Source organism: Camelus ferus, chromosome 13, assembly GCF_009834535.1.
Source record: "Camelus ferus isolate YT-003-E chromosome 13, BCGSAC_Cfer_1.0, whole genome shotgun sequence".
NCBI lineage: Eukaryota > Metazoa > Chordata > Mammalia > Artiodactyla > Camelidae > Camelus > Camelus ferus.
The window spans coordinates 63219563-63436612 of NC_045708.1; the positions used below are offsets into that span (position 1 = coordinate 63219563).

General features: G+C 39.5%; 6 protein-coding genes and 1 long non-coding RNA gene across 7 annotated transcripts; 3 read left to right on the plus strand and 4 right to left on the minus strand.

Annotated features, from left to right (window-relative positions):
• Window positions 1-3648: 3648 nt before the first annotated feature.
• Window positions 3649-33185, minus strand: LOC102505313 (uricase). Its single transcript, XM_006190177.3, has 8 exons — window positions 33090-33185; window positions 23284-23502; window positions 21368-21484; window positions 21188-21266; window positions 11237-11423; window positions 9460-9583; window positions 6865-6948; window positions 3649-4791 (listed from the first exon to the last, which is right to left on the minus strand). Exons 1-8 carry the CDS (start codon window positions 33117-33119, stop codon window positions 4717-4719), a joined length of 915 nt encoding a protein of 304 aa, XP_006190239.1. The 5' UTR covers window positions 33120-33185; the 3' UTR covers window positions 3649-4716.
• A 682-nt stretch (window positions 33186-33867) lies between these two features.
• DNASE2B (deoxyribonuclease 2 beta) lies at window positions 33868-46885 on the plus strand. Its single transcript, XM_006190176.2, has 6 exons — window positions 33868-34013; window positions 36894-37071; window positions 40367-40448; window positions 42843-42938; window positions 44258-44455; window positions 46430-46885. Exons 1-6 carry the CDS (start codon window positions 33901-33903, stop codon window positions 46768-46770), a joined length of 1008 nt encoding a protein of 335 aa, XP_006190238.2. The 5' UTR covers window positions 33868-33900; the 3' UTR covers window positions 46771-46885.
• An 18119-nt stretch (window positions 46886-65004) lies between these two features.
• Window positions 65005-97177, minus strand: LOC116668121. Its single transcript, XR_004325193.1, has 9 exons — window positions 96421-97177; window positions 94897-94994; window positions 90225-90341; window positions 87650-87731; window positions 85670-85727; window positions 85118-85234; window positions 80417-80560; window positions 79301-79440; window positions 65005-65650 (listed from the first exon to the last, which is right to left on the minus strand). It is a non-coding gene; the product is annotated as an uncharacterized LOC116668121 (long non-coding RNA).
• A 270-nt stretch (window positions 97178-97447) lies between these two features.
• RPF1 (ribosome production factor 1 homolog) lies at window positions 97448-113631 on the plus strand. The gene is made up of 9 exons (XM_006190174.3): window positions 97448-97748; window positions 99203-99259; window positions 100653-100733; window positions 106049-106144; window positions 106728-106881; window positions 111675-111757; window positions 112168-112349; window positions 112534-112660; window positions 113321-113631. The coding sequence occupies exons 1-9, from the start codon at window positions 97521-97523 to the stop codon at window positions 113360-113362; spliced, it is 1050 nt and encodes a 349-aa protein (XP_006190236.1). The 5' UTR covers window positions 97448-97520; the 3' UTR covers window positions 113363-113631.
• A 757-nt stretch (window positions 113632-114388) lies between these two features.
• Window positions 114389-121765, minus strand: GNG5 (G protein subunit gamma 5). Its single transcript, XM_032494679.1, has 3 exons — window positions 121581-121765; window positions 117821-117965; window positions 114389-114610 (listed from the first exon to the last, which is right to left on the minus strand). Exons 1-2 carry the CDS (start codon window positions 121659-121661, stop codon window positions 117840-117842), a joined length of 207 nt encoding a protein of 68 aa, XP_032350570.1. The 5' UTR covers window positions 121662-121765; the 3' UTR covers window positions 114389-114610; window positions 117821-117839.
• Window positions 121766-121877: 112 nt separating this feature from the next.
• Window positions 121878-204932, plus strand: SPATA1 (spermatogenesis associated 1). The gene is given in 18 exon segments (XM_032494680.1): window positions 121878-122009; window positions 128634-128805; window positions 133256-133362; window positions 134973-135015; window positions 135017-135091; window positions 137786-137839; window positions 137933-138158; window positions 145479-145593; window positions 146339-146399; window positions 150723-150834; window positions 151515-151640; window positions 154516-154694; window positions 156906-157004; window positions 159228-159283; window positions 159285-159312; window positions 161618-161687; window positions 185159-185216; window positions 204780-204932. Coding segments are annotated over 14 exon segments (1317 nt in total). The 5' UTR covers window positions 121878-122009; window positions 128634-128769; the 3' UTR covers window positions 161618-161687; window positions 185159-185216; window positions 204780-204932.
• Window positions 159743-178939, minus strand: CTBS (chitobiase). Its single transcript, XM_006190172.3, has 7 exons — window positions 178693-178939; window positions 175781-175919; window positions 175087-175295; window positions 166651-166822; window positions 164914-165011; window positions 164387-164533; window positions 159743-161107 (listed from the first exon to the last, which is right to left on the minus strand). The coding sequence occupies exons 1-7, from the start codon at window positions 178867-178869 to the stop codon at window positions 160916-160918; spliced, it is 1134 nt and encodes a 377-aa protein (XP_006190234.1). The 5' UTR covers window positions 178870-178939; the 3' UTR covers window positions 159743-160915.
• Window positions 204933-217050: the final 12118 nt, after the last annotated feature.

A 217050-nucleotide genomic window follows, 5' to 3' on the forward strand; every position in this document is an offset into this window, starting at 1 on the left:
AGCATGCAGACTGCCTCCCAGGCAGCGAATGAGCCAGAATCAGCTGCTTCATTCCCCTGTGAAAGTTACTTGAGGGGCTGGGGTAAAAATGGGGAGACAAGAGGGAGAAGTGTCGCGAGAGCAGCTCTGCTTCCCCCAAAAATTGGGAGACAGTCCACGTGGCCTTCAATGAGGAAGTCACAAAGCGATCTGACATGGGTTACCCCGCAGGTGTTTAGAGTTCAGGCCGGCCTGCCCCTCTGAAAGGAGTGGGTGAGACGGGAAGCCTGGTCTTCAGGCTGTAGTTTGCCATATTAAACACAAGAAGTTACCTGTTGGGCTGCACCCTGCAGGCCTGCAAGCCTTGTAGTTACCCAGCCTGGAGACTGAGGAAAGAGCCTGGAGGCAACGGTGACAGGGAGGTCAGTGGCTTACTGAATCCGACACAGACGGTCCTGAAGTGGAAACAGAAACAAGCCAAAAAAAGCCCCTGAGGGCTCTGGAGTGACACCCCAGCATTCCCAGCAGACACAGGTAGGACACAGCAACCTCTGATACTTGGGGGAGGAGGAGGCTACCATTTATGGGGGAACTGACGTCAGGTTGGCCCATCATCCCCAGGGAGCCCGGCAGCTGGGGCAGGGGCGGCACACAGGCACTTACTGACCCTCACGTGAGTGAGGCAGGGGCTGGTGGAGCAGGCGCTGAGCAGAGGGCGAGAGAACAGCCCCCTGGAGTGGCCTGACCACACACTCGACCCCTCTGCACCCTGCACGGCCCTTACGGTCTTGGTCCGCCCCCTTCTGCGATCCCCCTGGGGTCCGCTGTGTTGAGGGGCACCACAGCCAAGCACCACAACTAACACAGACGCCCACAGCTAAGAGCACCCGGAGGAAGCCAGGCGCTTGTCGGGCAGCTTTACCTGGGCGTCCCGAGAACGACATCTACTGGGACGTCGGCGCCTCACTGCAGACCCAGCAGTCGACTTGCTTCCAAGTGAGGCCGCCGTTGTCGGCACAGATTCCTACCGGCCGCTTAGACTAGGGACGAAATGCAAGACGTCCAACAGGCGCCCGCAGGAAAGAGCACGACCGTTAATCAGAATGCAGGCGGCAGCAGCAGCACTCTGAGATGACCCCGCCTGCCCGTGGGTTCTGTCCTGACCTGTAGAGCTAAACCTCCCTTCCACGCTCCGTCTCCGTAGCCGGTGCTGAACGCCGGCGAGGTGTGTAAACGCAGACCAGGAGGTTAACGTAACGGTGGCTCTACCAGTGGGAGGCCCCAGTACATCACCTTTGTAGTCTCAGGTGCGCAGAGTAGAAGACAGGTGACGTTTGTAATCCCTTTCTAACCCTGTTCCCCACAAGGCAGCAAACCCAAACTGCAGGGCCATTTTATGATGTGTCCCCTGAGGGTAGGTCCTGGGCAGGGGCAAAAGGGAGCTATTGTCCCGGCCAATAGTTGGCAGCAGTCCTTCCATGGCCGACAGTTGGCCTCAGATGCCGTGGACTAGTTCATCTGGGCGAACAGGGCGCAGGCAATGGGACGATCGCTCCTGGGATGTGTCCACGTGTTGAGAGCCTTCACTGCTGAAGTGCCCGCTTGTCCTTCCCGCTAGCTCAGCAGTGGTGGGTTGTAAGGCAGGTAGAAAGGCCAGTGTTCGCCATCTTTATCAGCCCATTCCTGAACTTTACGGCCGGCAGTGTGGGTTCCTTGTTCACTACAGATTTTCATGGGGGTCCCGTATGTCACACATAGCTGTTCTGGACCTCAGCAGTGGCTTTTTTGTGTCGCACAAATCGGGAAGGCCTCTTACACTGTCTCCCACCCGTTGTAAGGCTCTGTAGGCCGCACACAGCTGTGTCTCCATCACACTGTGTACTCGCTCTGCCCCCGCCCACAGCTGGGACCAGAAGCCCGAGGGCCCTCTTTTCCTTTGCCACAGGCCCCAACCAAACCCTTCCAGGTGACTGGCCACATCCAGTTCACAGGCCTGTCCCTGAGTTAATATCCCGAAAGCCTGTGTCACAGGCCTATTGCTCAGGGGTGGTGCGTGAGGGATACGCTTGCCTTACCCCATCAGGTAACACCCACGTATTTGATAACCAGGTCCTTGCATTTTGTCTGTGTTCACCAGCCATCCCTGTGCGGGTGGTGAACCATGAGCAGGGGGCTGCTACTTTTAAACTGGAAAGAGACTCTGAGGTTAAGCAAATGCCATTAATGTAAGGGAAGAGAAAGACACCTCTCATGGGGGTCAGCGGCCACAGGGCCCCTCATGCCAGTGGGCGGCCTCCTCTGATCACGCCTACAACTATCCTTTCCTGTCCTTCTGTCCCAGCATCTCCGCGCTCCTGGGAGGTTCCTTGGCCTCACCAGTTGTTGGGCTACACCCTACGGGCCTGCAAGCCTTGTAGTTGCCCAGATTCGAGATGTTAGAACCTGGAGGCAGCGGTTTACTGGACAGGGGCCCTTACGTGTCTAAAACAAAGGGTCCTGGAGCAACGCCCCCAGCGTGCCCGGCACGCAGGACGTGGCAGCGGTCTTCACTACTTGTGGGAGGAGACTGCCATTTATAGGCGGGATTGACGTCAGGTTAACTCATCAGCTACCAGGGGAAACCAGCAGCTGGGGCGGGGGCAAGCACGTAGGCACTTACTGATTAAGCCCCTTGATTAAGAGGACTGCATAGTCGCGTGAGTGAGGAAGGGACTGGTCAAGCAGAGGATGAGCAGAGAGCAAGAGAACAGCCATCTTGAGTGGTCTGACCACACAACATCCTTCACAAAACAGGAACCCGGTCCTTGAAATTTTCACAGACCACAGGCTTTCCTGCCCCATATCTGGGGTATAACATCCAATAGCTCATTTGCAACTAATTATGATAAATGTTTTAAGAGCTCAGGAGAAGCAAAATGCATGTATGTATAAAACAGGCCACAGTTTCTAAGAATTCTTCTCTTCTCTGAAGCAAATACAGTGTTTCTAAAGTTTATATGACCAAAAAGAATATCAAGTAAAAAAGGTCTAATTAAGTTTTTTGTTTTTCTTATTTGCTTTTTTAAAGGAAAAAACCATGTTAGGTTCTAAATTCCTCTTTGCACAGAATTATCGGATCAGGAGAGGAATAAAATGTTCTAGCCACTGGCCATGCGAGTTACACGATGTAGAGGCACATTGTGTAACGGGCGTATTCAGCATAGCACACTCTCCTTATCAGGCATGCTTCTGCATCCTTCTTATCTCGTGTTCTGTGCAAGCAGGCAGCAGCTTGTGGAGGCCTGCAGCACCTTCTAGGGTTCACCTCTCTCAGGCCTCCCATCTCTCATCTCACCCACAAAGTTCGATGATGACTTTCCACTTATGTCTAATAACATATGAAAAGACGGCAGGATATTTCCTTTAACAAACACATACAGAAATGTCTATGTACCAGGCACAAATGCTACCATAGGTCTTTTCAAACATTAATTCATTTAATCCTCAAAGATACCTGTGAGGTAGGTTCTATTTTCACCTCCGTTTTAAGATGAGAAATCTCATCACAGAGCTAGTAAGAGATGGAGCCAGGACTCACATGAGTTTGCACAATCAAAATGGCATCCTGCCCCCTGAAGGAGTCGTATTACAAAGGTGAATGCAGAATTATCAAATAATATTAAGTACTTATATGTAAGTATTTATAAAAATGGAGACAAAAATTTTATTAATGGAGTTTTTTAATGGAGGAAGGTCATCTGAATGTTCATGTAGACAAGTTTTCATCATGGGCTTCTAAAATTTTAGTTTATGGAGATTTATGGTATATACACAACAGTAGTGTTAGTTCATTGATGTAAAGATAATCACCACTCAAAACTACATATATCTTTAAATCATCAATTATATTTAGTTCTTGATTACAAAGTAATAAATGCTCATATCTGAAAGATTCAGAAAACCACATGGCAAAAAAAAAATCATTTACGGTCCCACCATCCAAAACCATCATTGCTGATTGTTGTATTGCTACATATATACATATATATATACAGTCATCCATCCAGGTACTAGCAATTCATAAATGTGGCTCTTTGTGCCAAAGTGATAAAAATGAAAACAATTTACTTTTTTTTCAGTGCCTTGCTGTATACTATTCTCTAAGGGTTGTAAAAGCCATAAAAGCAATACATGAAGATTATAAAAGTTCTTTAAGAGTAGAAATAAACTCCTAATGACACTTATGCTAGAGCATTCTTAAGAACTCAAATATTCAATCTAATTGAAATCACAATGGTAATATTTTTCAAAGTATGATTTTATCATTACATTTTCTGCATTACTAAGGAGCAAGTTTTAGCATTAGTGGGATGAAAGCAATGCTTGCTTCTTAAACTTGTGTACAAATTAACACATCACCATTGATTGATGATTATCTTCTTAATAAATGGATTCTAAAGCTTCTCTGAGATAGGAAGGCACAAGACAACTAAAATGAAATATTGATTTATGATTATTCTAATACTGCTCAGCATTTGTGAAGAAAACTGTATCCATAAAGCATGGTATAATTACTAATCATAAAACACTTTGCTGGGCTAGATGAAGAATTCTTTCATACAGGAGGAAAACACATTAGCACCATGAATCAACATACTAGATTGAAAATCTGCATGGCTACACACCATGATTTCCAGCATTACAACTGGCTCGCTGAAAGCCTCAACTAATCATGGACTCCCACTGGTGGCCACGATGTCACAGCTTCGAAGTCGGCTTCCTCTTGAGTTTACCAGTAATTCTGCCGTATGGATTGTCTAATGGTAGGAAGACCTATAGAAAAGCCACGTGGTAACTTCAGAGGCACTAGAACAGACCTCTCCTTTTTACTACGAATCACTATTAAATTGACAACAAAAACAACTTGTTAAACAGGAAAATATGTAGGCTCTCCAGTAGTTACTCCAAGCAAAGCAATGCCTATTTTCCTGGCAATAGTTGAGCGATGAGGTGATTTTTCAGAACATTAAGGAGTTTTTTGAAAAATTTACATCATTGAGATATAAATGTTTCTCAAATGCATTACACATCCCTGCTTTTTAAATAGGAGTCGTGAGCATGATTTGGCCTTTGCTTGATGACTTGCTTCGAGCGTCCATCATCGGCCAGTGCCGTAACACTGCTGTGCCCTCTTAGCCCCGTGCTAAGTGGCTCCAGACGGCTGTGCATTCAGAGTTCTTCTGTCCTCCCATCACGTCATTGGTCACTTCTCTGCTGTTTTCAGTGTGACCTGACTCCCTGCTTCTCACATGTTGACTTTACTTTGTACACACCTGCTGGGTGAGGGCCTGGGTGTGAGTGCCTCCAACTATCCCCAAAGTGCGGACACAGACATGGGGACAGTTTCTTTAGCCACCTGTGTGTCTTTATGTGGAGCCCTGGCCCCTTTCTGCCTCCAGGTCTCCAGCTGAGTTCTAGGAGGAAGCTTTGAGTGTGATTTCTTAGAGCAGAAGACACTGTGGCCTCAGTCCACATCTTTGAGCTAGGCCAGTGCAGGCCTGAGGTGTCGGGGGGCCCTGGGAGACACTCTCTCTCTGTCAGGGGTCTGGGAGCCTGACCCATTCTCTGTTTGGGGTCCATTTGTTTCACGTTTGTTGAACATGGCCCGGTCCCTCCCCTGTCCTTGAGAAAGTAATCCTTTAAAAAAGGCTTTACATTCAAGTTAGTGGCATTCTGGGAACCAACGTCCTTCCTTCCTCTGAAGTACATAGTCCTGCCCTCCTTTCAGCTGAAGGACAGCGAGTGGGACCAAGGCTGCCCTCCTCTGCAAGTCAGGGCCTCTTTCAGGTATCCCAGGCACCCAAGCATGGCCTTAGTCACCCAGCACTGCTCCCCAGGCCCCGCCTACAGCTGTAGTGGTGCAGAGCCTGATGGAGCCATCAACACTGCGCAGAACAGAGACAGGGCACCTGACCAGAGGGGCGTGGCAAATAAGGCTCCTGGGTCAGCAGGCTCAGAATGTAGGACCTTCGGGACACCTTCCTTGGCCTTTGTCCCCAAAAGGGAATGATTCTACCTACGGCAGCAGAGCCATGGTAATAGATGGCCCTTCCCCACCTCACTCTCCCTACACACTAAAAGCAGCCAGGAAAATGGTGTGTTTTTTTTTTTGTTTATTGTGTTTTTAACCATTCTAGAAGCCTGTGGAAAGATGGGTCCAATAGAGAAATCCTGCCATTCTGAGAGTGGTCCAAGTGGGGAGGGACAGTTCTAATCTCCCAGGACTGACCACAGGACTGACCACAAGCTGCCTGTTGGGACTTCAGGCTGTCAAGTCAGACACGCTGATGTGGTTTAACTTTCTGCCATGGCTAAAGACAAGTCAGGGTAAGCACTTTTTCCAAGGCAAGGTTTCCTTTCAAAAAATTAACTTCCTCATCTTGCCTTCTGTAATTGCAATTAGAAACACAAATACCATGCAGTGTATACTGTATGCTACTTAAATCAACCAAAAGTTAGGGATGATGGAAAAAAATGAAAATAGAATGTTTTTCCCTCTGCATTGCCTCATGACGGAAGAATGACGACGCTGTGACCCTCTGTGGCACTTCTCGGAGAAGCAGGTCTCAGAGCTGTTTGGGCACACTCTGTTCTTTCTTTGTCTTTTACTCTGCAACTTCCAACCCTCCTCTATAAGCATTCATCCATTTCTAGGGTACTCCAGCCTCAGATACTGAAAGGCCAGCGTCTAAGAGCCCTCTAATCAGTGGCAGCTGTAAATAGTCCAAAAGCAACAGCTGTTAAAAGAGTTGTGGCAGGGACCCCAAGTTTAGAAAGAGGGGTTAAGGGAGTGGGGGAGGGGAGAAACGTGCTTTTTAAATGGAAACATTTTTCAGGTTCTCTTACCTCTTCCTTGTTGATCAGTCCCATTTTGGACATGTCAATTTCAACGTAGTGAATGTTTGGCAGGCTGAGTTCCACATCTTCTATCTGGAATCCACAACAATATGTATCACACTGGGCAACTCTGTCTCTCATTCCCCCCGCTCTAACCCCCAGCTACCCACTAGCTCATTACTCAGATGCCACCTCCGTCTCCGAGACGCACTCTGGTGTTCCTCTGCTGCTTGACCCTGTTCTCTCCTGCTAGTACTATTATTAAGTGATGGACCCACTCTCCTTGCCTCTGTTTGTGGAATCTGTTTCTCAGAAAAGTCAGATCTCCTTGGGTCAGAAACCTGGGAGATCTGCAGCATCCAACCGGCTTCCTGGTGCTGGCCTGTCAATCTCTTAAATTCCCTCTCAGCCCATTCCCTCCCCTCCAGGCCTGTCCCTAACATTTACACGCCTGGAAGAAGAGTATTGTGGAGGCCCCCATACCAGATATTTAAAGATTTAAAAGCTATGAATCAAGCTAAAATACTTTTAAGTGAAGTTCTGTCCCTCTAACTTGACAAATACTCCTTCAGAACAATCTGGAAGGCCAGGATCTAGTTTAAAACTCTCTGACTCCTTGCAGCATCACACCAGGACACAGCAGCATGGGAAGAGCCAGCCCCCAGCCCCTGGCCCATCCCATCTTCTGTCTTGGACTCGTGTGGGTTGATACCCCAGCTTGCATGTCAAGTCTCATCCATTCCTCTGACAAACACCTGCCCTTTGCTTACTCTAAGGCTTAAAGGTATACTGATGGCCTGCCCTGCTCTTCAGGGGGTAGAGCTGGGGAAGAGGTCTGCACAAGTTCTAGAAGTAGTCTCAGGGTTAGCTGGGCATGAAATTCTGGGATGCAAATATCAAGAGAATGGTCTAGAAGGGAAAGCATGGGCTAATGAAGTGTTGGTTGCCTTGGCCTCACCGACTCCTTGTCCAGTGGAGAGAGGCAGTAGCCAGTGCAAGGCCTGAACGGGGCCTCTAGGCCATGGCGGGGGTCCCTCCTGCTGGGTCTAAGGACGGCCCCGCTCCTCTCCATCCCATCATGGCTTTCGTCCAGGCCCTCCTTGCCAGTTTTCTGCAACAACCTCCCAGCAGGTCTCCTTGTCTGTGGCCCATCATGCTGTCACACGCCTTTCATTCATGAGTGGTCTTTCTTATTAAGTACAAACCCAGTAGTGCCGCACCTTGCTTAGACCCCTCAGTGGCTCCAAAGAGTTTTCAGAATAAAACAGCCTATAAAGAAGCCCACAAACGCCCTCCTGCTCTGTTTCTGGCCTCATCTCTAGGCACATGGAAGGAATTTCACTCCTGGAGCGTCCCATGTGCAGACCCTCCACAGCAAAGGACTTTTCCATGCTGCCTCCTGTCTCCATGCCTACCCCCTCCCTCGCCCTCAGTGTAAACCCAGAACCCCTGCTTGGCCCTTCAGACCCAAATACCTCTCCCTCCAGAAAGCCTGGCTGGCCCCATCCCCTATATTGGAGTTAGGCACCTTCCTCTGAATTTCCATAATATTCTTTTTTTTTTTTAATTCCAGAGTTATTTATTTATTTTAGTTGAAGTATAGTCAGTTTATAATGCTGTGTCCATTTCTGGTGCACAGCATAATGTTTCAGTCATGCATGTATTACTTTTCACATTCTTTTTCATTTTCATTATAGGTGACTACAAGATATTGAATATAGTTCCCTGTGCTGTATAGTATCAACTTATTGTTTATCTATTTTATATATAGAAGTTAATATCTGCAAATCTCAAACTTCCAATTTATCCCTCCCCCCACCTTCCCCGTTGGTAACCATAAGTTGTTTTCTATTGCTGTGAGTCTGTTTCTGATTTGCAAACAAGTTCATTTGGGTCTTTTTTTTAGATTCCACATATGAGTGACATCACATGGTATTTTTCTTTCTCTTTCTGGCTTACTTCACTTGGAATGATGATCTCCAGGTCTAACCATGTTGCTGCAAATGGCATTATTTTATTTCTTTTGTATATATACACAATGGAATACTATTCAGCCATAAAAACGAATTTCCATAATATTCTGTTCTCTATTGAATCGTTAGTTTACTTACTTTCTTCTTTCACTGAATGATGAACTCTTTGAGGGTAGGGACCTTGTCTAATTTACCTCTGATTTCCTCATGTGCTGACAGAGACATAACAGTCATTCAATATCAAACGGGTGGAAGGACGGATGGATGGAATCGCTCTACATCTATCCTTCAGTCTCTGGCTCTCCTGAAACCCAGGCCCTTGGGATAATTACCCCTCCTTCAGGGCATGCAAGTGTCCTAGATATAAAACTTAAATTGTAGCAAGTTGAAGAGGCTTAGAATTTTCAACAGAACTACAGAAATACAGCAGTGGCCTGTGTTTTCAGGTTGCACAGATTTTTTTCCATTTTTTTCCTCTCTTCTCACTAGCTATAACTAGCTTTTGAACAACAACAGATGTCATTTTTCATGTGTCTTCCACTTTCTTATTTTAACTCTCAACTCCTTCTCAGAGCTGACAGGAGACACAACAAACTCTCTCAGGCCTCAGAGGGCAAGTGACAAGCCGTACCTCAGGGATCTGGCTCAGGGAGAGCATCTGGATGTCACAGAGGGTCCTCTGGACAGAGGGCGAGTACTCGCCTCTGTCAAAGGGTCCAGCAAACTTCTTCAGGATAATGTCCCTCATAGTGTCCCTAAAACACAAAAAGAGAATTCAGGATAATGTCCCTCATAGTGTCCCTAAAACACAAAAAGAGAACGGTGGGCTCTCACAGGGTGGCCTTTTGGGAATGTATTAGGAAGCTAATACATGACCTTTCTGTCTCTCAGAAAACAATTTTATTGCTGGCTTTAGAAAGAATTAGAATCTTAAAATACAAACAAAAACAAAAAACCCACCCCAAACACCTCACTTCCCATTTCCCCGTGCACGTGCACTTCCCCCTGCACGCGCGCACACACAGACACAAACACACACCATTCAACAGACATAACTACAGCTGCCTTCAAAGCCTGGCCCCGGGCTCAGTGGGCCTTCCAGGGTAGACTCCCTCCACGTTTGAAGACCTTACGAAGAGGACTTCCTGGTGCTCTAACCTTCCTCCCGCTCAGTCACTTCTTTGAACTGTTGCATTTTCAGGGGTTTTCCTGTGCCAGGCTCTGTGCTGAGTATTTTATATGATTACTTCATTAAATTCTCTCAATATAGTCAAGGCAGCAGTATTATTACCCCCAATTTAGAGGAGAGAAATCTGAGCTTACAAGTTAAATGATCCACTCAAGTCCCTCCCTTTAGTGAGAGGCCCGACAGGTACCCTGACTGACTCAGTTTCGTGTTCTTTTCAACACAAATACATGAGGTGGCTGCCCGTGGGGAACACGTGAACAAAGGGGGGAAAGTGATTGAGGTGAGGTTCTCTTTAAGCATCTCCAACCTATCACATAATAAAAGGAACAGAGCAAAATGATAGCAATGGGGGGAAGCTACCAGGGGGCAGATTCTGGCTCATCGTAGGGTCGAAATTTCTAACAACTGGAGTGTCGGCAAAGGAACGAGATAGGAGAAAGCAAACTCTGGGAATTCAGAGGCCTAATTACTGCTTGTCAAGGATGTTAAAGTAGCCATACTTTTACGTTGTTAGAGCATTTGTCATTTATAAAGTGCTTCTGTGACTGCCGTCTCATTTTGCGTTTAGCCTACGGTGACCAGCTGTCCCAGTTTGCCTGGGACTGAGCGGTTCCCTGGGATGTGGGACTTTTGGGGTTAAAATCAGGAAAGTCCTTGGCAAACTGGGATGAGCTGGTCACCCTTAGAACGGCCCTCGCTGCATCTGCTATGACGTAGGAAGGCCAAGTGCCGTTATCCTTATTTGACCCAGTGGTTCTGAAAGTGCAGCCCCTCGTCCAACAGCATGAATGTCACTGGGACACGGTGAGAACGTTCTCAGGCCCCATCCCGGGCCACAGAATCAGAGCCTTTTTGGGGGGTGGGGGGGTGGGCTCAGTGAGCTGTAGTTTAACAAGCCCTTCAGGTGGGTCTCATACACAATCACATTTGCATATTGCTGATTTCGTCAGTTAAAAAACAGAGGGTCAAGCAAATCAGGCGACCCACTCAAGGTCTTTATTACAGCTCATAGCGTCCTAGGGTCACCTGCAGATTTACTAACTCGAAGTAAGCTCAGGGTCTTTCTGTGATTCATCAGAAGGGGTTTCTTCCAGTGAGGAGGTTGAGTTGAATGGCTTCCAAGTTTCCCTCTCAGAGGGAAGACTCCAAGAACTCTGGGCCCCTGGCAAAGAGGGCAGACACTGCCTGCACCACGCCAGGCCCGAGCCCTCATGCATACCAGGTGGCGTCAAAGTCCACGTCTCTGCCCGGGTGGTAGCGCCACCTGCAGTACACTTGGGTGGCAAAGATTCGGTCCTTCGTCTCTGGGAGGGTGCTGAATTGGTCCCTGATGAATCCTTCGAATCCGGACTGGGTTGTTTTCAAGACCTTGAGGTCTTTGATTCCAGAATGAATGACTGGACGTCCTGTTTTAAGTCAAAAGGTAAGAGGGGATGAGGTCATAAACAAAACTGTGTCATCTTCCTGTCTAGCCCTAAGGATCCTGGTCATTAAAATGTGGCACACTCTGTACAGACAGCCACATCACTGCCCGTGTTTTCTGTCTCCTCTGAAGTCCAAGTGATGAAGGTGGTGTGCCTGTCCCTCCTCTGTCTGAATTCCACAACTCCCCGCCCTCTCCTGCCCTAGGGGAACTCAAGGTCAGAGGCTAAACCTCCAGGCTGTGTTGAAGCCCACAGGAACGAATACCTTTTTCTCAGCTTGCGCAGGGATAGCTTTTAGGCCAAGTTATCTTTCACATTTTGAGCCCCATCTCGTTCATCAGGCAGTCACGCTGGAATGAGGTAACAAACTCCTCAAAAAGCCGTTCCTCTGTTTGCTCTGTGATGTCCTTTACTGGGGGCAGTCCTCACGCTGACTGTCTACACTGCTGATGGCTCCAGTCACAACCAGACCCTCAGTTCCTTTGTGTTATGAGCCCAGCAAAACCAGACAATGTCATAAACGGGGAGCAGCACAGGCCTGTTTTTTTTTTTTTTTAACCAATCCATTTTTTTAATGTTTAAATTCTTGATATTACAGAACCAAATTGAAATTTATTAACATTCCACTCTTACAGTTCTTATCAACAAACAGAAATAAAATTCATGAGCCAAAAACCCAAGACAAATTAAAAACAGGGAAAAGCTTATAAAACTAAATATGGATCCCTGCATTAATAGCTGAATAGAGAACGTGATTTTTCAATTCTAAGCAGATGATAAAGCCTAAATAGAGACTGTGAAGATGAAGCCAGTGACCCATGAGGCGCAGATTGCCTAAGTGGGTACCCACAAAGGCTTTTGTTTTTTTTGGCTGAACTAAGAAGGGGCAAAGTTGGCTCATGGGGGCCTGGGCAGAGAGGGCAGAGCTGAAAACAACAGAGGGGATGGTACGGTTCTCCTGCAGCCCCTGACATCACCTTATGAAGTGGTGGGCATAACCTGATGCTGATGGGCATAATCTGAAAAAGCTGTTTACTTGTGCTTCAGGCAGTTTTAGCTCAAGGCCCAGGTGACAGATGGGGTACAGAGTCAGCGGGAAGAGTCTTTCTTTCTCTATGTGGACACAATGTACCTCCAGCAGTTTGGTGAAGACTAAAGAACATGGCGCCAGGGGACACCGTGGGAAGCCCCAGGGCACCACGTCTGTGGGGAGCAGCATTCTTTCCAAGGAGCAGGGGCACCGGGTGCAGCAAACACTGGGCAGAGCTAGTGAGGCAGAAGCTGCACACAGTGGGTGCAAAATTCTCCTTGAGCACATGTGAGACAGCCCTCCAGGCTGGGAGAAGGTGGGAGAATTTTGCCAGGAGGCACAGCGGTTCTGTAACGAGAGAGCTGTGGGGCCAGGGGAACTCGGGAATTAACATCACCACGGCCTTATCCGTGTGGGCAGGCTGGCGAGGCCAGGACGGTCAGGGCCACTTGGGTACAAACCCCCAAAAGCAGCGTGCCAATGCAGGATGACTGAGGTCACCTCTTTCCAGTCTTGAAGTTAATCCACACTAGTGTCTATCCTTTTTGGCCTATTTAATCATAAATCAACAGCTGGAAGTATCAGGCATCACTATGCTGTACGTGGTCTCTGTGGAAGAATAAGAATGTATCCATGATCCTTAATCAGAATCCTGGGCAGCTCTTAATAACCCAATGATTTACATCTCCTGTGTGATTTCAATTGCTGTGGTTAACTCAGGAGCTGCAGAGTTTCAGAAGTAGGTAAATAATGGCTATATTTTGGTATTTTCCCAGCCACATGTGTGTACCAGAGAGAGCAGCGGCCATGGTTAGTGTTAGATCTGCTAATTAAGTATGTGCTGATTAAATAAGGTGTTCTGGTCAGAGTGTTCTAGGTTAATGTGGTAAAACAGAAAATGGTACTTGTTTCCCATGCTGAAGTTCCCACTGGAAGCTATATCTGAGGAATAATCACAAGAAAGATACCAGAAATGACTTAATGCCTTAAGTTGGCTGAGTAGATCAGATTCTAAATGTAAAAAGACACGATTCTGCAAAATCAGCGTTTCTAAATGCGTGTAGAGCTGATCCAAGTGAGTCTCAGTCTCAGGCCCGAGAGAACTGCAAAAGCAATCAGTAAGTATCTGTTGAACTGAATGAGTGCAATAAAATTGATTCACATTAACAACTTAGTCTCTTTTTCTTCTAGACAGTTCTCCCCTGTCAATCTTTACTATTTCCCTTCCTGATCTGCCCCCTCCCCTCAACTTTCACACAGAGCGTGGCAGGAGGAGAAGGTGAGGGCATCAACACTGGCTGAGAACATCCTGTCAGCATCCTTCTGGTCAGAAACTGGCAGAGGAGGAGTTTGAACTCAGCATCCCATTATGAGATTTCATGCTTTTCTTCTCCCTTTTGGGGTCCCTCCCCATCCTCACAATTCCTCCTTCTTTTTACTCTCCCCATTTCTGTACTATAAGAGGACTTTCCAAAAGACAAGAAAGCTGCCACCTCCATTCCACTATGTGCTTTGAGGGCTTCAGACAGAGCCCCCAGCCTGAAAAATACCAACTCCATTGGTTCAAAATGAACATTAAAGCATCACTTTTAGAAATGGCCCTATATGTCTTGAAAACATTGTATTATTTAAAAATTTCCTATTGAAATAGAAAGACCCCTTAAAGGAGTGACTCCTTAACCTTTACAAACTAATATAATTTACTTCCAATCATAATCCCTTCTAGAAAAAAAATCCTATAGAAAATAAACTTGGATTTGCAATCAGGAGTGGGGTTAGAACAAGCAGTGGGGAACCCGTGAAGAGGGATAGAGAGAAGGTGAAGGAAACCAAAGGCAAACTTTATTTCTACTTTCCCTATACAGCTGGCCTTGACCGCCAGCATCCATGTGAGCCGACCAGACTTTGGCTCCTCCAATGGTCTCAGTCATAAAAGGATTTCTGGATGCAGTGTTGAGTCCACAGTCTTGGGACTAGAGTCCTTGAATTCACTCCCGGTGCTCTCAGTGCCTCTCCTCCCCTATTTATGAGCAGTGTTGCCCTGAGAAAACTCCTTACCCTCTCTCTCTACCTTGACTTTTTCATCCCCAGGAGGTGATAATCATAACTATTTCCTGGTGCTGACAGATGTCTAAGATAATACATATAAAGGACTCAGTCAAATGGCTGCCCCATTGGAAATGCTCTATAAAAGTTACATTGATGATTTTGCCACAACTGTTTCTTATTGAGTTCAACCACCTGTAAATATTTCCCATGCTTCACAAAGGCTCATTGGGGTCTAAAACTACTTCTGACATGCCAGCCCAGTCCACGCCAGCCCTGGGATGAGATTTGCTGACCTGGGGGGAGTGTCAGTCTGCCAGGCAACTTTGAAATGATCTACTTTCTTGCTAACGATCTGAAAATGGAGAAGGCAGCTGCATTTTCTAATGTGTTTCGGCCTCAGCTTCTCACCGAATAAAACATCTCATGTTCTCAAAGACGATTCACTACTGCTCTAGTTCAGGCAGAACGCAAACCATCTCCTCTGGCACGCTCGTCATCCTACGAGTAAACAACAACAACAAAAACCTATTCTCTTTGAACGTGAAAAAATACATTTTCTTGGCGCACATTAGACACTCGGGATGAAATCTGGGAGCTTATTTTCCCTTCCCTGTTGGCGATGCCCCAGCTTTCTGAACACTGGTAAAAAAAAAAAACCTGAGCCTTTCAAATTCATGGGCCCATCAACTAAAAATATGATGCCTCACACACTCTAAAAAAGATTCCAAGAAGTAATTCAACCAAAAAGACTGCCCTTTTCTAGGTTCCTTCCCATGAAACCACTTAATCAGCTCTATTTTGCCTTTCGGCCATGGTTATGGAGTGATGCAAAAGCAAGATTTTCCCATTTTACTTTGTTAGAACATAATCTTTTCTAGCTTCTGATGTCCTCCTACACACTTGACAGATTGTGGTTTCTCTCCCCGGGAAGCACGCATCCTACTCCTTGAGCTCTCCAAGGGGAAGAAACTCACTGCAAGTTAAGAGAAAATCACCCCGATTCCTTACCTACGCATCAGGTGTCACAGAGCACAAAGCGTTACTGAGCCAAGAAAAAAAAATCCTGTCACCAAGAGGATAATTGCTTCTACATTTAACACCTCCAAAAAGGACACAAATAGCTACAAGGAGGATATTTTAAAACTATATTAAATCATTCTAGTAGAAAACCTCAAACTTGTAAAGTGCTGGAAACAGTGAAGACCAATTAAATATCATTTGCCTTTGAGAGTCCATTTAGCCCAGGCGGGGAGGGTGGAAGCTCTCTCTGTGCAGCTCTGGCTCTGGACGGGAGAGATGGCATCCCCCAGATGGAGGACCGTTCACTGGGCTGTTGTACAACTAGGTGGTGATCAAGATGATTTTAAAAAGATCTTGGGTTTGCCAAGAACTTTTCTTCTGGAATAAGATAACTGAGGAGTTACCTTATCTTGGCATCAAAAGGACATCGGCAGCCTTCTTGGCAGAGGCTGCCTCTGTCTGTCTCCCACTTTCCCCACCTCATTTCATCCGCCTGCCCTGCTTGACACCTCTTAAATCCATTCTCCTCCGGGACTTAAGTTTCATCAATCCCCTTCCTTAAGACCATCCTCCTGCGCCTACTAGTCTCCACGTCAATAGATTATTTTTCACCACCAGAAGGCAGTATCTCTTACTTGAAATCTCATTCCTGTATTTGGATATGCTTTAGTTGAGTTTTTATAATTAGTGTCAGATTGGGAGAAATTTGATGCTTAAAGAATTGGGAATTATAATTCAAATTGTGTGTGTGTATGTTCCATGTAACACCTGCAACGACAGCCTGCATCACAAACGCGGAGCCCAGCTCTCCCCTCGGAGCTTGGGAAGTCACAGATGTAACAGCGGCCCTCATCCCTGCAGTGAGCAGACGTCTCTCTCTCTCTCCCAGATTCTTCCATGGAACTAGCAGACTTTGAAACAGCTAAAAGTATACTTCATGATGTAGCTTAAAAGATACACTGGGAAAAAAATAGGGTAATGGGAGTTTTACAGCAATTCTCAGGGCCTAAAATGGGTGCTTGAGATTCAGCAGGCTTTCTATAAATGTTTGTTCAATTGATAAGAATAAATCCAGCCTACAGGAGAAACCCAGTTACACACCCTGCTGGGAAGGGCTGCAGGCTGCATGTGTGACTGAGCGCACGCGCTTGAGGGGGCAGAGTCCTCACCCTCCCGGCCAGCCCCGCACCAAAGGCCCAGCTGGGAGGTTGGTACCAGCAGCCTTCCGCACGTGAACTGGGGGGCGTGTGTGTGAAAGATAATGATTACTTTCTTCAGCTAAGCTTATGCAAGGGCATTTCTTATGACAACGATCGTACACTGACTCACCTCGCAATATTTACTGTTCTAGCTCTTGAATAATAAGCAAACTAAGAATTAAACTTTGTTAGCAAAAAACACATAGATCCCTACTCTCCAAAAAGGGACAGAGTACAAATGTCATCTCCACACACACAACACAGAACGACACACACATTCAGGAAGGTGTGCACACACACACTGCACACACCCTCGGCAGCAGGCGCCTCCTCCCCTGGCGACCCGTGCCAGCCCGCATGCCGTCAGAGGGGCGCTGGACGCGAGACGAGTCAAGCTGGAGCCCTAGGGACACTGCCACGGAGATCGCAACACCTTGAAGCTTTCTGCAGAAAGGAAAGCTTTTGGCCTGATTCTGATGATTAGTTTTTCCAATCCACAGCCGCCAGGTGACTAGAATTCTGGCTGATGATAGTTCCTGGTAATTCCTGGAAAGAACAGGGTGTGAAGAGCAGTCTGTTTGCTTCCTATGATCAGCAGAGCCCTGTATCTGGCTACTCCACTTCCACCTCCAGGGATCTGCGAAATATTCTCGTGGACAGAGGTCATCAGCGACGCCTATTTGCCAAACTGCACACTCTCTCCAGTCTCTGTTAACCCAACTCCTTAACCTCCTGTGGCAGAGACCGCTAGCTCTTCATCTTCCTCCCGGGCCTTAGCTGGACTACATTTCCTGGCCTTCCTTGCCGTTAGGCGTGGCCGTGAGACGGGGTTCCCTCCCGCTGCTGTGCTCTGTGCTGCCTTCAGAACCTGGTGTTCGGCTTGAGGGATCTGCTTCCTCCTGTTGCTCCTCCAAGCTCTGCCCCTCTCCTGGTTGTCTGGGATGGGGATCTACTCTCAAGGTGGCACCAAAAAGTAAGGATGAAAAATGTCTGATTATATCAACCGGGTACTTGAATAACTTCCAGGAGCAGAGCATCCTCCAAACACGCGCGCGCACACACTTAACTCCACTTTTACAAAAGGCGGTGAACTTTGTGTGCGGAGCCACTGCACCGAAACCTACTTGTCATGCATTCTGTTACCCACTAACTATCCCTCCTTTCTCGAGATGTATTTTTCTTTTGCATCCATGACACCGTCTCCAATCCTCCTCCTATTTCTCTGGCCATTCTTCTTTCCCATCCTTTACACTGTCCAACCCTTAAGCTGGGGAATTTTCCCCAGGCCCCTCTCATCTTTCCTCTTCTCCCTTTATATGTTTTTCTGGAACGTTCTTTCTTCCCCATGGCTTGACCTACCATCAGTCTCCAAATCTATCTCTGTCCCTTGTTCCCAAACTCACCAGCTTCCCCGTGAAATTTCCTCAGTGCATGTATTCTTCCTAGTCAACTCCGCTAGGCTGCTGACTTTAGGGTAACTTTAACCCCTCCTTTTCTCCAACCTCCCATCCCTACTCAACTACTCAGACCTATTAAGTACACTTCAGAAGTGCTTCCTATAATGCCTCTCCCCCACCTCTGCAGTCTCTCCATGTCTACTTTTACTGCCTTCCTTCAGACTCCATCATTTCTTCAACATCTCATTACTGCCGGTTTCTCCAGCCAGTTCACTACAACCTTGGTCAAAATTACTAATCAGCACACACTATACATTAAGCCCCTCCGTGGATTTCTATTGTCATGCTAAATAATAATAATAATAATAATAATAATAATAATAATAACAATAATAATAACAATAACAACAACAACAACAACAACAATAACAACAACAACAACAACAGCTATCTTTCTTATGTGCCAGGTACTGGGCTAAACGCTTTACATTAAGATTTATCTCTGTTAATTACCTGGACAGTTGTTGAGGCAGACACTGTTATCCTCATCTTACGAGTGAAAAACCACTGAAGTAGTGTATGCAACTTGCTTACAGCCACAAAGTTATTACTTAGTGGAGCTCAACTTCAGAGTCTGATTCCAAGGCCTGTGGGCTTATTAACTACCGTGTAAAACTGCCTTTGAGTCACCGATCTCATTAGTATGCTACATGAGGCCCAAACCAACCTCTTCATCTTCATCTGCTCCTTCCATTCTAAAAACTGGACCCTTCCAAGCTGCTGTCATTCCTCAAACGCTTTCCCCTTTCAATACGAAAATGACTTGCCCACTAGGGTGATCCGCATGAGGCAGGCGCAGATGAAAATAGTTTAGTTTCCCTTTTCCACTCCTTTACGATTCCTACCCATATACGTTCTGTTTCTTCTGCTGGTAATTTCCGTTCCTCCTTCTATGCCCAGTACGCTCTGAATCATTTTTCAGAAGTCATTTGGAATATTTCCTCCTCCCTGTCAAACTTTCCAAACTGTCCCTAGAAAGTTAATTTTCTGCACCTCTTTGCTCCCATCCCATAACTTTAATTCCTTTATAAGGGTCTTTAGCCTTTCATATTGCAATAAATCTTTTTATAAGTCTATCTCCTACTGTTCATCTACTGGGAACTCACCACGGTCAGAGAATGTCTTATTCACCTCTGAATCTACTGCCCCTCGTATACATAAAAAGTCCTCAGAATCACTGTTGAATGAATAGTGTTTCCATGACTGACATTACTATATTTCATAGAGGCTCTCATTTTTTTAGTTAGCTCTCCTGAAATCTAGTTCTAGCCCCTGCTATTATTTTACATAACTGAAAGTAGAATAAGGAATATGCTAAGTAATTGCAAAAATCACCTGAAATGGTTTAGAGCTGTGCTAACCAACATGGATAGCCACTAGCCACATGTGGCTATTAAGCATTTGGAAAATGGTAAATGAGAACTGAGATGTCCTCTAAATATAAAGAATTTCAAACACTTAATTTTAAAAACATGTTAAGTATTTCATTAGTAATTTTTATATTTGCTATATACTTAAGTGGTATTTTATATATATTAGGTTAAATCAAATGTATTATTAAAATTCTTTTTGCTTTTCTGATGTGACTACTAGAAAATTTTAAAATTAGATAGATAGCTTGCATTATATTTCTGCTGGGAAGTGCCAGTTTAGAGTGGTTTGTACAGGAAAACACTGGCCTGGGGTATCAGGAAACCTTTCTTTCTCTCGCTCCTCCAAAGTCACACACAAAAGGCAAGAAGGAAGGAAGGAAGGAAGGAAAGGAAGTTACATCTTAACTAACAAACAGCTCAGTCAGCAAGTGAATGTTTCACATGACTACCCATTTGGGGGGTTAAAAAAATCATTGTCTCTTCAACTTAACTCAACAACTAGTCATTTGGTCTCCTTTACAGGATAATAATTTCATAACTGTTAGTTAAACACTGAGAAGGCCCTGGCTGTGTCTAGAATTCAACATAAAAAGGGAAAAATATTACATGATAGGCTACAATACTAGGACTTTCTAAGGGATGGCATTATCCAACAGAACTCAGAACAGGAGGGAGTTAATATTTAATTAACCTTTTAATATTTCTGCAGTTTATGAGATGCCACCTCAAATTCTTACTAAAGTAAGCTAGAGAAGAAAGAGAAAGAGACATACAAAGAAAAGAAAAAGAGACGAATGAGCAGGAAAGAGGAGGAGAGGAGAAGAGAGAGAAAAGGAAAGAAAAATAGAAGAGAAAAACGTTCAGAGTCCACATTCTCAATTTATAATGACCATTAAAGTTTATTTTTTTTTAGGATTGAGATATTTCTACTATGTTGGCTTCATGGTTCTTTGAGATATTCCAGTCTAACTCTTCGCCATTTACTGAACTCTGCTCTGACAACCTCAACAAATCAATGAAAGACGAGCTTTGGGAATTTTAATATTTGCTAAGTTCAATCATCAGTACTAATAAGGTCTGTATTGTAATTATTTCCACAGTTAATTTTTAGATTTCTTGGTAAACAGAAAGAATTAGATCACTGTCATTGTTATTTTAAATGAGGTCCATTTCATGGTAATTATAGTAGTATCAGTGGTTTTATCATTACGACAAATAGAATTTTAAGGAAACTTGATTGTTACTTACTAGGTATTTCCTATAAAGGTTATTACAATCATAATATGGCATAGTACCAAAAGCAGCAGTCAGAAAATTCAGAGATTCGGGTTTTTGTCAGTCTGCACATTTTTTTTACCCCTTGCCTCAAGATCAGGCAATAAAAATGATCTACTCCACTCCACAAATTTGTTGCAAAGGGTATTATTCCATTTTTATATTTTTAAGATAAAAAAATTGATAGTTCTTTAATGTAATCTAAGGTCACAATGCTCATTCCCATCTCAGATTTAAAAGACTTCAAAATTCTCTAAGGTTTTCCTTCATGTTAATAAACAGAGAAAAAAAGAAAAAACTGATATTGCTATTGCAGAATCAAAACATGAAAAACACTTCTCACCACTCCTCATCTGCTCAACCTCACAGAAGCGCTTTTCAGTGGGAGTATAAATAAATGCATGGACATGCTTAACTCCATTCTGAAAATTAGAAAAAAAAAGTTTCCAATAAAATTTCAGCATATATCATAAAACCAACTTCTTAATTTAATTAAACTGAAAGCATAAATAAAGAAGGAAACCTTTTCAAGACGCTTCCAAGGAACTTCTTCCACACAGACTCCAACTCGGATGACATGATTAAAGGAAGAAAGGAAATGCTCACAGACATGCATGGCAAAAGTTTCTATGCTTTTAATCTGTAAAGAGAAACAAATGCTAGTGATCAGAAATACTTGCCCCACTTAAAAATCATTTTTAAATATCCACAACACTCTATTTCCTGATGAAATGCTTTTTTTTTTTAGAATCAGAGAAACAAAGAATTAGAAACAGTCTTAGAGATGAACTGGTCTTTATCCTAATTTTTGCAAGGGCTTCTAAGTGTGGTTAATAGATTGCCACCACCAGGTGAGAATACCCTGTTTTTAAAAGAAACTTGTTTGCAGGAGGGGATGTGTCCATCAACGGATGAGCAAGAAGTTATCTTAGCATTCAGATTCTCCTCATGCTGAGCTCGGCCATCACCTGTGCCAGCGGAAGTCCTGCAGTATGCTCCAGAACACCCTGCTCCCTTTACGAGGCTGGCCAACAGGCCTCCCAATTTCCCAAGGAAAAATGTCCATGAAGGGTCACTTCAGCTCCCTTGCCTTGCAAACAGGCCTCCTAGTGACCATCCCCAGCTCAGCTCTCTACCCCTATAAAGCAGCTCCCTACGTCCACACAAATTCTTCATACTAATCTCTAGGCAATATTTTATGGTCCTAGTACAGTCTACAGATTATTTATGGCTTTGCCTGTAATTCAGGTAAACTATTTACCTATAATCAGATTTCTCCAAGATAGTTTTATTTTATACCTGTTGACCCAGAATAATTATAAATAAGCATTCCATTTCACTCTCAAAGTATCCTGGTACGGATAAGAAATTACATTCTATCTACAATGAATGGACTTAAATTATTTTTAATATCTAGGGCCGTTCCTTCACTTTTCTGTACCTCTCACTCAGTACAGGAAATAAAAGAATTTGTGTTACTTGGCCCTATGCTATATCACAGCATAGAGGCTTATTTTCAATGTAGTTTTTTAAGAAAGCAATGGCTTTTTCCAGAGCCCTGTGTAGGCATTCTGATCAGCAAGAGAAAGGTTCAGGGTGGAGAGAGGCCTTGCAGAAATAATATTCCAATTATTTTGCTCATTTCATGTATTATGGGTATGAATTTCATGCAAAAGCATTAGAAAAGAAGCTTTCCAGTCTACACGTCTTGCCTTTCTAGGCTTCTCAGCCAATGAAAAAAAAAATTATCTTGAGTTGCTCAGAAATCTGCTGGTCGTCCAGCACGGCTTCGTTCACACTTGAAGAAACCTGACATAGAAGTGCTAAAAACTCAGATTCTGTTAGTTCCAAGATCCTTTCAATGGGTATAATTACCACCAAATAGGGACACTATGTGGTCATGGAGTTGGGAAAATTCGGAAGGCGTTAAAAGTTGGACAAATAGATTTCAAAACGTATCTTATACTCAAGATTTTCTTCTATAGTAATGCCAAGAGGAGAAGTGGTACTTTCTCCTATAAACACCATTCTAGAAGAAAAAAATAACAGGACTCAGAGAAATGCAAGACAAAAATGTGTAAAATTATATTCTGAAATCGTGTCAAGGCCTTGATTTGCCAATGACACTAATTAAGAGACAATGTGTAAATCTGTCAAATAGGATTCTCTACCTAAAAGATGTAGTGAGTTGAGAACCAAGAAAAGGGAACAAAGGAGAAAAAAAAAAAAAGAAGAGAACAAAGAGGTGAGTTTAATTAAAAAAAGATTTTCTGTAAAGCTGAGAATATTAGAATAGAAAAGGAAAAATTTTAACTAGCTTAAACGTAAAAATAGGGTTTGAAGTTAAAGGGAACTTGAAATAAGCAAGTAATACCCTCATACTATAATACAGTGAATTCTGCATCAAGACGGGCATCATCTAAGAAGTATGCGACATACGCCTTTGGTCTTTGCCAGGACATGAACTGTGTTCTTCATGGTGTCTGTGGGGATGATGTCTGCATTATCCCCATACAGGTAGTCTTTTCTGGAGCTCAGATTAAGTTCCACCGAAGTTGCCACCTCTTTAATGCTGTGATATTTTCCATTTCGCTGAACACGAAGAACTTTGACCATATCCTTCCCATAGCCAGTTTGGACAAACTCCACTTCATCGTTCTGCAATGAAAATGATCGTTACTGAAGAAGGCTAAATGAAAGCAAGAAGTCAGCTGTAATTTCTTTAAGTCTTAATTTTATCATGTAATTATGAAAGATGAGAGTTGGAGTGTTCATGAAAGCAAGATCACGCCCTACCTTTGTAGAGGAAAGAGAATTTGTATGGAGGGAAGAGGAACAGATAAAAATATATCAGATTGGTCTGAAGAGAGACAGGGAGATGACTCCCTTGATAACAATAAACAACAATAAAAATAACAGTACCTCCTGAGCCAAACTATTTACTGTCTTATTTAATCTCTACTAACCTAACCCTTATATCAGCTCTGTGAATTAATATTCCCATTTTGTAGAGGGAGAAACTGAGGTTGGAAGAGTTGAAGTGACTTGCCCTTGTTAGTAAAGGACAGAGGCAAGAGTTCAACCTCAGGTCTGTTGACTCCAAATTGTGCCTTCTAACTACGACGTAAACTGCCTTCCTCTATAACACTTTCTTATTCTGTTAACTGGAATACTTCCCCTTTTTTATAGAGAGTAGTATTCTAGAGAAAATGCCCTGTGATCAATAAAAACAATTTGAAAATCGCTTCTTCTACTTGCTGCCAGGAAGAAGAGTAATTAGTGACAGGGTCCAGATTACCTTCAGCAGTGCAGAACCAGGGCCATCTGGCTGCAGGGAAAGCAATGCTTTTAGCAAAGAGACACTTAATAAAAGCCGAGTGATTGATTCATGAGTACCCCTACCTGAAGCTTGCTAGCGAACACATCCATCTTCACTGCGCGCCTAAGACTTGTCCCTGGGCCTTGTTGGTGTTTAAAAGAAGAGGCAGGAGGGAGCAGACGGACAGAAAAACCTATTCCATTTGGCATGAAAATTAACATTGAAATGGTCATGAAAGAAGGTGACACAAATAAAAGTAAATTAAAAACAATATGCAGTGAGAGTCTGGGGAAGGTCACAAAGAAGGAACCTCACGTGCTGGTCGCACACAGGTGACATGCTTAGATAGATCAAGGGCTGCCCCAAAATCTGCCTGCAGGAAAAAACTCACCAGATCCTCTGGGAGGAATTTTAAAATACTCGCCAACATCAGGAGTTACTGTCATATTCTCCGTGAAAGTGTGGCGGGGAGGCTGTCTTCAGTCTCGGGACTAGAGCCCGGGAGGGCATGTTGATTACTGATCACACCCTGAGGGTTCGGGTGTCTGAACTCAGTGCTTCCTCTGCAGGAGGGACACATTTAAGGACCATCTTCAAGAAAAGTGTCAACAAGAAAACCTGAAGAGCAACGTAACGGATCCTAGTAAGAAACAGTAGTGACCGGGAAGGAGGCACTGTTGTGCAGTTGTGGTGGCTGTGAAATCGGACCAGGTCCAAATGCTGCCCTGCCACTTACAGCTTTGTGGCTTGTGACAAGTAATTGGATGTCTCTGAGCCTCAGTTTCCCGCTTTGTACAAATGGAGATAACCACCCTTACTTGTAGAGTTTCTGGTGAATGTGCAAGGCCTGGCTCAGTTCCTAGTACCTAGCGGTGCAGTGAGGTCCACCCCAGCCAGAGTGGCCATGTCAGGCCTGGCTGTGGCTGTCACAGCAGCAGAGACAGCAGAGGAGACCTTGAGGAAGATTACTAGTTTCTAGAGTGGGGAGCGCTGCTGGCAACAGCAGAAGGATGCTGTTGCTATGTACTGAACCACAAGGGAGGAAGGCCCCTGACTGGCTTGGGGTCCCTGGATGGTATGCACTGGGGTCCAGGACCAAAGGTCTCTGAGATCTTCCATCGTCCTCAGCACATGATGGGACTCAACAAACATTATTCTTTAGTCCTATCCCCTGTCACTGAATGCTCAGGCTACAGTAGGTTCATCTGTCGGAAGCAAGTGGTATGTGAGATACATAGAAAGGTTAAATGATAGCTACCCTTCACATCCGCACCCCTGCTCACCTCTCCAGCTTCGCATCCTGCCGCACCCCATTTCAAACTCTGCTTCAGCTATCTTGAGCGAATTGTGGTTGCCTGGGCCCTGCATGCTTTCTCTGCCTGTAGGCCTTCGGAGCTGTTATTCCTTCTTTCTGGAACATTCTTTCTCTTCCTTGGTACCCAACTACCAATCTCTTCACCTGCCTAACTTCTTTAAGTCTCAGATGTCATTTCCACTAGGTGATCTGCCCCAGCCCTCCTAGTCTGGAGTGGGTGCCCCTTCTATGCGCTCTCTGAATACTCTGTTTTCGCATTATCAGAGTCTTTATCAAATTGAATTACAGTTGCCTCTTCATGTGTGATTTGTTCAAAAACAGGAAGCTATGAAAGTGGAAACATTTCTCTCTTGGTCACCATGGCAACCCCAGAGCTCTGCAGAGTGCTTGGAACACAAATAGGTGCTTAATAAATGTATCGTGAATGAGTGAAAGCTGTACTGCCACCTGCCCCGCTTGGGTGATGACATGGAATAGTTCAGGGAAATATCCCCAAGATTTCAATACAGGAAGAGCTGCTTCAGCTCAGACCCCGATCAGGAAGTTCCTCTTCCTAGGAGAGTGGGGATGGCAACTTTTGCCCTCCAATCACCACAGCCTGGGGATCACAGGCAGAGCTGGCCAAAAACTAAAGGCCCAGGAAGGGTAGACAGAGTCAGCCACACAGCACCAAGTGTTTACACTGCTAACGAGGCAGAGCACTCCAGCACAGTGCGGCCACCCTGGGGTTCGTGTGTGACATGCACGGGAGGGGTCAGCACTCCTTAGCCGGCTCCTGCCTGAGCCTCGGAGCTCCAGCAAAGCTTGAGTAATCACGTTTACGAGCAGTGAGTCAGAATAAAGAGGACACAACCTTCTGAGGCTGGAGCAGGTTTGAACAAGAACAATAGGGGACACCCAAGAGTCTCTCAGCAGGACCTGACAGAACAGAGAATGGCCCAGACCAGACTGAGGCTGGTCTCCACAAGAACTTCTCCCCAGGCCTGCAGTCAGAGAGATCAGAAGTCGGTGCCAGCACCCTACTGTGTATAATGCACAGTATGGGGTGGAGACCAATGTCCAAGGCAATAAACAGTGACACACGGAGGTAGCTCTCGTCTGGAGGGTGGGCGGGTGGCTGAGAGGATGGGGCCAAGAGACAGACCCTCTTCTGCTGCCTATAAGCTCTGTGAATGGGGGCAAGTTTCTTCATCTATAAAATGAATAATAGTAGTGCCCATCTCTCAGGGTTACTGTGAGGACTGCATGACAAAAAAAAAAAAAAAGCACTTAGAAAAATGCCTGGCAAATAGTAAGTGTTCAATAAATGTTAGCTATGATTATCATTGATAAATAATCATTATATGTCATGTTTTGCGTCAAGGGGTCCTTCCAGTTACCATTAGAGAGAAATACTCAGACTGCACACCGGTCCAGAGCCCTGGTGGCTGGTGGATATAGCTCAGTGGTACAGCACATACTTAGCATGTAACAGGTCCTGGGTTCTACCACAGTACCTCCATTAAAAAAAAAAAAATCAGAGCCAGGGTGGCTAAAACCAAGGGCTGCTGCTATGAGAAGGCCTCCTTGTGTCTTTGTACTTCGGTTGTCCTTCCTCAGGCTTGTGTGGCTTGAGGGAACAAAGTTATAAGAGGAAACTTAATTTCCTAGAGTAATACTCTGGACAAAATATCAGTAGGAGTAAATCTATACTTGGCTCTGCACAAGTAAAATCTCCTTTTCTGAGACATGTCTTGAAATATAAAGGGATAAGAATCATTGCTTGCCTGCAAGTGATGTTGGAGTGAACGCTCAGAGATTTTAAATGAATCTTCGGCATTTTCACTGCCACAGTGAGACAGTGAGCGTTCTCTCGTTTCCAGGCCACACTGAAAGCGATCTAGGTTGTCACGACAGGTCTGGGGCTTCTCAGCCTGGAGTCTGTTAACCTTTCTAAGGCCCAGAGGGTGGATTTCAGGTGGAGAAATACCAGAAAAGGTAAGGGCGGACTTTTATCAATTTAAATTCTAAAATGACTAGAATTTTCTCTCGAGTATTAGGAGAGCTTCTGTAAGCATATCTCTACCCTGCATAACAGAGAGAAATACGGAACTGCTGGCTATTTAGGACCCATCACACGTGTTTAAATCTCAGTCCAGTTGCAGTGCGCACTGATGGATGGAAGAACTGTGCGTGGAGATGTGCCTCCCTCGCTCTGTCTTTGTAATGTGCTAGAGAAGTTCTTCCAATTCTCTGCCTGGATTTTCCCTCCGCCTGGCTATTTTCTTGGGCATCTGTGAACAAAACGTTGAACTAATATGAGAAAAAGGAGCACTCATATGAACAATCTTAATATCACTTCAGTGACCTTAATAACACATGATGATAAGAACAATAATGATGAATAATAACCTTAGAGGCAGCTGGTATATTTTTGGCTGCCTAGGATCTACTAAATGTCAGATGGAAAAATATTGATATCTGGTAGAAAATGTCATGTTGCTTTAGGCTGTAGAGTGGCTTATTTTTACTGTCAAGGGGGGATATGCCTTGAGTTATGTTCAAAGTGTGGCTCTGAAGGGATTTGTCAGACAGGTGGTTCAAGCACAGTGTAACTCATATGCATAATCAGGGTAGAAAGGGTGACCTGATTCCTAATGAAGGCTCCATTTACAGGTGCTCAGTTACATTCATACTTCAGCCTATTACAAAGGGAGAGGACTTACCACTAAATGCCAAGGGAAATGCTAATTTTCCTGGCAGCCTCTCCATAGGACCGATAGCCTTAGGGCAGGGGACTGGAACAAGACCTCAGGGGCCTCTAGGACTAGGGGCAGGGAAACTCACAACGGAAGAATTGATGGAGACCTCCAAGTATGCAGTTGGAAGGAAATTTTACTGAAATGCATAGACTAAAAGATTTCTCTTTCCTAATGTACAAGTCTTGAAAATAGAAATAATAGTAGCAACTACTTAGTGAGCATTTTGATAATGTGTTGGGAAATTTGCATATATGATTTCCTCTAATCCTTTACAAGACCCCTGTGAAGTAGGTATTCATATCCAAGTTTGACAAACAAGGACACTAGGGTTAAGTAATCTGCCAAAGTCGCAGAGTTACTGGGTGACAGAGGTAGAGGAGAACCCAGCCCATTTGCCCCAAATGACATGTTCTTTCCCACTACGTCAGGGTCCTTACACTCACTAGGGGGAGAAAGGAAGCATTCAGATCCCAATAAAGGAGAGAAATGGGCATGCTACTGCAGAAACTTGTATTTCTACACCATTTAAAAATTTTCCATCCATTAAAGACCCATCTTATCTTATCTATTCCTCACAAAATTCCTGTGATTCGGTGGGAAGAACCCCTATTTTAAAATAAACTAGAGCAGTGACGTTAAGGGAGCTTCCCAAGGTCACACAGCTGACAGGGAGACTGGAGCAGGGCAAGGGCTCTCCTGGGACTGTGCCAGACAGAACTCCCCCAGCACTGACAGATGCCCCCTGCCCAAACCATCGCTTTTTCTAGCACTTGTAATTTTTCTAAATTACAGAGGAATTCTAAGCTCAGATGGATTCTGTGCTTATTGCAGGGATGTTTAAAGTGTGAAGAAAGGGGAGGAGGGAAGGGTGATTGCTCTCTGGGGCAGTATGAATATTCAGCTTCAAGCCTTCAACAACGGGGCACTATGGTTGAGGTGAACATTGACTTTTATCTGGATCAGGACCATTGAAAACATGGATGATATAGATTTATTTGAAGTCATTAGAACCATATCCTCAAAGGACTGTTTTTAAGTCCATCTGCAAGGATGAAGAAATAACTGCATCATGACAGAAATGCAAACAAAGTGAGAAGGAACCAGCATTTAATGAGCGCCAGTTATGTGTCAGAGGCTATGTACACAGCATCTCACTGAACCCTGATAGCGTTCTATGAAGGTATAGATCATGAGTCCCACCTTTAGAAAAGGAAGCTGACACTCATGAAGTTAACTAGTTTGGTCAAAACTTCATGGCTAATGAGCGGCAGGGCCAGGCATGAAACCCAGGTCTGCCTGATTATTTTTATGATACTCAGCCACCTCCCTGATATAACATTATAATGAAGTTCTTTATAACGAGATTTTACCTACATACCCACTTTTATTTTATTTCTCTGATAAGATTTAATTCATTCTAAAATCTGCATGACCCCAAAATAGAAATCTCTGAAACCTTTTTCATTCAATCCATCCACTCATCTCTATTTATTTACCTGCTTCTAGGTGACAAGCTCTGCAGTAAGTGCTGGAGATGTAACAGGAAACAAGACAGACGCTGTTCTGCCCTGAGAGTGATTATTCAGTAGAACAAACTTTTTTGGTAAAGAATCAAGAAGTATTTTAGGTTTTGCAGGTTATATGATCTCTGTTGCAAATACTCAGCTCTGCTATTAAAGCATACAGTAGTTACACGTAACACATAAATGAATGAGTGTGGCTGCGTTCAAATAAAACTTTATTTACAGAAACAGAAAGTGGGCTGGATTTGGCCCACAGAAGTTTACTGACCTCTGCTCTCTAGAGGAAGCCTCAGGAAAGTAACCAAGTAATTAGAACACATTGTGATCATTACTCCCATTGAACAAATACAGTGAATTCTAGACACCTAAGCCAGATTAAGAGAGATAGAGGATTGCTTTCAGGAGAAACAGGCAGCCACAAAGCCATCTGAGTGATGAGTAGGAACTAACCAAGTAAAACTGTCTGGTCCTCTTCCACTTATTCTACTTGTGTTTTCCTTTAACTATATTTCTCATGAACAATTCTTTATTTTACAAATACCCAAATACCTGAGTCATTTTGCTGGTCTCATTCCTTTTCATCAAAATAGTTCAAGTCCCTTCCCCCTTCTTCCTGCAACAAGCACATCAACTTTCTCTTTTGGTCTGTCACAGTCTAGATTTTACTCCGTATACTAATAGCCTTCTAAAAGTTTGAACAAAAGTAAAGTTGAACTTCAACATATAACTTTTGCAGTATGTAAATGATACCTCAAAAAGCTATTAAGGTAAGTAAATAAAGCCAGCAGGCTGACTCCCAGGAGTCCTCCCAGGATGACTGAACGTTGATGAAGCCAACATAGACCAGGGTCTGGAGAAACCCAACTTTATCTCAATCTCAAAATTCCCACACATAAAGCTACAAGGAACATAAACTCATAAAAAAATCAAAAGCACACATGGTAGCAAAGTATCACGAGAGAGAAGTAACAGATGGCAAAGTCTGGCCTGCAAAGACTTCAGTACTGGAATTATCAGACATGAAATATAAAATCATGTATTTAATAATTTTACAGAAATAAAAGAGAAGATTGAGACAGCTTCTCCTTGAGATAGAGTGTATCTTCTCTTAAGCAATGAGGAAGCATAAAAAAAGACCAAGAAAATTTGAAACAGACCTTCTAGAAATGCACTAGTAAGTGGATTAAGAAACAGACTGAACACAACTGAAGAAAGAATTAGTCATTTGTCAGAGATAAAGTAATAGATTAATGTTGCCAAAGAGAGAATTAGAGAACAGAAAGACCAATCCAAATAAAGAATCATACTGTACACACACACACACACACATACACACACACACACACACACACACATATATATACACACAGACACACACACATAGGCTTCAGAAGAGCAATTTTAGTCACTAAGTTTGAATAATGAATATTTAACACCATTGATTCACTTCTTATAAACTTTCAGGTCCAAGGTTAGCACATCAATTCATCTTCCCCAACTTTTCTTACTGTTATAACTCCCTTACTCTTTAAACATGCTTACAACACAAAATAGTGGTAGGATCCGAACTCTGTGCCAGATGAACAATAAACCTAATTATTCCCATATGGCTCCAGTTCCTAAGAGCTCACACATGTGTGTCCACCTTTATTTTCATCAATCTCACGTCCAGCTCAAGAACTCTGAGAAGGTCAGAGATCTAATTCCTCAACATGATAAAGGCCATATATGACAGGCACACAGGACACACAGGAGACGGAATATATGAAAGAGACATAAAATGTTCTACAAGGATATGATAGAATGTGGAAGAGGCACAATTCGAAGAGATGAAGACTGAGATTTTCTAGAGTTATTGGATGAATGAATGCAGACTTTCAACTGTAAAATAAGAAGCCCAGTATCAGGTGAAGAACTCTTCTTCACTCACTGTACTTGGCCAAGTTACAATAAAGGGGTTTCCTACTATTTCTAGAGGTAAGCATGTGAAGGAGACGTGGTATTTTCATAGTATTGTACTACATGGGCTTCAGAAGTGGGTAATACTGTGAAAAACATTCTGCCCAGCTTGAGTTTTCTCCATCCATCAAATTCATCGTGCTACTTTCCATATTACTCTGCTGTTTTTAGTAAAAACCCAGGACACACTGGAATATAGGCTTCAGGGTAATGTTGAAATCCCTGGAGCCCTTCAGTGTCCGGTACAGTGTTTAAAACCTGGTGATTGCATAAGGAAGGTTGTTGACTGACAATCAGCATGATCAGGTCAGCAACAGCGGGAGATAAGAAAACTTACTGAGAGTGACAACTGAAAGAAAGTAACCTAACTGTGTATCTCCAGACCATGAAATACGATTAGCTTTCAAAACCAACCTAAACCGGATATCCCGCAGCCCAGACACAGGAAGGGCCCAGGCTGTAGTAAAAATCATCTTAGCTAACATTTGTGGGTCATTTACTATTTGCCAGGCACCATGCTAAGCATGTAATGAGGAAAACACAGGAGGTATTTTATATCTTACTCAACAAACGTTCCTTAACCTACATCACTGAAAACAAGTTGTATATATTCTCTAAATGCATTAATGGTGACTCACCTACTATCATTATGATACCAAAAGGTATCATAAGATAAATAAAATTAAATTTATTTCACTTTAAATAGAAAAGTAAACTTCATGCTATGAAATTTTTTAAAAAATTGATGAAAAGTTTGGGATGGCTGAAAGTCTTTTTTCTGAATGCAGTAAAAACATATATTAAATAAAATAACACCCATGGAGGAATGGTCAGAAAAATGCTTCTTGGTTTACCAATTTGGTAGGTTGAGACACCAGTGCATCACAGCCTTGGCCCCAGGGCAGCGGGTCTGAGAGTTCAGAGTACAGCAGCATCACCCAAAACCTCGTAAATAATTTAGCTTCCTGAGCTCAACTGGAAGGATTCTTATGTAGCCAGTTTGGGTTGAGGTCCACAAATCTGCCCTTGCTGCAGGCCCCACGTGAAAATGTGGGCAGGTGGTCCAGAACATTCCTCACAAAACTATGTCATAGGAGAAATAGAGCCCCAAGCCCTCCCTTCCCTGTGAACCCCAAGAATCCTGAACAACTCCAGCTCAACCACAGAAGTGATCTGATTTGCAAGGGTCCAGGTTCGCCTGATCAGTGACTTTGATCTGGCCCCATAATCAAAGGGATAGAGCAGAGCCATAACGATTTTCAGGCATAAAGTCAACGGCTATTTAATATGACAGTATCTTTAATAATCCATTCGAAAGCATCAAGCACTTAAAGAAATTTCATATGCCTCCCTACCTCTTCTCTCCTCCAAAAAAATAATAATCTCACCTTTTTATGGTCATTATGGTAATGAGCCATTTTCCCTTTGCCTTCAACTTCAGATTCACTTTCAAGAATGAGAAAGAATAATTTGGGCAAAACAGATGCTTGTGACATTTTTTATTTGATGAGTGGTCGATATGTTTACCTGATTGCATCACAACCAATTGGACACCCAGCCCTCTTTGAAGTAAAGCACCACATTGAGTGGCTAAAACCAGGAGGTGGAGAGGATACGTAAACATCTTCAGTAAAATACAGCTGAATTTGCTCTTTCTTTGAAGCAACCCTCTGAAGTACCCTTTAGGAAACGTTTCCTTGAGACAGAGAAAATTACAAGTGATAGATGCCGATTGTTTTTAAGACATAAGGTTTTGTCATTTCTGTTCAATGTGTGACCCACAAGCATTTGCTCTCACTCACAGAGAGACAGTCATCAGGGAAAAAACAGGATAGATTTAATTCAGCATCTACTTATCAACACGGAGTTCTCCTGTCCACAGAACTTCATACTACATGATGTTCACTCCAAAGGGTTAACTCCACATCCCGTTTTTTCTCTCCAGAACTTTCTGATGACTTTGCAAACCAGTCAACAATTCAGCACAAAGGCATTTGGAGTCATGCTGACATGTTGTGACAGGATCACACCATTACACGGGACTCGTCCCATTCAGAAAATGCCCCAACAGTAAACGGCAGAGGTAAACAGAATCAAACATCAGAGCCAGCACAGTCTGAGAGAGACCCAAAACTCAGACTCCGCGGTCTCTGGGGAAAGCTTCCCACTGGGTCACTGAGTAAAGGTGACAGACAGAAAATGACCACAAGACTTCTGAGAAAAACCCTGGCTTTGTTCTTCCTTGGCCTCTTTGGGGTCATGAAGGCGACAACAATATCGTGCAGAAATGAAGAAGGTGAAGCTGTGGATTGGTAGGTAAATGAAATGCAGGGATTGGCGCGTGCAAATAGAAAGCCAGGGTATTATTGGTGGCCAACTGTGAGGTTCCGGAGGAGACTTCCACCCTGCCCCTCCCCTTAAAAAGAAAGGAAGTTAAAGTGTGTACATGGGCCACACATCCAGATCGGGGTAGGCTTCCGAGTGAGGGAGCATCCCCTGGGGAGCGAGCTGAGCAGCCCCTGGAGGCCCTGATTTACACTCTCAGCAGGGCAAGGCTGCCGCCACAGAGGTGCAGCAGAGCTGACAACTCTCAGCTGGCAATTTCCTTTCATTGCATTGTGGCTTTCCTAACAGAACCCTTCCAACGTCCTTTTAGAGACTGACAAATGAGAGGAGGTGGACTACTGTTTTCCCGGCACTGGAGCTTCTCCTCATGACAAGGAGAGAGAGGGCCCGCTGGTACACAGCACTGTTTGGGTCACCTTGTTTCTCAGGCAGCACAGGGAGCTGCTGGAGTGGGTGGGAGGTCACTGGTCTCCCGCAGTGTCACAGAGATTAAACACCGCTTTGCCTTATAGTCATGATTCCCCTAAAGCTTTGATCACTTTTTCGCTCTTTAATTAGGGTGTTTAGCTTTGCCTTTATGGTTGGCATCAAGGTTTGTGTAAACTTCAGGCTAAAGAACACAGACACACTCAGTCTCTCAGCAAACAGTTACTGAGTTCACAGCAGCCCAGTGCTGAGTTTTGAAAATATAAATATGAACAAAACATAGTTCTTACCTTCAAAGGGCTCATAGTTCTGTGGTTAGGACACAAGTGGGGATTAGGGGGGTTAGAGCCCAAAGGGCTTCTCTGGGAAGTAGTTTTCAGCTCAGTTTTCAGAACAATTAGTTAAAAAGACGAGGGAGACTCCACAAGGGCATCTCAGGCCAGTGAAGAAGCAGTGAGGAGGTCCAGAGCAGGACACAATGGGGGGAGTTTGGAAGCAGCGCAGTACTGTTGGCCCTTCAGGAGAACGTGGGGGAGTGGCAGGAGGGGAGCTTAGAGAGATAGGTGAGGGCAAGGTCAGAAAGGGCTTCATGTGCTGAACTGCAGAGTCGGAACTTGACCTTGAAAGGGAGCTACTGAAAGACTTCAAGCCGGGACTTGATAAAGTCAGATTTGCACTTGAGAAAGCCCACTGGCAGTACTGTGAAGGCCAGCTGAAGGGGACCAGTCTAGAGTCATGGAGACCAATAGGACTTCCACAGCATTACAGGTGACAGGAGGTATGGATCTGAGTTAGAGAAGTGGAGACTGAGAGGAAGAAGCCTCGGTAATGGATGCGCTGAGGGTGGTAGGAGAGAGGAAGAAGTTAAGAAGGACTTCCAGGTGGCTGACTTCTGTGGCTGTGTGGCTGTGTTCCCTAACAGCAGGGAATGAGTGGATTTGAAACCAAATACTATAAACTTGGTTTCAAAAATATGGAGTTGGGGGTCTCTGGGACATCTTTGCATTTAGGTTTCTCTAGCCCTCAGCATAGAGGTCTGGGCTGGAAATAGATTCAAGAGTCTTCAGAATGTAATTGGAGATGATCACCCAGGAAAAATGTTAACAAGCACTAGTTCGTAACTTGTGTGCCCTGATAGTTCACAAGCCTCTCGCTGGTGGGCCACCACACAGTGATCGATACATAAAATTTATTTTTGCCACAACTGAGTGGACGTATTACTTAGCAATATCTGTCAGAGAGAATGTTGAGCTGAGCAGACAGGGAGCCACAGTCTCGAGCCACCACAACTTACTGTGACAGTTAAAGGGCCGTGTAACACGGGGACAGCACCACAGAGCAATTTCAGGTTTCCTGCCACATGTGAGGACCTTGCCCTGGACAGGGTAGGAAAGAGAATAAATGGAAGCTATGACTGATGAGAACCAAGTGAAAGGTGATGCTTTTATGGGCAGCGTGAGCCACTGTTGTGTATCCAGTACACAACACGCACAGCACAGGCGGTGATAGTGAGTGCGCCACAATGCCTGGTTCACTGTGAGTATCTGAGGGTTAATTGTGGGGTTCGTGCTTAGAAAATATTTGGCCAGACCAGGTCGATTTTGCCCTCCAGGTACTCTCGACAATGTCTGGAGACACTTTTGATTGGCACGACTCGGAGAGGCCTACTGACATCTAACAGGCAGAGGCCAGGGGTACTGCAGTGCATGGGACTCACCCCCAGAACAAAGACTGATTGGGCCCAAAATGTGAATAGAGCACTTTGAGAAACCCTGGGCCTAGGTGATCCAAGAGTGTCCGAATGCCATGTGGGCTCAACCACCTGCCCTCCCTGTGAGATACCCAAAGGAGATACACAAACAGAAGACAAGAGTGAAGAAAGCAAAGCACTTACTTAATTGGCGCGTCTTGGCCCTGAATCCTCAATGCAGAGCATTCTGATCACCTGAGCTGAAGAATGTGGCTCAGGCCAGAGTGTCAAGAAAGCCACCCTGAAGCCCAAACCCAAATCTCAGACCTGGCTAGCCAGCTGCAAAGAGATGAGCATGCCAAGCATATAAGGCAGCAGAGACCAAGACCTCTCCAGTCCAGACCTGGTCCTTGGCCTTCTCCCCACTGCAGCCTTACGGATGGTGGGCACAGCAGGAAAGCCATTCTTAACGCACGTGCGCTTCCACTACAGGGATCCCACCCTCCAGGCCAGTAAATGTCTTTAGAACGTGCACAGCCAGAGCTGCATTTCCTTCTCTGGGAAGGAGCAATGATAATGTGCAAAAAGAGGCAGAGAGCTTGAGCAAATACCTTCCCTTAGCCTTCTGTGAAATGTAAATGAAATGATATATTTAAGTGCTTAACACAGTGGCTGCCATCAGAGAAACGGTCGATAAATGTTAGTAATTCATAATTATTTCCTTTGTTAGGTTTACCTTTTATAAGTTACCTAAAAGGCAAGACAAGAAAAGTAGAGAGACTGGGTTAGAGTACCTATACCTAGACTCTACCAGCAGAGGCTGGAGGAGGAGTCAGCAGCTAATGAACACCACCAAGAGTGTTTTGGGAAGGACCTTACAACAGCTGTATGAAGCATATGCCTCCGAGGTATGTTATAGTTAATCATTTATTTGACTGACATAAAATGCATAAAACAGACTCCAAAGCTTCCAAAAGATTTTAACTGCTCACCTACCCAACCCCCAATCCTAGCAAGTGGAAGTAAGCTAGCTCAGAATCTCAACAAATCTAACCAAGACCTCAGGGAACCCGTCAGCCAACTCCACAGCAAGGCCAAATTTTCAATACATTCGGCAACATTTCCAACGGCATCACTGGGCAAGGTGCGAACTAGTTACATACTGAAGTCTTCTGGCTGCCAACCTCCGCCAGTCTGCCCTGCGGTCTTATCCCTGTAATGGAAATAGAGAGAAGAGCCCTCTCCTATTACAACGCAATACAGATCTGTGATCAGTATGCCGTGAGTTATGAGTTGTTTATGCCATGGTGGTGACCAGTTTGGTGGGCCGACCACTTGGTCTTCCTTTTAATTAATCATTTTCAAAATAGCAGGTTGAGAGCTAGGGCTCTAGTTCAAGGCCCTGGAACTAACTTGCCTGAATGGAGAGTAAACCTGCTATGTGGACTTCACCAGGCGATGAGCTAACCAGCCAAAGAGACACAGGTGAGGAGGCCTCCTGCCTCAGTGTGGGCGTATCCCAACGTTCCAGGCATCATCTGCTGTTCAGTGACAAGAAGCTGCTTTTCAGCCAGGGGTGACAAATAACACTGAACAATAATTAACATCCAGTTACACTCATGTATGCACTTCCTAACAATAACTTACAGAGAAGTAAATATATAAGATAACTCAGCACTACAATGTGCTGGGCTTCACATATGTCAGCTAATCTAATCCCCACAGCAACACTGAGATAGCCTCTGGCACTCCTGAGCGTGTCTGAGTGTTTACTCACAAAGGGCAGAGAGCTGTCACTGTGTGTGCTAATACTCACTTTATTCACCTGCCGTTAAGGCCAGCCTTCAGAGCCAAGTTACAAAGTCGAAACTTACTTGCAGGCTGTTTGAGCACATGTGATGCTCTAAACACTGTCCTAGGGGCTTTTAAAAATTCTTCAATTTTGAATTAATACATTATTATATCAAATCAAAACTACCTGCAGCTGCTTCTGCTTTCCAAGGTTGCAGGATGAAAAACCTGGAGCATAAACCATCAGTGAGAAAATGAGCACATTGTTCCCTTCCCCGTGGCAGACCATCCAGGAGGAGAAAGGAAAGAGCAACACTGTGAAGCCTCTGTCATTTCCCTTAGCCGGGGAAGATGGGTCTAGTTAGGCAGAATATAATAACGATCTTCAGAAATGCAGAACTAGCCCAACAGCCTAGGAGGGCAGATGAGCTAAACTGCTCTGCAAAATTAAAAAAAAGGGGGCAGTGGGAGCTAGGAATTTAAAAGTATACAAAGTAAGGAGGGAGATTAGAGGCAGATCAGCATGGTGATGGAAAACCGCTCCATGTTTCATTACCTTCAGTAGAACCTGCTCATATACAATGCTTTGAGGGATAGATTCTGGAAGAAAAGGACAGCAAAGGGGCTGACTTCCATGTCCACTTGGCATGGAGACAGAAGAAGAACAATAATGGGTGATATCCAGATAAGACTGAGAATTCTGTGGAAGTTGGGACTATGTGCCAAAGGTGGCCATGAGAACATAACCCCCCTACCTTCTGACCTGGAATTGAACTTGTAGCAGAGAGTAGAATGCAAGATCAGACCAACCGGTTTTAAATCTCAAACATCAAGTTAGGCCAATATCTGGGTTATGTTGGAAATTGCTTCCCTTCTTTTGTCTTTCTAGATGAGAACCTTCCATACACCTTCATAATTACACTTACCAGACGACATCGCAGTTGCCTGTACTTGCCTGATCACACTTCCTGCTAGACTGGGGGCAAAGACTGTACCCTTCTTGTTCAACATTCAGTAGTCAAAATAATACCCAATGTATGTGCTAAAGGAATAAAGCTGTCCAGAGGCACAGGCCTTGGTCTGCCTATTCTTAAGCTCATGATCTTTCCCCTTTACCAGAGAGCCTCTCTTCACTAGAGCTACACCTCACTTAGCCTTAGCTGACTGTTACACCCCTGGTTAGAATGACAAACTGCATCTCTTACAAGAATAAAATTCCTCACCAAATCTTCCCAGAGCCCTTCCACACTGTACCCCAAAGCCACACAATATGCCTCATCACCACATTCGGTGCAGGCTCACAGGGTAACTGTCAGAGTTCTCCAGCAGAAAACACGAGCGCCCATGGCAGCTATGGTCAGTTACGGAAAATGCAGGTAAGAAAACAGCTTACTTTCCCAGATATTCCTAGACATGGTAGCCAAGAAGGCTACATAGACCATGTTGTGCATTTTTAAAAACAATTTTTAGATTACATGAAATAATGAAGCAACTGTAAGAGACTCAGTTACTGACTTTTTTCCTGAGAGAAAAGCAAGGGCCTTTTTTAAGGAGATGAGTTGTCCCTTCCTGCTTTTAATTATGTCACAGAGACTTTTTAATGTCGACATTATTAGCTTCAATAAAAATCACTGCATCATGACACAATTGAAATGGAAGGACACAGAATAAAGGTTCCAAAACATGACAAAGAGATACTATCAAAATAATAGCTTCATTTTGACCCAGAGATTTAGCCAACTGTTTGGAGAATTTACTCGCATTTTGCCTCAGCAGAGGAAATCCAGTATCATACATTAAATTTCACCACTTTTTCTAAGCAGGGAAATGTCAAGTTAGAAAGGTGAAGTGACACTGAGAAATGGATTGAAGAAAAATCCTCCCCTAAAGGGGAGGTAGCAGAAGCAAAGAATGAGGAATCCTGATTAAACACGAAGCTATGACCGAGCGGTGAAGCACAGAGTAGGTGGAGATCGGGCCCCAACAGCCAGTTCTGCGCTGTACCTATAATATCAGTGGAAAAAGGCCAGGTGTAATCCTTGGCTAGCTGTTCCTACTTCATTTCCTGAGCAAATGTTGAAAGACTCCTTTGTTATACACTAGTTGCCAAATCAGAAACATGGGTCCAAACAACCGGAAGAAATAGGAATATTGCCCTCACACGCACATCACAATGCATGGGGCTCCCTGTCACACAAGACAAAAGCATGCCTGGCTGCGAATGGACTTCCTGCCCCCGTCTTGCCTGTCACAGAATTCATATCGATGGGAAAGCTCACTATTAGGGGAATGGATGACTTCTCATGTGTATTAATGACAGTTCTGTATTGCAGGCTGGGTAGCTGGTAGAAATGTTGTGAGCATTTATGAGTGAAAGGTTTATGCCATTATAACCCTAATATGTTCCTGCAGAATAACAACACAGCCTATCTAATATACAACGATGGAGTCCCTAAATCTGTGACTCACGGCAGAAAGTACGGACACACCAAAGGTATGACAAAGGCTCCTATTTTCTCCTTCCCTGGAAATCAACATTTTCTTAAACATTCCATCTTGAGTAGTCTTACATTCTACACTAAAAAGGTAGCTTTTCTTGTTAGTGGCTTAAGTTATCAAAAGGAGTGATTTTGGTATCACATGTTGTAATGATATAATTTGACTTTGCAGTATCCTTTTCACAAATCCCATTTATTAACATATTTTAAAATACATACTTTAAAGCAGAAATCCAAGTATTGACTACTTGGAATACCAGCCAGACTATATGTGTGTGTGTGTGTGTGTGTATACACATATTTTAGTCAGGTTTATAGAGGTATTATTTACATAAAGTAAAACTCACTCTTCCTAAAGTTCCATTTGAAATAAATGTTTTTGAAAAACTATTTTAACAGCAGTTTTTTATATTATAGTAATTTCTGTTATTATATATTTTGTTACATACATTATTATATATTATAGTAAGTTTTATTATTGTAATTTTTGGTACTTTCCTATTTATAAACTATGTACATATGTATATATGTTATTGAAAAATTCAAAATGGTAGTAAACAAAAAATCTGTAATCCTAATATTCATTTGATAATCACACTTAGTATGTTCTACTTTTTCTCTAACACATATTTTGAAACATTTTAATAAATCTATTGTAATGACTATTTCAACCTTTTTTTCAACTTAATACACCATGAATAACTTTCCATGGCAACAAGTAATTCTTCAGAAGGTTCCAAAGTCAAATGCCTTCAGGAGCAGGCAAGTGATGTCGGTAAGACAAGCGGGCTGGGCTGGCAGCTAACTAGACAACGGAGGGTATGTACTAGGTCTAAAGGAGCAGTTACTATTCAGCTCGCCTTATGGGAATGCAATTTTTTCAGGAGATGTTGAAAATTAGTGTTTGTGGAAAATCTCCCCCGTTTTTAAACGTTGGCATTGAATTCAAAGTTTGAAGAATACTCTGCAAGCATAATAGTATGTATCTGCAGGCTAGATTTGGCCTGTGGGCTGCCAGCTTGCAACCTCTGATTAAGAATATAATTTGTAATCGCTGTCAATGCCATGAGCATTGAAAGCTTTTGATTTAGCTAAGTTGCCCTCCTGATGGTTCTATTTGCATGGAACCCAAGCATTTTTATAAGTATGCCACACTCTCCAACCTCTCCTTCGACAACTTCCCATCACCACTCTCACTCCACCCTGTTAGTAGATACAAGGGTTGGCAAAAAAGACTGGAAAAGCAGTGGGACCTGATGGCAAATGGGGGAGTCCTCTGCCAACAAGGGCCCTGACATCCTGTGGCATCTGCACCTGGAGGTTAGGATGTCACACAACAACACACTTATCCAGGCAGAAGAGAGCCCCAGCAGGTCATCCAGCTCCTCTAGGCAACTGAACTTTGAACATTTTCCATCTCAACACAGATGTTGATTCTACATCCACTGAGAGAGTGACAGTGTGCGTCCTTAAAGTGTGTTCTTTGACAACAAAACAACTGTAAGGTATTTGGCTTCTACTCTAACGTTAAGGCAAACATGACTGAATTTGTCTGCACGGTCATATGCATACTGGAAAGTAGGTCTCGTTTAGCATACCAAAGCTATCCTGATGTATTTATGAATGCAGAAATAGTCATAGGTGCCTGCTGCACAGGGTTCCTTGTGCCATGTCACAAGACAATGAAAACCTTTCTGTTTTCTCCCTTTCTGGCTTTCATGTTATTTTGCTCTATAGAGATTTTTAAACAAAATTAACTTGGATGCTTTAGAAAATGGCTTCTCTCTTTGCTCTCTGCCTCTTTTTTTCAAGCTTGTGGAATTGGATGATTTCTGCACATAAATGAGCATTGGTTTCTTACAACAAACTACTGCAAGTACATTTCTTCATTTGATATTTTCTCTTTCAACCCTGTTTCTCAGCTGGCTTTTGAAAATAGCTTAGCTGCTTAGCAGTAAAGACATTATCTGAAGCTTGCCAGGTGACTACATAGTTTAATGAGGTCAAATTCCAATTTAGCAAATTTGCATTCTGCCAAAACAAATCTTGCTGGTAGTTTCAACATGAAATTCCTCTTAACTCTTCACAGGGTGGCTGTCCCAGCTCCCTTTTGTGGCAGCTTATTATCAGTAATGGCACAACGTGATGTGTACCTGAATTGGCTTTGAAATCTCTGAAAAACGAGCATGATCCTTGTGATTATTACCTGAATAGAACATTAGCCTGAAGGGTAAAGGGCTTAAATGTTGTATCTTTGAACTCCATTTTTAAAAAAAGGCGCTTTGTTTTTCTAATATATCTGCATTAACTGTATCTTTGTTAGGTTTATTGCTGTGGAACAGAGTCCAGGGGTTTCTGGCTGATTCATTCCATTCCCCAGTTTCCTCCAGTTCCTGAAGAAGGCTACGATTACCCACCCACGGGGAGACGGAACGGACAAGCCGGCATCTGCATCACTTTCGAGTACCGCCAGTATGAAGCAATAGGTAACGCCGGGGTGTGGGAAAGAGAGCTAGCAAAACGGAAGGAAGGATTTGGAAATGCACGAATAAATGTATCACTTCGTTTTCTTCTCTATTCATACACTCTCTGATACCCAGATTCTAACATTAGCTTTGTCACAGGGAGATCCTGGGCAGGCTCACTTATTGGACCTTGATTTTCTGGTCCACCAGCGAGGTCTTTGAACTTGATCAGAGGCAGTAGTTTCAAATGTCTGTAGGGGCGAAGTAAGTAACAAAAATGGGTGAAACAGGGGGACATTGCATGGGCAGTGGGGACAGTAGCACACGAGGGTGTTGAACACCCCCACTCCCCCAGCTTCCCTCAAAAGCTTCAGCTCCATCATACTGTGGCTCTGCAGGAATGCAGACCTGCATGTCCGTATTTTTCAGAGGGAGCAGAAATCTAGGGGAGGATGTAAGAGCAGAAAAGAGGGAGGGAGGGAGAGAGATTCTCTGATCTTTAAATGTGGTCTCAATCTTGTTTATTTTTTAAACTGTGCAGACTTCATGTTGCCTGAAGGCTGCCGTCGTGACACTTCTGAGCCTGAGCCAGATGATCCTCCTTTAAGATCTTAAGCTCAAATGGCCAAAAATATTCAGATTTGGAAAACTATGGTAGGGGAGGAGAAAGTAGGAGTGCTGTTTTACCAATCACTTTTTACTGAGGAAGCTGCTAAATAGTGAAGAGTGATTTACATATGGACATAAGAGGTTTCAAATATATTTTTCATCAAATTTCCAACTTACGGAAAGGATTACTAAGCCTCTCACCCAAATTAAGCTTTAGCCTAACTAGCCGGGTTCCAGAAATGATTAGAGAGCTTAACAGCATAGAGATGGGGTGTGCACGCTGATGAGTGGATCATTTTGAAGCTGGATGATCTCCACTTTTGTATGTGTGCGCACAGGAGAAAAACACATGGCTTCCAAGGCCAGCCTGCCTGGGTCGGAACAGCAACTCCATCAGTTGCAAGCTTTTTAACCTTGGTCATGTGACATAAATTCTCCATTAATTCAACAATAAAATGAGGATAATGATCAAAGAACTTACCTAATAATAAGGTTGTTCTCAGGATTAAATTAGTAAACCCATGTAACAATGCTTGCAAAGTAGGAAGTGATCAGTAGGTGTCAACTATTTAAATCAAAAGTTGTTTGAAGGCTATTATTTTAAAGAAGGGAATATGTTTGTTTTTGGTTTTTGTTTAGTTTTTTTTTTTTTAATTCACAACAAGGTCTAAAATATCAACAAGTGTTTCCATTTGTGTCTTAATTCTCAACTCTAGTATTTCTTGTTTCAGATTCTCAGCTCTTGGTCTGCAACCCAAATGTTTACAGCTGTTCCATCCCAGTCACCTTTCACCAGGACCTCGTTCACATACCCCAGCTGTGTGCCAGGTCCAGCTCAGCAAAGATGCCTACCCGTCACCTTGCCACACTTCAGTCAACCCAGGGGCAAAACTTCCTTCATTTTGCAAAGTCTGATTCTTTTCTTGATGGTAAGAAAGACCATTATCAAACAATACGACGTAACGTGGCTGCTGGATTCACTTTGGATTACAAAGAGGGAATATTCTGATTATTCAGAGGAACAGGAGTAGAAAAGAAGGGAGGAAAAAGAAAGGAAAGGGAGAAGGGAAGCCAAGGGTCAATGCAAATATTCGCCTGCTCCACTTTAATAGCAGGGTTGCTGATCCAACCACAAAAATATCCCATCTAGCCAGGGGCCGGTGAAAACCGTCTAGCCTCTACTGGGCACAGAACCACAACTGTCTCCTTTTTCTTCCATCCCCTAAGCCATTATTTTAAGACTTCCTTACTCTCAAGGAGTTTACATTGCCCTGCCTCCTCACTCTCATCTTTACTTTTCCCTTCATAGAGATAATAGAGATCATTAAGGAGAAACCACTTTAAGAGCACACCCCAACCTCAACAGTCTTGCCTATTTTCATTCCTTTTTCCCAGTTTCCTCCCATCCCCAACAGAAGCAGTGAACTCGCTGTGCCCGGGAACTTACTGCAGCCTCAGGATACTTTGATTCATCCACTTGATCTGTTCCCCTCATTCAGCTCTCCTGCTCTACAAGCCCCTTAGAAAACAAACAATTCCTAAAAACTGTCCCTCAATTCTAGACTTCCTCTATCTCTGTTTCTTCTTTTCTTCTAATTTATTTTTAGAAAACTCCTCAGGGCCTTCACTTGCTCAATGCTCCTCCACTACAGTCTTGCCCCTCCATCTGTAGACATTACAGTCTCTCTCCCGGCCTCCAATGACTGTGTTAACTGACCTCACTGTCTTCCTTGCTTGCTTCCTTCCTTCTTTGAATATTGAATAAAATTTACTGAATGCCTACTATTTTGCCAAGCCCTGTGTTAGGCACTAGAGATCCCAAAATTAAGAGGACAGAAATAGCTTCTGCAGAATTTGGCACTGCTGGAACATTTTCCCTTCTGAAACATCCCCCTCGCTGGCTTGGGGGAGAATGCAGTTTCTTGGTCCTCCTCCCACTTCTTCTGAGTCTCTTCTGCCAGGTCCTCCTCCTCTGCATACTCTTTATGTGACTAGGTTGCCATGTGGTCCTCTATTCATGCTTATCTTATCCACATATTCATGCCAGGCAGTTCCAGCAAGCCCTCGGGTGATTCCCAAGTCTAGATCTCCACCCAAGACCTTTGCACTGACAGATGTCTTCAACAGTGAGTGGGACATTCCTACTTGGAAATGACACAAAATTCAACCTGCCAAACTCATGTCACCATTATCCCTATGATCTACTCTTTTTTCTCATATTCTACATATTCACGTGGGAACTCTCAATCCCTCTTTTTCCTCACCCTCATTAAATCATCAAATTCAATCAGTTCCAGGTCCTTAATAACTCTCATATTTATCTTATCCTCTAAACTTTCTGCCATGGCCACAGTCCACACCTGTGCTTATTATCGCAGTTACTGTGATAAGCTGGTGTTTTCCCTGTCTCCAATCTAATGTAGCCTTCCCAATTCATCCTGCACATTGCTTCTCAATTGATATCTATGATCATAAATCAGTTTCTACTAATTCCCTCACTAACGCCCCTGCAAAAATTTCCCATTGACTTCAGGAAAATTCAAATACTTCGGCATGGGTTTATGAAGATCCTTAGAAGCTGGCCCCTGATTACTTCTCCAGCCTTATTCTTTCCAAAAGTCTTTTCAGGCTAAAAACATACAGTTGCTCCCTTATTTGTGAAGAATAGAAGATGTTTTCAGACACCAATATAATCTTAGTAATAACGATAATAACTTTAATTTGAATATCACTTTAGCATCTACAAAATGTTCTCCCATTCACTAACTCAATCATGTTGTTCTTATTTTGCTTGTGACAGACACATATCAGGGATGAATGATGATTCTGTTGCTGAGGATATTTTCAGGGATTTATCTAAGTATAAATACTAACCTCACTATTTTTCTCCTTATAAACTCTAGACATCTTTGCTGCCTGGATGGCTCAACGCTTGAAGACACACTTGCTAACAGAAACCTGGCAGCGAAAGAGACAAGAGCTTCCTTCAAACTGCTCCCTTCCTTACCATGTCTACAACATCAAAGCAATTAAGATATCTAGACACTCATATTTTAGTTCCTATCAGGATCATGCCAAATGGTGTACTTCCCAAAAGGGTACAAAAAATCGCTGGACATGTATTGGAGACCTCAATCGGAGCCCATCCCAAGCCTTCAGAAGTGGAGGATTCATCTGTACCCAGAATCAGCATATTTACCAAGCATTTCAAAGATTAATTTTGTATTATGAGAACTGTAACTAAACTTGCTCAAAGGACATACGTGCCATCATCTTCAGCATTGATAATGTGTTTTCTTCTACTAGATCCGTTCTTTATATGTTAAAAGCCTGTTAATTTATTTATAGTCCACATATCATCAAATAAAATGCTTTTCTTCCATGCTTACTATTTTATTTTCCAATTAGTGGCAATTCATCTATTTTGCATTTATATGCCATAAACATAATGATTATATGTAACCAAAATGAGAATGGAAGCAGTGAAAGGAAAAATTTTTGTTCCGGATTAGTCAGCTCTCAATGGTCCATGGATTGACTAGCCATCTCCTAGATTCATTTTTATCTTCACAAAGAATTCTGACACTCCTCCTCACCCTTTTTTGAAGAAAAAACATTTCTCTCTATATTTATCAAACTACTTAGTCATATCCTTCTTAGAGTTCTTTTCAGTGGTTTCTGGTTAAGTCTAATTGGACATTCTTGCAAAGCTGCTCACTAAATGTATGATCTTGGGCCGTTCACTTGAACTGTCTAAGCCTTGGTTTTCTTCTCTATGAAATGGAGATAAAATCTAAGTATATTCAAGAATCTAGCCCAGAGCCTGGCACAGATGACACTTTAATATACTGGTGGAATTTATATCTGAATTCTCCTTTAGCAAGAAAAGGCAAAAGAAAGTTTAGAAATGAGTAATATTTTTCAAAAAGGAAAAATTAACTGAGATTGGGAGAAAGGAAAAACAACCCACCAACTTGGAGGAAATAAAGAAGTAAAACATAAAGAAATCAGAATAAAATTTAGTAGTCTTAATTTCAGTATGTTTCATTCATGAAATTCATTCATGGAATTCTTATCATTAAATATAAATATTATGTAAATGCATAATAATAAATTTGTATCAAGTACTAATTACTTAATAAAATTTGAAATATAGTTCCTAACTTCAAGAAGCTTACAATCTAACAAAAGAATCACAACAATAACTAAAGCTAGAACTTATTAAGCATTTACTATGTAGTACACAGTCAACCCACATTTTCTTATTTGCTCTTCATAACAATGCTATGCAGTAGAAACTGTTATGATCCCCATTTTACTGACACGGAAACTGAGGCCTAAAGAGTTTCAGTAACTTGTCCAGTATCACAAAGGTCTAGCTGACCTCTAAATAACTTCTGTTCCAAGAGACAAGTTTTTAAAAATGATGTGATATAGGATAATACATATCTTTATATCTTAATCAACCAAAATTCATGGGACATAATGACGCTGGCTCAAAGAAAGTCAGAGAAAAAGCTAAGTTTGTCCTTCTGTCAGAAGCAAGCAGAACCAATAGGAATGTTGAATACTAGCTAGTCAACTTACATGATTGGAAATATAAAGAGGTTTGGAAAAAAATGTTTTAGCCTTATAGGAAGCATAGAAGCATAAATAATTCCAATAAAATCAGGTTAGAAGAGAAATTTAGAAGTACAAGATCCTGACTTTAAAGATGAAGAGGGTCAAAACTTAGTCCAATAGTACAAAGAGGAAAGGATAAAAAAGAAAAAGAAAAGCAAACATGAAGAAATTCTATTGAACAAAAATAAGCAATAGGTATGAGCTTCCCCACAAAAGTAAATCCAGACCTTCAGGAAATGTGGTTTCATCTCAAGCACAACAGAACAGTCTGAAGGAGAAGAAAATCAAAATCAGAATCCACAGAATAAAGAGTATAGGAACGTGATGGAGAGGAGAAAAAGAAGGTGCTATCTCCCTGGGAATGTACATTAAGGACGTGCTTCTTACTGAAGGAGAGGTGGGACGTGGCTAGACCTCCCCTGAGGAAGGGAAAAGATGCTAGAATTGAATGGCCCTCATAGTTCAAGGATATCAAACACTGACCTGGGGATGAAGGAATGTATCTTGGTGCTGGCAGTTCCCTGCGGTGGAGCTTAGAGGCAGCTACAGTAAACCACGGGAGAGAGAGTATTACTGTCTTCCTCTAGCATATGCCCAGGATTGCTACCCAGTCGTGCTGATTCCTGTAGGGACAGTGGGGATGTATCTTTAGAGTACTAATATCCCGGGAAGGAAATGGAGACATCTGAGAATACAGGCAATGCTCTTAATTTGTTCTCTGGGAGAAAGAAGAGAATATGGGAGATATCAATGAACAAAATTTAAGTTCTAAATCATGATTTAAAATACTGAAATTAAAGACCCATGTCTAAGATGGGAATGTATCTTACACAGACATGCAAGATTGGGTTTGTCTATAAACTACTTAATGTAATCATGGAGAAAAGAAATTAAAAACAGAAATAAACTTATGACAATAATCATTAGGATGGTAGTGCTCACATGGAAACTCCCAGTCATTTTTCTGCTGTGCCCTCACACCCTTTCTTAGAAGAGGTATTTCCCCCAGTCTGTTTGTCTCAAGTGACCTCTTCTGCTCTAGCTCCAAATGGCCGAACCAAGTGAGCTTGTGATAGCAAAGAAAATAAGTCATAGGCCATTCCAGGGCAATCAGATATGGGAGAGAGTTTAAAGTAGGGATACCAAGACTGAGAACTTGGGCACTTGATCTGGAGGGTCATGTCCACTGGAGATAACATACCATTTTCTGTCTTGGGCACTCTGAAACAGTGCACGCTGGGCTGCAGAAGCTAGAGGATGGTGCAAACGAACCTCAAGATCAAAGGAGCAGAGAGTGATATCAAATCTCTACTGTCCAGATGTCAGCTGAGTTCCTTGTGGAGCCCAGCTATTCTCCCTGGTCACATATTCTGTGACAAACCCCTATATTCTGTCATTAAATCCCCCATTTTTAGTTTAAGTTAGTTTGAGTAGGTACCTGTTTCTTGCAAGGAAATAATTCGTGTCTAAATTATGTAGAAACAAGAACGACAGTGTGAATGTGGTACCAAATCATTTCAATAAAAATAATAATAGAGAAATGTGTCCTAAACAAGTCTCACAGTCTCATAATCTCAGGTGTTTTACATACTAACACAATATGAGTTATAAAGGAAATACATCTGAGATTGTAGCACGGCACGGTAAATATGCTTTCACAGGAAGCAACAGGAAGGACTTGGTGGGAAGGCATAAGAAAGAGTTACGATATAGCTTCAAATGTCTAATTTGAAAACGAGACACTTACTAAGAGTCTCACCAGTTAAAATAATTCTTGATTAACTTTTGGCTTAATACGCGAATAATTTCACCTCCCAGAGAGTAGATGAAGCGCCTAGAGGAATTTCAACTCTGAACCTAAGACTTGCCAGCAAGGAGGAGTTTGTTGGTAAAATGAAAGTAACAGTGTCCCAGGAGAAAAATGTGCCTGGATGATCATCAGGGACAGAAAAGCAGACTATAGTCCAAGCTTAGAAAGTCTGAGGTTGAGGTACAAGAGAAAATATGATTTCATGGCAGAAGGTTCTTAAAGGGAACACAGCTCAAGAAGTTAAGAAGTTACCAAAACTGAAATTCTGACTATGTGATTTCTCCGCGAGGAAGAAAGGGCGAAAGCAATGCAATTATACAATATGATTTTTCACAAGCTTATATATAAATTAAGTGTATACAAAGCAAAAGAGAAAAAGATCAATGAACAAAGAAGAATAGAAGAATGGTACCAACCTGCATACAGAATTATACGAAACCTCAGTGGCTACTTGTTGCAAAAGATGCTAAGGTTAACAAAAAATGTTTTATATTTAATCAAGATTACATTGGAACAAATAGTAGTTTGTGAATGCCAGAAACCTCTTTGCCTCTTTTATTTCTGTCTTTTCAGTAAAGATGAATGGTTTTCAAATCGATAAGGCAGGGAAAAAAATGGTCAGGGACAATTAAAGACTCCTGCAAAGCAATTTTAAGAGAGCACACAGCTCCCTGTGAAGAGTTCAAGTTTCCAGGCCTGATAAATAACAGTGAAAACTACTGAAAGACCAGAGCTCTTTGAGGAACCATGGGCGGACAAATACCATCTAAATTTCCAAAACTGAATGGAAAGTATGGTCTCAAATGTAATCCCCGGAATGACTCTGCAGTGGACCTTTACAGGGCCAGGTTGTAAGCACTTAGAAAACAATCAGCTAGACAGTCTGCACGTGTCAGCAGTGAACCAGGTTCTCTATGAGTCAGGCATCTCTGACTGCCTCATTTCTGTTTTTGACAAGAGTTACAAGACTAGTGGATTGTAAAATTGTAGTAGGTAGCAAATCCTTGGGCAGCAACAAAACAAAGGTCTCTCTTGATATCCTGTGGTCAAGCTGGTAATGTTGGCTGAATGTGAGTGTAGTCCAATGAATTTATGCATTATCCAAGGGGTAGTCAAGATGAATTTGTGTCAATCTGCAACAAGGTTCTTGGTGTCATACTGAAGACCCTGAGCACTTTTTCCAATTTAATGCATCAAACATACTCTCCCGGACAATGTGATGAGCAGAGGGAACAACAATGAACAAGAGAGACAGCCCGTGCCTTTAAAGATCTTATAACTTGAGTCTTAGCCCTGTTTCATAAGCATTTTTATATGACTTTGATGAACATCCAGAAAACACATTTATTAAATTTGTATATGACAAGCAGGTAAAAAAAAAAAAAAACCAGCAGATCTAGGAGATGATGAAATTGCATCCCAAGGAAACTTGAAAGGCTGGTGTGATGGATTAAACCAAATAATATTAAATATAATAAAGACAAATGTAAGGCTCTTCCCTTGAATCCAAAATCAACAACAAAAAGCCACAATGGCCATCACAGAGGAGATATATAATTTAACAGCAGATGCTGTAGAAAATGACTCAGGGGTTATGGCAGAAAACTCAGTATGACTAAACAATGTAATTGGTTGAAAAAAATGAAAAAAAAAGAAGAAACTAGTATAATATTGGGATGTATGGATAGAATATATTAGAAAGAGTAAGGAAATAGGCCTACTCCATCCTATGTTAGTGGCCTCGGTACCATCTGTGAGGAATATAGGAAGAGTGGAGGATGAGTAGAAGAAATTGGCCAGAATAAAGGTGGCTTCTGAGACAGTAGAAGGAACAGCAGAAAGAAATGGAAATGTTTATCTTTGAGAAGGTGCACTGGGGACAGGATAGATACCTTCGAATATATAAAAGAATATTCTCCAGAGGAGTGTTTATACTTGATCTATATGACGTCTAGAGGCAGAGGTAGGATAGAGGAATGGAAAACAGTAAATGACATTCAGCTCAAATTAAGTACAAACTGTGTTGTACAAACCTCTTGCTAGTAAGCTCTACAGGTTCTGCCCAGGCTTCCTCTCCAGCCACCCTCCCACTGCTCTCCCACCCACTGCTCTCCCACCCATTCATACACCTCACCCACTGCCATTCTTCCCAACCCCGCCTCAAAGCCATGCACTTGCTGGTCCTGCTGGCTGAACAACTTTTCTCCCAGACGTGCATGTGACTGGCCTCTTCTTATCGTTAAGGACCTCAGCATCAAGGTAATTTCTTATGAGAGGCCTTTTCTGGTCACCCTATCTAAGTTAGCATCTCCAGTCTTTCTCTAATGCAACACTCTATTTTCTTTTAGCATTTATTACTATGTGATATTATCTTCATGATGGTACAAGGATTTTTGTATCCTGTTCACTGTTGAATTCCCAGCCCCTTGTGCAATCCCTGGAACATCGTGTGCTCACTGAGTATCAGTTGAATGAATGAATGAATAAATGTAAAGACGGCGAGATCTGTATTTATAAGATCTGTATTTGAGCAAAGAGCAAAAGGTCACTGAGAAGGCTGTGGTAGAGGAGATTTGCACAAAGACTAAGTATAATTGTATGACCTTAAAGTCCTTTTCAAATCTGAAGTTCTATAATTAAGCACTAATTTATGGGTGGCATTATAATTTCACTATTGGCTCAGAGAGGGATGATAAATGAAAACTGGAACAGCCAAAAAGGCTTCATTTAAGAGGCAGAGATAGGTGGGATGTAGACAGTTGGAACAGGAGGAAAGTTGTTCTAGGAGAAGGAAACAGCATGAGCGAAGTCTCAGAGGCAGATCTGAGTACCATAGGAGGAGACAGTTGTCAGGAGTTGGGTTTATCTAGAGGAGAGGATGTGCTTTGGGAACTCGAGAAAAATGAGACTGGACAGGTAGAGTAGGGCCACAATGCAAGGTGGGACTAAAGCCAAACTGTGAATTAAACTCAATGGGCAAATCCTGGGTGTTCTTGAGAAGACAGATGAACACCAAGACCAAGGCAATGATTTAAGGGCAGTTAGTCTCTGGTAGGGTCTGAGCCTTGTGATTGATTTGAACTAAATGATGTGCCTTCAGTTGTAAATTAATTAATTTTTTTCCTATGCCATTTTAGGAGGCTCTGACAATAATCCTGATGTGAGCTATGAGGTCCTGACCCAAGACAGTAACAAGTGAAACAGGAAAAGATCAATGTGAGAAACATTTTTTTAAAAAGCTATCAGGAGCACAGGGAAATACATACAAGATCTTGTAGTAGCTCATGGTGAAAAAGCATATGAAAATGAATATATGCATACTCATGTGTGACTGAAAAATTGTGCTGTACACCAGAAATTGACACAACATTGTAAACTGACTATAACTCAATAAAAATAAAAAATAAATAAATTTAAAAAGATACCAGGATTTCAGGCCTAAGTTAATAATAACTATAGTTATTCTCATAACCCAACATACAGTAGGTGCTCAATAAAAACTTGCTTATGTACCATTAAAAGATCCCGTTATTGAACACTGGCAAGTATCTCTAAGCCTTTGTGTGAGAATGGAAGTGGATTTGCACAAGTTCTCTCACTCAGAATTCTTTGTCACCAGTATTCTGCAGGTGGCTGGGTGGGTATGGTCAGGTGGACAAAATGTCTTCTATTGTAAACAGTCACTATGACTTATATGACTGTGACCTTATTAGACTCGTGCTCCATTCAGACCAGCTGTTATAACCTTACCTGACCAGGACTACGTGAGGCAGCACCATAAAGGGATTAAAATGATTTCTCATCCATCTTGTCAGCACTTCTACATGCAAATGAATATAGTCCTTTCCAATTAATCACTTTAAAAGCCCATCCCTTCAGTCTCACTCTTCCCATTCTTTCTGACACTTCTCTTTACAAAAGACTTTTAGAAGCCGCACACCAGCCAAACAGTGGCTCATGCCCTGTAACTCTCTGCCAAGTCTCCTTTAAAGCATCAACATAACTCCCTGCCTTAAGCAGTGATGGTTAGAGATTTATATTCAATATCTTGTAATAACCTATAATGAAAAAGAGTATGAAAAGGAATATATATATATCTATGTATAAATGAATCACTATTCTATACTCCAGAAATTAACAGAACATGGTAAACTGACCATACTCCAATAAAAATTTTTAAAAAGGAAAAAATAAAGATCCCCACTGTCCCCAACCCCATTCCACTCCCTCTTCCTTAACAGGCCTCTGTTTTCTTCTCTTTCCATTTGACTCATTTATTTCTAAGATTGTTTGATCTCTGTTGTTGTTTTTCCTCCTTCACAGTTTTTGCAAAGCTCTTTGAAGGAAACGTCAAATATATTCATGTTACTTGAATGATTTCCGTATGCCAACCCGTAAGAGCCCAGCTGAATTTGGGAAGGAGCGTAGTACAAGCGTAACAGCTCTGGAATCACACGACCTGGATTTGAAACCTGGCTCTGCTGACCTTGAGCAATTACCAGCTCTATGATCTTCAACAAATTATTTAACCTCTCTAAGCCACTTTCTAAATTGAAAAACAAGACTGTTAATAATAGGAATGAGGTAATCTATGTAAAACACTTAGTGCTTAGCACATAAAAAAATTTCCCCACCTTCCACATAAAACTACCAGAACAACAATAAATATGAACTATATTAATTAATCTTATTAATTCAGAGGCTGAGGGAAAAGCAGTTGCTCTGTCTGCACCACTTTCTAACAACGAACCAATTCCTCCGTGAAGAAATCAGTCTAACAGGTTGGTGTCAACAGAGCAAAGGAACCGAGAAAGACATTTATTTGAATTGTTCCCTTTCTCCATGGTGATAGTGTTTTCTCAATAACAAGTAGACAAATAAATAAAAACCAGTCAGTTTTTACTTGATCTCACACTTGAGCAATCAAGAGGAAATGAATGGAAGAAATATTCGCAGAGAAGAGGAAGGTGCAAGCATCAGCCTTACAACCAGCCACGAGAATTCTCTGCAAAGGCTTTCAATACAAGATTAATAAGCAGACTAAAGGGCGCTGCTGCCTTTATTTGCAGAGCAAACAGGCATGAGGCTTTCATGCGAGCAGGGCTTTGGAGGTTTAAATTCCAGTTCTGCTGCTTTCCGTGCAGCCTCAGGCAACTTACTTAAGACTTCAAAGCCTTGATTTCCTCATCTGTGAAATGGAGAAAATTAAGAAAAATAATATATGTGAAGTTCTGACATAAGGTGAGCAGTAGTATTTATTGTATCCCTACTCCCTTAGGGCAATGTTAGCTAAATAAAATCGCTTGTTCTCATGAGGGTGACTAGGCTGCATTACCTAAAGTTACATGGTGCTTTGGTACAAAGGAGGACTTTGTATCTGGATATTAGGCAGGCAGGTGTTCCATAAATATTTGATAATTTGTTTTGGCTTTAAAGCAAGTACTCTCTGTACCCAATACCTATTCTAGGATCTTCAAAATCGCTGTAGGCAAAGAAGCCACCAGCTTCCTAGGTCTACAGCATCCTAACCTAATCCCAAGATCCTGCCTGTGTCATTCACCGCTGTTTCTTCATTTCCTGTAATCTTCGAGTGCTTCCACTGGTTTGGCAGGAGAGCTATCCACAGAAAGCAATCTTTTTGACATATTTGGAGCACGTTAGGCTTCCACTGTGTTTAATTACCACTTGATGGTTGGGAGGTATTTCAAACAGAGTTAAAGGAAAAGGAGTAATTTAAATGATCGTCTTAAATAATAAATTACATCAATGTCATGTCATATACCTACAACCTTCTGAAAAGGAGGCTGTCTCTCTTTTTTCCATTTTGGGTGAGAAGATTGTTATAGCCCCTAGAGGATACTGATTCATGAAGAGTGTGGGGAGTTCCCAACTTTGGGTGCAAGGTTGGTCTGAGTTGGTCAGTTAAATGTCTGTACTATGGCTGGGTAGGTGGATGGGGGTGTCCTTTAGCATCAGGGGGCAAAGTAGGAAAATGGAAATCCTACCTTTTGGTGCATATGTTGGGGGAGAGATATATAAATCAATTTTTAAATAACCTTATATCATAGATTAATTTTTTGCAATTTCTTTCCTATTTTTAACATAGTTTCAAAATTATTTTTAAATTAAATAAATAAATAAATTTATTTATTTATTGAAGTATACTCAGTTACAATATGTCCATTTCTGATGTGCAGCATAATGTTTCAGTCATATGTATACATACATATATTTGTTTTCATATTCTTTTTCATTATAGGTTACTACAAGATATTGAATATACTTCTCTGTGCTATACAGAAGAAATTTGCTTTTATCTATTTTATATACAGCAGTTAATATTTGCAAATCTCCAACTCCCAATTTATCCCTTCCCAGCCCCTTTCCCCCACCCTCTGTAACCATAAGTTTGTTTACCATGTCTGTGAGTCTGTTTCTATTTTGTAGATGAATTTATTACTGTCATCTTTTTTTTTTTCTTTCTTTTTTTTTTAAGATTCCACATATGACTGGTATCATACTGGTATTTTTCTTTCTCTTTCTGGCTTACTTCACTTAGAATGATGCTCTCTAGATCCATCCATGTTGCTGCAAATGGCATTATTTTATTCTTTTGAATGACTGAGTAGTATTCCATTGTATACATATACCACAGCTTCTTTATTCAGTCCTCTGTTGATGAATATTTAGTTTGTTTCCATGTCTTGGCTGTTGTATATAGTGCTGCTATGAACATTGGGGTGAATGTATCTTTTTAAATTAGAATTCCCTCCAGATATATGCCCAAGTGGGATTGCTGGGTCATATGGTAAGTCTACTTTTAGTTCTTTGAGGAATCGCCATACTGATTTCCATAATGGCTGCACCAAATTACATTTCCACCAACAGTGTAGGAGGGCTCCCTTTTCTCCACAGCCTCTCTAGCATTTATCCTTTGTGGACTTCTGAATGATGGCCTATTGGCCATTTGTGTGACTTCATTGGAGAATTGTTTGTTTAGGTCTTCTGCCCATTTTTGGATTGGGTTGGTTTTTGTTGTTGTTATTAAGTTGTATGAGCTGTTTATATATTCTGGAAATTAAGCCTCTGTCAGTTGCATCATTTGCAAATATTTTCCCCCATTCTGTAGGTTGCCTTTTTGTTTTGCTTATGGCTTCCTTTGCTGTGCAAAAGCTTGTATGTTTAATTAGGTTCCTTTTTTCTTTTTGCTTTTATTTCTATTGCTTGGGTAGACTGCCCTACGAGAACACTGGTAAGATTTATGTCAGATAACGTTTGTCTATGTTTTCTTTTAAGAGGCTTATCGTGTTCTGTCTTATATTTAAGTCTTTAAGCCATTTTGACTTTATTTTTGTGTATGGTGTGAGAGAGTGTTCTAACTTCATTGATTTACATATGGCTGTCCAGTTTTCCCAACACCATTTGCTGTAGAGACTTTCTTTTCTCCATTGTACATTCTTGTCTCCTTTGTTGAAGATTAATTGACTGTAAGTCTGTGGGTTTATTTCTGGGCTCTCTAATCTGTTCCATTGATCCATATGTCTGTGTTTGTACCAATACCATGCTGTTTTTATTACTGTAGCTCTGTGGTATTGTCTAAAGTCTGGGAGGGTTATTCTCCCAGCTTTGTTCTTTTTTTTCAGTATTACTTTGGTAATTCTGGGTCTTTTGTGATTCCATATAAATTTTTGGATTATCTGTTCTAGTTCTGTGAAAAATGTCCTGGGTAATTTGATAGGGATCACGTTAAATCTGCAGATTGCTTTGGGTAGTATGGCCATTTTAACAATAGTAATTCTTCCAATGCAAGAGCAGGGGATACTTTTCCATTTTTTTATGTCATCTTTAATCTCCTTAATCAGTCTTTTGTAGTTCTCTATGTATAAGTCTTTTACCTCCTTGGTCAGATTTATTCCTAAGTATTTTATTGTTTTGGATGTGATTTTAAAGGCAATTATTTCTTTACTTTCTTTTTCTGACATTCCATTGTTAGTGTAAAGAAATGCAACTGATCTCTGTATGTTAATCTTGTATCCTGCTACCTTGCCAAATTCCTTTATCAGTTCTAGTAGTTTTGTGCGGAGCTTTTAGGGTTTTCCATATATAGTATCATGTCACCCGCACATAGTGACAATTTTGCCTCTTCTCTTCCAATTTGGATCCCTTTTATTTCTTTTTCTTGCTGTGGCTAGAAAGTCCAATATTATGTTGAAAAGAAGTGGTGAGAGTGGGCATCCTTGTCTTGTTCCAGATTTTAGTGGGAAGGCTTTCAACTTTTCACTGCTGAGTATTATGCTGGCTGTGAGCTTCTCACAAATAGCTTAAATTTTAAAGTAGCTTTTTTCTTTATTGAAAAAGAGATATATGGTCACTGGAGAATATTATACAGATAAGCAAAAGGAAGAAAATTCAAAATACCTTGTGCAAAAAAGCAAATTAGTGGTTGCTTCGGGCTGAAGAGTTGGGGAGGCAGAACTGATTAAAAGGGGCATGGAGAGTTTTTGTTGTGGGAGTGATTACAGAGGTGTATACATTGTCAAAACTCATCGAACTGTATGCTTAAAATTCATGTATTTTATTGTATGCAAATTATACTGCTATAAAGCTAATTAATACTTTTCAAAGTAGTTCTGTCATTACCCATACAAAACTACTGTTAATATCTTTATGTACATTTTTCAAATGATTTTCTATGTGTATGTATATATATATATACACACACACACACACACACACATATTTGTTTACACAAAAGGTATCATTTTTGATCAAATGTAACTGCTTTTCATCAATTTCAATCTTTTATTCTCTTACTTGGAAGTAGATTTTACCACCATAACCAATTGCTCCCACAAAGTTTATTACATAACACCCAAGGGGGAAAAATTGCTTTGAGGAGAGAGAAACAGGAAGCTATTTTGACTTTTACAGCCTCCAGAATCTCATTATTGACAATTTAACAATCACCTGCACACTTAATAGGCAGGGTCTTGTTATATAAACGTTGGACAGCAACATTTGCCATTGGTAATGTAATGGCAGCTGACTGTCAAAAAACCCACCAGCAGCTCCTGCCAGTACCTCACCTATGTCACATCTGCCTCTGAAAATGTGAGTCTACCTATGTGTCTGTGCCTGACATATAGCTTCACAACCCTCTGCTTCTACACATTTACCTGACATTTCAAAGGAGAGGACAACAGAAAATTCTGACCACTTCTTAACAGAGGCAAAGCTATTATTTTTCAGAGGTAATTGTAGGGGAAGCAAAACTACCTTTGCCCCTTTAGAGTTTCCAGTCAAGTCTAAAAATTAAACTGACATGAGGCAGATTTAACAGGAGAAAATCATACAAGTTTTATTTAATATAAGTTTTATGTAACACGAGGGCCTTCATAAAGAAGTGAAGACCAAAGAAGTAGCAAAACCCATATGCTTTTATACCTGGTTGAACAATTAGAAGCAATTGTGGAAAAGTAACTTAAAAATACGGGGAGGCTCAAGGAAGAAAAGAGTCATTTTAACGAGGTCTGTTAGTAGAGAATTCTCTTAGCCTCAGCTCTCCACTTCTGCTGACTAGGATGTTTCCTTTCCCCAGTGCAGGGAGACCATCTTTCACATGGGAGTTTTATCCCCTGCTTTTAAGAAGAGAAGGGTAGGTCAGATCATCCTTCTTGCATTTGCTGTTTTTCAAGTGCCTTTAGCTTAAAATAATCCTTTTGCCAAAGTGACATATTTTGTGGTGACATTCTGGTTTCCTTCATAATTCTGAACCCCGCAAGAACCAGCTCCCTCTTACCTCTATGAGACTTTAGGAATGCAGAAGGAGCCGGAAGAATTAGTCAAAACCATCCCTGCTATTAATAGGGTGTCAGTTACAGGCCCGACTGCAGGGGAGGCAGCAGCAACAGTCACCACCTGGCTTCTGCCTCTGCTCTTGTGGGTACCTGTGTGCATGTCTGTGTAGGTGGGCTACTCAGTCAAAGAGAGAGAGAGAGGTATATTTCCTACCAGGGCTATTAGACAAAGATTCTAACTACGGGATAATCTGTGTCATGGGTAGCTGGTTCCTAGAGAACAGGAAAAGAAGCTATTAAAATCCAGCCATTTCTACCAGGGATGAAATAATTTGGCCTTATCGACAGAAAAACAAAAAACAAAAATAAAACACCAGTCAGATTTCATGACTCATTTCCAGCAGTACCATATGCAGATGAGGGTATAATCAGAGCCTCCTGATGACTCAGGTGTACACGCCTCCAGAAGGAAGATGAGGAGAGGTTGTGCCAAGCTGGAGGGCTTGCCAGTAGTGTATCTATGTCCTAGAAATCAGACTTGCAGCATCCTCAGCTCCCACTGGAAGCCCAGGGGGTACCTGGATACCCAAAAGCCCGAGCTCCTTTGGGCCAGGGCTCAGCATAAAGGCACCTGAATGGCTGAACAATCTGTCCCATGTCTGTGTCTACACTTTGGGGATGGTTGGAGCCACTCACTCCCAGGCCCTCACCCAGCAGGTGCGTACAAAGTGAAGGCAGCATATGAGAAGCAGCGAGTCAGGTCACACTGAAAACAGCAGAGAAGTGACAAAGCACGTGATGGGAGGACAGAAGAACTCTAAATGCACAGCCGTCTGGAGCCACTTAGCACGGGGCTAACAGCCCCGAGGACCTCAAATGTTCCTGAGCCCATGGCAGTATTATAGCACTGGACAATGATGGATGTTCAAAGAGTTATCAAGAAAAGGTCGAATTATGTTCCGAATATTTTGTTTAAGAAGGCAACGTATTTTGGAAAAATCACTTTCCAAAATAAAGCTTTAAAGTTGGCATTTAAGTTTGGGTTAAATTATATTGGCTGTTAACAGCACTTCCACTAAAACTCTTAGGGATATTCCACATTACTGTATTAAAATTCCACCCAGAGAGAATTATTATATATAGTGTCTTACTGATATATAAATATGTATATACATTCTACACCTATTTTTAAATCAAATCCTGTATCTTCCTATTTCCTCCAGGACCTGACACCATTATTTATCTTCTCCCAACCTTTCAACCACTTGCTTTCTACTAGATCTTTCTCTTTAGCATGCAAGCATGTTCAGGTCTTTTCTACCTGAAAAACAAAACAAACAAAAAAACCTGCCTAGGTCCAACAGCACCTCACCCTCTCCCAGCACTGACATATGCCTTTCCTTTCCTTCCTCATCAAACTTGTAGGGATAGCTCTGAATCTTGTGGTCACTTCTCTAAGAAATCTCTTGCTAATTCCCAATGCTTTTTTTTTTTATAAGTTTTAATCTTATCTTTTGCATATTTGCGTTTGCACCATTGACTGTGCCCCTTCCTTAAGCCATGCCTTCCTCCAGGTCCCTGTGATACTTTGCTTTATTTTCTTCCTATCTCTTTTTTTACCAGGGTCTCTTTTCAAGTTAACCTTTCCCCTGTCTGAACCCTCAGTGTCAATATTATTCTGAGTTCTATCTCTGGATCTCTTCTCACTTGAAACATTCTCCCTGGGCAATGTTACCCACTATTCTTTAATGACACCCATATCTACATTTCTGACCAAGTTCTCACTTGTATGTGTATTTGTGCATATGAGTGTGTAAAATAATACAGAGTGAACATCACCACCTGGATGATACTTAAAATGTCTCATATTCAAGCCTCCTTTCTGCTCTTCAGATCTCCTCCTCCTTGGTTTCCCCCTGCCTAGGAATCACTCATCCAGTAACCCAACTTTGAAGACACCATAGATTCTTCCCTTCATTCACTCATCCAAACAATCACCACCTCCCCTTGACTCTACTTCCTTAGTATTTCTCAAGTCTATCCTTTCCAGCCTGCCTCCTGTGTGCTGCTTCAGTTGCACGCTGGATCAGAGTAAGTCTTTCGTCTTCACCTTCACATTTGAGTTATTGATTCCCCAAATTTTTGCTTGTACTCCTTGGCTCCTCTTTGGAATTTTGGATTTGGTAATCTAGATTTATTCTCATTCACAATCCAGTACGTGAGGCCCTGGTCCTGTTGTACAGTCCAAAGACCCTTCTTCCCCTTCTCTTACCACCCCCCACCCCATAAGGCAGAGAGAAACAGGACAATTTCTCTTGATCGAGGACACTCCCCCACAAACCATAGATCAATCGTAAGTAACAGTTACTCTGTATTGGAATTGTTGGTTCCTTTGTTGGCCTCCACCATATGCTCTGAATTAATCTACGGTTCTCAACTACTGATTTCAATATCTAGATCATCAATGGGCCTACTTCTGTTATCTGCCTTTTCTCTTGATTATTTGCCACATTTTATTGCCTTATCACATGTCTATTAATTTTATATTATGTGTCAGACATTAGGCATAAAAATACAAAGATTCTAAATGTTATCCTTCTACCAGAGAGGGCCCCGCCTCTCCCTTTGTTAGGCAGAGAGGGTAAGGAGAGGGGCAATTTAATTACACAAGAAACCGAGGTGCACTGGGCCTGAGCTGTAGCTTTACTAAAACTTGCTCTACTTCTGACCTGCCCTGTTCCTAGCGTCTGGGTCTCCTGGACTTGAGACTGTAAACCCAAGGGTCTTCAACGCCTCATGCCTGAAAGACTGCCAGAGATCCAGGAATTTCTGTCCCTGGGAAATTCCAGCCCATCTCTTCAGCCTCCTGACCCCCACAGCTTAAAAATCTGGTAAATGTCTTGAGTAGATGCTGGAGGCATTTTGACGCAAAGTCCTCCCCAGAGGGCCTTTGTTTCCTTAGCATTTCAAGACTAAGGGAGGTAGATTTCACTCTTTTAGAAGCGTTTGCTTTAGTTCTGTAGCCTCCTATACAGCACCAGAATTCAGCAAGTACGTTATGGAGAAAATCTGCCACGTGTTTGAGTCTTCTCCTTCCTGTTTGTCACATCACCCCATTGTAATTGCTAAGAACTTGACTGTTTTGTTTTGGCTTTTTTGCTCCAGAAGAGATTCTCTGCCTAAACAAGCCCCTCAACCCACACTCAGAATTAGCAAATGCTTTACGGAACAAATATTAGACAGTGTCAATTCACTTTGGAAAGGATTCTACTCTCTGGAATTTTAGTTCATCTAATCCTTATTGTTTCCATAGCAACTTGATGCCTTTAAAATACAATTTTCATCATTTATCCATGTTACTCTAGTTGCTGTACTGGGAGGAGCCTTGGCCTGCCATGGCCCACTGTATCTTACCCAGAAGAGAAAGTCTCATATGAGACTTTTTGATACCTACCCAGTATTTTGTGCATAATACACAGTAAGTTGCCAAGCAAATTTTTAATTAATAAACAACAAAAAAAATCATTTAACTTTTCTTAGCATCATTTTCTCCTACTGAGATAGTAATATCTTACACAAATTTAATGCTTAATGGTATACAAAACATTTTCAGTCCAAGAAAGAATGTGGTCTATATTCATATTCATTTAGTTCTTACAATACCTCCTCAGTAGAAGCTACACTACCGACGAGGAGGATAAAGATAGCTACTATTTACTGAGCACCTACTCTGTGCCAAGCCTTATGCTAAGAACTTTACATACATTCTCTTATTTAATCCCTACAATAAGCTGTGAGATGGGGATTTGTCTCCCTACTTCCATGAAAAAATCGAGGCTGGAAAATGCCAAGTGACTTGTCTAAGTGCTTGAAGGTGGTAAATGGAAGAGTTGGGATTCAAACACAGTATGTCTGGTTCCCAGGCCAGGATATTTTTCCCTGCACTTCAGCTTTTTGTCTGGTTTGACAGTTTTCCTACAGCGTTCAACTAAAATACCTGGAATCCTTCACCTGTCACGTTTCCTAAGCACTACATAGATACAAAATAAAATCGTGAATGAACTACCCCTAGATGATACCGAAAACACTTTAGAAGTAGAGTAAGGGAATTTAGTTGGTTGTCTCTGACTGATGAATACAGGTTTGCCACATATGGATGACATTTCATGGTCTGATCTCCGTTCTTGACAGCAGTAATTATTTGTGGGATGAATTATTTGTAGGACATTAGGGATGTATGTGTTTGTGGCCATAGTCACGTGTAAACCTAAACCTCATAGGAATTAAATTTCTTTTACTTCATTAGCATCTTACTTTGAACAGCTGAGTTTACCAGCTACAGATCAAATAAATCAAACTGCATTTTAAAATGGAAGAAGATGTTGGTAAAAACGAAAGCTACTCCATTTGTTTCTTCCAAATTCAGTACTAAAAAAAAAATGGTCATTTGGAAAGAGAGAAAAATCTACTGAAAAAAAAATCAGCCATTTTAGAAAGTAAGTGAATAAAAAGCATACTTTGCATCATACTGAACCAGACTTCCCTGTATTAGGAAACACAGATATTTTCAAATCATTTATTTCTCTCAAAATGCTTACAAAAACATTTTGATGACATGCTTCTATTCAGGGTACAAATGAGACAATGGAAAAGTGAACTGGCAAAGTGTCTAATCAGGTATATTATTTGATAAGGATGGGTGTATATTACAAGCTTTAGTTAAAATGTCATCTCTTAATTTCTTTCTTATAAAATGTGCATAGGAAATAAGAGAAACAAAGTTCTCACCAAATAAGAATTTTCAGAAGTAAATGATTATCAGTAGAGTGCTGGATTCTTTATTATTTCTGCCTGTAAGCTATTATTATTCTCAGTGAGTGAGTGGAATAACTATTATTAACAGTACAATACTTTCAGAAAGAATTGTCTTTACCTCTTTACCTCCTACATGTGTATAGATTTCATATACATGTATGAAATCTATAGACACACATTTCACATACATACATATATCTCTTACACGGATGTATCTGTTTAGCTCTATGTATACACATATATACACATGGAGTATATGTGCACTATGTGTGCATCTATAGATACAGATGTGTCAAACCAGGTCTCTGTGTGAATTATTACGTACACATTTCCTGATCTTTCAAGGTATTTTAAAATCTATTATAACACTTCACTTCCTCTTCATAAAAATGTATGATGTTAATAAAAGAAGAAATCATGGTTCAGAGTTAAGTTAAATGTTTTGTCCCTGATCACAGAGCGGAACCCGGATGAGAGGCTGGTCTCCTGCCTCTTTTCCCACAACGCTGCCACCCTTGCTTGATAGGCTCCACCCCAGCTAAGTCTGAGAAGGACGCTATGTCCCCAGTTTGATATCCTTGAATCAACTCTCTCAAACAAAAGGTCATTTTAGACGGAAATCCAGTTTGACTGATTCCTTTCACTATATTGACCAGTTTAAATAAAACGAGCAATATAGTGTCTTTGTTTCTGTGTCACATAGACACAGCCTAAATACTGACTAGGTGCTGTTACACTAGCCTCCGTGACCCATTTTAAACCCTTTCTCTTGGAGTAAATAAACACCTCTCTCTAATTAGAATGTGGCTGAAAGGCAAGACAGAGAAGATGAAAAGACAGCAGATGACACCTTCCTAAGCAAACACTATCGAATTACAAAGGCAAAAGAGGTTATTTTTAAAAATTGCAACCACGAGGGAGCAGATTTATTGATCGTATCGTCGTTTTTTTCCTCCTCGTTGCTAGGATGTGGTCTATATTAGAGACAGTCGTTGCCTTGGTGAAAATCTTCCAGAGCAAAGTAGTAGCGCTCCCCCTGCTGACCAAGAAGCCCAGCTTACCTTTTATTTTTTTTTCAACTGAAAACAAAACAAAAAAACAAGGCAATGTCTTGAGTAAACAGCTTTAGACTTTACCTGCAAAATTGTATTCCAAGGATGTTAGAAACTTATTTAAACAACACTGGAAATTTCCTTTCCTGCTACATATGACCTGACACAAGGCAAAGTCTGCCAGGCGCCAGGTTTCTCACTGCTCGGGGCTATTTCTCTGTTTCATCTCTTCAACTCAGGATGAGCCTGGCGATCAAGCCCTTTCTTACGTGGGTAATTTAAACTCTTCAGGGTGCAACCTGAATTTCTGAAAAGGCCTGGGGTAGGATATTGCTTATAACTATTAACTACTGGTTTTTGTTAACTAATTACTTATAATGGAGAGGAAGGAGAAAAAAAGAGAACCCTTCAAAGATCTTAGTTTCTTTCACCTTGGAAATTACTAAAAGCATCTAACATCAAAGCTGAGAAGTGGTAGGGATGGGTGGTCAGATTATGGAAGGGCAGGTGGGCTCCACTGAATGTGAAGGGCCTGCAGCCTATCCAGTTAGCTATTACTCAGTTATCCAGAGAGAGCAGAGTTGAGAGGGATTCAGCAATGAAGTTATAGATTTAAAAATCGCCAACCTGTATATCAGAGTTGAAATCATGGATATAGATGAGATCATCCAAAGAGAAGATAAAGAAAATGAAGAGAGGAGCACGGAAACTTGGGGAACATCACCAAAATTTAAAGAATGGACAGAAATGGAGCCATTAGGGGAAACTGAGATAGAATCCTCAGAGAGTCTGGAGGAAAAACTAAAAGAAATTATCATCAGAGTGACCAAAGGAGAAAATTTGACGAATGAAGAAGTTAGCAGTGTCAAAAACCAAAGAGAAGCCAAGAAGGATAAGAACTTAAAGAAACCATTTTCCTTGTTACTTAGGAGATCCCTGGTGACCCCAAAGGAGTATAGGAGTGGAGGCAAAGCCCAATTTTAGTGACAGTTTAAATCACAGAGAACAAAGTAAAAGTAATGAGGATAAACAACACTATTGAGAAATCTGTCACTGAAGTAGAAGAGAGAAACAGGGTGGTACCCAGAGGAGAGACCAGACCAGGAGAACTGGGCTAAGACTGGCTGACTTGAACATGTTTGAAGGTTAATGAAGAGCCAATGAAAAGGGAGAGGCAGATGAGAGAAATAAATGACTGGTGCAGACAGGCTCAAGAGAAGTTGGGAAGGGAAAGAATCAAGGGCCCAGACTGAGTCTTGGAAAAGAGTAAGAATGCATGTTCTTCTTGGACAGCTGGACAGTTACAAAAGGATGTACAAATGACCTCTGAATGGTGTGGGGGGTGGTGATTTCAGGAGGTCAGTGTTGAGATGAGGGCTTAAGGAGGACAGTAAAGGTTTCATGCTAGAGCAGCTGTACAGGAGGGAAGGAAAATCAAACCAACTGAAGATCTGTAAAACTCCTTGGGCAGTATTTAGGAGACAGTAACACTGGAAATATAAACTGAAGGAGATGAGTGTCGTTTTGGTTGAGCGATTTTCTCCAGTAGCAACAGGTAAACCAAAGGCATAAGAAGAAAAAAACAAGTAATTGGGCTGACGCAGAGTGATGGGTTGCCATGGCCAAGGCAGTGAGTAATGTCCGGGTGAGACTGTGGCAGTGAACTTTGGCTGTGGTGTGCAGGAGGAACATGAAAGGAAATGAAGCTGGCGAGGAAAAGGGGATGGAGTGGAGTGTGGAGTGGTGACAGTTTGGGAAGCTAAGATGAGATCCAGAGACCAGAGATGTCAAAGGAACTGAAAATCCCATTTAGTGGGAGAGCGAATTTGGAGAGAGAGGTCGAAGGACAAAAGCTGGAGTGTGGAAGGGTTTTGAGAATTCAGGATCTCTGGGATGGAGCAATTGTTGGCCTACAAATTGCTGTCTGAGGCAGAATGAAATTAAGAGCCAGATGCCAAAACCCTCAGAGAATTCCTCATAGCATGTGGGAAGATGAACCTAAACATTAGGTTATGATGACTGTACAGGTGCCAATCTGTAATAGGCTCCATTTTTGAGCCCCCTACATGTGCCAGGCACTCTGCAGAGATAATTTACACATGTTATCTCATTTAGTTATTTAACTGTTGCTACTCTGTAAGGAGCTATTGTTTCCATTTTATAAAAGACAAAACTGAAGCTCAAAGAGATTAAGTGATTTGCCCAAGATCACTCAGTTAGCAAATGGCAAAGGTGGGACACAAATCCTCCCCAGGCCATAAGCACCATACTGTGTAATTTAGTGTTGTGACCCCAGCAGCTAACAAACCAAGCACATTTTAGTAGCCTAAAAGTATTGCTGAGGGAAGAAAGAAGGATGGGAGGGAAGGAGAGATGGAGGGAAGTAGAAAGGAGAAAGCATAAATTTAAAAAAAAAAAAAAAAAGAATGAAGGACTTCAAAGCCCCTGTGCTATTCGCTATACCCACTGCCTCCCCAGAAGGGTGTGGTCTAACATGATGGCAAAATCTAATTTCTAGCAATAAAAAACAAAGGAACCTTTTATTTGCTCCCCTACTCTCCCCTCACCATTAAACACAGGGTTTTATTTTTAAATCAGAAGCCTAAACTAAATTAAGTTGCCTACATCAAGCTTCCTGATTATCTTCTATCTGTCCTAAATTGTCCTGTGGGCCAAGTAAATAAAACAATCTGTTCTCTAACATGGACCTTTCCGAAATATGATCACCATTATCAGCCTCGTGCCAATCCCCCTTCCACTTCCATTAAAGTAATGAAAATGGGCTTAGATTCCTCCAGGGACAGAGACTATTGCTATAAAGGGAAATTCAGCTGGATTTTGCTGGTCAAAAGCTGAAGTGAGAATGAGAAATTTTTGTGTCTTTGCAAACTCACAGGGAAGTGCTTTCTCACCACAGTCACTGGAAAGGAGAACATTTTCACAAGTCTCTATTTTTGCTAAATATTTTTAACAGTGTAATGTCGTAACAACAGAAAGCTTGGCACTTGTGTGCAGGCTCTTGGCATAGTTTCCAGGACCCTTATCCATCAAGCCTAACCTCATGACACTCACCATGGTGAAGTGTTGTTAAGACTGTGACTGCAGGGGGCTGGCACCTCACCCTCCAAGTAGGTTGGGGGCAGATAAATAACAGCCTCAAGTTTAGGAGAACAGAGATCAGACCTCCAAGAGGCAGGAGGAAGAATGCAGAAAGAAACTCTCGGGCAATCCTCACCCAGCAAATTAGGCAGTTTGCAGAGGTCTCTGTGGGAGAGTGTCTCCATGGTGTCTCTCGGGTGCTCTGGGGATGTGGAGAGTGCGAAACTGGAGGATGGTGGGGACCCACTGCTCCTCCGTCTAGCACAGCTCCTCTCTTACTTGTTTCATATGCTGGATTTCCAAATAAGGTTTCTTTTAAGCAAATATCATGCTAATTAAAACAAACAAGCAAACAAAGCCAGAGAAGCTCTAAGGTTTTCTTCCACTTCTAAAAATATGTTAAGATTATACATCTACGGAGTAGCCACCCCAAAGGTGGAAGCTGTGATTTACTGTGGTTTGAGGAGATCCACAAGGATTCATTTGCTCAAAACTTTATCCTATAAAATTCTAGATGAAGGATAGAAGGAGGAAAGGCAGTTTGGAGCGGCTCAGATTGCTCTGGGAGGAAGGAGACCTACCAAGTGATCCTGAGGGGACCACCAGGAGCCTAGGGACATCGCAGGGGCCCTGAAGGCCTGCAGTGGAGAAGGGTCTTGAGCAAGGCTGTGAGCACCTACTAAATTTCATGCTTTAGCAAGAAGCAAAGAGCTTGAATTTTTTTCTGGTATCCAAGGAAACATAATTAAAGGGACACAGGTGGTAATCCGGCCTAGCATTGACAGGGGAATCCCTCAAAGGCTCGAATACTGGGTTTGTGTCAAACAAACAAGCTTGGCTAATCAGGGAGAATCAGCAACTACGATCAGACAAGATGAAATAAATGTTTAAGAACTTCACGCATGCGTGGGAGGTAGAAAGATAAGTGACGACAGATCCTTCTCTTTTCTAAGCCCGAGGAGAAGAGACAGTGATTCTCAAATCCAGGGTCAATACAGAGTACGTGAAGTTCTATTTTTGTAATAGTTTATGTGACTGGGATTCATTTTCAGTTTATGAACAGTAATACCTAAGGACAGGGGTAAAGTTGTTATCAGTAGAAAACAATAAATTGAAGATAATTCATACATTTACTAGGCTAGTTCCTTTGATTCTTGAATATCTGTACCTCCCACAGCAGCTTGCACACAGTAGGTGTGCTCTAAATGTATGCCAAATGAACAAATAATGAAAGATTTGTGTGAGTATTAAGTCATGGGATCACTGAAGGCTTTCCTTACCTCAGGCCACTGACAGAGTCTTCTCGGGGGTCAGGAGGTGTGTGTCCTTGAGAGCTGTCACATCAGTGTTAGCTGAACAGCAGCCACAGTATCAAAGACTTTAATGATCAAATTAATGATTCCTGTGTGGAAGGGTTATGTAAGGGATCTCTGCAAATCTAAAGATGTGTTAAGCCCTTACTAGCAGTGTTTAAAGAAACCACAGTTTCCTTTCAGGGACTAGCTTTTGGGTAATAATGTTAAAGTTTTCCAAACATTAATTTTTTTAAAAAAGGGAATTGAGTACAATGGCAATGCAGTGCATTTAAAGTAGTTCTAGGAAAACACAAACAGTCGCAAGGTAAATAAAGACTGCTGGGAAGCAGGGCTGGCGTGAAGGCTGGGTTTTTATATGTAAAAGGAAAGAGATCAAGTTTTTATTCCATTTCTTGTCAAAAGATCTTCCCAGATGAAAATTTTAGACTAGATTAATAAATTGCTCTGTTAGAGGATGAACGATGCCTAAATGTCCTAAGTTTCTACATAAGTCATAATTTTCTAAAATGGGGTAAGTTTCTACAAACACAGAATATTCATCAGAATCACATTTGCATTTCTATCCCCACATCTAATCATTTGCTTATTTAAACAAAAATTTTCCTTGCTGATTACTGTTAAGAATTCTAAACATTATTCCCTGCTCAGTATTCAACTTTATTAGATGATAACTCATTATTAATAACAAACCTTGATCGTGACAAGTCCCCTGTACATTACTAACAAATTCTGGGTTCACGGGGGTATGCATACTCCAGAACAGATGATGGGATGATTACAAAATCAAAATCCAACCTTCTAGCCATCCACTCTACTTTCACTTTTATCCATTTTCATTCTATTAAAAAAATAAGTAAAAAAATCCCAATCCTCTCTCAAAACCCCACAATGACCTAAAGCCCCAAACCCTTACAAAGGCTGTAAGATCCTGTCTGATCTCATCTTCTATGACTCTACTGCTTCTTCACTCTGCTCCAGCCACACAGGCCTTCTTGCTGTCGCTCAAATAAGCCAGGCACACATTCCTTCCCAGGACCTTTGCACTTGCTGCTACTTGGGTGTGGCCCATTCTCCTTCCAAATACCCTCGCACTGTGGTTTGCTCTTTCTGCTGTTCCACTCACTCCCGACAAACACCACTTCCTAAGGCCCCCTCTGCTGCCCTGACACTGTAATGTCACTCCTCACTCTGGACCTTCACTGCCTTCACTGCTTCCTCTATTTTATTTTTTCTCCTTAGCACTTAACACCATCTAAAATAATATACAGTTAACTGGTGAAAAATGAGGGGGTTAGGGGCCCTGACCCTCTGGGCGGTCAAAAATCTGTGTGTAACACATAGTTTCTCTCTGTCTGCAGCTTCAACCCACCTCGAATCGTCCAGTACTGCAGTATTTACTACTGAAAAAACTCTGCATATAAATGAACCTGTGCAGTTTAAACCCACGTTGTTCAAGGGTCAATGCATATTTCACTTTAGTATCTTACTTATCAGTTCCCTCACTAGATAAGCTCTATGAGGGCAAGGATTTTTCTGTTTTGTTTTTTTTTTTTTTCTCCACAGAATCTCCAGCATCTAAAGAAGTGCTCGGTACTCTAACAGATGCACGTAAATATCTGTTGAGTGAAGTTCATGAATCCAAATAGCACCAGCCTCCTGAACCAAGAATAAGTAAGGAAAAGGTGGGAAAATACATAACTTAAACACACTAGGCTTTACTACTTTGGATAAAGCTTTTGATGAAGTTAGAACATCTGTACAATTTGAATCTTCTGAATAGTGGAGTGTTTCATTTATCCAAAGGTTTCTACCTTCTTTCCAATGAAAATTTCCAGAGATGATGTAATGAGTAGCAAAAATACTGCTTTGTATTTCATCCGCTTTCTCTATTGCTTTTCACCTCTTTAGAGAGGGATTAGGAGTAAGAGCAAAAAAGAATAGATAACGTCAAATTGGGCAAACAGGCCCTGAAAACAAGGCAGTGGGTCTTATCAATAGAAACTAACAAAATTAGGCACAAAGATTTTCTTCAGTGAGGGCACCCTCTGGTTTGGGTTACGTAAGCCTCTAAATTCAAATGAAAATATGTATTTTTAAATTATATAGACTTATGGGCTAGAAGGTAATTCTCATTACACAAGGAGGCAGTGTTGCTCAGAAAAACTGCAGAGTCCACTTCATTAGCTAAATCATAGTTACGAATCGTCATCACACGCCCAAAAAAAAAGAGCCAGCATAATTTTCCTTTTGACTACTTGGTCCAACTTCTCCAAAACTCATTACCTCTGAACTGAACTTGCAAGAAACTCAACACAAATGCATTTATAAAACACTATGGGAAGGCGTTCTGTTTGAATATTCACTCAATCCAAACTTGTTTCAGATCAGAATTTTGCCTTCCATAGGAAGATTTTCTTTCAAGAATGCTTTTTAAAAGATAACTTTAAATGAAAAAAAGCAGCCATGTAAATTCTATAGCTTTGGCATTCTACAACTTGCTTTGCAGGAATTGAAATCTTACTGCATTTAAAGTGAGTCTGCAGGTATTCAGGGCTTTGCTGGAAGAGCCAGTGGTAGGAACTGAGGATTTCCCTTCTCCTGTTCTATCAGTATCCTATTAATTCACTCTGAGAGATAAAGGTATTGACAAGGTATGCCATGGAGATTAGAGTTACAGCTGAACTGAATCACAAATCAACCAGGGTAATGAGTTTTGCTTGTAAAATCAACTCTCAGTTATTCCCTATGTGCATTACTATTTGGTAGATTTTCCACATGGAATGTTAATACCAGGCTGACTTTCTCCTGTATGTATGTGTATGTACACACACACACACACACACACACACACACATTCTTTCTCATATTCTTTTTCATCATAGGTTATTACAAGATATTGAATATCCTTCCCTGGAAAGTCACTTTAAATGCCATTCACCTAAAGCAAATCATAGTTAGAAGAGGAAATCCTCTACAGGATAGGAATGCAATGCATCCCAAGGCCAAATAAGCTACACACTCAAAGTTCTGAATAAACAGTACGGCATTCTTGATTCCTGTGATAGAGAAAAACTGGCTGCTAGTAGAATTGTACCTTTCTTGAAGACAGATGATCTTTCGGAAGCATACCCTTAAAAGCCTAATCCAGGACCCTGGCTGAAACAATAACCTGCATGTTCACAAGTGGGTTCTGGAGAAAATAGAGCATGTTTAGGGCCCTCCTTGGATTCTAAGAAGTAAATCCAAGGCACATTCTTCCTAGTGTTGCTTATCTCCTTTTCAGTTCTCCCTCTATTCCAAACCAAAGTTGTGTGAAAGGAAAATCAAAATGGAGTCAGCACTGCTAACAGAGCTCTCTAAAACAGAGCTGAGAGGCTGTTGAGAAAGTGTGACTTAAATGTCTCAGCCCGGATGAAATCTGAATTTTGACCACTTATTGTCTTAACATATGCATCCAGAACATCTTCCCAGTGTTCCAGAAACTCAAAATGCTTACTGGATTGGACCCTCTCTCTAAAATTACTCATGACAGCTTATCCCTTAAGGACAAATATTTCCTTTTTTGTGTCAGAGTCAATCATAATTCCTGCCAGACTATTTTAACAACCTTGTGGCTTTTGCCTTTATAAGCCCCTGACTCTTTCTCTTTCCTGGAATACACTTTTGGTTTTACCCAAATCTGTATCTCCTGAATTGCAATTCTTAAGACCTCAGATAAAGCTCTTTGATCTTTGCAGCCTTGATACTGATTATTTTTTGACATTTGACGTGTGTTTTAATTTAATGAAAAGTAGATTACAATTTTTCCAATCTCAGGATAATCTGGGCACGCCTTACTATTAAAAAGCAGGATTTAAAAAAAAGTTGAATGCTCAAAAGACTACAAAATCCACTGAGGCCACATATAATTCTTTTTTCTATTATGCATGAGTAAGAGAGCTTAAACATGTGCTCTTGACTAAGACCAAAGACAAGGAAACTGGGGCAGTGGGGAGGGGAAACGAGGGGGAAATTTACAAGGAGACCTAATGCTTTGTTTCAACATATAAATCACTAAAATTCAAGAAATGAGTCCAGGAATAACCTCATGACTACTATGTGAGTTTAGGCTGGACACTCCAGTTTTTGTTAGAGAAAATTATTGTTGCCCTTTGTGCCACTGACCATTAATGAGTGTGTATATGACCATAACTACAGCATTATTTGCACTCCAGCTTCTTTTCAGAAATATAATTTTGCACACACTGCTGCCAAACTCACATTGGCAGCTCACTGACCAGAAATAGTACTTAGTAAGAGGTACCCCAAAATATGCTGTCCATTTATTTATCTCGATCAGTGATTTCTCAATTTTTAAAGGCAAAATTCTCTTTCTTCAAAATAAATCTTATTTAGAATCCCAAATTTTAAAGAGATAACATAAGGCTACCCTGGTTGAAATGAAAGTAGAGACTCAGAGCCCCTTTTACACCCACCACATACCAGCCCTCAGACCCCAGAAAAACTTCTATGAAACCCTTGGGTTCTGCAAGAAGTGGTTTGAATCCATCACTGAAAAAATGCTCAATACTGCTAATTATCAGAGAAATGCAAATCAATATCTTGTAGTAACTTATGGTAAAAAAGAAAATGAAAATGAATATATGTATGTTCATGTATGACTGAAGCATTATGCTGTACACCAGAAATTGACACAACACTGTAAACTGGCTATATTTTGATAAAAACATATACACACACAAAAAAAAAGAAAGAAAAGAAAATATCATTGAGTGAAAAAAAAGAAAAAAAGATCAAACCAAACTTCAGAGATACAGCTTTGAAAAGTGATTTGGTCCTTTACAGAATTGTCTGAAAATACTGAATCAAATTTATTGAAATTGCATTGTTACCTTATTTTTAAATTAAATTGATTTACTTAAAAATAACCAAAGGACCAAAAGTCACATTTGGTTGAGTGGCCAAAAGTACAGACTTGGAGCCAGATTGTCCAGGTTTCAAATACCAGCCCCACCATTAACTAACTGCATGATCTCATGCAAGCTACTTGACTTCTTTATGTTTGCTTCCTCATCTGTAAAAAGGAGATGAGGACAATAGTAGTACCCACCTCAGAAAATGCTGTATTATAATGCCATATATAAATGAGGAATAAATCAATTCAAGTATATAAAGCAATCAGAAGAATGTTAAAAAGGAAATAAAATGGAGAGCCATAGAAAATTCTTTTCCTTAGCCCTGAGTATTCAGAAAATTTATCTTTCACCCTAAACTATTTATTTTTATTATGAAAACATTGTGAGTCTTATAAGTGACTATGACCTTTTCTTTATTGTGGCAAAATACAAGGATATGTCTCCACTTCTTCCACCAGGGCCCACAGGAGACAAAACTAGCTGACTTCTCACTGAAACCATACAAAACTTCAGATTTTTTGCAAGTAATCCAGGTAACCACTACTACTAAGTCAAAGCCGGCACGTAAGCAGAACCCATCACTCTCCCTGGGCTGCAAGTACTCCTTGCATTAAACCACCCTGCCTTCCAGGTGGAAGAACACCAAGACCAAAGGAATCAATACAGAGCATGTTTATAAAATAGCAAATGTAAGAAGACAGCATAGGTTTTATGCTTATCAAAAATTAGTAGTAACTTATTGTGTGCCAGGTGCTTTAAAATATTAACAATTAATATTGAATAATATAAGCTTCATAATAATCTTTTGAGGTAGATACTATTATCTCTATTCACAGACAAGGAAACTGAGGCAGAGAGAAGTTGGGAAACATGCTCAAGGTCACACAGCTAGTAAATGCTGCAGAAGAGGCCTCTCTTTGGGAGTAAGGAAGAAAGAATGTCAGAGATGGGCTTTAAGAGGACTGACCTGCTAGAGGAAGCAGGATGAACAAGGAGTAAACAGTAATAATTACTATTATGTGTTGAACACTTACTGTGTGCTAGAACTCTATTGAGTGTTTACATACATTCCATCATTTAATTCTCACAACAACTCTTTGAGGCCAAAATAATAATTCCCTTTTTACAGATAAGGTAATTAAGAGTCAGGGAAATTAAGCAAGGACACATAGGTAGTAAGCAGCAGGGCTAGGACTCAAACTAGTTTTGCCTGACTCCACACCTATATTCTTTTTTTCTTTGAAGTATTGTCAGTTTACAATGTTGTGTTAATTTCTGGTGTACAGTATAGTGATTCAGTTATACATATATATATTGTCCTTTGCATATTCTTTTTCATTACAGGCTATTACAAGGTATTGAATATAGTTCCCTGTGCTCTACAGTAGGACCTTGTTGTTTATCTATTTCATAGACAGTAGTATGTGCAAATCCTAAACTCCCAATTTATCCCTCCCCACCACCTTTCCCCCCAGTAACCATACGTTTGTTTTCTATGTCTGTGAGTCTGTTTCTGCTTTGTAAATAAGTTCATTTGTGTCACTTCATTTTGATATCATATGCAAACCTAAATTCTTACTTGCTCACAAAATATGACTCTATGTGACGTATACGAGAAATAGGAGTGAAGAAGGAAAACTGATGTAAGATACATGGTAAAGAAGGAATCTATAGAGTTTAGTGACTGTTTCAATGTATGAGAGAAAGGGAGGGAGTCAAAGATGACTCAAGTTTGAAGTGTCAGTAACTTGGGGATAGTGACACTGTTCAAAGAGACAGAAGTCAGGGAGAGCCAGCCTCTGAGAGCGCGATGCATTCATGCTTAGATAACACTCATTTCAGAGCAGAAAACTAGTATGGGGAGCAAAGTGTTATCATTTCATATTAATTTATGCCACTCATCAGACAGATTTTCCAAAAACCCACGCTGGAACTCCTGGGTCTTAACAGATTTTTTTCTGTCCTCCTTTACAGTTTGAACAATAAACATGATTTTAAAAGTGAAGTCAGAAGGAAAAATTAAAGGTGTTAGTTTCTTAAAGAACAGGGTAGTCTTTTTCTCTAGGAGTTTCTGGTCTGGGTTTAATCCTAAAGCAACCAACACACGCTTCTGCACAACAGCCACCAATATTTTGGCATGAGATATGCAGGAAATATAAAAATGGGCAGTTCCATCTCAGCAGAAATAGAAGTTCCACTTTTTTGTGAAAACTTCCGTTTCTTCTACACCCACCACCACTACCATCACCACAGGATAATGAAGGGAATTTTTCCAAGGGAAAAAAATTCACAATTGATAAATATGTCAGGTTTCTGCTTTTAATTAGTTGTAAGATCTATGCAAGTAAACTGACTTATCTGTGCTTCCTTAGTTCCCTCTATAAACTAGGTAGGTTGGCTAGATTCAACAGTAGCTCAGATACAACATGTACTAACCCGGTCTTATGTTTCTTTATATTTCATTATTCAGAAAGGTAGAAAGGAGGGACCAAAGGTCTTCAGCCTAAATAGAACATTAAAGCTGAAAGTATTGCTACAGGTCATTTCATGCGATGCCCCCAGTTTATAAACCAAGAAAGTGAGGCATAATGTCTTGATTCAGCTGGTCAGCAACAAGGTCCCCGCTAGAACTGAGATCCTGATTCCCAGTCTTGTGCTTTTCCCACTACACCACAGTGTCTTTTCTTACCAGCTGGTCTAGAAATATTTGCCTTGGGTGAACCCAAAGTGAGTTACAGGAAAAAGACAAACAAACCAACCCCAAAAATCAAAACAAAAAAAACCCACAAAGGGTCACTGACCTGAGAGAGATTTATGTGTAGGACTTAAGGTTCTTATCAAATGAAATCCCGTGACACTTCAACTGTGACATAAAAGTATCAGACTGTGTTATGTGCTTTTTATAGCACAGTATAATGGTGAAAGCTTCAGACAGAACTGGTCTTGCTGCTGCAGACAGTGCATAACCTCAGAAAAGTCACTGAAGACTCGGCTCCTGTGACTACAAAAGGGAAGTGATGGTATCTTTCTACCTGGGAGTGCCCACGGCCAAATCTACACTTGGTTCCCACTTTAACTTTGCTGCTGAAAAAGCAAAGGAGAAAAAAAGATGTTCTGAACCAGGTAGACAGGAAAGAAACTGGATGAGAGAGGGTACCAGCCAAGTCCCCCATCAACAACCCAAGTGCCCATCATCAACTCCCTCTTTCTTTACTGTTGACCCTAAGAAGGATACAGAAATAGATGGACAGCAAATAGAAAATTCAAATATGGAAACTCTAGAGAGAGTCAGCTGGTACTGCCTAAGGAGCTGTGTGCAGAAGTACATACTGCCCGCTCCAAGGGCTGGCTCTGCTCACAACCTCTGTGCTGAGCTGCAAGGCTTAACACGACCATCTGGTGGATACCTTAGAATTCCTAAGAGATGGGCACTAAATGAATACAGAAAAGACTAATAAAGTGAATCCATGGTTTTTATAGATCAGAGTCTTTTTACCTTCCAAACAAGAGTGAATGAAAAGATGAAATTAACCAAATGCCTCCTTTAAGGCAAAACAATCTGGAACATAAAACAGCTGTCCATTCTGAACATTAAGAAGCATAATTCCTGTGGCACTTGGGTGTGTCAAGTCTTCCTTTTCTTAATGATGGGCTTTATGATATTCACAATCCCAGGTCCAATATACTTAGTAAATCTCTTACTCTAAAATGAATTTCTTTTTGAAAAAAATCACACTAATATTCATTGATTTATTTATTAATTCATGAACAAATATTTATGAGTGCCTCCCATGTGCCAGGCACTGTTCTGGGTGCTAGAGATAGAGCAGTGAATGAAATAGACTAAAATCCTGTGCTCATGGAGCTTACACTCTGGTTGAAACTCTCTCCCTCTTTATTTTCAAAGTGCCCAATTTAATGCATATTTGTTGATTGAATGAATGATAAATAGTATTTGGGGTAATCTGTGAGAATGAGATGAATTATAGTACAAAGATGGGCTGTGAGCTATATAAAACCAAAGATAAAATATATATATTTTATAAATCAATCCTTGAATTTCATCTCATTCCCCTTCAACTCTCTTTTTCTTTTCAGCTAAAATGCTACAAAATAAAATAGAGGTAATTCCTAGGAAGTGTTTCTCCCAAGGCACTAAGTATAAACTATCAACAAAGGAAAAGAGGCCCTTTCAAAGAGAAAAGAAGAGAGAGTCTGGTAATGATCACCCGAATACAATGAAGTCCGATGTGCTTCTGTGCCAAGCATCAAAGTTTTTAAAACCTAATGAAGTGGCATCTCAAAGTCTAACAGTAAAGCAAGTACCAATCCGGCTGAAAACTTACGTCAAGGAGGTTGAGAGACGATCTTCCATAGCTTGGATTTTGGGGCTCCATGTTGGTTTCAGTTAACCTGAACCCATCAGATTTCTGCTGCCCTCCACTCAGTGGCATCTTTGTTTTTATGGTGTCCTAGGTGGTGCACTCTGTGGAGAGATGGGTCAGACAAACCCCGGTATTTCATACTGCTGTCAAGCATAAAGCACGTCATTTGCCTCTGGGAAGTAAAGTTACGACAATAAAAAGCTATGAAGGAAAGCACCTCTTAGCATCAAAGGATGTTAACAAATATCGAAATACAGACATTAAATCCTGGGTGATTATTAAAACAAATCTCCAAAGAAATGTCATCATTGGATTAAGCCACCTCTCATCCTCCTCTTCTAAGCTGACTGGAGAAAAGAGGTTTATTATCATATCAGTTAAAAAGAAAAGAAAAGAAACATCAGAACACCAAAGCGCACAACATTTGCTAGCATGAATAATGCTTCCTTCACCTCAGGATAGCCTCTCCTTAGAAGGCAAACCAGTAACAAAAGGAATGAACTTGGCTTTCTTTGCCATCACTCTTGAGCAAAGTACCATTTGTAGTCCTATTGGCTACATTCATATCCAAGAAAACAGCTAAAGCCAAACAAAAGTTTTCAAATAATACCAAGGATATTCAGGTAAAAAAAATCATAAAAAACATAATCATGAACAAAAATAGAAAATGACTTTGTGAGGTCCAGAATGGGAACAAGCGACCTCCACCCTGAGGAGAGTAGTAAGAGGTGGGTCGCAATCCTGAGTCCCTCCTCGCTGGTCCTCCCAGGCAGTCCCTCACAAGAAGGATGACTTCATTAATACCAATGATAAAGCAGTTAGGGACAGTTCTTGTTTAATTAGAGAAACCCAAGTAATACGGAGCAATAGCTCTAATACATATATTGAAAGAACATGTTCAAAACCATTGTTATTTTGTGAAATGTCCTATATCTGCTAAAACGTCCTGTATCAGAAAGGCTTGGGGACAAGGAGATAGATGATGTCAGGTGAGCAGATGTAAAAGGAGAAGAGAAGGCATAAGTGACACTTTTCAATATTTTTGTTGACTAATTCTAATCTTTTGCTTTTTAATACCTTCAAAATATTTCAAGAGTTTTGGTTCTTTCTCTTTCAAGTTTTCATTCTTCTCTCCAGTTCCCTTTATTGGCCTTTTCTCCTTTCAGTACCTATTCCTTCTTCTTTGTTTCCACTTTCTCCTTGCGGCAAAGCTCCAAGTTTCTGTAGCCAAGAAAGGAATGAATGATGTGAGAAAGGAGGCTGAGAGAGTGATTAGGATTAGAGAATGAACCATTGATCGCCCTTGAGCCCTGGTTCTGTGAGAATGTCTATATAGCCTGGCAAGAATGATCACAGAATGTGGCAGAGATGGACACTTAGGCAAGAAAGTCCACCATTATGAAGTCCAGTCATGAAGCATGTTAAGACATAGTCATTTGTTGCACCTCCATACATTCCATCATCTGGATTAGATATTTAGATAAAAGCACACAGGAAGCTCTGAATGCCAAAGGGTGTGCAGGAAGGAGGTGACTAAGAACAACAGCTCGCCAGTGACCCAAAAGCCAGTGTTTAAGATGGACAGCCTGTGTTCCAAACATGCTGGTGGGAAGTGTGGCTTCCCAAAGCTCTTTCTGATAATTTGGAAAATGCATGAATATTGTTCATCTTGGGACACAGGCATAATCATTGCTGGCATCACAGTGACTAAAAAGAGCCACTGTATACCCAGGAAAACAACCTGATACATCTAGTCATAAATGTACACTCTTCATCTATGAGGAAAATATAAAAGAAAATATGCAAACAGAATATACAATAAAGAATGATAAAAGAATATCTTAAAAGGTACCATTATTTTTATTTTTAAACTACTGGGGATGATTTGAAGTGTTAACTTCTTTTCTTTACCTCTTTTGGGTCTTTTCACTTTTCTTCCACCTTCAACCTGCTCCTGAATTCATGCGCATAGAAAATTATGTGTTTGCTGCCTTCCTAGTAGCTTTGGGGCAAGACAGAAAGTAGAACTGGCCTGCAAACCTCTTTCATTACTCATCTAGGACCTTAAGAGAACACAGTGGTTTTGTGAAGGGGATGAAAATCTCTACACTAAACAGAGAAAAAGTGTCTTGGCCAGAAGTGAAAAGGGAAGAAGACTGTCATAAGTAGAGACGTCCCCTGCTCTGAGTTGGTGGCTGAGGGGAGGAGAGAGAGGAAGGTCTGCAGGTTCTGACAGCAAAACAAAGCTGAGCCCACATCTTGCTAGCAGACTAGTGCAGCAGCAAGGCTCAGAGAGAAAAGGGCTGTCTGCTGGGTCCGGGCTGATATGGATCTTGGCTCTGGTCAGGTGACTCTGGGCAAAATATTTAACCTCTCCCTGCCTCAGACACCTAATCTAAAAAAGTGAGTAAAGTGAGGTTCATAACAGTACCCAACGCAGTGAGAGGATTAAATGGGTCACATATGTAAAGCACTTAGAACAATGCTTGGCATGTGAAAAGTGCTAAATAAATGTTGGCCACCATTCTTATTGCAATAAAATGGACACCCTACCATTATGACCACAAATTTTTTTTTGTCATTAAAATAATATGTAAATGAGAAGTATAGCAACAAAATGCATGAAAACATGAGCTTGTTTCTATCATAGTAGGAGTCAGGTTCTTTTGAAGTAATCATCAGGGCACAAGAAACATTTCAAAACCACTGCAGCAGAGAGTGACCCTTAAGGAACTGATAAATGAATGGGGAAGACAGGGGAAACACAAGTCCAAGTTCACCCACAGACCCCTGAACATACTTCCTCACAGCAGAGCTAGTGACTGGGAAATAACCAAACATGAGTCCAACAAGGCTGCTTAATTTTAGGTGGCTGAGAGCGGAAGGGGGTTGCCTTTCAGTTTGGGGAAAAGGCAGGAGTGTAAAAAATCTTAACCTTTGTGAAAAAGCTTTGCCCCATTTAGCAAACAGAACTAGAACTAACTAATGAACCCGGTTAATTTATGAGTCAGTATTTATATTTTCAGTCTTGTTTCCTAGGATCAGAGCTACAAGGTTTACTAATCAGTTTACTAATGTATCAGAGAATCCCAACTCATTTACTCTGACTTTTTTTAAAGGAAACTTAAATAACTTACCCACTCACCTAAGTCTGTTAAGTCCAGTTGAAATGAAGTGGGTGCCATATAAAACTGGCTTTCCTGGTTTTCTAAGCATGTTGGTCTCTCAGTAAAAGTTGTATAATGAAATATACGCTTGTTCAGGAGCTTCCAAATTGCCACTCTGCTTATCGTGGGAAGATGCTTGGAAATCCAAGCTTACTTCTTAGTTTGCACTTATTACAGGTTGGCTGGGGGCCCTGCATGTTTTGGTAGTCATGAAAACAAACACTGGTCCTAAAGTCTAACAGTCAAAGCCAACGGTGTTAATGATAATCAAGCCTTAAGAGCACTGAAATCACTTAAAATACCCTCCTCCTCCTTAAGCTCCTAGGGCTTAGCTTCTGAAGGGATTAATGAGTAAAATTCAGATTGCCGGCTAGGGAAAAATAACTGTGCTATCTCAGCACATTTGGGAACAATATGTGAGAAAGCCTTGGAGGATGAGAGAGACGCTACCTTGGAAATGTCTTAAGTCAAATGGAATTGGGAACCTAAGGCTTCTACAGACGATGGTAAAGCAGTAATAACAAATACTCTTGTTTTCAGTTTAGCTAAAATCTCCCCACTATGACCTTACTTCTACTACTCAAAAACTCCCTCAATTTTCCCAAGCTGAAGCCTACACATCTATATAAAATTATACCAATCTTTTCTTACTTTCCTTTTTCCTAACTGAGGCCATTCCTCTTCCTGTGCTCTGGATGCCCCCAATTGCCTTCTCTCTTGTCTGTTCAATTCCTAATGCCCTTGTCCATGCACTGGATCTTTTCCATCAGCTTTCAAACATACTCAGTCTCCTTATCTCTAAAAAAGCCCCCCTCCCTCAACCCCACCTCCTCCACTTGATGCCACTCTATCCCTGTCCTGCCCCAGCCCAAACTGATAAAAGACTTGCCTACTCTCTGCCCTCCTTTTCTCGCCTCACACTCCTTTTTAAACCTCTTTGATTGAACTTTCATTTCCACTCCCCTGAAATGACTGTCACTAAGGTCACCAGTAGTCTCTAGGTTGTTAAACCCAGTGCACATTTCAGTAATCACTGTACCTGATCCCTCAGGAGCATTCAACATGTTGATGACTCTGCCCTTCATGGAACACTCTCTTCTCTTGGATTCTATTCCACCACACATTCCTTGTCTTCCTTCTACCATTCCTTCTCAGTTTCTTTTGCCAACTTCTTTTTGCCTCTAGTCACCCTTAAACTGCTGGAGTTCCTCAAAGACCAATCCTAGCCCTACTGTTCTTCTTATGCTATGTCCTCCCCTCTCCCTACTTGTTTATATGCACATGGATGCTGTCAATTATTATCTATGCACTAATGACTCCCACATTTATTCCTTCAGCTCAGACTTCTTTGAACTCCAGGCCATATGTCTAACTACCTACTTGATAACTCTAGTTAGTCATTCAAAAGGCACCTCACACTTGAAATGTGCAAAATCAAACTCAAGGCTTGCCCTCTACTCTGATTACTTGGCCTTTTTTTTTTTTTTTTAACCTTTCCCTGTCTTGCCATCCATTCATTTTTTAAGTCAGAAATGGGGAATCATCCTTGGCTCTCTTCCCTCTCACCTCCCATATCTAATATTTCAGTACAGTAAATTGTTCTCTCCTTGTGTTCTCGAAATTGCCACCAAAGCTCCAAAGCTAACAGTTACCAAGGAACCCCTATCATCTAAAGAGTACCAGTGGGTTAATTAGAAGCAGCAGAAATGGCTTTGCAACTTCAAGCATCAGCCTTCCCCTAGGATTGTATACACACACACACACACACACACACACACACACATACAAGGAACATGACAGAGTCCCTGAGGACGAATGATGTGCCTCTTTCCCTCCCCACATGCCAAAGTAGAAAACCCAATAAAACTACTTGTATAAACAAGAAACATGTGCAAGAAGGAAATACAAGCACCTCCTTGGTGGGTTGGACATCTACTTAGGCAGTGGACTTGCTCACCTGCTCTCAGTACTACCCTGAGCAGCAGAAAAACAAGAATTCGAGAACAAAGAGAAGTGACACCAGTTAGAGTGGCAAGATGCCTGGATTTCCCAAAAGACGCTGAAGAAGCAAGCCACGCTTGGAAGGAATTGCTGGTACGTGTCCAAGAGGACCACACCCAGGCAAGGAGACCCCAACATCAAGAGCCTGTGGGGTACATTGCTAAAGTAGGGTGTCACAAGAGGTGGCCCCTCCCACAGCAGAGAACTGTGCCGAGGCCCTGCAGGCTCCTATGGAGAATGCCTCATCAAACAGAGGTATCATTTGGATGCCTACCAAAGGCATTTGCAGCCTCTCCCCAGCTCTCCACTCAGGCCCCACAGGCCAGGGAACAAAGGACAACCAGTAATAGAGAAGGTAAGGAAACAGACCACATGGCAACCCAACTTCCGGGATGTCCTCGGTCCTTGGGTTACACCTGGACTGAGTAGGGGCGGGTGGAGAAGGGTTTACACTGGGTGTAAGATTGTACTAGGCCAGACAGGATGCTTTAATAACAGTAAATGATCTGTAAACTATGCTAATCTGCTGGAGATGTCATTAAGGAATCTGAAAGAAAACTGTATCAGCACACTTGAATGCAGTGGTTAGCAACAGAAATAAAAATCTTACCCTGTTTATATCTCCACTGAATTCAGTCCCTTCAGTCACTTGGCTCCACAATCAGTCCCAGAGACTCCTCTCTGCTTCCAGCACTCTCGGCCCTCCCCATACTGCAGCCACAGTGCTCTGAAAAAACACAGATCTGGTCACATCGCTGCCCTGCTTCAAGTCTTTAGTGGCTTATCATTAGCACATCTAGGATAAAGATCTAAATCCTTACCACCGCCCTCAACTCCCTGCCTCTGGTCTTACCTGCCCTACTTGCCCTCTCTGGACTCCCCCGACACTGACCAGCCCGGTCCTCAGGTGCACCAACACCAGCCTTCACATAGCTGTTCCCCTGCCCAAACCCCTTCCCCACTCCTCCTTCCCCACTTCTCACTCCTCCAGGGTTCAGTTCATGTATCAGTTTCTTAGGAAAGCTTTCCCTAAACAAGGCAGGTATTCCCTTGCTACACACACTACAGTATATACCTACGTTCATAACACTTATTATAATAGTTACATATATTTATGTAATTATTCATTCAATAAAAAAAGAGCCTGAGTATTTTTACCTACCTTTGTATTCCTGACACCTAACACAGCAGCCAGCAATGAGAAGGCACACAAGAAATATCTGATGAATAAACAAATGAATGAGTGAGGGAATGAATGAATTTCCATGCATTTACCAATGTCATTGAGTAGATCTCCAACCAGGCATCTCTGATCATCTTTTATCCTCAGTATCAACAACAAATGAGGTACAGTTTGCACTCAGGGCACACACTGAGCAAGTCCACCTCAGTTCTTGTCTTCTCTGGGAAATCTTCTCTGATTATAATAATAGACTAATAATAATAGGAGGACTTAGAGCATACTGAGTGCCAGGCAGATTGTGCTAAAGTTTCATGCATTAACAGATCTTGATCTAACACAACAACCCCACGGACTAGGTGCTTTCATTATCTACTTTTGTTAAAGGAGAAAGAAATAAAGGTTTAGACAAGTCAAGGGACTTGCCCCAAATCACACAGCTAATGTGCGTTAAGATGGGACTGGAACCCAAATATGGCTGACTAGAAAACCTAGGTTAGCCAAGATATGGAAACATTCCAAATGACCATCAATGATGAATGGATAAGAAAGATGTGGCACATATACACAATGGAATATTATTCAGCCATGAGAAAGGAGGATATCCTCCCATTTGTGACAACACGGATACACATTATGTTTAAGCACATTATGCTAAGTGAGACAAGTCAGAAAGAGAAAGACAAGTACCCTGTGGTATCATTTGTGAGTAGAATCTAAAAAAGTTACATTTATGAAAAACAGAGAATTAAATGGTGGTTACTAGGGGGTAGGGGGAAGTGGTGCTAAGAGAGATGGTGTTTAAGGGTACAAACTTATAATCAATAGTAAATAAGCCATAGAGATCTAAGCACAGTATAATGAATATAGACAATAACATTAAAAAAGACTATAAAAAATTTTTTAGAAACCTGTGTTCCTAACCATTATAATACACTGCTTCCGAAACACAGGGCTCTCTCTCTATTTAGTAACACAGAACTTACCTGGAGGTTTAACCATCTTACTCCTACCGCACTGTTCTTTTCCAGTGCTATTTAACACCTGGATTGAGAAATAAGATTTCATGTTTTTACGTTATGATTCTTCATTAAATTTTAAGCTCCTTGGAAAAAAGGGCCTTTGGTTGTGCTTGGCTTCTTTGGCTTCCTCACAAGGCTCATGCTTGGTTGTGAGGGCTCAGAAATATTTATAGAATAAATGAATAAATGAGTACTAGAATTGCCTTATTTAATAGTTTATATGGACTAAATGTGCTACATTCATTAAACACAATTCCAAGTTTAGGGAGACTTTCATTTTCAATAAAGAGTCCTATGGATCAATGCCATGACTCCTATTTAAGTGTGTGATATGACAACACAGTGTTCCTCTGGAAAGCATAACACAGTATTTTTTTTTATCTAGAATGTCAAACCTGACCACACTATTTTAGATGTTCATTTCAAAACAAATACAGAAATGTTTATGTTAATTTGACATAAAATATTAAATACATGATATCTTTTATCAGCTATTAGGTGCATCCTCATTTTGTATAAGGCTAGAGGGCACCATTCAAATAGTAGATTTTTAGCAGCTCAAATATTAAATCTCGCCATGAATGGTGTGAATGTAGAATCTTATTCAGGTATTTGAAAACTATTTTATTCCTGAAAAAGAAAGCTGGAAGAGAAATCAATAATTCTCCTGGCTTCTGACCAACAATTCTGTAATTGTATCAACCAAATTTTCAATTTATTACCTCACCTCTGGAAATCATAAAGATAATTCTTTCCCACTTTCTATAACTGGGAACCCTGAAGGTTGTCTCCCTATTTAATTACAGATATGGGAAATGATACATCAAATATATATATTTTTGCTTAAATTCATTTTGCCAAAATTGTACCAAGCTCTACCATCTCCACAATAGAACACACGACTTGAGATAATTAAATGAAAAGTGAATACTGCTCTCACATTCACTGCTTCAAACTTCATGCTTCTGCCTCTTTTTAAGGATCCACATTGCACTGTCAGGTGCTTTGTTCCTGGACATACACTGCAGAGAAAAGAAAATGAGTTAGATACAGCGGTATGGGATTGTGTTCACTTACTCATTTACTCTAAGTAATATGGACCTAAGGGCATGACACATGGTTAGTTAAAAAAGCAACAGCCTAAGAATTACAACTTGTAGTTTAATTTGGGTGCTGTTTTAAATGTCTTTGAATTTCCATTTTCCCACTGAGAAAATGGCGAAAATCCCTGCCTCGAATCTACTTGTAGGAATTTTGGGAGGAATGGGATAATATGTTAGAAACACTTTGAGAATATCGAAGGTTAGCTGTATCATAATTCTTGGTATTTTTAAGTAGCTTTGGCTTTAGTTAACATAGATACCACCAAGGAAGGCTGGAGAGATAAATGGTTCCTCCCGTTATAGGCCTTTCTCAGAATTTCTCAACACATATCAACACATAGCAAAATAATATTTGTGATCCTTGATTTACTTTAAAAAAACAAAATACAATATAAAAAAAAGCATGAAAGAAGACCGGTAACTTTCTGTTCAGATCAAAATTTATTTTAGAAATGTTAACTTCACCACGAACTATTCACCTTCAGTCTTGAATGTACTTCATATGGATGATTTAAATTTCTGATTTTCTGGTTTCCACTGATAAATTCTGCATTTTGACAAGTTTTGATGAAGCCTATTCACTCTAGACAATTTATGCAAACCTAACTTGAATAGTTGATTTTGACTTTATCCCCTTGAGTTCCCAGAACTGTCCTGATTAAATTTTAAAATATAATTACAGGTAGCACAGTGAGTCAGTCAGTTACTCAGAGAAATCTGCGCTCTGAATGCCTACTTCCTGCAGCACACTGCATTAAGCGCTCTGGAGGAGGGCGGGGGTGGATGGGAACAGTCATCGTGACATGATTTGAGGATTATTATTAAAACAACATATCACCAAGTACAAAGTACTCAGGTGGCAACTCTATACACAAAAATTCAAGAAATGGAGAGTAAAAGCACCTTTCCTGCTCTAACTGCCCATCCTAAATATTTAGTAAATGTGTTTTGTGACCGTTAGTAGCCTTGCTGGCATTCCAGCAACACAAATTAAACAATGTTGGTCTACGTACAAATGGGCAGCCTGGATTGGTGTAGAGTAGTTCTTTAATTTCTTTTACCTGATGATACTTCAGTAGCTTTAAGTGAAGGGTCAAGTAGAGATTCTTTTTCAAAAAATGTTTTTATTTTGGAATAATTTTAGTTTCACAGAAATGTTGAGAAAATAATACAGCGAGTTTCTATATACCCTCACCCAGTTTTCTCTAATGTTAACATTTTACATTACCATAGCACATTTTTTAAACTTAAGAGCCAACTGGTTTATTACTACTGATTAAATTTTGGAATTTATTTCAATTTCATTCATTTCCCACTAATGTCTTTTTCTGTTCCAGGATTCAATCCACAAACTACATTGTATTTACAAGAAGAGACTAACGACTTGCTGCTGAGATTCAAAAATTAGCCATTTCCGGGCAAATGAGGCTAATCAGGCAAAATATTAACGTGAGCGGTAACAAAAATGAATTGAGTGTCCAAGAGCCACCTGGGCACACCGTAGTGTCAGATTCTTAACTAACTTTGGCATAAAGTAAATATGATTTTGTAGGCAGTCATTAAACTCTTTTATTCATGTAAAGATATGATTTTATCAATATAAACTGTACCATCATTGCCAGAGTTTTGTTTTTTCTTTTCTTTTCTTTTCTTTCCTGTTTTGTTTGTTTGTTTTTTGGTATATCTGTGAGAACATTTTGATGTGGTAATTCTTTTTGTATCACCTACTGTGAGCACCTAGATTTTCAAAATGAAGACACGGGAAGAGGCTGATTTGGTTCCCAGTTAGGGAAGCTGACCTTAGACATTTGAGAAACAAAACCTTAGATGGTCTGCTTATGTGTGTCAGAAGATAATTATGGATCAAAACCAGTGGGTGCATCCGGATCACATAGAGGGCTAGTTACAATACAGATTTCTGAGTCCCATTCCAGGTCTGGGCTAGCCCAGACATTTGCACTTTCTAACAAGTTCCCAGGTGCTGTGGATGCAGCTGGTCCTCATACAGGCTTTGAGGATCACTTTTGTTGATAGTTACCGGAAAGAAAAATAAAGCCATTTTGTTCTGACAAGGTATAATCTTTGGTTCCTGGATTTATCTGTTGCCTACCACTCAGAGAAGGGATCTGTTGAATCTCACTCCATGTCCGTGCAAGGAATAAATTAGAAAATAAAATAAATATATTAGCTTTCCATAATGGTTCTCACTGATCTAACTTCCCTTCAAGCAATGCAATCATTTTCAAATAATAAAATATTGTTTTTAACAATAATAAAATATTATTATAAATCAACCATAAATTTTTGGTCTGAAGCAATGCCTCTGATTGGTCAATAGGAATTAATAAGGGTGAGGGATGTAACGCACATCTTCAGCAGTGGGTCTCAAACTTTAATGTGTTTATGGCTCACCTGGGAATCTTTCAGTTGGTCTGGGTGTGGACCCCGAGATTCTGCATTTCCATCAAGCTTCCAGATGTTGCCATTGCTGCTGATCCATGGATCATACTTCAAGTCAGCTCTATGGGCCTTTTGAAGGTGTTAGCAAATACAAGATGTTCTAGCATCTGGTCATCCCTAGAGAACACTGTAACTTCCTAGCATGTCTCTGTTCTAGAAACACTGTCTTTGATGAAGGCAGAGTTTGGAGTACACTGATCTGCATCCTGAATTCTAGGCTTTAGTATAAAGGGATGATTGTTGGGAAACTAAATCAAAATCTCTCTGGAGTGTACTGGCATGTGGTGGAAACTTTGGAACCTGATCACTTATGAGTAGTCCTTTATCCCTAATCTCTACTTGTTTGCTGTAGTCAATCTAGTAAATAGAAGTGACATAAGGAAAAAATATAGAAGATAAGAGTGTAATCCAGTTGTTGTGCAGTTTCTGCCCACATCACTGCTGTCAATGCTGACCTCATAAACAGGTCTTCAGTTCCTCAGACTGTTCTTTCATCTCCTTATCTCAGTCTGTCCCAGAGGTCCTCCTGGCTCTTATGATGGAAATTCCAGGAAAACTACTGACTTTTGTTATTCCTCCAAAATACAGCTTAGCTTTCTTTCAATTTTGGAGCCAAAGGCCAACATTATGTAAGACTTTATTCTCCCTATTAGAGTGTAAAGGGATAAAGGATAAGGAGTCTTTTTATCACTATTTCACTGGTTGCTACAGAAAAAAAAAAAGGAAACTTCAGAAAAATTGAAAAGGTCTGCTGATTGCCTCAAGGAGAAGAGGAGTGGCTATTAGAACATATTCTTTTTCACAGTGGGTTGAAATAGAAGAAAAACCTTAGTCAGAAACAACAAATAGTACAAACTTTGGCTCTCCTGAGATGCTGTCTGAGGATTCATCACACAGTGGGGTGGTGGTGTGCATCCTGCACAAGTGAATAGGGTAGAAAGACCCCCACAAAGCACCCTCGGATTGCCTCTGTAAGTAGACTCTCAAAATATATTCAGGTTAATGATAAGGTTGCTCTAGCTAACTAATGGTGGCAATGGAAAAGTAAGCCAACCTTCAGGGGTCCACAGATGAAAAAAGCTAACAGTGAGATGGCCCAGCTGAAGAAATAGCCCTGGGAAGCATACCTCAGCAAGAGGCCCTCACCACCCCAGTTCTCCTAACGCCCTGCTTGCATCCCCTGCATTGCATTTTGGGCACTGCCATTAGTATCATGGAGCCAAGGAAGCCCTAGTTCAAGGAAATCAGAATTTCAGAAACCTTCTATCCAGCACTGTGAGCCTGGCAGCTTACCAGTACCTGAAGACTTTTCTGATGAGCTGTAGTAGTGATTCTGACACATGTGATTTTTTGATATTGTATAATATAATGTGTCAACTTTTAGAAGACAGGCATAACTCAGAGAACTAATATTTTCCAGATGGCCAGTGAATGCATGATGTTACAAAATCATGTGTGGGTAAAAGATCCATTCGAAATGCAAAATAGATCAATAGATTTTAATGTACTGGAGCATAAAAAGTTTGTTGATATGATTTCAGATTATTCATTGTAACTAACCTTTAGAAAACTTACAATTCTCAAATTTTTGTGTATCAAAGAAGAATATCCAGTTGTCTGAAAAAGTTCTTAAATACTCCTCCCTTTTACAACCACCTACGTGTCTGAGCCAGATTTTTCTTTACATACTGCAACCAAAATGGTATGTCACAATAGCTTAAATATAGAAGTAGATATATATCCAGCTATCTCCTATGCAGCCAGACATAGAAGATATTTGCAAAGCATATAAAATAATGCCACTCTTCTCATTAGCTTTTTTGTTTGGGAAAATACAATCATGTTCATAGTGTGTATATTACAGCATAATGGGTATAGAGTCATTATTTAAAAATTTTTTTTCTCAGTTTTAATTTCAGTAAATATAAATAGATACAACCCACATAGACAAAAGCTCTTTGAGGTCTTCAATAATTTTCAAGGACAAAAAATTCTAAGACAAAAAGTTTGAAAACTGCTGGCCTAAGCTAAGGACTATGCTTCATTACCTTCCATTTAAAATACTGTGTCTTTGATAACTACATGTAAAGTAGATGAACAAGGACCTACCATAGAGCACAGGGAACTATATTCAATTTCTTGTAATAAAATATAATGGAGAAGAATCTGAAAAGAATATACACGTATGTATGTATATGTATAACTGAATCACTTTGCTGTACTCCTGAAACTAACATTGTAAATTAACTACACTTCAGTAAAAATTTTTTAAAAAATACTGTGTCTTTGATAATCATACAGAATGTTTGCTATATTTTATGTTTGTGAAATGATACAGCAGAGAATATTTTATTTCACATAGTAATTCTTTCTACAATAAGGAAAATTAAGACATACATATGGAGAAAAATAAACAGTATTGGTTAAAACAAATAAATATTTGTGTCTCCAGTGTGGGTGCTCTAATCACTACATGTGGGTTAATATCTATGGAAAATACATTCTGAGCTATCAACAAGGAACTTACAGTTACACCTAATCTGGCATTTTGAAGAAGACATGTTGAGAAATTTGGTCTGATTATAAAACAAGGTCGCAGTCACAGACCCTCTTATACTTTGGGATTTGCTTCTGTACTTGTTGGTCTCTACCCACTGCAGTTATCTGAGGGCAGGGAGCTGGTTTCTTTTTGACTTCTAGAGCCAAAGGATCTGGCACAAAGTAGGACTTAATAAACATTTGTTGAATGAATGAATCAACAGAACACTAAATACTTATATATAAAAAAGTCATTTCAGGCTGATATTTAAATTATATTTATGGTTGCTCTGTAGTCAGAAATACCAGCTAGAGGCACCATATACATTGCAAAGATATAAATAAAAGCTCCTTTGATAAACTCAAACAACAAGAAATCACTTTAGATGATACTTCAGTGAAATTGCATTTTAACTGTGGTGTTGTATACCCTGGTCAAGTGAGGATCAGAAATGTGTATCGCCAAAGAAGACACATATGGAACTATATACACTCTGGAAATATTAACAGGCAGAAAAATCCATTTATCTTATTGCTAAGGATCAAGCTACCTGGAAAATATAGTGAGGACTGTCTCTGCATCCTATACCATCATGGTCAAGTTTAGAGTCTACTGTAAAAAGTTAAAGGCCTCAAGGAGATGATTAGAAATTATTCCAAAGATAATCTGAAGACTTATTTCTGGAAGAAAACTTCTGGTTTCCGAATATATTTCTGGCTTCTGCAAAGGCCACCATACGCATTATGTCTATTTTATAGTTTAGAGTATATACAGATGACAGTATTCACGATATAATTACTCTCCAGGTTTTCAACATATGAAAATCTTTGTATTTGAGTCACTCTAATTCAGTTCCTAGGAAGGAGTGTGGCTCTCATATCTCCTAACGAAATTGCATTCATTCCACTTTTGATGACTTTAACTTCTTTCAAAGGAGGGCTGACACTGTGACAGACCTAATAACACAATTACAATTACAATCCTTGTAATAACTTTTCAATCAACTTCCTGTGTTAGTATAATCTGGGAAACAAACTTCATTAAGTCACTAAGATAACTTAATGAATAGAATAAATGAAAAAGAGAACTCAAAATTCCATCAGGTTAAGTAGTTTAAGTGCCAAAAACAGGTCTTGGTTACCAAGGAAACATTCACAGATGAGATGCTAGTTCTGTAATAGTTCTATTGTTCTGTCAAAAGAAAATTCAGAGATATAACCTGATATAAACACTTTATCAAGCAAGAAACAAACAGGGAGATTTTGAGCTGAAAGTCGTTTGAAGCTCAACATTTAGCAGTTACAGCTCAGTTTATAAAGTGTGAATGAGAAAGTACATTGTTTTTGTTTATCATGATTGGTTACTAGAAATTTATAGTCTGTTTATGGCAGTAGCACTGTGTAATATTAATGGTATATAGTGAGTGATTAGCTGGGAAGCTATAAGGTCACACTGACCTGAAGAAAGGTTAAATTTTGTTTTAGGTCAGAGTCACTGTTTTGGGAAAATCAGGATAGTTTAAGTTTTAGTTACATAACTATGGTGTTTGATCTAAGAGTATATTCAAAATGTGGCCTCTGGTTTTTTTTTTTTTTTAACAGTTCTCAGCACAAACCAACAGGCATAATTCAAGTTCAGAAAGCACTGATTTGTGTTTATCAAAGGGTTATATCACACTGTAAATACAAAATCTTCCAGCCCCCAAACTGGTATTCTTTTTTTTCATTCCACAGGTTAATATTTTGTGTCTTTGGAATGGTTTCTGTGATGTAAAGAGTATAAGTCATATTGAAAACTACAGATCAAATTTTCTCAACAGAATTCTTGATCATAAATTTTTTCAGATCATTGAACTCATCTAGTGTTGTATTCCAGGGTCTCCCAAATGTCAGAATTAAAACAAGTAAGTAAAAAATATTTATTAAATACAAAACATTAAGTGTTTTGTTTTTAAAATAATGTATATTCAGTTAGGAATGGGCCCTGAAAATAATGAACAATGAAGCAATTGCTGAGAAGAAGCAAATGGAAAAAACTGACCTCATGTTAAGGAGCACTGTACTCTGACCGCTATTCAGTACTTACACTACAATTGCGCTTCATCTTCTTCTAAACTGAAGCTACTTGAGGGCAAACATGATGTCTTTGTTTTTCTCCACAATGCTTAGCTTACTCTCTTAGACCTAGAAGTAATAAAAATAGCTCATTAGCATTTATTGACTGTGTGTTCCTTTAACATACATTATGTCAACAACCTATGCAGTATATAATCAGCCCAGTTTACAGATGAAGAAAATGAGGCTGGCATATTATGTGATTCAATTCAGATTTTATAGCATTTAAGTGAGTCAAAATCTGAACACAGATCTGAACATAGAGTCCACTGTTTCCATCACACTTACACTATTTATTTACTGAGTAGTGTTAACTACGTATGTACTAAATTAATCAATGCTTTTGTGATTTCTTCCAAGTAAGAAGTTTATTCTGATCGTAGAAGTCCTTTTATTCAACTCACACAACTGTTATTACAAATAAGCCATGAAGGCAGTCTCTGTAAACAGCTTTTGGTCTCATTTGTATGGCACCTCTGAATAAAGTGAGGATGGCGACATAAATCTGTTTCAGGATTATTTTGTATTCTTATGAGGAGAGAATGGATTATATGTAGGGAGACAAAATATTAAGGCTAGAAGAAACTTCCAAAACATTTTCTCAGTTTATATTTTTTAGGTAAAGTTTGGCTTGTCTCCTCCTACTTCACCTCCCCCTCCCTCAACCCCTCCTCCTCATTTTTGATTTGATTATTCCTCTTTAAATAAACTACATAATATTTTATGACTTATTGAAGCCCAACCAATATGTCAGTGATTTCTGAGTTCAACGCTATTTTTTCCTTTCAATTATATTATATAATTCAGATCCAGTTTGGATCTAAACATGATAGGTTTTGTTTTCTAATCACAATTTTGGACTTGTGGCTTGATAATAGGATTTGATGGCACTTATATTCTAGAAGACTGTTTTGATGTTTTTAGCATCCTGTTTAAAAGAAACTGAAGAGGTGAAAAATGCAGTATGGACACCAGAGTATCAGATTATCATAACACTCAATGTCAATACTGAAACATATAATTTAAAATTAAGGCAATTTCTGGAAAATTAACTGCTGACAGTAAACCAAAAGGAATTACTTTCATCTCTGTTTGGAGAACATTTTCATAAAATTAAAATGAGGAATACAGCAAATGAGGATATACAAATATATCCATTGGAGAAACTCTTTCTTCACTCAGCTTCCATGACACTACTGTCTTGATTTTCCCTTCTCATTCTCCTTTACTGTGTCCTCCTTTTCTCTCCATTTCTTCATGTGAGACTGCTCCAGGGTTCAGTCCTTCATCTTCTTCTTGTTTTCAGTACTCTATCTACACTCACTGTAATGAAGTACTGTGTATATACTGATGACTCCCCAGTTTTTATCTCTAGAACACACCTCTCTCTCCTGCTGCAGAATCATACGTCCCAATTGACTTTCTGACAACAATGATCAGACGACTAATAAGTGTCTCAAACTTAACATTTTCATTACTGAAATCTTGATCTTACCCTTCAAATTTGCTCCACCTGAAGCCTTTCCCATCTCAACTGATAGTAACTCCATCCTTCTAGGCACTTAGTTCAAAAATCTTGGAGTCATCCTTGACTCTTCTTTCTCTCATGCTTTTTATTCAATCGTTCGGAACTCTACCTTCCAAAAGAATCTCATCACATTTTACCACCTCCACTAGAACCACCCTGGTTGAAGACATTCACTTCTCCCCTCCATTCACTTTCCCTCCCCTGTAGTCTATTCTCAAAAGAAGAGTCTGAGTGATGCTTTCAAAACATAAGTCAGGTCACGCTATTCCTTTTCTCAAAATCCTCCAAGAAACCTGCATCTCACGTAAAAGCCAAAGTCCTTACAAAAACCTACACAATCTGTCATACCTAATCCCACCCCCACCCCCACCCCCGCCTGCCCTTACTTTTCTCCTTTCTCATTTGACTCCTGGCTTCCACGGTGTTTCCTGAACATGCCAGGCTTGCTACTGACTAGGAGCCTTGGAGCTAGCTGTATGTTTCCTTTGCCTGGACATCTCTTCTCCCAGATAACCAACTTTTCTCAGATTACCAGCTCTGTCCCCCAACCCCTCAACTGCATGGTTTACCCCATTGCCTCCTTAACATCTCTGCTCAATGGAACTTTTCCAATGAAGTCTACTCTGTGAATTCTATTTAAAAGGTGCAATCTGCCCCTCTAGCCTCTCCTCATCTTCTTTTATTCTGTTCTATTTTTTCCCATACCGTGCATTAGTTAATAGTTACTACACTATTTGTGAGCTCATTTTATTTTCTCTCTAGTAGAACGTAAACGCTTTATGGCAAAGGTGGTTTTGTTCATATGTTTTACAGGATCGGCACATGGAAAACACTCAGTAATGGATTCCACCAACTCATCATTTCACTGTTCACACAGCTGGCGTAAACCTCCTAAGCTCTCCTCAAGTCTAAACTTCAGCACCTTAAACGCTTAAAGCTCACGAAACTATACATTTTCCTTTAAGAACTTTCCGACCCCGGAAGCAAAAGCTTAAGGAAAGGGGTCAGAGGAGACAGAGGAGACAGCTACTTCCGTTTCCGTACAGACCACAAGGGGCAAAAACACCATGGCGAAAACCGGGGAGAAGAGCGGCGGCAGCGGAAAGAAAGGCCTGAAACGCAAAGCCGCTCCCGAAGAACCTCAAGAGGCTGCAGTCGTTGAGGATGGGACGACGGAAAGCGGGGTCCAACCCCCGAAAGCGGCTGCCTTTCCCCCAGGCTTCAGCATTTCGGAGATTAAGAACAAACAGCGGCGACACTTAATGTTCACGCGGTGGAAACAGCAGCAGCGGAAGGTATAAAGGGGCGGAGGCGCCAGAGCGCACGCGCGGTGTCCCTCCTGCTCCCGTGCCCACGGTGGAGGGAGGTGGGTTGCACATGCGTGGTCATCGCTGCCCGGGGGTCCAGGCTGCGCTGTTTAATCCGGAAGGGTCAAGGAGGTAGCTCTTGTGTCCTAGTCCCCTCACCCTGTTTGGGGGACACTTTCTCTATGCTCAGCGTTTTGCACGACAGTTGAAAATTCCTTTCCTTACCAGCCCTACTCTAGGGTCCGCGGATGAGAATGAAACCAAGAAGTCCTGCTCTCTTGGTATTGAAAATTACCACCGCCCGCGCCGCGACAACTCCCGGACCTAGAAGGCAAAAAAGTCCCAGTCTCTCCGCTTCGCCCCTTCCAACTAACGTTAATTCCTAAAATCTGCAATACAGACTGTACAAACATCCAAAATGACCCTTCTCTGATTCCTACAGCAACTCTTACCGAAATTAGAGTACTGTAAAGTTTCTAGTAATTATCTTTACAGCGTTCTCCTCATACCATTCTAGGAGGTGAACAGATACAAGGAGATAAAGCCCAAGGTCACAGTGCTCATTTCTGGTTCAGTTATAGTTGGAAGCAAGTTGCTTATTTTTGAATATCACGAAAGTTCACACTTTTTTTTTTTTTTTTACTTGCTTGCCTCTTCTTGCTAGACTTTGAGGCGCTGGACTGTCATATTTGTCATAAGTGACCAAGTGCTGTTAAAGTATATAAAAGGAACATCTAACCCATTCTGGTGCGGGAGTATGGGGGAAGGGTATCCTAGAAAACTTTTTGGGATTGTAATTTCTAATGAGAGAGCTGATGGATTGAGGGTTAGCAGGCACTGGGGAAAAAAAATAATCTATTTTCTATTGTGTGTCAAGCATTCTGTTCAGGAATCACCAGAAGTTATAGATTTATGATACACCTTGCAGGCTCTTAATTGTGAAAGAATATTTTGAGTTTTAAATATTTAAATAACTAGTGGTGGTTTTATTGGGAACAACCTTAAAACTTCTCTCCCATTCCTATTTATTTTTAGTACTTTCCAAGAAAAGCAACCAGCATAGTCTGGTTTTCTTTAGAATGTTACTTGTTAGGAATGCAAAACAAAACGGCAAAAACTTGTTAACTTGTTTAGATGTACATTTTGCACTTTCACTTAATTTGAGACTTTATAATAAAAGATGAAACTAGTGAAATTTTAAATTATTCAAGCTTGTCAATTTAGGTTATTTTGAAGGAGAGATCTTTGTTAGCAAAATCTTACTGATTGGCTAGCTCATTTGGATTACAGTAACTTAGATATGACAATCTAAGTCAGGATGTTAATTTTAATACATTACTAAGATTACTCAAATATTTATAGCATTAGTAATTTGTAGATTCAGTATGTGTTTGTGATAAAACTGTTGGTTTTTCAATATTGTTCTTTTTTTAAAACTTTAGGAGAAGTTGGCAGCTAAGAAAAAACTTAAGAAAGAGAGAGAGGCTCTTGGTGATAAGGTAAGTAAAATTTTTAGCCATCTGCTTTCTATCTCATGTTAAGGAATGCTCCCTGTTACTTACGTTGAATCACTTTTAAAGTTTATTATGAAATATTTTGGTTGTATAAAATGATATAAAAATAATACAGCTTACCCTTCTCTTTTACTCAGCTTTAAGAAATTATGCAAAATAAATAGTGTTCAAAGTCTCTGTGTGCTTTTTTCTGATTGCTTCCCCTCCAGAGATAACGACTCATGATATTGCTCTTTATTGTTCCCATGCGCTTCTTTATTACCTTTACTGGGTTTGTTTGTGTCCCTAAACAGTAAACACAATGGTTTTTTGCATGTTTTCAGAATTTCATGTAAATGGTTTGTATACTTGAACTTGCTTATTTTACTAAAGTTTGTGTGTTTGAGAGGCAGAGACTTCTCTCCCTGACTGGGAATGAGGAAGATCCACAGTTTAGGCCTGGAGCTGGAGCTCTTCTGACTGAAGCAAAGGCTCTTTGTTAAGCGAGGCTGGGGAAAGGCAGGGCAGATCCTACTCTCCTGTAGGGTAGGGGCTTGTAAGGATGAGAACTGACACAGAATATGAACCTGTGAAGAGTTAAGAATGAGGACTGAGAGGAAGGTGAGATACCTGGGTGGATTATGGCAAAGGAGAGAGCAGCGATAATGCATCAAGAAGGGATTTGGCTGTTCTTTTGGTATTGAGAAAAAGTGAGATCTTTCTTTTGAAAGTTTTTAAAAGAACTACTAAATACTTCCCACATTATTGCACAGCTAAGTTATTTTCATTTTAGTTTCGTTTTATTTGTAGTTGGTTCTAGGTTACAATTTATATTTGCAAAATTTAAAAAATGTTTAACTCTTCTTCCCTCCCGTCTCTTAAGATGAGGTACCACATAATGGTAAGCATTTTTGTGGATGGAGAAAACATAAAGACTATACACAAACTAAACACCCTGCTTTTTCGTGCATCCTCTTTCATAGCATTAGGTTAAATCACATGAAATTGCTAATACTAGACTGTTGTGACTTGCAAAATCCTATCAAGCAATGTTAGTCTCTTGTTAACTGTCAATGATCAGTCAGTTATAGCAAATTAATATGCTGATCACCATTTGAAAATACCACCATTCTTGTTTTTTGGATTGAAAGATAACTTCCTAGATTTAAGCCATTTTATTCAATGTCAGGCATCTTCCAGTATGTGCATGTGTCTGTTCAGAGAGTTTAAAAGCCTCTTAGTTAATACTGTTATTGGGATTGATGTGGCAGTGGGTTGAAATGATGCACAGGTTTGAGTTTTTGGATTATCTGCAGATTTCTGTTACTCTTCCTCAACCATAATGCAAAATTATTCATGTAAAATGTTTCTAAAACTTGATCTTTTTTCTTTTATTTAGGCTCCACCAAAGCCTATACCCAAGACTATTGACAACCAGCGAGTGTTTGATGAAACCATAGTGGACCCTAATGACGAAGAGGTAATGTTAGAAGTCTTAAATCAGTTTGAATGACGATACTTGATAAATTACCTATTTGTGTGTCAGTGTTTAAAGTACTGGCTGGTGAAGTTATAATGGACTGATTCAGCTATAATGTTGGCATATTGCCTTATTATTTATTGTAGATTATTTCATAATTGAGTTTCCCAATAATGCTATAGAAAAGGTGGTTTTATTTTCTAGAAAAGTATTTTATGTAAACTTATTTGTCATTTAATCTCTGTATAGTACTTTGCAGTGTTTTTTAATATCATTTGAAAAACATTCCTCAGACCTACAGATATTTTTTAGTATTTGTTAGACATTTTAACACGTAAGGAGAACATTTGATGGTATTTTTGTGTCCTCATAAAACTTTTGGTTTCAAGATAATCTTCCACTTTTCACATTTTACCTTTAAATAGTTTGCAACAGTACAGTGAGAGAATCAAGGTTTTAAAACTTTGTGTGTGTGTGTGTGTGTGTGTGTGTATATTTTTTAAATTTTTATTTATGTACAGGAAAGTTGTTTTTGTTATGCATGTTTGCTTTCAAACAGTGCTGTTACCAACATTCTTTCACATATTTCCTGGTATAGCCATTCATTCGTTCATTCATTTAGTCTTCCAGCAAATGTTTTTTGATTGCCTGCTATGTGTGGACATCTGTTTTAGGGGCATGGGATTCATCAGTGCACAAAACACTCACATATATGCACACAATATTTCTCCCCATCCAGAGCTTAACATTCTATGAAAGGAAACAAACAGTGAACATAATAAAATAAATTACCATGTTAGCAGATGGTAGGTTAATGAAGTTACAGAATAGGGTAAAGGAGATTCAGGACAACTTGGTGTAGAGGGAGTATGCAGTTTTAAATATACAGGGGTGTGCATGAGAGAGTGTGGGGGGCCCTGTATTTTATTTATTTTGACATAATTTCAGACTTAGTAGAAACAGACTTTAGCTAGATTTCCTAAATGTTAAATTGTATCACACTTTGTTTTCATTTATATTCTCTCTGAAATGCTTGAGAGTAAGTGGCAGACATAAGTCCCTTTACTTTTATCTGCTTAGTATATTTTACCTATAAACTTTTTTTAATAAGCAGAGTGTAGAGTTATCAAAATTAGATAATTAACATTGATATACGATATTATTATCTGATCTCTACAGGTTATTCAGATGTCACAATAATGTCATTTTTTGCAAAAGAAAAATCCATGCTCGTGTTTCATCCCACTACAATAACTTTAACCTCCCTTAATTTAGAACAGTTTCTCAGAATTGATTTTAATGCCATTGACATTTTTGAAGAGTACAGATCAGGTATACTTATAGAATGTCACTTAATATGAGTTTGATGTTTGCTTATGATTATATTTGGCTTATGTACTTTTGACAGGAATGCACGATTGTGATGTTATGTTCTTTTCACTGTTCTTATCAGGAGTCACATATTGTTGATTTTCCCATTCCCATTGTATTAACTTTCATCATTTAATTCAAGTGGTGTCTGTCAGATTTCTCCACTTAACTATTTTTCCCTTTGCAATTAATAAGTATTTTGGGAGGAAGGTACTTTGAGATTATATAAATATGTTACTCTTTAAACTCTCACTCAAGATGTTGCAATTATAAATAATTTTTTTCAGTCTGACAGGTAAGAAATTGTATTTCAATGTAGTTTAATTTGCTGTTCTCTTGTTATGAATGAGGTTGAACATCTTTTCATGTTTTTTTTCTTTTTAATCCATTGTTTGTTCATGTTTCTTGCCCATTTTTCTGTTTGTTAGGGTTGCATTTTTTATACAATGGTTAGGGTAGGCTTCATTGAGATGACCTATTAGCAAATACTTGAAGGATGTAAAAAAAATTAGCCATCTTTGGGCAAAAAGTATTCCAGGATGAGGGGACAGCCAGTGCAAAAGCTCTAAGGCAGGAACATTCTTAGTGTAGTTTTGAAAAACATTGAGGAAGCCAGTATGCTGAAATGAGGTGAGCAAGAGGGAGGGTTGTAAAAGAGGTGCCAGAAGTATGGGGAAGGGAAGAGGCCAGATCAGTGACTTTGATGGCCATTGTGGGGATTTTGGCTTTCATACTTAGTGAAATGAGAGGCCATTGGATGGTTTTGAACAGGGGAATGATAGTATTGGACTTTTTTTTTTTTTAAGTAATTAGTTGCTTTACTGAGAAAGCAATTAGAGAGGTAAACAGACTAGAAAGCTAATCCAGGAAAGAGATGATCATGATCATGATTGAGACCACAGTAGTTACGATGAGTATTGAGAGTCAATCTGATTCTGAGGCTTTTTTTTTTTTTTTTTTTGGCCTGGGTGTATTTTGAAATCAGAGCCACTAGAATTTCTTGATAGATTAGACATAGGGTGTTAGAGAAAGAGGATTCAAAGATGGTATTGAGGTTTTTAGCCTGAGCAATTGGAAGGGTAGGAATATGGAATTTATCATTGACAAGATATGGAAGAGGTCTTGGCTGGAGATAAGTTGGGGATCATAGACATAGAAGTTGCATATATGTAAGTTTCCCTGGAATTTGTTGGGTCATGGGGTATATAAATGTTCAGTTCTACACTCAAGTGCCAGAATGTTTTCCAGAGTAGTGAGTGCATCATTTTGCACTCCCATGGTGTAGGAACAATATTCCTGGCCATCCACGTTCTGACAAATGTTTGGTATATTCAGACTAGTGATAAAGGGCTATCTCATTCTGGTTTGAGTTTGCATTTCCCTAATTCCTAAAGTGATGAGCATCTCTTCGTGTATGTACTGTGGTTTTCGTAGAGATATGCCAACTCATGTCTTTTGCCCAGTTTTCAATCTTGTAGTGTGTTTTAATGATTTGTAGAACTTCTCTTTATATTGGATACTAATCCTTTATGTGTATTACAGGTATCTTCCAATTTGTGGATTCTCTTTTACTTTTTTCTTTGATGTCTTTTGATGAGCAAAGGTCCTTCATATACTTGGGTTTAATTTTTTTTAGTAGTTAATACTTTTCTGTCATACTTAAGAAATCTTTATCCTGTGACCATATGATCTCATATTTATATATATTTTTTCACCAATTTCTTTTTTCCACTGCTCCCTCCTTCTCCCCTGTATGTAATCAGTTTCCCCAGCACCATTTTTAGAGTAGTGCAACTTTTTCCCATAGTGAGTTGTAATGCTGTGTTATATATCAGGTATCCATATATGCTGGGTCTTTTTCTGGGCTATTTTCTTTGTCAGTTTATCACTGGATCAGCTCTTTACTTTAATTATGTAGCTTCATGATAAGTTTTGAAATCTGTTAGGGCAAGATGACCCTCCCCAGCCCCATCTTCAGATCCCTCTCTTCAGGAGTGTTTTCTCCTGGACCTTTGGTCTTCCATATAAAATTATAAATGGCACAAAATCAGATCAGTTTGAGGATCTATATATATTTTGCTAATTAGGTCTTCTTCAAATACTGAAAGTGAATTTCGGTGAATTTCACAATTTTCTTCATACAAGTTTTACACCATAATCTTGTTAGAGCTATTCCTGGGTATTATATATTGTTACTTATTAGTGTAAATCCCATCTCTTAGAAAACCGTTTTATTTGCTAATATACAACAATGCAATTGAGCTTTGGATCATGATCTTCTAACCAGTAGTAGTTTACCTAAATTCATTTCTAATAATTTGAATTTTTTTTTAATTTCATATTTAGATACTCATTTCTACAAATAAGTTTTATTTCTTACTTTCAATCCAGTAATGGTTTATTTTTGTGCTTACTGTAATGTTCAGCATATCAAAGAAGTAGAAAAATGGTAGCATCTGTGCCATGTTTCTGATTTTAAAGAAAATACTTCCAGTGTGTGATCATTAAGGGTAGATTCTCCTTATGAGTTATGGAAATTACACTTATTCTTTTTTTTTGCTGAGTTTTTGTTTGTTTGCCTTACCTTGAATGAATGTAAAAAGTTAGATTCTTTTTCTACAAATATTAAGATAATATTTGTACTTTTTCTGTAAATATTGAGATGAATATGCTGTTTTCTCCTTTATTGTACTAATGTAGTAAACGAAATAGATTTTCTAATGTTAAGTTTCTTGTATTCATAGGATAAATCCACTTTAGTTATGATGTTTTATCTTTCCTAATATATTGTTTTGGTTTTTTAATACTTTGTTTAGAACATGTACATCTATGTCCATGAGTGAGACTGCAATAATGTCCTGTTTGCACTCCTGATTTTATTTGGGCTTTTCACCAGAGATGTATCTGTTTTGTTATTCTTTTCAAGTTGCTTTTTTTCTTTGATCTTTTCTGTTGAATCTTTGTTTTCTAATTCATTTATATCCTTTTGCCTTCATTGTTTATTTCTTTTTCACTCTGAGTGTATTCTGTTTTTATTTATTATTAGCTAACTTTATGATAAACAATAGCTTAAGATCTATTCTGGAGAATGATTTATCACAATCAATTTTAAGTAAATACTGACATGATTCTGGTAAAATATAGCAGGTTTGCACCAGTCTAGCTTCGTTACCTGCACTCTTACTCATGCTGTTATTGTCGCCATATGTGGTTATGTATTACATCTGTCTCTGTCATAAACTCAGTGTTGTGATTGATGCTTTAAACAATCTCATGTTTTTGTTTTTTTAAGAAATTAAGAGTGTACACACAAAATACACCCACAAAATCTTTTATGTTTACTTTCATTGCTACTTGTTTACAGTGCTCTTCCTTCCTGTCTCTGGATCCGAGTTACCATCTGGTATCATTTTTATAGCAGGTCTAATAGCTAATTATCTGTTTTTGTTTACCTGAAAGTGTGCTTATTTTGCCTTAATTTTTGAAAGAATTTTGCAAGCTATAGAAACCTTGGTTGACTTTTAAAAATTTTTTTTTCTTCTGGTACTTTGAACTTATTCCATTGTATTTTGACCTTCATTATATCTCTTGAGAAACCAGCCATTAATAATCATTGTTCCCCTGTACATGATTTATTTTTCTCTTACTTCTTTCAAAATTTTCTGGTTTTTTTTGGCTTTTACCAGTTTACTCAGGTGTGTTTGCATCTCAGTTCGTGTCTTGAAATTGTTTTTTGGCAATTATTTCCAGTTTTATATTTGTATTTTACAGGTAGGAAATTACCCAACCTCTTCATTTTGCCCTTAACTTAGTTCCTCCTGGGCCTTCTTTAAATTCCCAATCAAAACCAGGTAGTCAGTGTCATAGAATCCTACTGGAACTGCTGTCAAAATGCTGGCCCAGTGGACTATTTATTTGATGGAAAATTATCTCTCTGTTTTTAGGTTGCTTACGATGAAGCTACAGATGAATTTGCTTCTTACTTCAACAGACAGACTTCTCCCAAGATTCTCATCACTACGTCAGATAGACCTCATGGGGTAAACACATCAATTAGTATACTTCTAGAATTGTCAATTTTCTTACATCACTTAGGTTATTTAAAAGAACTTCGTTCAGAAGAGTTAAATTACTAGTATCGCCTTACATATTGCCTGTGAGTAAGCTAAAGCAATTATGGTGCTGGTGATGTGATGTACGTTCACTAAGCGTGATTCTTCAGGATAGACTTTCTCAACCTCAGCACCGTTAATATTTTAGGCTGGATAATTTTTTATTATGCAGATTGTCCTATTAATCATGTTTAGCAGCATCTCTGACCTCTACCCACTAGATACCAGTAACAGGCCACCCCTCCCCCCCCCACCAGTCATAACCACCAAAAATATTTCCAGACGTTTCCAAACATCCCTTGATAGCAAAATTATCCCTAGTTGAGAACCACTGCTTTAGTTTGATCAGCCTTTGATGAAGGATGAAATGTTCAGATTTCATTTTCCATTGCCTTGCTTTCTATTAGTAACACTATCTTATAATAATCATTACTCCTTTCCTTATAGATGTATGCCACATAGATTTTTAATCTTTTTCACTTTTGAGGATTTTTGTTATTTTGCTTTATAGAGAACAGTACGACTCTGTGAACAGCTCTCCACAGTTATACCAAACTCACATGTTTATTACAGAAGAGGACTGGCTCTGAAAAAAATTATTCCACAGTGCATCTCAAGAGATTTCACCGACCTGATCGTTATTAACGAAGATCGTAAAACACCAAGTATCCTTTTTTTTTTTTTAAAGGAAGTTTTCCCATCTGGCCTTTGCCCCCTTTTAAAATACTTGAAAGAATAGGAAAATGTTCCCTGTAACTTTCAGAACATAATTTTTTTTAAACCAGGAAATTATGTATCTCTGTTCAAGATTTTGTGAAGTAATTTTTCCTTTTCATTTAGCAAATATTCATCAAGCACATGCTATTATAAGCAAGACATTATTTTAGCCTTCAGTGGAAGGTGGAGAGAGAAACAGGAGATGGTCAACTTTAGGGAATTCTAATCTAGTAGGAAAAAATAGACATGTAAACAAACAAAATTATAGTGTAGGGAGTACAGTTAGAGAGAGGAATACGGGATCCAGTGCAGACTCTGGCACCGTCTGCCCTGGGGATAGCAGGATGTATCTGGCAGAAAAAGATGCCTGAGCCCAGTCTGGATGGGTGAATGAGGCGAGGAGGGCAGAGAAAGAGTACCTACTGCAGAGAGAGGGCCGTTTGGAAAGACAGAGGCTTGAAAGCGCTGCCCTAGTGGGGGAATCTACAAATAGTTTGATACAGCTAGATTTTGTGTTGCCGGGGTGATCTCACAGGATTGCATTTCTGAAGTAGGTATTTGAACCTTTATTATGTATTTACTAGTGTTTCAGATGCCAAGAATAACCTGTCCTTTTCCCAAGAGTCTCAGATCTGAGGTGAACGTGTCGCCTAAACCCAGGGTGTTTCTTCCTGTTTTGAGATGAGACATCAGATAAAGGATGCTGAGGTTTTTGTCATTGCTGCTGTTTTACTTATCCCATGGTGGTTGTGAACTCAGTAACTTTAGAGATTACCAGTCAGAATTAGTAAAGATGAATAAAAAATGGAGTTGGTACTTTCCTGCTGCCAGGATAACATTTTTCTTAAAATCAGTGAACATTGCTTTTATAAAAATAATGGTTTTATAAAAGCTATTTTTTTAATCTAAATAACTTTTATGGCTTTTATTGTTTTAAATATAAGTTAAAGACGTTATCCACTTGTGCCAGTTGCTTTTCAGAGATTAAAATAGATTAAAATTAGTTTTTTATTATGGTGTATTATTGGTCATTTTATAATTTGGCTGGATTGTGAGTTAATGTAACAAAGTAACTAAAATCTCTTGAACACTTAACTGTAGCAGAAGAGATCTGTTTTTAAGGTAGTTGCTGTCTTTTTAAAAACCACCCCCCAAAATAAGGTGGTAAGGTCTATGTTCCTGTCTTTTTATTTTTGGCAGTTAAAAACCCGTTATCATTTCATTACTAGCAAGCCTGCTAGTAACTCTTTGCTAAGAAGCAAGCATTTCATCAATTCAGTAAACATTCTGTCCATCTAGTGCCTTCAGAAAGCTTATGTTGCTCTTTTCCTTATACTATTGTATTGTCTTTTTACCCAAAATGTATTAATATTTTTCTTGTTATCACGTTGGACACCCTAGAGAGTAAGTTAACCATCTGGTAATTAAGGGACCATCAGTATGCAGACCTAATTTATATGAAGGAAATAATTAGGCTAGTTAAGTAATCCAAACGTGGAATTGCTTACTCCTATTCACATAAACATACATACATACAGTCTGCCCTCCCTGTCCACAGATTCCGAATCCTGCAGATTCAACCCCCCGTGGATTGAAAGTTGGAGGGCTTACTGTGCTATGCCAGTTTATATAAGGGACTTGAGCATCCTCGGATTTTGGTATTCTTAGGAGGTCCTGGCGCCAGTCCCCCACAGATACTGAGGGACAGCTGTATGCACATATTTGTCTTTGTGTCCCAAGGTTGAAATTTTTGTATACAGAATTATGCAGCAGTTTATAGAAGTCCTAATGATTGGAAGTTTTATAAGTACGATCCTGCCTGGATGTTAATTTTTATAATTTCAGAGATATTTCTTTTCTGATTAATATCTAATAATGCAACTGATGTCAGAGTATTAGTAAAAAACAGTAGGAAAATAGATCTGGTTTGGTTTTGTCTTCTGTTAACATAGAATGATCTTCAGACTAAAAAGGACATTGGTAAGGGGTATCGGAAGTCCGTCTTGGCTAAAGATACTGTAAGATAAGGCACAGAGTATCTGCACAAACTGTAAATGAGGCTGTGTTTCTCTGAGGGAGAAATGAGACAGGTAAATGGAGGAAGGAGGGGGAAAGAAGACATACTGGTTAATTTTTGCCATGATCCAAAAAAAATAAAGTGGTGTAATGAAAGAGAGAACAATTTGTAAGCACCTAATAGAAATAGTGGTGATTCCTAGAGACTTAACATGGGCTCACAAAAAACAAATGACTCTTAGTGAGGGCCCATGGAGAAAAGTCGAAAGAACTGAAGATATTTAGCCCGGGAGTTAGAATTTGGGAACGTGACAACTGTCTAAAGATACAGGAAAGGCTGCTGTGTGCCATATGGTAGAAATTTATAGGGGTATAAATTTTTGACTTATTCTAGAAAAGAATTTAGTCATCTAAACACTTGGGTCAGGTAGATGTGATGTCAAATACAAACTTCATTACTTGCTACTTTTGTGACCTTAGTCAAGTTTCTTAGCCAGTCCGTTTCCTCATATTTTAAATGTGGGAAATACTACCTATCTTTAGGGTTCCTGCAAGGATCACGTTAAATGCATTATGTTCCTAAGGCATAGTGCCGGGTCTGTAGGAGGCATTTTACTAAATGTGGTGTAGTGGGAAGCATGGGGGCTTTTTCTGGAGAGACTTACATCCTTTATTCATTATTTCTAAATAGAAATCTGAGGTAGGACAAGCCTTTGTGCTGTACTCTCGGCAGGTTGCAGTATGTTTTGTGTTCCCGGTCTGAGTACTGAAGGCCACTTTCATGTCAGTCTTAACAAAATACCTCTGTACATTTCTAAATGCAAGTTGCCAGTGAAGGGTTTGGGCTCAGGTGTAACCCCACCCCATTTGAGGTCTATGGCCACCTCACTCTGAAACTTGGGCCATTCTACCTGACCCTTCTCAAACTCTTCATTACTGAAGTCAAGGTGACTCTTGTTTTGCAGTTTGTGTTAGAGATTAGCAGTAACATAAAGCCATTTGTACAACACAGGTACTTAGGAATTGGTAAGTTTGGATTTTGCAGTTTGTTTTGACACAAACCACAAGTTAGTAGGAATGTTCTAGAAAGGATTCAAGCCTTGATTTAGGTTGAAAGAAATGATTTATACCTCTCTTAACTCCCTTAAGATTTTATGATTTTTTTTTCAATGTGCAAATAATACAGAAATACTTTTGGCTATACCTCATGAAGTTGAATCTTTGAAGGGGAGGAAAGAATCCAAACATTGACTGATGATCTGCTGTGTGGTAGGCACTGGTATCTGTTGGAAATAGATCTATCTTAAGAGTTAATGGATTAGTTGGGCGGAAAGGCATTTACATGACTATATCTCAAATAAATGACAAGCGCAGTAGTCACAGTGAGAGCTGAGGCTGTTTAGAGCTTAATTTTGACTACGTAAAAAGAGGTGTCATTTGAAGTGGGCCTTAAAAGATAGGTGAAATAGTGCAGTATTTGAAATAGCACGAACAACACAGTTAGGAAACAATACAGGGAGAGACAGGTTAGAAAGGTGGTTTGGAGCCACATTATGAGTGCTTTGTAGATGTCTTTAATCTGCAGATGAGTCTGTGGTGAGAGTGGTTTGAAATTAGCTATTAGCTAATTAGCTATAGCCATCAAGACTCAATGTGTCTAGTTTTTCACTTAGGACATGAGAAACTATAAAACTCTGGGTGGAAAATCTCAAGGACTTCAATTAAGACAATAAGGGTAAAGAGGAGGCTATAGAAGTGAGGAGCTAATGAAGGTGAAAGCAGGAAATAGAATTTGATAGGAGAGGAAACTGAAAACAATCACCATGGTTTCTAATTCAGGTAAGTGGAAGAATGTTGATGCCATTATAAAAAGATGGCAACATTTGTTTTGTAAAACTAATGCTGTGAGCAGACTTGAAACAGTCTCATTCTGACCTCGTCTGAAGGTTCAGTATTTTGAAGAATCAAGCACTATAAAGACTCGAGGTATGCTGCACCGTTTAGCTGCAGTCCAGGTTGTAAAGCCTTTGGGCTGCTAACCCTGCTGACTGTCAGTAGGTATCTCATCCTTCATTTGTAGTTTGGAGTGTCCAGCATAATTCTCTTTGTGGTAGAGTCAGTAAGTGGTTATTGATTGGTTGATTTTGAATTGTGGTACAGTAATCCTAAGAATTAAGAGCTTGTCTCTCGAGAACACTAATAACTGATTTCCAGAAGAGAGTTTGAGTCTCTGGTCTTGTGGTCTTACGCTGTCTCAGCATATCCTAACCTTACAAATGTATAAAACGTGTACACAGGTGTATGAAAGTGTGCCTTTTAAGGGTTATAAAGTCTCTGAACCTGGAGGTAAACTTAGATTCTATGTTTACCTGAATGCAATGCTGCAGTTATGCTAGAATCTCACCCTTAGTCCTGTTAGAGTATTAGCAGATTTTAGCTCTTGTTGCCTACGTTAGTTGAATGCCAAACATAACCCTGTAGAGGGTGGTGAGCTACTTATCATATTGTAAAGAGAAAAAGTAGTACTACAGGTTAATCTTTTTCTGAAACATTTAGGTTGACTTATGTATCTTGAGTTCTTGGGTATGGTAAGAAAACCTCTGTTAAGTTAGAGGAATACATGCACCCTAACTCCAATGTTTAGGAGCCTTTGGGCATACAAAGGACTAGTTATTTAACAGTGAAAGATTTATTGAGTTCGGTGTGTTCTTAGCTTTATGAACAGATGGATTGATTCTGAGTCATTTGCCAAATGGCCCAACTGCTCATTTTAAGATGAGCAGTGTTCGTCTGCGTAAAGAAATTAAGGTAAGTTTTATGCATTCTTTGGTTGACATTGGTCTCCTCATAGTATTTGATTTATAAATGCTATAGCTTATAGAGCTGATTGATTGTAATAATGGTATTTGCTCTCCTGGTTAAAGCAATAGTCTTAACTACTTACCATTTTCTTGGAGATTATAATTGAGTTACGGCAGACAGGCAGTAGCCTTCACTACTATGAATGTCACTTTTTAGTAGGACTTTCTTTTTGGTGCATTCACTGTATATTAAATAATTTTAGATACATCTTATTTCATGGGTTTGATAAGTCACCTGTGGTAGTTTGTCATTAAGGTAACTAAAATTTTTCAATTTGTCATGTAAATTCCAAAACTTAAAATTTCAGTGAGATAGTTTTGCCAGTTTGTTATTGTGACTTTTCATCATTTTTCTAGAGAAGAGGCAAGGACCCCACAGAGCACATACCTGAAATAATTCTGAACAATTTTACAACACGGCTGGGTCATTCTGTTGGACGTATGTTTGCATCTCTCTTTCCCCATAATCCTCAATTTATTGGAAGGCAGGTCGCCACTTTCCACAATCAACGGGATTATATCTTCTTCAGATTTCACAGGTGAGGAAAGTTTGGACTTCGACTTCAATCATGAACTACATTTTCTACATGAACCTGTTTTCTAATGTATTCTGACAAGTATTATAGATGAGAAATAAATTATTTCAAACTGTCATGTTAAAGAAATAACAGTTGGGTTCATTCAGACTAATTTCCTTAACTCTTATTTTCTTTATCTTTGAAGATACATATTCAAGAGTGAAAAGAAAGTGGGAATTCAGGAACTTGGACCACGTTTTACCTTAAAATTAAGATCTCTTCAGAAAGGAACCTTTGATTCTAAATACGGTGAATATGAATGGGTCCATAAGGTATGTGCTTACTCTTTGAAAAGCCATTTAGAGAATTTGTATTATGGAAAGAATAAAACTACACACTTTAATCTTTGGGTGTTGATACCTTAAGTTATGCTTCTGAATTCCTTCCTACGAGCTAGAAAGAACTAATCTGTGTGATAATGATGTTCCGGTCTGGCAATTAACCCTGGTTCATCTGAAGTATCCTAACATTCAGTGGTTCTCGGAGTGGGACCAGCAGCATCATGTAGGGACCTGTTACAGAGGCATATTGTTGGGCCACATACCGACTGAAACAGCAACTTGGGGCGTGGGACAGCAGTCTGTTCGGGAGCCTGTGTTACGATGATTCCGCTGCATGCTTGAGAACTATTGCTGTAGAGGTTTTGTGTAAGTTTGGAGAGCATTTTAAATCATAAATGAAAACTTTAATATTTTTAAAACAAAACTTTTCTATCTAAGCAGTATTTCACTTAAGTATGGTTTTTACTTAAAAATTTTATATATATTATATACACACATATTGGAATAGTAATTTCTATTATTTTTTACATTAGACCTAAAGATTTAACTATTCAATCTCAGAGACAAATCCAGAGGGTTTTGTTTTTGTTTTTGTTTTTAAGCACTGTTACCCAGAGATCGTTCACTTTTTTTCTTTACTCTAATTTTCAGCCCCGGGAAATGGATACAAGTAGAAGAAAATTCCATTTATAAAGTACTGAAGGAATAGTACTGTATTGTGCTGAACAAGACTATCTTGAATGTATTAAGACCCTTTTCAAAATGGCGTTTAGTGATTTCATAAACCTTCTTTCATGTCTGGACCAAGTGCCATGAATTGCCACTCATTATTTATGTAGCAAATACAAATAAAGGTCATTTTGGTGAGAGTTTATAGGTTCAATTTAAGTTTCCTAAAAACCCAGTTCTCTTATTTTTAAATAATTGTGAATAATATGAACTGGAATCAGGTTTCAAACTAACATTCCCATTTGTAATTTCATGACATGTGTGGGCTTGAGAGAAATACAATGCTTATTTGATATTGTGTAATCCACTGGTTTTCCACGAGACTCATCTTCAGTTTTAGTTCTGTTTCCTGAAAATATATATTGGAGGCTAGGTTTCTAAGGATGTTTTAACATTTCTTTAACCTTAAGCCTTTCAAGAAAGGTAAAAATTTTAAAGCAAAATGGTTTACCAAGGACTTGAAGCAAAGTTGCAGAGTACTGAAGCTAATCTTTTGATTGCTTTTTTCTTGGTATTTCTTTACCTCATATTGTACTGTAGGGCTTCATTTATGAATTGTCTCAGGTGCTGAAATTTTTCTTATATTTTATAATGCAATTCTTATGTCTAGTCTGTACTGTCTTTATTAGGAGACCCATCTATTGTGAAGCAAATAATTTTTAGGTATAATGGCAATACCCCACAAAGGAGTCTGTTAGAAGTTAACTAATACCAAGTTAATTAGAAAACAGTTAATCCTGTAAATAATTCATGAATAGAAATTAGTATTGTTAAAAGCCTCTTCCTGACCTTAAGAGTTAAGTTTGGAACTTAACCTTTAATTCTCTAGCAGTCTTGCATAATGTATGGCATAAAGTTGTGTGAGATGAGATGGGGGAACAAACACTAAAAACTTAACCCCTGAATACTGATGGGAAAACTGTCATTTATCTTAGGTGTTCAAAACAAATTAATACATAGTGTATTTAAACCAATAATTAATCAAAAAACTTTTATACTAAGTATTTTATTGTACGCTGCTGCCAGTGTATATAAAATAATTAACCTTGTGAATAAGAAATTCATGAAAATTCAGAGAGGTAGATGTCAAGGACTGACAAAAGTAGAAGTTTGTATAGTATGGCACGTGTTACAGAGACAGGCGTTTGTACAGGCTTCAGATTTAGCTCTGCTTTGAATAGTCACTGGTTCATGGAAACTGGTTTAGAAAACCTGAAATAGGGAAAAAAAAAAAAGTGAATTAGGGTAAAGTACCAAAGAACAATAGCTTTTTTCTGAATAGCAGTACATCTTACATTACTTTTGGTGCATTCACTTGAATGTCAGCTTATAAAAAGTGCTTTCAATTAAACTAAGCCTGTTTTTTTTTTTTTTTTAAAGCAGACATCACAGGGTTCTGTGGTGGGGCGGGGGTGGATGAGAAACAGGACAGAAAATGCCTGTGGTGTAAAATGTAGCTTTTCCTTAACTTCTAGAACCGCTCTAAAGTATATATAATTTATAGTTTATTAGTAAACATGACTTAAAGATGCACTTGCCAAGTTCACTGCCAAAATACACTCTGGATCCTAATAGAAAAAGGTTAGTATAAAACTCTCTTGAGAAAAATGTGAACAACTCTAGAAAATGAGCAACAGTATTGAGGAGAGCAAGATGCAATCACTTCTATTTACCTACATAAACCTATACACAAAGAGGAATGTGTACATGGATACTGACTATAGCAGTGTTTTAATAGCTAAGAACTGGAAATAGCCTAAATGCAGCTCAACAAGGGAATGGATAAATAAGCTCTGTACCTGTGATGGAATACTATACAGCAATCAAATGACCAAACAATCTATGGACCAATACAAATCTCAAAAATAATGCAGTAATAGTTATTCCTTAAAAATTATAGCTTTAAAACTATAAAACACAATAAATACATGTAGTAAAGGTAAAAAACATGAGAATAACAACTTCAGGGTAAGTTATCTATATGGAAAAGTAGAAAAAGTATCTTTAAAAATTAACAAGGTAAACCATTTAATTCAGGATAGTAGATACACAGTTCTTTATACTTATTTAAAAATGTGTTACTTCATTAATAAAACATGTTCAAGAAGCATTAACACAATCAGTGGTGAAAAAAGTGTTTAACTTCAGTTAATGTATTTAAATCAGTGCAAATTACAAAAGCAAGATGGGCAGAAGATAGTAGCCTGAGGTCTGTTTGGCAAGGGCTTAACAAAAAAAAAGCACTGAAGCTCCAGGTGGAATAGCTAAGTTTAATATTGACAGTAGTTATCAAGGTTATTAAATTTTAAATGTCATTCCTTATTGAGTAGTTTTACTTCTGGAAATTTATCTTAAAGAAATATGTAAAGTATACCTGGATACCAGGATATTCACCTCAGTGCAGCCTCATGTTTGGAAACCTCAATATTCGATGAAGTGGAATATAACTAGGTTCTAGTACAATCACAGGAAATCTCATTTACAAAGACAATTAAATAAGAAAATTTAAATGTTTCTAAAAACACAATGGAAAAACTGCATGCTATGATCATTATTTTTAAATATTTTTTTTCTCGTAATAGGAAATGTCTTATAAGTGGTTAATTCTGGGTGTACTAATCATGGTAACTTCTATTTTCTTTGTACTATCTGTTGCTAAATTCTCTATGCTTTTTAAAAAATTATATAAACTATTTTTTTCAAACTGTGAGGTTAAAGACTCAAATAGATTCTTTGCATCCATGCCACTTCATGTGCCTAGGACCACCAACATCAGTAGAACATGGGCCCGTATAAGAAATGCAGATTTTAGGGCCTCATCCCAGACCTACTGAATTAGAATTTATGTTTTAACAAAATGATTTGTAGGTAACATTCAAGTTTGAGAAGAAATGCTTTTACATGCAAATGTTCTTTTCCTAGCCAAAAGTTTCAAATCATAATATCCACAAAGCTGTGGGTTTTATAATAACTGCCAGGATTAATTGGTTTTATTTTACTTTGAAATCTGGGCTCTTATCCCAGCCATATTTTAGCCTTGAATCAAGTCATTTAAACATTTATCTGTAGACTCCTATGAAATGAAATTATTAACAGCCAGTTAAGAAGCCAGGCCTCTGAACAGTATCTTGTATAAAAATCAACACTTTGTGAAGAGAATACAAGAGGAACAGAGGTTTAAAAACCTTTATTAAACCATGAAAACATGAAATTTCCAAAAACTGCCATGAAGAATTAACACCATCAGAAGCAAGGAACTATATTACATTGTTAAATGTGAAGGTGCTAGACTGTAAAAAGAATTACTTCCTTAAACTCAAAGGTGGTTTCCCACCCTGTGTTTCAAAAATCTTAACCAATCATTGTATTTACTGGAAACATGGTGTACTTATACAGGCTTCCTGGACACTCCCAAATCTACAAAGCTTAATTAGGGAGGGCACAACTATGTAACATGGTATTTTAGGAAGCAGCTTCCTGGATTCTGAGGAGTCAGAATGTTTGTAAAGGGTGTGTGCTGTACACAGAATAGCCTTTTTTTTTTTTTTAAACTATTTTGCTTCTCATAGGTCAATATGAGTAAACATTGTGACTAAAATCCTATGGATTTGTAAAAAGTAGTACCCTTGGGTTACATTTTTAATTGTCCACATCATGTCTTGGTCACATCTCTTTTGGCTTAACATGACACATTTTCGCACACATTGACATTTGCTCTGAAGTACACGTTAACATATAGAAGTATGCCTTAAACCAGCCCATCCCTTAGTTTTTTAATCCTCTGAAATCCAATCCACTCTCTCTGCCACCATGGATTTATATACTTTCTCTCATGTTTTATCTTTACCTAACAAACAAGAATACAAGTAAAACCTGTTATTCCGCACTCCAAATGCCAGCACCATGTCAGCTGTTCAGCTATGTCCTGAGTTTCTCTCTTGGATTCACAACTCCCAATTCTTTGCTATGCCGTTCTATTAGAACATCATAATTAATCCCAATCAATTGATGGTACTTTAAAAGTCACCACCATGAACACTGTAGATTTTTTTTTAAATGTCTAAATATTTGCTAGGTATACAAAAGTAAAACTAGTATTTGAAGACTCCAGAATACGCCGTTAAGCCAATGTTATAAAAGGTAACCTGGCTTGTCAGAACTGTGAAATTTTCTAGTAACTCCTATATCCTCTATGGTTATTAAATCCTCTACTTAACCCTCCTTATAGTAAAATAGAAACAATTAGTCTCTTCATGACTACTAAATCAGCAAATTTCATCAATCCTCACAAAACTGTAAACGAAGTGCCAAACAAAAGTGTACAGGATGATCTTGCTCAACTTACAAATGCTGCAAAGAAAGAGACTTGACTAGTTATTCCTACTATGTGGGGTTTGGTTAGTTTAATTTAAGGAAACTTACCTTACAAAGATTTGTTTTACTACAAAAAGGAACAGACTTTCTGGGGTCTGAAGGGATTCGTACTTGAAGACACTCCAGTCAGCAAGGGGTCATGTTGCGCATTCTGCAGACAGAACTGTTTCAAATCTGCAGCAGCCTGGGAAACCTATATATAACAAGGCGAGGGGAGGGTGGGAGGTGGTGAGAATGTTTTATTGAAGGTTTTCTCAAATCTTCAAAAATACCTGCCTATAAACACTTCTCAACTCGAAGAAGATACATACTAATTGAAGGTCAACAGTCATATACTGAGCTCTTATACTTAAAAGACTGCACATAAATAAAACTAGTACAGTGTAATTGTTTACCTGTAAAGCACAGCACATCTTGCTAGTTTATTAATTAAAAGGCTGTTCTAGTGTAATCTTGAGAGTACTCAACATCTTGTTTTTTATTAAAAGCAGTACATGGGATATTATAGGTTAAACAGAAAGTGTTAAAATGCTAGTAAACTATCACTGTCTTGAAAGCAGTATGCTGGGCATATGCTACTCTGAAGGAACATCATGTTTTAAATCTGAACCATTCGGTTTACTGTTTTGAAATTATGCACCATCAGCTATTTAATGTTACAGAACTGGACAGTGACAGTTTCTGCTCACGGTAATGTGACTGAAAGGATGCTAGCAAACTTCAGTTTATTTTAACAACCCTGCTGAGCAGCCTGCCTTTAAGGAACTGTATTTGTCTTAAATGTGATTTAATTACTTTGAATATATATATATATGTATATATGCATGCAGTGCCATTCAAACAGGACTAAGGAACTTCTATGGCTTAACAGTTATTTTGTTTATATCATGTGTCACTTAAACATTCTTACTGTTTGTATATATTCTGGTAAGGTGTGATGCAGGATACCAAAACAATGAATAGTTCAGATGTATAACATGAATGACTAAAAGATGCCTCAAATAAATACAGTATCCCAACTCCTGAATTGAGGTTTTGGAAGATGAGGAAAATAATCATTTATTTTATTCTCTAACTACCCTTGAGGAGGGTAGGAGCAGGTGTCCAGTCTGGCTGGGTAATATTTAGCCTTTTGAAAGGGAGCTAAGGGCGTCACAAATGCTTTCTATACAAAGAAATCTTGCAGATGACAACCGTACCCCAGACATTAACTTGATAAAAGGATCCATCATCATGAGATGAATCTAAACTCTTCTCGGAATCTATGTTTGGCTTATACACCAGTACAGGGTAATGAGTTCCATAAATTTATTTAGTAAATGTGAAAAGTAGCTTTAAATACCTGGTACCAAGTACTACAGCAAATGGCCACCCTGCTCCTTGCAAAGGTATAGGTACAATGGGGAATGGTGGTATCACTTTCCACTATCTTATAACGTGGTTTCATTCATTCACACTAACCAGCAGTAAGGATACAGTAAACTGTATTTAATTTTCTGCCTAAAGTGTAGATAAGCTCCAACTTAACTCCCTTTCACAAACTTCTCACCACCCCTATGTGCTGAATGTAACTGTAGGCACTGAGAATATGTTAAGAGCAGCCAGGTCCCTGCTGTTATGGAGCTGGCGGTTCAGATGAAAAGACAAGACAAGGTGCTCTGCAAAAAAGAGTGGTTTGTTAGATCACGACCTAAGGGAAGGTGTCTGTGAAGAGGTGACATTGAAACTGAGATCTCAATGACAAGAGATCCAGCCAAGTAACCATCAGTGAGAAAATGATCAGTGAGAAATCCAAACAGTGGGGAGAATGGAGACAAAGCTCTGAAACTCAGACAAGCTGCTAGCCCCTAAGGCACTGTAACAGTCACCATCCACTACGTTGAAACCCTATAATCCTGGCATAATTATCAGTGTCTTCTTTCACTTTCAAATGTGTCCTGGGTTGGGAACAAATGTATGGTTACCCGACACCTGGGAGTTTGTCAAGCATTTGTGATCATTTCTATCAACTACTCAAACATGGATGTTTAAAAAGTAAACTTGTGCTAGTTCAAAAGTAAAATGTCACTAAAAAAAAGCACCTAGCAGTCATGGGTAAAATAGAAACACAAAATGAAATTGAACTAACCACATTTTGCAACATGTCTAAAGAAAAGCTCATTTGAAGTCCCAAGATGGGATACCTCCCCCCTCCTTGCTACACACTGCCGTGGCATCAGACAAACTGAAACTTCTGAAACCCAATCACTTGTGGTGGCTTTAATGATCCTGACCAAAAGCTTCCTAAGTATAGGAGGCAGGCATCAGACTGGGGAGTTACTGGAGGCGCTAGGGTTTTCATGGAAAAGTCCTCAGAATACTTTAGTATGGGGACTTCACCTCATTTTCTTTGGAAAGTAGGGCTAAAAATCTCTGCTTTACACTGCTTTCAACCCGGTTTTTTTTTTTTTTTTGGCCCCTCACTCCATTTTTTTCCTTCCTGAGCCAGTCCAATCTATGATAAAGGCACACCTGAATGATAACATGATTTCAGAGTTAAATCCAGCCGAGACTAACCATAAATCGCTGGAATGAGGTAAGGATCTGGAGATTAGAGAAATGGATTCCAAACAGCGATGGAGTTTACAGCACTTAAGGGACAGGAACGGAGGGGAATCCCACCCCAAGCCTGATGGGAATTTCCCTTCCCTCCTGAGGTAACCACAACTGAGTAAACTAGATCCCTGACATTTCTACTTAAGGAAGTAAATGGGAGACGATCTTACTCCACAAACAATTCAAAAGGAAGTAAAAACTGGCCTAATCAGTAGAGAATCAAATCATATTGGAAACTGGCTATTTATTTCAACAGAGTGCATGATTTACATTCTTCTCTGTTTCTTTTTTTAATTACAAGAAGTGTCTCACATGTAAGATGACTTGCACCAGAAAGAAGCTAATCTACTCAGGATTTTAAAAATCAGGGAACTTGGAATAGCACTCGAATGTCAGGTTGTCATATCAACGCACACAAAAGGCTTTTTCCCCAAAGTAAATATCCCAGGGCAAGGTCAATGCTAACCAGACGCCAAAATAAATAACACTGGTCCACCCTAATTACTTTCTCGGATATGCGGACCAGTAGATACCCGCAAGGTCAGATCACAGCAAACTGTGCCAAACAGATACTGAAATGCAAGCTTTGTACGAGGTTGTACGGGGCACCGGTGGTGACCGGAGACACTGGGAGCGTTTCCAAAACATGCTTCTTTAACTTAAAGTTACACAAGAATTCGTTTTCAAGTGTGTGTTCGGTGAGTCACAGGAGCTGGAAGTAAGAATCTTCTACTGAAGGGAGTGGATTTGGGAAAGTTCTGACCTGAAAAGGAAAAAACTTGTGTTCTGAATCCAAAGTCGGATAAAACCCTGTCGGGTGACAAGACTCGGGGGAGCTGGCAGACAGGGCGGGGAAGGGTGCGGACGGCGCCTGGAGGAGCAGCTGCCGGCGAGGCCAGCCGCGGAGTCACCGCGGAGGGAAGAAGGGAGGAGGACCGGAATGCGGAAAGCCGCCGTTCAACCCCGGGGCCAGCCCGCCTTGGAAAGTCCTGGGGCGGAAGGGCGCACAAACCGGCCCCCCGAACCACAGCGCCGACCTGCGCCGCTACTTCTGTAAAGCTGGCGGCCGAGACCGCCGCCGCCGAGCGGGCGCCCTCCCCAGGGGAGGCGAGAGCCGGACGCTAGCGGCGCCCGGCCCGCCACCTCGGCCGCCGGATCCCACCCGCCGCCTCCTCCGCCCTCCCCTCCCCCTCGGCTGCCCGCCCCCGCTCACCTTCACGCGGTTGAGCCCAGCCTCCAGCCGGAGCTGTTGAACCACCTTCTTCATAGCGGCGACGCTGGAGGACCCAGACATGGCGCACCCAAGAGCCAGGCAGATCCGCGGTCCGACGGTGGGTCGCTGCTGGGTCCGCGGGGCCAGACGGCGAGGCGGGGCGGGGCGGCGCGAAGCGGCGCGGCGGGGGGCGGGGCTCGGAACTTTGTCTCTAAGTTTCCGGTTCTTTGCCGAGCGGCGCCACCCTCGGTGCGCATGCGCGCTGTCCTCCCGTTTCAGCTCTTCACCCGGCGGGAGCGCGAGCCTCCAGAGGGCGGGGGGGGGGGGGAGAGCTGGGAGCCAGAAGGGGCGGAGCGGACGGTGGGCGTGGCAGCTGCGGATGCGAGCGCGACCGGACGCCCATCCTCTCTGCCCTCCCTCTCCCGAGAGGTAAGGAGAGAGCTTGTCGTTATCCTCCGAGACCTAAGAGGGACTCTGAAGAGTACCGGTGAGGGAAGTCAGATGCTTCGGGGAGTGTGTAGAAGGCCTGATGGCGGGGCGACCCGGAGGTTCCCGGTTTCCTCACGGAGTTGGCGGCAGAGGCTGAGGGAAGGGGAGAGGCGAGCCCAACCTGGAGTAAGAGCTGAAGTACGGGCTTGAGTCCCTGACACTCCACCCGCTTAGAGACGTGTCTCTGGGTGACCCGAGCCTGTCCAGCGGGCGGCCCATCCGCAGCCCGCTTCCCCACCGTCGGATCCGCGAGACCGAAGGAGGGCGGGATCGCTGAAACCGACCGAGGGAGCCGGGCGGCGGGGAGCTGGGGCGCCGGTCCGCTAGAGGAGGAAGCGCCTTCACAAGGTTTGACTTCTGTCGCCTTTTCCTTCTTGGTTGTCTGGAAGAGGTTGTGAAGAAGTCAAGATGCTGGCTGAAGAGTATACTTGGCTCCCCTTGTCCGTTTCATTTGGGGGATAAACGCTTATTGTACTTTAAAAAATAAAACTTTTTAGTTTCGAGAAAGTTTGCTCTCATATTTCAGTTGTAACTTATTACCTGCTGCTTGAAATTGAGCTTCAGAGGAGTTTTCTGGAGAGAGGCAGTATGATGTAACCAAGCAAAAGAGGCTCAGCCAGTGCATGGTTCACCCATGGGGACGTATGTGTTATGTCACAGCGCTTAGAACAGATGATTCCTAGCTAGTCTGCTGGGACGGTCCATCAATAAATACACTGATGTTTTCTAGAAACATGAATAATTTCACCCTTAGTGCATTTCAATTTTTTTGTATCATGAGAAAAATTCATATATAATGTGCCCTATGCTAACAAAATCTAACTTACAAAACAGTTTAAATCTTTTCACAAAAGTGTACACTTACTTTGGTATTTTAGTTAAGTCGTACAATGAATGTAATGACTGGGCCTATAACCAAGGTTTGAAATCTGGCTCTATCACTCACCTTGCTGTCCCTGGGCAAGCTACTTAAACTTTGCTGAGCCTCTCTTTCTTCATTTTAAAATGAAATAACAAAGCTTGCTTCCCAGAGTTGTTTTTGAGAGTGAAATAAAATTATATATGTAAAGAATATGACAAGTACTGCAGTAAATGTTACTTCTCCCTCTTCCCCAGTAGTATTTCAAATTATTTCACCTTTGGTTCCTTTTGACTAATCATACTCATACTTTACAGATTTGTACAATTAAACATAAATAGCTTTACTCAAAGAATGTTCCATTTTACAGTAGTTATAGAATATGCCTCTAAACTCTAAGGTAAGAACTGTGAAATGTTGGTGCTAGGAGGGGTTTCAGGGAATGTGTATGTAGTCCAATCCCCTATCTGTGAGGCGTGTTGAGGAATAAGCAAAGCCTATATTGTTTTAGCTTAAACATTCTGAAAAGAAAAAGTTTTTTGGTTTTGCTTTATTTTTTTAATTACTGCATAGACCACAGAGTTTGGACTGCCATCTCAAACTAGGATATTATCTTAATTTTAACAGTGTCTGATAAAGGATTTAGTCCAGGATAGGAAAGAAGGAAAAAAAGCATTGCATTCATTTTAAGGTCAATTGCATCTGAAGTGATTAACAATAAGTACAGTTAATGCATTACTTATATCTCATAAACAAGCCATTTTCTTTGAGTTTCCACAATGATTTAAAACATTTCAAAGGCCTTATCAACCTTACAGACATGGAAGTCACATTTCAGATGGTTAAAGACAGGCCCTGTTGTAAAAACGATTTGATACCAAGACATTCCTTATAACAATGTATGGCCAGAAAACACAACCAAGAAATCTGTCATTTTCTGTTTGTCAGCAGAGCACAGGCAATTTAAATTTACCTAGGATCTTCATCTTATTTGATTAGTACCCTCCATTCTTTAGTTCACTAGATCTAAATTCAGTATTTGAATGAATAAAATACTTTAAATTTTAAGTGCCTTGCTTTATAGTTTAACTAAAAGCTGAATCTCTTTAAAGATGAGACTCAATTCTGACTTCTTTCACAAAGAATTTGTTTACACTACTCTTAATAGTCACCAAGCAAATTGAGGTTTGGAAAGGATGGGTGACTTGCCCACTGTAATGTAGGTGGTTTGTGGCAGAGACAAGAATAGAACTTATATCTCCTGATTTTTATCCTATTATATGTAGGTAATGTATTTGTTTCCATGGAGCTGCTCATATACTGGAGTAACAATTAGATATCATAGTTGGATATGGAACTATAAGGAAACTTGTTTATAAGAAACAATACAAAGACTTATCTAGTAAAAGTGTCATAAGACTATTTTTTTTAATTTAAGTATAGTCAGTTACAATATGTCGCTTTCTGGTGTACAGCATGATGTCCCAGTCATGTATATATATACATATATTCGTTTTAATATTTTTTCATTAAAGGTTATTACAAGATACTGAATATAGTTCTATGTGTATTTTTAACTCAACATCTATGCATGTGTAGAGATATTATTAAATACCCTTTAATTTTAAAATTTCCATTTTTTTCTTACTACCTTTTCTAGTTTTCCCCTTTTTTTACTGAAGTATCGTTGATTTACAATGTTGTGTTAGTTTCTAGTATACAGCACAGTGATTCAGTTATACATATATATATATATATTTTTTTTCATTATAGATTATAGAATATAGTTCCCTGTGCTGTACATCTGTTACCTTCCTGTTTACCTTTCATTTCAGTAGTTATGATTCTGGTCCAGGAAAATGATAGAAGCTATTTTATCTCTGTGCTTTGTCCCATCTTGAAAGTTTCCCAGAAGGTATGTGGAGAATTAAAAGACTAGTGTTTCTTTCATCACTGGACATGTGCTTTCAAAAACTATCCCTTCAAAAGGAAAGACGATGGGGGGGGCAGGGAATGTATTCCTTCCACCTCTTCTTATAAACCCATGCTATGCTTTCACCCCATGTTAATGACATCATGTTGACTAGTACTTAAAATCAGGAAGACTGAGATAGGGTTTTGTTTCTTGTGTTTAAATATATTTGAACCTCAATCATTTTACTCTTTTTCTATTTTTGGAATATAAACTTTGAGATACTCTGTAACCAGACATTCAAATACCATTTACCAAGAGAAACATTATTGTAATGTTTATCCTAAATCAGGTTTAATGCTGGACAAGAAGGTATCTCTGTCTCTCTGAAAACTTAGAAATAACTTTTGAACAGAACAGAGGCTTTTTAAAAAATGTCCTGTTATTGTTTTATGATTATGAACATTAGACTTTCTCAAAAGACCTTGAAGGGATGTATGAAAAGAAAACATATTCTATAATTCCTTTTCAAACATAGATTCTAATTTCATATTATTCTGTTACTTTCTGGGAGACCTTCACCACCCTAAAATGCCCCCATATATACTAATAAGAATATCCCAAACCAAGACAGCTATGCCATTTGTCTACGCTAGGGCCTGTACGGAAAGCAAACTTCATTCCTCTATTGGAAGGACTATAAAATGGCTAGGAGTTCTGGAGTGCCCTCAATTTAATCTATTTATTAAAAACTTTCTTAATTCATTACTTTCAATGAATTAGGGAACCTTATTTACAAGTTAACCATGAACTAGACAGAATTCTTAAGACACATATTTAACCTGAATTTATCCTGATCATATAGACGTCATGCCTTGGTGATTTAAGAATCAGGAATTATATCAAAAAGAACTTTAGAGCTACAAGGAATCTTAGAGTCCAAGCCACTCAATTTACAGACTAAAACAGGCTTAGAGTGAATGAATGGTCTTACAGGTTACACAGGACTAGAAACCTGCTTCTCTGCTTCCCAATCCATTTCCTTTGTATAAGATTCTACTATATTGGTATGATTAAACATAGCCCATTTTAGGTTTCCAATTTTAGTATTATTTAGGGTTTTTCTAAAGTCCACTGAGCATGTCTTTGTATGCCTCATTATCAAATAAAACAGGAAATACGAATTACCATAATCCTCATTTCTAGGCGCTGAACAGTATTAGAAATTCTTAAGTTTGATTTTCAGCTCTGCTATTGACTCCCAAAATCATTTTTAAAAAGTGCAGAGAAAGCATGATAGCTAATTCCCTTTAGAGATTAGATCAGAGATGGCAGATAGGTGATATTATCTACCAGCAGTTACTCCCTCCCAAACCCATAGTTGACTATATACTCTTGCCTACTGAGGGCTGATGTGGCCTTGGAATCCTTTCAGTAACTCACTTTTATGCAGCCAGTACCAGTTGCTGGGGTTTAGTATGCAAGATAAAGCCAATTTTCCATTCCCTGCAAAGTGGCAGGGAGGTCATAAAGCAAAAGTATGCAGTGAATGAAAGACTGAACCAGAACCCTAGAGTCACTTTATCTTTGGCTATTGAGCTGTCAGTCTTTTTTTGTTTGTTTGAATTGCCATTATTTTTTCATTAGCCAATTAATAATAGGCAAAGAATTTGAAAATCCCAAAGATTATATATTAGGAATTAATACTCAAAATGTGATTTGGTTAGGATCAACTACAGATTCTATGCATGCCTAAAAAAGACTAATGAAGCCCTTTTTGGTTTTGACAGCAAAGATTTACTCTAGTTACCTCACACAATGAAGAGATTATTGTGAAGATCAACACAGAGCAGTGGTGGAGTAGTGGAGATAGTTATTCCATACAAATCCAAAAAACAGGAACCGTTGTCCCCGAAAGGCCAAACTGGGAGTCCATGCAAGGTTAGGGACCTCGGCAGCAAAAAATGTTGACTCTTCTCTCTAATACTTATCTGTAAACATGAATCACCTATGAATCTCCTTCATTTACTTCTCACTACCAGTCTACTTAGTCATCCTCTCTAGTCTTTATCTCTTTTTCCATCTTTGTTTACAAATGGTAACTCTCATAACATGGGCTTGCCTCATGGCCATGACACTGCTTCATGACTTCCCTTTCTGCATTCTTTTTGCTTCAATATCTACCAACTACATACTTAAACCTTGAATTCTTCTCCCAATTCTAATTCCTAAGGGCTCATTTTTTTCATGACAGGTCATTTTATTTGTCTCTGGCTGGCCAAGATTTGGTCTTTAGTATTGACTCAGTCAGAAATGACAAAAGGAATTGTCACTCAAAACATGGCTTCTTTGCTGTTCCTTTAGAAGGGGTAGTACAATGGGACAGTTTACCTTAGGATAATAGTAAAGCAGGTCTTGACTGATCTGTCTTGAGTTTGCTTAATTAAAAATTTGTTCAGAATTAAAATAACAAGCTTTTTTAAATTGGTGATTATTTTATTTTTATTATTTTATTTTTTACTTTATTTTTGAGAGAGGTACCGGGGATTGAACCCAAGACCTCACGCATGCTAAGCACATGCTCTACCGCTGAGCCTATGCCCATCGCCCAAAATATGAAGTTTTTAATGCAGCCACAGAAATCAAAAGTTCTTGTCTCCCAGTTGGCATACTAGTTAATGAATGCCCATATGCTATATAGATTATTAACATTAATTCTTATCTAATAAGGAAGTTACCGTGTATGTTTGAGTTGTGCTTTGTTCAGGTTCATAATAGAGACTAATATTATTAGTACAGTGTCAGAAAGAACCTGTGGATTGATACAGAAATGAAAAGATCTTAATGTTTTCTTAAAGTACTAATGTATTTAAAGTAATGTTTGAGATGTTTAAAATGACTGATTGCATTTTGTTTTAATTATTGTAAAACATTTATATAGGAAGTAATTTGTGAAAATAATTTGATTTGAAATATCATATGTCCCAAGATATAATCTTTTAATTTTGATACCATGAGATCAATTGGTGGACTCTGGTAAGATTCTCATAGAGATGTAATCAGTACCAGATCACAGGAATTTTAAGGTTTGTCAGATTTAAATCACTATTTTAATATAAAGCAAAGTAGAAAAATGCTTTGAAATCTTGAAAAAGCTTCTGCTCTGCTGTTAATGTGATAATGTATCCTTAAGGATTGTGCCACTTTGAAAATTCTGTTTTTGTGTAATAATTCAGCTACTTTATTTTTCAACTATTATTATATATTTATATACTTTAAATTTTATCATGTATTCTTGTAAACTTCCATAAAATTTTCTGAGGAAAACCACAAATATACACAAACATACCCTGATATACTTAAAGACTGGCATTTTCACCTAGAATAATTGTTCACATTTATTATTGAGGTATCCAAGCCCAGGAAGAAATTCAAATGGTAAAACAATTTTCATCATTCATCAGCCATTTGTATAAGTTTAGTCTTTCCACTTCTGAAAGTATATTTCTACTTTATGTAAAATACTATGGATATTTAACCTTTATTTTTGACCAAGAGAAAGTGAATTATTTAGAATAACAAAAAAGAGTTCTGGTCACAAGTCTATTTTAATATAATTTACCACCACTTAGTTGTATAGGATGTATGTTCATTGTGATGACCAGCCCTATTTACTAGTAATATGTCTTTTTGAATTACTATAATAAGATTGTGTGCATATCTAAGTTTTCCATTTTGAGTCTATTTGTAAAGTCTTTTGTGTTTTTCTTTTTACTTTTTGAACAAATCAAAGACCAGAAATGAGTGGAATGCTATCTTAAACAAGTCAAAAATCTGTTACAACTTTTATTAAATACTACTTAGATGAAGAAAGATTTTAAAAATCCTGCAGAATTACAACTGATTACCCCATTCAGACATTGGTAAATATGTCCCTCAATCCAAGTCGACCTTCCTCATCAGAGGTAAGAAAATCTTTTTATACTAAAATGTAAGAAAAATCCTGCTAATCATTGTTTTAGAAAGGTTTTGATAAAGCAAAAATATGGGTTATGTAAAGTGTTAGGTATTAACTCCACTGTGAACCAAACTTCATGTATCTCATTATTTGATTATAGCTCTTGTATCTAGCTCATTTATCTCTAAGTACCCTGATTACATTGGGACCTCCAGTACATTGATCCTATCACTTTTTTTTAATTCCTCAGCTCGGAATGCCTTCCACAGCTGGCTTAAATACCATAGGGCAGTCTTGATCACTCTCTTGCACATACTTTTGACTCCTTGCCTTCTCTCATTTCGCTGTACTCCTTGTCAAAACAAGAACCCTGGTTAATCTGATTCTTTCACCTATTCTACACCTAGACGTACAGTAGAACGTGGCTGGAGAAAAACATACCAACGTAAGGACTATTCTCACTTTAAATTAATGACCATGAATCTCAAGTGGACCTTTTGCTGATAGGCAGTCAGACTATCTCCCACTCACTCATTCATTCTTCCATTATTCGAGATAACTGTTTCAGACCTTCTCAAACCCCCCAATACTTTCTTCCCCCTTTCGCTTTAAATCAACTCCATCAAGCATTCACTCTACTGCTCCACCAAAATTGCTCTTGTTAAATTCACCTCTACATTACTAAATCTGTTGTCTAATTCTTATCCCACACATGCTTGCTCTGTCTATGTACAACAGTTGACACCGTTGCTCACTCTCTCTTCCTGGATATAATTCCTTCACTTGGCTTTTAGCATACACATTATCATGGTTTCCTTCTACATTCCTTGTTACTCATTCTCAGTCTCCTTTGCTAGGTCTTTTTCTTCTTCCTGATCCCTTAATAGTGGAGAATTTCTGTGGTCATCTCTTTGTTCTCTTGCTTATCTGCTCTCATTGTGATCTCATCCAGTCTACTAGCTTTAAACAGCACGTTTATGGTAAGTATTCTCAAATTTATACTTCCATCCCAGTCTTCCTTCCCAAACTTTAGATTGATGTTTTCAACTGCCTGCTTGAAATCTCCCCTTGGATGACCAATAGACAGCTCAAACTTAGCATGTCTGAAAGTGAATTACGGCTTCTTCCCCCTCATCCAAACCTGCACTAACCATGACTACCCATCTCAGTTGATGGCAAATTCATGCTTTCAGTATCTGAGGCCATACTTGACTGCTTACTCAAACTTCGCTTCTAATGGATTCACTCTTGCTTCAAATTATATACAAAATCTGACCACTTTCCATCACTTCTGCTAACTTTTGGTCTGAACCACTGTCATCTAATACTTTAATTATTCAAATAACTTTTTAACAGTTTCCATTTTCTTACCCCTTATAGCCTGTTCTATGATCCCTTTAATAGTTGTTAAGTATAGCAAGATTTGGAAGTAGAGCATTATGTATATCCAGATGTGAAGTAATATGTAATACAGGGCACCATTTATAAGTATTCTTATCCCAGATGATTAACTTGTGTCAACTGAGGGCCAAACAGTTAACTGTTTACAAGAGATGGAAGGATTGGAGAAATAAGTTAAATGACACCTTAGGAGTTAATAAGGTAAATTCAGAAAGCAGAACATTCTATAAGACAATTAGCCCAGTCTCTTTAAAAAGTCAAGGCCATTAAGAGAAAAAAAGTAGGTCTGGAAAATTCTTCCAAATTAAGGTTTTAAAAAATTTGATAAAGGGGAGAGGGAGAGAAAGAGGGACAAATGAGGAGTATGAAATTAACAGCTACAAACTATTGAACATAAAATAGATAAGCAACGAGGATTTACTGTATAGCACAAGGAGTTATATTCAATATCTTTTAATAACCTATAATAGAATATAATCTGAAAAAAATAACTGAATCACTGTGCTGTACACCCCAAATTGACACAATATGTAAATCAACTGTATTTCAATTTTAAAAAAAAGACGTGACAACCAAATGCACTGTATTATCCTTAATTGGATTCTAGATTGAAAAAACAGTCTGAGTACAATGGACAATTGGGGAGATTTGAATATGGACTAGATAATAGTTGACATTAAGGAATCGTTAATTTTCTTAGATGTGTGCTCAGATTATTCTATTTAAAACTAAAACCTACTCCCTCCTATGTCTTCCTTATTTTCCTCACCCTGGTCTACTTATTCTTTTTCCCCCAGTACCTCCCACATTCTAAAGTACCATACAACTTACCAGTGCTTTATAGTTACCGTTTATTGTCTGTGTCCCTCACAGGGCTGGGACTAATCTGAGGCAAATGAGTCACTTGCCTTGGATGCAAAATTTAAAGAGGCACCAAAAAATTAAGTAATTAAGATAAATATTTTAATAGAAGATTTTTAAGTAAAAAATTAATGCAAAACCCCACAATGAACAAGATAATCATTTTAAATAGAAACAGGAATCCAATAGTGCTATGTTTAGCCATTTTAGAGACCAAGGAAAAAGACAAAATATATGCCCCTCTATATACATTTTAATATATTTTTAACTGGTTAATACTTTGAATGAAAATATTAATTTGATGAGTTTGCCTCCATTAAAGCCAAGAAAGTAAAATTATAATAAATTTGGGTTTTGACATAAATAGAATGTTTAACCTTAAAGTAATGTTGTGAGTTTTAATATAGACTTTAAAATTTTTCAATATTTTCGACTACTTTGTTGTTCTAGAAAAAGTTAACCATTAAAAATGTATTTTTTAAGAAACGTGTATATTGCAGTTCATATTTTTCCCTTTTAATCAGGTTCCAGTAGTACTAGTCTGTCTTTAAATTTGTGATATTTTGTTCATCATGAATTTTTTAATTGAATAGATTTTTAAAAATATTATTTATGTTGATTACTGAGGTTTTGGTGTTCCTTTAAATTTTGCACAGGAGTTGAGAGCCTCACTTGTCTCACCCCTCTCCTTTTCCTGACCTCTCATTAGAATGCAACCTGCCTGCAGGCAAGGATCTTCGTTTTATTCACTACATGTTCATACTGCCTAGAGCAATGCTGGCACATACAGACACTCAGTAAATATTTGTTGAATGGATGAATAAATCCAAATTCACCATAAATTAATTTGCATCACAAAATGTTTCAAAGGCCAAGAAATGTCTTACTAACTATATTTTCTTTGTATTGCCTCCTTATTCAATTATGGAATTAAAATCTATACAAACACTTTGAATTATAGTTCATGAATTGTTATAAAAATATTGAAGTAATTACTTGGCTTATAAAAACAAAGTAAAATGTGTAGTTCAAGAAATATTTTTTCTCCTATAAAATACTAATACATTTATATAAAGGGTAAGGTCATATTTACTTCAGATTTCTGAAAGTTTTGCAAATATTTAATAATATAGATATTAAATATTATAATATTAATGTATAGTATGGTTTTAGCTGTTAGTATGGTATAGCTAGAGAATAATCTTTTAAATGCTCTGATGTTCAAAATACAGCATATAGCAAACTTCACTATCCTAGCTGTACAAACATCTTAAACTTCTGGTTAATTGAAAGTATAAGTAATTTACTTCATCTATAAAAACGAGTCGAGCAAAATATTCAGTTCAAGAGTCATTTTTATCTCTTATAAAATTACTAGTATTAAGATAGGGTCAAATTTACTTCAAATTTTGAAACTTTTTCTCAGATATTTAACATTATAGAATGTAATCATTTAAATTCTTTGACTTTTAATATACATGAATGGCAAACTTCATTAGACTAAAAGATAAGACTTGATTTGCTGTAATTGTTCTGTCTTTGCTGTAGTAATCTATTCTTCTAAATAGAAGAATTCTAATTAATATCATAAAACACGAATAGAATAGAAGACAGTACATATAAGCACAGACAAGCTAAACTTACAGACATGCCCTGTGTGAAAACAACCATTCCTTTCCTCATCACTGGTCAGTAATAGGTTCTTCCTAGAATTCTGGGAAACAAAAATATTCCCCAAACCCAAGTATTCACACTTTTGCAGGTGCTGAGTACTGGCAATCATCATAGCTATGTTAGGGAGACAATATATAAAGGATAAGGATTCTACAAGGTCACACCAATGGAACTGAGTGGGTAGGGATCAGGGGAGGGGAGAGGTTGGTATTAAGAAAGCTGATCTTGGCAATCTGGTATTCTTACTGCAAACCACAGAAATAACACTGTATATCAGGGATGTTAAGGAAATCTTGAACCACATCTATGACATTGTATCCAAGGGAAAATGTGCTCCAAGTGCCAAGTAGCCAACTTAACAAATTTTTGGCTCTTCATTTTGGTTTTTGTGTTTGTTCAGAAGGATACATGTATTCCATGTTTATTTCAATTATGTTTATTAAACTTAAAATTCTAAAGGACATCAATTGATTTTTTTGTTTTAAAAATATTTTAACTGACATTCTTCTCAATTTATTCAGTTGGTGGAACTTCATGTTTTTTATGTTCCTGAAGGATCGTGGAACTATAAGTTAAATACTATTTCAAAAGAAGTTGTTAACAAATTCATTTCAGCTGGATTTATAAGGCAAGTATCTTGTAGTCATGTTACTATGTGCCGGAAAAAACAATCTTTTTTCTGCAGAGAAAAGTGTTTTCTGGAAATTCAAAAATTATAAGTGAAAAATATCTTGTTCATGTGATGGATCCAGTCCCTGACTTAATGGATACTATCAATAAATAGTACTATGTAACAGTTAAAAAGTACTGTAGGAACAGATGTCACTTAGCCATAGTACTGCCACCTAGAAAACAGACTGTAACTTGTGTATTACTTTGGTTGTACACAAAGAGAATTGAAAGAAATTACCTGAAATTAGAAACCTGTTGAAGAGCTGGGAATAGTGGTAAAACCAGTATATTCACAATTACTTTTTCACTGAACTATTTAAAAATAGAAATTATATGTATTTATATATATATTTTTTTCTTTTTCACATTCACAGAACCACACATGACACTATGTGATTTAACTGCTTGTTGTTATTCTCTTGAGCGCACCTCAGTCTTCCTAATCTTCCCCATCAGTTTCTTTAAGCACAATAACCTCCTTTCTGTTCTGGAACACATCAGACATGGTCTTACCTCAGAATCCTCGTACTTGCTGTTCCTATTGTCTAAAATGCTCTCTCTGCCTTTACATATGCTAGCTCATCTCCTTCAGGTCTTTGCTCCAATATTACTTTTTGTTTGGTCTTCTCTGATCACTGTATTTTTAAAAAATTTTATTTTATTGAGTTATAGTCAGTTTACAATGTTGTGTCAATTTCCAGTGTACAGCACAATTTTTCAGTTATGTAGGAACATACATATACTTATTGTCACATACTTTTTCACCTCTGATCACTGTATTTTAAATTGCAGATACTCTCCCTTCCCTGCTTTATTTTTCTCTGTAGTACTTAGCAATGTCTTATGAATTAAATTTTTTCTTACTTATTTTGTTAATTTTTCACTCCTACCATTAGGTTGTAAGGTCTATAAGGACAGAGGTGGTTGTTTTGTTGATTGCCTTATTCCCAGCCCTTACAATGCCTGACACATACAGGGACTCAGTATATCTTTGTTAATTGAATCAATTAATTATAAAATGTTTCCCATAAGATCCTTGAAAAACCAGGACTCAGAACGAGAACATATTAAAGTTTAGGTGTTGAGGAATGAAGTATCCCCAGTGAGCAAAGATGTGGAGTCTGACAACATTTGATCAGCAAAGAAAATGTTAAGCACTAGTTAATCCTAGCAAACTTCCAAAATAAATACCTGTTACTAAATCATTCTTTAATATCTGTATAAAAGTATATAAATTCCATTGCAGAGTTTTATTTTAACAAAAAGTTGGAAGGTGGATAAGAAAAGTAGACAAGCATTTTCCCTTTTAGTACAAAATGGACATATATAAACAGTGTTCATTGACATAACTTAAAAAGCAGACTTTTAATCATTTATTTAAAAAAATATTTATAGGCCTTCAGGCCTGCAAAATACCAAGCAATGTAGAAACACAATATATTAAGCTATCTGTGATACATTAAATTAATCTCTTAGGTTTGAGAGAGATGAATAAAGTTATTGAATCTTTAGTATAGCTGAAACTTATTTCATTTTACATTATAAGACAATGTCATGATATTTCAGAATATCTCCTCACCTTACTTTACAAGCCCTGAGGGAGCGTCTCAGGTGAGTTCCTTGGTGAAGATGCTGTTGCTGAAAAATTTTTATTTCTGAAATGCATTGGAAATAATCTAGCTGTGGTAAGTTTTCTTAGTTTTTTTTTTTCCTTTTGATTAACAAAAGCATTCCTTAACAAATTGTGTTTCTTAAATGCTTATCAACTCAACCCCGTAACATACTGAGATATGTAATCTCAATCATATTGAAATTGAAATATCATTAAGCACACAGGTCATCAAGAAAAGAAAAGCCTTTTTGGCATGTTATCAGGCACTAAAATAATGGGGGTGTTTTTGTGTGTGAATTTCTTTGGGAAGAAAAGAAAAACAAATTTTAAATATGATCAAATGTGATCATACAAGTAATATATACTTTTAAATTTAAATGATAGTGTTTAAAACCTTTTTAAACAAGTGTTTCTGTTCTAGAGAAAATGGTTTCTCACAACTAGCCACCCAAACGTATTTTGGGAGTTGGGGAGGAATCAGCTGTTATCTGTTGAACACTCGTATTTGTAGCCCGTATGATTCAGTGACAGCATTTTCTAAGCAGAGCGTTCTCCTAGCTGAAATTGTCAATCCAGCAAACAATTAGATCTCAAAGTTTCTGATTTCTCATATTTATATAAGGTTTATTTTTTTAATCAAGATTTTCCATTTTTTTTCTGACCTCCCCTTTTGATTTCTTTTTTTATTGAAATATAGTTGGTTTACAATGTGGTAAGATTTTCCATATTTAAACTGTTTAAAAATGCAGTATATTTCTATTCTACTCTAGTTAACATATCATTATAATGTATTTACTTCTGTGATTATTTATTAACATGTAACTCTGCTGTTAGACTATATAGCTCCCTTTATTTATAGCAGGGACTTACTTTTATTCACTATTATATTTATAATCCATGCCTAACAAGGTGTTTAGTACTCTAAGGCATTTAAATGCTTATTGAAAAAATTAAATAATGAATAATAAATGGAAAAAATAAGTATTTCCCCCCAAAGTAGTACTGTAGAAGAATTTGCTATGTGGAATTCTTGGGATCAGCACCTAGATTTGAAATTTTTGTCATTAGAATTCTGTATAATATGCCAGAAGATTAATTTACTAATCTTTGAGTTAGTTTTCCTTAAGCAGGGAAGAAAGGGGACAACTCTCATAACTTTTTGTTCTCTTTCATGATATGTAAAACTATACAATATCAATCACAGAATTCTAGATTGACAGGGACCTAACAGTTATTTAAGTCAACTTCTACAGTTCTTCTAATATTTTATTATTTTTAACAAATATTTATTGATGTTTTTCTATATATAAAATTAGAAAAAAATAATTGGATATGGATCCTGCCCTTAAAGACTATTATTCAGTGTAGTAGTGAAGATAAAATATATAAGTAATTAAAATAGCATATTTTGTGTATTCAGAAGAAAAAAAGATTACTTCCAGCCAGAGAAGAGGGGAGATGGAGAACTTTGAGGAAGAGGTAATACTCAGTTTGGAGTTTGACAGATGAAAGTTTGATCTTGCAAAGATGTTGGGTGGGAGAATCTGAGCAGAGAAAATAGAATGAGCATAGAAGTGGCAAAGTAGACAACTAGGAAAGAGTGAGTGCTGCCCTTTTTTTTGGCGCATTGACTGTGAAAGGGAATAGTAGACAAGTTGCAAAAGTCGTTTGTTGAAGATCTTGAATGCCAGAATAATGAATTTGGATTTTTTTTTTTCCTGAAGCTTTGGAATTATTGAGCAAGAGATGACATGATGAGAGCCTTAAGGGACTAGAGGCGGGAACTGTAACCAGAAGACTTTTGCAGCAGTTAGTCGAGAGATAAGGAGGGCCTCAGGAACAAGCTGCCTCTCGCATGTTATTCACTACTATTTTCTCCTCGGTTCTGCACTTTAGCCACAAAAATCTTCCTTTGGTCCTCAAATATGGCAAGCTTATTTCTATTTTACCATCTTTGCAATTGCCTGGAAATCACTTCCCCCTGATTTTCAAATAGCTTGCTGCTTCTTTTCATAATTCAGTTCTCAAGTATTATCTTTTCAAAAGGACCTTCTCCAACAGCTTAGTTTTCAGATATTCTTTCTCTAATTCCTCTCTATTATATCACTCTGTTTTATTTTCATTAATCACATAGAACTATCTTAAATCATGTTTATTTAATATCTGCTTGCCCCACGTAGAATATAAACTACATGAGAGCAAGGACTTTGCATTGTTTACCAGTGTATCCCCACCCCATAGAACACTACCTGACACATAATATGCCCTCAGTACTTGTTGAATGAATAGATGAGTAACAGATTGACTCTATGGATTGAATATTTAGAAAATAAAGTTTACAAAGAATGATCTGGTTTTGAATCCTGACTTGGAAACTTCCTAGCTGTAAAATCTTGGGCAAGTTACTTAACCTCTCTTTGCCTCAGTCTCGTCTGTGACCTCCATGTAATATGTGTGCCTGTCACATAGTATTGTGAGGATTAACTGAGCTTTATATGTAAAGCATGTAGAATAGTGCCTGGCACATAGTGACTTCATGCAAGTGATAGCCACAATTACCATTATTAAATGCATAGAATTTCTATTATGTTTCGTACAATGAATAGAAATAGAATTACATTCTACATTTTCTAGAATCTAACCTTAGTTACCAGCTTTTAAATTTGATTTTTTTTTTGTCACGGATATATGCCTTCCACAAAAAAGGGTAAAAATGATTGAAAAATATTAAAAAGCTTTAATTATTTTCTCATTTATTTATTTTTAGGTGAAGGCAAAGCAAGAATCAGAACTGAAACTCAAATCATTTGCTCCTCCATATGTATGTAATGTGACATTTTAAACTTATACGAATTGATTTAACTTACTGTTTTTAAATTATAAACTAATTTTTATAATTTCCTGTATGTTTTAGGCTCTTCAACCAGAATTATATTTGCTTCCTATAATGGATCATTTAGGAAATATTTATTCAGCATCATCAACAGTTTCTTTAGATGGGCGGCAGACTAATAATGGTGTTGCTGATGGAATAATCCACAGACCAGTTAGTGTAACTTTGTCAAAGGAAGAACATGGAACAGACCCCAGTTTTCTAGAAAACACTTTGAAAGAGCTTCTTAACAAGAATCAGAAAGAAGGTGATTTCAACTGGAATGGGAAAGACAAAGAGGTTGTTATAGTACATTTTAGTAGTCAGGTCTCTGAACAAATTCTGGGCAAATCTAGCCTTACAAATACAGGCAGTACAGGAGGAAAGCTACAATTCAATTTGGAGATATTTAAAAATAGTTTTGCCAGTTGGAAGGAAAAAAAGACAATTTATGTTCTATGCTAAAATAAAATCAAAATACACTACGGCACTTAAATAAACTCTACCACCATTTATAATAGTTTCAGATAAAGTTAAGGCTAAAGGAGAAGAAAAAGGAAGTGATTGCTGTATAAAACCTTGCTATTAATAAGTCCACAAGGATCTTAGCCAGGAAAACAGTATCAAACCAAAGCAAAACAACTTTAATGTTGGGATACATTTATATTCCAAAGAGTTAAAATTTTTTTCTGTTTATACTCATTAATTTGATGATGTCAGTTCTTAAAAAGTGGTAGGTAATTTAAAAAATTAAAATTAAACTTATAATCATGAAAATAAAACTGGTACTACACTCTTAAGAATTGAAAAAAAGTCAGTTGAACTTTTTTACCTTATTGCATACAGGAAATAAATTGTGTTAGAAAAGCAAATATACTAAACATTTATGAATTAAATGAATTTCCCCCAAACTAACGACAACCTTCATTACAGCCGCAAAATACACTTATTCTTAACTGGTTGCATTTTCTTCATCTTCAGTTATAGCAGTTCTTATCAGCTTTTACTATACTCAGTGATGCTCCAAACTCAGCCCCTTCTTTAATCTTAGCCATATTTAATATGCTCAGTAAGAGTCTTTACTTCCTTCTTTATCTAGGCATGTCCCTGCAATGTTAAATACAGCTTTCCCATCATGATATCAATTAGAAGTTAAATGGAAAAACACCTGAGTGGAATTTTATTATTCCTGAAAAGTACAAGATCAGGTAGCTAGTGAAGTGGACAATGACACTACATACAGTCATGAGTGGTGTCATATGTCATCCCCTGGGCTACTGGCCAACTTCCTGAACTATGCTCCTTGCACAAAACCTCCAAAAATCTTTGGTGAGAGTATTTAATCCTATGAATGTTACATAAGTGTAATTTTTAAATAGTATTAATTTTTTGGTGCGTCACACCAAAAAAATTAACTATAATTTAAGTCAGAATCTAGTGTATGCTCATTTTAAAAAGTTCTAGAAACCCCAATAAGTATAAAGAAGAAAATAAAGATTAACAATAATTCCACCATCCAGAGATAGCTGTTAGTATCTGTCAGTATTTTGGTGTATATTCTTCCCTTTTTTTTCAGTTCTTGTGTGTATAAATATTTTTTTAACTTTTAAAAAATGAGGACACATACAAACTCTTTTAAATGTTCTTCTTTTATTTTAGAATATTATCATACACATTTCATGTCACTAAATGTAGATCTACATCATTATAGCATTCCCTTGTGGTATAAGTTATTTATACAACCACATATTAATATTCTTATTATGAATAGTGCTGCAAGTAACAGTTTTCTAAATATAGCTTCATGCATTTGTCCTGTTATTTTTTTAGAAGTTTAATGGCTGTTTCTAAGGTAATGTTTTTGTTGTTGTTATTATTATTCTTACATTCATTCAATTGTTTTCTTTTTTAGATTCCACATATAAATGGTAACATATGATATTTGTCTTTCTCTGTCTGGCTTATTTCACTATTCTTCTTAAAAGGACTTTCCAACCTTGTATTCCATGCTCTTTCTGGTCACATCCTCCTCCTTCCCCAATAGAGACAATTACTACTTTGATTTTTTGAGATAATTATTTTCTTGCTTTTCTTTATAGTTTTACAACCTGAATATGCATTCCTTAACACAGTTTAGTTTTGTCTCTCGTGGATTTTATTTAGACAGAATCATATTGAAAGCACTTTGTTTGGGTCTTTCTTCTTTTATTCAACACTGTAATTGTAAGATTCAACCACGTTGTCTTATATAATACTATTTCATTTCTTTTTATTGTTGTATAATATTCTATTGCATGACTATATCATAATTTATTTACCTATCTGCTGATGAACATTTGGTTTGCTGTTTGGGGCGAACATATGATTTTGTACATGGCTCCTAAATGCACATGTGCAAGATGATCTAAAAATAGTATATACCTAGCATTAGCATTGAATGCACATGTTCAACTTTGCTAAATAATTTCCACGTGTTTTCCAAAGTGGTCGTACCCAGCAGCAATGTCTGAAAGTTCCTATTGAACCATACTCTTGCCATTCTATCAGACCACATTCTGGATAATTTGTGTCAGATCTTTCTACCAAATCTAGCTTACTGATTCCCTCTTTAGCTAATCTGCTGTTAAACCCTTACACTGAATTTTTAATTCCAGACATTTTCTTTTTCTTTTCTAATGATTCTCTTTGGTTGAACATTTTTTCATATGTTTAATGGCCATTTGGATTTGTCTTTATTCAAATGTTTTGCCCATTTTATGTTAAGTATTTGTTCATTTTATGTACATGTATTTTTTCCAGCACGTGTGTGTGTGTGTTTGTATATAATTCATTCTAGGTTTTAGTTTGTGGCTTGTCTTTTTATTCTGTTTATGATTCTTTTAATGAAAGAAATCCTTAAGTTTTATCAACATGCCCTAACAATTACAGAGATAAAAGTATTGACATTTTCAACTTTCTATCAGTTTTGCTTTATTTATTTAAAAGTGCTTTATTAAATGCATGCACACTTAGGATTATTATGTTTTCTGATGAATTGTTCCCTATATTATTATGTAATGTTTCTCTTTATCTCTGGTAGTAGTCTTTATTTTGAAGTTCACTCAGTCTGATATTAATACAGTCATTCTAGCTTTCTTTTGATTAATATTTACATAGCGTATCTTTCTCCATTCATTTACTTTTATCTGACTTTACGTTCAAAATGGATTTCCTGTAAACAGCACGTATTTAAATCTTTCTTTTTAACCCAGTTTGGCAATCTATGCCTTTTATTAGGGCTGTTTAGACCATTTACATTTAATGCAATTATTGACGTGGTTAGTTTTAAATCTACCATCTTACTATTTATTTTATGTTTGTCTCATCTCTTCTATTTTCTTTATTTTTCTTATTTTCTTGGCTTTTCTTGATTGAGCAGTTGTTTTATGGTTCAATTTTAGCTCTACTATTGGTTCATTAGTTGTTCCTCATTTTAAAAAACGTTGTTACTGTAGAGTGGAGGTTAGCAAACACCTATTGTTATTTTTTAAATTTTGATCCATGCCCTATGGCTTATTTTTTATAAATAAACTTTTATTGGACCACACCTGTGCCCTGTAGTTTACATATTGTCAATGACTGCTTTTGTACTACAGAGTTAAGTAGTTGTGACAAAGACCATATGGTCTGCAAATCTGAAATACTTACTATCTAGTCCTTTAAGAAAGTTCCTCTAGGCTGTGCATTATACACCTTTAATTTCAAGTATACTTTCAAAACACATACAACTTTTTATATAGTGTAAGAGCCTTAGCAGTATAAATCTATTTCTTCCCTCAAATCTTTTGTGGTATTGTTATTATACATCTTACTTCTACATATGTTATAAACTCTTTCTCTATATATTTTTTTTTACCATTTTTACTTTATACTGTGAGTTATCATTTAAAGAGTTTAAAAATAAGGGGAAAATGACTTTTTAAATTTAGGAGAGTTTCTTTCCCCTCACCCGGTAAACCTATGCTTTTTATGTATGTGATCCTGGACCCAAGATGATCCTGGCAGCTTTTGCTTCTACAATTCCTTTTGCCTTTTCCTAGGACTGGTGGTGGGATGATTTCCTACCACCTCCTCAGTGGTAAGACTTTACAAGGCTACTGTTGGTGGAAGGGAAGTTATCTGCTTTTCCTTCTAGGGTAGATGGCTTTTGCTTCCATTTTTCCTCCAGAGCCAGTGGATTTTTGTCTGAACCCTAGGACGGGAGTTTCCTACTCCTCCCCATTGGCTTAAGGCTTTTGCTTTGTGTGAGAGAGGAGTGTTAAGAGGATGACATTTCATACCTGTGTGCCATTGATGGCTCTTTTGAGTCTCCTGCCCTGCCCCCAGTCTTTCTTGTGAGCATGTGATACAGGCACATGGAAGGAGCTTGCTATTAAGTATTGACTATCTTTAGTGTCTAGGGATGAGAGATTACAGATTGTCTTGATAGCCCACATTAGCCTTTAGAATTCCTTAAGACTTTAGCTGTTTTATTCTTACTTCTTTTAAGACAGTTACCACTTCCTTCTGTGCTCTGCCAGAAATGAAACAATTAGTTTATTTTCTCTTTCGAGGGAATTGAAATCTGATTCGTTGCTACCTCAACTCTGATGAGTTCAAGAAGAATTATATAAGTTCAAGAAGATTATATAAGTGTTTCTCCTTGTTCAGGTGGGAGGACTCTTTTGACATTCTACATTCTAAGCAGAAGTGGAACTGCAGTTCTTAAGTTTTAATATAGTCAAATTTATTGCCATTTTCTTTTATGATTAATGCTATTTATGCCTTCTTTAAAAATTCTTTTTTCCTACCCTGAGACTATGAAAATAGGGTCCTGTATTATATTACAAACATTCTATGGTTTGCCTTTCACATTTAGTTCTTTAATATATCAGAAATTAATTTTTATGTGTAATGTGAAATGGAGTTCCTTAATTTTTTTCCATATGTACATTACCATTTATTGATGACAGTTGTGCAGTTTCTTAAAATTGTCAAGCTTCTGTTTAGTAGTGCCTGAGAATACAAAATATCTGAGCTCTAACATTGTGACATCATCAAATATGGCTGGTAGGAATATGCACAGAATGTTTTGTAAGTCCTTTAATGAAGGAGGAGAGAAGTATTGCTTTACCCATTTTTGCATGTTAAAATGGATAGTCTCTTCCATTAGTTATCTTTTGTTCTTTCCCATGGGTCAGTGCTACACATCTCTACATTTTGACATGCCTCAACTTTAACATGTGTAATACTCAACTCTGTCATTGCCCCCAAACCAGTATGCTTGCTTAACTTCTTTCACTTCATAATTCATCCAGTTGTTCAGACTGTGAGCTTTGAAAATTTCCTTATTGTAGAATGACAGATTCTTAGTCTAAAGGAACCTTAAAAACTACCTTGCCTAGCCTCCTTGCTTGTACTATATAATCTCCTTTCCAATCTATCCTCTTGAGTGCTGTCAGCATCATTCTTCTTATTTCAAGTAGAATTATTTATCTCCCTACTTAAAAAACCCTTGAAAGTCTCTCTGATTACTGTTTAAGGCCCACATTCCTTAAGACAGCGTAGAGAACGCTTCATACTCTGACTTCAAACCTAGGGCTACAAATGTTCAGCCATGTAGATTGTTCACTGCCTAACTCCAGAAGACTTTCTTCATATAGGTTATGATACGGATGGAGCTTTCGGAATTTGTTTAATGTGGTTGTTGGTTCAACAATTTTTAGGTATTATTAGTAATAGTACTATTATTATTGCAGTTTGGTGGTAGGAAGGGGAGAAAGAAGTACCCTGTAGTACAACTGGAGGTAGGTAGGGATTGATCCGTAAGATCCTTGCTTGCAAAGCTAAAATATTTTGTAGGCAATGGGAAGCCATCTGAAGTTTTTAATAGGAGTGGCACGTTTGGATTTCAGTTCTAGAGAAACAACATAGGTGACAATATGGAGACTGACTGAGGTAATAAAGACCTGAACTTGGAAATGCAATGGAATAGAAATCAGAACTTGACGTCTAGAGACTTCTAAGGATTGGGTATTGTGCTGAGTGCTTCACATGCACGGTGCCATTTTAGAGATAAAGAAACTGAAGTTAGAGAAACAACTTACCTGCGGTCACACCTGCTGTCATAATGCCAGGATCTGAGCTCTTGTGTGTTTGACTAAAGCCCACGCTTCACAGCAATGTGCTAGAGTAACACTGAAATTTTTTCACTATTGCCAAAAATGCTGTTATACGTGAGTACTTTGTCTTGCAAATGCCATTTTCTTTGCTTAAATTCCTCTTTCTCTCTTCTTTGCCAGGCAAACATTTCACAGTTCAAAACATAGTTTCACAGTTATTACTCCCTTTTCTGTGCATCTGTAATGTTTTATATGGACATCTACTATTGTTCTCAAAACACTGTTTTTTTTCAAAAGTAAATAGACCTGCTTTCTTTTTCTTATTAAATTGCGTATGGAATTGAATGGTGCATTGCATCATGCCCTATAATTAGCTATAAGAGATACATGCCCTGTATTCCTACCAAAATGTAACTCAGAATCTATTTAGTTTTGCATTGTTATTTCTTTTTTGGGACAGGTGAGGGGAGTGGTACTTTACTATTAGCCTTTAAACAGCTGATACATCCATTCTTTGTTCATTTTGCCTTGAATGTATCTTTTAGAAAATCCCTGTTTGTTGTCCTTAAATGACTATTCCAATGCCAGCTGGGAAATAAGTGGTAGCAACCAGGCTAAAATTAAACCAATATGGGCTTCAGTTTGCAAAATATTGTGACAACTCTTGTAAAATAACTTTTCAAATATTAACATGACTCTAATTTTTTCTAAATTGAAAGAAGAACTTTATTTCTCCAAGGGGAAAAAAATCTGCATAACAATGCCAGGTTCATAGATCTTTTGTTCACATAGATCATGTGGAGTGTTGGTGTTAATGTTTTAAAGACATTGTGTGGTTTTCCTATCTGGAGAAGTTCTTTTCATATGAAGGGAGATTTTATAAATGGAAATGTATATGAAATAACAAATGACATATATGCTCTGTATTTATACCAGTGCTTTCCAAAGAAGGATCCTCAGAATACTATTGTAAAAGACACTTTCGGCAAAAGCTTTCTAAAGACAGCTAAGTTGGAGTAAAACCCAACTTACCCCCTCTTGCAGTTTCACACTGTACATAAAAACAGAGAAATCCTGCAATAGGGATGTGTGTGTGCATGTGGGTGGGTGGTTGGGGGGATGTGTGTGTGCGTGTGGGTGGGTGGGGGGATGTGTGTGTGCGTGTGGGTGGGTGGGGGGATGTGTGTGTGTGATTTCTGTTCCTGTTGGGATTGTTTAATCCAATTTTTCCCAAACTGCATGGACCAAAGAATTCTCCTTTCATATAAGCTAATGGTTTATGAAATTCAGTTTGGAAATTATTGCCTTATATCAGGTATAGTAAAATTCATGGAGAATCTGAAACATGTGACAGGAATATATAGTATGTACATATAAAAACAAAAAATTATTCTAGTATTTTCTTAATATTATGAACTTTATTTGCTATGGATGAACATCAACATCAGCTGGGGGAAAAACCACTCCAAGTGAAACTCAGACCGGAAAAAATCAAGTGGGAAATTCTGAATTGCCAGGATCACTGGAAGATTCAGATAATGATTATTGTAGCAGCAAAAAAAGGTAATTAGTATGGATGTTGATTCTACATGTCATAACCTAAATCTATAAGAAAAAAGTGAGATATCCAGGCCAAGTTATGAAGACTTCTAGTTAGAACAAAAATATGAGTAAAATTAGTGATATTTTTAGTTATAATTATCTTAATTCTGATCTTTACTATTATAGACAAATATTTCTCTCTAATTTAATGAGGGGGTAATTTGTTGTTTAAATTGCTTCTGTTGTAATCCTTTGTCATCAGGGCAATCTAATGACAGAAAAGTTTCTGTCTTCATTTGCCTCTCTTAGAACTAGCTTTTCTGCCTCTCTTAGATTCTTGGTTATTAGTAAACTAATCATTATGCTTGAGTTTCACATTGGTATTATTTCAATCAAAATTATACTACTTAAACCGCAGTTTTGCATATAGTCTTCTGAAATTAAGATAAGGAATCCTCTAAACAATTAGCCACAAAAGAACTATAAACAAAGTATGTTTACAAAATTTGCAGTTAGTTTACCTTGCTATAGATATTGGACTGTGACTTGAATTTAGCTATAATGAAATGTTGTTTTATAACTCATACTAAATGTAGTTTATGTTAATCCTTTATGAGTTTGAAAGATCATGGTTCAAGCTGACTTTTTAAAATTTTAATGTTTTATTTGTGTTTCTAGAATATTGAATAAAAATTTAAGACATGAAAAGTTAATATGCATGGAATCATTTTTTAATATGACTTTCAAATCTGTCATTTCCTTTAAGTCAGTTTCTTTGGAAAAATGAAGATGATAGAGTTAATATCATTAGAAGAGAGGACAATCAGGTATGAATTTTAAATTTTCGTTTAGATGTTACATTGCAAAATAATATTTATACTGAAAGTGAAATGAAACTGCAGACTAAAATGTCTAAGTTTTCTAATTTTCCATGTAGAGGAAGGGAGATAACCCTCAAGAAAATTCAGGAGCCTGCAATTCAGTGAGATTTCTGAGGGTTTCATGCTCTGGGACATGATGAGATATGCCCTTTGAAGTAAAAGCCAGGTTTTTGTGCCTTGCCCCAGCTACCATGGAGAATGAGTCACCTAATGGACCTCTTTGGAATTTGGAGAGAGATTTACTGCATTCAGATGCATTGCTCCATTTTTTTTTTTTTTAAATCAAGTAATCCAAAAGACTGTCAACTTTGAGTGGGCCCAAAGCAAGAGGAGGCTCACAAGGTGATCCAAGAGACAGAGCAAGCAGTGCTGCCACTTGTGTGCTAACATCCATCAGGTCCAGTGATGCTTGCTACGTAGTAGATTGGAATGCTGAATGGGGTCTGAGACAAGCCCTGATAGGAGACTCACAGTTCAGAGCCTTCGAGTTTGGGAGCAAAGGCATGCCATCTTTAGCGAATGATTTTTTTTATTGTTGCTGGATATTAACAAAACATGCTATCTTCACACCTTAAAAATTTTCCATCTGGTGGGAAGCTTAATGCTATTTCACTGTGGTTTGTATTTCCCAGATTACCCATAAAGTTGATCGTGTTTTTATATTTTGTGGACTCTGTTTTGGTAACTGCTTTTTGAGCTGTTGTTTCAGGTATTTCTACTGTGTTGTCTGCCATGTATTTCTGATTAGTAGGAGTTTTTAATATACTCTGGAAGGTAGTCTTTTGATGCTTATGTATGTTGTGAATTTTTCTCCTACTCTGTGCTTGTCTATGGTGTACCTTGCTGGATATGTTGTTTAAGTGTTCCATATCCTTCTTTTTTCCCACATTTTCTTTCTATGTCTTGGACTGAGAATAGTATATTAGAATCTCCTGTGATATAGTTTTTTTATTTATTTAGATTTATATATATTGTCAGGCACAAAGTTATTCTTATGTGAATATTAATATCACTTTCGCATTGTGATATGTCCTTCTTTGACTCCTTAAATGCTTTTTCATCCTGAATTCTCCCTTATCACATATCAAGATACAAACTTCTCCTTTCTTTGTGTTTACATTTATTTGGTATATTCCTATCTTCCTCCTCCACTTTTTTTTTCCCCCAGCTTCTCTGAATTGCTTTGTTTTAGGTATGTCTTGAGCAGACTGCCTGGAGTTGGATTTTACTATGTGAGCCAGCCTGAAAGTCGTTTTCATTTAGTAGATGAGTTATGTCCACTTATGTTATTGCTAAGACTTATATGTTGGACCTCAGATTTGTCATTTTACTTTATGTTTTAGTTACTGTGTGTTGTTATGCAGTTTATTTGAACTACGCGCCTCAGTATTTGGGAAGGTTGAATCTTTGTTCTAATGTTTAACTTTATACTAATACAAATCTATGCTAGTATTCCTAGCCCTCGTTTTTCCCTTCTTTAAATTTATGCTCCTAATTTTGGTTTGTAGCCTCTAAAATTATTCTCTGACTCCTACTTCTATATTCAGGGCAATTAAAAAATAATCTTTCCCTCTCCTTTCTCCTCTCATATACTTTCAGTTGTGTTATTTCTACTTTGTCAAAGAACAGAACATTTATGGGCTTTGCTTCTGGTCTTATCTCCCTCACTTTTGTTTTAGTCTCACATCTATAATTAAATATGTTCAGCACTTACTGCCAGTTGTTTTGCAGAAGACTTTTCAATCATTTCTTGGTTCGGTTAAGTTCCACTTACAAGGAAAAGCTCGTAAGTACAGTCCCTTACTTCTTGTGCATTTAAAACTTTGTCTAGAGCAGGAGTAGGCAAACAGTGCCTGCAGCCTGTTTTGTGAGGCCTGGGATCTAAAAACGTTTTTTACATTTTAAAAAAAGTTGAAAAAAAGAAGAATTATGACAAATACCATATGTGGCCCACAAGACCTTAATTACTAACTCTAAGGTCTTTTGCACGAGAAATTTGCTTATTCCTGCTTTAGAGCCTTGATACTGGAAGGATAGCTTGATTGGCTGTAACATCCTTGGTTTACACAATTTTTCCTTGAGTTTATTAAAATGTTGCTCTACTGATGTCTTGTTTTTTATGTTACTGTTAAGAAGTATGATACCAACCTGATTTTCTTTTCTTTGTAAACTGGCTTGGGTATTTTTGTCTGGAAAGCCAGAGCGTTCCTCTAATGTGCGGTAGTTTTATCAAGCTATGTCTCAGTTGAGAGTTCTAAGTTCGGTTTTTCTGGATACCCAGTGGGCCCTTCCAGTATGCAGATCAGGACTTCTTTTATTTCAAGAAATTTTAATTCTAGAAAAAAATTTAAATAGCAGATCCATTCCATGTTTTCCCCCCAGGGACCCTAACTAGTCTCCTCTTAGGTCTTCCTTACCTTTTATCTATTACTTTCTCTCTGATCCAGTTTACTATTTTCTTTATGTTTCATTTTCTTTGTCCTTTTAGCTCTATTCTCCATTACCCTTACCGTATCTTACCTATTTATCATACCTTTTCCTTTTTTGGATACCTGCTATTTATTTCTGAGATAATTCTGTTTTTTCTTTAATTTCTTTCTTCAGTTTGGTCAATTTCCATTTTACATCTTCCTATTTTTTTTTTCATTTTTATTCTGAGTTTCTAATTTTATTATTTATAGTATTCATTAGTATCTAAAAGTATTTTAGTCTATGTTGGGAATATTGTTAAGCTTTTCTCTGCTTCTTTGCTGCTGGTTTTGTTTTGGGTTTTTTTAGTTCTAAATTTTGTGGGTTTTCAAAAAGTAACTTTGGATGATAGATTATTTTGTAGATGTTGTCTGTGTTCATTTGTGTTGAATTTTTCTGTTTGAATAGCAGCAGGTGTTCTTACAGAGAGGGAGTGGTGTTCCGGTGGTTTATTCTAGTTCATAGATTGAGTGCTCTCTTCTGTGATAGTGAAATGCAGTTATTTATGTATTTTTAAATAGATGAGGTCTTTAGGGGAAGTGGTCTTCTTTCTTTGGGTTCTTTCCTGCTAATTTAGTTCAACAAAGTTCTTATCGTGACCACTTTCTTTTGTCTTACCATCTAACCCTGAAGGAGCAGCTCTTGCTTCCAAAGCATTTCCTCTCATCCAATAGTTATGTCTTCTCTTAATTACCACCTTTGGCTCCCTATGTTTTAAAAGCCCCTTTCTTTTGGATTCCTCATACAAAGGGCTCTGATTTGCCAGTTCATATCCTTACTCTCAGTATTCCTCCACCACATGCAGGACCCTCTCCTTTAAATTGTGATGATGTTTACTGTGTTGTCTGAGTGTAGTGTTCTCTAATGCATAGTCCCCATCTGACTCTGCTCAGATGTGGGCCCCTGAGCACACTCTGCTGGTCTAAGGTATTTATTTCCACACTTACATGTGAATTAAAATATATGTAAATTTGAAGATCCTGTATTCTAGTTATGCTATTGACATAAATTATGGGTGATTTTATTTGCTTTCCCTTTATAGTAGTTGAAAGCATATGTGGATTTAATTTAATTTAGGTAGTTGCCATTATCACATGGGAACCTGACCTTGTAAGTCAAGAAAATAAAATGCAATAAACTAGAAAAGAATAATGAAACAAAAAAGCAGGGGTGAGGGCTTAATGAAGTTAAAAGTAGAAACTAATAAGTTCCAGAAGTAAAAAGCCCAGTAGGATTGAAAGCAATTCAAGATCTACAAAGTGGTAGTGGGAGAAACGTCAACATTGGCAAGGCATGAGGTGGTTTCTCAAAAACAGGTAGAAACACAACAATTAGTTGAGATGAAGGCAATATAACACAAATACAGAGGTGATAAAATAATATGAGTAAAATGTATGCTAAAATTTAAAAATGTGATAAGATTTCTAATTCTCTAAGCAAATATAAATGATCAGAATTGGCTCAAGATGAAAAAAAATCAATAGGCATCTGAGCAACATTTAAAAGTTGTCATAACAAGTGACTGAAATCAGAAATCTTGGAAGGAAGTCATGTTTAGAAAGGAATATGGATTCTTTTCTTCCCCTTCTTTTTAAATTTTAAGTTTAAAGCTCCTGTGTATAATATCCAAGTAATAGTGGAATGAGGAAGCTAAAGCACAAGACAGGGTCTATAGTTACAAAGGCAGATTTGGGAGTTCATCACCACATAAGTAAAACAGTGCATTGCTATTGCGCATTATCGGATATTTACAGATGTGTCATCCTACCAGATCGCCCTGATTTTCATGTTTGCTTACAGATAAGTAAAACCGAGTACCTCACCCTACCAGATCTTATTGATTTTCCTTCAGTTCCTTGTCGACCTGTTCTTTCTCCAAGAATAACTGATATCTCTTTATTACAGATTGAGAGTAAGTATGATAATACCGTAAGTACAGATGATTTTGTGAAGTAAAATTGAATAATGTGAATGGAGAGTTAATAGCTTAGTGGGTACAGAGTTTCAGTTTGGGAAGATAAAAAAGTTCTGGAGATGAATGAGGGTGGTGGTTGCAGAACACTGTGAATGTATACAATGCCATTGAACTGTGCATTTAAATATAGTTAAAATGGTTAGTTATGTATATTTTACCACAAAAAGTTAAATTATTTTAAGGTATGTAACTATTATGTTGATTACTGCATATGTATGTCATTAATATTGTTTCTGCTTTTTAAGTATATACTCTAATATATGCATTTTCCATGTAAGATTTAAGTACAAGAACTTTGGACCCAAGATAAAGTCACTTAAAGAATTAAGCCAAGAAGTATAACTACATGAGCTTTACCTAGTTTCTCTACATGAATATAAATGCAGAAAAGACATACTGTATTGTTTACATATATATAGGTCCCCTGTGTATCACTCTTATTTACCGAAATAACTTCTCAGTGTTTTCCATGGTGGCAAATGCTATACTGCAGCTAGAAAAACAGTAAAATGTATACTTGCTGTTTTAAGCACTTCTTAGTTTTCTAATCTGTATTTTAGGATATGAACCATCTTTTAGCTTTTAGACATTGATGAGTATGGGTTATAATCCTTTAGGAGAGAAGATTATCGAACAAATGAAACAAGTGAAGGAAGAAAGAAGATATCTGGAAAGAATTAGAGGAGAACTAATAAAAAAAGCTGAAAGGCTATTTGAACAAGGCAAATTGAAGCAATATCATGGTAAAGTTTGTTACACATCTTTTATCACTATAAAGGAAACTCAAATTTTACATAACTTATGCCTTTGGAGTAAATGATAAAATGATAATGTTTACTATTTTACTAGTATAGTTTAAGTGGTACATATAGATATAAGTTCAGTATAGGAAAGGTGAAATCATTGTTTAATTCTACTTTATATAATAAACACAACATGGTTTTAGTAAAATTCAATTTTTTTTTAAATTTACATTTGTTTATTCATTTTAACATTCATTTATTAATGAATGAAGTACTTATTAAGTGCCTACTGAATTTAGCCCCTGTTCTATGGAGGAGATACTAATAGGCCAACACAATTTTGTCCCTGCCTTCAAAGTGCTTTCAGTGCCGTGGGGAAATGATGGTCAAGTTCAGTAGTAGTGATACATCCCGATGACTGCTGGGATAAAGGAGTTACAAATCCTGTGCATAGGAGTATGGAGGTAGAAAACGCCTAAATTAGATGGAGGAGAGGAAGGAGGGCTTCCAGGAAAAGTGGTAGACACCCTAGAAGCTGGAGCGTGCCGCCTCTGGGCTGCAGGCTGTCAGGCATTGTTATCCCTCTGTCGTCTGCATCTCTTCCTATCTCCTTCCGCTCCCTTCTCCCCCATTCCTGGCTATTTCCTACTAGTCTTTCAATCTCAGCTTGGGTATCACTCTGGAAGCCTTCTTTCAGTGCCTTAGTCTTCCTAGGTGCTCAGTTTTTTGGTATGTGTGTCTGTCTGCTTTGCTAAACTGAATGCATGAATGAATGAATGAGATAAATGAGGCAGGAAAAATAGTTTCCCGGCAAAAGAATTAGAAAGTGTTGTTAGGATGGTAGAAATGGAAAAATGAGCCAAGGTGGAGGAAGTATAGGAAAATGGTTTGAGAGATGTTAAATAATTTGAGAGGCCTGTATTTTGGGTTGTATATGAGGATAAAAAGGGTAAAAGGTATATACGGGGATTAACTGCTTTTAAGATTGTTAATTCACAGCAAAACTCTTGCTTCAGTACTAGGTTTGCCTGGAGGTTATGGACAATGTCAGGGGGTATTTCTTCAGGTTCTACTTCGTAATTAAAGTATATCGCAGAAGTGGTGGCAATGATCTGGCCTTGTTGTACTGTTAAAAGAGCGATTTTATCAAATTTGAGTAATGGATTAGAGATCACAGGACCAGGATTCTAATACCAGAATAATCTTTTTACTTAGGCAAGTTGTTTCTCCTCTTTGTGCCTCACTCTTTCTATTTATAAAATGGAAATGATTCGTCACTTTCTATTTCAACAGGAATGTTTCTAGATAAAAGGCATGTATCAGCTGTCAAATGTTTACTGAGTCTACTATGTGCCTGACTTCTCAGCATTGTTGTAAATGCTGAGGATACAGCAGTAAACAAGTCAAACATGGCCCTGCCCTTGAGGAACTTGCCTCTAATGGGAGGAGACAAACAGTGAACAAGTAAGACAATGTCAGCTACTGATTAGAGCCATGAAATCCATTTAAAAGAGCGAAGTAAAGAGGGATGGAACAGGAGAGATGTTTTAGCTGGGGTGTTCAAGGAAGGCTTCTCTGAGGAGATATCCTTCAGGTCTGTTTAATAAAATAGCAGGCATGTAAAGAGATGGGGGAAAAGAGTTTGAACAGGAGGAACACTAAAAGTCAAGGTGCAGAGATAGAACTAAGCTTGCAGAATTAAGGACCAGTGTGGCTGGAGTGTGATAAATAAGGAGGAATGTAGAGGGAGAAAATCAAAAGGTCAGCAAGGAACAGATAGGCTCCTTCAAGAATTTGGATTTTATTACAAGTAATGTGGGAAGCCATTGGAGAATTTTTAAGCTAGAGATTTCCATGATTTTTAAAATATTTAAGAAACGTCAGAAATGGCTACTGTATGGAATAGCCTGAGGGGCAAGAGTGGAAGCAGAGAGACTTTTCAAAAGGTAACACAGCTTTCAAAAGATGAGAGTGGGTTGCTGAGGAATGCAGCATTGAAGAAGGGAGAACGTGCCAGAGACTGAAGTCAGTATTTTGGCAATGGTACTCGTAGACCTTGCTGAGGGGTTGGATATAGGGCATGAGGGAAATGAATAGCTAAAATCTTCAGTTAAAGTTTTATATATATACACACACACACACACACACATATATATATATACACATACACACACACACACATATATATATGGTTATATATTTTTAACTAAATCACCTTATAGAATTTTTTAATTTGGGGTTTTCATTTCTTTGATAATCTTAAAAAAAGAAACATAAGCATATTCTGATATACCAGCTTGCAGTTTGTATTCCTGTTAAGTTTATATTTAGATGCTCATTGATGTCTCTAAACTGGCACAGTTTCATTTTGAATATTCTCAATCAGAAGTCTCAGGTTTAAGAAATTCTGCTCTACGGAAGTTTGGGGATATATTTGGAATAATTTTGATAAATGATAAATCAAAATCAGCTGATTTCACAAAATAAGTTTTTTTAGGGGCTAAAAAAACAAAGAAAATCTGAAAAAATATATTTTTGCCTTTTCTTTCTTAGCTTTAATTATATAAATAGCGAATTCAAATCAGATTATGGATAAAAGTAATCAAAATTAAAAATATAAACATTTTGCTATAAGTAGTATTTTTAAGAAAGATTTTCTTAAAAAAAATTACAAGCTTAAAGAAGAACTTGGTTTTGGTTCCTGGATTTATCACTATTTTATTATATTTGTAGGCAGGTCCTTTTATTATCTTAGCTCTAATTTCCTCAGCATATAAGAGGGGAAGGAGAGGGGAGAGGAATGGTTTAAATTAACTCTAGGGTCTTCTTCAGGTTGAAAAGTTTAATCAAACTATAGCCTTTTCTCTTTTCGTAGCCTGTGATATTTGGAAGAAAAAGTACATTGAAACAAAGAAATTGACAGCATCGTTGGAGGAGATTTTAACAAAACTTCGAGAAGATTTGGAACTTTACTATAAAAAATTGCTCATGCAACTTGAAGCCAGGGAGATCAAGATGAGACCAAAGAATCTGGCAAACATCACAGACTCTAAGGTACTGCTAAATATGTTCACATTCTGTTAGAGAAGTTCTGTTTAAAATACATGCTTTGTAATGTTAGTGTTACCGTATCTAGGATGTTTTGGGCTACTGGTAACAAACCTGGCTGAAATAATAAGTAAATTCATGATCTCATGTAATGGGAACTAAGGAAATAACAATCAGCAGCTTATGATGTCCTTAAAGGCCGAAGTGCCTCTGATTATATATTTTCTCCCTGTTATTTTCAGTATCGGCTTCTTTCTAAGGCTGCTTTTTCTCATGATACCATCAGAGTTGCCTATGGCAAGTAGGGCTACGTGCCTCCAGAACAAGAGACAGCCTCTCCCAGATGCATGAAATATTTAAAACTTTCCCTTTTAACCTGGATGGGGATCAACCAGGCCTACCCTGGATTGGTCATAATTACCAGGAAACACTATACACTGACTTAGACTAATTAGGATCTACCTCTGTGCCAGAGAAAGGATCACTTTCTGATTCTCTGGGAAAGAAATAAGTACCTGATGAAGTATGTCAAGAAAGTAATAGTGATCACTGCATTCCTTTTCCTTCAGTTGGGATTGGCGAGAGTGGTTTGATAACGACAGAATCTAAAGGTAGTGATATTCTAAAGAAATTATTAAATTATATTAAATTTTGGTCAATTCATTTTTTTTAAATAATCTTGAATCTTGACAGATGAAAGACATGAAGTTTTTTTTAGGGGGGTGGTAATTAGGTTTGTTTGTTTATTATTAGAGAAGGTACTGGGGATTGAACCCAGGACCTCGTGCAAGCTAAGCATGTACTCTACCATTTGAGCTATACCCTCCTGCTGCAGTTTATTTTTCAATTGAGTAAATTCCACCATATAATTAAAAAACAAATTCCAGAGGCCATTTATCAGTTTAATTTGTGTTAGTTTATACCACTTATCCAAAATGTATTATAATATGCTAATTATGATTGAGTGTAGATTTACCTTTAGATGTGATGAAATATTAAAAGTTTACTATTTTTCCCAGTTTAATTGAGGTATAATTGACATGTAATATTGTATTAGTTTAAGGTGGAAACATGGTTTGACATATGTATATATTATGAAATGGACACCACAATAAGTTTAATTAGCATCCATCAACTCACAGTTATAATTTTTGTGTGTGTGATAAGAACTTTTAAGATCTACTCTCTTAACAACTTTCAAATATACAATACAGTACTGTTAATTATAGTCACTGTGCTGTACATTACATCCCTGGAACTTACTTATCTTCTGTCCACAACTTTATACTTTTTGACTACCATCACGCATTTCCCCGTTCCCACCTCCCACCTCTGGCAGCCATCAATCTGTTCTGTTTCTATGAGTAAATGTTTACCATTTTAGATCAATTTCTTTATTAAATATTTTAAAGTAATTCTAATCTGATTCAGCTAATAAACCAGTATGCCAATTTCTAAAGCCTTGCTAAGTATCTTAAACCTAGTCTATTCCTCTTATAGTAATAGTTATTGGTTTTTATGATACTAATTTAATGGTAACTTTTATAAATACCTGTTTATTTTTATAATACATGAAAATGGTAGTAGACCTGAAAGGAAAGTGGTCCCTAAGACATAAAAAAATCAACAGTTCATTCTAAGTGAAGTAAGCCAGAAAGAGAAAGAAAAATACCATTTGAGATCGCTCATATGTGGAATCTAAAAAAGAAAAGAAAAGAAAAAGACAAATGAACATAAATACAAAACAGAAACAGACTCATAGACATAGAATACAAATTTGTGGTTGCCAGGGGGGAGGGTGGTGGGAAGGGACAGACTGGGAGATCGAAATTGTAGATTCCAACAGGTATATATAGAATAGATAAACAAGATTACATTGTATAGCACAGGGAAATATATACAAGATCTTGTGGTAGCTCATGGTGAAAAAGAATACAACAATGAATATATATCTGTTCATGTATAACTGAAAAATTGTGCTCTACACTGGACATTGACACAACATTGTAAACTGACTATAACTCAAAATAAAATTTAAAGAAATCAACAGTTCAATATTACCCTAAAGCAGTAAGTTTATTTTATGGAATAGGTTATTTTCATGATTTGCTTTTTTGATATTTGATATCACTTTGTACTTTATATTTGCAAGGCAATTAAAATAAAAAATGAATCCATATTATACTAAATAAAAACATCTTCATATATTTCATACAGAATTACCTTATCATCCAGATCACTGAGGTTCAGCATGCTATTGACCAACTTAAGAGAAAACTGGATACTGACAAAATGAAACTCATAATAGAAGTTAAGGTACTTTGCATTTCCCCTAATCAGATTATAACATTTATCTTGAAATAAAATATTTTGGGTTTTTAACTTTGGGTGTCAATAGCATAAGGGTAATAAGGATTGACTGCCTTAAAATTGTTAACTTAACAAAAAAAGAGCATGACTGGAAAAAAAAAATAGAATGACAACAAAATCCTGTGAAAAGATTCATAACAAAGCCAAAGTAAAATTTAGTAAAATTTCACTAAGAAATAAAGGAAAAAGTCCTTGTGAATCAGTATAGAGTCTCCATAAAATATTTTAGAAGTAATTTTCATATATTAGAGTCATTCATAAATAAGTCTGACAAACCACTGAGCTCTCTGAGCTCCCATTTAATTTTAATTTTTTCCCTCTCTCGGGTACTTATCTCATTCTCCTGGTTATTTTCATATATATATATATATATATATATATATATATATATATATATATATATATATATATATAATATTATATGAATGCTGTCGATTCACCTCTTTATCAGAAGTAGCTTTACAACACAGTGTAATGACCCCTGTCTAGACTCAGCACTGCTCAACAGAACTCTCTGCAATGATGGAGATGTTCCATACCTGCACTGTCCAGTGTGGTCGCTGCTAGCCACGTAAGGATGTTGAGCACTTGAAATGTAGCTTGTCATGTGCCTGAGGAATTGAATTTTACTTTTAGATTTAACTTCAGTTAATTTCAACTTAAGGAGTCACATGTGGCCAGTGGCTACTCTATTGGGCAGCATAGTTCTAGATTCTTTTCACTGGTAGCATTCTCAGGGCTAAACCCTGGCTCAGCGCTGAGAAGCTTAAAACTTAAAATACAAAAAGGACAATTTTAAACAAAAAAGGAGTTATTTAATATTCTTATACAGTATGTACTCAGAAAAAATTCATTCAGTGAATGAAAACTCCTGTGTATTCAAAAAATGGAAAGAAATTCAATGTGGAAACTTGTCTACTCAGGGATAGTTGGATGGGCAGAAGGAAGTAATAAAAATACCCCCAGAGACTTTATTTATGGCTCTCTCAGTGCTCTTCAGAAAGCATACACATTAGTTCTTACCATTTTTGTGTATTTTAACCTTATAAATATCACATGTGAATGGTTTGAACCCATATTAGAATTATTAATGAAAAAACAGGAAAGACAAATGGAAAAAAAAAGAGAGAGAACTCAGTTTTCAGCCTACAGACTTGGGAGAAAAAAATCCTACATTTAACAATAGTGCTTAATTGTCACATAGAGGATATAATAAGAATTTATTATTGATTTCTGAATAATTTACCCAAAACTACCTATAAGATACAAAACTAAGGGACAGAAAACCTAGCTTGAGTCTGTTGCAACCATATTCAAGATACTATAGCACAATCAGTGCTTCTCACAGTACGATGTGACATCACCTGCGCATCCTGTTAAAATTAGCAGTATCTGTCTGACTCAATAGGTCTAGGGCAAAGCCTGAAAGTCTTCAGTCCTAACAAACTCCTAGGTGATGCTAATGCTGATGGTCCACAGACAATACTTGGAATAGCAAGAGTTCTTGTACCAGATGGCTTAAGTCTGAATCCTGGCTGTGCCACTTACTAGTTTTATACCTTGAGCAAGTTACTTAACTTCTAGGCACCTCAGTTTCCTCTGCTGTAAAATGGGGAGAAATAACAGTATATGCTTCAATAAAAAATTTGGAGTATCAAAGAGATTCACGCTTGCCACAGAATAAACACTATTATATTTCTTAAGTACCTATTCAGTTTCTAAGGGCTGGCAATTAAGGGTTCTTTTTTGTAATTATTTTTAGGGGGCAGAGGTTGTGGGGTATTTTGGGTTTTGGTTTGTTTTTTATTATTTTCAGCTATTTTTAATATTTAATTAAATATTTTTAATATTTATATATTGAGAACAGATTTTTGAAACTTGAACAAAGGTATAATTCTTTATCACTCTAGATTTTTAGAACAGTTTAATTTTATGAACAGTTTAATTTTATGATGCTTATATACTGAAAAATGAAATTTGGTAGCATATTTAGCAGTTGCAACTTATGGCCTATATTTTACCGTAGTAATCCAATGGGAGTGAAGGCATTTAAGGCAAATAAGAGAAGACAGTGCAAACTGTTATAGAAACCCTTATTAATATGACAATTATATAATTTTAGAAAGGTAAAATGAAAGTTCATTTTTGAAAGGCAATTCTTTTTTATAGATGAGAAAACGAGCAGTTTCAGATTTATGCACATTGAAAGCTGAACTGACACAGAAGTTTAATACATCTTTACAATCTCAATTAGGTATGTTAACTTAAAATTTTCATTTGTCAAAAAATTTACTTACTTGAACAAATTTGTTTAACCATTGTTCTCTTTGGCAATGTTTTTTATAAATTATAAGTTGTATATCTTTTCCCTTTTCATGTGTGTATTATACAGTGTTTCAGGAAATATTAGATGTAAAAAACCAAAATGGTGCCTTTTTGATTATTTTTGAAGGTTTCAAATATATTATATATTATTTTATAGTACTGTATTTTATCATCTTCATTTTTAAATAGTCTTAAATTGTAATAGCTAGTATGACTGTGAAATAAAAAATTATATACTTTAATAAATTTGAATCTAACTTGCATCCACAGCCATGATAGATTCGTACTAAGAATTTAAAGTTTTTAAATTAATTTTAGAAATAAAAAGACAGTAGTAATTCAGCAAATACTACAGAAAATGGTTAATGTTACTCTGCCATAAATAATTTTAAGTAGGAAATGAAATATTATCATAGCAGATGACTGTGAATAAGCATTTATTCCAACGTGGAGAGGAGGAAATGTGCAGGGAAGGCAGGATTTTATGTAAATCCAGAGTTCAAGGATGCAGATTTTTAATCTAAGTATTTATAGAAACTGATATAAGTGTAACACAGTAATATTCTTCTTAATTGCCTACGAGAACAGAAACTTCTATACATTTAAAAAAAGTTCTTTGCACAAAATTTCTCTTGTAGATAGAAAAAACAGTTGAGAAACCAATATCTTTAGGTAATTAAAAGTAAAATGCAGATACAGAAAATTTAACCATGAAGACAAGACTAACCAAGAAACATAGAGGTCCATAAATGAAGGAATATTAATAATTGGAAGGGTAAATTGAATTGAATCAGGTTCAACACCAGGTTTTTCATAAACATTTCAGATATAACCTCAACAAATAATTTAGCTGGAAAATATTAGGTAGCTCTAGCCTACTAATTCAAAATATTACTACTAAGTTATCTTCTTGTATTTTGTTAAGTATTTTGATGCTTTATATTCATTTTTCCCTCTGGAGGCCTAAGTGAGTTTAATTCAAGTGACTCAGAGAACATGAGTGCATATGGAGCCAGGAAGCAGAAAAATGACTTGCATCAGTTGGATAAACCTAAAGACACTAAATTGCAGTTTTAAATTTAGATTTATTGACTACTGATTCTCAAAGACTAAGTTTTAAAAAAAATCTATTCTAAACAATTCCACTTCAAATTATACATATTTTAAAAAATTATTGATTTATAAGTATACATTTTAATATCATGAGGACAATTTTAGCATAATAAAGTTCTGAAAGCAATTATTTCTAACTATAGTATTGAACATCTTTTAGGAATATTTAACATAGTAAGTTGACTTGTTTCTTAACCCTTACATTGTTGTACACAATATATATAAATAGATGTGCATTTTTTTCAAATTCAAACAATCAAAGCATTTCTTTATTCTTTATTTGTTTTTGAGTATACAAATAACTAAAATATATAGCAACATGACAAAAATGTATACTTTTTTAATCTCTTCAAGAAACTAGAACTACTACAGATCATTTTTCTAAATCTCAGTAGTTTGACAGAAGATGTTCGTTCCTGTCACAGCTTTTTCCTTAAGGCTTTCCACATTTCTTCAGTTTGCTTTTTGGCTGTAGCATCTTCAGAGTAGTCAAGGCAGTTTGCATGCCACATGCCAATGCCGAGTAAGCCACGGTTTTGTACATATGCTGCCTTTAGAGAAATGCTCTGAGGGTTATCATACCACACTTGATGAAAATGACCAGCCTTATCCTATATAAATAAATTAAAATGGAAATTGAAAGTATTCAGTATAGTAAGAGGGAAAAATATTTCTTAAATCCAATGATTCAAAAAGGATACAATGAAATAATAAAAATTCTAGGGCACAATACTTTCCATGGTTCTGTATATGATACTTTCTAGATGTCATTTCTTGTGGCACTTTTACAACAGAGATTACACAGGTGAGCCTCTCAATATATTCTACTTAAGGTTCTTCTTATGCCCTAAAATTCCTTCCTTGCTTTGATCTGATGATTACCAACCAATATGTACACATCTGAATCACTTATGAGGGCTTTCAAAACCAGATTCCTGGGACCCACACCACATGAAACTTACTGAATCAAAATCTTCCAGAGCTGATGCTAGAACATGTATTTATTTGTTTTTTTGTTTCATGTTGTAATGTTCTATTAGGTAATTCTGAGATGCAGCCAAGTTTAAGGAAGATCACTGCTCATACAACCAGCTTATACACTTTTTTTGTATCCCCTACAGTTACTGGAAATGTGCCTAATTAGGACCTCAACAGATGGTTTTGTTTATGATGAATCAGTCAAGTCAAAAGGTAATGGCAATGGACAAAGAAAATACCTCCTTTTCTAAGTCTTATAAAATTTATTCTAACAGCCCGTTGAGTCTGGACCCCATGGATGACCAAGGCACACACCTCATTAAGAGCCACAGACTAGAAACTGGTCATATGCTCACCTTCCACCCTGTAAAGTTCTTCTCCCCAGTATCACGTGCCTCTATCTAGTACTAAACACAGTCCCCTTTAGGAAGTATATATGCTACTGGATAAAGGATAAAAGAAAGAGGAAAGGAGCAGAATTAGGCAAAAGGATAAAGGAAGGAGAAAAGACAGGAAGTAAAAATAGAATGACCTGTGAGTTAAAATAATTTACTGATTTTTATATACATCTGGGGAACTCTTTAAAGGCAGTTCTCAATGAATACTAGTAATATTTTTACGTATGGTAGCACCACTGGAATCAGAATCCTCTCCTAAGATGGCTGCTTTAAAGGGCAATAGTCACTTGGTAAATGAATAAGCTGTGGCGTATTTAAGTACAGGAGACTCATTAATACAAGCATGTCTCATACTATATCTTATATTCCATTCTTTAAAATCTTTAGTACTAGAAAAAGCCATGCATGCTCTAGTACCAATTGTGCCTCAGTACTAAAAGGCAACTTGCAAAACTTGTACATTAATATAGAAAGATTTTTTTTTGTGGAGTCAAGGGCTAACCCAAAGACACATACCTTTGAATTCTGCCATCATTCTAGCCAGTGCTTTGAGCCTTTTTGATATGATAAGAAATTTCAAATGCCTCAAACAGTGAAGGATCAAAGGATGAAAAACAGTATATGTAAATTTGATACATGCATGGTTAAGGAGTAAATGCCTCCAAGAATATGGAGTGCAAGATGAAGCTGCTGGTGCTGAGACAGCATAAGAAAGCAGAATGATTCTCTTCAGTTAAGATAGAAGCTTGATTTTGGTTGCTATGGAATTTTACAATGAATTAAAAAAAAAAAAACAAATTTGTTATAACTCGATGGTTGTCTGAAGTGCCATTAAATGAATAGTTTTCAAGACTCATAAAAATCTTTCTTGAGTTCTAAAATCCAAGAATGTGTCTTCTTACGCATTAAGAAAAAAATAAGTCAGGAATTAACAAAAAGCAGTACACCATAGGGTAAAACCATTCTAAATTTTACATTTCTAAACTATGTATAATTGGTTTCATACAGCCTTTACCAAACTGATACCCATGCAACACCGTTCCCCCTGCATGTTTCTAATAGTGCTGGGAAACAGGGTTCTGAGTCAGTGAAAAGGCTTTATGTACTATGGTACTTCTCAAGTCTTTGAATATAATATTATGGACATTATAAATCTCCAAGAGGGACTTAGAGTAGATAGTATTTTCCAAATATATTTGGCCATGGCATGTGTATGTGTATTCGTGTGTGTGTCAGGGAGAAGAGGAGGTTAGTATATTCTTTTTTAAATTTAACTTTATTTTGTTTTACTTAAAAATTTTTAATACAAGTTTTAAAGGTTACTTTCTATTTACAGTTATTACAGAATATTAGCTATATTCCTTGAGCCTGACTTACACCAGATAGTTTGCACCTCTCACCCCCTCATGTTGCCACTCCCCCTGCTCTTCCCATTGGTAACCACTAGTGTGTGTGTGTTATTAACAGTTCCCAGAAGAGAGTTCTATAAATACTCTTTGGTAAAGACAGGCTCACAATATACCCTAGTTTAATTAATATTATTAAATTAAATAATTTAATTTAATTATTATGGCGAGTGGGATTAATTAAATTTTAGAAAGCTCTACACTAAAGCTTTCTGTATAATTGATAGGCATGTACAAGTATATATCAATTATAATGTAGTAAATATGTGTATTTGCTGTCATTTTTATAAATGAGTACCAGACCATAAGTAAGAAATATAAATTCTTGCTGGAATGTCATATCATTTAAGGGCTCCTTTAATAGTAACATAATCCAAGGTGAATTCAAGGATGATCTGTACTTAGATTTCTGATATGTGAAAAAGTTTTTATTATGCTAAAGGTAAACTATGAAAAAAATAAACTTTCTTTTCCCCTTTGGTTTGGCAATTCCTATTTGTCACACACTGCCTGAAAGACTTGCTAGTCATCTTCTCTATTTCTTCAAGTTTCTGTTTGTAATATTTCTCCGTCTCTAATTTCTAATGTTGGTTATAATTTGTTTAATATCACGTAGTTTGAATTTTGGAATAAATTTGAAATGATACTGTTTTGCATTGTGAAGTCCATGATGACGCAGCTCCTGTTCTCAGCCTCATTCCTCCCTACGTAACAGCCTCATCAGAATCTTAAGGCTACTTTGAAACGGAGGCTTTCAGAGCAAGGAGCCTATTTTGGTCCAAAGCCCTTTCAAAAGCCACAGACCCCGTATTTAATTGTCAGCTCTTAAGGAAATCCTGTTTGTGATACGCATGTTTTTATTATGTCACCTAAATGACAAGTGGCCCATGCAGAGCAGTTCCACTATTAGCATAACTTGAATTGCTCATAAGGGAGGTAAATCTGATTACACAGATTCAAAGACAAGACTACTCATGTAAATGGTAGTCTGTATGTTGTACCCTATAAGAAAACTGATAGAAATTCTTACTATCAAATATGTAATTATGAACATATGCAGTTATGAAAACTAATAGAATAAAGGTTCATAACTTGTGAAAAGTCTTACTTGATAGTGGTAATAAGGAGACTGCTGACTTTTATCCCACAGGATTTTAGAAGGAGAGTTGTTTACTTGCTTCATAATCAATCTATAGGGCACCTGATGGTGTACAGCATCCTTACAGGGGTGCTTTGCAGTGGTACAAACATGATCCTAGAAGTGCAAAAACGTTCATGTTATAGATTATCTTAAGCAAATCTTAAGAGCCAAATCTAAATATAGAATCAAAAATTATTTATTAGATCTAAAATACATACCATAAACAGATAACCTGATTACACACAATAAAAGTTAAATTTCATGATTAAATAAAAATAAAATAACATTCAGAAACTTTCATAGGGTTTAATAATTTAAAATAAACTGTCTACTTTTTCATCTCAAATTATGTTAAAGAAATTCTCAATAAAGTGTATGTATTCTATACAGAGAGAAGTTTCTAAATTCTAAATGAAATTTATGTAGAGGAAACACAACAGGCTTTAAAAAAAAATAGAAAGAAAAAAATTACATAAGAAATGATCTGCTCTTACCTTTGATAGATTCTGGCAGGTATAGTCAACACCATACCAGGGAATACCCATTACAAGTTTCTTAGGGCTAATACCTATCTTGATGTAGTCCTCATATCCTAATCGAATAGGGACAGAAAAAGCTTATTTTTTTCTCTTCATATATCTACTAATGTATTCATACAAGCTATACAACTGTCCAGAATCTAAGTCTGTAAAAACAGGTACATTCATGCAAAATACATAATAATACAATATTTCTCTAACATGATATTATAGAGGTCATCCATTAAGAAGTATAAATTATCACTTTCTAAACTATTTCTTTTTGAATAATAGAAAACACAAGATCAAACTGAAACAGAAAATTCTCAAAATTTAATTTCAGAAACAATGACATTTCAGGAAAGCATGCTAATCTGACTGTTAACTGCTAAGGCATAGATCTGATATTCTAGATTCTAAAGTTTTAAAAAAGTTCTGTAAGTCCTAAACTTTCTGGCAGGGATGGTCTCATAATTGCTATAGAATGCACATGTGTTCCACATTTTATCAATATTCTAAAAGCATGAATTACACTTGGGATAAGAAATGCTCCCGTCATACTCTGTAGCAGATAATCTGTTGTTATAGGAAACAAAGAGAAAAACGAACAAATTCCTGGTACTATCAATCCCTTTCTTGCCCATTGCTGCAGAATTTGTTTTCCCACCAAGATATGTTCCAAGATTATCTAGGATGTTGAGTAAATTTGCTGTTTTTCAGAACCTTTAGAGTTATTGTGTACTCTTAGAAATATCCAAAAGAGGGGTGGGGTATGTTTCATTTCCCAAACATATTTGATAATGAACCATTTATTGATGTACACAATTAACATCTCTTCCATGAAACACAGTTTGCAAACACTGGATCAAATGATTATTTTGTTATTATAACAAATTATTTTTCAAATTTTAAATAGAATATGCTTATGATCACACTATTCTGTCCAAACAATTAGGAAATGATAAAATGAGGCCAGGTTCTACAATTTACCTCCATATGAAAAAGAAAAGAATTTTTATGTATTAATTAACCCTTAAATCAATGCCAACTATCCAAGAAAATCTCACTTAAGTCCAAAAGATAGCAAGCAATCTTTTATTCAATTGGCGAGTGGGATACAAGCCAATCCAAACTCTGGAAAGGATAAATGCAAAGGCCACGTAATATGAATTACAGACTGGAAGTACTCACTTCTGATAGGGATACAGTTCTTCATTTAGCGTGGGTACTAAGAGTAAGTGCCAAAAAAGGTAAAGCCAATCCTCTCAATCAGGTATGATAGGAGCTCATATTATAGCTACCCTTGCTATTATTTAACACTGGTTATGTCAACAAAAATATCCTGTCAAATTCTAAATAAGCAAGTATCTTCTTTGTGTAACTTTCTGACTAGGGTGTTGACTTGAAGTTAGAACACCTGTTTGTATCCCTACCATATAATACTTAATAGCTGGGCAGTCATGAGAACGTAACACCCAAATAGAGGGGTAATAATAATATACCTGTCCCACAAGATTTTTAGAAGAAGTAGTTGAAAACTTGAAAACTTTTGTAAACTTTAGAGCTCTCTAAGTTAAATGGTTTTTATATGTTTCAAGAAAGTGTTACAAATGGAAAATGTATACAAATGACTTAGGAATACTAAAATATATCTTAATGTTTGTGGTTATAGAGTTAATGCTACTGATAAATGGTCATTTTGTGAATTCTTACCAGTTAATGTCTGAGTATAGGGAGAATTGGCTCCTGCAATACATTGTGACCAGGGCAGACTTCGTTCATCATAAGACATCACAAAGAGAAAGTCACAAGCATATGCAATTTCAGTGTAATTATAGCACCTTCCAGCTACGCAGTTTGAAGACCAAGGAACATCAAAGGTTACCTGTGGAAAAACCATTTTCTGTAACATGAGCAAATATGTATATTATGGCACATGTTTTCTTGGTTATATATTCTCTTGCCTCGTGTTACCCAAGAAAAAAGAACTGCTTCCATGAATGAACGTAGGGTTTGACATGTATGGAACTAGAACAATTCTGAGAAATAGATCTTTTGCCTACATAGACTGACCCAGACATGTATTTTGGATGATGTTTTGGACATATATTAGGATAATGGACATATATTTGGACCCAAGTGTATATGGACATACACAATGACCAGGAGCAGGGCTCTGTGCAGAAGAAGAGTTTTAAACCCAAATGCCTTCAAAGGATAGACTGATAACTCAACTGATTGAAGGAAACAGGTGTAATGACTGCAGGGTAGGGCCTATAAGCAACTAGAGAGTAAAAGCACACTAAAAGAATTCAGATACAGAGGTCTTAAAAATACCATGAAGGCTAAATAGGTCATCTGTTGGCACAAGCTGACCGGGCTGTGTTGGGAGTTTGAGCCCCTGATTTACAATCACATTACACAGTAGGTTTAGTCCAACATTACAGCTCAAGAATAGTGGTGTTTTATGGCCACAGGTATGTATTAATCAACTTGAAATGTTGAGCAAATCACTTAAATGCTCTTATTTTACGGAAATATTCAAATAAAACTTGAATGATAAATTATCCTTCATTTTGAATAGCAAGCCAGTCTTCAACAATGATGAGTCTCTTTGAAAGATTCATTGCCTTAACTGAATATTAACTAGCCTTGTTTTACATGTATGCAAATGTTCTAAAGCTTCATTAAAGGTTTTCTTCTTTATTAGGCTCTCAACAAACATAACATTACGAAAATTGAGGTATTTTAGTTAGAATTTTTACACTTTGGCCAATTTATTCTACTACAGCTCTTTTTAGGACTTTCTCAAAATTCTGTCTATAATTCTCTCATTATGAGCATTAAAGGAAGCTCTGCTTTGTAAGCACAAGCTTTCCTCAAAGCTCTCCAGCAAAATAGGTTATAAAGTGAAATGTGTACATATTGGACTTCATGTTGTCACTGCCTCCTTTTACATAATGGAAGTATAATAAGGTGCTAGAGAAAGGAACTGATTACCTCTAAGCAGGTAAATTTCAAACCCGCTTTCTAAGTCCTTACCTCTCTCCTCGGGAGGAAGAATATTTTCACCTGGCTTTCCTGTCAGTGTTAGTATATTAGAAAGGAAATCAGAAGACTCTGGTTTCTGGTCTTAGCTCTCTTATAACTAGGTCTAAAAAATACCTGAATCTTTTCCCACCTGTGAACAATGAAGGTGTAGAAAGAATTCTTCAAGAGCATTTCTAGCTTTTTAACTCTGTGACCACAGCTCTATAATCCTAAATTATCATCTTTTCCCAAAAACTCATTTCTTCTTCCAGGCTCCACATTAGTCATTTTTTTTTTCTGGTCGCCAGTTTAAGAACGTTTGGGACATTTTCTGACTCTTCTTCCCTTACACCTGATGACTAATCTCATATTTTCCTTTGGGTGGCCTCTTATAATTGTCCTGCCCCTTCCTTTCCATTAATTAATTAATTCAGTGAATACTGAACGCTTGCTGAGTATTAGAGTTATGTCATCATCCCAATTCGAACCATAAATTCCAAGTTATTGGGTTATTGGGTTAGTTGGTTAGTCCTTCCTAGTCTCCCTTTCTCCTCTAGACTGTTTTATATACTGCCAGCATCTTCCCCAAATACTTTCTTTACACATAACACATTACATACAGAATAAAATGCATACTCTTCAGTCTGGCATTCTGGATTTCCACAATCCGGCTCATCTTGGCAACTGTACTTCCCACTAACTTACTTAACATGAAGCTAACATAGTAACTCAGATCGTTCACTTGCCCCTCAAACCTGGAAGCAGACATTCCTACTGCAAAGTCTTTGCTCAGTCTCGTCCTCCCTGCCGTCTCACTGCAGCTTAGTCAGGACTAGCACGTAAGCTGTTTCCCAGACGTGAATTCTAGCCTATTAACCACAGCAGTCTAGAGAAAGAAGGAAAGTTTCTGAGACCAAAATTTGTGAGGAGAGGAGTATGGTGGCCTGCATACCAGGTATTTGCTACACCCAACTTGTACTCACTTGAAAAGCTGAATTCCACACTGACAAACCTTCCCTAATATAAAGCCACAGGGATGTCAATCCTTATATTGTTTATTATTTTCCCAGTGATTCTCGAATTCATTTTGACCAACTATACCAGAATCACTTATCACCCTTGGTAAAAATTCAGTTCCTAGAATCTATGCCAGAATCAACCTCTGGGAATATTTTTAACAAGCACTCCCAGGTGATTCTGAGATAGGTTTAGAGTCACTGGTTTATACTGTATATATCCTACTTAACTAGATTCAAAATTTTGAAAGGCAGGTATCATTCATATATTCAACAAATAATTTTAAAATACTGTGTTAGACATCAAGGAGCTGGTCCCTGCCTTCAAAAAAGTCAATGGCTAGCCTAGCAGTTTCTTTTTTTTTTTTTTAGCTTTACTGAGGTATAACTGACAAATAAAATTGTAATATATTTCAAGTGTACAACATGGTGATATGCATATATATGTGAAAGGATTCCTATCATCAAGTTAATTAAAAAACTCATCACCTCACTTACTTAATTACTTACGTACTTTCTTAGTTTGGTGATAACACTTAAGTTCTACTCTCTTAGCAAATTTCAGTTATACAATACAGTATTATCAATGATAGTCACCATGTTATGTAGTAAATGCTCAGACCTCATTCATCATATACCTTAAAAGTTTATACCCCTTTACCAGCCTCTCCTTTTGGTCTAACTACAGTTTCCCTATTGAAGTTTCCCTATTGATTATCTGTCTGTCTGGACAATCCGTCCATTGCTGAGAGTGGAGTATGACAGTCCCCTGCAACTGCTGTACTGCTGTGTGTTCCTCCCTTCAGACATCTTAGTGTTTGTTTAATGTATCTGGGACTCCAATAATACACATATTGGCCCACTTGATGTGTCTCAGAAGTTCCTCAAGCTATCTTCACTCTTTATTATTTTTTTCTTTTTGCTATTCTAGTTACATGAATTCCACAGCCCTGCCCTCAAGTTTGTCAGTCCTTCCTTCTGCTTGACTTGGTCTGTTGTTGAACCCCTCTGTTGAATTTTTCAGTGCAGTTAGCAGATTCTGCTTCTCAAAGATTTTGTTTGGTTTCTTTTAAATATTTTGTATGTCACTGTTGGAATTCTCAGTTTGTTCATGTATTGCTCTTCTGACCTCAGTGAGCATCTTTATGACTGTTATTTTGAACTCTATCAAGTAAGTCACTTCTCTGTTTCATTAAAGTCTTTTTTTCTGAGGTTTTATCTTCTTCTTTTATTTGGAATCTATTCCCTTGATTCTTCATTTTCCTTAAATCTCTGTGTTCATTTCTGCACATTAGATAAGACAACCAGCTCTTCCAGTCTTGACAGGCTGGTCTCATGTGGGAAACAGACCTTTTCATTCAACCTCGCCTGAGCTCCTGGTTGCCTAAACTTTGTGACTGTCCAAGGAGCTATCTTTGTTCTTTATGTGTAGCTCGTAGTAGTTGAGAGTGTGTCAAGATCCGCCAGGGTCCCGAAGGGAAGAATCCCAGTCAGCACCTAGATGCAGGCTCATTAGAAGCTGGACCCTCAGGCAGCAGCTGGGAAAGTAGGCACTTGATCCCCTTCCAGGGAGAACTGGAAGTTGGGCATTTTTGCCTGCTCCCTCTGCCGGAGCTTGGGTGGATAGCCATGGCAGGCTCCTGCCCTGTTTAAAAACTGCCTCCCTGTTTGCTCCCGTCTTCAGGACTCAAAAATGCAAGCTCTGCTGGCTAGCAGAGCTAGGTGATTTGAGGCCCATCCCTTGGATGGCAGCCGTCAAAGTTAGGCTGCTAGAGATGTGGAAATGCTCCCTCCAGGGAAATACTGGTGACTTACTTTTAATATTTGAGCAAACAAAAAAGAAGGCAGGGGGAAATGCTTACCAGCCTCTTTGGGCTCTGGAAAAGATTGCAGTGATTACCTATCTGCGTGCTAATTAGGCCCGCAGGCAGCACTTGTGAAATATGCAGATAAGCCCCTGGCAGGAATAGACCGGGGACGGGTGTTTTGCCTGCTTCCTCTGAGCTGAGCTCTGGGGGATCAGATGCCACAAGTGCTCCTGTGCCTGCTAAGAACCTCATCTTTGTTTGCTGTGGCCCTAGGGGGCTTTGTGAATGCAAGTGCTGTTGGCTTTTAGAGTTAGGTAACTTGGGGGCCCATCCCTCGTGGGAGTCTTAAAAGTTGGGGTGCTAAATGTGCGGTCCAAACTTTTGGCTCCTCAGGGAGAAGCTGGCAGTAGGAGGTTTGCTCCGGACTGTGTGGTGTGTCAGGATGGGGTTTATGACAAGTATGTCTCACCTTTCTTACCCGTTTCAATGTGGTTATTTTCTCAGTGACCTGATGTGTAGAAGTCACTCAGCTAGTTTCTGGATTTCTCTCAGAGGAAGTCGCTCCGTGTGTAGCTGAACATTCCACACATCTGCGGGTGGCGGGAATTTAGGAGCCTCCTATGTCTATTTGGTCTAGAATCTTCTGGTCTAGTAGTTCTTAATCATAACCACCAATGAAACTTTTTAGAAGCATGGATTCTGGGCTCACCCAAAACCTTCTGAATAACAGTCTCTGGGAGTGGGATCCAGTGTGTGTTGTGTGTGTGTTTAATTTTTTTAGGATTCCTGGTTATCTTGGTATATGGCCAGTTTTGAGAATCACTGATCTGGGACCACATTATCCTTTGTTACTCATACATTGCCTGCAAGATGCCATGTTGTGACCTTCTGCTCTGATCATACTCATTACGGTAGTGGGGAAGTATACTGCCTTTTGTCATAGCTCTGACAAGTTCCATGGAATTAGGCCTTTGAGCCTTACTGGGCCTTGGGTGCTCTGCAGGTAATTCAGAGTCTGTGGAGCAAGTGAGACACTTCCCCAGAACTACCTCAGCTCTTAGGCAAGAGCTGTTTCTGTCCTGAACTCATGAAAGCAGGACCTGTGCAGCTAAACCCTTCCTGATTCTTGCTGATCCCACTGCCTATCTAATATTTCAAACCCTGCTGCAAATCAATTAAGTGGGGCAATTCCAGTGTTACATCCCAATGTGAATAGAGAACCGATTTAGCACTTTAACATTTTGTATAACTTCTCTAGTAAGAACCTCAAAAGTTCCGGAAAAAATTTTTTTATGATGTATATGCTAAAATTCTTTCCTACTCAATAAAACTGAGATTCTGGAGAGAGAAGCAAGATGGCGGGGTAGAAGGATGCTTGTAGCTCACCCTCTCCCAGAAATACACCAAAACTCACATCTATGGGCCCACTCAGCCAACCAGAGCACCTGCCGAACTCCGACAGAACATCGCCCTCTTCAAAAGACAAAGACACCAAAAATCTGGTAGGAGAAAAGGAAAAAAGAAAGAAGAAAAAGCAAAACACTGCAGGATCTGTCCCGCGGGGAGGGAGCAGCAAAGGAGGAATAGCGCTTCTTCGCTGGGTCTCCCCTTTCCAACAGAGAGGCCGACAGGATGGAGGGGGAGCCTCCGAGGCTCAGATCTGTCCCAAGCACCCATTGACCAACAGAACTGAGTTAAACGGACACAAAGGGTCCCTGCAACACCCAGCCCGAGACACAAGCCGGCAGCTGGGGTCGGGCCAGGCCGCCTGAGCGGGGTGGAGGACGGGGGCGGCTGCACGGAGGCAGCCCCAGGGGACTGCAGGGGGCTACACGCCATGGCTGGGAGGGGATACGGAGCAGAACAACCTCAGGCCCCCATAAACTGTGAAAAAGCAAAGCAACACAGCTTGTGTGCCCTGGGGGCAGGGACGCCGTAGCCTTTGTCTCCTCCGACCCGTGGCGCCATTACTGGTGCTTCTCATGAGAAGAGAGGTGGGGCGCAGCCACAGCTGCCATCTCCTGTGTGCAGTGCTTAGGCGGGGGCGGGGCTGGGGCCGAGACCTGAATCCGCATCTGGGGGCTCCGCAACCTCCTAGGCAGGACTGAGACTTGTTTACAGCCCGAGGCAGATAGGATCTTTCTGCCCCGGCACCTCAGAGAACTCACACTGCCAAGACAAAGAAGGAGCTGAGATTTGGCACGGAGCAGGGGTGGGGCCGTTGCACGGTCTTCCCCAAGCCTGCCTTCAGAGCGCCGACCCAAGGCGGAGCAGGCAGCTGCACAGAGCAGCAGAGCTACCGGTGCCAGGAGAGGGCGGGCAGCCACCCGCCTTCCTGGCAGTAATGCAGCACCTGACCACGGTGCTGGGAGGGGGTGCGATTCACCCACCTGCCTCGCCCGAGCGCAGCATCTGACTGCGGCATCAGGAGGGGGAGTGACCCACCTGCCCACCAGCCACAGTGCCAGAGAGATACGAGCAATATGAAGAAGCAGAGGAACCACTCCCAATTAAAAGAGCAAGAGAAATCCCCTGAAAGCATGATCAAGGAAATAGACATTGATGGCCTACTAGATCAAGATTTCAGAAAAGAAGTGATCAAAGTACTGAAGGAACTAAAACAGATAGTGTTTAGAGATATAAAATACGTCAAAAATGAAATATAAGCTATAAAGAAGAACCAAGTAGAATTAGTAAACTCATTTGCTGAAATGAGAACTGATCTAAAGGCTGTACAAAGCAGGCTAGATAATGCAGAGGAACAAATAAGTGACCTAGAAGACAGGACAACAGAAAGCACTCAAGCAGAACAGCTGAGGGAAAAACAAATAAAAAACAAAACAATATAAGGAACCTATGGGATAATATACAGCATGCCAATCTATGCATAATAGGGGCTCCAGAAGGGGAAGAAAGAACAAAGGGGATTGAAAAGGTATTGGAAGAAATCATGACTGAAAACTTCCCAAACCTAAAGGAATCAGATATTCAAGTACAGGAGGCTCAGAGGGTCCCAAACAGGAAGAACCCAAACAGACCCACACCAAGACATATCCTAATCAATATGGCCAGAGTCAAGGATAAAGAAATGATCCTAAAGGCAGCAAGAGGAAAACAAAGAATGAGTTACAAGGGAACCCCCATAAGGCTCTCAGCTGATTTCTCTACACAAACACTACAGGCCAGAAGGGAGTGGCAAGATATATTCAAAGTCCTGAATGTAAAAAAGGTGCAGCCTAGGATACTCTATCCAGCAAGGCTATCCTTTAGACTAGAAGGAGAGATAAAGAACTTCACAGACAAGCAAAAACTAAAAGAGTTTAGCAACAATAACCCCATGCTGAAAGAAATATTGACAGGTCTACTCTAAATAGAAAAGAAGCAGGATGCTACAAAAATGAGAAACTCAGAACTGGAAAGAGATAACTGCCATGAATTACAAAAAGAATAAACACAAAATTGTAAAAGAAGACATCTAAATCATTAAGAGTGGGAGAGGGAAGCAAGGAAAGCCACTGTGGAAAACAGTATGGAGATTCCTCAAAAGACTAGGAATAGACTTACCATATGACCCAGGGACCCTGCTCCTGGCCATATATCCAGAAGGAACCCTACTTCAAAATGATACCTGCACCCCAATGTTCATAGCAGCACTATTTACAATAGCCAAGACATGGAAACAGCCTAAATGTCCATCAACAGATGACTGGATGAAGAAAAAGTGGTATATTTATATAGTGGAATACTATTCAGCCACAAAAACCGATAACATAATGCCATTTGCAGCAACATGGATGCTCCTGGAGAATGTCATTCTAAGTGAAGTAAGCCAGAAAGAGAAAGAAAAATACCATATGAGATCACTCATATGTGGAATCTAAAAAATAAATAAATAAATAAATAAATACAAAACAGAAACAGACTCATAGACATAGAATACAAAGTTGTGGTTGCCAAGGGGGTGGAGGGCGGGAAGGGACAGACTGGGATTTCAAAATGTAGAATAGATAAACAAGATTCTACTGTATAGCACAGGAAAATATATACAAGATCTTGTGGTAGCTCACAGCGAAAAAAAAAATGTGACAATGAATATATGTATGTTATGTATAACTGAAAAATTGTGCTCTACACTGGAATTTGACACAACATTGTAAAATGATTATTACTCAATAAAAAATGATTGAAAAAAGAAATATTCAAAAAACCCCTGAGATTCTGTTAGTCATACCTTCATGAATACATTTTGATAGGAAAGATAAGGGGTTTCCAAAAAACAGCAAATGAATTTTTACCTGTGATCCCTTAATTTCACGATGGAAAGTGTCTGTAGTTTCTTTGACTAAAGCAGTTAATGCATAATACTCAGGTGATGAACGCTGGACTTCTTGCTCTATGTCTAGATTAATTCCATCCATATGTTGTGTTTTGGCCAGCTGAACTTGCTTAGCTATCCAGGATGCTCTAAAAGTAGGATTTTTGATATCCTTTACAGATACATCTCCTATGGAAGAAATATACATATTTTGTACATATATGCTTTTCACAGTTCAATAAAATTTACTTCACAAACCCATTCCAAACAGATCAAATGTCTTTAAGATATCTTGTTTATTTGGAATTCTAAGCCCCCAGTTCAAGTTTTCCAAATAAAGAAATAATATATCAAAATCCACAGAAAATGATTAGTCATTAATTTACAAAATAACCGTTATGCATAATTAGTAATATCATTCTCAAATTAAAAGCAGAAATTGTGGACTATGGCTAGCAAAGGGTCATCATGCTAATCAGGATTCACATTTAAATATTTAAAAATATATCTGAGAAATAAACAGTATCTAAGATTAATTTTAGGAAAAAAAATTTTAGGATGCTACAAAATATACTAGATAAACACGAAAAGGAAATTTGTTGGAAATACAGGATCACAGATGAAGCAAGTAAATGTACCAATTGTATAGACACGTGGTAAAAATTGTAACTCACCTTTTAGCACTACCCTGGCCCCTTTTGAATGAGCATGACACATAAGTTCTGGGTCATAATCTGCAAAAAGTACCACAGTTGTAATCTGTGACCAGTCATAATATTTCCAAACTTTATGTCCAACATCAAACACAAAGACCTGTCAAAACAACAAGGATAAGCACCTTCACTTAAAGCAAGAAGAATAACACGCTGACCACCCAAAGTAACATTAATTAAACATCAGTCACATGCCAGGCACTGGTGGACACAGAGTAGAACAGTGAACAAGACATAGGGGTCCCAATATAATTGGTGGCAGAGGAAATTAGTGGGGCCCAGAAAGTAGGAGAGGGCAGGCTAGGAAGAAATAGTGGCAAGTGCCAAGGCCTGGAGGCAGAGAGAGCGTGGTGGTTTGTAACTAAATACTGAGTAGAGCTGATGTCTGGAATTTGGAGGGAGACAGCAGTAAAGAACGAGAGAGTGGTAGGCAGGGTTACATCGTGAAGGGATTTGTAAGCCCGCTTGAGACATTATCCTGAGGGAAGGGTTTTAATAAGAGAATATACATCTTTTAGGTATGCATTTTAGAAAAAGTCAGCTGGAGTGGGAAATGGTTTTAAAGAGAGGCTAAAACTGGAGGCAGAACATGTAATAGGAAAGCTGCTGGAAGACTGGAGACAAGTGGAGGAGGTGACCTCAACTAAAGTTGTAGAGCAGCAGAGATTATGAGATAAATGAATAGACCTGGAAGATCCTACGGAGGCAAAATGAACAGAACTCTGACTGACTGGATGAGTAAGGTAAGAGAAAGGGAGGCGGTTAAGACTACTCGCGTTTCTGGCTGCTCCAGATGGACCCACAGACACTGCATTTCCTATGAATGATTTTTGGTGAGCCTGACTTCTTAGAATAGTACTCAAGCTAAATGCTAAAGTGGTCGGTATTATGCTTCTCCCATATATTCTTTTCCATAGATAATTCTAGACGCACAGAAACACTGATCATTTTTACTTTACTACAAATAAGGTGTTAATTCATTGATTTAGCAAATATTTATTGAATCCCAATAAGGCATAGGCGGGGTATATGGCCAGGCATTAGTGACATGGACCAGGTCCGTTAGTTATTTAATAGTGTTAAGGCCTCCATGGGAATGCAGGGCACTATGACAGCATATAAAGGGGACCTGTGACCTGGTAGGGCAGGAAAACTTCCCTGAGGACTGCACTCTTTAGGGGAGGACTAAAATGTGGGCAGTGACCTAGACAGGATGGAGGAGGAGTACCCATGGACCAAAAAAGAGCATTCTCAGCAGAGGGAATAAAAAAAAGGCAAAGGTCTCAATATCTCAGAAGAATTCTGAATTTTGGGAGCCAAAAGAAGGTCAATGCGGTTGGAGCACAGAAATCCTGAAAGTATGTGGAAACATAAAACTACTGAGATAGGAGATAGCAAGATCAAGTAGGGCTTCACAGACCACTGAGGATTTTCTATTTTCTCCTGAGATGAATAGGAGGCCATTAGAGTGTCTTATGCAGAGGATCATAAGATTTGCATTAAAAAATATAAGAGACAAACAGTCTGGAAGAGGGAGGGGGGAAGCAAGAAAGAGGGGTATCAATGATCACTGGGCCACTGTGAGGACAATGGATGAAGGAGGGTGGGGAGAGCTTGCTGTAAAAATTAAGCCAGACTTTTCCTAATTTTCAATCTCCTTTTCGGCTTTTTGTTTGCTTTTCAGAATTAACTGGGCATAACCCATTTTACTAAGCAACTGCCCACTGAAAGAATAAAAATTACAGAATGTGAGATTGAACAGCCCCTTGTTTTTAGATTTTTTAGATTCATATTTCCATCACAAACCTTACCCTATTTCAATTCTGATAACTAAGATTGAATTTATTAAAAATATATAGACAGCATGTGATATAATAGAAATCCTAAAAAAAACGGCTTGATGAACCAGTTGAAAAATATGAGGGAAAAAGTAGGGCACCTTAGTCTTTGTGTTTGAAAAATATAGGTCAGTAGAGAAAAGACCATTTACTACGAACATACAAATGAACAAAATTTTGCTTTTTTGCATAACTGGTTTTTTTAGAGGCCCACAGACACTGCCTAACCCACTGAGAGGCACTGGGTGCTACGGAAAGTCTCTCAGATGTTGGGCTTCCACGCTAAGCAGGTCCTCCATACATACTTCCACCATTTTTATTTCTTCTTAGCAATTTACATGTACTTTTTATTGACATTTAAATGTTCCTGCCTCAAACGTAATCTGCTCGATTAGCCACTGTCTTTACAAAAGAATTGCTCTTTTGGACTAAGCTTTTCCACCTGCCTGATGTGTCCAGTTCCTGCTGCAGTCATCAAAGGCCAAGCAGCCAGGTCGTCTTCACACTGCCTCTGAAAGGGCGTTCCCTTAAAGCTGCCCAAGACCTTATAAATAGGTAGGTAGAAGGAGATCTATTTTTGTCCCCTTTCTTGGGTGGCAGATATAGAAAAACAAGGCAAGCAGAATATTGTCTTCCACTGGACTTTGGGAGTGCTGAGATTCTTTCAAACTCATCCTAATCCTCTTGGAAACCAACGGGTCTTACTACTTAGCGGGTACCTCCTTCCCCGACCTCGCCGCTTGTCTGGCCAGAGCGTCTCCGGAGAGGCACAGCACGGCAACGCAAGGAGCTTGTACCTGGAGTCAGATCTGGGTCGGAATACCACTTACTGTGAGACCTGGGAAGAGTTACTCAACCTCTCTGAGCCTGAGTTACCTCTAACTTTGAAGGAAATCTGAACAGACGGGCCCTCCGCGAGTGGTTAAAGTCGGTTTCGCACCCCAACACCTCATTTGAGGGCTCGGTTCTTCTACTGTAACTCCTCTTAGGTCCTTGAGGAGCAGACCCGGAGGGTCAGGAGAGAGAGGCACTGACCTCGAAGTTGAGGCGGTGGGTGATCGGGTTGCACAGCGCTGGGTTCTGGCACGGGCAGTTGGCCCCGGCCGCGAGAGGCAGAGCCAGCAGCAGGGGCAGCAGCAGCGGAGCAAGCCCAGGAGCCCCGCGCTGGGAGGGAACGACGAGGCGCCGGCTCCGGAGCTGTAATCGGGCCATGCTGGCGTCTCAGCGGGCAGCGGGAGCGAGTCGCGGAATCCTGGACCCGGTGGCGGGCCTTGAGGCGGGATGGGGAGGGGCGGGGCCGGGCGGGGCCGGGCGGGGCTCCCGGGGGCGGGGCCTGGCGGGGCGGGGCGGGGGCGGGGCTCCGGGCGGGCGGGGCCGTCGCCGAGCCTGGGGATTGAACCCAGCAGAAACGCCGAGGTTCCCCCAGCGCGTCGAGCCCAGTGAACTAGGACCTTGGTGCCTCAGGTGCATATCGTCTACCGTTTACGCCCCCTCAACACTGCGCCTCTCTTTGGTTTGTGTCCTCCCTGCGGAGTCTGAAACTGGAGGGAGCCCTCAAAGTGGAGAAGTAGGGTGCCTCTGAAGGGGTGACTGTGCTGCTTGGATGGAATGGCCCAGAAATGTTTAAGAGGCGGATATCTGTAACAGTTAAGATCGCGATTTGAACACAAGCCTCTCATTTGCTTCCTGCCATGCTTAAACTCCAGGGAAAACCTAAACCCACAAGGGCAAGGAGATGACAGCAACATTTTGGGAGCTGGAAAGCACAAGTAGGAAGGGTCAGTGCCTCAAGCCCCAACAGTGGGGAAATCAACCCAGTTTAAGCCATAGATTCCTCAAAATGTTCCGAAACTGCAAGAGGCACGTCAGGAATTAGCGGTGAAGGGGAGACGGAGGGTAGGATGTCTGAAAGGAGGGGAATGCGTGAAAGCTGCTTGAGAAGCTTTTAGCTCCCTAGATCCTTTCTCCAGCCTCATTATGCCTCTAGGCAGCTGCCGCTCTCACACCCAGGCTGAGGTCTGGGGATTAATTCCTTGGAGAGGATGTCGTCTCTGGTGCCTGCTTGGGTAGTATATCTAAAACGGGAAATAACCGACTTTGTGCCGGACCAAAGATACTGGCATCATGCCCCCAGATCATCCTGTAGCAAGTTCAAAGTCAGAAACACCAGGCACCCTCTCTTTATACTTTGTTAAAAGTAAAAGACTTAATCATGGACAACAAACAAGAAAATTCAATAATATAAAAGGAAGAGGCCTGAACAACAGAAAAAGGAATAGGGAGGAATTGTTTTTAAAGACCTCTCAGTAAGAAAATTGGAAGAGCAGTCTAGATGAGAAGAAATCAAAAATCAAGTAACAAAAAAATTCCGGGAATGAAGGACACGAGTTCTCAGAAGGAAGCGGCAAACAATAGATCTTCAAAGCTTCCAGGGAGAAAAAAAGTGACATAGGATCAAGAATCAGAATGTGAACAGATTTCTTAAGAGCAACACCTGAAACTCAAAGACTATGAAGCAATGCATTTGAAATTCTGAAAGAATATGATTTCCACTTAAAATTCTGCCAAATTATCAATCAAGTAGGAAAGCCATGTAAAATTTCAATATATTAATCTATCATACACTCCAATTACAGTGTCCTAGGCCCTGCCCCCAGAGATTCTGATTCACTGGCTACGGATGAGGGCCATGAATGTGAATTTAAAACAAGAGCCCCAGGTGACTGTGGTGCAGGTGGCAGTGGATTGTAATTTGAGAGGCACTGCCATGGTCAGAGATTTCACAATCTCTAAAGTATAGTTTTTTGTTTTGATATCTCACCACCGTTTCAAAAGCTTTCCCAATTGCCCCAAAAGAAGGGCAATGTTTCTTATTATGAGAGCTTACATTTTTGTTTTTTTGAGCATCTATGAATAGCTTTGAATTCTCTCTCCAGAAACGAGTATATATATATTCATGCAAATTTTGCGAAACTTTTTTTTTTTTTAGTTTATCTATAGACCACTAGATTGCATTTAGATATAAGGCTAAGAAGTGATTATTCACATTTACTTTCCTGGAGTGACATTCATAACTATTTCTTTCACTGCCAAGGTTCACACATGCCCCATTTTCCAAAACCTCCTCAGTTTGGCTCCTTCCCATTCTCCTTCCCCACTGCGATCTTGTCACTCCCACTGCTAACTCTACATGTAAAAGCATCACATTTTCCTGAATCAAAAATCAGGATTTCATACAAGTTGTGACATGCGATACAAGTGACAGAACACTCCATGGGCAAAAAAGTGGGAATTTATTATTTTAAGGAATTAAGCATTCATGGGTGGATCTTCAGGACCCAGACACATTAATCACGCCGTTAGTTCTCAGTCTCATTTTCCATTTCTTGGTTCTGCTTTCCTCTTGAGTTGGCTCCATTATCAGGTAGGTTTTCTCCTTGTGGTGGAAAGATGGTTTCCAACACCACGAGTTTCCATAAGTCTCCAGAGCCTCCCCTACCATTTGCAGGCCCCAGAGCAAGGTCACAAATGGAAGTCCACACTCTGAAGTCTAAATATTTTAGTTATAACTGAACCAACAAACTATCCTCTTCCTTGAAAAATACATTTCATAATTGTAACCGTAAACTGCCTTGTTTTCTTGGTTTTTGTTTAACCATTTTGCACAAGAAATCAGCATGGCCTCACCTATGCTTGTTTACCTAAGTTGTTTTTAATGATTAAGCTACTCCTACTCACGCTCCCCCTGGGGTGTTCTTTGTTCCAAGAAAAAGGTTGCGGGCAAGTAAACATGATCACTGGAGGAAGAAAATCATCTGAGACCCCTGATGCTGGATTGATTGTGTTAAGAAGGAAAGGGTGCAGGGACCCTCCTCTACAGATCATTATCAGAGCACAGTTTCTTGAACAGACCCTTCTTAAAATCTCCCCTTACCCTCCTATGGCGGGTCCACAGCCTTGGGGCATTAGCTTGTTGTGACTCACTTTGCCTGGCAAAGCAGTAAAGCTGTGATTTCTGCTTCACCCAGAACTTTGTCTCTCAATTCAATTCATCTTAGGCAACAGACGCCATGATTTTGGCAACATGATTAAACAAATAAATATCCCTATGTCTATATCTATATGAGTTTGTGTGTAAAGCTAAGGATTTTATGACTGAATGTCAATGAACCATTGAGATGATTACATTAAATTATTATTACACCAATGTTAATAATTTGGATTTTTTGTGTCTTTTATTATTCCATAAAATTTATTTATTTTGTTTTTATTTCAGCAAAATTACGCTTTTATACTCAAGATTGTCATGTAATTTCTGTTGTATTGAGAATCTTAAAGATTTAAAAATCAACTGTAATTTGTTGTGTTCAAAGCACATGAAATTTTAATACACATGTATTTTAAAAGTAGATTGAAGTCAATGTTAAACAAAAATTTTAAATTACTTTTTTATATCCCAAAAGTTATTTTTATTCTAAAAGACTCAACATTTTATAATAAAATATATAGGCAAAATATATAAAACATATAATGAGTGTAATATTTTTTAGAGCAGTTGTTTGTTCACAGAAAAATTGAGCAGAAAGTTCCAGTTACCCCCTGCCTGTATGCTGCACAGTGTCCTCAAATATCAACATCCTGCACCAGAGTGGTCCATTGTTACAGTCAGTGAACCTACATTGATGAATCTTTATTCCCCAAATTACATTAGAGTTTATTCTTGCTGCTGTACATTCTGTGGGTTTTGGCAATTGTATAATGACATGTACCCACCATTGTAGTATAATACAGGGTCATTTCACTACCCTAAAAATCCTCTGAGCTCTTCCCATTCATCCCCTCCTCCCCAACCCCTGGCAAATACCAATCTTTTCACTGTCTCCACTGTTTTGCTTTTTCCAGAATATCATATAGTTGAAATCCTGCAGTATATAGCCTTCCAGATTGGCTTTTTCACTTAGCAGTATGCATTTAAGATCATTCATGGCTTTTCATGGCTTTATAGCTCATTTCTTTTTAGTGCTGAATAGTATTCTATTTTCCAGATGTAACACACTTTATTTATCCATTCACCTACTAAAGGACATCTTGATTGCTTCCAAGTTTTGACAATTATGAATAAATCTACCATAAACATTTTTGTTTGGGTTTTTTGTGTTGTAGCATTTTTAAACAAAGCAGAAATTTTCATTTATTTTTGGCAGCTTCACTAAGTCTAATTAAATATTTTTACTGAAATAAAACCATTCACAATTCTACCAGTCGGGCTGGGCCTACTTGTAAATCTAAGTGTAACAAGTGTCGGATTACTGATCTGAGTTCTGCTGGGCTAACTCGTACTCTAAGTTAATAAGTGTTAGTTTGCTGCTTCCCTGCTCTTTTTTTTTTTTTTTGCTAGCCAGCTGGATTTTCAGAGAGACATATCTGGCCTTGAAATGTTGGTTTGCTGCCTCTTTGCCTCGGCTTTTGTGATAATGATGCTGCTAAAGCTGTTCCATGCCTATTGGCCGAATACCCCGAGCTTGTAATTAACCCTATAAAACCTCATGCACACATCTTGGAGGTGCTCAGAGCCTCAGAGCAGAAGCCCCTCTGAGCCCGCCAGCATAATAAATCTGAGTACTCCAACCTTCCAAGTGGTGCTTGTTTCTTGGGTGACCTGTCATTTCTGTAAAAGATCCACAGTGGCATGCCATAGAGCAAAAAATGAAAAAAATTGTTTAGAGTAGCAACATAAAATATCAAATATCTATGATAAATCTATCAAAAATGTGCAAGACCTCTACCTAGAAAAGAATAAAACATTATTAAAAGAAGTGTTAAAAGATCTAGGTAAATTAAAACTGCAGTTAGGCAAGAAAAAGACACAAAAAGCATCCGAATCAAAAGCAAGCCAAATTGTTTCAGCAAATGATGTGATCTTATATCTAGAAAAGCCTAAAGACTCCACCAAAAACCACTAGAACTAATAAAAGAATTAGTAAAGTTGCAGGATATAAAATCAACATACAAAAATTAGTGGCATTTCTATACACTCATATTTTTTTTTAATTTAAATTTATTGGTCTTGACACACTGAAGGACATTCTTTTCCAAATCTCAAAACAGGTTGTTAGAAAACCATACATTATTTAGGACAATATATTTACATTACCACATATTCAGTTAAATATGATTTGTGATCTCCCCGCAAGAAATAAAGTAGGTTTAAAGGCAGTGGTCCAGTGGTCTGAACTTATGGATCATAGCTTCATGCAGAGCACTGCATTTTACTACAGAAAAACTATCAATAGTTTCTGCCAGGTTCTCACACTTGTGGTCTAGACTAGTTTGCTATGAATACCAGTGGATCCTGGAAGAAAAGAACATTTTGAAAGGTATTTTTTTATCTCCTTTTTAAACAGCAATAGGCTTACAAACTCTCTTCATGACTATAAAGAAAATTGATTACCATAAAGCTCAAAACATAGTAACAATTGAGACACTAATTAAAGCACGAGTTTAAATTTATTTTAAACCTCCAAACACCAGTAATATTTGAAACCATGTAAATTCCCTTTTCAGAACACAAATAGTATCAAAAAAATTCTCTCAACCCAGCTTTCTCAAGAGAAGACAATGCTTTAACTAACGAGAAACAAAAATAAATGAATATATTTTTACTTTGCGTTGAAAAGGCTTAGTTTGAAACACTGTTTCTGAAAGGAAGCCAGATTTATTTTCTTCATCTTGAGGTCCCCTTTGTCATTCTTGGTACTCTACTACTGTTCTTTCATTCTTACAGGCTCAAAATTATGAGATAAGTTTGTTTGTTTTAACATTTCCTATCCATTACCTGCTACCATGATCATTCAAATCTTTACTCTTAGATCATAGTAATGGCCAATGAGACAGGGATGATTCTCAGCCCCACTGTACAGCCAATGAAACTAAGATTTATGCGGTGACTTGCCCAAGAAACAAATTATTGCAAGCAGTGAAGCCTGGATTCAACTCCTGGCTATCTGGCCATCTGACTGCAGCAAGCTCTAGTAACTACATCTTCTGCCTTCGAGCCTTCCAGCTGCAGCCCCTATTGCAGTCTCTTCCCCCTTAAATTCACCCAGACTAACCTTTCTAATACTGTAGACTGAAGGAAAAATGTACAATGGAAGAGATGTGAGTTTGAGTTTTATTCAAGATCTTACTGAGGACCCAGTAGACAACCATTCAGTAATTCTGAATAAATTGCCCCAAAGGCATAGGGGAGAAGCTAGCACACACATGAATTTTTGGCTAGAGAGGACAGATGGACAATCAAAGCTTACATCATGGTAAAAGGTTACTGCTAGTTACAAGGAACAGTCATCTCAGTTAATGATTTCAGTGCTTTTCTATGTAAGTGAAGGTGCAAAAAACTGGGTCCATTAAAATGCTTCCTGAAATATACATCTGACTACCTAAGGGGCCTGTTTTTCCAAAGCACAGAAAGCCATATCCTGTTTCTGTTCTTAATTCTCAGGGTGCTCTTGGATCAGCAGCTGCCACGGCTCAGGACTCGATCATTGTAAAGCTGGTTGGTGAGTGACCTTATTTCACAGTACCCTGCAGCCACTTGCCATTTTCTTGCCCCAGGGTTAGCCTGGACTCCTGATTCAGATTTCTCCACGGTCTGGCCTAATATAGACTGGCCAGTATTTCCCTCCTGCCTGCCCTTCTTTCCGGCCAGATGGTCACCACTTGTCCTGCACGTGGGCCTCTGCCTAGTAAACTCCCTCTCCATTCCGCCCCGGGGTTTCACTGTAGCTGGAGGCATCTTTGTTTTCTTTCCTCTTGCTGTATTCGGGCAACACCACACCATTTCAGAGACTTAAGTGATGTCTGATTGGTTCATGTGTGTCAGTCCTACGTCCTTCAAAAGGGACCCAGAGCCTCTAGGGCAGTGGTTCCCAAAGTGTGATCTCCCATCTGAAGCATCAGCATCACCCCAGACCCACCGAATTAAACCTCTCTCGATCTTTAGCAGGCATCAGAATCACTTGTGGGCTTGTGCAAACAAGATTGTTGGACCCACCCTTAGAGTCTCCAATTACATAGGTCCAAGGTGGGATGAGCAAATCTGCATTTCTAAAAGGTTCCCAGGTGCGATGGGCTGAAAGTTTGTGTTCCTCCAAATTCATAGGTTGACTCCTAAGGTGGTTGTTTTCAAAGCTTTGAGTGTGTTATCCCTTATATTGAACAAAGACACACTCCTTGAAAATAATTGGGCTTCTACCTGATATAAGATCAAACCTCAAGAAGATAGCTTATAATTTATGGTTGTCCTTTACCAGGCAACAAAAATATTTTACCACATTATGTTATACTGGTTTTGTTTCAAAACCAATTTTAAAGTTTTTTTTTTCTTTTTTTATTGAAGTATAGTCAGTTTACAATGTCGTGTCAATTTCTGGTGTACAGCATCATGCTTCAGTCGTACATATACATACATATATTCCTTTTCATATTCTTTTTCATTATAGTTACTAAAAGATATTAAATATAGTTCCCTGTGCTATACAGTCTAAACTTGTTGTTTATTCGGTTTTGTGAGAATTTTCCTCACAGTTCCGATTGTAAGAGATATTCTGCCCAAGTTCAGTAGGTGTTCTGTGACAGCTGTTCCGTACGTAGATGTAGTTTTTGTCGTATTCACGGGAGAGGGTGAGCACCGCGTCTTTCTACTCCGCCATCCTGGCAATCCACTGAAATTATTTTTAATACTAGAAAACTCTGTATAAAATAATTTATCCAGTCTTGGCTGATAGCTGGGTGTTTCCCCCTCATACTTCTTTCCAGAGCAAGAAACAAAGTACCATGAGTTGTTCTGGCATGAATGAGAACTGGTCAGCAGTGGCATTAATTTACATTCCTTACATCCCATCTCTGTTGCCTGGGTGATCCTCGCCAGAGCTTGCTTTCTTCATCAATGGAAGACGTGTTCCTTTCAGAATTAGAATTCACTTGAGGAATAAAGCCTACCTTATATTTGAGGGACAATTTGAATTTTAATTGAAAGGTCTCTGGTAGAATCTTTGAACTAAGGAAAATAAACCAATAAGTATAATATCCTTCGATAAAATAGAACTCTATACTACTGTACTTTTAGGTGGAGAAGCAGAGCCCAAGGTATTACAGATCAAGTAAAATTTAAAATAGTGTCCAGTCTGTACTCAAAATGATGCCTCATTAAACGCCATCTAACAAAAGCTAGAGTGGGATGTAACAGGAAACAAAATGATCATTTGAAGAATTCTGGAGACAAGCAGACTCACTTTGGAAAGCGTAGGGACGGGGCCAAAGAAAGCGATGGAGTCATATACAGAATGATTAGCTTCATTTAGCCCAGGTTTATTTGACAGCGTTCAGCTGATCATCTTCAGAAGGTTTGCCTTACCAAGGAGTGATTATTAACAGAATTATAGGATAGGAAGTAGGGCCCATTTAAGTTACATAGCAAGTGAATAATAGCCAAATGACCTCTTTGGTATGGATTTTTTAAATGACACTTTCAATCATTAATAATACTATTTGTGATCATTTTTGCTATTAATGATACAGTTATCATTAATAGCAGCAGTACAAATAATTGTTTTTAACGGCCATGCTGCTGTTTACAAAACACTTTATTATAAGTATATTTATCTCATTAAAACGTTTCCAGTGAATAATCACAGACTCAGATCATAGTATCTAGTATATTCCAAATAGATTTCTGGAGCCCAGTCCTTGAGTCTGGTGGCATGATTACTACCAACTGTATTCCTTGCCTTTGTGAAGATGCCAAAGAACTTCCTTTTCTCCTGGCTCTTACTGCGGCCAAGGATGCTTCTGCTACACAGCGGGACCCACTGGCCTTGGGGAACTGACACTGACTATTGAAGCTGATCTTCCATCTCTTCCTTCTTGTTCCATCCAGTGTCTGTGAGTCGTGTCTTTCTTGGCGACCCCAACACCTGCAGACCATGCAGTGGGTCGACATCTGGGACCAGCTGCTCCTGGTGGGAGGCACTGTCCTCCTCTGCAGACTCCGCCCCAGTGGTGGTAACAGGTGTCACTTTCTCAACAATAAGTAACTCTGAGTTAATTATCTCCAGTCTCAAAGGGCTACTCTTAACCATTATCCTGTTTCCTTCCCACTCTTCTTCAAAATACAGTTGCTTCTCGTTATTTGCAGTAGTGGTTTCCTAAAGTCAACACAAACAGCGAATTAGCAAATAGCGAGCCCTTCTCTCAGAGGAAACACAGGGTTAGCTTCCTGCCAGCCTCTGGTCAAAACACTGTCTTCAATTCATCAATATATGACCTTGTTTCATATGTTTCTGCTCAAAGATGTCTTATTTAATATATGGTTGATTCATTAACATTAAACTCATGGCCAACCTCACTACAGTCTCATGCCGGAATGAAATTTATCTGCATATATATTTTCTCTGTAAGGCACTTCGCAGCCTTCTTGTGCTTAGGAACATTAGGTGATGCTTCAGCACTGTGAGTGGGTCCATTTTAGATAGCCAAATCAACAGCATAAGGCACAAAAATGCAAAAAATGTGGCACTAAATAGACCATGAAAAGGACACAGTGTGAGAGCTGGTGTAGGATAGAGCATTGTCTGCCTTGTCTGACCTCAGCTGGGAATGTGCATTTATCGGGCAACTCAAAATTTTTACCCATGTTCATGAATGACTGTCAGATGGAGGCTAACAAATACATCTTAGTGTGTAAGTGAATTTATAAACAATAAAGATCAATTGTAAATGTTCTTAAGCACTTTGGGTTTACAGTTTCCTCTAAGAATTTGATGAAGGCTTCTAACCAGAAAACTGTACTGTACACATGCATACACAAATCTCACATGCCATTTGTTTGTGAATTCCAAAGAACCCCGGGTTAAAACCCCTGCCTCCATGCATTTTGTCTGATTCATCTTCGTGGTATTTGCTTGAAGTTGGTAGGGATAGAAGCATAGGGCAATGAGTGCATCTGTCCAGATTATATAATTGGCAACAGTTATCTAACTGTCCAGGATTACATACATAGTGTCACCTAGGCAGCCAGAGAGACTGTTATGCAGCCAAACTCGGGTCCACTCGCTCAACCTGCAGCAAAGCCAATCTACTGACGCTGGGGGGTGTGAAGGAAAGTACAGCGTTTATTGCAAGGCACCAAGTGAGAGTACTGGCAGCTAATGTACGAAAGACCCAAACTTTCCAATGGCTTTTAGGGGTAGGTTTTTAAAGATAACGTGAGGGAGAGGCTCTTGGGGAGTGTGATCAGCTCATGCAGTTTTCTGATTGATGGGTGGTGAGGGAACCAGGTGAGGCCGCAGGGATTAACATTCCCAGTCTTCAGGATCCAGCCAGTCTGGGACTGTGCGCCCAAGGTCACCACTCTCCGTCTTGTTGGGGCCTGGTTTCTGTGAAACAGCTGAGGAGGGTGCGTTAGACTTTACTCATACCTTTGCGATGGAACTGGGAGGGCTGATTGTTGCTTAAGTGGGGGTTCTGTCTCTGCCTGAGTGTGCTACCTTTGCTTCTACATTCCTTAGCTTTCCCAGGCATCAACTGCTGAGACTTGTCGGGGCCTTTATCTTTCTCTCTCTACTGATGGAGGGCGTAAGAGGCCACAGTACATGCCCACAGATTCTTTCTAATCACAGTAAGCAGGGGACACACCAGCAAGGCCTCTATATAGCTCTGTTCGGTTTCAAGGCCACTCCTGGAAGTTAAAGTGCTATTTTAAAGGATCTTGCCTTTATTATAAGGTGGTCTCTTAAACACGTTATCAAGACCTAGAGTCTTCTGAAGTTTCACTTGGACTTCTTCACTTTGTGGGATTCCCATCATCATTCTTGTCTTCGTCGGTCTCACCTTTGCAAGTGGACAATAGCATAAGTTTCAAAGTGGCCTGAGACACAATTTCTCCAACAGATTCAATCTTTTCAGTTTCATAGTCTGTAAGAACAGCACACCAAATACGGGCATTAGCATATATTCAGTCTCTCTGAACTGTCTCCTGTTTCTGCTGATGGAGGGTGGGGAGATGCAGAGAAGGGAAACAAAAAATGTTTACTCTGTTCCTGTAGCCCGTATAACAGCTGATTTCCTTTCCTAGTCTTTTCTTGCCCAAGTGAATGGTTTAATGGAATTCTATTCCCTGGAAATAAACCAGTGGCAGCGAGTCATCTCATTCTTAAGATAAGGAATGACATTTGGAGTTTCCAGCATCTCTTCTGTTCTGACAGCCCATGGTTGTCTGATTTTATCTCAGAAGGGTTTTGGGAGGCAGAATGAGGCTAACCAGGATTAAACGTGTTCTTTAGATAACCGAGTATTTGCACTTTAGCAATTAAATATGAGAAACTTCTGTTTTCAATTTCTTTCCAAGTTTCACATGAACAGTGAATGATTTCGAAAAATGTAAAAAAGTAGAGGTTGAAGAAATTGAATGCTAAGGTTTTATATAATGATGCATATTTCATGGGAAAAAATAGACTAGAATACACTGAAACAAAAGATTCATGTGAATGACTTTTCAAGAGCAAAATGAAAAAGAATCTCTTCACCAGAATCAGAATATTTGGGGAGCCTCATTACAGCAGACACACATTGCTTCACTGGGTATATTTTGGAAATGACATAGTTATAAGCATCCTGAGAGACACTGTGTGACTTTTAAAAAAACAGCAGCAATTTCATCAACGAATACGATGTACCATACGTATGTTCTCGTTGTCTAGAAGTTAATTCTACTGATTAAAAAGGATTATCCAGAATATAATTTTAAATGCTGTCAGGAACAATAGGAGTTTGCTCTAAATCCAGTTCCTGTGGGTGGCATAAACTGTACACTTATGTATTCAGGGGAGAAAAAAATGCTCATTCACTCACATGGTACCAGATATTTGAGTTAATTCTATGTTCTGTGACTCACTTTGTAACAGTAAACAAATCACACTTAACAATAGTAAAATCTTAGCAGTGGGATTACGAAGCCATCTGGAGCCTCAACTGAAGAGCTTGGAAGATTGCATTAGAAACTCTTTTCGAGTTAGCCTCCCCCACCAGCACCACCACCACCCCGAAGTAAGAGAAGGATCTTGGAAAAATATGGAGAGAGCTCCTGAGACTACAAGGTTCTTGTAAAGCTGGAGAAAGCCACCAGTTGGCCCAGTGTGTAAGTCACCACACCCACATGATAATGGGATTGTCTGTGGAAACATGAGAAGATCCCAAACAGAAACTTGCTGCACATTGGTTAGTCCAACCAAAGAACACCCTTCTGTCCACACAAATAGAATCTGTACATCCTCAGAAAACCTAGCTTCTTTAGCTGTCACCATATCTCCCCCTCCACCTGTTTCTTATAACCATTTCTTGACATCCACATTGACCTTCTTAATTTCTCATTCAAGTTGGTAGTGAATAGGTTATTATCTATTCTAATAGGTTATCATTTAACAAATATACATTGGGCCTGTGAGTCTATTTCTATTTTGTGAATAAGTTCATTTGTATCTTTTTTTAAGACTTCACATGTAAGTAATGTCACATGATATTTGTCTTTGTCTGTCTGACTTACTGCACTTGATATGGCCATCTCCAGGTTCATCCCTGTTACAGCAAATGGCATTATTTCATTCTTTTTTATGGCTGAGTAGTATTTCATTGTGTGTATATACCACATCTTCTTTACCCTGTCATCTGTTGCTGGGCATTTAGTTTAGACTCACAGATGGTTACCAAAGGGGACTTTGGGGTTGAGGGGTGAGGTCAGGAGAGGTCAGGGATAAATTAGGAGTTTGAGGTTAACATACACATTACTATATATAAAATAAATAAACCACAAGGACCTACTGTATAGCACAGGGAACTATATTCAATACCTTGTAATAGCCTAAAATGGAAGAGAATCTGAAAAAAGAATATATATGTATAACTGAATCACTATGCTGTACACCCAACACTAACACCACATTGTAAATCAGTTATACTTTTATTTAAAAAAAAAAAAACAAATACACACTGAGTGTCTTCCACTTCCCAGACACTATGCCAGGCAGGGATGTAGCAGTAAACAAGGCCAGTCTTTCCATTGTGGAGCTTGATCCAAGAAGGGCCGGAAAGGGAGCCAGTACAACGGAGTCTGGGAGGCCCCACAGGAGGAGAAGCACACAGGCTGGGCACACAGAACAACACCTGACTCAATCTTAGGTGGTCAGTGAAGGAAAAGAATATTAACAAACACGTCCTAAATAGCGCTCACTCTATACCAGACATCATCCTAAGTGCATTACATCACCGTTTAACTCATTTAAGGATTTCAGTGATGCTAAGTGAAGAGCCAATTTGCAAAGTGAGGAGAGAGGTCGCTGGGGTATTCCAGGCAGAAAGAACAGCAGGTCAGAAGGCCCAGAGGAAAGAGAGCGTGAACGAGGACTAGACCCAGTAGGGCACCGGAGGCAGCTCATGCCGGCTCAGCAGATCTAGCTGTTAGGGATTCAGGAATGTTGTAAGCCAGGAACTGTTGGTAGCTCAAAACTGACCGGAGTAGTATTTATATTATGGAAGTTGGCAAATATCACAAATTAATCAGAGTTGGGTTTGTTTTTTGTTTAATGTTTGCCTGTTTTTGAGAACCAGTTTACCAGCACACCACTGACCCTGAGGTACAGGACACAATGACCTCACGGTGGTGAGTGGTCACTAACCACTCTGATGTGGACCCCAGCAGGCTGGTGGAACAACAGCTTACCTGAGGGTCCTTCCTCAGTGATTTTATTTTTTTCTCTTGGAAACCAACCAAAAGAGGCTGATTAAAGACAAGGGTATGACTGGACAATACCTCATGCCTGACTTCATTAACTCCATTTTACGTTGAGTTGGGCACATGTCCAGATTGAAATTCTTTGTTTGCATGCTTATCTTGGCATCAAATTCTATGGGAAAAGTTACTTGCATTTTTTTAATGGAGTTGAAGGTCATTTTCTTGATAGTCATGCTCATGATGGTGTGCCAACATGATCTTAAGAGGAGAAAAAAGGTGGCATGTTAAATATCATAGGAACATAATTTAACATTCCCCTGGCATTTTTTACCCAATTTATTTTATTTTTAAAAATTTATTTATTTAATGGAAGTACTGGGGATTGAACCCAAGACCTTGCATATGCTAAGCACATGCTAAGCCTATGCTCTACCACTGAGCTCTACCTCCACCCCTAGACCCAATGTAAATTGAACAACTAGATCCCTACATTGTATCTCAAATATACGCACCTCCTCTATCTCCGTAGCTTAAGCCAGTTTAGCCGTCTCAAATTATAAAACCACTCTTGTCATAATGCATAGATAATGACAATTTTTACAACAAAAATAGACATAGAGTCTATGCATAAAGCACAGTAATCTTAAAAGTCTTTGGAAATCATTTAGTTCAAGGAGGAAAATGCCTCTAATTCTTCTCACCTTGAATTTACGTTAAAGTGCACATCCATAGCAGGGGCAAGCAGCCCTGAGAGGCAGAAACTTTCACTGATCAAGAGCTCTGTTTCAAATGTAACTGAGGGGAAAAAGCCCACTGTCTAAAAGCCGCAACATGGCGGCAGCAAAGAAACCCTGTGTTTCTCGTGTCCGTCTGTTCACCTGTTGCCGAAACCTAGAGTCTGACATGAAGGTGCCGGCTTTGCTGCAGGGGAAACCCTGACACGCAGGAGTCACATTGTTGGTATCGAGCGCTAAGAATGCCTGGATTCAGTCCAAGAAGAGGCCTTTAAGGAGAAGGGAGATCATTTTTGTCCCTGTGTTCTCCTTTCCCCTGGATTCCACACTTTTCCCTGGTCCACAGGGAGTTGGTACACCAGGTTATCTATATATTCATGTATTTATTCAGACTTTTAAAAAAATGCTGTGTAAATCTTCCACTCTGCTCAAATCCCCAGAAATATATTTATGGATTTTAAAAACAACTCACTGAAAGACAACTTTTTTTGGAAGCATAGTTGATTTACAATATACATTAATTTTAGGTGTGTGTGTATATGTTCATATATATATATATATTTATCACATCTTCTTTAGCAATTCAACAAATATATATATATATATGTTCATATGTTCATATATATATTTATATATATATATTTATCACATCTTCTTTAGCAATTCATCTGTTGATGGACACTTGGGCTGTTTTCATATTTCGGCTATTATAAATAATGCTGCTATGAACATTGGGCTGCATGTATCTTTTTGAATTGGTGTTTTTATTTTCTTTGGATGTATGGCCAGGAGTGGAATTGCTGGACCATACAGTAGCTCTATTTTAGTTTTTTGAGGAACCTCCATACTGTTTTCCATAGTGGTTGTACCAATTTACATTCCCACTAACAGCGTACAAGGACTCCCTTTTCTCCACATCCTTGCCAATATTTGTTATTCTTTTTCTTTGCAGGTTACTACAAGCCATTGAATATCATTTCTTGTGCTATACAGTAGGACCTTGCTGTTTACCTATTCTGTACATAATAGTTAGTATCTGCCAATCCCAAACACCTAATTTATCCCTCCCTACCCCTTTTACCCCCTGGTAACTGTAAGTTTGTTTTCTGTGCCTATGAATCTCTTTCTGTTTTGTAAGTAAGTTCATTTTGTCATTTCTTTTTTAGATTCCACATATAAGTGATATCATATGATATTTGTCTTTCTCTGTCTGACTTACTTCACTTAGTATAATAATCACTAGGTCCATCCATGTTGCTACCGATGGCATTATTTCACTCTTTTTTATAGCTGATTAATATTCCATTGTGTATATATACCACATTTCCTTTATCCATTTATCTGTTGATGGACATTTAGGTTGCTTCCTTGGCTATTGTAAATAGTGATGCTATGAACATTGGGGTGCACGTATCTTTGAATTAGAGTTTTCTCCAGATACTCCAGATACTCTTGCCCAGTGGTGGGCAAGATTCTTTATTTACAGTCCCTTCTCTTTCAGTCTTACTTTTGACCAAGGTTTGAGAAACATTTTGTGGCCAGTTCATCTCATGGTGTTAACAGTGCTCATCCCCAGGTCAGTGAGGATTTCACTGATTGGCCACTCAACCTGCTGTCACTGCACTAGGCCCTGGTAACAAGAACCAAAAGCCCCTGGACCACCTGTCTTACTAGTCTGTTGTGGTCCAGGAAATGGCTCCCTCCTGTTGACTCTTTCATATCTAGAGTTAGACTGTTAAAATCGTTGATCTTACAGAAGTACATATTTGGTCAATCATTTTAAGTCACCTGGTCGCCACTATTTTTATCAGAGGCTTTGCCACACATTTAATGCAAGAGACAATAATTTTGTAAAAGAAACAGAATACAAGTAATATAGCTAGTGACATTAACAAGGTCATAAGTTAAGTATTTAAGCTAAGAACTTTCAAAAGATGCAGCCCAGTATCCTCCCCAGTTTGTCAGCCCAGTCTGTTTTGCACCAATCACAATCTTTAAGGAAATGACATGTTGGAGTTGTACAGAAAATTCACCAGAGATAACTGCATGAACAAAGCAAGTGGTGGGTCATCGTGACCCCTTACAGGATTGTGGTGCCAGAGGGAGAAATACTGATTTTTATGGTTGAGCAGGTGTTTCTGCCATTGGAGAGGTCTGGTTAACGCATGAGCAGGAGCACGATGCGCTCTAGAGGGGAAGGAGGAGAACACAATGGGCAGAGAGAAAGAATTGTGCTCAGACTTCTCTTCCTGTGCCTTAAAATATGAATTTTATTGCATCAAGCAGCACATCCACCCCTGCACAAAAATCCAGGATAGATTTTCAAGCTGATGGTTTTAGAATATTTTGGAAAGAAATAATCACTCAAAATGAGCAAACGTTCACTGGCTGCAGTTCATAGACTCATTTCCGCTCATTTCCACTTCTGATGGGGCTACTAGGTCAGGAGCTTGAAGCAGACGGGGTGCATCTGGCTCTCAGCAAGGCATCTGCCAGTCTGTTACATTCTCGGGGACAATCTGGTAAGTCCGTTATTGCAATTAAGTCAATGCGTCAGAGAAGGTTTGTCAGCACAGCTCTGTAAGTACCCTGTCCCTAGTTCATCTTAAAAATTTTTCAAACAATAACCTTCTTCCAACATTGTAACCTCAAAGCCTCCAAAAATCAAAGCACGGCATAACTCATCCTCATAAAGATGTGGTGTCCTTTGAAATAGAGCCTCATTTCTAAAAATAAGCTACAAAGCATATTTTGTCCACTTGGTTTTGAACTCTCATTTAAAAACCATTTCAAAACTGGAAGAACTATAGGTTTCCCTAGCAGCATATCATTTTTTTGGAAGGTGCTTAATGAGGAATTATTCCCTGTGGCACTTGCAGCACTGGAACATCCGCCTTAAGCTGGCAGATCTCGGAGAATAGCAAACAAGTAGTTAAAGTTCACCACCAAGAAGCATAACTTTCAGAAAATTTGAATGAGTCCCAAATTCCTGCCAACAGCTGAGCACTCAGCTATCAGCGCCTCCACATCTGTAGAATTCTGTTCATTTACACCATCACAGGAGCGACAACAATCCCCTTGTCGTGTGGTCATCGCCATCTGGCAGCTGGGAGGAAGGTCAGCGAGCCCGGGGCAGCACTCACACCCACCTCTGCAGTTCAGAGACCAATTTTTTTTTTTGGTGGCAAAGTAATTAGGTTTTTATATATTTATTTTTTTAATGGAGGCATTGGGGATTGAACCCAGGACCTCGTGGATGCTAAGCACACGCTCTACCTCTGAGCTGTACCTTCCCCTCGACTGATCGTTTTCTTGACAGTCATATGCAGTGTGCAGAGGGTCCTCGGACTATAATAGTGTTCAACATATTTTCAGAGGAATAAATGTTTCCAACCTTCCCACTGGTGGGCTCAGATTCAACAGGGACGCAGAGGGGATACCACCACAGCAGTCAGCTTTGCTGATGCTGTGAAGGGGTTTTTGGGCCAGGAACCATCATTACCATCAACCTGGGGAGACTGAATCTGGAAACGAGATTGCAGGAAACGGCTAAGACATTTTTCAGATCAAAACATTGCAAAGACAATATAAAGAACGTCCCTAGCATTTATGGTTAGTGCATTTCAGCAGTGTGTCTAGTCTGTTCATTCATCCTCCAGATATTTACCAGAATCTGCCTGGTGCCAGGCCCTGTAATGTGCTACACCTGGGGAGAGCCTTCAGCAAGCTGGAGAACGTTTCCATGATGTCATACCTGAAGACATTCAGGGCATTTTAGGGCCTTCACTTACCATAATTTTGCCCCAATTCCCTACCACTTTATTTCTAATAAAACTACAAGCGTCAGGAAAACCTCTCAGCCCCGGGTGCCGCCTTACTGCCCCTCGGGAGAGTCCCTGGGGCCCCACGGTCACCCTCTCGACCTGGACTAGAAGAAGGGACCCAGCCGGACATGGGACAAGGTTTTATGGTTTTATCACCCGCAGGCAGAAATCTGGCTGGGTCCCTCCCAGGTGAGAAAGGGACAACCAAGAAAGCCAATTTCAAATTGAGTTGGCGGGAACCAGTGCGAGGTAGAAACTAACCCAGCAGTTTTTAAATGACCACGAAAGATTCTGCACTTGAGAGAGCAATGAAATGGGTAAGATACACACCTGGATTTCACTGGATTGCCTCAAGTGTAAAGTAACATGGGCAGTTCTCTCTTTTGGTCTGGGGATGATGGCTGGAAGTGGGGGACAGAGAGGCCACCTCCTCTCCTTTCCCTGCCCCTCCCCCAGCTCCATCTCACCCGGCACCTCGGGCTCCTTCCGGGATGGGGCACAGGCTCAGCCTGACCTGCACATTTGGGGTGAGTGTCCCCCAGTGTGAGCTCTCGGGGGGGGGGGCCTCAGGGGGAGTGGTTCGATCGCAGGCTTTCTGCTCTGTGCTACTGGTCGAATCAAGTCAGTGGATCCGGAACCACATTTAAAAGGAGTTGCTTGCTTTAAAAAGAGAGAAGCCCTTAACCTCAGAAGAAGGAAGAATTGTTGGTGTTCTCCCTGATTAGAGAAATTAAATCATTAGTTTTGCTCCCAGGGAAGTTGAGAAAGCTGTGTACTTTTGCAAAGTCACAGCAGAAATAAAATAGAGGAAAAAACCTTGAAAAGGAGCCAACTTGTTGATAAGAAATGGGCCTGTCTGTCTGGTTTCTAGAACTTCTTAGCTCTTCTGACTACTGACATTACAAAAGGCACCCTATCAGAGTCAGAAATTTATTTTAGAGATATTTCAACTCCCTCACTGTTGGAAGTACCTGCGGAAAGACTTATGTGGCATCAAGGATTTGCAGCAGGTACATAAATGGTCCAGAAGAAAGGGAGAGCTTCAGACAGAAGTGTGGGGGCTCGGGCTCTAAGCAAAACTCAGAAAGCTGCCTGTTCAGGAGGTAAACCAATCCCTGCTATGCATTCAAGGGCTCGAACTGTGTTCAGTGGATATTCCATGCTTGTTTACAGCATCTGAATAAAGAACCTTTCAGAGTAGACTTTGTTTATGCTCCCAGGACCCAAAAGGCCCCATTTTTATCTCAAGCCTTTAAAAATTTTATAATGTAGAAACAAATGATGGACAATTCATGGACACTTCATTACAGCAATTAATACAAAGGTGGGTAAAATCTGCTTCTAAGGAACTTAGCTCTAGACAGACCAGGAGAGCGTAAGATAAATGTCTCTATGGAATTAAGGTCTATGTAAGTCTCAATTTTGTTTTAAACTCCATCAGTTTAGACAAATTGGATTATGTTGGCTAATTTAGGAGCAATAATATATCCCCATCATATACGGATTTCCTGTAAGCTGTTTTGAAGTAGAAAGGTTAATAAAGGCTTAGAGGCTTAAAAATTCATTCTGTTGTGGCATTTTCAACATTTATTAACTGTTTCTACTGGAGTTCTTCATGAGGGGTTCTCTGAAGACATTTTGGTAGAAGTAGGGATGATGCAATTAAAGCAAATAAGAGAAGCGAAGTGCTATATCACTGCTCAGGCTGGTGCAGAATGAGATTGAGAGGGCAAGGACTGGGCGTGAGGAAATGGGGCAGGTGATGACCATTCACTGAGATGTTTTTGATTTAAAAAAAATTATTAATCGTAGCAGCCAAAAGGAGCAGCTGGGAAGTATGATTCCAGAAGTGCTGAATGTTTGAAGGTTTGGTTGAAACTGTGTCCCGCAGGAAGGGTGTGCAGAGAAAAAAGCTGAAGATATTTGGAAGAGGATGAGTCCAGAGGAGACGGTGGTGGGACGGAGGGCAGGAGCAGAAGCTTTAACCTTAGAGATGAGAGGCACTCTTTGTCTGTGTTCAGGAGAAAGGAGCAGGTGGGGCGGAGAGGCTGGGGGCTCAGCACAGGGCTGGGCTCTGTGCCCTGCTAGTCACAGAGCCCCCCACCTCTCACCTGGGTTCTACTCCTCAAGTGTCCTCCCTTCTGAAGCCGCGCTCCCTTAACATACACCTGCAGTCGTGGAGAGCTGACTGTCTACTCCTCTCTTTAAAACAACTCTCTAGTTTTGTTGTCGTTGCTGTTTATAAAATCTAAACTCCTGCACCAGTTTGGGAATCCCAGCTCTCCTTTCCACTGCTCCCTGCTCCCCACGCCCCATCATGCCCTGGCAGCAGGTCTCTCAGAGTGTGGTCCTGGACCAGCCACATGAGACACCACCTGGGAACTTGTTGAAAATGCAAGACCTCAGAGGGGAGGATAGTATAGCTCCGTGGTAGAGTGTGTGCCTAACATGCACAAAGTCCTGAGTTCGAAATCCAGTACCTCCACTGAAAATAAATAAATTACCATCACCCCAAAATATGTTTAATAGAAGAAAACAGTAACAAAATGCAAGACCTCGGGCCTTACCCCAGATTTAGTGAATCAGAAACTCTGGGGGAGGAGGGGCCCAGCAATCTGCATCTTACCAAGGCTTGCAAGGGATTCTGATCAAATTCAAGGGTGAGAACCTTTGGTCTAGTTCTATGGGCAGTTCCCCAAACCACACAGTGTGTTGGATAACTCTCCACATTTTCACACACTGTTCTCTTTGCCTAGAAGTCTCCTCTCCCTCCTGCTCCTCTTTAAGAGCCATCTCAAGAATCACCCCCATTTCAGTAAATCATTTCGTGACCAGTCTCCTCCCCCGCCGCCCCCGCCCCATGGTGACTGTTTCTCTCTCCTGCGTTTCCATAGAAACTGGTGAAAACGGCTATCTTTCAAGTGCTCACAGTTTATGTGTCTGCCTCCCTAAAAGCCAGCAAGCTCCCCAAGGTTGTAACTGTGTTTGTCCTGGGGCTCAGAAAATGTTCATTGAATCAAAGTATTACTGAAGATAAACAAGGTCCTACTGTAGAGCATGGGGAACTGTATTCAATGCCTTGCAGTAGCCTAGAATGAAAATGAGTATGAAAAGGAATGTGTATATATATATAATTGAATCACTGTGCTGTATGTACACCAGAAACTAACACAACGTTGTAAATCGACTATACTTCAATTTAAAAAAATGTTACTGAAAAGCAAAATTCAGAGAGAGGAGGAAAAAGAGGGGAAGTGGACAGCATGCAGGAGACCGACACCCACGAAATGGCACCAGCTGACGCTGCTGAGTCCCGTCTGTGCGCTGGGGACCGCGCTGCGCGCTTCTCCGGGACCGGGTCATTTAACCCTCCCAGCACTCCTGTAGGTGTTACGGGACTCATCTCACAGAGAAGGAAACTGAGGCACAGAGAGGTTACACAGCATGCCCGGGACGCCTCCAGGAGGTGCGGGGCGGCGCCGCGACTCACACGCAGGTCGTGCTGCCCCGGCAACGCCGCCGCCTGGGAGAGGGGGCAGCATCGTCGGAGCCTTTGTCAGCGTGCCCCTGTTCAACACGCTTCCTCGGTGCCTGCTCCGCGCCAGGCTGAGAATCCAAGTCGGAGGCAGAGGAGGGCGCAGATGAGGCAGTGGCTTCTCATCTGGCCTTAGAGGAGCTCGCCCTTTAGCGGGGAGGAGGGATCTGTGAACCAGGAACAGGGTTCCCTTGAGGACAAGGACTTCGGGATATTCCAAGCGCTGCGGAGATCCCGCAGCAGGCAGGGTGGATTTGCTCTGCCAGGAGTTGAGACAGAAGCATAAATTCACAGGCAGAGGAGGGAGGGAGGGGAAACATAAGGTTCAAGGCAGAAGGAAGCGCAGAAACGGTGTAAAGGCAAGTCAGCTGAGGAAGAGCTGTTGGGGGGCCGGGGGGGGGGGGATGGACTACGAGCGCGTGCCGGACACTCTGGGCTGATTCACTGCGCATCCCTTCCCAGCGTGCCGCCTGTACTGAAAATACTGGAACTAAAGCTGTATTTCCAGAATGCCTTGAAGCCATCTATGGTCCCAGGTGTGATTCTGCCAATCAGACATGCTTTGCAAAACCCACCAGTCTGCGGTATGCAGGGGCAGAACACTTACTTAAATGATCACTGTGGTCACCTGGAGAAGAAAGTGTCTTTGGAAATCAAAATGCCGATACGCCAAGTGGCTGTGGTAATAAACCTTTATAGCAAGAGCTGAAGACTTTACACACTGTAGGGTTGGATGGCTTCTTGAGTCCCTACAGAGCATAAAAAAGATTACTTCCTGCGTCCCTTTTCGGCACCAGGTTCTAGGTCAGTTAGGATTAGGTTCAGCAGCAAGAGTCAGAGATTCCAAATGCCAGTGGCATAACCACTTTAGAAGTTGATTTCTGGCAGAAAATTCCAGAGGTCGTAGTCAGGGCTGTGGGCACCGTCCAGCTTGCTGTCCCTCCCTCCCTGGGCTGTGTCCCTCATTTTCATCATCCAGGATGCGAGCCAGCACATCTGTGTTCCAGGCTGTCGGATGGAGAAAGGGGCAAAAGAAAAGGGACAAAGAATGTTCGCCAGCTCCCTCCCGAAAGTTTTCGGAAATTCTCTCAGGGTACTTTTGCTTACATTCCCCTCCCCAGAACTTGTCACCCGGCCACATGACTTGGGAATATCATTAACAATTGTTTTAAGCAGCAAGAAGGAGACTGTAAGCGAGGGGGTTCTCTGTAGTCTCCCCGTGGGACGCATGCTGGAGAGCATCCCAGGAGGACACTGGTGCAGGTGGGAGCTGGAGGGAAGGACTTGATGTAACATGCCAAGTATTTTGGACTTTATCCTACTGACACTGAGGAATGACCTGATAGGGTTAAGCAGGAGAGAGATGGAAACTGAGCTGTGTTTTACAGAGACCTCCCTGACAGCTATGTGGGTAGGTGCTCGTGGGGTGATACTATGATCCAGAAGCCAGTTAGAAAGCAGTGGCCCTGGTCCAGGTGAGAGGGGATGAGGGCCTGGACAAGGGGGATGGAGAACAGAGGATGGAAGAGTAAGACATAGTAGGGGAGAAGAGGATGGACCTCGGTGACCATTAGGAGGTGGCAGTGAAGGAAGATGTTTAGGATGATGCCAAGGTCTTTGGCTTGAGCAACTTGGTAAATGGCAATGAGGCTAACCAAAATAAAGAAAGGAGTACAGAAAGGAAGGGAGGTTGCTGCTGGTGCTGGGGAGGATGTGAGCCATTTGACTGGGGATGTGCTGAGTTTAAGGTAACTATTGGGTGGGCGATGTTCAGCAAACAGACAAAATATGTCTGAAGCGCTGGAGAGAAGGCAGGGCTGGAGTGTGTGAGTCTACGTGACAGCTGCAGACACGAATTGGTGGTGGCATGACTGGAAAAGGATGGGGGAACCGAGTCAAGGACAAAGCCTGGGGAAGTGCCAGTGTTGTATGAATTCTCTGCAAAGTCCATTCTGATGGAAGAGTCTTTGGGAATTGCAGCTTAAGAAATTCAAAGCTGCAAAACATTCCTTTCCCAGGTATCCAGAACCTGGGCCAAATCTCTGGATTTCAAGATAAGGTAAAACTGTCCAAGGCTTTTCATCTCCCTGGCTGAATTCCCTTTACCTGTAAAGTTTGGGGGAAAAGTCATAAATAAGGTTGAAGTTTCCAGCTACTCTGTAATACAGTACAGTCCCTGCCCAGAAAACCTCCCACCCCTCTCATTGTCCAGAGAGCTGGGGGCTGGATGAGGTCTGCAGGCTAGGACACGTGTTATAAGCACTGACAGATCGGAGAGCCCTCTCAGATTAACTGCTTAAAACTTCTGGGTGATCGAATACCCTTCAGATTGCTTTCAAGGAATAAAAGGTTGATTGCTGGTCCCACAATCTGCTGCAATTCTAGGAAAGGTTAAAAAGATCTGTTTCTACACAGAACCCCTTACATTCCAATTGATTCTCATTGTCCTTCCCTTTCTCTGCTGCCTTCACCCCTTTTTCTTTCCTCCCCGTCCCTGGCTCCCTCCCTCCCATCACCTCTTCCTCCCCTTCCTCCTCCTCCTCCATTTCATTTTAAGCAGTTGGCTAGTATAACCCAGCTTCAACGCACTGCCTTCTTGAAATTCTACAATTTTAATTTGTAAACTACCTTAGGCCAAAAAATATGATCTTGAAGTACCCAGTTCTTTGGGTGATCACTAGCAGAGAGCCTTCAGCTGACAAGAATCCAAGGAGACCTTCACTTAATCTAGAAAGTGTTATAAATCCAAACTCAACAGAAACAACAAAAACCATCTAAAATTAAATGGTGGTATATTTGTCTAAAATTGGGAGGTCTGGGTGCAGGACTAGCACAGGATCCTATGAGTAGTATAAATTTGGGATTCATATGAATCCAGTCCAATAGCTAATATTTCTCACCTCATTGTACTTGGTATTGTCCATTAATATTCATCATGATGGCCCTAAAATAGTAGAAGAATAACTCCCATCAAACAAAGATTAAATTACAGTCCTTATGTTCTTGTAACTAAGACAGAAAAATGGGCAAAACAAGAAAAGGTAAGGAAAATACGGTAAAATATTTTGTAACACAAAATCCATTTTCTAAAGACAGCCCTTTATTCTGAGGTCGTGTCCTTTTTGTTGTTGTCAGTATGTCCTTTCTTTTATAAAAACAAAAACAAAAAAACAGTGGAGCCAGTCGATGACAGGTTCTTTTTGAATGACCTTACTTGGCAAAATTAAAAGTTGGCACACATCTCCCTTCCTAAATTTATTTTGGGATTGTATTTGTCATTGAAATGCAAAAGTCTAGGAATCTCTGGAATAGTGCATTTCCCGCAAGCTTGGAAACAGACTGGGATTTCTGTCTCTTTCCTGAGTGTTAGGCAGGGCTGGCTTCCCGTCCTCTCTCCCTGCCTGGACCACACTGGCTGGTGGGGACGCAGGGGCTTATTCAACAATAATTTACTGGAAATGGTTGATGCACAGGGACTCAAAGACTTAAACAGGGCTCTTACTTGTTTCCTCCATTTATTCCCAAAATGTTAAACATTTCAATTTTTCTTTTAAAACTGTGATTTTTAATATGTATGTTTTAAATAAATCTGTTACACAGTCAAAAGTCCCAGCATCCCTGTGTGACAGTGCTGCAGGGGACCCTCTGAAGCTTTGCTCGTCTGCCCCTCACAGACGTCCTGGAAAGACCTGGTTGGGCTCCAGCTGTTCAGATGAGAACATCTACCCCTTTTCTGCTTTTCAAAAAGGAAGGAAAGGAAGACTTGTGATCGCTACAGAACTCCCAAAGACAATAAAGATTCAGGCTTGTTTAAACAAACTTTTATTTTAAATAGGGTTCTCTGGCCTCCAAAATTTAAAAAAAAATTCAGAATTATATTTCAAGAATCTCAAAGAAAAAAAAACACCCTTTTGTGTAAGTTCTTAATCCACAGATTAATTAATCACTGAGACACAAACCTCCAGCTCTGTTACTAGGAGCCCCAGAGTGTTGCTTGGAGAAGCCAGGAGAGGTTGAGGACGATGAGCCTCTCTCCACGTGAGACTAGGAGACTGAGGGAGTTACCACAGGGAGTCAGTGCCTTTATTGCAGTGGTGAGGACAGACTTAAGAGAGGAAATGGATTTTAAAATAGTAACTCTCTCCACACCCACATTTTCACTGTACAATATTTAAGAAATTAGAATCGTTTTAATTCTACCACCTAAAAATACCTTGTTAACATTTTGATCGATACTTTTCCAGGGATGGATGCATGTATGCATGAAATGTATGGAAGGATGGACCCAGGAACGGATGGACAAACATACGGATATCTACACTACACTGATTTTAAGTATGTGAATGCATGTAAGAACCTATCACTAGTAGTTTTTTCTGGAGAGGGGAGTTGGTAAAATGGTGGTAAAGGGAGACTGATTTTTTTTAAATATATGATATTTGGATTTTTCACTTTGCATTATTACTTCCCAAATTTTTTAATTGTTAAAAAAAAAAAACAACTCAACAACAGTGCACTCACTCTTGGGGAAAGTGGGGCGGAGCAAGAGGGGGAATCCGGCGCCAGGAGCCTGGCGGGGAGGGGGAGGGAGGCAGCCCGCGCCTCAGACCCGCCCCAGGGCGACCCGCAGCTGCGGGGACCGCACCCAGGCCCAGCGGGAGGCGGCCCGCTGCGCGCTCTGCGGGAGGCCGCGGCTGGGCGGGGCGGTGAGGACGCGCGGGGCTTCGCCGCTGCGCTGTGCTGCACCCCGGTCCTACGTCACTGCGCACAGCCGCTCCCTCTCCGCGCTGATCCTCCCGCGGCGCCGGGAGCGCCGTCCTCGCCCCGCAGGGGAGCGCTCAGGGAACTACCAGGGGCCAGGACGCGGCGGCACCGGCCCCGGGGCGCCCTCTGGCGGGGCCGAGGTGCGGCGCGCGGCGGTGCAGGGCGGGGCGGCGGAGGGGCCTCAGACTCCGAAGCCAGGATGCCAGGAGCGAGAGCTTGGGTAAGCCGCCTGCGGACCTGCCCTGGTTTTCTGAGATTAGTTTTGGATTTGGATTTTGGTTTTCCTTTCCCACTTCCTTGCCTCTCCATCCATATGTCCCTCCATTCGTGTTGTTTCTGTTTTTTGGGTTTTTTTGCAATATCAATTATTTTTTCTCTTCTCCAAAGTAATGTTTATACATTGTAAAAAGTGTTGGAAAACACGAAAAATCTAAACAACGAAATAAATAAAGCACCTTTAACCAGTCATTTCAGAGATATGTACATGTTTTTCTCTTCTCATGTCTTTCTATAGGCGACATTCTATATAAGAAGCCAAGAGGCAGCCAGGCCTGGTCTCTAAGGGCTGGAGGCCCTGACTTTGCCGTTGGCCTGTCTTCTCTTTCACGAGGCCAGTTCAACACCAGGCCTGACTCCTCACATGGCACTGCCCAGTTTGTTTACATTACCTGACCTCGGCTTGTTCATCTCTAGTGGGATAGAGTAGTATTTCCCTGGAGTTCGGGCTTCTGTGATTGCTGTGGGACTCAAATGAGTCTTGAAGCTGCATCTGCAAAATTTCTAACCTTGGAAACTTCCTTCCTTATGCGTGATCCTCCGGCATCAGTGTTGAAGCCTCCCTGCTGATGGGGGGACATGGCTCAGCAGTGAACTAGTGCGTGGCTGAACTACACTGACTCCATCTTGTCAGCTTCACCTTAGGCCCGCAGTCCTGCCCCCTCCCCTCTCCTGTGACCGGACTTTACTCCCCAGGATTGCACCGAAGCCAGATGAATTCCTTATCAACTTTTACTCTGGCCTTCATCTGATACAAAAACTGGAAGAATGCCTTTGCTAACACAGATGGTTAAAGGTCATGAGACTCTCCAGGGGGAGGAAAAAAAATAACGCAGTTCCAGCCAGTGCCAACTGCGCTTGTCACTTGGGAGTCAGATTCTATTTTTAGCTTTGGCCCCTTTAAATCCCCGTTTCCCTTCCGATGGTGTGCATCTGCTGATACCCGTCTTCCATCGCCCCATCCTTCCTGCCTGTGGGTAAATTACCTGTAATATGCTTCATAATTGCGCTTTATGGAATTGCCCAGTTTGTTTTTCCATCTCAAAGTTCCTTCCCAGTTCAGAGGCTATTATTCAATATTTCCACCTTCAAACAACCAGACAGTCCCTCCCGCCATGTCGGGGCAGAGGCTGGGAGAGATCGAACAACTGCCCCGAAGGCACACAGCTTGGCCAGGACAGGGCCAGACCCGGTAGGTAGCATATAAAGGCACCTAAGCCACCTGCCCACGCACCATCTCCAGCAGAAGCTAGGAAAGGAGAGTTCCCTCGGGATCGGTCCAGGGCGTGACTGTGCCCAGGCAGGAGACGGAGAGGGGGGTTGAGGCTCTCAGACTCTGCTCTGAATGTTCAGTAGTGGGAGGGTGAGCCCATTATTTATGCATTTAGAATCTTTTTCTTTTTAATAATGCTCTTCACTTGCTGCAACAGAGCTGAACATGCCTTTAGAAGCCGTTCGAAGATTTTATACACTGGAATTTCTAAAACAGACAACTGTTTAGATGGATGTTAAATGACACTTGAAATTAAGCAGCTCTTTTGAACTGGTGGGATGATTATGTCTCAGGGACTGTTTGTGGAGATGCTCTGACCTGAACCTTTGTAAATACTGAGTGACCAGTTAGACGCTAAATGCTTTCTGGTCTGCAGACTGCAGCTTTCTTAGACAGTTTCAGAGACGAAGCCCTGAGCCGGGTAGGACCTGGAAGCAATCTGTAAGACTTGAATATTTATGCTTCAGTCCAGAGAAGAAGTTATCGAATTTTGACCTGGCTGAGCAACCAGTAAGAATTCTCCCATTAAGTCACATCATTTATGTCTTGTCTTGCTCTGACTCGTGCACCTGGTGGCAGTTCCCACAGGACACACTCAAACATGAGACTCGCAGCCCTCCTGTTAGTGCGATTTGCCTGTACTACCCCAAAGGGGCAGTCTGAGTGGGCTGCCCGGCAGCTGCCCTCTGCCGCCTTCCCCACACCCTAGTTTCTCCTGAGGCGCACGTGGGTGGGGGTAGCTGATAGGCCCTCCAAACTAGAAAACAAGAACCAGGAACATTTAGAGATGACTGCTGGGGGACAGACCGAGGTGAGAATACAATGCCCGGGGAGCAAAAGAGACCCTAGAAATGAGGGTTCTTTTGCAATCTCACCTCTGCATGTAGGCAGAGCAGAAGGTAGGCTTTGAAGGCAGAAGTGCCATCAGTACCATTGCCCCCATTCTTGTCGCTTTGCTTCACTGCAGTATGTTAGGAAGAGGCTCCCAGGAGGGCGACACGCACAGGCAGCTTCCAGAAAGTAAATATTCAGCACACTCCCAGTAGCCTGGCTTTGGGGACCTCATTTCTGACCACTTTCCAGGGTCAGGCAGCAGTGTATCAGGCAGGCCATTTTCTGAGGAACTCAGGGAGAAAATGCAGGCAGGAGAAAAGCTTTGGACAACTCCTTCCAAACCTCCAAGGAAAGCATATTCTGTGACCTAGAGGCAGAAGCGGTGAACTTCAGCCTGTGGGTTGAGAGCCGTGGCTAGCTCTGGAGCAAACCTGGCCAACACCAGCAGCCCCCGGGTAGCCTGGGGGCCAGGGCTCTGGGGGCCAGAGCGCCTTGCATTCCGGTCCCTGCAGTCTGTAGCGGTGGGCTCTGGGCTCCCGCAGGATGACCGCCGTGGGTGTCCTCTTGTTGGTCATCTTGCCGCCTGCCCGGCAAGAGCAGTGGCATTCACATGCACAGCACGTGCCCTGCATGCTAGCGGTTAGTCTACACCTGCCTGCTGCTCTCAAGAAACCTAATGAAATGCAGGTGTGTGGGAATGACAAGAGGGAGAAGCTTAAATTTACTCAAAATAATCTTTTTTTCAAGGAATTCATTTGCAAACATTTATACTTTATGGTAACTAATTTCTTGCCACATAGCTGTGAATGAGAACCACCAGCCCGGTCCACGGGAATGGGTTTCTGCTCAGATGCCTTGGGGACTGGAGTCTGCCCATGGCCTGGGGTTCTGACTACCTCCACAGTCTTTGCCAGCTCCCTCTCCTGGTTGGGGGAACCCCTAGACCTGTGTTTCCAGAATGGGTTGGCGTCCCATTCTGTCAGGATATGTTGCTAATGCTTTTTTAATGCTTACATGAGTTGCTGAATTTTTTTTGCCTACATCATGCCCAGGTGGGTTCCTGTCATTTATACAGAGTAGCAAACATGAATTTGCTATGAAGCGCCTGCCGGTTATGGAGGACCAGTCTAGAAGCTGGGATGGTGACCCCTTGCCTAGTTAAGCCCACTTCTGTCTCCCTCAAAAGAATATTTTGAGGCATGTAAAAATTACACGATATTCAGTTCCAGTGACCATCACCTAAATTGTATACTAACACCACCATTCTCACTCCTGCATACACCGTCCGTGACTGCTTTTGTGCTAATGTGGCAAGGTCAAGGCGTTGTGATGGCCATACATGACGCCCATGCTGGCTTGGCACTGCTGCTCAGAGCCGTGCGCTGCAAATTGCAGTTACAGCTGGACAACGTTTCAAGTGTCACAATCTTCTCCATAGAGTGCCATTTCAAAATTCTTTTTAATACCTGTGTATACTCATCATGACAAATCAAGACAAGAGAAGTGAACTTTGAATGTTGTATTCCTAAGGTACAGTAACATTTTGCAATCAAACTAGATACCAAAGCATGGTTTTGTTAAGCAATGCCACTCATAGCTGCGCTGAAAGAATACAGAGTAGGTTGACATTATTAGATATACATTCATCACAGGACAGCAGTGGTTAGGAAAAATTTTAAATTTAAAGTGGAATATCTTATCATAGCAGAATTTCTTCATGGAAATAGGAAAATGAAAACGAGTTTGCAACGAAAGTTTCCAAGGAGTTCATTTGTTATCCAAGCAAGAAGAACTGCTTACCAATGGTGAGTTATTCAAATAGTATTTGATTACTGCAGCTGAAGACATGCAGCCAGAGAAAATGACTCTGTTGAAGATTATTAGTTTCTGGCAAGAACTCAAAGAATTGAAGACATTATGAGCAACATCTATAGTAAATTTAAAAAGCCCAGGCAAGTGACCTTCCTTGACTCTTAATGCATCAACAGATATCACTGGTCCTGCCCTGAGGAGTCACTAGCAAGTTTGAAGTGATGGAAAAATCAGCCTCTGAATGGTTGGTGTAGAATGGTTATGGGTGAGAGTGTTTTCAAAGACATTGAGAAAACTGCTAATTCAGTACAATCTGAAGTAGAATCTGCTAAAACAAGTGACAGTAATGTGTGGCGTAGCAGGTATTTTGCAGGAAGATCTGAATCTACTTGAATTTATGACACCATGACACTGCAGCTGTGTGTCACTGAGCCAGTGGTCCCAGTGGTGAATTTCCTTCATTCACATGGACTCGACCATGATCAATTCTGTGAATGTTTGTCAGCAATAAGAACTGAATACCTCAACTTTCCCAGGCACGCAGCAGTTTGATGGCTTAGCAGGGGTTAGTTTCATCGTGAATATTTGAGCACAGGACCAAGATTGAAATGTTTCAAAGTGGGAGGAACCACCTTCATCCCCTGTTGTTGAATACTGAATGGCTTTATAAATTCACTTTCGCTGCAAACTCAGTGTTTCTTAATAAGTTCAACCTCTTTGCCTGAACTTCCTTGAAATTCTCCCCTTCCTAGGGATGGTTGATAACAACTTTTTGATATGCACTCTCAGAATCCTGGCTCTTTGCTTACACATTTGCCTGTTAGATGCCAGTGATCTCCAAGTCTCTACCGTCTGCCTTTCATTCTGTTATTTCTCCTTTTTGACCTCGTCTGTGCCCATAGCTTCAACAGCCACTCGTGTGTTTATTCTCAGAACTCAGGATCTAGCCCAGACCTCTTTGTTGATTTCCAAACCCATATTTCCAGTTGCCTACTGGACACATGGACTTGGATGTTTCAGACAGCTCAAGTTCAACACGTCCAGAACAGTTCATTATCCCCGTGTCGTCCCCAAGATCACTCTTAGGCTTGATGATTCACTAGGACTCACAAGCTGAGAAAAGCTGTTGCACTCATGGCCATGATAGGTTACACGGAAAGGATACAGATGGAAATTAGCAAAAGGAGACGGCATGTGGGCAAACCCAAAGGCCCAGGAGAGACCAAGTGCAAGCTTCCAGGAGTCCTCCCCTGGTGGACTCGCCACGATGTGTGACAACACATGTGAAGTGTTGCCAACCGGGGAAGGTCACCCAGGCCTTGGTGTCCAGCGGTTTTATTGGGAGTCAGCCCTGTAGGCACCCATGTGAATGCCCTCAGCTACTCAGATGCCAGACCCACGGGGCAAAAACAGGCATTTGCCGTGAGTCACGTTGTGAGGACAAACGTATGTGGTCACACTGGTATGGCGGGGTCCAAGCTTCGTGCACATGAAAATGTTCTTATCAGGCAGAGTATTCCAAGGGCTCAGAGGTGGTTTCCCAGCAGCCAGCCAAGCGCCAGTCCTAAAGACAGAACTTTCTTGGGAGTAATGTGCGTGTAACCCAGGTCTGCTGAGTTAACTCTTTCCAGCCCCCGAAGCTGTTCTTCCTTGCACTCTATCATCCGCCATCACCTGAGGGAGAAATCAGCCTAGAGTGATTCGCTTACCCCGACACCCAATCAGGTTCTACCTGCAAATCCATCCCTTTCCCCAATCCACCTCTCTTGGGTTACTGCAAACTGACCTCATCCCCACTTTACTTTCCTTCCAATGATTTTCCATATTGCTCCCATCTGAAAATTAAGATTGTGATAAATGCTTTGACAGAAGTAATCACAATCGAGATATTTGTAATAAAGGCTTTCATAGAGGAATGCTTTTGGTGCTGCGACAAGGGACAGAGGGAACAGTCTGCTTGTGTTATATTTGTGCTTGATTTATTCAGTAGCATCACCAAGCCTTCAGGATAAATTTTAAATTTCTTTCCAAGAGGTTTTAAATCCAAGACTCTCTGAGCCTGGCCCCTGCATACCTTCCCACTGGTCTCCCGTCCCCTTTACTCTGTGCAAACAGAACCATTTGTAGTTTTAATGAAGGTCATGTGGTTTCACAGCTCTGACCTTAACTGGTCCGTTTCTGGAATGTCTGCTTTTCACTGTTTAGCTCAAACATCCTCTGATCTCCTGTTTCCCAGTCTGAGATGCTGCCCCCGCTTCTCTGCTCTTCCGAGCACTCTGACACTGGATTCGTAGTGCTTGTCCAGCTGCCTTCAATTGTTCACTTGTTTCCCCTGGCAAATTGCTATTTCTGACAACCGTCGATGGCCAAGTCGCTGTCAGCGTTAGAGCCCTAGCACCTGGCACCGCGGTAATAATAGGAACTCAACAAACTTTTGCTGAGTGAATAAAAGAAAGTTCAATTCTGAAAGCGGAGAGGTGACTGCCTGCTTATTGACTCAGGGAAAGCTTCGCAGACATAAGAGCACTTAATATTAAAGGAAAATAGATGTTTACCAGATAGAAAGAAAATGCCAAAACATTTTAATATGATTCCTCTGCAGCTCCACCACATAGCAGCTGTGGCACACAACTGGGCAGATCTCTCTCCTTGCTTCAGTCTCCTCATCTGTCAACTATAGCTCCTACCTATAAAGCTGTTGGGAGAAGTTAAAGAAATTGCTTATTATGGCTCAGTGTGGTGCTTGGAACACAGCAAGAGCTCACTGCATTTTAAATAATTATTTGAAACACGGTAAATTTGTATCTGCAAAGAGCAGTTTGTATCACAGGTGTGTAGACTGAGGAAAGTTGGCATGGAATTTTGAGAGGCTCTCCAGCAGCCTGAGTCATAAATGGGGCGACAGAAGGCTGCTCTTTTCTACCAGCTCTGCTCTCACACAGCAGATGCAGTCCTAAAACCACCACGTGCAAACCTGCACATCAAAAACCTCAGGGCATTTGGAGAAAACAGGGTTGGGGCACAAAACTCAAAAATTTCATCAGTGAAGCAAAAGAAAGGAGACAGGTAGGATCCAAACAAAACCAGCAGCACGGTTTTACACGTGTTAAATGGTTAAGAAACACAAACACTACAAGAAATATGGCACTTTACCTTGGAAAGGATTGGAAGTTTGCTTGTGGAAGGGGTGCTGGAAAGTTGTAGCTTGGGAGTTTTTATAAGGTGTTGGAAGGAGGGGGGTCTGAAGTGGAAGGGGAAGCTGTAATGCCAGCAGGGGTGAGTGTTGCTTGTAACACACATGGTAAACTGAGGTCCCTGGTAGGTATTGTCTGTGTTGTGGGTGGCCCTACCCCGCTCAGTTCAGCTGGGTGCAGTTTTCCGCATTCACCTAGTTTCTCACAGACAGAACTATGCATAAGCAAAAGCAGATTTTGCACTGTGCTTCAATTGTTCCCTGATACATCAGTCACACTGGGACAAATCTGGGTTTTTTGTGTTGTGTTTCTAAACCAAGTGTTTTAAGAGATCTAACTGTACATTCGGATAGACTACAACTCGATTCCATCTTTTGGAAACCATACCTGAGGCATGAATTAGAGGGAGTAATCTGGGGGGGGATTAGGGTTCAACAGTCAAAACTCATGGCAGAGTTCTGGCTACTGGGAGGGGCCTTCAGCCTTACACAGGGTGACCATTCACCCCACTTTATGCCCCTGATGTGGGCCTCATTATGAACAGCTCCCCATTTCACAGCCAAAAACTTCCTGATTGGGACAATAATTTATAGATTTTAAAAGCATGAGTCAGTCGTTTTCTCAGACCTTTGCCTTTGATAAAAATGAGCAATAGTGCTTCAGAAATAGAAGATCAAAGCTGAATTTTCAAATTCCAATTAAAGCTTTCCATGGTTTCTCTAAGATCAAAATAGTTTCCCTCAGAACTAACATATGCCACGGTTTTGTGTGGCTACTTGTTGATGGATTTCTGTTTTTCTTTAGGGCACTACGCCTAGAACAAATAGCTGGGAAAATTTAATTTCACCAAATTCAAATAATTTATAGAGATGTTCACTAATTCTTTATGCTTAAAAAAGGAATGAAGCTACCAAAAGTAATCTATCAATTACTTACTTTTCAAGGTAAAAGATAAAGGAAAAAGGCTGAAAGTGTGATATTTCCCAAAAGCATTACACTCCTGGGCAACTCTTTCCAAACTGCCTATGATTGAACCTTTTTGCTGACATAAAATTAGAAAAACAAAAGGTTATTCTGAAAGAGTTCTAGGCTCAGAGTTACAGAAGAAAAAAAAACTCAAGGTATTGTGGGTAAATTAACTATGATGTTATAATCAAGTAATAATTACACTTAGGGGCCAACAGAAGACTCGTTGCAGACACTCAGGGCTGAGAACTAGCTGAGTCCGACCGCATCCCCGGCTGGACAGTTTCCACCTTGGCTTAGACAGCAGGTTATTAGAGAGCTGGATCCAGAGAACTGGGATGGAGGGTTCTGGGATCTCAAGACTGAGGGTTTTAGGGAATATGCAGAAGTCTGCTTTTTTCTAATCAGGACACCGGGCTGGGGCGTGCTTTGCTTTGCTTAGTGGAGCACTGTGTAACCAGCAAACTGTCCCGGCGGACCAGAAACATGAAAACTAAGCATCTAAATGCAGACGCAGCAGGGAAGCTAGAAAATCTCCAGCTGCCCTACAAGCAGCTGCTCTCCTTTTTAAATTGAGGAAAAACACTCCCACACGTTACTTAATTCTACTACTCTGACATTTTTTCATGATGATATCTGCAAGAGGTTACTGGATCTTTGGACAACGCTGCTTTTGGTCACTGTGAGTGTAAGAAGCAGAGGGACGTGGTGCCCACGCTCTAACATTGTCAAGAGAGAAAAAGGGCAGAAAACGCAGGCTGTCTTAGTATGCTGTGGCGTTACTCAGCAGCCTTTAGTTTGAGTATTATTTGCTATTGAGTTAGCTACTTCAACTAGATCCTTAATGCCCTAAACTTGGAAAGGTAGCAGTTCAGCTCCGAGGAGGATCACCAGTCACCATTCACAAAAACAAGGATGACCCTCGTGTGGACCAAACGATCAATACCTTTGGTGAACATGACGGGTGGCAGATTATAGGTTAAGAATCAAATGAATTCATTTAAAAAGTCATACCAAAAGGCACTGTAGCAGACTGGAACAAGTTGAAACTTAGGGACGAGAAGATCTGGGTTTTTAAGTTCTGACTTTGTCACTCATGGTTATGTGACCTTGCATTTGTCCCTTGACATCTGAGTCTGTTATCAACTCTCTAAAAATAGGTCAATATTCTTTCACAGGGTTGTTGAAGCAAAAGAAAATCTGTTTTGTATGCTATGTTTTAGTAAATAGGTAAAACTATCATGTAAAGATTTTAAAACTTTGTATTATGAAAAGGTTAGAGGAGATAAAAGAAGCCTTAAATACATTCCTTCCGAACATTAATACTTGAAGCTTTAATAATCAGCAACAAACCCCTTGCACAGAGCAGTATGTTTTGAAGGTCACTCTGAGTAATCAAGCCCAGCACGCAGCGGGCTATCAGTGCTCGCCCGGTAGCCGCACTTTCTGTATCTCCCCAGTCTTGTTTGTCCTCAGGCTGGCGCTATCGTTCTAGGTTCTGGACAAAGCCTGTGTGGAAGGCATGTCTCTTCCAGGTCTGGTCCTTGACATCTATCAGCGGTCAGTCTGCTCTTTCCCCACTTTGACAACTTTGGGGTCCACGTGATCAGATGGCACAAAGATGAAGGCAGACCACGCAGCCCACCTGGGTCGTTTCATGAGCAAGAATTTCACTTTTCTACGAGCCTCACCAACTTGGTGTTTTTCATTTGCAGCATGGCCTACTCTATACTCGTACTCTGTGAGAGGAGTCAAGCTAGATAGGGTTGGAAACAAACCCAAAAAAGGTTCCTACCCCTCCAGAGAAAGAAGAGTTTAAGGATTTTGACCTGAAATTTCAGTCCATTCATGCCAATGAAGGGATGTGCTGTTTCATTAGCAGTTTGTCTCTCTTGCTGACAAAGACTATGTGTGCTTACTATGGTTAAGCGTCATAGCAGGTGTAAGTATTTCTGAATCCAAAATATGAGCACCAAGAAGGATCTCTACCAGGGTCTTTGTGTATCACTGGTGTTACAGTCAGAACGTCCTGAGACCTCTGAAATCAGGTTCTGTAAATGTTAAAAGTCTTAGTCAAGTGAAATCTTTTTATATACATCAAATAATTTAATCACTGTAATTTACATCCAGCTGGAAAGAGACACCAGATTTAGAAAAGTGACTAGAATAAACTATCTCATTACCCTTATCTACATGGCCCATCTTTGTAAATTCTTTTTCTAGTAGATAATTCATGTTCCTGTGGGTAGAAAATCTTATGCTGCTTTGCAGGTGTTTTGATCATAGAAAACAAAAACAAAACCCAACATAAAACAAAGCAGTACTGTATTAATTACACAGTTCTTCTTCCACAAAGGGAATAATGCAGAGACTCTAACTGGAAGCCTAGTCACGTCCCTGCTATGGGCTGGATATGTGGTCCTGGAGCAGAACCATCAGTCCAAGATCTATTACCAGACCAAACATCTGAGTAGCATCTCCTGTTGTTTATTACAGCTTAGGTCTATATGGTGGGTCTTCCACTCAAGATTTCCAGTGGTGGAGAGTGTGCTTAGCCGTCTTCCTCTCCCCAGTGACCAGAATGAGCCCTGACATACAGCAAGTACCTTATATGCTTATGAAAAGATTGAAAAAAATTAAGAACAAATATAGGGAAAAGTATATTTACTACATTTCCATGACCCGTACTGATTTTAAATCCAATCTAGAAATAAGAGCATGATTTACATCAGGCAACAGGCGTTGACAATTTTTACAACAGGGCGATCACAGAAGGGGCTTGCTGGCTCGCAGCGTTCCAGGCGGCACACCGCAAAAGCTCTCCGGGCATCCTGGGCGTTTTCAAATGCTCCACCACCGAGGTCACGACCGGATTCCAGGGCACGCTCCCTCTCACCATGCACCGTGGAACGTTTTCCCACAAAGACAATTACAAGCCTATGAACAAGTCAGGTCAGCAAAGGCAGGAAAAATGGAACTTGAAGTATTTTAATTTTACCATGAGGAAAACAATTTGCAGTGGACTGTTCTGTGAATCTAAACATTTAATATATTGCGTCTATAAGAAAATACCTATTAAATAAGCTAAATTTAAATCTTAATTTTCTGGTAGGATTAATCTGCTATTAAGCTTCTCATCATAAATTGAAGACACAAAAATTGAAGAGTAGGAAATAAAAGTTTTCTCTTAAATTTTCTTTGCCACTGTAATGCTTTGAAAATTCCAAATGGATATGCTGGGTAAAAACAAATAAGGCACAAAGTATTTCCAGCTTGCACACTGATAAACAAGAAAATGTCTAAGATTCTCAGGCAGGCTTTCAAGCTACAGTGAACGTGGTGCTCCCATCTCATCACGGCTGAATGCAAGCCTGCAGCACAGCCGTGTTACTGGTG

Excerpts from the sequence above, each read along its gene's own strand:
- LOC102505313 (XM_006190177.3), bottom strand. The coding sequence starts at position 33,119 with ATGGCTCATTACCATAATGACCATAAAAAG. Across the intron at positions 23,503-33,089 it reads ACCATAATGACCATAAAAAG|AACGATGAAGTGGAGTTTGT; the intron begins GTGAGATTATTA and ends TTTTCATTGCAG. Across the intron at positions 11,424-21,187 it reads GGTTGAGCAGATGAGGAGTG|GACGTCCAGTCATTCATTCT; the intron begins GTGAGAAGTGTT and ends GACTTAAAACAG.
- DNASE2B (XM_006190176.2), top strand. The coding sequence starts at position 33,901 with ATGACCACAAGACTTCTGAGAAAAACCCTGGCTTTGTTCTTCCTTGGC. Across the intron at positions 37,072-40,366 it reads ATGAAGCATATGCCTCCGAG|AATAACAACACAGCCTATCT; the intron begins GTATGTTATAGT and ends ATGTTCCTGCAG. Across the intron at positions 42,939-44,257 it reads CCGCCAGTATGAAGCAATAG|ATTCTCAGCTCTTGGTCTGC; the intron begins GTAACGCCGGGG and ends TTCTTGTTTCAG.
- RPF1 (XM_006190174.3), top strand. The coding sequence starts at position 97,521 with ATGGCGAAAACCGGGGAGAAGAGCGGCGGCAGCGGAAAGAAAGGCCTG. Across the intron at positions 112,350-112,533 it reads ATCTTCTTCAGATTTCACAG|ATACATATTCAAGAGTGAAA; the intron begins GTGAGGAAAGTT and ends TTATCTTTGAAG. Across the intron at positions 112,661-113,320 it reads AATATGAATGGGTCCATAAG|CCCCGGGAAATGGATACAAG; the intron begins GTATGTGCTTAC and ends TCTAATTTTCAG.
- GNG5 (XM_032494679.1), bottom strand. The coding sequence starts at position 121,661 with ATGTCTGGGTCCTCCAGCGTCGCCGCTATGAAGAAGGTGGTTCAACAG. Across the intron at positions 117,966-121,580 it reads CTGGGCTCAACCGCGTGAAG|GTTTCCCAGGCTGCTGCAGA; the intron begins GTGAGCGGGGGC and ends TGTTATATATAG.
- CTBS (XM_006190172.3), bottom strand. The coding sequence starts at position 178,869 with ATGGCCCGATTACAGCTCCGGAGCCGGCGCCTCGTCGTTCCCTCCCAG. Across the intron at positions 166,823-175,086 it reads GTGAAATTAAGGGATCACAG|GTAACCTTTGATGTTCCTTG; the intron begins GTAAAAATTCAT and ends GTTTTTCCACAG. Across the intron at positions 161,108-164,386 it reads CTCCTTATTACCACTATCAA|GATAAGGCTGGTCATTTTCA; the intron begins GTAAGACTTTTC and ends TTATTTATATAG.